Consider the following 280,448-nt stretch of genomic DNA (forward strand, 5'->3'; position numbering starts at 1 on the left):
AATTAATAAACTTTAAAAATAAATGCAGATTTATTTTTATGAGCGTTCTTTATTTTTTTATGAGCATTCTTTATGAGCATATTTCTTTTATGAGCATTCTTTATTCTGAAATGGGTGGTGGTTACAGGGTACAAAAGTTCAATGAGCTGTAAACTTTTAAGGTAGGTACACTTTCCCACCTCAAATCAAAAGCAAAACACAAAAATGAAAATAAATTATGCAGATGTTCTTAAGTCACATGAAGAAATAGATCACATCAAGCCCAATGTTGGATGTCAGAGAAACATCACTTGCCTGGTTTTGCCAGATACAACACCATGAGGTGAGCAGGCACCTCTGGCCCTAAGCAAAGAGCTCGTTCGTCTCTACGTTTAGTTTTCCAAATGTGTTGCTCCTCCAGGAACTGCTGGCATTGTCAACATCAAAGAAGAGTGGGAAACTTTTCACGAGGAGCCTGAAACCTTTTGTGAGACCCAATCCTGTCTTCCACAAACTCAAAGTTACAAAAATCTTTGGAGGGACAAGAGTGGCGCAGGCCAAGAACACTGGCAGGAAACACAAAGACTGCACAGCCAATCACCAAAAGGGCAGTAGGTTTCAGGGAGGTCTCTGCAGACAGGATCAGTGTGTTCCAGGGGCAAGGAGCACGGAGCCCAGTTCCCTCTGGGCTCAGGAACACTGACCCAGCATCATTCACTGGTGATCACCATCAGCCAAGTAAACTTGTGGGGAGGGATCTATCTAATGGGGAAAGAAGAGTCTTTCAACAAATGGTGCTGGGACAACAGGATACCCACATGCCAAAGTATCAAGTTGGGCCCTTATTTCACACCATACACAAAAATTAACTAAAAATAGACCCAAGACCCAAATTTAAGTGCTAAAACCATAGAACTCTTAGAAGAAAACATAGGTGTAAATATTCATGACCTTGGATTTGGCAAAGCATTCTTAGATATGACACCAAAAGCATAAGCAACAAAAGAAAAATGGATAAATTGGATTTCATCAAAATTAAAAACATTTGTGCTTCAAAGAATATCACTATGAAAGTGGGAAGACAACACAGACTGGGAAAAAATGTTTGCAAATTGTATGTCTGAAATGGGCTTTTATCTGAAATATACAAACTTGACTTTGCCTGATGGTGACTGCCAAAGATTTCCTCTCAGGAAATTGGAAATAGAGGGAAACTTCCTCAACTTGGTAAAGAACATCTACAAAAACCTACAGGTAACATCATACTTAATGGTAAGAAACTCAAAGCTTTCCCACTAAGATCAGAAACAAGGCAAAGATGTACTACTGTCTCACCACTGCTTTCCAACATCATACTGGAAGTGCTAGCTAATGCAACAAGACAAGAAAAGGAAATAAAAGGTATACAGACTTGGAAGGAAGAAATAAAACAGATGACATGATCACATGTCTTTGCTCTGAAATAAAACAGATGACATGATCACATGTGTAGAAAATCCAAAATAATCAATAACAACAACTCCCAAGGACAGACACCCCCCCATCTCATGTCCCCTGCCTCTTGTTTGTAGAAAGTTTTAGCCTCCTAGGCCTTCTGTAGGTTCCAAAGAGCTAATTCAATCAGAGAGGTGAGAAAATGCAGAAACAAAGGAAAACAGTCAAGCAAGACAAAATAAGAGTTTAGCCATAAAACAAAGTCAAGGACTTTAGATCTTCCTTAAGGACTATAGATAATATCCTGAGCCATATCTTTGAGCTGTTCTGCAGATACTGAAACCCCCACCATGTGGAAAGAGTTAACTGCATGCTGACCACCAGCACAGAAGCCCCAGACCAGCTGGAACCAAAAGGTTGATGATTGAGAGTCTCAAAACATCACCCTATTACGTCACCATCAACCAATCAGAGAATTGTGCATGAGCTGATCGCCCACCCTGTGACCCCCTCCCTCACAGAGTCTTTAAACACCCTTCCCCCAGGAATTCCCTGGCAGTCCAGTTGTTAGGACTCCACGTTTTCACTGTTGAGGGTGTGGGTTCAAACACTGGTCGGGGAGATAAGATCCTGCAAGCCATAACCAAAAAATAATTAATTAATTAATTAATTAGATTTTTTTTTTAAAAAAGACCCTTCCCTGAAAGCCATGGGGGAGTTCAGGTCTTTTGAACATGAGCTGCCTGTTCTCCTTGCTTGGTGCCCTGCAGTAAACGCTGCACTTTTCTTCATCACAACCCAGTGTCAGTAGATTTGCATTGCTCTGTGTTGGACAAGTGGACTCAAGTTTGGTTCGGTAACCAATACAGAATTACCATGTGACTCATCAATTCTACACCTAGGTGTATACCCATAAGAATTGAAAGTAGGAACTCAAACAGGTATTTGTACACTCTCATTCTGGCAGCATATTCACAATTGCCAAAAGGTGGAAATAACCCAAGTGTTCAACAGATAAATGGGTTACAAAACAAAAAAGTGACCTATACACGCAATGGAATATTATTCAGCCATAAGAAGCAATGCAGTTCTGATATATGCTACACCATGGATGAACCTTGAACACATTATGCTTAATGAAATCAGCCAGACACAAAAGGACAAATATTGTTATTATTCCATTGTTATGAAATGTCTAGAATGGGCAAATTCGTAGAGACAGAAATCAAACCGAAAACCACCAGGCCTGGTGGGAGGGGGAATGAGAGTTATTGCTTAATGGGGACAGAGTTTCTGTTTGGAGTGAAGAAAAAAATCTGGAGATGAATGGTGGTGATGATTACACAACATCATGAGTGTACTTAATGCCACTGAATTGTATACCTAAAATGGTTATAATGGTAGATTTTATGCTATGTATGTTTTATCACAATTTTAAAATTACTTTAAGATGACACATGAATAATAAAGTAAACCAGAAAGTTTATTTAGAAATTAAGATTCCCTAAGTAATCCCTAAAAAATGGAATCCTAGAATCGGGAGCGAACAGGGGCTGCCTCCCCTCTACCCTGAGCTACATGGTGATGGAGACTCCTGGGGAGAGAAGGGGCATCAAAGGCACCTTCAGGTAAGTGAGGGTCTGGGTTTCATTTGGGGCTCAGTAGAGAGAACAGCACACACCTAAGAACTACTGCAAGTGTCCCATTCCTAGAAAATTCCAGAAAAGCTAAAAATTCTGGAAATTACTTTCCATTAATAACTGCAAAACAACAAAAAATATAATAGCTGCAAAACAAAATGGCAAGAGGTTAAATTTAGAAACATGAGAAGGAGGATGGTGGGCAGAGCCAATGAGAGGCCAGGGACAAGAATCGTGCATGTGCACAAACACACACACACACTCGCTCAATGTGCCCTGGAGAAATGGCACAAACAGGAAGTAGGAAGCCAGTATGTGGTCAGCTTTACCCTGGCAAGTATATAAAGACTCCTAGCCCAGAAGGCTCCACTCCTGAGAACCCGCCCTCACTCGCCAGCTGCTCCTCTGACCTACTCCACCCTCAACTCACCAGAACCATGGGCTGCTGTAGCTGTTCCAGAGGCCGTGGCTCCAGCTCCTGTGTGCCCGTCTGCTGCTGCAAGCCTGTGTGCTGCTGTGTGCCCGTGTGCTGCTGTGTGCCCGTCTGCTGCTGCAAACCTGTGTGCTACTGTGTATCCATCTGCGGCTGCAAACCCGTGTGCTGCTGTGTGCCCATGTGCTGCTGTGTGCCCGTGTGCTGCTGTGTGCCCGTCTGCTGCTGCAAGCCCGTGTGCTGCTGTGTGCCCGTGTGCTGCTGCAAGCCCGTGTGCTGCTGTGTGCCCGTGTGCTGCTGCAAGCCTGTGTGCTGCTGTGTGCCCATCTGCGGCCGCAAACCCGTGTGCTGCTGTGTGCCCGTGTGCTGCTGCAAGCCTGTGTGCTGCTGTGTGCCCATCTGCGGCTGCAAACCCGTGTGCTGCTGTGTGCCCGTGTGCTGCTGCAAGCCTGTGTGCAGCTGTGTGCCCGTCTGCTGCTGCAAGCCCGTGTGCTGCTGTGTGCCCGTCTGTTGCTGTGTGCCCGTGTGCTGCTGCAAGCCTGTGTGCTGCTGTGTGCCCGTCTGCTGCTGCAAGCCCGTGTGCTCCTGTGTGTCCGTCTGCTGCTACAAGCCCGTGTGCTCCTGTGTGCCCGTGTGCTGCTGCAAGCCCGTGTGCTGCTGTGTGCCCGTGTGCTGCTGCAAGCCCGTGTGCTGCTGTGTGCCCGTGTGCTGCTGCATGCCCGTGTGCTGCTGCGAGCCCGTGTGCTGCTGTGTGCCCGTGTGCTGCTGCAAGCCCGTGTGCTGCTGTGTGCCCGTCTGCTGCTGCAAGCCCGTGTACTGCTGTGTGCCAGCCTGTTCCTGCTGCAGCTGTGGCAAAGGGGGCTGTGGCTCCTGTGGAGGCTCCAAGGGGGTCTGTGGCTCATGTGGCTGCTTCTAGTCCAGCTGCTGTGTCCCCATTTGCTGCCAGTGCAAGATCTGAGGCTCTGACCTTGGACCCCCCTACAAGTGACTCCAATTTGAGCTCCCATGGCCATGACCAGTGAGACACCCCATATCCTTAGAGCCCAGAGCCTTGTCCATCTTTATCAGGAAAGGCATCACCTGAAACTCTGGATCCTGACAGAGCCGAAGGGCCACCTCGTGCTCTGTCCCCATCTTGGAGTCCCTCCCCAACCCTTACTCCAGAAGTCCCTTCCTCCTTGTCTCTGCACTTGTGTCTGCTGCTCATCGGGGTTTGAGCCAGAAACACCCACCACTTTCCTCACTGAACTCCAAGGATCCGTTAGTGCTGTTACCGCCAGAGATCTACCTATCTCCCTGTCCCTGTCACCTCTCTGCTGCTCCACCTGTAACACCTGAGCTGTGCTGGGTCAGGGCCCCCAGGAGGTAGCCAATGCCCGCCCTACCCTGAGGCCGCCAGGTACCCCCAAACCATCTCTCCTCTTCCCTGGGCCTTGCCCCCGCAACACCTACTCACTGTCCTCCGTCTGCCAAGGTCTGCTCCAGACCCTGAAGAGCCCCTAAATAAACATTCTCCAACACAAGCCCTGGGCTCACTGTGATTCTTTTTTACATTCTTTGTAGATGCAAAACCTAGCAAACACCCAGTGGGAGTGAAAACTGGTGAAGTTTCATGATATTTACACATGTTTAACTTGCATAGCCTTTTTGAGAGACACGTTTTCTCAGAATGTGTCCTAAGGAACAATTCCTGGTTATTCCCCAGAAAAAAACATAATAAGGCTGTGAGTCAGATCATTATTTATAGAAGCAAGAACTCAGGAGGTACCTAAAAGTACAGCCAGTGTGACTTGATGATGTGAGAAAGTCTTCCACCCACAGGGTGGGTGGCAGGTGGAGGGCACAGACACCTGTGCATCCTTGCCACCTGAAAGGACGATTTTGTTGTCGGGAAGGACCTGCCAGGACACAGCCTTTTCTCAGCTTCTGTGCATTCGGGACCTTGAGTAATATTTCTGTTTCTCTGCTTGGCTGGGGCTCCTTCCTGCTCTGACACAGTCAGGACCAGTCTCTTAGGAGAATCTGAGCTTATCTCATTTGCCTTTTTAAACTACACGTTTCTTATGTTGATTCAAAAATATGGTTTAAAATAACATACAGGAGGCGGAATCAAGACGGCAGTGTGGGAAGACGCAGAGTTAGCGTCTCCCCACAACTAGGGCACCTGCCAGCCTCTGGTGGGGGACTCTGACGCCCAAGAAGATGGGAGGAACCCCAAAAGTGAACCAGTAGGACATAGGGGGACTGAGGGGGAAGGAGAAATGGAGGCCAGACAGGATCGGCGCCCCTGAGGCAGGGGAGATCAGGAGAGGCAGGTGGGAGGGACTCTCTGGGAAGAGCGGGAGAGGAGTGGAGGGCAATCGCCTGGCCCGTTCAGGCTGGGGATCCTGCTGAGCTCCCAGGCTGGTCCCCTGACCTCCAAGGCCACCCCCCTCCCCAAGCTTCACTGGTCCTGGGGGCATAGGAGTGAGACCGAGGAGATCAGGTGAGGCAGGCAGGAGGGGCCCTCCCAGACCAGAAGAGCAGGAGAGGAGAGGAGGGTGTTTGCCCCACCCACTCGAGCCCAGGAAGCCTGCTGGGCTGCCAGGTGAGGTCCCTGCCCTCTGAGACCAGGGGTGGGGGGCACGCCTGGGCCCCTTCTGTTCCTTGAGCTTAAGCCCCACCCCCCACAGCCCCCAGGGCCTTTTCCAGCCCTGTGGGCCCTGAGCATAGATCCCACCCACCACCCAAACCTCACTCTTGCTTAGGCCCTGCCCTCCAGAGCCAAGGCCTTTTCACCCTGCTTTTTCTTTTACCACCTCCTCTTTTTTACTACTGTGGTACTGACGTAGCTTCTGGTTGTTGATTCATCTGTATTTTTATTTTTATATTCTTTCTAACATATCTGTTAGTTTCCTACTCTAATTTTATTTTTCACTTTGTTATTGTTCCTTTTTTTTTTGCCACCCCACATGGCTTGCGGGATCTTGGTTCATGACCCCAGGGTTAGACCGAAGCTCCTGCGGTGGCAGCTCCAAGTCCAAAACACTGGACAAACAGAGAACTTCAGACCCCAGGGACTATTCATTGAAGTGAGTTCTCACAGAGTTCCTCATCTCATCACAAAGACCCAGCTATACCCAATAGCCTACAAACTCCAGTGTTGGAAGCCTCAGGCCAAACAACCAGTAAGACAGGAACACAATCCCACTCATTTAAAAAAAAAAAAAAATATGAGATGGCAAAAAAATATGTCACAGATGAAGGAGCAAGGTAAAAACCTAAATGACCAAATAAATGAAGAGGAAATAGGCAATCTACCTGAAAAAGAATTCAAAGTAATGATAGTAAAGATGATACAGAATCTCAGAAATAGAATGGAGGCACAGATTGAGAAAATACAAGAAATGTTTAACAAGGATCTAGAAGAACTAAAGAACAAACAAACAGAGATGAACAACACAATAACTGAAATGAAAAATACACTAGAAGGAATCAATAACAGAATAACTGAGGCAGAAGAATGAATAAGTGAGCTGGAAGACAGAATGGAGGAAATAAGTGCCAAGGAGCAGAATAAAGAAAAAAGAATGAAAAGAATTTGAGACAATCTCAGAGATCTCTGGGGCAACACTAAATGCACCAACATTAGAATTATAGGGGTCTCAGAAAAAGAAGAGAAAAAGAAAGGGTCTGAGAAAATATTTGAAGAGATTACAGTTGAAAACTTCCCTAACATGGGAAAGGAAATAGTCACCCAAGTCCAGGAAGCACAGAGAGTCTAATACAGGATAAGCCCTAGGAAAAACACACAAAGACACATATTAATCAAACTAACAAAAATTAAATTCAAAGAAAAAATATTAAAAGCAGCAAAGGAAAACAGAAGATAACATACAAAGGAATCCCCATAAGGTTATCAGCTGATTTTTCAGTGGAAACTCTGCAGGTCAGAAGGGAGTGGCAGGATATATTTAAAGTGATGAAAGAGAAAAACCTACAACCAAGATTACTCTGCCCAGCAAGGATCTCATTCAGATTTGATGGAGAAGTTAAAAGCTTTTCAGACAAGCAAGCTAAGAGAATTCAGCACCACCAAACCAGCTTTACGGCAAATTCTAAAGAAACTTCTCTAAGCGAGAAACACAAGAGAAGAGAAAGACCCACAAAAACAAACCCCAAACAATTAAGAAAATGGTAATAGGAACATACATATCAATAATAACTTTGAATGTAAATGGATTAAATGCCCCAACCAAAAGACATAGACTGGCTGAATGGATACAAAAACAAGACCCATATATATGCTGTCTATAAGAGACCCACTTCAGACCTAGGGACACATACAGACTGAAAGTGAAGGGATGGAAAAAGATAATCCATGCAAATGGAAATCAAAATAAAGCTGGAGTAGCAATACTCGTATCAGATAAAATAGACTTTAAAATAAAGACTGTTACAAGAGATAAGGAGGGACACTACATAATGATCAAAGGATCAATCCAAGAAGAATATATAACAATTATAAATGTTTATGCACCCAGCATAGGAACACCTCAATATATAAGGCAAATGCTAACAACCATGAAAGGAGAAATCTACAGTAACACAATAATAGTAGGGGACTTTAACACCCCACTTACACTAATGGACAGATCATCCAAACAGAAAATAAATGAGGAAACACAAGCTTTAAATGACACAATACACCAGATAGATCTAATTGATATTTATAGAACATTCCACCGAAAAGTGGCAGAATACACTTTCTTCTCAAGTGCACACGGAACATTCTCCAGATGTCATTTGTGGCATCTTGGGTCACAAATCAAGCCTCAGAAAATTTAAGAAAAATCGTATCAAGCATGTTTTCTGACCACAACGCTATGAGATTGTAAATCAATTACAGAAAAAAAACCTGTAAAAAACACAAATACATAGAGGCTAAACAGTGTGCTACTAAATAACCAAGAGATCACTGAAGAAATCAAAGAAGAAATTTAAAAATACATAGAAACAAATGAAATGAAAACACAATGACCCAAAACCTATGGGACTCAGTAAAAGCAGTTCTAAGAGGGAAGTTTATAGCAATTCAATCTCACCTCTAGAAACAAGAAATATCTCAAATAAACAATCTAACCGTACACTTAAAACAACTAGAGAAAGAAGAACAAAGAAAACCCAACGTCAGTAGAAGGAAAGAAATCATAAAGATCAGAGCAGAAATAAATTAAATAGAAATGAAGAAAACAACAGCAAAGGTCAATAAAACTAAAAGGTGGTTCTTTGAGAAGATAAACAAAATTGATAAACCCTTAGCCAGACTCATCAAGAAAAAAAAGGAGAGGATGCAAATCAATAAAATTAGAAATGAAAAAGGAGAAATCACAACTGACACTGCAGAAATACAAAGGATTATAAGAGACTACTACAAACAACTATATGCCAATAAAATGGACAACCACGAAGATATGGATAAGTTCTTGGAAAGGTACAATTTTCCAAGACTGAACCAGGAAAAATTAGAAAATAAAAACAGACCTATCACAAGTAATGAAATTTAAACCGTAATTTAAAATCTTCCAACAAACAAAAGTCTGGGACCAGATGGCTTCACAGGCAAATTCTATCAAACATTCAGAGAAGAGCTAACACCGATCCTTCTCAAACTCTTCCAAAAAATTGAAGAGGGATGAACATTTCCAAATTCATTCTATGAAGCCACCATCACCCTGATACCAAAAACAGAAAAAGATATCACAAAAAAGAAAATTATAGACCAATATCACTGATGAACATAGATGCAAAAATACTGAACAAAATACTAGTAAACAGAATCCAATAGCACATTAAAAGAATCATACACCATGCTCAAGTGGGATTTATCCCAGGGATGCAAGGATTCTTCAATATATGCAAATCAATCAATGTGATACACCACATTAACAAATTAAGGAATAAAAACCATATGATCATCTCAATAGATGCAGAAAAAGCTTTTGACAAAATTCAACACCCATTTATGATAAAAACTCTCCAGAAAATGGGCATAGAGGGAACCTACCTCAACATAATAAAGGCCATATATGACAAACCCACAGCAAGCATCATACTCAGTGGTGAAAAACTGAAAGCATTTCCACTAAGATCAGGAACAAGACAAGGATGTCCACTCTCGCCACTCTTATTCAACATAGTTTTGGAAGTCCTAGCCACAGCAATCAGAGAAGATAAAGAAATAAAAGGAATACAAATTGGAAAAGAAGAAATAAAATGGTCACTGTTTGTCGATGACGTGATACTATACATAGAGAATCCTAAAGATGACACCAGAAAACTACTAGAACTATTCAATGAATTGGGTAAAGTTGCAGGATACAAAATTAATGCACAGAAATTTCTGGCATTCATATACACCAACAACAAAAAAACAGAAAGAGAAATTAAGGAAACATTCCCATTTACCATTGCAACAAAAAGAATAAAATACCTAGGAATAAACCTGGCTAAGGAGCAAAAGACTTGTACTCAGAAAACTATAAAACACTGATGAAAGAAATCAAAGATGACATAAACAGATGGAGAAATATACCATGTTCTTAGACTGGAAGAATCAATATTGTGAAAATGACTATACTACCCAGAGCAATCTACAGATTCAGTGCAATCCCTATCAAACTACCAATGGCATTTTTCACAGAACTAGAACAAAATATTTCACAATTTGTATGGAAACACAAAAGACCCCGAATAGCCAAAGCAATCTTGAGAAAGAAAAACGGAGCTGGAAGAATAAGGCTCCCTGATTTCAGACTCTACCACCAAGCTACAGTAATCAAGACAGTATGATACTGGCACAAAAACAGAAATATAGATCAATGGAACAGGATAGAAAGCCCAGAGATAAACCCATGCACATATGGTCACCTTATCTTTGATAAAGGAGGCAAGAATATACAATGGAGAAAAGACAGCCTCTTCAATAAGTGGTGCTGGGAAAACTGGACAGCTACATGCAAAAGAATGAAATTAGGACACTCCCTAACACCATACACAAAAATAAACTCAAAATGGACTCAAGACCTAAATGTAAGGCCAGATACTATAAAACTCTTAGAGGAAAACATAGGCAGAACATTTCATGACATAAATCACAGCAAGATCCTTTTTGACTCACCTCCTAGAGAAATGGAAATAAAAACAAAAATAAACAAAATGGGACCTAATGAAACTTAAAAGCTTTTGCATAGCAAAGGAAACAGTAAACAAGACGAAAAGACAACCCTCAGAATGGAAGAAAATATTTGCAAATGCAGCAACTGACAAAGGCTTAATCTCCAAAATATAAAAGCAGCTCATGCAGCTCAATATCAAAGAAACAAACAACCCAATCCAAAAATGGTCAGAAGACCTAAATAGACATTTATCCAAAGAAGATATACAGATTGCCAACAAACACATGAAAGGATGCTCAACATCACTAATCATTAGAGAAATGCAAATCAAAACTACAATGAGGGGGCTTCCCTGGTGGCGCAGTGGTTGAGAGTCCACCTGCCGATGCAGGGGACATGGGTTCGTGCCCCGGTCCGGGAGGATCCCGCGTGCCGCGGAGCAGCTGGGCCCGTGAGCCATGGCCGCTGAGCCTGCTTGTCCAGAGCCTGTGCTCCACAGAGGGAGAGACCACAACAGTGAAAGGCCCGCCTACCACAAAAAAAAAAAAACTACAGTGAGGTATCATCTCACACCGGTCAGAATGGGCATCATCAAAAAATCTAGAAGCCATAAATGCTAGAGAGGCTGTGGAGAAAAGGGAACCCTCTTGCACTGTTGGTGGGAGTGTAAATTGATCCAGCCACTATGGAGAACAACATGGAGGTTCCTTAAAAAACTAAAAATAGAACTACCATACCGCCCAGCAATCCCACTACTGGGCATATACCCTGAGAAAACCATAACTCAAAAAGAGTCATGTACCACAATGTTCATTGCAGCTCTGTTTACAATAGCCAGGACACGGAACAAACCTAAATGTCCATTGACAGATGAATAGATAAAGAAGATGTGGCACATATATACAATGGAATATTACTCAGCCATAAAAAGAAATGAAATTGCATTATTTGTAGTGAAGTGGATGGTCCTAGAGTCTGTCATACAGAGTGAAGTAAATCAGAAAGAGAAAAACAAATACTGTATGCTAACACATATATATGGAATCTAAAAACAAAAAATGGTTCTGAAGAACCTAGGGGCAGGACAGGAATAAAGACGCAGATGTAGAGAATGGACTTGAGGACACCAGGAGGGGGAAGGGTAAGCTGGGACGAAGTGAGAGAGTGGCATGGACATATATACACTACCAAATGTAAAACAGATAGCTAGTGGGAAGCAGCCGCATAGCACAGGGAGATCAGCTTGGTGCTCTGTGACCACCTAGAGGGGTGGGATAGGGAGGGTGGGAGGGAGACGCAAGAGGGAGGAGATATGGGGGTATATGTATATGTATAACTGATTCACTTTGCTTTACAGCAGAAACTAACACACCATTGTAAAGCAATTATACTCCAATAAAGATCTATTAAAAAATAAAATAAAGTAACATATAAATGATAAAATGATCCAGATCTTCTAAATAATTCCTAAAGGAAGACATTCTAGACATTGGGACCCATGGTCTCTCAGGAGAGAAGCATCTCAGGTTCTCAGAAAAGGCTGCAAACCTTCACTGACTCCACGAGCTCTTATTCAACACCTGCTGGATACCAGGCCCTGTTCTTACTCAGAAAACAGCAGCAAACAGCGTAAAGGACCTGCTCTCCAGGTCCTGACCGTCCAGTCGAGAGAGGCAGACAGGAAACATGTGAGCAGCCAGCGGGTGATGCCAGGCGCTGAGAAGGTGCATGGAAATGAGAGGGAAGGTTGGAAGGATGAGCGTGCAGCCCGGGGCCACAGCATCGCGATGCCGAACCCAGATGCCACGCGGAAGACCATTAGGCACTTGAGGACGCAAATGAAGATGGCGGCCCTGCTCCACCCCAGTCTAGAGCAGCCACGCTTCCCAAGGCCAGAGGCAGACGGGTTCCAGTTCATGACAAAACTCTCCCCACGCACAGAATAATGAGGAAAGGTTTGTTTTTCATGAAGTTGAAAAAGGTTCAATGCAAAGAGCTAAACTTGACACTGAGATTCTACCTTTGCTCATGGTCAATGCTAAAATCCCCCTGCCTGACACTGACATCAGGGTTGGGTGCTTTGCCACGTCCTTGTCAGCAAAGTTAAAAGTTGTCGGGCTTCCCTGGTGGCGCAGTGGTTGAGAGTCCGCCTGCGATGCAGGGGACACGGGTTCGTGCCCCGGTCCGGGAAGATCCCACGTGCCGCAGAGCGGCTGGGCCCGTGAGCCACGGCCGCTGAGCCTGCGCATCCGGAGCCTGTGCTCCGCAACGGGAGAGGCCACAACAGTGAGAGGCCCGCGTACCGCAAAAAAAAAAAGAAAAAAAAAAGAGACAGCAGAGAGCCCTCCCTCCCCCTCCCCTCCCCTCTGTCTCTCTCCCCCCACCCCCAGGCATGCACATGCTAAGGAAAGGCTGTGTGGGGAACACAGTGAGAAGACAACCATCTGCAACCCATGGGGAGAGCTCTCACCAGAAACTGAATCAGCTGGCACCTTGATCTTGGACTCTGGCCTCCAGAACTGTGAGAAAACAAATTTCTGTTGTTTAAGTCACCGAGTCTATGGTATTTTGTTATGGCAGCTCGAGCTGACAAACACAAAGACTTGATATTATTAAGATGGCAATACTTCCCAAATTGATCTACAGATTCAATGAAAACTCTATCAAAATCCCAGCTGGCTTCTTTGAAGAAACTGACAAGCTGATTTTAAAGTTCATATGGGAACTTAAGGGATCCAGAACAGCCAAAACAATCTTTAAAAAGAAGAACAGGGGGCTTCAGGGGGCTTCCCTGGTGGTGCAGTGGTTGAGAATCGACCTGCCAATGTAGGGGACACGGGTTCGATGCCTGGCCCGGGAAGATCCCACATGCCGCGGAGCAACTAAGCTCGTGTGCCACAACTACTGAGCCTGTGCTCTAGAGCCCATGAGCCACAATTACTGAGCCCATGTGCCGCAGCTACTGAAGCCCACGTGCGTAGAGCCCGTGCTCCACAATGAGAGAAGCCACTGCAATGAGAAGCCCACGCACCACAATGAAGAGTAGCTCCCGCTCACCACAACTAGAGAAAGCCCACGTGCAGCAACGAAGACCCAACACAGCCAAAAATAAATAAATAAATAAATAATTTTTTAAAAAGAAGAACAAAGTTGGAGGACTCGCATTTGCTGATTTCAAAACTTACTACAATGCTATTTTAGTCAAGACAGTGTGGTACTGGCATAAGGACAGACACATAGACCAATGGAACAGAATCGAAAGAAAGCCCAGAAACAAATCCTCATATATTGGGTTGGCCAAAGTTTCATTCGGTTTTTTTCCGTAAGATGGCTCTAGTAGCACTTAGTTATCTTTAACTTCATTTGAGATAATTTTGTTAGATCGTATTGTGACATCTGTCATATCAGCATTCATTTTTTAATACTTTCATTTTATCTTTGCCCTCTCCCCTTTTATTTTATTACTTTTATTTATTTATTTATTTATTTATTTATTTTTGGCTGTGTTGGGTCTTCATTGCTGCATGTGGGCTTTCTCTAGTTGTGGCGAGTGGGGACTACTCTTCATTGTGGTGCACGGGCTTCTCACTGCGGTGGCTTCTCTTGTTGCGGAGCATGGGCTCTAGGCGTGCAGGCTTCAGTAGTTGTGTCTCGTGGCCTCTAGAGTGCAGGTTCCGTAGTTATCGTGCATGGGCTTAGTCGCTCCACAGCATGTGGGATCTTCCCGGACAAGGGCTCGAACCTGTGTCCCCTACATTGGCAGGCAGATTCTTAACCACTGCACCACCAGAGAAGTCCCTCAGCATTCATTTTTTTAAAACTTCAAATTTGGTGAATTATTGTGTAGCCATTTTAATATTGATGATGGAAAAAAAAATCAACATTTTCAGCACATTATGTTTTATTTTTTCAAGAAAGGTAAAAACACAACTGAAATGCAAAAAAAGATTTGTGCGGTGTATGCAGAAGGTGCTGTGACTGATCAAACGTGTCAAAAGTGGTTTGCGAAGTTTCGTGCTGGAGATTTCTCGCTGGACAATGTTCCACGGTCAGGTGGACCAGTTAAAGTTCATAGTGATCAAATCGAGACATTAATTTAGAAAATCAACGTTATACCACAAGGGAGACAGCCAACATACTCAAAATATCCAAATTAATCACTGAAAATCATTTGCGCCAGCTTGGCTATGTTCATCACTTTGATGTCTGGGTTCCACATAAGTTAAGCAAAAAAACCTTCTTGACTGTATTTCCACATGCGATTCTCTAGTTAAATGTAGTGAAAACATTTCGTTTATAAAACAAATTGTGACGGGCAATGAAAAGTGGATACTGTGAGATAATGTGGAACGGAAGAGATCACAGGGCAAGCGAAATGAACCACCACCAACCACACTAAAGGCCGGTCTTCATCCAAAGAAGGTGATGTGTATATGGTGGGATTAGAAGGGAGTTCTCTATTATGAGCTCCTTCCAGAAAACCAAATGATTAATTCCAACAAGTACTGCTCCCAATTAGACCAACTGAAAGCAGCACTCAACAAAAAATGTCCAGAATTAGTCAACAGAAAACGCATAATCTTCCATCAGGATAATGCAAGACCGCATGTTTCTTTGATGACAAGGCAAAAAATGTTACAGTTTGGCTGGGAAGTTCTGATTCATCCTCCGTATTCACCAGACATTGCACCTTCGGATTTTCATTTATTTCAGTCTTTACAAAATTCTTTTAATGGAAAAAAATTCCATTCCCTGGAAGACTGTAAAAGGCACCTGGAACAGTTCTTTGCTCAAAAAGATGAAAAGTTTTGGGAAGATGGAATCATGAAGTTGGCTGAAAAATGGCAGAAGGTAGTGGAACAAAACGATGAACACGTTGTTCAATAAAGTTCTGGGGGGAAATGAAAAATGTGTCTTTTACTTATAAACTGAAGGAACTTTTTGGCCAACCCAATATATGGTCAATGACTACTGACAAGGGTGTCAAGATCAGTGAGGGAAGGATAGTCTCTTCAACAAATGGTGCTGAGAGTGACTTCCCTGGTGGTCCAGTGGTAAAGAATCCACCTTCCAATGCTGGGGACTCGGGTTTGATCCCTGGTCGGGGAACTAAGACCCCACATGCTGCGAGGCAACTAAGCCCGCACACCACAACTACTGAGCTCGCATGCCTCAGTGAGAGAGCCCACATGCCGCAAACTACAGAGCCCACGTGCTCTGCAGCCCGCATGCCACACCTAGAGAGAGAAAACCCGCATGCCACAACTAGAGAGAAGCCCAAGCACTGCAACAAAAAGACAGTGTGCCATAACAAAGATCCCTTGTGCCACAACTAAGACCTGATGCAGCCAAAAAAAATAAGGAAAATAAATAAATACAATTAATAATTTTTTTAATGGTGCTGAGAAAACTGGGCCTCCATATGCAAAGGAATGAGTTAGAGCCTTACTTACACCATATACAATACCTAACTCAAAAGGGATCAACGGCCTACAATTAAGAGGTCAAAACTATAAAACTCTTAGAAGACATGGGGGTAAGTCTTTGTGACTTTGAATTTGGCAATGGTTTCTTAGCTATGACATCAAAACACAAGCAACAGAAGAAAAGAATAGATAAACTGTATTTCATTGAAATGTAAAAATTTTGTGCATCAAAAGACACGACCAAAAATGTGAAAAGACAACCTGCAGAAGGAGAAAAATATTTACAAATCACGTATATGAGACGGGGGTCTGTTAACCAGAATATATAAAGAACTCTTACAACTCAAAAATAGAAAGAAAGATAACCCAGTTAAAAAGTGGGCAGGACTTGCCTGGTGGCGCAGTGGTTGAGAATCCGCCTGCCAATGCAGGGGACCACGGGTTCGAGCCCTGGTCCAGGAAGATCCCACATGACGCAGAGCAACTAAGCTCCCGTGCGCCACAGCTACTGAGCCTGCGCTCAAGAGCCTGTGAGCCACAACTACTGAAGCCCGCACACCTAGAGCCCGTGAGCCACAACTACTGAAGCCTGTGCACCTAGAGCCCGTGCTCAGCAACACGAGAAGCCACCGCAATGAGAAGCCCGCACACTGCGACGAAGAGTAGCCCCTACTCGCCGCAACTAGAGAAAGCCCGCTCGCAGCAACGAAGACCCAACACAGCCAAAAATAATTAATTTTTTTTAAAAGTGGGCAAATGATCTTCATAGATATTTCTCTGAAGAAGATATAGAAATGGCCAACAAGCACATGAAAAGATTTGCAACATCTTTAGTCATCAGGGAAATTTAAATCAAAGCCAGAATGAGATACTACTGCACACCCACGGGACGGCCAAACTAAAGAAGGTCAGTGCAGTAACGATGTGGAAAAATTGGACCCTCCATACACTGCTGCTGGGAATGTAACTGGTTCAGAACAATCCGGCCGTTCCTTGAAAAACTAAACATCAGGTCGTCATATGGCCCAGGAATTCTTCTCCTGGGTTTATAACTAAGAGAAATGAAAACATATGTCCACACAAAAGCTTGTACACAAATGTTCATAGCAGAAAAGAAAATGGATATAGACACAGAACTTATACCTTTCCCAAAAATTAACTCAAAATGGATCATAGGCCTAAATATAAACCACAAAACTATAAAACTCCTAAAAGATAAGGGGAGAAAATCTGGTGACCTTGGGTTGAGTGAGGACTTCTTAGACACAACATCAGAAACATGATCTATAGAAAAAATAAGCCATACTTTGATAAAATTCAAAACATCTGCTCTGCAAAAACACTATTAAGAGAATGAAAAGACAAGCCACAGCCTGGGGGGAAAATTAAAAACCTTTCCAAAATGCATCTCAGATACAGGACTGGTATCCAAAATATACAAAGAGGGACTTCCCTGCTAGCACAGTGGTTAAGAATCTGCCTGCCACTCTCTCACTTTGTCCCAGCGTGAGAGAGTGGCATGGACATATATACACTACCAAATGTAAAATAGATAGCTAGTGGGAAGCAGCTGCATAGCACAGGGAGATCAGCTCGGTGCTTTGTGACCACCTAGAGGGGTGGGATAGGGAGGGTGGGAGGGAGGGAGACGCAAGAGGGAAGAGATATGGGGATATATGTATATGTATGGCTGATTCACTTTGTTATACAGCAGAAACTAATACACCATTGTAAAGCAATTATACTCCAATAAAGATGTTTAAAAAAAAATAAAAGAATCCCCCTGCCAATTCAGGGGACAAAGGTTTGATCCCTGATCTGGGAAGATCCTATATGCCTCGGAGCAACTAAGCCCGCAGGCCACAACTACTGAAGGCCACGCGCCTAGAGGCCGTGCTCCGTAACAAGAGAAGCCACCGCAATGAGAAGCCCTCACACCCAATGAAGAGGAGCCCTTGCTCGCTGCAACTAGAGAAAGCCCTCACGCAGCAACGAAGACCCAACGCAGCCAATAAATAAATAAATAAGAAAATATACAAAGAATTCTTAAAACTCAACAATAGAAAACAAACAACTCAATTTAAAAGTGGGCAAAATATCTGAAAGTACACATCACCAAAGAGGATGTTCAGATGATAAATAATCACATGAAAAGATGCCCCATGTCATAGAGCATTCAGGATTTGCAAATTTAAATGACAGTGAGATACCTCTCTACACTCTGGTGGGAATACAAAATAGTGCAGCCCCTTTGGAAGATAGTTTGGCAGTTTCTCACAAAACTAAACATGCTCTTACCGTACTATTCAGCGATCACATTCCTTGGTTATTTACCCAAAGGAGTGGAAAACGTGTGTCTACACAAAAACCTGCACATGGTTGTTCATAGCAGCATTATTTATAATGACCCAAACTTGGAAGCCACCAAGATACCCTTCAGCAGGTGAGTATATTAATAAACTGTGGTCCATCCAGACAATGAAATGTTATTCAGTGCTAAAAAGAAATGATCAAATAACTAATAAGGACCTACTGTGTAGCACAGGGAACTCTACTCACTTCTCTGTAATGGCCTATATGGGGAAAGAATCTTAAAAAAAGAGTGGATATACATATATGTATAACTGATTCACTTCGCTGTACACGTGAAACTAACACAACATTGTAAATGAACTATACTCCAATAAAAATGTTTTAAAAAAGAAAGAAATGGGCAGGGACATATACACACTACCAAATGTAAATTAGATAGCTAGTGGGAAGCTGCAGCATAGCACAGGGAGTTCACCTCTGTGCTTTGTGACCACCTAGAGGGGGTGGGATAGGGAGGGTGGGAGGGAGGGTGACACAAGAGGGAAGAGATATGGGAACATATGTATATGTATAACTGATTCACTTTGTTGTAAAGGAGAAACTAACACACTATTGTAAAACAGTTATACTCAAATAAAGATGTAAAAAAAAAAAAAAAAAGAAAGAAAGAAATGAAGTATCAAGCCATGAAAAGACAGAGAGAAGCCTTAAAAGCATGTCACTAAGTGAAAGAAGCCAATCTGAAAAGTTGACGTACTGTATGATACCAACCACATGACCTTCTGAAAGACAGGCTGTGGAGGCAGTAAAAAGATCAGGGTTTTGCAGGCGGGGGGCAAGGCAGTAAGGAGGTGAGATGAATAAATGGAGCACAGGGAATATTTAGGGCAGTGAAACTATTATTCTGTATATGATACCATAACGATGGATACGTGTGGTTACACTCGTCTCAAAACCCACAGAGTATACAACACAAAGAGTGAACTCTAAAGTAAAATATGGGGACTTCCCTGGTGGTCCAGTGGGTAAGACTCTGCGTTTCCAATGCAGGGGACATGCGTTTGATCCCTGGTCAGGGAACTAAGATCCCACATGCTGCAGGGCAACAAAGCCTGCGTGCCACAACTACTGAGCCCTCGTGCCTCAACTGAGACCCAACGCAGCCAAAAATAAATTAATTGATTTTTTTGAATACATAAAAAAATAAATTAAAAAAATAAACTATGGACTTTGGTTAAATGCTAATACATCAGTATTGGCTCACCAATTGTAACAAATGTACCACACTAATGCAAAATGCTAAAACGATGGGAAATTGGGTGGGTAAAGGGTGTATATGGGAGTCCTCTGTACTTTTCACTCCATTTCTTCTGTAAACCTAAAACTGTTCCAAAAAAATAAAGCCTTTTAAATGTTTTTAAATCTGTGTGTGTGTGTGTGTGTGTGTGTTCCTCCCACTCCGTCGCCCCTTAAGTGTGATGTGAGACTTCTTGCTGCCCCGTGGTGCCCACTCCACCTGCTAGGGCATGTGTGCTGGCTGCACCCTCCCAAGATGGGGGAGGCAACCTGGGCTCTGGCCCCGTGGACCATCATGCAGCACAAGGCAAGGGTCAGACTCCGTCAGGCCATCAGGTGGAATCCACTCTGCTCCCCAATGTGTCCACTGCTCTTCCAGGAGTAGAGAGGACCCATCCCTCCTTTTTCTTACCTCCTTGAGGACGAAGAGTGAGGACACTTGACTTGACTCCCACTCTACTCTGTGGTTCTCCGTGGTCCAAGTCCTTCTCCAGACCCACTACATCCCAATCCTTCCCCGGGCCAGGGTCTCTGACGCTTTCCCAAGTTCTCATTAAGCCCAGAGTTTCAAGGAAAGCCTGAAACTTCATCTGCAACCCCACGCATGAGCTCCTTCCCCACCAACCCTCACACGGGTTGGAATCAAAGTTGGCAGTCGAGGAAAGGTACTACGACTCAAGTTGCCATCTTCCTAGGATCCCCTCCAAATTTTACTTCTGAAGAGAGATGCAAATTTTCTAAATATTAATCAACAGGATCCAACAGTGTATCAAAATAAAACACACACTGTGACCAACCTGGGTTTATTCCAGGCATGCAGGGATGGTTCCATATCAGGAAATCTCGTCAAACCAGATGGATGTAGAGATCACCACCTGACCATTTACTAGGAAGCCCTGAGATAAGGGCACAACCAAACACAGGTGCTGCAGACTGGTTAGTGAATTTCACTGTGTAATCAAGTAAAAGGCTAACTTCATGAGGAGAAATGTGCATCTCTACCAAGATCATCATGTAATTCGCAGGATCCCTTGTCAGGGCCAGAATCAGAGACAGAGACTGAAAGAAAAGGGAAGGAAAGGGGGGGAATTCTTGTGCAAAAGGGAAGACGTCCAGCCAACGGCAGCTGGGCTGGCGGCCCGAGGAGGAAGGTGGCCAGCAGGAGCCGGTGCCCGAGAGGATTCAGGAGCAGTGACATCTGGGACTCAGGCTTAAGTCTTCCTTTTCAGTAAAGTAATCCTCTTATGCCCTCTTCAGGGCTTAGAACCATCCCTTCAACAACTTGGTGTTTAAACTTGGTGTTTAAAGCTTTTTTAAAAATTTTTATTTATTGATTGATTTTTGGCTGCGTTGGGTCTTCGTTGCTGCACGCGGGCTTTCTCTAGTTGCGGCGAGCGGGGACTACTCTTTGTTGCGGTGCGCGGGCTTCTCATTGTGGTGGCTTGTCTTGTTGCGGAGCACAGCTCTAGGCATGTGGGCTTCAGTAGTTGCAGTGCGCGGGCTCAGTAGTCGTAGCGCGTGGGCTTAGTTGCTCCGCGGCACGTGGACCTTCCCGGACCAGGGCTCAAACCCGTGTCCCCTGCATTGGCAGGCGGATTCTCAACCACTGCGCCACCAGGGAAGCCCCTGGCTTGGTGTTTAGAGAGGAACCTTCTTTCTCTCACAGAGCAAGGCTGAGGAGGGAGACGGACCAGCAGCTGAAAGAAGTACCCTCAGGAGGGAGTGGTCTGAGTGGAGAAAGGAAAGAACAGGAACCAGAGGCACTTGTGAGGTTCAGAAATACTCAAGGAGGGGAAGGGATTTTCTTCTAAATGCCAGGATGGGATCTATACCATTCTTATCTGGATATTAAAGGAAAGGGTACCCCCAGAAAGCTGACAGTCTCGGGTAAAGTGAGGCCAAAATACCGACATACTTATTCATGCCTAGAAATCAACCAAAAAGTCATCTTCAGGCGACAGGATTATGGGCCATCTGTTTTCTTCTCTGGCTTTTATTGTTTCCAGTAAAGACCATGCATGACCTTTAAACTCCACCCATGTAAGATTAACACTGTCAGGGAGAAGCGAGCACAGCAAAGGTAAGAGCCCCTGGGCGGACCATGTCATTCGTAGGTCACCTGAGGTCAGCAGAGAGACCAGGTGACCAGCGCCCTGGGGCTCCTAGGGGAGCACAGGCAGCCTAGGGCCAAAACAAAGGGGAAGAGGACAGACAGGGAGCAAAGAGAGCGGATGATCACCTGAGCCAGGAGGAAGTCAAGAGCAAAGGGGAAAAGAGTCACAAGGAAGTGACCGTGCACCCAGCACCCGGCCCTGGTAGGTATACAGGGGCTCCTGGCCCAGGAGGCTCCACACCCGAGCACCCGCCCTCTCTCCCCACCTGCTCCTCTGACCTACTCCACCCTCCACCCACCAGAACATGGGCTGCTGGGGCTGTTCCAGAGGCTGTGGCTCCAGCTCCCGTGTGCCCGTGTGCTGCTGCAAGCCCGTCTGCTGCTGCAAGCCCGTGTGGTCCTGTGTGCCCATCTGCTGCTGCGTGCCCGTGTGCTGCTGCAAGCCTGTGTGCTGCTGCAAGCCCGTCTGCTGCTGCAAGCCCGTGTGCTGCTGTGTGCCCATCTGCTGCTGCAAGCACATCTGCTGCTGTGTGCCCGTGTGCTGCTGCAAGCCCGTGTGCTGCTGCATGCCCGTGTGCTGCTGTGTGCCCATCTGCTGCTGCAAATCCGTGTGCTCCTGTGTGCCCGTCTGCTGCTGCAAGCCCGTGTGCTCCTGTGTACTAGCCTGTTCCAGCTCCAGCTGTGGCAAAGGGGGACTCTGGCTCATGTGGGGACTCCTGGGGGGACTGTGGCTGCTTCTAGTCCAGCTGCTGTGTCCCCATTTGCTGCCAGTGCAAGATCTAAAGCTCGGAACCCAGATGCTGGGTGTCTCACTGTTTGATGAAACCTGTATTCTTGTGGTTTCCCTGAATGAGCTCCTTTGCACACACCCTCCCTGACATACCCACAACCTTCTACTTCTCACTTGTGTACCTCTCTCGCTCCATGGCTCAGCTCTCCCTCTGGGACCTGTCTTTACCCTCCTCACTCAGGAGATGTGTATTTTCTAGTCACTGGAGATGCATCTCCTTAGAATCAGGTGCCGCTGCCCACCACGATTGGCCTTTCTGACTCATGTGTGTCCGTTTCTGCTCTTCCCAGGCCGGCTGAGATCTGCAAGGCCAGGTCCGTGTTCGGAGCGATGGCCGAGGACCTTGTGTCCCACTGAGCCGTGTCCTCTTTCCCTGGAACCCTCCTCTCCCTACAAGAGCTTCCTTCCTTCCTCTGCCTCCAACTTCATCTGTTTATAAAAATAACAACCAACTTTCCCTTAAATAAAACCTCTCCTGTCTCTTATGCCAACTGTATACTTGGTTTGACTCCTTCCTTGTAGCCTCTGTCATGTGAGCTGACGATCAGCATCTTCCTCGTAAATGTGCTTTGGATCCGTCAACTGTGCTGGGAGATCCAGGCCGGAATGCCCAGCGTGTTCACAAGCCATCCACTGGCTTCTGTCTTTCCAGAGGCCACCAATTATCCTCACCCTCTCTGCTTCCAGGACCAGAGGCTCGGCCCCGGGGGGGTGGCAGTGGGTACCCGCACAGGAGGTCCCGATGGGCAGACGGTCGTGAGTGCTGACACAGCCATCAGAGCAGAGACTTGGTGTGTGCGCCCAGTTGAGTAAGAGATGCCTGGCCTCCTGCCTCCCTCTCCTCCCAGGTCCAGTACAGGAAGGGTGGTCCTTGGAAGGACCCCAGAGCCAGCCACATTCAGGAGGGGAGGGTAAAACACAAGGATGCCCTGCCCATCAAGCCACAGTCCACCTGTTTTTTTTTTAATTGAATGAAAGATTCTTTAAATTCTATAGAGTGCTTTACAATTTTCAAAAGTTTCATGCATAGGTCAACGTAACAGGATAGAGAGCCCAGAAATAAACCCATGCATCTATGGTCATTGAATCTATGACAAAGGAGGCAAGGATATACAATGGAGGAAAGACAGTCTCTTCAATAGGTGGTCTGGGAAAACTGGACAGCTACATGTAGAAGAATGAAATTAGAACACTCCCTAACATCATACACAAAAATAAACTCCAAATGGATTAAAGACCTACATGAGACTTGATACTATAGAAACTCCTAGATGAAAACATAGGCAGAGCACTCTGACATAAGTCGCAGCAATGTTTTTTGGATCCATCCCCCAAAGTAAAGGACATAAAAGCAAACATAAACAAATGGGATCTAATTAAACTTAAAAGCTTTTGCATAGCAAAGGAAACCATTGACAAAATGAAAAGACAACCTACTGAATGGGAGAAAATATTTGCAAATGATATGACTGATAAGGGGTTCCCACATATATAAACATATCCAACATATATAACATATATATCCAACATATATAAACAGCTCACACAACTCAACATCAAAAAAACAAACAACCCAATTAAAAAATGGGCAGAAGAATGGAAGAGACATTTTTCCAAAGAGGAAATGCAGATGCCAACAAGCACACGAAAAGATGCTCAACATCACTAATCATTAGGGAAATGCAAATAAAAACCACAATGAGATATCATCTCACACCTGTCAGAACGGCTATCATCAGAAAGAACACAAATAACAGATGCTGGTGAGGATGTGGAGAAAAGGGAAGCCTTGTACACTGTTGGTGGGAATGTAAATTGGTGCAGACATTATGGAAAACAGTATAGAGGTTCCTCAAAAAACTAAAAACAGAGCTACCATAAGATCCAGCAATTCTACACTTGGCATATAATCTGAAAGATACAAAAACACTAATTCAAATAGATACATGGCACCCCAATATTCATAGCAGCATTATTGACAATTGCTAAGGTATGGAAGCAACCTAAGTGTCCATCAACACATGAATGGACAAAGAAGATAATATACTGGGCTGGCCAGAAAGTTCGTTCGGGTACCCCAGTATACACAATGGAATACTACTCCCATGCTGGGGAGAGGGGGCAATATAGGGGTGCAGGAGTGGGAGGTACAAACTATTGGTTGCAAGATGGGCTCAAGGATGTACTGCACAACGTGGGGAATATAGTCAATATTTTCTAATAACTGTATATGGAAAGTAACCTTTAAAATTGTATAAAAATAATATTTAATTTACTTTAATTTTTAAAAAAAGAAAAAGAAAAGAAGTTTCACACAGATGATTTCATATAATCCCTTAATAACTCTTTTTTTCTCCTACCCCTATCTTGCGTCTCCCCCCTTCCTCTCCCCACTGGTAACAACTAGTTTGTTCTCTATATCTGTGAGTCTGCTTTTTTTGTTTTAGTTACTAGTTGGTTATATTTTTTAGATTCCACATATGAGTGATGTCATACAGGTATTTGTCTTTCTCTAACTTATTTCACTGAGCATAATGCCCTCCAAGTCCATCCATGTTGCTGCAAACGGCAAAATTTTGTTCTTTTTTATAACTAACATTCCATTGTATATATACACCATATCTTCTTTATCCATTCATCTGTTGATGGACATGGGTCGTCTCCATACCTTGGCAAGTGTAAATAATGTTGCTGTGGGGGACTTCCCTGGTGGTCCAGTGGCTAAGACTCCGAGCTCCCAATGCAGGGGGCCCAGGTTCAATCCCTGGTTGGGGAACTGGATCCCATATGCTGTAACTAAGAGTTTGCATGCCACAACTATAGATCCTGCATGCCGCAACTAAAAGACTCCCATGCCTCAGCTAAAGATCCCGCGTGCCGCAACCAAGACCGGCGCAGCCAAATAATTAAATAAATATTAAAAAACAAACAAACACAATTGTACACAGTAAACTTATGCAATGTCATATGTCAATTACATTCAATAAAAATAAGTTAAAAATAACAATAACACTGCTGTGAACAGTGGGGTGCATGCATCTTTTTGAATTAGTGTTTTTGTTTCTTTCGGATATACGTCCAGTAGTGGAATTGCTGGGTCGTGTGGTAGTTCTAGTTTTAGTTCTTAGAGGAGCCTCCACACTATTCTCTCAGTGGCAGAGCCTTTGACTGCACAGTCCACCTTTGATTCAAATACAAAATTAAAATTTTAGAATTTAAGCTGAAGAGTGACCAGAAAGTTACAGCACTGCTCACAGAACCACAAGAGACCCATCTCCCCACAGGAAAGGCAAGTTCAGTGTGGCATATTTGGGGGAAAATCTGAAGAAAGTAAAATTGTTTTCTGTTGGCATGCCATCTCAGAACATTTTACATGTTCAAGGTTTTAGAAATTACATCATTTCTGGGGAGGAGGGGACATGAGTTACTCAAGAAAGTTCTCCAACGAAATGAACACTGAATGAAAAGAGAGAGGAAAATACAATAGCCAGAAGCATTGGTGAGCAATGAGTTCCAACAAAACATGCAGTAAAATCTAAATAACTGTTGATAATTAGGGGGAGAAATCTAATGTAATTTTGAGAAAGGAATTCTGAGATAAAGGGGAGATGACATGAGGGAGAAAAATAATCTAGAAATAAAATCTTAGAATTTTCAACTACATTGAGGAGGTGAGGGGAGGGAATAAAAGAATGCCATAGGTCTCATCTCACTAAGGAACATGGTCGTTGTTTATTTGATGATGTTTAAAGAAAATGTTGTTTAACATATTTTGGTCAAGAATTCAAATTTGGGGAAAAATAGAATTCAAATAGAGGAATTCTAGAAAGGTGCCATCAGTAGTGGACACATAGTTTTTGTATATTCCTATATCCCCACTTAAAAAAACAGACAAAGCACCTAGACAGGAAAAAAAAAATTCATAGCTGAAATTTATAACACAGTGAGGTGAACCCCAAAGTACAAAATTCCAAGAGCCACAGGTCCTCATGGTATCAGTAGCCATGCAGGAGAAACAAAGGGACAGCTGACAGACCCAAAGACAGGAAACCATCAAAACAACCAACAGGTATTCATCAGAAAAGCACAGCACTGAGCATGGGAAACCACAAGGGTTTTCCTCACTCCAGCGGAGAATGGGAGCAAGGGCCCTCAGCAAGTCCTGATGGGCAAGGGACACAGAGCAGAGAGGCCATAAAACAGACAGAAATGCAGCCTGCTCATGAACAGTGGAAAGAAAGTATACAAGACACAGATAGACAACATAAATCAGAAATAGAACATTTGAGAAATGAGATGACGGCACTCAAGGGAAAATTAGAGACCGAAGGAAAAGCATTTTAGAAATAACGACTAAGGGACTTCCCTGGTGGAGCAGGGTTAAGAATCTGCCTGTCAATGCAGGGGACATGGGTTCGATTCCTGGTCGGGTAACTAAGATCCCACATGCCGCGGGGCAACTAAGTCCACGTGCCAGAACTACTGAGCCCACGCACCACAACTATGGAGACCACGCACTCTGGAGCCCACACGCCACATCTAGAGAGAAGCCTGTGCACTGCAACGAAGAGCCTGCATGCTGCAACTAAGACCCAACACAGCCAAAAATAAATAAATAAATAAACATTGAAAAAAAAAAAGAAATAAAGGCTAAAATGAAAGGGACACAAGAGCAAACGAGCACAACAAACTTTAAATGCCAAAAGGCAATGAAGAAAGATATAAAAAGAATTCAAGAGAGAGGAATTGAAAAGAGGGAAAGAAGATCCAACACATAAATAGTAGGGGTCGTTGGAGAAGAAAACCAAAGCTGAGTATAATAGTAACTACTATGGGGAGAAAAGAGAATAAGGGAAAAGCACTAATCAACCCAAGGAATGTGAGAGAAGTGAGAAGAATATAGATCAATTGACGCAATATTAAATACAAGATAAGAAAGGTGTATTTAAGCCCAAATGTGACACAAATTACATTAAAAGAAAATGAACAAAATGCACTAGTTTAAACATAAAGATTGCTAGACTTGATTTTTAATAATCCAACTACATGCAATTTCAAAAGCAACATTTAACCTGAAGGATATAGAAAGGTTAAAAATAAAAGGATTGAAAAAGAGATGACAGGCAAAGAAAGCTATATTAATACTCAGCAAAAATGAAATAAAAGCCAAAATGAATTACTAGGGAAAGAGAATCACTTCAATAAACTAAGAGTTCTAACCATTTAAAATCTATGTGTACATAATGACAGTCTTTTTTTAAAAAGTAAAGCAAAATTTGACAAACTACAGGGTGAAAAAAGATAAAACCATAATCATAGTGGAAGATTTTAGCATTCCTATCTCAGTAATTTATACACAATCAGACAAAAAAAAATATCAGGGCAGATCTGGAGTATCTGAACCTCAAAATTAACAACCTGACCCACCGACTTAGAACACACATGCTTTTTAAGCACACATAGAACATTTTCAAAATTTAACAGGGCTGGCCATAAAGTAAGTCCACAAATCGCATAGGGCTGAAGCTGTATAGGGCCCCATCTCCACAGTGGAAATAAACCAGAAGCCAGTAACAGAAAGGCAACTGTAAGTTTTCCTAATGGTTAGAAATGAAGAACCAAGCACTTTGACTGATTCAGCATCTTACTGTGGGAAGAGAATGAAAATGGGGCTAAAGTGTCACATGAAAATAGGTGAGTTACATGAGATATGCAGTGTGATCCCATTTCGGGGCAGGGCAGAGAAATATATACATCTTCAAACCATTAACCGTGGTTACCTCTTCCATTTGGACAAGGTGAGAAGGGAGAAAGCAAGACGTTCGCTCTTTTCTCTGTATGGTTTTCACATTTTACACTGAGTACATAGTTTATCTCTGTAGTTGTAAAGGGCTTGTATCTTTTTTTTGTATGACCCAATTAAAAATGCATCTATAGAACATACAAATGCACACATATTTAAGCATCGTATGTGTGCCGAGAATCGTAAGGAACCTAATGAAAACTTAATGAATCTCCCTGCTTCCTTATTTAACTTTTTTCTCCTTCCTCATCATTCCATCACCCCCAATCCCATCACCCTCTCCACCAACAGGCACCCAAATTGTGCACGCCTTTTTAATCTGTCATCCATAAGTTTATATATGTGCATACAGTCATGACAAGTACATAGTATTTTTTCAGCATGTATCTTTATAAAGCTTGTTCTGTTTCTCACTTTTTAAACGCAAATCTGGGGAATTCCCTGGGGGTCCAGTGGTTAGGACTCTGCCCTCTCACTGCTGGAGCCCGGGTTCAATCCTGGTCGGGGAACTAAGATCTCACAACTGAGTGGCACAGCAAAAAATAAAATAAAATAAAATAAAGGCAAACCTGGTGTTTTTGAGATTTATTTGTATTGGCACATGAAAACACAGGGTGTGGGGACTTCCCCAGTGGCGCAGTGGTTAAGAATCCGCCTGCCAATGCAGGGGCCACGGGTTCAATCCCTGGTCTGGGAAGATCCCCCATGCCGCAGGTCAACTAAGCCCGTGAGCCACAACTACTGAGCCCACACGCCACAACTACTGAAGCCTGAGCACCTAGAGCCCTTGCTTCACAACAAGAGAAGCCACCGCAATGAGAAGCCTGCTCATCACAACAAAGACCCAACGCAGCCAGAAGGAAGAAAGAAAAAAGAAAACACAGGGTGTGATTTCTGGCCACTAAAGAGCGTTCCCCGTTGCATTGGTACCCACATTGCAGGCATCCATCACCCGTTGGCGGGCTCTTTGCAACCACAGAAAACACCACGATTAACACCCTTGACCTTGGCGTCTGCCTGAGTGCTTCTCGGGGTGTGTACCCGGGAGGAACCCGCCTGTCAAGGGTACATGAATACTCAGTCTCACTAAACACCGGCAGGGTGCCCTTGGTCGAGGCTGTAAGAGTGTCCCCTCTCTCCAACACTAAAGTGGGGTTTTGTTTCCATTTGCTTTACTCTGATCAAAAATGAGGACAGGGCTTCCCTGGTGGCGCAGTAGTTGAGAGTCCGCCTGCCGATGCCAGGGACACGGGTTCGTGCACCGGTCCGGGAAGATCCCACTGTGCCGCGGCGCAGCTGGGCCCGTGAGCCATGGCCGCTGAGCCTGTGCGTCCGGAGCCTGTGCTCCGCAACGGGAGAGGCCACAACAGTGAGAGGCCCGCGTACCGCAAAAAAAAAAAAAAAAAAAAAAAAAGAAAAGAAAAATGAGGGCAAAGATCTTTTCACGTCCTTGAGAGCCACATGTGGGTAGCTCCCACTGTTCTTTGGCCATTTCCCATTGGGTTTCCTGCTCTTCTCCTGTTGATTTGTAGGGGTTCCCACTACAGTCTAGAATATCTTCGCCCAGATATCTAACCATCCTTGGATGCTGTTTCTGTGGCGACCCCCACTGAGCTGACACACATCTGTGGCTTCAGTGTGGCTGAATCCGGCATTTTCCCAACTATTACTTACGCTCTGGGATCATGTTTAAGAATCCTTTCCGGGCTTCCCTGGTGGCGCAGTTGTTGAGAGGCCGCCTGCAGATGCAGGGGACACGGGTTCGTGCCCCGGTCCGGGAAGATCCCACATGCCGCGAAGCGGCTGGGCCCGTGAGCCATGGCCGCTGAGCCTGCGCGTCCGGAGCCTGTGCTCCGCAATGGGAGAGGCCACAGCAGTGAGAGGCCCGCGTACCACAAAAAAAAAAAAAAAAAAAAAAAAAGAATCCTTTCCTACCCCAAAGAGGACAGACATGACCTCCGACTTTACCTTCTACTCTTTTCTATGTTTTCCCTTTCACTTTTGCATATGCTTTTAGATCTTCAATCCATCTGGATTTAGGGGGTGTGAAGTAAGTATCTAATTTTAACTTCCTGTATGGAGTGAGCCATCACCCATGTTCAATTTATTAAAAATTAAGTTCCCCGACGCACAATCTTTTCTGGGCTCCTATTCCGTCCCCTCATCTATTTATCTGTTTCAGTGCCAGTAGCAAACTATCAGTAACTGAGGGTTTATCGAGTGGCTTAATATCTGCAGAGGGTCCCCTGCTGCCCATTATTCATAATTGCCTCAGTTATTCATGAACTTTACACAGAAGTTTTACATCTATAGAGAAATTCCAAAATTAAATCCTTCTGGGATTTCTATTGGAATTGAGCTGAATATATAGAGTAATACGGGGAAATTAACATTTTATAATGTTAACTATTTCTACCCAAGAACATGGTCTGTTTCTCCATTTATTCAGTTTTTCTAGGTTCTTTTAAAACAGAAAGATTTTTACAATTTCCCCTTAGAGGTCTCAGGCATTCTTTATAGATTCATTCTTAGATACATAAGATTTGTTGGTATTTTAAATAATGGCTTACTTTCCATTCGATTCTCTAGTGATTTATGGTGAAAAGGAATGCTTTGTTCTCTGGAAACCTTGAAAACATGAATTTGACTTTGCTACCTGTTGGTTCTTTGAGGTTTTGATGTAAATTATCACATTCTCTTCAAGAATATAACGATTTTCTCTCCTCCCCATCCTACCTCAGCGGGAGCCAGCCCCTGCTTGCTACCAGGCTTTGGGAGAGGGTTTCCAGTTTCTGCCCTGAGTGCTATGTTTGCTGCAAGCTTCCGGTGGACAGACTTTATCAGGTAACGGAGTCTTCTATTTTCTTAGTTTTCTAAGAGCAGTTATCACAGATATTCGCCTCTGGTCTTCCCAGTCCCCACAGGGACCAGAATTGCCTTGAGGATCTGGACTCTGGGTTCCCAGCCCTGGTCCAGGCCCGGCAGGTGCCCAGAGCCCACCGTCCTTTCCCTTACCTCATCTCTGAGAATCCACCGCTCGACCGTGGTCCCCAACAGCCTGACCTGCGTGGCTGCTCCGAGCATCGGCACCTTCAAAATATGCTCCGGACAACCTGCATCTCCTGCTCCCACTCTGCCCTCCACAGCCCCCCACTCGGGGGGTCCCCTCCTCCCTACAACCTGGCATGGCGGGCAATTAGTAAATGACCCAACAGCAAGTGGCCCTCCCCTGCCCCCGCCAGAGAGCATCCTTCTCTTCCGGTCTCTGCTTAGCTCCACTGGAGTAAGAGACATTCTCCAAGATCAAAGTCAAGGAGGAAGTGAAAGCAGACAGGTGACTGAGGTGGCAGCTTCTGCTGAGAGAAGGGCGGTAGGTGGGGGAAAGGCCAAGGTGGCAGTAGCTTGGCCAAACTCAGGCCCACCCCAGATGGGGCTGTGTGGGAACAGGGACTGCTCCCCTACACACACCAGGACCTTCACTCGCGGGTGTCAGAAACAAGGCCACAGGCCAAAAATCAAGTTGCTGATGCTACCCCCACGTCACCAAGCCGAGACAAGACTTAATTACAGTTTCAGCTTCTCCCAGAAATGGAACCTTAAACCAGTCCATCAGGAATGGGCTGGTCAGCTCTGGTGAGGTCATCTGCCTGACTTAGCCCTGCCAGCCCCTAAAGGAAAGTGACCTTGACACACCTCAACCACTCTGCCGCTATAGCTGCCTTGTCCCACAGCCTTCGGCCTAGAAAAGCCTTTCATTCGGTGCAGCTCCTTGGAGCCCCTTTCCGTCTGCTGGAGGGGATGCTGCCTGATTTATGAATTGCTGAATAAAGCAAATAACATCGCTAAAATGTAGCAGAATTTTGTTTTTAATACAGGGAAAAGGTAGGCCAGAAAAAACCCAAACACCAGCAAAACTGCCTGATAAAGAAACCTGTGTGACTCAGTCCAGCACTTGGGGGAACACGGGCCTGCCCTCACGTGGAGTGCATAGCAGTGCCCCCTGTGGAGCCACGGGGCCCCCAGAAGTGGTCCCATGTCGGGAAGTAAGAGAAGGTCTCTCGAGGAATCCACCCCCAGCTCCGGCTTCACAGGACAATTCCCACGGGTTAAGCACAGATGAACGTGCAATGACAACCCAAAATTAGACACCATAGGAAACACCAAACCACCTGGGACGGATGTTGTATCAGCCAAAGCAACAGGCGGCAGATTTAGAACCCTGGAACCTCTAAGATAGGCGTTCTCAGTTGAAGAATAGAATGTGCTTGAAATATTTCAGCATTAAAAATTGGAAAGGTACCAGAATAGTTTCAAAAAGACCTGGCATCTCTGGGAAAAGACAAAGTAGAACTTCTGACATTTAAAACTCAAAGTAGCCTTCCGTGAGCTACAGCTGAAGGGGAAGCTGAATCCGGAGAAAATACCCGGAATGTTACCCAGGAGGCAAAAGACAGTGACTGAGAAAGTCACCTCAGACACACAGGGACAGGTTGGCAGGTCCTTAAAGGTTCAACCATGCGACCAACAATTCTACTCCCGGCATCTACCCAAGAGACATGAAAACACACGCCCACCCAAAAACTTTAACGCAAATGTGTAGCGGTATTACCCAAATTAGCCAAAAGATGGAAACAACCCAAATATCCATCAACGGATGGATTTGTAAATAGAAGGTGGTCTATCCACATGATGGAATACCATTCAGTGAGAAGGAGTGAAGTATTGATGAAGTGCTGAAACACTGACCACACGGAGGGGCCCTACATACAACATGCTGAGGGAAAGAAGCCAGTCACAAAAGACCTCATGGTGTGCGATTTCATTTATGTGACATATCCAGAATAGGCAAATCTAGAGACAGAAAGTAGCCTAGGATGGGGGGCTGGGGGCATAGGGTTGGGGAATAACAGGGAGTGACTATAATGGGCGTATGGGATTCTTTGGGGGGAAGATGAAAATGTTCTCAAATTGCTTGTGGTGATGGTCACACACCATCACCATCAAACTGTGTGATTTTTTTTTTTTTTTTTTTTTTTTTTTTTTTTTTTTTGCCACGCAGCTGGCGGGATCTTAGTTCCCCGACACCAGGGATCGAACCCGCACCCTCGGCAGTGAAAGCGCTGAGTCCTAACCACTAGGCCACCAGGGAATTCCCTGAATTGTGTGTTTTAAACGGATGAACTGTATGATATGTGAAGTTTATGTCAGTAAAGCTGGGTGGTTTTTTTAAGTCACGTGGGGACAGAACAGCAGGTTCGACATTTGTCCAATTAGAGATTAGAGAGACCAAGGAGAGGCCATTTCCAAAGAGAATCTCCCAAAATGGTGAAAAACAAGAATCCTCAGATTCGCGAAGCACACTGCACATAAAGCAGATTAAACCATCAAACCCTCAGCAAGCTCTTAGCAAAAGCGAACACAGAACAGCAGGTGCCTAGAGAGGAGGGGCAACCAGACAGACCCCAGCAACAGCAGCAAAAACAGTAGGTTGGCGTCTTTAAAGCACTGAGAAAAATAACTGCCAACCTGGAATTTTGTCCCCAGTGAAAACAGTATCCAAGAGTGAGGGGGAGAATCCAGCCACTTTCATGGAAAATGGAGTCTGCTAAGAGATGCTCGGTGAGCGAGCTAGCCGAGGACGGGTTTCGGGAAGGAGGAAGGACTCAGGTGCAGGAAAGAATGGTGAACAGAGCTTCTGGCAAACTTGCGGGTGAGTTTAATCAAACACGGACCGTAAAAATAAACAAAAATGAGCCCAGAGGCAACAGGAAAACAGATGGCGCTCAGACACTGGACGCACACCCACACAGGGCGAGAGGGGAGCAGGGGCAAAGTTTCCTGAGTTCCTGCACTGCTCTTGGAGGCTGGTAGAAGGCCAATCGCATTTAGACAACGTGTTGTTTAAAATACGTAGGGAGGGGCCTCCCTGACCGTCCAGTGGTTAGGACTCCGCCTTCCAGTGCAGGGCGGGTGGGTTCGAGCCCTAGTGGGGGAGCTAAGGTCCCACGGGCCTCGAGCCCCGAAAACCAAAACATAAAACAGAAGCAATATTGTAACAAATTCAATACAGACTTTTTAAATGGCCCACATTAAAAAAAAAAAAAAAACTTTAAAAACCAAGTAGGTATGAAATGAATAGGCTTGTCAGTAACACAGGGAATACGGTAAACAACTTCTAAGTCAATCAAGGCAAAATAAAAAAATCTTTAAAACCCCATACACACAAGGAGAAGTGAAAGAAGGCATAAAAATAGGACAGTTAAGTGCAAAGAACGTAGGAACAAATGTAAATATGTCAGAAATCACACCAATCCACATGGATTCGGCTCATGGGTTAAAGGACACAAGCCCCCGAATACGGGAGCTTTCCAAGTAGCTTTACACTAGTCACAAGAGACACGCTTAAAACGTAAGCACATAGAAAGGTGGAAAGAAACTGGATGGGAGAAGGTACACCAGCCAGAATCAGCACAACTCAAACATCGTGGGTACCTACTAACAGGGCCTCCAATTCTACCCGGGGAAAAACTGGAAGAACCAGAAGCAGAAATTTAAAACTCCAGAATCAAGTGGGAGGTTTTTAACACACCTTGTTTAGCCATTGATAATCAAGCAAGCCAAGAGTTAAGGATGCAGAATATTTACAACACCATAGGTTGATGTAAAGGATCTATTGAGCCCGGAGAACACAGTGAATGCTTAAACACGTTTGGGCCTTTTAGGAAACATTCCCACGTGCCCGCCGAGCGCATCCCCACAAAGAGCAGATGGCCGGGACCCTGCGCTCTGGCCACCTCACATATCCAGCAGAAATCAGTCTGTGGCATCAGCCACGAAACCCTGGCCATTAGGCACATTTTGACCATTTCTAGATAATGCATGGGCCAAAGAGAAATTTTAAAATAGTTAGAACTGACTAATAATGAAAACAGTATGTATCAAAACTCGGGTTTTGTAACTAAAACTTTATTTTAAAATAATGGGGACTTCCCTGGTGGCGCAGTGGTTAAGAACCCGCATGCCAATGCAGGGGACACGGGTTTGAGCCCTGGTCCGGGAAGATCCCACATGCCGCGGAGCAACTAAGCCCGTGCGCCACAGCTGCTGAGCCTGCGCTCTAGAGCCCGCGAGCCACAACTACTGAGCCCACGTGCCACATCTATTGAAGCCTGCGAGCCTAGAGCCCGTGCTCTGCAGCAAGAGAAGCCACTGCAGTGAGAAGCCCATGCACTGCAATGAAGAGTAGCCCCCGCTTGCCGCAACTAGAGAAAAAGAAAAGAAAAAGGAAACGGCACAATTACAGGCCAAGCAGTTATCAAACATAGGAGGCGTCTATGAAAGAGTGCATGTCAATAAATTTCAAAAACTTGGATTAAGTGACAATTTCATCTTAAGAAGAAATAGACATGGGCCAGGGATATCCCAGTCACATAGTCACATGAGTGAAACTTCGCCCTCCGCACGCTCACATGAGACCTACATTACTTCACAAACAGTTTCTACCAAATGACCAAGGGATGAATAATGCCTAACGTAACAAATGTTTCCAGCAAGTAGAAGATGTGGGACATGCCCATCCCCTGAGGCCAGTGTGAGCCCGACACCAAAAGAGGGCAGGGGCGTGGGAGAAATGAAAACCACTCGTAGGCTCATTTATGAACTAGACATAAAAACTGTGTTAGCAGAGCCAACCCAATAATAATAGACTGAGAAAATTGTAGTAATGCTCAGAAACACAAGGACTATTTACATTTTAAATCAATGATAAAATTCACCATATTAACCGAAGGAGAAACCTATCTAGTGACTTCAACGACTACAGAAAGATTCAGTAACATCCACCGAAGACAAAGGGAAAATCATTGGACTAAAAGGAACCTCCCTTAATCTGACAAAATTTTCTCCAAAAGTTCACAACAAACATGTCATCTAATGGTGAAATGTTAGAAGCATTACCCTGAATTTATGTGAGCCAGGTGACATTGCAGCCCACGGGGAAGACCTGTGATATTGGGCAGGGCAGTTACCCACTTGGAAAAAATAAGAAAATGGAATCCCTACTTCAAAAAATATCCAAAATTTAATTCCAGGTAGCTTTTTAAAACTCCAATCTTTCAAACATATATATATATATCTATATATATGGAATTACATATTATTAACGATCTTGGGGAAGGATTTTCTGAATAAGAAACAAAAATATAAACCCTAAAGAAAGAGACAAATACATTTTACTACATTCAAGTTTTAAAACTTGAGGGACTTCCCTGTTGGTCCAGTGGTTAAGACTCCGCACTCCTAATGCAGGAGGACCAGGTTCGCGACCTGGTCAGGGAATTAGATCCCACGTGCACGCCACAACTAAGGACCCCACGAGCTGCAACTAAGGAGCCATCAAATAAATTAATTAATTAAAAAAAATTTTTTTTAACTTGGTACACAAGAAATCTCCAGAAGGGAGAAAAGAGTAAAAAGAAAAGCCACAGGCTAGAAAAAGATCATTGCAATGCATGTTATTGATTGGAATTCAGAAAATGCAAAGAACTTCAGGTATCAATCAAAATAATAAGCAGCCCAATTTTAAGTGGGTGAAGGCTATGAGGAGGAAATTAACAGAAGAGATTCTGTGCAGCCTCGCAAGTAACCAGGACAACGCGAGATTAAACCACAATAACACACCGTTTCGTCAGCGGGGCATGTATTTAAGTTGACAACGACAAGTCAGGGTGAGGGTGTGGAGAACCAGACTCTCATACAGAGCTGGCTGGGACCCGGCTTTGGAGGACCACCTGGCAATACCTGCTTAGGGTCCAGGCAGCTGCAGGATCTCACTCCTACCTGCAGGGAAGCTTTGGGCAAGAAAAGGGCAGCATTGTTTGGAATAGCAACAAAAATAACAAAATGTCCATCAACAGGTAAAAGGGATTAAGTCAATTGTTGTAACTCTAGCAATGGATAAATAGACCTGTGTGCATCACCTATATTATTATCTATACACTTTGTAGAGCTAAAATACATCATTTTTTAACCAATGAGTCTCAGACTCCCAGAGGGTCTCCCTTAAGTCTGGACACAGATTCCACAAGGGGGCTGGGTCCCAATGAGTGACCAGTAACAGCTAATGACACATGGACCTTATCTCAGGAGCTGATATCCAGAGGAAAACAAGAAGAAAGTCCTAAACACAGCACAAACAGGAACCAGGAAGTGAGCAGGTGCCCAGATCTCACCTGACCCTGACCAGGTGAGACAGATAGAAAGATAGATAGATAGACAGACAGACAGATAGATAGATAGATAGATAGATAGATAGATAGATAGATAGATAGATATAAAGGCTCCTAACCCAGGAGGCTCCACACCTGAGCACCTGCCCTCTCTCTCGCCACCTGCTCCTCTGACCTACTCCACCCTCCACCCACCAGAACCATGGGCTGCTGTGGCTGTTCCAGAGGCTGTGGCTCCAGCTCCTGTGTGCCCGTCTGCTGCTGCAAGCCCGTCTGCTGCTGCAAGCCCGTGTGCTGCTGTGTGCCAGCCTGGTCCTGCTCCAGCAAAGGGGGCTGTGGCTCCTGCGGGGGCTCCCAGCCCAGCTGCTGTGTCCCTGTTTGCTGCCAGTGCAAGATCTGATTTACAGGCCACAGCCAGCGCCATCCCTGGTCAGGAGTCATGGGTTCCAGCGCAGCCATCATCTGCCTTTTCCCAACATCCCCTGAGCCAGACTCTCCTTCCCCACCCTGCTTCCCTGTTTCCCATCCTCCTCCCTTACCAAGTGTGAACATTTCTCTTTGACCTCCTGCCAGGAAATGCTATGGGCATGCGTGTCTGAGAATGACTTCCAGAGCCCCCCTCCCAGCATCTGGAGACCTTCCCCGGGCACCTGCAGCAAGGGTCCGTCCCAAGCCCCGCCCAGCTGCATCCGCTCCAATGAGGACTTCTGAGTGGATGGCACAGGCTTTCCTCAGCTCTGCTCGTTCTGGGTCACTAGTTGCTCAAATCTCTCTGTCCTTTAAGCATCTAATAAAGCCACTAGCCCCAGGACCCCACTGCTGTGTTGGTCTCTTTGTCGGCTTATAGCCCTCCCATGGGGTGGGAGGTGGTACGCATCGGAATTACACCTGTGGCCACACTCATTCTTGGACCAGCTAAGAGTCCACCTGTCCGAGCTTCCCAGAGTGTCCTTGGCAGAGGCCGATCTGCTCTCCATCTCCCAAACACCTTGTGTGTGTGTTCTACAGCCAACTAGCTGAGCAGCCTTAAGCAAGTCACTGTCCCTCCCAGAGCCTCAGTGTCCACACCTGTAAGACGGGCTGCTAACAGCACCTTCGTTGTAGGAAATGCTCTGTGAACGGTAAAGTGGCCACGTGAGATGGGACTCGCTGTGATGGTCGGCGAGCAAGTTCTGCACACACCCCTGGCTCAGTGCTGAGTTGAGTATTGTCTTCACTGAAGCAGCCAGACCAAACTGAAACCGTCTCTAAGTGCTTCCTATGTGGATGTGGCACTGTGCTAAGCACTTTACATATGCACCTCATGAATGCTCACAGCAGCCCCAATTTGCTGATGTGAAATGACCCATCCCCTAATCCTGATGAAAACCAAAGCACACCCACTCCTTCCACTCAAGCCATTCCAGACCAGCTGGGCACCTGACCCGCTCACCCAGACTCTCATGATGTGAGTAATAAGGGATGTAACATTTATGGAAGGTCAACAATCCCTGATGGTCCAGTGGTTAAGAAACTGCCTTCCAATGCAGGGGACTCAGGTTTGATCCCTGCTTGGGAAACTAAGATCCTACATGCTGCTGGGCAACTAAGCCTCCGTGCCACAACTACTGAGCCTGTGCGCTCTGGAGCCTGCACACCACAACTAGAGAGAAGCCCAGGCATAGCAATGAAGATCCCATGTGCCACAACTATGACCTGACACAGCCAAATAAATAAATAAACAAACAATCCCACTGTCGCAACTAGAAAAGGCCAAATTAATTACAAACCCATAGGCTAAAAGACATTAGTAAATTGTATGCAGCAACTGTGGAGAACAGTATGGAGGTTCCTTAAAAAACTACAAATAGAGTTACCATACGACCCAGCAATGTCACTCCTAGGCATATACCCGGAGAAAACCACAATTCAAAAAGATGCATGCACCCCAGTGTTCACAGCAGCACTATTTACAAGAGCCAGGACACGGAAGCAACCTAAATGTCCATCCACAGATGAATGGATAAAGAAGATGTGGTATATATACAATGGAATATTACTCAGCCATAAGAAAGAATGAAATAATACCATTTGCTGCAACATGGATGGGCCTAGTTATCATACTAAGTGAAGTAAGTCAGGCAGAGAAAGACAAATATCATGTGATATCACTTACATGTGGAATCTTAAAAAAAAGTGATACGAATGAACTTATTTACAAAACAGAAACAGACTCACAGACTTTGAAAGCAAACTCATGGTTACCAAAGGGTAAAGGGTGGGAGAGGGATAAATTAGGAGTTTGGGATTAACATATACACACTACTATATATAAACTAGATTATCAACAAGGACCTACTGTATAGCACAGGCAACTCTACTCAGTATTCTGTAATAACCTATATGGGAAAAGAATCTGAAAAAGAATAGATATATGTATATATATATAACAGAATCACTTTTCTGTACACCTGAAACTAACACAACACTGTAAATCAACTGTACTCTAATATAAAAGAATTAAGTTTTAAAAATTTTAAAAGATATTAGTAAATTTTATGTGTGTTTTACCACCATTTATTTATTTATTTACTCATATTTTAAAAGTGTGTAAATAAATATATAGGGGTGTGTGTGTGTGTGTGTATATATATATATATATATATATATATATATATATATATATATATATGACATCAGAGAATTGTAGAAGCAATGAGGTCCAGATGAAAAAAAATCTAGAGAGGGAAAGCTCTTCTGAGATAAACTGAGCATCTACAGCTGTGTTTTCTTCCTTTGGGGAATTAGCCAGTTCTGGCTGTGGGCTGGACAACAGGCATGACCCAGAAGGAGGGAGTCTACCAGGAGAAAGAAAAACCAGCAGAGCTTTGGCAATCAGAAAAGCTGGTGAAGCAAAATGAGACATTTGCTAATTTCTAGGGCTGCAAGAGAACGTACAAAGCTAAATCTGAGGTTTCTACAGGCAAAGTGAAATCTCTGTAGCTTCTTGGCACAATGTCCTTCTAGGGGAAAGGTGTCCACCTCACACAAGGCATATCTGCCCCTTAAGACATTTTCCAAAGTTTGAAGCTGCATGGACAGAAAATTAAGAGCTTAAAATATTTGAGGAGAACTGAATTCTCCACAGCCTTTCAGCACTGAGGAGACAGAGACTACCCAGGCTCTTAACCAAAACCCCAGGAACGCCACACCTCCTGCACCTTAGTGCAATGATTCCAAATCCAACCCAATCTCTAACTGGATTGAAGTGTCCAGCTTCTTGTCCTACCTGCATAGAAGAGGAAAGGCCAAGTGCCCCCTGTTAGAAGACATCAGCTAGACTTTCTGTAGCCCTCTTATACAAATATCTGGAGTACGATAAAAAAGTACTAGATATGGCAAGTACCAGGAAAAGGTGGTCAATAACAAAGAGGAAAACTAACAATAGAAGCAGATCCATAGATACATACATAGATACACTGCAGTTAGCAAACAGAACTTTAAAAGAACTATTAATATGTTAGAAGAAATAAAGGAAAAAATAACCCAAATGGATGAAAAGATGGACTTTTTCAACAGAGTTAGAATATATTTTTAAGTGTTTAATGGACAGACATTCTAATAGTGAAAAATGCAATATCTGAAATACCTAAAATTTATGACTCATTGAACAAGTTTAACAACAGAAGACAAGTTTAGAGAACACAAAGAAATATACATAGAAAATATGTTAATCGAAACAGAGGAAGCCTAGAGGGCTGGGATAGGGAGGGTGGGAGGGAGGGTGACACAAGAGGGAAGAGATATGGGAACATATGTATATGTATAACTGATTCACTTTGTTGTAAAGGAGAAACTAACACACTATTGTAAAACAGTTATACTCAAATAAAGATGTTTAAAAAAAGAGAGAGAAAAAAAAAGAAACAGAGGAAGAAAAAATGTTGAAAATAAAAATAGAATGGAATGCAAGAAGTGCACAACGTAGTTTAAAACATATTTCTGGACTCCCAGAAAGAGAAGTGAGGAATAATGGAACAAGGGCTATGTTGAAGAGATAATAGTAAAATATATTTCCAGAATTAGTGAAAACCATGAGCCTACATATTCAAGAGTCTCAGCAAACTCATAGCAGAATAAATAAATAGAAAATCACATAGAGGCATACCACAGGAAAACTTTCAAACACCAAAGATGAAGAGAAAATTATAAATGTAACAGGAGAAAAAGGACACATTACCTTTGAAGGCATAATCATAAAAATGATAACTGACTTTTAAACAGAAATGATGGCATCCAGGGTACTTCCCTGGTGGTCCAGTGGTTAGGACTCCGCGTTTCCACTGCAGGGGGCACAGGTTCGATCCCTGGCCAGGAAACTAAGATTCTGCATGCAATGTGGCATGGCCAATTAAAAAAAAAAAGGAAACTACCAACTTGGAACTTAATACCTAATGAAAATAACCTTCAAAATGTAAGTGGAATACAGTTGCTTTCAGCTGAAACGTTATCACCAAAAGACCTACACAACAAGAAACACTAAAGTTCTTTGGACTGAAGGAAAATAACTCCGTATGGGAATATGGAGCATCACGAATGAGTAAAGAACACTGGAAAGGGTAAATATGTTGCTAAGTACAAAGCAAATTAACTGTTTTAAACAATACATTAATGTCCTGTAAGATTTTTAACATTTGCAGAAGTAAAATATAGGAGGATAAATGGAATTAAAGAGTTGTGAGGTTCTTGCCTTGTTCAGGAAGTTATGAGACTTCAAGAATGTAAAATTTAATCTCTAGGATAACCATTAAAGAATAATACATGAACATATAACTCAAAAGCTAATAGAAGAGATAAAGTTAATAAAAAATATTTGATGAATCCAAAAGAAGGCAAGAAAGAAGGAATAAAAGAACAGAGAAGAAATGAAAGAAATAAAAACAGCAATTTAGGGCTTCCCTGATGGTGCAGTGGTTAAGAATGTGCCTGCCAATGCAGGGGACACTGGTTCGAGCCCTGGTCCGGGAATATCCCACATGCCGCAGGGCAACTAAGCCCATGCACCACAACTACTGAGCCTGCACTCTAGAGCCCACGAGCCACAACTACTGAGCCCACATGCCACAGCTACTGAAGCCCACACGCCTAGAACCTGTGCTCCGCCACAAGAGAAGCCACCACAATGAGAAGCCTGCACACCACATTGAAGAGTAGCCCCTGCTCACCGCAACGAGAGGAAGCCCACCCACAACAACAAAGACCCAACACAGCCAAAAATAAATAAATTTTTTTAAAAATAGCAACTTAAGCCCAACAATATCAGCAATTACAGCAAACACAAATAATCTAAACACTCCCAATAAAAGTCAAATGTCAGATTGGAAAATTAAAAGTAAACTCAACTACATGCTACTTACAAAAGGCACACTTTAAATACTGGGACCCAGAAAGGTAGAAAGTGAAAAGATGGGAAAAGGATATACCATGTAAACACTAATTTTATAGAAAACTAATGTAGCTATATTAATACCAAACAAGGTAGACCTTAAGTTAAAACTATTACCAGAGATAACAAAGAACATTTGATTATGCTGAAAGAGTCAATGAGGCCAAAAAGAAAACAATCCTAAATGTCTATGAACCAAATAACAGAGTTTCAAAATATATGAAGCAAATGTTGACAAAACTAAAAGAAGAAATATACAAATCCACAAATAGGATTGAGAATTTTAATTTTTATATCTCAGTAATTGTAATTTTTATATCTCAGTAAAATTAAAAATTTTAATTTTTATATCTCAGATACAACAGGAGATAAAACAAATCAGTAAGGATATAGGCGATCTGAACAATGTGATTAGCCAACTTGACCTAACTGACATCTACTGAAATGTTACAGAGTATGTTCTTTGACAGAGAGGAATCAAACACATACTCAATAAGAGAAAGATATCTTTTTCAATCCCCAAATGTTTGAAAATTAAATCACAGACTTCAAAATAACCCATAAGCATAAGAAATCACAGTGGAAATTAGAAGACATTTTGGACAGCAGTGCTTAAGTGCTTAAGCAGTGCTTAAGGAAAGATCTATAGCTCAAAACACATGTTTTAGAAAAGAAGAGTAGGTGAAAAATCAACCATATAAACTTCCATCTCAAGAAGCTGGAAAAAGAAAAGCAGACTGAATGTGAAATACAGTAGAAGAAAGGAAATAATAAAAGTAGGAGCATAAATCAATGAAATTGAAATCAGATGTAAAATAGAGAAAATTAACATAGTCAAATGTTTGCTCTTCATAAAGATGAACAAAATTTACAGGGAATTCCCTGGAGGTCCAGTGATTAGGACTCCATGCTTTCACTGCTGAGGGCCTGGGTGCAATCCCTGCTCGGGGAACTAAGGTCCCTCAAGCCATGGTGCACGGCCAAAACAAAACACAAACAAACAAACAAAAATACCACCAACAACAAAAAACAAAATTTACACACCACCAGCAATACTGATCAAAAAAATAGAGAAAAAGATAAATTACAAATAACAGAAATAAAAAGGTGACATCACTACATATTCTACACCCAATAAAAACATTATAACTAGGTATGAGAAAAAATTTACATGAATAATTTCAAAATTTAGATGAAATAGGCAAATCCCTTGAAAAACACAATTTTATCACAACTGACATGAGAAGAAATAGAAAGTGTGAATAGTCCTGTATCTGTTAAGGAAAATGAATCTGTAACTTAAAATCTTCCCATGAAGAAAGCAGAAGGTCAACGTCTTCAATAGTGAATACTTCCAGATACTTAAGGAAGATATCATGCCAACTGTGGTAGACAGAATAATGGACACCCAAAGATGTTCACATGCTACTCCGCAGAGCCAGTGAATATATTACCTTACATGGCAAAAGAAACTTTGCAGATATGACTTAGTTCAGGACCTTGAAATGAGGAGATTGTCCTCGGTTAACAAGGTGCGCCCACTGTGATTACCAGGACCCTTGTGAGCACAAGGGAGAGTCTTAGGAGAACTGGTCTGTATCCTGACTATGGTGATGGTACATGAACCTACACATGTGCTAAAAGTCACAGAACTACACACGTGTTAAAATTCGGGTCAATTTTGTCGAGGATGTTGAGAAATTGGAACCCTCATGAACTGCTGTTGGGAATATAAAATGGAGCACCGGGCCTTCCCTGGTGGTCCAGTGGTAAAGAATCTGCTTTACAATGCGGGGGGTGGGGGGGATGGAGGTTCGATCCCTGGTCCGGGAACTAAGATCCCACATGCCATGTAACAACTAAGCCCGTGTGCCACAACTAGAGAGCCCGTGTGCCGCAAAATACAGAGCCCATGCACCCTGGAGCCCACACGCCACAACTAGAGAGAAGCCCACGCACCGCAACAAAAGATCCCGCATGTTGTAACGCAGATCCTCTGAGCCACAACTAAGACCCAACAGAGCCAAAAATAAAAATTAATTAATTAATTAATTTAATTCAATTTTTAAAAGAAGGAATGAAATTCTGACACGTTACCACAGAGTAATATTGAAAACATTATGTTAAGGGAAATAAGCCAGTTATAAAAGGACAAATCTGTGGTATAGCACAGGGGACTACATTCAATATCTTGTAATAACCTATAATGGAAAATAATCTGAAGAATTATATATATATATATATACATGTGTATAACCAAATCACTTTGCACTTTGTACACCTGAAACTAACACAATATTTAAATCAACTATAGTTCAATTTAAAAATAGTTTTTTAAAGGACAAATCCGTATAATCCCACTTACGTGAGGTCCCTAGAGGAGTCAAATCCATAGAGACAGAAAGTAGGACGGTGGGGGCCAGGGGCTGGGAGAGGGCAGGGGAGTGAGTGTTTACAGGGGACAGAGTGTCAGTTTGGGAGAATGAACAAGTTCTGGGGATGATGGTGGTGATGGTTGCACAACCACGTGAACGTGCTTCATGCCATCAAATTGTGCACTTAGACATGGTCAAGATGGGAAGTTTTACGTCGTATATTTTACCACAATAAAAAGTCAACAAAAAAGTCAATTTTATGGCACAATGATTGTAACCATTAACTAAAATGATGCAAAAAAGAAAAGCAGAAAATCAAATGTGGGGGCTTCCCTGGTGGCGCAGTGGTTAAGAATCTGCCTGCCAATGCAGGGAACACAGGTTCAAGCCCTGGTCCGGGAAGATCCCACATGCTGTGGAGCAACTAAGCCCGTGTGCCACAACTACTGAGCCCACCACAACTACTGAGGCTGCACGCCTATAGCCTGTGCTCCGCAACAAGAGAAGCCACCGCAATGAGTAGCCCGTGCACCGCAATGAAGAGCAGCCCCCGCTCGCCACAACTAGAGCAAGCCCACGCGCAGCAACAAAAACCTAACGCAGCCAAAAATAAATAAATATTTTTTTAAAAAAATCAAATGTGCCTATGAATCTCCCAGAGCTGTTAAAACACAGATTCTGGCTCAGCAGGCTTGGGGTGGGCACTGAGAGTCTGCGTTTCAACAGGCTCACAGGTGATGCTGACACAGCTGGTCCGGGATGACTATGAGTTACGAGTTAGGTGGAGCTAGGAGATGGAGATATCTACTAGAATGTTCCTTGCAGCACTGCTCCATGTAGGAAAACAAGCCAAACGTCGACAGAGGAAATCTATTCATCAACGGAAACCTGAACAACAGCTACAATGGATGGACGAGGCTCATCTGCATCAACAAAGATGAACAGACTGCAACATGAAAAAAAGCAAACTGAAAGAGAACAGTTACTATGATTCTTATATGTAAACATTTTACAGCGTACAAGATAATACCATGTGGTGTACATGGGACTTAAACATGCAGCAAAATGATAAAGACAGAGCCAGGAAGACACTTGCCATCACGAGTGGAGGCCGTCTCTGGACAGAGGGGCAGGAGAGGTCCAGGGAGCCCGCGGGGGTCTGCACTGTTGCTTTCTAATCTGAAGCAAAATGAGAAAATGCTGACATGTTTGGGTCTCGGAGTTAGGTGCTTGTTATATCATTCTCTGTATTTATTTGTACATTCTAAAAATGTCATAAGATACTAAGAAAGAAAATAATCTGAAATGTGTTAGTAAAAGCATGAGAAGGAGGACTTCCCTGGTGGTCCAGCGGTTAAGACTCCTCGCTTCTGCTGCAGGGTCACTGACTGGTTGGATACCTGGTCAGGGAACTAAGATCCTGCAGGCCCTGAGGAGTGGCGAAAAAAAAAAAAAAAAAGCATATAGAAGGATGCTGCTTCACTGCACTGCTTTTAATACCCAAGGTATGGAAAGAATCTAATGCATAAAAATGGAGAATTGGTTCAAGTATCACCACACACCCACAAAATACAATACCACAGACATTTACAATCAGGTTGTGGGAAGCGGGAAAGTGGATGAGCCTCAAAAGTATTGCCTTGGGTGAAAAAAGCCAGACACAAAAGAAAACACACCTCCTGTCTCCTTGTCTATGAAGTTCAAGAACAGGCAGCATTAACTGATGGGGATCTTCAGCAGGTCAGGGGAGAACGGTATGGGAAGGGTCGCGAGGGAACTTTCTCTGACTTGTTACGCCACGGATACAGGTATACTTATTTGTTGAAACACTGGGTTGGGAGTCAGCAGGAAAAAAGGAACCCCGCTTTTCCTTTGCCCGGAAAGAAACTTTAAGAAATGCCCGGGAGGGCGCGGTCGGTCCCGCGGCGAGGCGGGCGCAGGCGGCCGGCAGGGGGCGCGCACGTACCGCGCGGAAGGCCGCGCTCGCACCTGCCGGCCGGGGGCGCAGGGCAGGCCCGGCCGGACCCGAGCCCTCGCGGCCGCGGCTCCTCCCCGGCCCCGTGCAGGGCCCTGCTCCACCCTGGGGACCCTGAGGCGGCGGCCGCGATCACCTGCCCGGCTTGGACTTTGACCCGCCTGGCGCGGCGGCCCCAGCCGGAGGCCGGGCCCCGCTGGGGAGACTAACCCCCGCGAGGCGTTCCTGCCCCTCCACAGCCGCGCCCAGCGGAGATGCCGGCCTCCCCGCGCTGACCTGGGCGGGTCTGGGGGCGTGAGCGGCAGGGACCACCGCCCAGGCAAGGCGCCTAGTCCGCCGGCCCTCTGCCTGGGCGGAGTGGGGTTGCGGGGGTGGCAAAGGGGAAGGGATAGAGTCTAGCCCCGGGCTGCAGAGAACCCAGGGCCAGAGCTGGTGGCCTTGGAAGTCACTGTCCTCTCCAGAGTGGGTACCACTGCCCCATCGTTTTGCACGAGAAATGACCCTTAGGATTATAAAATAATCCTGGCCTGGGAATTCCCTGGGAGTCCAGTGGTTAGGACTCCGTGCTTTCACTGCCGAGGATGTAGGTTCAACCCCTGGTCAGGGGAACTAAGATCCCGCAAGATGCGAGGTGAAGCCAAAAAAATGAAATGAAATGAAATGAAATAATCCTGGCCCAAACACACTCCCCTGGCCAAGCACAGGAGGGGGAAGCTGCAGGCCACCGCCACCCTCCCAGAAGGGGCACTAGGACACCATTCCCTTCCCTCAATTTACTGCTGCCTGCTCAGGCCTAGAGCCAGAAGCTTGCCCCTGGGGCCACATGCAGGTGCTAACCACACCTTGGGGGAAGAAGAGCAGCCCACCTAGACAGCCCTCCTTTCTCCTCTCCACTGTGCCCGTCCTGGGCCTGGCCCCGGGAGCAAGCCGAGTTGGGCATCCTCCCACCCCAGGCAACAGCTCCTCTATCCTCCCACTCCCGCAGGTCCCAGGGCCTTGGGGGGGGGGGGGTCTGTCCATGCTTCCCCAAGGGCCTCAGTTACCGGCTCAGGCCGCCAGGCCAGCTGGGGTGCTGAGCCTGAATCCTCCTACCCCCTCCCAGGACCCAGCCTCCTCCATTTTTCAGACATGGAGTGAGCCCAAAGGTAGCAAGGCCACCGCCACACCCCACACTCCATCGCGGACCTGACCTGGCCATGCATGGGCACTGGGCATCTCCCTGAGCTCAGGCTCCACCTCCAGCCAGGGCTTCTCCCCTAGGCTGGACCTTCCTCCTTTGGGGCCCACCTGGGGCAGGGAAAGAGGAAGGACCAGACCCCAGCCCCCGCCCCAAAGAGCCCCGGAGTTACCAGTGCTTCCTTCCGGGCCAGCCCCACCCCCCTCCACCCCGCACGGATGTTTGTTATTCCTACGTGCTGGCTCTGAGCCAGGAACACACTCTTCCCCCCACACACACACCCCATATACTCAAAGCTACCTGGGCACTCCTCAGGCTTGCAAGGGAGGGGCCCCAAGCACTTACTAAGCACCTACTGTGTGCAAAGCTCTGAGGTCAGAGATCCGGAGAACTGAGCATGGGAAAGCCGAGAGGTCCTCCAGAGCCCTACCCATCCCCCTCCTGCTGCCCTCCCCCAGTCCCACTCAGAGCTCTGGGGTCCTGAGTGCCCATCTGTCCCAGGAGGGTGCAGGAAGCAGTCCCCTGCAACGTTTTTTGTGAACCTTCATTCAAACAGCCTCTCAGATCCCTCCCTTCATAGGAAAGGGCTGCACTCCCCGGGGCGCCAAAGGCTCTCTCGGAGCGCTGGGGTGGCCTCCCGGGGACCTGCCATGGCTGGAGGTTCCAGGCTGGAGGAGGAACTGCCCTCACTCTCCACCCGGCAGCCCTGGGGGAGGAGTTTTAGGAATGCTTAGTCCGTCTGGTCACATCTCCCCCCCAAAATAATTACCTTCAAAGACTCCCAGGGCTCCTTGTCTCCCTGGGCAGGGGTCTTTTCCCCTTTCCCAGAGCTAAGTACACATTTGGCCCATCATAGATGCATGACAGCATGTCCCCTTCCACCTCACCCCCTCCCCCTCAGCTGCTCTGGCAGCTTTCTCTCCGCACCCGGCGGAGAGAAAAGGCCTTTCCAGCCTGGGGTGGTCCCTGCTGCACCAGGGCACGTACTTGGCCTCCAGTCACTGCTTGCATGTCCCATCTTGGGGTGACCTCCTGGACGCCCACCGACTCCAGGGTGTTTCGGCTCGACACTTGCCCAAGGTGTAATTACCTATGTTTGTTCCTGCTCTGGACAACCAGCGTCCAAGCGCCCAGTGGTTGTGTTCCAACCGCGGTCGGCTAGGGGCGGACCCTCAACTGCCTTTATGGAGCGGTGCGGGGCACACTCTAGAGGAGGGCGGGTCCTCTAGAGCGCTGCTTAGGGGCCACTTTTCACTGGAAGCGACAAAGTCTGGAGGTCATCGGTGGGGCTGGGGGAACAGCGTTGCACTGGGGACCGCCCCCCACGCACACCACAGTTCTTGAGACGTGTGACCTGAGGCAAACATTCTCGCCTCTGAGCTTCTCATTTCCTCCCAAGTAAAATGCAGACCCAGGTTCCCACCTCCAGGGGTCGTGGAGAGGGGAAGCGCGGATGCCGCAGGTAAAGCGCCGCGCAGGGCCGGGCTCGCAGTGCGCGCTCGTGCCGGGCCCCGGGCTAGCGAAGCCTCTCCCCGCTGCAAGCCCCGCACGAACAAAGGCTGCGGGGAGAGGAGGGGGCGCCAACTCCGGCCAGGCCGGCGGGGAGAGGTCCCTCGTGCTCGGAACCCGGACAACTGTACCCTCCGCGGGTGTGTGTGCGACGAGTCTGAGGGTCTCCGGGTGGGGCCGAGGGCTGGGACTGAAAGGGCTTCCTGGAGGTGGGGTCCCAGCGCGGGATCGGACCCCGCGCGGCCCCTTTAAGAGCCGGTGCCGGGGTGAGGGGTGAGGGCAGAGGGCGCCGGGCGGCGGCGGTGAGCCTGGCCCCCCGCCCCCTGCCGCCGCCGCCTTTAATCTGCACCCGAAGCCCGGGCTCCGGCTGACGTCACCTGCCCCCGAGCCGTGCACGCTGATTGGCTGCAGGTGACGTCAGGGGCTTTTTTCGCTCGGCATGACCTCATCCCCGCCGGCGGCCCCGCCCTCCGCCCCGGGCCTGTCACTCGCATCTGAGCGCGGCGGCCGAGCCGGCTCCGCGGCCCCCCCCGCCGGACGCCGGAGCCCGAGCCCGAGCCGGAGCCGCACCGGCCGCGCCCGCCGAGCCGCGGGGTGGGATGCGCGCCGCGAGCGCGCGTGCCCGCCCGCAGTGCGCGCGCCCGGGCCCGTGCGAGCGCTCCCCGCGGCGGCGGCGACGGCGGCGGCGGCGACGCGGCCCGCGCGCTCCCCCGGCCCCTGCCCCGGCTGCGCGGGCCCCCGCCGGGCCCATGGGCTGCGCGGCCGAGCGGGCGCTCTGAGCGCGGCGCGGGTCCCCGGGGCGGCCCGGAGGCGAGCGTGAACGAGGTGAGCGGGGGCGCCGGGCGGGGGGCGCGGGGACGCGCGGGGCGCCGGCGGGGTGGGGGTTAACCGGCGCGCGGCCGGAGCGCCCGGCCCGGCCGGGTGGGCGCCGCGTAGGGAGCGCTCGGGGGGCTGCGCCGGGCGGGCACCCGGGTGGAGGAGACCGCCTGGAGGTGAGCGGCGCCGGCCTGCGGGGCGCTGGTCCCCAACCCGGCTTGCGGGGACACCGCTGACCGGGCCGATAAGTCCTTCCCCCGCCTACAGCGGCGCCCAGCGGACCCGGGACCGGCCCACACCCGGCCACCGCTTCACCACCTTTCTCCGCGCAATTCCTTCTTTTTTTGGTGGGGGAGGGGCATGAATTAAGGACGAGGAGGACCATTGCTATCCAGCGTGGATCTGTCCAAGCCTCTGCGCAAGCCCCAAACGCCCCCGGACAGCCCCCTACTGGGGCCAGAATTGGAGAAGATCGTCCTTTCCCGGGCCGGGCTGGAAGATGCGGAGGCCTGGGCCATAGGAGCGGAGGGTCTTTGGCCGGTGGGAGACTCAGGACAGGGCTCGTTCCGCGTCCGGCGGGGAAACACTAAAGATCCATCTCCCCGGTCTGGCCAAGCTACCATGGGCTCCCCCACCTCGGGGTGCTCAGCTGGCCTCTGCGGAATAAAGGCCATCCGCCAGCTTGCTGCAGACGCGGCGGGTGCTGGGGGAGGGGCTGGCACTGCCAGGCTGAGTGCAACCATTCTCGTTCAGCCTATGAGCCCACCTTGGGGTGGGGGGTATGTAATAGTCTGGCCTGGAGGGGAGGGGGCAACAGTGGGCCCAGCTCCCACCAGGCCATCCCTTCTGGGAGAATTCGCCTTCTGATTTCCTGCTGCAAAAATGCACTGGCTTCTGCAAAGTGGAGCGCTGGGGCCTGGGCTCCGCAGTAATGAGGGGGCGGGTGTGGGGGGGCGGTTCCATAGGATGGAGGAGAGAGGTGACAGGATCTAGCGTGGTGTCTGCAGTTTTCTTGTGCAGCTTGCTGGCGGGGGATGCTGGAGGCCAGGGGAGCGGTGTTCTTCCTGCCCTGTGCCCCTGCTCCTGGTCTGCGGAGGTCTGCGGGTCTGTGCACTCCCCATCGTCTCCCTGAGACCTTCATGCTCCCAGGGCAGCCCCGGGAATGAGTGTAGCATCCAGCGCCTCGTCCTGCTCAGGGAGGACAGATGTCCCATGTGTTCGCTCCTCAGATGATTGATAAGCACTTGCCAAAGATGGCCAGATCATGTGACCAGGAGCTGGGAGTTCATCTTGAAGTCTGACTGGAACACCTCCTGCTGTAGTCAGCCTAGGGCCCCGGGAGAGTTGCTGGGCAGGTTCTGGTTCCCTGCTGCCCGCAGCCCTTGGGAAGGCTCCTGGGCCCCAGAGGCCGCCTCTGGGAAGAGCAGGTTCCATGCACAAAGATGCCTAAAGTCACCTTCTGCTCCAGGACCCTTCCCAGCATCACCTCTCTTCTCAGGCTGAGACTGACCTTGGGGCCCAGAAGTTTCAACCAGGCAGAGAGCTCAAGGGACCATGGGCCAGGGGTGGAGGAAGCCAGAGGGTGTCTGCACATCTCCTAGATGTGCAGCTCGTAGGGAAAGGAGAGGAAGGGGCCAAACCCACAGCAAGAATGACGTGGGTCAGACTCTGACCATTGGGGCTGTATAGGCTGAGGCTGCCTCTTCCTGAACCCCTCGGGACAATGACCGGTAGATGCTGGCCCAGGTATTTAACATGGTGGGGTCGGTGGGGAATGGTGACCAGCAGAAATTTTGCAGATTAGTGAGGCTAAAACAAGCCAGGCGGGAACAGAGGAAACCTAGATTCGTCGGGTCCCGAGCCTGCCTTTCCAAGGACCCACATGCCATGCCAAGCCCTCCTATCCCAGTTCAGCCCCGATCCCCGGGAACTGAGCAGGTAGGGCCTCCACCCCACTGTCTCCCAAGTCCATAGCCTCCCCAGGACAGGCTGGCTCTGCTTGGCCTTGCCAAGCCCAACTGGGACAGATGAAGGCCAGCTTGGGTCCTGTGCCACTCACCCCAGAGAGCTGAGGGGGAGCAGAGAGCACGGGCGAGAACATCTGGTAACATCAAGGGTCAAGCGAGCTGACCTGGTGTGTGCACGTGGGCCCCCTGCCACCGGGAGGTTACCCCCTACCAGTCTCTGCCTCCAGACCTTCCCCCGGGTCAGAGTGAGCTAGACACCCAGCATCTTGGGTCCGTCCACCATCAGCTCTTCCTGAGGCCTGCCTATGCGAGCAGGCTCTGTAAGGGCTGGAGATACACTGTGAGTGAGAGCTGCACTCTCTGTTCACCCGTCTCTGGGGGTCGTGGATCCCTAGACGCTGAGCGCGAAGTACTCTGGGGAAGATGCCCTTAATTGGGAGTTTCCTGGCCATGCGTGTGCTCAGGGACATGGATGTGCCGCGTGGAGGATGTGGGAGCCCGTGTGAGGAGATGCTCTAGCTGCACCTGGGGTTCGGGCACCCTGGGATCTTGGGGCATTCAGCGTACAGAATGTGAGGACGCACGCGTCCAGTGGCCGCATGAATGTGCACACGCATTGTCGTGTGAGTGATTGCACACAGAGCTGGGGTGGACTGGGGGAATATGGGGTAAGTACCAGGCCCTGAGCTCAGCCAGTGTGCGGAGGGGCGTGCCCAGCCTGCACGCAGCACAGGGGTCGGGCAGCGCTGTGTCTATGTACCTGGCCTCAGGGAGCCTGGGTACTGCCTGTGGCATCCTAGGCCATGCCCAGCCAGGGCAGGGAGGGGAGGGGAGGGGCCTCCTTCTGCTGTTGGACTAGGAACTGCTGTCTCCTTGGCCCTGGGCCCTCTGATAAGGGTGTGTGGGGCTCTGCCTCCCTCCCCCCTGACCCAGGCTCTGGGTACTCTCCCCCCAGGGAAGGGGTCTCGGCTGAGCCTGGGGTGGTTCTTAAAAGCGGGGAGGCCCAAGCCCCTACCATGTCTGTTGCCTCTGTGCCCACCTGGCCTATTCTAGCCCCACTGCTCTGCTCAAGGCTGCCCTGAGCATCTCCACCCCTCCCGCCCTGCTGCCCAGCCCTGGGCCTGTGTGTTGCACCTCAGGAGGTGAAGGGTCTACCCCCCAGGAGCTCCAGGTCGAAGGAGGCCCTGTGGGTGTGGGTGCCCACCCAGGAGGCCAGCTCGGTGTAGGTCTCTCAAAGGAGGGGTGCTCTGGCCAGACCTTGGTCTTTCAGAGAAGGCCTCCCAGGGGTGGGAGGGAGGGAGCCTGTGCATGTGGCTGCTGGAAGGTGAGGAAGGTTAGGACCGGTAGAACAGGATGGAGAGGGTCTGGCCTGGCTGGGGGTGGTCCAGGCCCAGCTACTGGGCACCTGCAGGGTGGAGAGGGGGTGGGAGCCAGCGAACGAGGAGGGGACCTGGCTCTGCAGAGCGAGCTGCTCCGTGCTGCTGCCGCAGGAGCAGCGGTTGCCTGGCACCTCTGCTGTTGCCATGGCGACGACGGAGGTGCCAACTTGCTAATGAGTCCCCCTCGGCTGCAAATAACAATACTACACTGGTTAATAGGGCCAAGCCTGAGGGTTCCTTGGGAGGCGGGCTGGGTGGGGACCAGGTACTGGGCCTGGGATCAAGCTGCCCACCCCTCCAGCACTGCCCCCACCCTCCCCCCTGGGTCTCCAACCTCACCTCCCTGCCCTTCCTCCAGCCTCCTTTCCCATCTGTGGGGTGGGTAACTCTCCACGTCCCTCCAGTCATTTAAGGACCAGAGGGCGGGAGGCGCGCAGGCTGGCCACGGGGAGAGCAAAGGCCTCTCCCCCTCCCTCACCCTCCCTTGTCCCTGCTCCGCAGTTCCATTTGGCTTCTGTTGTTTTTGGTGCGAGGTAGCCCACCCCCACCTAACCCATGAGGACAGGACCCTCTGGCCCCCAGTGTCCCCAGCCCACGGCATCCCTGTCAGGGTCCTGGGCCTCTGAACTGGGCTCTGGTCCCACATCAAAGGGTGGGAAGCTCTGCCCAGGCCTGCAGGAGCAGCGTGTAAAAGGGGACCTGGTGGCCATGGCCTGTCACAGCCTTGACAAGATTCAGGTTAGAACTCAGGAAAAGCGTCTCAGAACAGCTCAGACAGGAATCGAACTGGGGACCCCTTGGCACACAGGCAGGGACCCCCTTAATAGGCAGGCCCTTTGGCTGTTGAACTTGCTTGACGTGGCCTTCGGGAGGGCAGCAGCCCCAGCTGCACCCCCAGGACTTGCCCTGCAGTTGAGGAGCTGGAGCGCCTGAGGAGTGGGGTGTCTGTGAACGGGACCATCCTGGCAACCCCCTTGTCAGCAGCTCTGGTGGCCCAGCCTGGGGATGCCCACACCAGGCAGGCCCAGCCCCCACCTGCCTTGCACCTCTGTGACCTCCACCATCCCCCTCCCCAGCCTGGGAGTTCGCCCGAGGGGGTGGTCCAGAGGTGGTGGCAGCTGTCCCCGGTGTCATCAGCCATCAGTGTCCTCAGGTGCTGCGCCCCAATGCTCTCTGCAGCTGCAGGCTGGGGGCTTGCCGAACGGGTTCCCTCTCTGTGGCCCCCCGGGGGAACATCTGTCTCCCGGCCTCCCCCACCCCAGGCTGGCTGGGCTGTGGCAGAGGGAAGACCCTGAGTGAGTGGCTGGCGTGGCGCCCTGGGTTCTGTCCAGTCTCATTAATCGGGTTGATCCCACCCTTCCCTGAGCCTCAGTTTCTGCAGTTTTAAAGCAGACTCATTGTCCTGATGCTGCATGCCTCCAGGGGGCGCTCTGAGGCTTGGGGGTGCCGAGAGAAAGGCCAGTCCTGGCAGGTGACAGGGAAGATGGGTCTGGCAGGTAGGACAGGGGTGGCAGAGGCTTGGCACCAAATTGTAGGAGGGGCCTTCCGCCCAGGCTCTGGAGCCCCCATGTGCCCACCTACCTCCTACTCCCTCTGGGCACCCCTGAGCCGAGGGTCCTACATGCGGGTCACCCACACTGACCTTTGTCCTCGGGTGCCCTCCCACCACACCCCATCATTTGACCTACTGGTCCCCAAAAGGGGCCCCCTAGACCCCTGGCCACTGCTGTGCCTGGGGTGTCCTGCTGTACTGTCACCCCTGCAGGAGAAGGATGCTGGCCCACAGCATGCCTAAACCTTGGCCTGAAGAACTGGGATGCAGAACTCCACTCCTGAACCCCCTCCAGCACCCTGCCCTGGCCTCTGCCTCCATCACCATGTGGAGGCAGCCCCTCTCCACCCCCACCCATCCAGATTATCAGCTTATGGAGCATTGGGCTGCAGGCTGCTCTGGCTGGAGACAGAGGGTTTGCCAGGGATGGGAGGACTTGGCAGTGGGGGAGGGTGGGGGCATGTTCTGGACCCTGCCTTGCCCTGGGTGCTGGGAATTGGAAAGATGTGGAGGCCGGATTGGGGAGAGGTCTGCATCCCAGGGGTGGGATGACAGGAGATGCAGGGGCAGAATGAGGTGTTCTGGAATGAGTGAAGGTCCATGGACCCAAGGGCCCAGGGCAGGGACCCTCAGGCCTCGTCCTGCCTTTCCAGCCCAGCCTGAGCCCCGAGGCCCTTCCCTCTGTGAGCCCCCACTTGCCTCGCCGTGTCTTGCTGAGAGGCTGGCACCGTGACCTGGAGGGTGCAGGACTGGACAGGCCACTCCCGAGCACCCTTCCATGGGTCACAGACTCCCAGGTCGAGACCAGAGGGGTCAGGGAGCTCAACCTGCACAGAGGAGCCCGAGGGAGGGAGGGAAGGCCCCATGGGCACACGTCAGGCCCAAACACTCCGGTGCCCTTGGATCGGTTCCCCCACCAGCCCCTCTGAGGCCGGCCCTGCTGGTGCCCACCCCCGGGGCCTGCACCGCCGCTCACACTCCGCCTGTCCCTGCAGGTCTGGCGCCATGCCCGGGCACTCGGAGCCCTAGGCCACACCCGGGCAGTGTGGGAGCAGCCCCTGCTCACTCCCGGGCTCACCCCCTCCCCACTGCCCACTGCCACGCCATGGCTGGGGACCGGCTCCCTCGGAAGGTGATGGATGCCAAGAAACTGGCCAGCCTGCTGCGGGGCGGGCCCGGGGGCCCACTGGTCATTGACAGCCGCTCCTTTGTGGAATACAACAGCTGGCACGTGCTCAGCTCTGTCAATATCTGCTGCTCCAAGCTGGTGAAGCGGCGACTGCAGCAGGGCAAGGTGACCATCGCAGAGCTGATCCAGCCCACCTCACGCAGCCAGGTACTGCCTCATGCCCACCCACCCAGCCCCTCCAGGGTCCTCTGCCTTCGGGCTCCTAAGGGCTTGGAATCTGAGCCGTTGTAGAGCCGTTCCCCGCTCCCTCTTAGGGCCACCAGAAGGCCCCTCCCCCCAGGGAGGCCCTCCGCTGACAGGTTGACAGGTTCAACACCCGTCCCCCCTTCCTTCCCTCCCAGAGCCACTGACCCCCGTCTGGGTCCCCACTCGGCCCACACTCTGATGGCTGTGAGGACTTGGAAGAGGACGGGACTGGTGGCCGAGGGTCTCACGCAGACAGCTCACGTCCCCAGCCCCCGTTCTTTCCCCTCTGGAGTCTTGAGGACCAGGAATTCTCTCTGTGGCCCCCAAGAATGTCTCAGGTCACCTGCAGAGAACAATCCTGTCTCTATTCCCAAGGAGTGTTGAGTCCGCACTGGGGAGGGACCGGGACTGCTGGGCCGTGACCTGGGAAGGCAGTGGCACCTCCAGTGGGGGAGGGGTGGCCCGCCAGGCAGCCCAGAGCCTGAGGGAGGGGTCTTGGTCTCAGGCCCTGCCCTGTGCTTAGCTGGGATGTGAGAGGACCCAGATGGGAGTCCCCCCACCCCAAGGGCAGAACCGGCTCCCTGTGGCTCCAGTGAGGGGAATCCAGTGATTAATAACCCCTAGCGAGGACTCCCGGCCAGAACGCTCTCCCATTGGCTGCCGGTGACATCATCTGGCCCAGGGTTGGCAGCTCAGCTGGCTTAAGGGCTGAGTGTGCTTGGGGGGCGGGGGCATCAGCTGCCATCTGAGCAAGAGCTGCTCCACATCTGGGCCCCGGTGGCACCCGAGGGGCCGGGGCAGGTGGAACCCCCGCTTCCTGCTGCTGCGGCCTGGATCATTGGGGGGAGGGGTCTTGCTGCAGCCCTCAGTTTCCCCATCACTGGCTGGGGAGGGAAGGAGAACCCAGACCCCAAACCCCCCCACCGCCTCTTAAGAAGCCCAGAAGTGTGCCTCCCGGGTCCCTGAGGAAGAGTTGATTTCCCTCAGCCTCCCTGGGAGCCAGCAGCCCAGGCCTCCCTGTGCGCCTGCCATCTGGCCACCTGTGTGCACCTTCCGGGAGCCCCACTGCCTTCCCCGTGTCTCTTCCACACGGGCCTGGCCCGTAGCGTCTGTTACCTTCACTCGTGTGAGTGCGCGCACCGGGCTCGGCTGCGTCGGGGATGCGTGTCCCCCTGGCCCTCCCTGCTCCCAGGGTCTGCCCGTGTGGCTGTGGGCATTCACCCGGTGTGAACTGTGGCTGCGTGCCTGCCCCCACTCCCCTTGGGGCACCCAAGCGGCAGCCCCTCCCTTCCATCGCCTGACCAGCAGCAGCAGTGGCAGCAGGGGATGGGGCAGTTGGCAGGTGCCCAGCCACCCTGACCTCTGCCCTCTCGGCCCCCAGGTGGAGGCCACGGAGCCGCAGGACGTGGTGGTCTATGACCAGAGCACAAGGGACGCCAGCGTGCTGGCCGCAGACAGCTTCCTCTCCATCCTGCTCAGCAAGCTGGACGGCTGCTTCGACAGCGTGGCCATCCTCACAGGTGCGTCTGGAGGCCTCTCTCCTTCCACTGGCAGCTTGGCAGGGCCGGGGGCGGGGCTGGGGCGGGGCGGGGGAGTCTGTCTCGGGGTCATGCTCTGGGTCTGCCGCTGCTCTCCTCTCTAAGCCCGCAGACCAGCGTGTGCTCGGGCACTGGGGGCCCGGTGGGGACGAACCTCTGTAGCTCTGGAGTTCTCAGGGGCTCCAGGGACCCCTCCTCTGGGCCGCCACACTTCAGAGCCCCCTCCAGCACAGGCCCATCCCCGCCACCAGCAGGTGAAGAGGTGGACAGGAGGGAACCCCCGACACAGGCCTGAGGCAGAGGAGATGGGGGAGGAATATAGGCCAAGACCTGCTCTGCCTTGGAAACCACCACCCCCCCCGCCCCCACCCCCCCCACACACACGGCACTGAGCCAGAACTTGTCCCACACAGGGAGGTCCCCTGAACACTCCAGCTGGCACAGGTGGCCTCACAACAGCCTGCTTGATCATGACTGCTGTCTGGTGGGCGAGTGGAAGTCCCCACAGGGCTTCCGATTCCCCAGAAGCAGCCTGGCCAGCCCCCCATACACACACGCACACACACGCACACACACGCACGCATGCACACACGCACGTACGCAGGCTGCACTGTGGTTCTTACTGACTCCTTCCTCCTGTAGGCAGTGGCTAACATACTTCTGCAGAATCCACCCCCTGCCCAGGTGGTCCAGGGCCTGTCCCAGGGGCATATGGCCTCCCTGCTTGGATGCCCTGGCCTCTGGTTGCCCAGGGCCATAGTGGGTGGGAGGGGGGCGATGGGGGGCGGGGCCCACGCTGGCATCACCCCCACCACCACACAGCTGATGGGATGCTTCTGTTCATTTGGCACACCTGCCCTGAGCATCTACTGAGCACAGACCGGGGTGGTGGTCAGTGGGCACCAGGCTGGCCCTCATGTGTGGGGAGAGGGGCTGCAGGTGGCTCCATCAGCTTCAGGAGCCAGGCAGCTCTGGGCAGACCTCTCAGAGGGGCTGCACGAGTGCATGCTGCCCTCTACACGTGCGTCGTGTCCGGGACGGAGGGCTCTGCATGCCCAGCTCTGCGAGGTCAGAGGGTGTCTGCATGTGTGTGTGTGTGTGTGTGAGTGTGTGAACTCTGGGAACCAGAAGCCATAGAACTGCAGACCCTCTGATTTAGCCACTGCGGCTGGGCTCAGTTTGGGGACCAAGCGGGGTGGGGGGGGTTACAGGGGTCCTGGGCAGAACGAGAACCCTCCCAGGGCCCAGATGGGAGCCCCTGCATATGTATGTGTATGTGTGTGGACGCACATATGCCCTAGCCAGAAGTGACAACCAGAGGCCCTTCTGGGAGTCTGAGAAGAGGGTACTGGAGCAGCGCCCTCCCTTACCCCTGGGCTGTCCAGGGAAAGCCCAGAGCCTCTCATGATCTGTCTCCCTGGGGGGCTGGGGGGGGGGTCACCTGGGACCCAGCTGTGCCCCACCTGGCTCACTGAGCCTCAGCAAGCACTGCCTCACCCTGCAGGGTAGAGTATTCGCTCCCATTTCTCTGAGGGCCAAGCCAGGGAGAAGCCATGACCACCCACCACATGCAGAAGACTCATAGTGACACCAAATCAGGACCCAGACTTGGGGACAGCCTCCTGGCCTGGCCCACGGTGCCCACCTGAACCAGTGAGAACGGCAGGGCAAGGCTGAGGGGGTTAGAGGGATGCTGCCCGCCCACAAAGGGGAAGTGAGTCTCTTCTCCGGGGATCACCAGCACAGGCGGTGGGGCTCCGCAGAGGCCAGAAGGGAGGACCAGGCCCCCTCCATGGGTGGGGCACAGCCAGAGAGAAGGCAGCTCCAGGACATCGAGGTTTGCTGGAGAGGGCTTGGGGGGGCGGGCCGTGCCGGGGTCCAGAACCGGCTGCCGTGACCGCTGCCGCGCCCCTCCCCCCACAGCTGCTCCGCTGGTGACGTCCGGTGGGGGCGGGCATGGGAAAGGGAGCCTGGCCCTTTAAGCGGCGGGCGGTCCTGCCCAAGCCGGCTGCGCCCCGGTGCGCGTCCCTGCGGAATGCGGGCTGGTGATGTCGCCGCAGGCAGCTCAGCCCGCGCGCGCCGCCCTCGGACCCTGGTCGGAGACAGCGGCGGGAGCGGCCCCTGCGCGGAGGGTGGGTGCGGCCCCAGCCAGGGACCGCGGCGGAGACAGCGGCGGGAGCGGCCCCTGCGCGGAGGGTGGGTGCGGCCCCAGCCAGGGACCGCGGCGGCGCGGTGGGGGCTCCCGGGTCCGAGCAGGAGTGCGTGGTGGGAGAGGCGGGGGGGGCCGGGAGTCCTCCCAGGACGTGTGCTTTTGTGCGGGTTCGGGGTTTCATTGTGAAGCCTGGGAGCTGCGTGTGGCTTCCCCTGACCTGCAAGGCGGAGAGAGCAGGGGGTTGGGGGATCCCTCCGGACGGAAGGTGCCCTGGAGGGCCCTCGGCGAGGCCCTGAGAGTGCGGGCTGGGGTGGGGGTGGGGGACCTGCAGAGGGTCCAGGGCTGCTGGCACCCTCCCTTGTCACCCATCCCCAGAACCTGGGGTGGCCCTGAAATCGCAGAAGGACTGGAGTCTCAGGCCCTACCAGACCTGGTGTCTATAGGGTGTTTGTAAGGGGCACCCCAAGCTGCCTGGCTCTGCCTGGAGGGGGTTCCTGGGGGTTCCAGGAATTGCAGCAAAGGCTGGCAGGTCTCTGCACCTGCCCTGAGACTCTCTTTTGGTGGGAGGTTCCTGACGGAATTCCGCCCCCCCCACATACTTGTCTGTCTTCGCGCTGAAAGAGCAGAGAGTAGGGGAACTGCGGCAGAGAAGAGTCTTCAGAGAGAGACGGTGCAGACCCTGCCCGTGCCCAGCGGGCGCTGTCCTCCAGCAGGAGTAGCCAAGGGGCCCCCAGCTCTGGACTGTGAGTTGGGGCCCACCCCGGCACCCAGCTAAGCCCAGCCTCCCCTCCTGGGGACCTGAGAGCCACAGCATTGCCCGCGCTGACAGTCACCTGCTTCTCCCTGTCCAACCAGCAGGTTTCTGAGGAAGGGACCCCTTTCCCTCCAAGGCTGATACGTCCACGCCCCTAGCCTGGAGGTCCCGCACCTCTGTGGCCCCCCAAGGTCAAGCCTTTTTCAGGGGTGCAGGGAGTGCCCATGTCAAGTATTCTGGTTGGGCACTGAGCTGGACCAGGGCGAAGGCTGAGGCCACCAGGCAACTCTGTCCTCCAGAATCAGCCAGGTCTCTGGCGCCAGCTGTGTCTGTGAGGCAGGGCAGGAAAGCACAGGGCACCTGCCTGGCTCCCCTGCCTCCTCCGCAGGATGGGGTAGGCCATGGCCCAGTGGTTTCTTGGTCCTCTTCCCTGAGCCTCACAACAGTGCCTGGGGCGTGCAGGACCAGGACAACTGAGGCCCGCCGTCACTCGCAGAGTCAGACGTGTGCCCGTGGGTCCCCCTCAGCCGCTTGTGGCCCGCGGAGGGTCTCCCTCCATCAATCTGCGGCCCAGCACACACGTGCGGGAAAGGCGGCAGGACACATGCCAGCCACGTGTATAGCGCGTGGCCTGCGCGCGCTCCCGGTCCCCAGCGTTCCCAGCTCTCAGCCCAGCCTCTCCTCCTCTGTAGTCCCCTGCTGGGTGGAATGGAGCCATAACCTGAGCACAAATGCCCGTGCTGGCTGTGCCAGCTCCAGTGGGTGATGTCATGCCCAGTGTGGGGGGGCAGGCTGGCCCTCAGAAGCCCTTGCCTCCTGGTCCTGGCATCCAAGCCTGGCCCGGGGCTCCCGGCCAACTGGAGGCAGGGAGGGATTGCATCAGCCAAGGGGGAGAGGCAGGAAGGCCCAGCCTGGCCCAGGCCACGGTGTGAAGGGGCTGGTGTTACTCCCGCAGGAAGACCCCTTTAGCCTCTGAGGCGTCCCTCTGTGGGCCCTGCGCGTGCAGGGCCCATCATTTTTATGGGCCCTGACTTTTATGGGCATCACAGCGGCGTCCTCAGCGAGGCCAGCCCCTGATTAGCGTGAGGAGGAATTGGCGCAGGGGCAGGTGATGTAAACATGCCGGCCCACGCCCCTGCTGCGATGAGAATGGCCTTCCAGTACCAGCACCGAGACCAGGTGCTCAGGCCAGAGGCTCGCCGGCCAGCACCAGATCGGGCTGGGCGTCGGGTGGGTGTGGCCGAGCCACAGTGGTGGGTGGGTGGCCTGCCTGGCTCCCCTGTGCCAGCTGGCCCACCCCCTGACGCGTGTCTCCGCTGCTCCCCCTGCAGGGGGCTTTGCCACCTTCTCCTCCTGCTTCCCTGGCCTCTGTGAGGGCAAGCCTGCTGCCCTGCTGCCCATGAGCCTCTCCCAGCCCTGCCTGCCCGTGCCCAGCGTGGGCCTGACCCGCATCCTGCCTCACCTCTACCTGGGCTCCCAGAAGGATGTCCTGAACAAGGTGCGTGCGCCGCCGGAGCCCAAAGCAGCTCCCAGGCTGGGCTGGGGGAATGGCGGATGCACACAGGTGTGGGGGAAGCACGGGTTGGGGGCGCGGGAGGACCCAAGGGGGCCTGGCAGAACCAGAGCATGGCTCGGGCAGGGCCTGGCCAGGCTGGGTGGAGAGGCAACTCCCTGCCCCTTTGGCAGTGCAGCCCACATGCCAAACTGCTGATGTCACTGGGCCCCTGGCCAGCCCTGAAAGAACCCCGTGTTTTAAAAATGGTGACGAGGGAAGAGGGTAAAGCCGCCGCCCAGGCAGCCCAGCTGTAAAATTCCTGGGAGCCTACAGCAGGCCAGGCCGCAGGTGGGGCTCTCAGGGGCCGCCAGCCTCCTCACCCCCCCTTCCCCAACTCTCCCCTCCTCCCCACATGGGGCCTGCAGGCTCCTCAGTAGGAACAGGGGAGGCTCCCGAGCCCAAGGCTCCAGAAGCCAGGCTCCCACCACGAGAGCATGCCAGCTTTCGGGCCTCCTGCCCAGCTGCACCCCCTTCCAACCTGTTCTCCCGCCCTCCCAGGATCTGATGACCCAAAACGGAATAAGCTACGTCCTCAACGCCAGCAGCTCCTGCCCCAAACCTGACTTCATCTGTGAGAGCCGCTTCCTGCGCATTCCCATCAACGACAACTACTGTGAGAAGCTGCTGCCCTGGCTGGACAAGTCCATTGAGTTCATCGGTGAGTGGACAGCACCCTCCTGCCCAGCCCCAGGGGCGGGCCGGAAGCAGGGGCCCAGGAGGGCAGCAGCGCTGTGTCCCAGGGGTCCCGGACCTGGGGTCAGGGAAGGACTGTGCAGCCCCAGCCCTCACCTGGTCCCCCTGCCCCCAGATAAAGCCAAGCTGTCCAGCTGCCAAGTCATCGTCCACTGTCTGGCCGGCATCTCCCGCTCTGCTACCATCGCCATCGCTTACATCATGAAGACCATGGGCATGTCCTCCGATGATGCCTACAGGTAGTCCCTCCTTCCCTCCTGGGCCTGGCCCCTCCCCTCTCTACCACAGGCCACTGGATGGGCCCAGCAGTGAAGGGCACCCACCTTTGGCTGCCCCAGCTGCGGAGGGGGGCCTGAGCCTAGCCCTGGCACACTTGGGTCTGCAGATCAGCTGTGTGCCCCAGAGTGGGCAGTGGGGGCAGGGGAGAGTCAGCTGGGCAGCCTGGCCTGGCAGGAGCCCCGCCCCCACTGAGCGGCTCTCACCCCAGGTTCGTGAAGGACCGTCGCCCGTCCATTTCGCCCAACTTCAATTTCCTGGGCCAGCTGCTGGAGTACGAACGCAGCCTGAAGCTGCTGGCCGCCCTGCAGGGCGACGGGGCGTCCCACCCTGGGACCCCGGAGCCCCTCCCGGGCCCTGCCGCCCCACTGCCGCCGCTGCCACCACCTACCTCAGAGAGTGCTGCCACCGGGAGCGCAGCGGCCACCACCACCAGGGAGGGCGCACAGATGGGGGGTGGGGAGACCCCCACCCCCGCCCCGGCCACCAGCGCGCTGCAGCAGGGCCTGCGTGGCCTGCACCTCTCCTCTGACCGCCTCCAGGACACCAACCGCCTCAAGCGCTCCTTCTCGCTGGACATCAAGTCGGCCTACGCGCCGAGCCGGCAGCCCGAAGACCCCGGGCCCCCAGACCCCGGGGAGGCCTCCAAACTCTGCAAACTGGACAGCCCGTCGGGGGGCGTGCTGAGTCTGCCCTCCCCCAGCCCCGACAGCCCGGACGCGGCGCCGGAGCTGCGCCCCAGGCTCCGCCGGCGGCCCCGGCCCCTAGCCGGCTCCCCGGCGCCGGGCCTCGGCCTGAACTTCGGTGACGCCGCCCGGCAGACTCCGCGGCTCGGCCTCTCGGCCCTGTCGGCGCCCGGACTGCCCGGCCCTAGCCAGCCGGCCGGCCCTGGCGGCTGGGCGCTGCCGCTCGACTCCCCGGGCACGCCGTCCCCCGACGGGCCCTGGTGCTGCAGCCCCGAGGGCGCGCAGGGCGCGGGCGGCGCGCGGTTCGCACCCTTCGGCCGGGCCAGCGGGCCCGGCGCGGGAGGCGGCGAGCTGCGGCGGCGGGAGACGGCGAGGCCCGAGGCCCGGGACGCGAGGACCGGCTGGCCCGACGAGCCGGCCCCGGAGACGCAGTTCAAGCGCCGCAGCTGCCAGATGGAGTTTGAGGAGGGCATGGTGGAGGGGCGCGCGCGCGGCGAGGAGCGGGCCGCCCTGGGCAAGCAGGCCAGCTTCTCGGGCAGCGCGGAGGTCATCGAGGTGTCCTGACCGCAGCCGGAAGCGGCCCCTCCGCGGGGACCCGGCGCCCCCAGCCCTTCCGCTGCCCTCGGCTGGGCCCGCTATAAATACATATTATATATAATGCAATGAAAGGTAAATGGTTTTACTGCGATTTTTATCGAGAAGTAAATATTTCAATTTTTTATTTATTTAAGCTGTTCATTCTGGCAATGATTTGGCAACAGTGCGGGCGGTCCTCGGAGCTCTATTTTTACTGTCTGGTATTTAAACTGAAACCCATGTTTCTAAGCAATATGAGGCCACCTTCAGTTGCAAGCTGGGGTGCCAGGCCTGGGGTTCCCCCCTCCCCCAGGAAACACTGCTGACCGTTGCAAAGAGGCTGCTGAGCTTTCGTGCACTTTTTACATAAGGGGAAAAAAAGATAAAAAAACCTTTGCCACAAACTGAGCCGCAGAACCTCCCTGCCCCTCCCCCCACCCCCACGACCTCCTCTCCTGCCTCTTCCTTCTCTGTTCCTTTCTGGGCTCTTCACCAAAGCCATAGGTGGGAGGAGGTGTCCCGGGAGCGGAGGAGGCACCGTCAGCCCCCTGCCAGCTCCAGGCACCAGGTCTTGGTGCCCTAGAGGGCACCCCCACCAACCCCTGCCCCCCGGGCCTGTTGCCTGGCAGGTGTTGGGGGCCCAGGGTGTTCAGAGGACTGGGGGTCTGGAAGAGGGGAGGAGCGCGGTGAAGGGGGCTCCCGAGTGTTAGATGACATGGGTCCACAGGGCAGGGACTGCAGGTGGAACGCCCCCACCCCTGCCCGAGCCTGGGTCCAGCTTCACGAGGTCTGGGGAGGCTGCTGCCCTCTCCTCCGCTTTGGGGGTGCCCCCTAGCGCCAGCTGCCAGTGAGAGAGCCAGCAGGAGGGGGCGCTTGGTCCCTGGGGGTGGCAGGCGGGAGGAGCTGGGCCGCCAGTGCTGGCTCCGCTGATCAGAGGGGGCAGATAGATTTAGGGGCTTGTTCTGCAGGTGCAGGTCCCTCCGGGAGGAGTGGCTGCCTTGCAGAGGGAGGGGGCAGTCAGCACCTGGCAGACCCTTATGCCTCCGGGGACGGGGGCCTTAGCTTGGGAGGGCCGCCTGCCTGCACATCAAGATCCCTGATGTGAGCGGATGCAGGAGGTGTCCCCCACGTCTGCCCAACCTCCACAGGGACCTCGGAGGAGAGAGACCCCTGTACACCCCTCTCATCTCCTCTGAAGCCTCCCCAGTATCTTCAAGGTGACATGCCAGTCCCTACTCCCACGTGGCTTTTTGGCCCAGGTGGGCCAGCCTGGGGTTGAGGGCAGGAGAAAAGCCTCAGCTACCCCTCCTCAGTCAAGGGGACCTAAGGCTTTTGGAGGCAGGAGTGGGTGTCCCCCAACCTTCAGATGTCCTAGAATGTCCAGGAGTGGGGGCTGATCACCTTGGGGAGAGGCCAGGGCCTTGGCAGAAGGGGTGGCCTGGGCAGGACTAAGTCCTCAGGCAGGCGTTGGGCGGGGCATGCCTGCCCCTAGCTGCCCTCTAGCTGTTTCTTCTATTTGTTCTTATTTTGACCCCCGCCTTATGTCCCGTCATCCCTCCTTTGAACAAAAGTTCTGTTCCTGTTTCCTCTGTCCCCACCCCGTCCCCCAAGAACATAAGCTATCGTTGTATTTGCAATCTATGGACTAGAGGTTTAACTATTTATTACTATTGGTTAATTATTATTATTATTATTGATTATGTAAATTTGCCTCCTGTCTGTCTATCGCGTTGTGTTTCTGAGGTGACCCCGGGTGTGGAGGATGCACTGGTCCCCCCTCCGCGCCCTACCCCTAAGCTGTCCAGGAGACAGTGCTCAGGGCCACTGGTTGGGGCAGGTCCCACGGCCCGTTCTCCCCTCCCTCCGTCCTTGTCCAGGGCTGCAGACCCCCTGTGGCTTCTGTCCTGGGGCGCATGGAGGCTGTTGCTCTTGAGACGCTGGTCGAAGTGAGCAGCTGTGATGAGAGAAGGTCCTGTCTCGGCCGCCCCCTGACCCCCGTGCTGGCGGCACTGGGCACCGGCCAAGAGCCCCTCCCTGGTCACTTCCACCCACTGTCCCAGGCGGGGAGGGGGCAGGGCCCCAGCCCTCTCCAAGTCTCTCTTGGCCCTCCCACCCCTCCTGCCGGCCCAGTGCCCTGGCATCAGGAGTCCCCCAGAATGGACCCGGCCCCCTCCTATTATTTGCTGGAAAGTCCAGCGGAGGAGAGGTGGCAGGTCCCCCCGCATGGCTCCCGGTCCCTCTGGACTGGGCCGCCCCACCTCAGAATCCCTTCCCCAGCGCGGCCACTCTCTGATCCCTGTCCTGTCCCCTTCTTTTGTATTTGGAAACGACGTGTTGTAATAAATCCTGAGATGGATGTTTTCTCCACGCCTCTGGCTGCCTCCTTCTTTGGGCTGGTGGGCAGTGGTGTAGAGGGGCTTCCTGGGGCCAGGAGGCTGGGGTGTGGGGCCTGGAGAGTGACTGCCCCCGACTCACTGCTCAGAGCCCCGAACCCAGAACCCAGTGGGCCTGCTGTGCTTAAGGGGCAGGTGTAGGATGTAGAACAGCCTTTTTTGCTGTTTCAGGCTACTGACAATTTAAATAACTTAGAACTGTATAAAATGGAAACTCAGTTTTGCCCCTCAGCTGCCCCCAGCCCACTCTCCAAAAATAACCACTGGGAATAGTTAGTTCCACAGCTCCCTGCAGACCTCCGTGTGTGTGCATGCGTGAGCAACGTGTGGGTACACACGTGTATGTACCACACAACAGCTTGTCCTTCCCAACAGAAACGGGGTCTAGCTATACAGAGTGTCTGCAACTGGCTTTTACTATTGTTTAAATAGTTTAAATAGTTTTAAATAGTTTAAATAGTTTTAAATAGCTATTGTTTAAATTACTTATTGAAGGTTCAAGGCCCAAAGGCACACAAGGGTACCTGGTGGGAAGTACTGATGTGTGTCCCCAGCCACCGGTTTCCTCTCCCCTCCGGCACCAGCGTCCCCCTGCAGGCCTCCCTCCCCCGCTGCCAGGGCTGCAGAGACTGCAGTGTCAGTGTGGCGGGGCTGAGGTTCCCTGGCCCACGTGTGTTTACAGCTACAGCTCTACAGTAGTGCTCTCATGGGACACATCTTAGACCTGACTCCTCTGGGCCACTCCAAAGTTTGCCGGGCCGTTACTATAACAACGGCTCTGACACGCTGAGCGCTTGCTCTGTGCCAGGCACCACTCTCAGAATTTCCTGGGACCCTCACCTCCCAAGTCTCTGGGCAGCCTCCCCAGCAGGTCTGTGCCCTTGGCCCCAGGGTCCTCTGGCTAACGCAGTGCAAGCTCCCCGCAGGGGATCTGACCCTTCCCCGAGGTTTGGCCTGCTTATCCTGGGGACCCTCCCCCTTTGCAAGCAGGCAGGTAGCCCAAACCAGTGACACCAGCCAGACCTGTGTCCGTGCATGTGTGTGTGACCACACACGCGTGTTATAGGAGCACACACACGCGTGTGTGGTAAATGCGTGTTTCAAGAAGCAAGAGAAAGTGAAAGGGCCAGGCCGGGAGGGCCAGGTCTGCAGAGGAGGTAGGGTCCTTGAAGCCTGCATCCGCAGGAGTCCTCAAAGAGGCCGAAAGCTAGAAACATTGACTGCCTCTCTGGCAAGGCTATTTTTAGCTCGAGAACATCTATTTATAACTCTGGCAGCCCCCTGGAGTCAATGAAAGGAGGACTGGAAAAGCTGACTGCCATTTGGAGTGGCACCTAACCCTGAGGGAGGTGGGGTACCCAGCAGGGGCCCTGGGGCCAGTGGAAGACTCCGAATCCCCCAGGCTCTCGGGGGTCAACTTGCCCAAGCGCTGAACAAGGCAGGTAGTGAGGCTAGATCTGGACCCTGGGGGCTGGCCTCCCCCCTGCTCTCCACCACCACAGTCCGGTCCCCACCACACCAGGTCTCCTAGATGCTAGGCACCCCTGCTTCTGCCTCTGTGTCTGCCCCCTAGGCCAAGAGCTTTAGGCACTTGATGGGTTTGGGATGGGGGGGTGGGTAGATGGGTGGCATGGGGTTGTCTGCGGTTGGTCTCAGCCTACTGACGGTGATGCCATGGGCTAGGGATGCCCGCGGCCCCTGCCCGGGCCTGTCCTACTTGTGGACGCCCCCATAAGTAGGACACACATTTGGTGGCACGTATCTCAGCAACGACCATCAGGGAACTTTGAAAAAACACGGTTAACTACTGGGCCTGAAGGTACACAGTATGCCTGGGGTCACACAGAGAGGTCACCGGTAGAGAGAGACAGAGTGTGGGCCTGGGGTTCTACTTGTATTGGGGTCGAGTGGGGGGTGCCTAGGGTTTCGTGGGTTCACTCTTTATTGGTAAATTGAGACATAAGAGTGGGAATTAAGGGAAGGGAAAAACGGGGTCACAAAAGGGGTCAGTTATCTAGGTCACCCAGGGCTTTCTGCATGGGGACCCTCATGGGTGAGGTGGCCTGGCTCTTTAGCTGTGTAGTTGGCATTGTGTTTATTCCAGATAGATGTCTTTGAAATGAATGCCTCAACAATCAAAAGCTTAGTGTCAGGCACTAACTTTACACTCAAAAAAGCTAATTATCAGGCGTTTACACTACAGGGGTGGGTGGATGGGTGAGTAGGTAAATAAATGAGTGGGTAGGTGAGTGGATGGATGGATGGATGGATGGATGAATGGATGGGTGACTGGTTGCATGGATGGGTGATTAAGGAATAGATGGGTGAATAGGGGTATATGGATGGGTGGGTAGGGGGTAGAAGGATGGGTAAATGGGAAGAAGGCAGGGAGGGAGGGAAAGAAGGTGGGTGAGTAGTAACCTTCTATCACACACCTAGTGCACCTCTATTAGTCGGCTGTATATTAAAGCCGTGTGCTTACCTCCACCCTCCCACTGGACCAAAGGCATCCTGTCCTTGCTAAAGAAGGTGCCCAGTGAACGTTCAACAAATAAACCATCAACTACCAGTCTCGGAGCTGCACACCACTATAGAGACCCAGTCAACCCTCTTCAAGGCGCAAGGAGGGGAACTAACTTCTCCAATGTCCCCCAGAGGGTCAGGGTCAGCCTCAGTGTCCCCTCAGGCCCCTTCTAGCTCAGACCCTGCTTCTGTGGATGGATCTGTCGAGGCGCTCCTGAGGATTGGAACTGATGGGGCCCCGAGCAGGGCAAGAGCGAAGAGGGCCAGTTCTCAGGAAGGCTGTGGGTGGTGGTTTGGCCTTCGGAGGCCGAGCTGCATGTGGAGAGGCTGGGGCATGTGTAGGGAGAGGGCAGAGGTGGGATTGTGCCCTGCTGGGAAGCTGACCACCTCTGGCCAAGGGATGGGAAGGGAGGCATGGCTCTGCATGGCTCTGGATGGCGGGTAGGCTGGGGGTGGGGTTCATCTCTTCTGCAGAAAAGTGGTCCATCCTGAGCAGGGGAGAGGCCCTCTGCCATCCAGGAGAAGCCATGGAGCCTTCGAGGTCTGAAGAATGGAAATGGGGAGTGGGTGTCCCATTCTCCCAGAAAGGGAGGGGGCTGGGTGCTGGGCAGACAATTGGGGGTGGGGCTGACTCCCAGCAGGGCTTCTCGTGGGTGCCTAGCCCACCCAGTCAGTGGGGGCTCATCAGGCTGAGCCCCTGGAGAAACCTCACCCTTTTTGGCAGGGGCAGGGGTGTCGAGACTACTAAAAGGCAGTCCCAGGACCTGCTTCTGGCCCAGGGGTTGGGGGTCTCCAGATGTGGGGTCTTTTTGAAGGAGTGGTGGGGCCCTGATTATGTGATGATGGCTTTAGAAAGGGAGAAGGGGTTGGGGGCAAGAAGCAAGTGGCTCCCCCTGAGGACGCGACCAAAGTTGGTCTTGGGCAGAAGGGAGGGAAAGAGGTTGCCGTAGGCGGCCAGTTCCCAGAGCAAGAGCTGGGGAGGGGGCGGGGAGGACAAATGAACTCCCCTTCCCACCAAAGACAGAAAAGCTGCGGGTCAGGGTTAACGCCAGGGCCAGGTTTGGCCAATTCTAGGCAGGTCCCTGGGGGAGCTCCCTCCAGCCTTTCAAAACCGAGCCAGCTTTCAAACTTCCCGGCCTGGGGAACTGCGTGGGGAGGGGCTGGGGAGGGGGAGGCCTCAGGGAGGTTGCGGCAGGCAGACCTCGGTTTCTCAGTCTCTGTGCAAACACCACATGTGAGACCAGAGCTGCGAAGGCCTTTCCTCAGGGCAGCCCAGCCGCCAACTCTGGGAACAGAGGGAAAGCTGCCCCTCTCCCCATCCCTTCCTTGAATTAAGCGGGGTACCCCGCCCACCCGCCGCAGCACGCGCGCTCCCGGGGCTCCTCGCCGGCGCCCCAACCCCAACCAGGGCGCCCTCCCCGCTTGCACACCTGGGGCCTCCGCGGGGGCCCAGCAGGGCAGGTGACTGTCCAGGATGGCCGTGTTGGCACCATGGGCATCCGGGCCGGCGGAAGCCGGACTCGGCCTGACGCAATGGGCGGACGTAGCTATAAATAGCTAAGGAGAGCTTGAAATAGAAGTGGGGGAAGGGAGCGGGTGGGTGGTGAGGGGCCGCAGTCCTGGAGAGCAGCGGAGAAAGGGCCTGAACGCCAGACACCAGGGGAGGAAACAAAGCCCCACTTTAGAGCGCGCCCGTCCAGTGGGTGTTCTCACCCGGAAACATTTGGGGAAGCAGGGTGAAGTCCAGCCAGCCCAATGCCCACATTAGCGGGGGGAGGGCGGGGTTGGGGGGAGGTCTGGGACAGGATGGTGACCAGGGCCGGCCACAGCTCACAGCCTGGCTGTCAGCCTTCGGCTCCCAGGTGACCTGAGGGCAGAGAGGCCCTTGCTCCCGACGCCTCCCAGGACCCGCAGAAATGAGATTTTGTTCCTCTGCCCCTTCCCCAGTCAAGCCCCCCCCACCACACACACACTCCAAGGGACGCAGCCGGCATCAGGGGAAACTAGGCCTGCCAGGAAGGAGCTCCGCCCCCTGCACCTTTACCTGAACCGGCTACCAGAACGTCCCTGCCTCAGCGGCATTGCCCACCTGCCCCAGGACATGCTGCAGCTTATGGGGGTCCCACGTATCTCGGGCTCTGGACATCTAGGCCAATACTGGGCAACCGCAGGCCTGCAGGACTAAGACCCCACACGGGCCCAGAGGTGGAGGAGAGAACCCCAGGGCTCCCTCCCTGAGTATCTACCCTCCCCCCCCCCCCGCCCCCGCAAGTGATTTCAGACCTGGTTTCAGACCTCACTCTCTCTGAGGTTCCCCCACCCAGGCGCCAGCCTCTCTGCTCCTGGCCTCTGCTGGTGGTCTGCCATGGGGAGCTGGGCGGCAGGCGTTCGGGCAGATCCAGAACACGGGGATGGCGCGGGAGCAGCTGATAAGGCCCTTCCCCGTGAGTCACCCCTAACAGGAAACTCCAGGAAGGGCAGGATTTGGGGTCCAAGGACGGGGTGGGGGAGGGTACGGTCGGGGACCTCACCTCACCCAGCCGGTGGCTGGCTGCCCTGCTCCTCCCCGAGGGGAAGGATGCGGCTGCACCTCCAGTGGGGGACCGTGGGCGCGGCCCCACCGGCAAGAGCGGGGCTGTCCCGCTGGGCGGTGACGTCAGCTCAGGTGTAGGGGCGCCCAGAGCCTCTTGGCTGGGGCGGGAGCAATCGGCCTCTGGGCCCTCCGGAAGCGCCCCCATCACACTCTGGCCGCTGGGGTCCCCCCTCCTGGCGGCCCAGACCCCACCCTACCGGCGCGCACAGCCGGGCGCGCCCCGGGATCCCAGGACCGGGCGGCTGGGTGTGGTGGGTGCTCCGCGCGCTCGCACTGAGCTCACGGCGGGAAGGCCGCGCCCACTCCCGGACGCCGCCAGCCGGGCCGCCACGGCATCCTGCATCCTTCCCCCTCAAAGCGCCGCTGCCCCTGGGCTCCCGCCCCTCCGCGCGCCCCGGGCCGCGAGTGGAGGGGGCGCGGCGAGCACCTGCTTCGCGCCAAGCCCGAGGGCATCGCGGCCCCGCCCCCGGTCCGGCCCCAGGTGGGCAAACACCCGCCGGGTGGGGACGAGGTGAGCGCCCTTCCCGGCGCCCCGGGCCGAGCCACACGAGGGTAGGTTGCCCGCTCAGGGGGCACGCTGTGAGCTCCTCTCCGGCCTCGGGCTCCCGCCCCGCGCTCCCGGAGCCGGGAGAGCAGTCCGGCAGCGCCACCTGCTGCCCGTGCCCGGGGAGGGGAGGCCGGGATCCCCAGCCTCCACACCTGCCGCGGGGTGGGGGGGCCCTGCTGGCTGGCAGGAAAGCGTGGCTTGGGAGTTCGGGTCCTCAGCGGTCTCCAGCACCACGGCACCAGGCCCCACTCTCCTTCTGAGGCCTTGCCCTGGGCCCATCTGCAGCCTCAGCTGCCCACAGCCTCCACCTGCTCCGGGCCTCCCAGCCCCACCGCCACACCTTCAGAGGCACATCTGCAGTCAACAGCCTCAGCTGTGTCTCCAGCCAGATTTCATCCTTGGCCTTCAGACCCGAAAGGCCCAGGTGCTGGGTGCCACCTACAGTCTAGCTGGCACCTCGGCTCCCTCCCCTGCCCCTTGCCCACACCCCCTCACCTCCCTTCCCCGCCCTCACCCCACGGCTGTCCAGTAAGCAGCACAGGCTGTGGCTCTTGACTGTTACTGCAGCCCCACTCCCTGCACCCCTCATGTGGATGGTGATGCCCACGTCCAGGTGTCCAGTCTCTGTCTCCTCCATCGGCCCCCACCCACACTCACCCCCACTGAGCGGCCTACAAAGCACCCTCCTTCTGCCAGAGTCCTTCTTTCTCCCTGGAAGTTGCCCCTGGCCTGGTCTGCAGGTGTGCTCCATGCTCGTCCATGGCTCCCCCAGCCTTAGGTGCAGGGCCTCACTCAAATCCCCCCCCCCCGATTGCTGAGCAGATATACACACTTTTCCCTCTCCGTTGGGGCTCTGCCTCTGCCCCCACTGCCCAGCAGGGCATGGCACCGAGAGTCCCTGACCTCTGCCTTCATGTTCACGTGACATTCTGCTGTGTGGGTGTCTGTGTCCAAATATCCCGCTTATAAGGACACCAGTCATATTGGACTGGGGCCCACCCTCATGACCTTATCTAATTTCATTTGGAAAGACCCTATTGCCAGTAAGGTCACATTTCGGGGCACTGGGGGTCAGGACTTTGACATATCATTTTGGGCGGGACACAGTGCAGCCCATGGCGGGTGGCAGCAGGGGGACGCGTGCACTTCAGGACGACCAGGAAGCCTCAGACCTGCCCCTCAGACCTGGCACACGGCACTGCTCAGCAACGTGCTCTGGGAACGAGGCTTTATGGCCGCAGAGCCCGCCTCCCCCACTGACTACCTGGGGTCTTCCCAGACCAGAGCAGGCACCAGGTGGATCAGGAAAAGCCACTAGGGGCCGTCTGGCCCAGGGCTCCTCATCCGGCTTGCCATTCAGGATCCCCTTCAAATACAGATCCCTGGGGCCCACCGAGACCTACAGAGTCAGACCCTAAGGAGGGGACAGGGCCCAGGCATCTGTATTCCCAAAGTTTCTCCAGGGAGCCTGCAGTGCCTGCAGACTAGGAGATCTAGCATTTGGAGACCCCCGATCTCGTAGCCCCCTCCCATTGGATGGAGAAGGGTGAGCCAAAGCTGGCTCGCGGCAGGGCTGAGAGGACAGCCCAGTCTCCTGGCTCTCTCCTGGGCCTGCTCCTTTCACTGCTACCAGCCAGGGGCCATGGGTTAGGGGTCCTTAGCCTGTCCTGCCCCAGCCAACCCAGGGACTCGAGCTGGGGAAGGCTGGATGGAACAGGGCAGAGGCTGGGGGGGAGGGGAGAGGCCAGGGGCCGCCAGCATGAAGCATTAGCATGGCCCCTGGCCAGTGGTAAGTGCCCCAGAAGTAATCCCAGGTGACAGTGATTCCTGGTGTCTCTATGGATACCTGGCCCTGAGCACCAGTGCCCACCCCCTCAGGGCCTAAGCCAAATGCCCCACAGAGGGGGCAGGGAGAGGGGCACTGGAGCCTGAAGCTCTCCCAAGGCAGCTCAGACCTCCTGCCACAGCCAGACAGAAGGGCCGCTGAGCGGGCTGCTCCCACGAGTGACCTCCTCCACCGTTCTCAAGTCCCAGGGAGCAGAGCCCCTCTGTGAGGCAGAATGTCCTGGGAAGACGGTGGGCTTAGGAACAGATGGTTCTGGAATCCCAGCTCTCCACTTGCTCAGCAGGGGACCTTGGACAAGTTCCGTCCCTCTAGGAGCCCTGGTCTCCTTCCTGCAATCACTGCCCAGAAGGGCGTGAGGCTGAAGTGAAGAAGCGTGTGTAGGGCAGCCAGCCGGGCAGCGCGGGTCTGCAGGAGCGCATTCTCAGCAGCGCCGGCTGAAGGCTTGGAAGGGCCGATGCCTCGGGAGGGGAGCAAGGGGACTGGGAGCCACCGACCTTGCAGCTCCCAGGAGATTGGCTTTCCAAGGTGCCTTCCCCAAAGCAGCCCCCCAGGCTTCTCTGAGACAAGCAATGCTGACCCTCTGCACCATGAAGCAGGCCCTCTCTGCTGCCCTGGTACTGCTGTCACTCACCCTCAGCCTCACTGGGGACTGTCCCCCACACGAGAACCAGCTCAGGAGGCGAGAGGGAGCCACGGTTCTCCAGCCCCCGAGGTGTAGGAGAAGGTGTATCCTTCTGGCCAGGCAGCCCAGCACTGGGAAAGATGCTCTGGACCTCCGACTGGCCACGTGCCCCATTGGCTGTCGGACACAAGGGAAGGCAGCCGGAGGCGGGCCCTGTGCCCACGGTATGGGCAGTGAATGGGCCCATGGGATGGACAGACAGGGTCAGGCCAGAGACAGTGAAAGAGAAGAAGGACCCAGCAGGGCTTGGCTTGTGCCCGGGCTCGCTGCTGAGAGTCAGCTTCCTCCGCGAAGACGTGTCACGTGGTCACTGTTATCCTGGAAGCCTCATCCCTGCCCCACGGTGGAGGACGACTTCCTCTGGAGGATTCCTGCAGGTCCTGCCTTCAGGGGGTCCCCAGTCTACAGCAAAGCATAATTGGGAAAACCAAGCCCCTCGTTTCCCTGCCCAGGAACTCCCTGCTGGCACACAGCTCCAGGCGCCCCTCTGGGCAGAATCTGGGCAGGAGGCAGGTGGCTGGTGGAAAGGACGAGGTTGAGGGTTGGTGTCTGCATCAGTGTCCCATGGCTGCTGTAACCCAGGACCACAAGCTGAGTGGCCTACAACAACAGAAATTTGTTGTCTCACCGTTCTGGAGGCCGGCAACCAAAATCTTTGGTGTCAGCGGGGCTGGTTCCTACTGAGGGCTTTGAGGGGAGGCTCTGGCCCACGCCTCTCCTTGGCCTGTGTCTCTTCACACCATCTTCCCTCTGTGATCAAATCGCCCCTTTTTATAAGGACACTGTTGGACTAGGTGCCCTTGCTATTCCATTACGACCTTATCCTAACTAATTCAATCTGCAATCTCTCCATTTCCAAATAAGGTCCCATTCTGAGGTACTGGGGGTTTATGGCTCCAACATACCTCTTTTGAGGGGTCGGGGGCCACAATTCAACCCGTAACACCTAGAACTCCTTGTCTGCATCGTTGGCGTCAGCATTCTCCAGAGCGCTTACCACTGCCTAAAGTATTATATGTCTTGATTTTTTTCATCGACCGTGTACTCCCATTAGTCTGTAAGCTCTACGGGGGTTACTTCTTGTCCGTCTTGTCTGCCGTTGCATTCCGAGCACCTACGGAGGGCCTGGCACGTGGTTCGCACGCAATACTTATTTGCCAAGTAGACGGATGAATGGAAAGAAGGGCTAAGTGGAAACCCCTTCGGTTCCACCTCCCTGCCAAAGTAGTAGACCACAAGCAGAACTGAGCCTCCAGAGAAGTCACAGGGGTTGGTGCCACCACCAGAGAACTGCAAGGTGCAGAGGTCCCGTCACGTTCCAGTTTCACTCACACGTGTTGTCTGTGCAGGAGATGAGGCCTGTTCGTGACTGACAGTGGGTTATTGCAAGTTTAAGGCGCTGACGATTCCAAGCTACGGGACAGCTACAGCTGTCCTTCCAGATGTGGTATCCTTCCTGGAGCCAGTCAGTACAACAGTCCCAACCCTACCCCCACACCAAGAGCACCAGGAGAGGTGAGCTGTCCTTTGCCAGGGTTAGGGGCGCACCTCCACCGTCTCACTGCAGGGTCACCTCGGCGCTTACGTCCTCCACCATGGTGGAGACAGTCCACGCAGAGTCTGATTATGTCAGGGTGCCACACCGTTCCATCATATGGACAATGTCCCGTTGATAGGCTGCAGAGCCCAGGACTTAGTGACATTCTAGACACTAAAATAACATACATGGTTCCCAAAGGGATAGATCCCATGACAAGTTAGGAACTTGCCACACCTAAGTGAAATTTTGGAGGTTCAGTAACCTGGGAATGTCAAGACATCCCCTCCAAAGTGAGGGACACCTTGAGCACCTCAATACTAGGAAGAACACACACATTTTGATGGATATATCAATCAGACAGTTGTCTTTAACTTCAAGTAACAGAGACTGGAAAGAACAGTGACTTGAGATTTTTTCAATTCAAGAAATCCAGAGGTAAGAAGTTCAGGACTGTTGTGGAGGTTCCAGAGTTTCAGCAAGAACTCAAATTCTTTCCATCTTTCTGCTCTGCCATCATCAGCATGCCTCATGGTCCCAGATGGCTGCAGAAGCTCTAGCCATCATTTTCCTATTATTGGCAGGAACTAGGAGACTGGGCCACATTGGGGTGGGGAGGAAAGACAAAAGGGATTTCCTGGAAGCCACCCAACAACTTCCACTTCCATCTCATTGGCCACCCTGTCTACATGGGAAGCTGGGAAAAAGAAGGAGGAGGAGAAGGAAGGGAGAAGAAAAGGATATGAACATTGGGGAGTTAACTTATCATCGCTGACCGGTGCTCATTGAGTGTGCCATTCTTATCTAGTTAGCAAGAGACCTGAGGGTTTGCCAGCTTTGAATGTGCTCTAAACTGAGGGGAAGATTTAGCTGAGGCTGCAGTACAAGCAGTTCTACCAGTTGGCACTTATGACTCAATGGATCCAGTGGTGCTTGGTGGAGATTGTGGAGCTCTAGTGGGTGAGCGAGATAGGAGGGCCCCAGGGTCTTGGAGCAAAGCCACATCCTTTTACAAAATAAACCATGATTCTTTGAGATGCGAGTTTTGACTTGCCACTGGGCTCCACTTCAGACTGTACATAAGACCACGGGACATCTCATGACTATGTGATCTGAATGGCCCATTATGGACTGGGTGACACAAAGCCATAAAGTGGGGTGTACCCAGCAGTAAACCACCATCGGGGGAAGGGGGATGGACCTTCAGCACAGGTAAGCAGCCTGAGCAGGGGGGATCACACTCCCAACACGCTGAGTCATAGCTCCCTGCTTCCCCATCTTCAGCCAACACCTGTGACATCATGAAGTTTCTTAGGGCACTATTATTCCCATTCCACTAATAAAGAACTTTGAGTCACAGGGACATTAAACAACTTCTCCAAGTCACCCTGCCAGGAAGTGGAAGAGCAGGGACCCAAAGCCCAGGCTACCGCGGGGACATGGGATGGGGGGATGGGGGGATGGGGGGGTGGGGGGGGCGGGTCGCAGAGCAGGAAGATGGATGCAACCTGGGGGGTGGCTCGAAGCTCGGGTAACAGTTTAGGGACGATTACAGCAGCCGGATGCAGGCAAGGTCCCCAGGGGCTCATGCTCCTCGGGAAGAATGGTCTGGGTCACTGTCCTAGGTAGAGATGCAGAGTGGCCGGCCACGGCAAAGTCCTAACTATCTACCCTGGCCACTTGTCCAGCTGTGGAGAAGAAGGCCCTGGCCCATATCTGCGTGCTTGTCCTCCCTGAGATGGGACATGCGACAGGACTTCCCCTCGTCCCTCTGTCTTTCCTCATTATTTCATCTCAGGTGGCTGGTGGTCAAGTGTGCAATTTTCCCCCACAAGCTTCACGATCAGCAAGGCACCAGAGGGAGAGAGGCAACCTCCGCACAGCTGGCAGCAACTGATGAGACTCAGGTGGAGCCATAGGGTGGGGCGGGACCAGGGCCAAGGGCAGCGGCACTGGGCGGGGCGGTGGTGGTGGTGGTGGAGGACTCAGCTTGTCATCCGTCCCAAGCGTCCCATGTGTCCCAAGCACCGTCTCCTCCATTCTTGATCTCAGCCAGCGGCTTCCACCACCGATGTGGTCCCTGGACAGGCTCCTGTCCCTGCAGGCATCTGCCCTGTAGGGCAGCCAAAGCCCAGCGCCTGCCCCAGGCTCCTTCCTTGGGGAAGGAGCCGCCCCACAGACCTCTGTTAGTCTCGTTGACTGTCCCCGCTTCCAGGGACCCATGGCTGCCAGGAGGCTGGATGGAGGGGTGTCGCGGCCTGGTCTCCGCCGCCGGGACGGGCAGAGAGTGGGGCTCAGGTCACGGGAGAGGCCGCTGGGATGCGAGGGCGCGGGGCTCAGAGGGTCTCGCTCCCCGGACCGAGCAGGGAGCGCCCAACACCGTGCCGGTCCTGTCCCCGAAAACTTCCCCTGCTGCCAGCTGACGGCTCAGCCTGACATGCGAAGCTTACTGAGCCTGGAGAGAAGCCAGTGGCCGAGGGGACCCGAAGAGGGGTGGAGGGGCTGCGGCGTTCTGGCGACAGGGGGCGGCCAGAGCGTAGGGGGCAGTATGGGGAGCAGGGGGACAGAGAGATGGGAGGGGACATCCCGGACGTGGGGAGACATCCCGGGGTGTGAGGGGACAGGGGGGTGTGAGGGGACAGTGAGGTGTGCGGGGACATCCCGGGGTGTCAGGGGACATCCCCTCGCAGGCTCCAGGAGGTGGGCCGGTGGGGGACAGGGCTGTAGGGGCGGCAGGAGCGGCCCGGACTACGTTTCCCAGCAGGCGGCGCGGTGCGCGTCACTTCCTGCGGCGCCCGCGGCGCGCGTGTAGGAGTGAGCGAGCGAGTGTTTACTTCCGGCCGCCGCCGCCGCGAGCTGAGGGCCGAAAGAGTCGGGCGGCGGGCGCGGCGGTCCCGCGCAGCCATGGACTGGCTCATGGGGTGAGTCGGGCGGCGGAGTGGCGGGGCTGGCGGGCCGGGCCGCGGGAGGGGCCGCGGGGCGCGCCGCGGGTGGCACCGGTCAAGGGCGGCGGGCCGGGCGGCGCGGGCCGGGCCGGCGAGGGGCGTCCCCGGGTTGGGCGCGGGGCCGGGGCTCCCCGGAGCGGGGTCGGGGCCGGGCCGGGAGCGGGGCCGCGTCCCGCCTGCAGTCGGCGCCCGCGCGGAGCGTCGCGTCTCGGGAGCCGGCCCCGGGCAGGCGGCCACACCTCGCCGCTGGGTGTCGGGCGGCGGGGGAGGTCGGACGGAGGCTGCTCTCGCCGGTCGCCGCGGCGAACTTGCTTCGGGAAGAGATAACTTTGACGCCGGCAGAGGACAGCCCGTTAAAAAACGAGGGAAAAGAAGCAAAACAACCCAACTCTGCCAACGTCCGCCGGGGCGAGGTCGGCGGGGCCGGGGTGCGATCGGCGTCTCTGCGGGCGGCCGCCGCAGGGCGGGGTAGGAAGGAAGCATCAGCACCGGAGCCTGGGCTGGGCTCTCCCTCTCGTCGGCGTGTGTGTTGGGCTTGCTGGAAGTTAGATAAACGTATAGAACGTCACGTCGTCTTCAACAAGTTATTCTCCCTAAAGCCATCATTTTTTTCTTTTCTTTCTCTCTCTCTCATTTTTTTTTTTTTTTTTTTACTTTTTGAGGATCGAGAAGGGCTGGCACTTTTCACCCAGTAGCGTGGTCCTCCATCCGATCTGTGCCCAGCTCTGGTTTGTATAGCACCCCTCTGGAGTTAGGTTAGTTACTCCGGGAGCTTGGGTTGGGAGTGAGGGAGCGGTTGCTGTGTCCTTGACCTCGACCGGTGGAAGGGCTTGTCTAGACACTGAAGTCCGGGAAGGGAGGTGAAAGGTCCGATGTACATTTCGTGTCAGTGTCTGTCAGACCCTTTCGGGGTGTAGGCAGAGGGGAGGGTGCTGTCGGCGTAGTCAGGGACATGAATGACACCCATCCTTCCCGGCAGACTGGGTGGAGTTTAGTGAAGGGGGAGACCAGGGGAGACCAGACAGCGTGAAGGATGAATAAAGAGGCCAAAGAGTTGCTGAGTGTGACGGGGTAGACCTGGAGCCAGAGCGCAGGGCTCAGGGAGGCATGTGGGTGATGCAGGCGGCCAGCCGCGGGGCAGGACCGCTCACCTGGCTTCTTGCAGAGGCAGCACTGCCATCCCAGCCCCACTGCTTGTTAGCTGTGTGACTGTAGGTGGTTACTTCTTCTCCAGACCTGCTTTTAAAAAGTCACCTGTAAAGTGGAAATCATGGTCCTTGCAGCGTGGTGTTGTGGAAGGGTCCACTAAAGCGTTTACCACAGTGCCTGGCATTGGTGGATGCTGGTTACTGTTAGTAAGGAGAGATGTTTGTAGGAGGCCTTCGTAACCCACGGGCACCAAGAGTTGAGGGCAGACAGCTGTGTTTGCTTTATTTTGAACCATAGATGCTTGCTTTCTGTGTTTATCAGGAGGGATTGCTTTGGAGGCTACCTGGCCTCCCATGAGTTGGTTTCAGGGGAGTAGGCTATTGACTGGCTGAGTTGAATTAACAGGGCTTAGGGTCGAAGGGGCCAGCCCGATCAACTGGGTTGCCGAGGGGGCAGCTGATTGTATTTTGTCTGTGTGTAGTTACGTGCTCATGTCCATAAGAAGCAGGTACTCTGTGCCTGGAAACTGACCAGTGGTCAGTTTTTTTAACTGCCTGAGGTCTGTGCTTTGTGGACTTTATTGTAATCATTGTGAACAACCAGAAATTTACCACAGCTAGGCTTAGAAGTGTCTGATTCTCGAGGCGCTTGTCAGGACTGTCTGGGTAAGATCAGCGGAGCACTTACCTCCCCGTGGCGGGGAGGCCAGGCCCAGTGTTGGAGGAAGACAGCTTTGAAAGGGACGGCAGGCTTGGAGCTGCTGCTTCTGTGGTCTCTGGGGCGGGGGAAGGAGCATTCGCTGCTGACTGGCTGTAAAGTAGGCAGTTCTGAAAGGGAACTAGAGATCTCCAAAGAGGGGTTAGGATGGAGTTATCTTCTCTTCGTGCATGTGTTTTTAAACTTGGTGGATTGCATATCAGACTTGGTGAATCGTGAGTTCTTTAACATTTCCTTAACTATGAACCCCCCCTTTAAAAAAAAGTGGAACAATCTCAGTAGTCAAGTTCTGATCTTCTCGAGAGCGTGTTTCCAGGGTGGTGTTTGAGAAGCTAGAGCTGGGAGGGCCTGGGTGGCCCTCTGTCCCTCCCATAGGTTTACTGAGCATCTGCTGTGAAGTATGAGGATGCAGAGGCCTGGACTTCACAGCTGCGCAGGGAGTGAGAGCAGAGACCCCAGCTCTCCCACTCTGGTCCACCTGCCACCCCACCTGGCCCCTCTTGGGAGGAGAGCCAGCCGGCGGCGCGTGAAGGGCCTGGCTCCTGCCAGATGCCCTTTACATGCTTAGTGCTGGGACTTCAGTTAATCTTTTAGCCAGGTTTCAGCCTGGAAGAATTGAAGAAATGTGTGATTTTTTTTTACTCTTTCTTGATATTTTTATTAATTCACATCATTCAGTGTCAACTGGTTTGTTTGGAATAGAGTTCTCATGTTTTTAATGTTTTTTGTTCTTTTTAAAAGAAGTTTCTTTGCATTTGTTCACCACGGGGGACAAAGTCTGGACTCAGCTGTAGTGGCAAACGGGGCGCCCTCCTCCTCCTCCTCCTCTGATCACTGTCATGACCAGAAGAGCGGTTTACAGATGTTCGAGTGAGACCACACCTTCCCTGTTACTGAAAGGGCCTTGCTGAGTAATGCTGGCAGCCTTATCTTCAGCTCTGCCTGCCGTGTGTGAGGAAAGGGAGGCCTGCAGGAAACCTGCTCAGGGAAGCTAGAAAGCAAGCCAGCATGTTACAGCTTGCTGCTGAACTTTGCTGGGGCTCACTTGCAGGAGAGTTCTGAGACGGGCAGCTCACATCCGTCGTCTTACTGTACGTTTCCTCTGCTTGGCATTGAGCACCAAGGTGTGTGGTAATTTTTTTCCTCTTTTTTTACAAAAGTAATTTCTAACTTGAAAAGGGTTGCACTTCTTGTGTAGGTCACCTCTGGGGTCCTTGGCTCTACCCACTCTGGACAGCAGCTGACAGGGTGGCACCCTTGCCCAGAGCAGAAGCTGCATGAGCTGTGGCCGCAAGGGACCCACCCCGTAGAGCATGGTAGTTTGGGGAGAACTTTTGTCCTGTCCTCAACTGGCGGTGGCAGGCATCTGTGAGCGGACGATAGGCATGCAGTTTACATTTTACCCGGCGAAGCAGGGTCCAGAAGCTTCCCAGCCAGCATCTGGGAATATAGAAGAGGAAACGCACTTCCTCCGCTTCTGACTGGTTGGGGCCTACGGGGTGAAGTTTGCAGGGACCTGCCTGCCCGTGCCCTCTAGCCCAGCCCGCACCCTGTGAGCCCCTTGCTGGGGCCGCTCGGGCCTTGACGTCAGCACCTCCTTTCCTCCCCGGGGGCGGATTGAGGTGGGGTGAGGCGCAGGGTAGGGCTTCCTGGCTCTGGCCAGAGGAGACAGGCCTCCTGGCCTGGCGATTCACTCCGCAGGGCGGTGGAGTTGGCGCTGTTGGGCAGTGCCCAGGGTGTGCTACGCGGTCGGGGGCTTTTGGGCCTCATGGGTCTGCTGGCAGGAATCTTGCGCTCAGGTGTAGGGGATCCAGCCCCGTGGATGCCACCTCTGCGGGTATTTGAACCGGGTGTTGATGACTTTCCCTTGGCACTTGGCCTCTGGGAAGGGCGTCGCGGTGGCTGGCAGTCAGATCCCATATGAGGGCACCCAGGCTGAGCTTGCTCGATTCTCTAGGGTTTTGGTCTTTTTTTTTTAACAGCCTCGTTGAGGTATAATTTACCTACTGTAAAGTTTACTTGCTTTAAGTGTACAGTTAAGTAATTTTTAGTATAATTACAGAGTTGTGTGACCATCACCGCAGTTTAGTTTGAGAATGTTGGCCTCACCCGCGAAAGAAACCTCGAGATCAGTGGCTTCCCGTTCCCTCCCTGACCCTAGGCAGTCACCCATGCACTTTCCACCTCTGCAGATTTGCCTGTTCCGGGCATTTCGTATGGAAATGGAATGCAATCACAACACGTGGCCTTCTGTGACCAGTTCACTTAGCTTAACGTTGTGAAAGTTCATCGGTGGTGTTGCTGGTGTCAACTGTCCTTTTCGTTGCCAAACGATATTCCATGGTGTGGAGATACGCCCGTGTTGCCTCTCCACCGACACCTGGATTGTCCCTGCTTTTTGCTGACCCTGGAAGGTGCTGCTGTGAGCCAGCCTCTCCCAGCCGTGAGCCGGACCCCTTCCTGCCGGGAGACCTCCAGTCCCGACTGCATATTCACCGGCTGTCCTGGGTCAGACCCCGAGCTCAGGATCAGAGTGTCCCCGACGGAGAAGACAGTCTGTCCTCTGTCAGGCTGGTGCAGGAGGAGCAAATGATGCAGGGCGGCAGAGGACAGGCCAGGAGGGTGGCTTGGGAGGGTGCATAGGAGTTTTCCAAGTAGAAAGGAGGAAAGGTCGCACCCCAGGAAGGAGGAATGGCATGTGCAAAGGCACAGAGGCAGGAGGAGAAAAACTGCGGCTAGTGGGCCCTGGAACCTGTGGTTGCAGGGACACGTGCAGGAGCCGCTGCTTTCCAGGCGGGCAGTCACTGTGGCCTGGGGCTAGGGTGCGTTCAGATCCCTTTAAAGAGGGCCATGGTCACACGGAGCCCTTGCAGAACGAGCCCCACATGCCTGGACACTCTTGGCAATGCGTCATTTCTCATTTGTCCTCCTGCTTGGGGTGTCTGCAGGGAACCCTTGCACAAGTGTCCCCAGGGACCCACTGGAGCACTGCAGGGAGGCTCTGTGGGGTGGGCAGCCAGCCTCTGTCCTGGCTTCTCACCCCCAGGCGTCACTGTCTGCTGGGCTCACCGAGGCCTCTTCTCAGGATGCTGGGAAAGCCAGGCGGCACTGGGCGCTGGCTGCTGGACTTGTTGTCCAGAGCTCATGGTGGCCTGGGAGGGGTTCGCGCAAGTGGGTGCTGGAGGCTGCCTCTGTGGGGAGGCCTGTGTCAGTGTTCTCACTGTCCCAGCCTTCCCCACATTGTCCTTGCTGTGGTCCTGGAAACTTAGATGCACCCAAGCGCACGTCCTTGATTTTGTAGGGGACGGGTCTTCATGGCCTGGGAGGGAGGCCAAGCCCAGGCATAGGTGTGCTCGGCGGGGCACCCTGTGTGCCTGTGTTGGGCGCGTCGGCCCCGCAGGCTGGCCTGGGAGCTGGTCTCAGTGCCCAGTGGTGACTTCTGTGCGTGTCCCCCGCCAGCAGTAGCCGTGTCCGGAAGAGGCGGTGGCGCAGGCTGGTCCCAGCTGACTTGGCTGGAGGGCCTGCTGTTCTTTGTCTTCCTCGTGTTTGTTTTTCTTTCTGCACAGGATTTCTCCCAGCCCGGGTACCTCTGGCGGTATGCAGGGCTGTTCTGTGGGACAGAGCCTGGGGACATGGGACTAGGAACAGTTGGAACCGGAGGATAGAATGCAGATGCTTAAGGAGAAGACGAGGAGGTCGTTGGTGGGTGACTGGGCCTGCGTGCGACCCGTGGTCCTGTTTGAGCGGAGCCATGTGGCTTTGGGCCGTGGCCACGTTCTCCTCGTCGCCTGGTGTTTTCTCTGAAGAAGTTTCCTTTGCCGGTGGGAAAGAGCTGCCGTGCATGGTCACCTGTGGTGGAATATGCGCACATCCTCCCTGCACGTGTGTTCTAGGGATGATGCCGCGCGGAGGCGCGGAGCTCCCACGGAGGGATCCAGGCCATGCTGGGAAGCAGGGTGGAATCCAGTGGGTGGGTGCTCGAGAGCCGTTTTAGTAGGGCTTCTGGAGCGTCTTTGAAAAGGTGCCATTTGAGCTAAGACCTGGGGATGTGAGAGATGGGAACGGGGCTCGGGGGCTGGATGGTCTGGGGTTTGAATCCCGACTACAGCTTCACGAGTCATCCTGTTTTACCTCCCCAAGCCTCAGTTTCATTGTCTGTGAAATGGGCCTAGTAGTAACCTTCCCAGCGGGTGGTGGTGGGATTTTATGAGGTGTCCACCATGGAGAAGGCCCTCTGTCCCCTCAGAGTGAGTTGGGGCTTACCTGGCAAGGCGGCGCCTGCATAAAAAGTGAGTGCAAGGGCTCTGCACCCTGCGGCCCTCAGGTCACCTTGTCACTATCACCTCTGCCCTGCCCTTGGAGTGCTGCTGTGGCGAAGACCCAGCCCTGTGTCCCGATGCACGGCTACCCCCAGCCCCGCAGCCCAGGCTTCTGCAGTAGGTCTGGCTCTCGGGGTGACTCGGGCGGAAGGCGAGGGGTCAGGGTCTTGGCGCCCTGGAGGCCACTTGATTGCATTCCCTGCCGATGGCGCCTTCCATCTGTAACCTGCCCGCTCCCGGGTCCCCCGGTAGTGCCACACCCACCTTCCCCCGCCAGATGCCAGTGCTGAGTGCCGCTCTGGCACTGATCCCGGGGTGGCGGGAAGGGCGCGGCCTGAACTGGCTCATCCGGTCCGCTCTCCCGCCCCCCGGGTGCTGCGCAAGCTCCCCGGCCACCCCTCGCGTCTCCTCTCCCGCCGGGATGGCGGAGCTCGGTATGGAAGGAGGAAGGTGGAAGGTGCTGTGGTGGCCTGCTGTCGGTCCACGCCTTCTGCACTGAGAGTCTGTCCTGGACTGCCAGAGGGCCATGTGCAGAGGGCGCGGGCCTGGCCTGCCAGGCTGGCTCTCCAGCAGCTCTGTACTCCTCAGATCCCGCACTCGGATCCCCGCGTTGGTGCGGTCCAGCTCTGGTCGTGACAGGCCCCTTTGGCCTGTTCCCCGGGTTCCTCGGGACTGAGGGTTGCAGAGGGGGCATAGAGGAAGTGGTTAGCACCTGTCCCAGCTGCTCACTAGTGAGACGCTTCCAAAACAAATAGGCCTCTGGGCGGTGGCAGTTTTTATCCCACGGGGCGGGGCTGTCCCTCTTCCTGCCAGCCTGCAGGCTGATGGGAGCCGCAGACCCGGGCAGAGCCGCTTCCTGCAGGCTTCTCAGAAGTGATGCGGGGGCCCTATCTCCCACAGGGAGGGCGTTCTCGGGGCACGCCTGGGGCTGCAGAGGCCTCCACGCTGGGTTCTCCAGCTGAGTGTGGACTCCTCCATCCCTACTTCCAGGCTGGCTCAGCAGGTGTCACGGCCCCAAGCAGGTCCTCCGCGTGGCCCGGGGGTCGCCCTCGGGGAGGAAGAGTGTCTGGAGGCCGGGCTGCGCCCACTGCGCCCACTCTGGCCCTCACCGGCTCAGCCAAGGCTTCTGAGTGGAAGGAAAATGTGGAAACCTACAACAGGGGCTTCGGAGTGGCCGGCCTGCTCCCGCAGGACGGGGCTCACTGTGCCTCCAGAGCGCTCACCGCCCGCTCAGAGACCTTCATGCTTTTCGGTGGTTTGGGTCAGGCCTCTCCTCGGGGCAGCTCTCCCTGTCAGGCCCTTTCTCTGCACCCCTATGGGCTGTTTAACCCGGCTTGGCTTCCTTGGCTGCTCATCAAAACAGACCCGTGACTTGTTTACAAGGACTCTTCTGATTCAACGGATGGAGACGCCGGCCCAGTGGCCCCTGGGCAGAGAGGGGGACGGAGGTGCTGGGAGGTGATGTTTACTGAGTGGGGTCCCCCCAGCCCAGCAGGCGGACGGGAGACAGCCGGGCGCCCCCACCGCTGCAGCTTTATCTCGGCAGGGCCTTCCTAACAGCTGCTGGGGGCTGGGACTGCTGGGGGCTGGGAGCCGAGGCGTGGGCAGTGGGAGGGAGCCAGTTCCCTTGCCGTGGCGGGTGGAGGGCATGGTCCCACACGATCCAGAGGCCCCTGACCCAGACTGGGGGACCGCCAGTGAGGACAGGCGAGGTTGGCGTTCTTTGTATGTCCCCTTGTGCATTAGTGCTGGTTGGGACCAGGAGGAGAGGTGGGCGTAGGCGGGCACTCAGCCCCTGCACCCTGCTGGCCTTGGCGGGCGGGGAGAAGACGGCGCTCTCGGGGTGTTGTCAGCCCGCTGGAAACTGAGTCTCTGGCTGCTCAGAGAGGGGGACCTGAGGCATTGAGTTCACTTCTCAGACTGTTTCCTGTGGCCCCGCGTTGATGCCACGAAGGGACCTAGAGACACTGAGCCTGGCGGCACCGACTTGCTTTCCTCGCCTACCAGGCTGTGCCTGTGAATGGCCAGTGCTGACTCGTGCCCACTTTCGGCTCCAGGGCCTGGTGCGTTGGCAGCTCGGGACCTGGTCCCTGTGTCAGGTGAGGGACCCTCCCATTGCCCTCCCCACGAGCGGGCTGCCTGCTAGTGGGTCTCCACCTGGAGTGGTCTCTCCTTCCAGGGACGCTGGGCAGGGCCTGGAGGTGCCATGGGGCGTTGCTGCCGGCCCCTAGTGGGTGGGGGCCAGGGATGCTGCTCAGCATCCGGCAGCGCAGGCGAGGAAGGGTGTTGGTTAGTCTGCGTCTCCTCACGGGCGGGCTGGATGGGAGCTGCTCGTGTGCGTGGGCCGTGCGTGCTTCCATAGTGCATCGTCGGCCTGCTCTTGGCTCAGCGGTCTAGCTTCTTATGACTGGGGTGAGTTCTTTCTACTTTAACGGTATTAAATCCCAAGTATTAAGATGATAGAACTTGTTCTTAAAGAGACAGCTAAGAGCAGAGAGAGGAGCTGGGAGGTGCTAGAACCCAGTCGGGAGGCTGTGTCACCCCCCCACCCCCTCACCCCGGCTAGCTGTGCTTCCCTTGGGTGCGCGTTCTGCTGGCAGATGAGGGGACGGTGGGTGCAGCTGTGCTGGGAACCCAGACGGGTCAGGGCTGTCTGTGCACCAGGAGGCCCAAGCGAGCAGCGACACACATACACACACACACACACACACACACAGACACACGGGGACACACACACACACGGACACAGGGACACACGGACTGTGCGCGCCATTTAGTTGATTCTGTTGGGAAAGAAATCCCATCCATGCTGCCATCACGAAGTGTTCCGGAGGCCCTTGCCGGTTGGGGCCGTGTGTGGTTCCTGAGGCCGTGGGGAAGACGGCAGGCGGTGGGCGTGGGGGTGACCCGGAGAGCTTGGAGCAGCGTCGTCCTCCAAGGAGCCCAGTTGAGCTTGGGACGCCCCCAGGCCCCTCCTGGGAGCTCTGCACGGCAGGGGCTCAGAGCTGAGCCGTCCCGAGTGAGCAGCCACGGCCTGGCCTCCGCCGACCCTGCAGAACACTCCCCTCACCACCCCTTCCCAGCCCCTGCCCTGGCTCTCTCTTAGCTGTTGAAGGTGATGAATGAATGGAAAAGGAGTCAAAAGAAGAAGATCCAGGCCTTGGATCACCCCCTGGGCTGCCCTGCCTTTCACTCCTCCCCGGAGGGCTGGCGTCCTCTCAGAGGAACTTCTTGCTGAGAGTGTGGGGCGGGTCATGCTTGGTGACTTTCCTTCAGTGTCCTGGATGAGCTGCGTGGCATCCAGGGGCCGGAGGGGCTTCAGCGGGCATGCAGGGCTGAGCCTACCCATCTTCCTGAGAATCACTGACACGGGGTGTGCACTGGGGACCGCTGGGGCCGCGGCTTTTTCGCAGGACAGGGCTTGCTCCCTGCCATGAGAGGAGTGTTTTCTGTTGGCTGAGGGTCCTGTGCCCTGCTCACCTAATGAAACGTGTGGCAGGTGCTTCCCTTTTGGGGTGTTCATCTTCTCTCCCAGACCCACAGGTAGCCTCACTCCCTTGGCATGGGAGCAGGCAGGCAGGCACCAGGGTACCCCGAGCCAGCCTGTGGGCAGCTGGCCGTGGGGCATCAGCCCTGCAGGGTCTGGTCCCAGGAGGGGGCACCGGCAAGGAGGGCTCAGCGGCGCCCACTCTGTGTGCCGTGTGCAGGTCAGGTGATCTTGGGTTCACAACTGCTTTCCAAGCCTGGGCACCCGGATCAGGGGAGGGGGCTCCCAGCCCCTGCCCTGCAGATTGGTTTTGGCTGGGACGTGTTTTCTGGCAGGTACCTGTTGTGTGGCAGGTGCCTGCTGTGTGGCAGGTGTTCTTGTGACCTCAGTCAGGTTTACTAGCTTCAGGGACGCAGACGTGCTCATGCCCCACAGAGCGTTAAAAGCACCGAGGGCATGCACTGGTGGTCTCGCGGGTCGCGCCTGTCGTCACGCGGGCTTGTCCCTGCTGCCTCCCTGCCCGGCCTGCTGCCTGCCTCCGAAGCAGGGCGTCCGATTGGGTCCGGGTTGCCACCTGCCGTGGGCCCTGGGTCTCGGGGTGCTGTTTGCAGAGCGCTGCACCACCCCACATCCGCCCTGCGCTGTCCAAGTGAGACCCAGGCACTTCTCTGGATGCGGGCATTGCAGCAGGGACTGAGAAACGCCTTGTGACAAAAACCCTTGTTTTCTAGTACATTCTCGTGTTCCTGCTGGAAGGCCCGCTACCTTTTTGGCTGAAGAAGTGCTGGGCTCAGCTGAGTTCTGTCAAGAGCTCTCGGCATGTATAATTCATGTGAAAATAAATGTGTCCTCTTGTCATGACCTTGCTGGCTTTCATGCACTTCCTCCCAGGCCAACCTAGTGCAGCCGGGTTTTGAGGATGCGTGACTGTCAGCCCCACAAGGCGGGAACGATCCTTACATCCTTGCTTGTGTGAAGCCGCGGTGGGTTGCAGAGAGCTGTGCTTCCTCTTGGGGTGCTTTGTGCTCCGTATTGTTTTTTCTTGTGTGCCACCTCCTCATGGGACTTGTGGTTGTAGGTGGGATCGTTGGTGGTTTGCCGGCCCCTAAGTCTGAACTGTCACAAGGACAGCAGTGGGGCCTGTTGTTCACGGCAGATATCCCCTCTCTCCTGAGATGGCTCCACGCCAGGGCGCAGCGCCGCCACCCTGATGGTGGAGCCTGTGCCCCTGGGGGCGTCAGTGGAGCTCATGTCCCACTCACGCAAGATCCAGGGCCTGCCCAGACAGCAAGCTGGAGTCCCTCCCTGCCTCGCCCAACGGGGGCCCCACCTGGCCATCGACATAGCACGGGGTTGGGGGAATGTGCACAGCGCTTACCTGGAAGCAGGTCTGTGCCCCCCAGAAGCCCTGCCTTCTCTTCTCTGTTCAGGGGCCGGGGCGATTCCAGTCTACCTCCCAGCTGGAGACCTCCCTGGGCTGCATGTATGCTCCGTGGGACCTGCGTGGTCTTTTTCTGGATGGAGCAGCTCCGCTGTGTGCCGGGGGCGTGGGGTTGGAGTGGCAGGGGCCTGAGGGGCCTGCTGTCGGCGTCTGCCGTCCCTCGGGTCCACATCCTCCTGCGTGCGGGTCCTGCTTGCTCCCATCAGCACAGGCAGGACCCGTGGGGACAGACCTGGCCGAGGGCCGGTGTTGGTGGCAGTGCCCGTGGTGGTCAGAGACAGTGCCTCTGCCATCTCACAGACTGGCCTCCGGTCCACCGTCCACCACCAGCTGTGTGACCTCGGCTGCTGTGTCAGGTCTCCAAGCCTCAGGCGCTCCCCATGTGTGGGGGCCTTGGCACCTCGCTGGCGGGCGGCGGTGTCCTGGTGTCTGTTCCTGTCGTGCCTGCCGCAGTAGTGACTGTGTGGTGGGAACAGGCACTGCTGTGAGGGACGTGGTGGCCGTGTCTCCACGGTGCCCTCGCCCTGCGTCTACCCACGGTGGGGGGATGTCAGGGCTGGGTGCACAGCTGTGCTTCCACGGCATCCGTGGACCTTCAGGAATCAGCGTCTCTGGCGCTACAGGGGGATGATGACGGTGCTGGGCTCGGGCTGGCTCTCCCCAGGGGAGGGAGGCCACCGGACTGGACGGTGGGGTGGGGGTGTAGTGAGGGAGCTGCCCCGCCCTGTGACTCTTCCCAGAGCCGGGGAACTATGGGACCACAGGTCACTGGTCTTTGAGTCGGCTCTGATAGTTCAGGTGTAGGATCAGGACACTGCACCTGCACATGTCCCCAGCTTTCTGCTGATTCACTGTAATTGGGGGTCACAGGATCCTCCTGGTCACACAGCAGATGGGAGAGCAGTGGTAATTACGGGCCCCTGCTGGCCCCCGGGATCTGGGTGTACCTGCCAGGAGCAGTTCACAGGCAGCACTGCACTGCGCTTTTCCATCTCTCTTCTCTTTCCCGGAAGTCCGGGTCACTTGGTTTCTAACAAAAACAATAAAATGTCCCCTAAAATGACGTTTGGAGGGTCTGGGGTGGAGACTGCACTCTTGGCCTGTGTGCCTGGGCCTAGAGCCTGACTGCTCACGCACCCCATGGTCCTGGCCACAGGGCCTGCCTGATTCAGAAGCCAGTTGTGGGTGGTGTGGCCACATGAGGGTCACAACTTCACTGGGCTCCCTCCAGGCAGGCCCACGGTTCCCTGGGCTGACCCAGCTCCAGGGCCACAGGCTCTTCTAGACCCGGGCACCTGTGGGTGGAGTTGGGGAGCGTGTCTTTGTCTTTGGCTCAGATCTTCCGCAAACCACCAGAGTACTGACCAGGTATTACTCTTGCTTAAAAGACCCTCTGGACCTCCTTGCCTAAGGGATGAAGTCCCCATTTCCCTCCATCCCTGACCCCCAACCCATGGGTGCCTGTTGCACTGCAGCCTGGTCAGGCCTCTGATGTATCCTCTTCAGCCAAGGCCCCTGGCCTGTGCTCATGCTGTCTCCTTGGCCTGGAGAGCCTCCTGTCTGCCTGCCTGACACCTGTGTGGCTTTCTGGCCACGGGCTCCTAGAACATTTGACCTCTAGCTTCAGGGCCCAGTCAGTCACAAATGAGGGCAAGGATGGAGCTTCCCAGCTATCTTCTTAAAGATGCTCGCCCTGTCTGTTAGAAAGAGAAATTAAGAAAATGATCCCATTTGCAATAACATCAAAAAGAATAAAATATTTATGAATAAACTAAGCAGGTGAAAGGTCTGTATGCTGAAAACTATAAGACATTGATGAAAGAAATTGGAGAAGACATAAAAGATATTCTCTGTTCATGGATTGGAAGAATTAGTATTGTTAAAATGTCCATACTACTCAAAGCAATCTACAGATTTGGTGTAATCAGTATCAAAATTCCAATGGCATTTTTCACAGAAATATAAAAAATAATTCTAAAATTTGTATGGAACTGCAAAAGACCCCAAAGCAATCTTGAGAGAGAAGAACAAAGTTGGAGGGATCACCGTCAGTTATTTCAAACTATATTATAAAGCTACAGTAATCAAAACACTATGGTATTGGCATAAAAACAGACATAAAGATCAATGGAACAGAAGACAGAGCCCAGAAATGAACCCATGTGTATATGGTCAACTAATTTACAACAAAGGAGCCAAGAATATACAGTGGGGAGAGGACAGTCTCTTTAATAATGATACTGGGAAAACTTGACATCCACATTGAAAAGAATTAAACTGAACCACTTTCTTATGCCACACACAAAAATGAACTCAAAAAGGATTAAAGATTTGAACATAAGACCTGAAACCATAAAACTTATAGAAGAAAACATAAGCAGTATGTTGACATTGGTCTTGGTGATGATTTTTTTGCATCTGACACCAGAAGTAAAGGCAACAAAAGCAAAAATAAACAAGTGGGACTACATTAAACTAAAACCATCTGCACAGCAAAGGAGACCATCAACAAATGAAAAGACAACCTAGGGAATGGGAGAAAATATTGGCAAACCACACATGTGATAAGAGGTTAATATCCAAAATATACAAGGAGCTAAAATGTACAAAAGACCTAAATAGACATTTCTGCAAAGGAGATACACAGATGGCCAAGAGGTATATGAAAAGATGCTCAACATCGCCAGTCATCAGGAAAACACGCATCAAAACCACAAAGCGATACCACCTCACAGCTGTCAGAATGGCCATCATCAGAAAGAGAAGAGGCATCAAAAGTTGGCGTGGATGTAGAGAGAGGGGAAGCCTCCTGCACTGCTGGTGGGCGTGTAAATTGGTACAGTCACTGTGGAAAACAGCATGGAGGCTCCTCAAGAAACTAAAAATGGAATTACTGTATGATGCAGCAGTCTCACTCCTGGGAATATGTCTGATGGAAGTCATTACGTTGAAGAGATTTCTGTACTTCCACATGCATTGCAGCACTATTCACAGTTGCCAGGTATGGAAATAACCTAAGTGTCCATCGATGGATGAATGGATAAAGAAAACATGGTACGTGTGTATGTGTATATATAGATCCCTCAAGAGGGAAAAGGCCGGCCACCCAGGGACGCACAGTGCACACGTCACTGACAGAAGGAGCATCCAGACCCTGTCAGATCACAGAGACACGGGCAAGAGGCTCCGCGAACGGACACCTCACCGGAGAGGCTGCGCTCCTGCCCGGGTCAGAGGAGGAGGAGCTCGGCCACGCTGCTCATCGCCATGGGCCAGGGCTCACCTGTCTCTGCTGACTTCACGTAGCTGGACCACCAGACCGACGTAAATAGTCTTTCCTTTTAACCCTCTTACACTTAGTGTGCACACGTTTAGTTTCCACCCTTCCCGAGCTGTGAGCCAAAGCCCCACTCAGTGTTGAGGCACACGTGCACCTTCAGCTCCTGAGGCGCCGGGCGGTGTGCACAGAAGGGGGAGAACACGGTGCCAGGAGAAGCCCGGCCGCTGCCTCTGGGGCCAGAGGCAGAGAAGCTGCAAAACAAGAGGGGCTCCAGATAATTGTCGGCTCAGTGACTGGCATGGCCCACATCTCTTACTGAAGGATTTTGAAAGCAGCCTTTGTTAGTGAAAATCAGTAAGATCCTTCCTTTTCATCTCTGCTGATTCTGGAGTATTTAGGTTGAAGTCGTATAAAAAAGAAGGCCCACTCTCCCCGCTCCTGTGTGCAGGCTCTGCCCTTGCTCCGTGTCGCGTGTCGGTCATGTCAGAGCCCCTTTGCCTAGTTGTGATGTTGGGGATGCCGGCATCCACTGGGATTTCTGGACAGGCTTTGCTCCAGTGAGTGTCCTTTTCCATCAGACTTCACATGAACACCTGGACTCTGGTGGCCCTCCCGATAGAAATCTGCTCTGTGTCATGGTGGGGCCCACACTAGTGCCCGTGGCGTCCCCTTCACAGGTTTCCAGAATGTGCTGGGCCTCACTTGTAGCTTCTCCCTCTGTTTCATGTCCAGTGTCTTCCTGGTGCCACAGTCTGTCTTCTCCACTCTTCCACCGGGGTGGCTGGAGGCCGCCCAGAAAGGCCCCCCATCCCCGGTCTCCTGTGCTACCGCAGTGTTCTGGCCTCCCTCCAGCCTCTGTTCCTTCTGTCGCCTCCCCTTGCTGGCCGTCCCTTTGGAGGCAGGGCAGTGAGGTCCTGGGTCTGTGAACCAGGGTCTCCTGTGGCCGGCCTGGGCCGGGGGGTGCCCGGTGCCACGTGCATCTCGGCTCCCTCTGCTGGCATCTCCTGGCCTCTTGCTGGCATCCCAGAGAGGTGGCGGGGCCCTTCCTGCACGCCAGCCTGCCCGTGGCCAGAGTGCCCGGCAAGACAGGTCTGCCTGGCCATCTGCCTCGGAGGAGCCCCTGCGAGGCACCTTGTGAGGCGAGTAGCTGGACACCCAGTGCGAGGTTCCTGGGTCAGGTGTCAGAGGGGATCCCGAGGCTGCCTTCTTTGTGTATCCCGTGTGGCTGTAAGGGCCCAGCACTGCAGAGCTTCTTGTGAGCCACTGGGGTCTGAGGGCATGAAAGCAGCCACTTTGTAAAGGGGACCGTGGCATGTAGTGGGCACCATGGCAGCTCAGGACACTGCGACCTTGCCCCCTCTTGCTCGCTCATCCACCCTGGGTAACTGGGGATTCTGGGGAGAGGGAAATAAACCCTTAGCCCTGTCAGAGCTGATGGACAGATGAGCAAGGTCCCATGGGACAGCTGACCACTTCCTCTTGCGCTCCAAGCATCCTCTGGGCCCGCAGAGGGGCCATACTCGTACATGGCCCATTCTCTGCCCACAGAGGTGATGGGAGAGTGGCGATGCCAGTCTCTCACAGTGGCCACAGGCAGGCCGGGAGCTTGGTCTAGAAGACATCTGACACAGACCTCTCTGTGTGCTGGCCAGGAAACCTCCCTTTTCAGAGCTCACTGTCTTTGTGTGGTCCCCACTGGCCTCCAAGGTCAGAGCTGGGCACTTTGTTTACTTTGTGTCTCATTTTCTCCTCATTGGGTGAGAGGGAGAGAATAGGCATGAGCCTTCGCCTTTCTGAGGTGTAGACACACTGATGAAGGCTGCGTGCCAGTGTGACCCGTGTGAGTGTAACATAGTTTACCTGAGGTCGTTGTTTCCTGTGCTCTGGTCATAAACAACGTTGTGAGCCCATCTCTCTTTGCTACTTGTTTTGTGGGAAGCCCGTTGGGGGCCCTCCCTTGATGCTACGTCTTGTCACACGCTTTCTGTTACCGGCCGCCTGCTGGGTGGCTCAGGCCCTGCCCTGGCTGGCACCGTCTGTCTTTTATCGTCCTCCATTTGATGGGTGAAGTGTCAGTCCACTCTCACCGTGTTTCTTCTTAGTGGGGCTGAGCCTATTTTGATGTGTTTTATTACCTTTTATGAGCTTTTCTCTGTGAACTGCTCGGCACAGTCTCGGGATGCTGTTCAGGTTCGCATGCTGTGCTCACTGCCGGGAAAGGGATTTTTTCTTGCCCGTGCTTCCGGTGCCAGGAGCTGGTGCCACACTCAGATGTAGTAGGACCTTGGAAGCAGCTGGGCTTGGCGCCTTCTCTTTGCACAGCAGGGAGATTTCACTTTTCTACCCTCAGACACGCTTGCTGGGGCTCTTCTTTCTCTCACCCCGTCAGTTCCGTTCATTTGGAAAATGCTCCCTCCCATCGTGTGCCCGAGGCTCGCGTGCTCTCCTGGCCAGGCCCGGGGTGTCCGGGAGCCAGTCAGCCTCTGGCCCGAGCCCCGCGCTCTGCAAGTGGGGACACGCTGGACTGGTGGGCAGCTGCCATTTCACAGACGGAAGGAGGCACAGAGTCGGGCAGCTGCCCCGTCCGGAGGCCGGGAAGTGACGGCCCCCTCTCTGCTTGGAGCCCACCGAGCCTGCTCTCGAGGCCTCTGGGCTGTGTCTAGGGGCCCCCAGGAGGCGGATTGACCCACCTCGCGGCCCTGGGCTCTCTCCAACACAGGCTCTGGGCCGGGGGTGTGGGGGGGGGACGGGGGTGGCGTGTGGAGCGCTTTGCCGGACTTGAAGGAGGAGAGGGAGGCTCCGCAGGTTGAAAGCGCCGCTTTTTCTCTCCGCGTGTGGCTCCTGCGTCCACCAGAGGGCGCGCCGGGCGCGCCGGAGGCCGCCAGCGGGGTCCTGGGCCCGGGGCGGGGCTTGCGGCCACCGGCCACTGCGAGAGAGGAGAGGCGCGAGCTGGAGCGGGCTGGAGCGCGCGGGCACTGAGTGGTCCCTCCTGCTGCCGGCGGCCGCCCCTCATGTCCGCGCCGGCTGCTGGCTGCTGTCGGTCCGCCGGTTGTCCTTATCGTATCATACGGCGGACCGGCAGCGGCTGGTGGGCTTGCCTGGAACCGCGCGCGATCGCCTGGGAAGCTGGGAGCGGCGGGCGGACGCCGGGCCTGCACGTGATTCCCACTCCCACCTGCGCGGGGGCGGGGGCTCCCCGCCTCATCCCCTCCGATGCTGGGCGGCCTCAGTGTTTCAATCTGAGTGTCTGGAAGGTGAAGCAGGTGTTTTGTTGTCGCAGGCGGTCCACTGCTGGCCTGCCCTGCTTCCCTACTTCCCGCTCCCCTGCCCCAAGCTGGGATTCTGTTTGAGGGATTCTAGACAGCCTGTGACCACTGCGTCTGGTGGCACCCGTCAGGGTGACGAACCTCAGGGGAATGTGTCCATTTCGTGCCCGTGTTTGGTTCCCTGCTTACCTCTGCGCTCTGGGGAGGCCCAGCTCCAGGCCTACCACCACTGTCTGGCTGTAATAGGTGCCAGTGTTTGAGCACCTTTCTGAGGGGCCGCCAAGAGGAGGGTCTGCATTTTGCTGCTCCCTGACCTTGCGTGAAGTGTTTACTTCTCAGGGTCCTCGTGAAAACAGCAAAACCCCACACAGAGCTTACAGTCCACTTGGCCATTCTGCTGTGATAGCCCGAGGCCTGGGACAGGGGCATTTCCAGGATCAGGGACTCTGCCTGTGGCCCCAGCAGAGGGGCTGGGGACCTCTCTGAGACACACAGGCCTTCTCCAAGGGGTGTCAGAATCTCGAGAGAGGATAGGGTATGGCTGGTGGCAGTGCGGTCCCACAAACGCAAGGTGCCACGTGCACCCGGGCTCACCAGGGGCCCCCCTTTCTGAGCAGGCCTCCCATGTGCCGCGCCTTCCCTGTGCAGGCAGGAGCCTGGGTTAGCAGCCTTGACCGGGCTCCGGGTGGAGAGTCCAGTGGGCGACAGATGTGTCCTTTGTCCTTGATCTCTGGGCACATCTCCACGGAAACAGTGGTGTCCGTTTGGAAGCCTTGGGCTGGGACTTGGGTTATATCCCATCGCCCTGGACAGGGTGCAACTCACCCTCAGGGTTGGGTCAAAGGGTTTCTTGTTTGATTTTTAAAGAGAAAGGTGAATATATGATCCAATTTTTAAAAAAAATTTGTCTATTTATTTATTTATTTTTGTCTGTGTTGGGTCTTCGTTTCTGTGCGAGGGCTTTCTCTAGTTGCGGCGAACGGGGGCCACTCCTCATCACGGTGCGCGGGCCTCTCACTGTCGTGGCCTCTCCTGTTGCGGAGCACAGGCTCCAGATGTGCAGGCTCAGTAGTTGTGGCGCACGGGCCCAGTTGCTCCGCGGCATGTGGGATCTTCCCAGACCAGGGCTCGAACCCGTGTCCCCTGCATTGGCAGGCAGACTCTCAGCCACTGTGCCACCAGGGAAGCCCTCAAGGGGTTTTCTGACTCCCTGGCATTGGAAGGTGGGGATGAAGGGAGGGGTTATCCTGAGGTGCTGCCTGGGGTGGGGGTTTGGGCAGGGGCTGAGCTGTGCTGGGAGACTGTCTAGATGAGGCCAGCCAGCCCCGCAGGCAGGGCAGGGCCTGCCTCTGTGAATCTGCCTTAGCTGGGTGGGAAACCCTGCCCACAGACGGGCACAGGAGGTGTGGGCATCATTTGGTAGCCGAGTGTGGGGGCCGTCAGGAAGGGGAGAGCCCAGGGGGCCCTTGACGGAAGGGGAGCCAGGGGCCACCTGCCAGTATCCTGTGTCGCACTTGGCCCTGATGCCTAAGTAGACTGGACTGGACTTGTGTGTGGAACCTACCCCCTGCCCAGGCCCACTGGAATGAGAGCTGAGGGTTCTGGAAAGGCAGAGACCCACGGGAACAAAGGTGGGAGACAACAGCAGACAGAGGAGGAAGTTGGAGAGCTGGTGAGCAAGTGGAACGCAGGCTTGAGGAAAAGCTGAGACCTGAGCGAACTGGGACATTTCTCCTGAGGACCTCAGGATGGCTTCCAGATTTGTGGGAACTCGGAGCCTCCGAAGGAGCCGGTTGGAGGTCTGGAGGTGTGCAGGAGAAGCAGCTAGATACCCTGCTCCCTCCCACCTACCTTGAATCTGAGGATTACTGTGTGGAGAGCATGTGAGTCCCAGGAGTGCACCAGGGCCACCATCATGCAGATTAAGCCTTGAGGACCTCCCACAGCCACCATGGTGAGGTTCCCCAACCCAATCTTGGACCCCAAGACCTGGCAACTGCAGTCCACTCTCCAGGTAGAAGATTGCCTGGAGTCTGACCCGCCCAAGAGAAGAGACCTCCAGACACTCACAGTGGAGGGGCCAATGGACATCCCTGTGCTACCTGCTATAGGGAGGCACATGGTCCCCCAGTGACATGCCTGAGCGCCGCCCGTGCACTCAGAAATGTCAGGGGGCTTTTCAGTGCCACCTTCAAGTATGAGTGGGTGGCCAGGGCCACCAGGTGTTTTGTGGAACATGTGAACAGGAACGGCAGAGACCAAAACCAAAAGAAAAAGAGGGAGCAGACTCTGAACAACCAAGTAAAATGGGGCTGTCATTAGTTTCCTCAGAGACTTACAGACCATGGAGAACCCCAGCAGGTAAGAACTGACTGGTACAAAGAAGGAGCATCCAGAGAATTAAAAAGAACGCTTGCAGGTTAGAGGTGCGATAGCAAATTTAAAACCTGATAAAGGGATAGGAGATAAAATTTGGATGTATTTCCCAGCAAGTAGAACAAAAAGTCAGGTATGGACACCTGGAGTGCAAGAGTAAAGACATCAGAACATCAGTACAGGGGGCTCTGCGGCCACAAGGGAACTCTGGAAAGAGCAGGAAACAGAAAGAGGGAATTTTAAGCAACTCAAAAATTTTCCAGAATCACAGGAAGTGAGTTCACCCCATGTGCCCCACACAGTGGACGCTCCCTGTTCCCACAGCAGGGAGCACGGTTGTGACATTTCAGAGCACAAGGGATAAAGGAAGGATTTCAGAAGCTTCCAGAGAGAGGAACAAAACAAACCAAACCAGGAATCCGAACAAAATTCCAACCTGGAATCTAAAAAATAATCTTCAAGAGACTGTCAGAAAAGGACTTGCAACATGGACTTCATTTCATATCAGCCAAACCGTTAATCCTGTGTGAGGATAGAATAAAACTTGCATGTAAATTCTGAAAAAAATATTGCATCTCATCAGCCCCCTTTCAGGAAACTTCTGAGGAGACCCAGTGCCGGATGGAGAGGAAGGGGGTCTTCGGCCATGGGAGGGACAGCAGCCCTGCAGAGGGCTGGGGAGCTGCCTGGTCAGAGCTGCACCCACCTCCGTGGGTGCAGGGAGGGGCTGCAGCTGAAGAGCCCCGGCTGAGACTTTCATTCTGTGCTCCCCGTCAGGAAACCACTCAGAAAATACTGAGGGTGGTTCAGGTTACTTCCGAGACGTTGGATCCAATCGTATGTCATGTTTGGGGCCTGTCCTTATACAGATCTCCCTCAACTTACCATGGGAATTACATCCTGACAAACCCATCCTAAGTCGAATATATTGAAAGTTGAAAATGCATTCAATACACCTGGCCTCCTCGCCTACTTTAAATGTGCTCAGAACACACAAATTAGCTTACAGTTGGGGCGAATCATCTCACACAAAGCCTGTCATATAATAAAGTGTTGAATGTCTCGGGTAATTGATTGAATATTGTACTGTAAGTGCAAAACAGATGGTTGTGCAGGTCCAGAATGGTGTGGGTCAGGTTCACCCCTGTGATTGCGGGCTGACCGGGGGCTGCACTGCTGCCGCGCGTCACTGCTGGGAAAAGGTCAAAATGCCAGATTCCAAGTACAGTTTCTACTGAACGTGTTTTGCCTTTGCACTGTCATAAAGTTAAAAACATCACAACTCGAACCATAAGTCAGGGATGCCTGTATTCTTAATTTTCCTAATTAATAATTCCTGGCTTCAGTGTTTTAGACACGCCACATTAAACCTAACTCCGTGTGGTTGGCGCGTCGTGCCTGGGGTGGCTGTCAGCTCGCAGACACGCGTGTCCACGTTGCTCCCCCAGCATCTTTCCATCTTTCCTCATTCTACGTGCAGTGCTTACTTTTTAAAGACATTTTTTGGGAAAAGGCATGACCAGTGGAGGGAGGCTCACCCATAACCCTGTATTTCATCGTGAAGTGAGTTCTGATAATGTCGGTCACCTGGACCCTAGGCGCAGGCAACCACCTTTGTATTCACCTGGTGGTCACAGGCTGGACATCCTCTAGGCCTGTCTTGGTAGCAGTCAGCCCCGCTCTTGTCTCCGAAGTTACGGGATTGCATTGGAAAAGCGTGTGAGTGTGTGTGTGTGAGTGTGAGTGTGTGGGGGGTGTGGGTGTGGGTGTGGTGTTGAGGTGTAATTTCGTTCCACAGCGTCCTCCGAGTTGAAATGCGCCCCTTGATGAGGATGGATTCTCGTGAGCAATGCCATTCCCTTCATGCCCTCCTGCGGCTCCTCTGCTTTCTGGACTAGTTCTGCCTCTGGTCTGTGGTCACCGGCAGCCGTGCAGCAGTTCCTTCTCTTGATTGCAGAGCAGAGTCTGTTGTGTGGCGGTGCCAACTTGCGGTGGTGGGCGCTGCCGTCTGGACCCCTGTCCCGCGATCGCCTCTTCGCTGCGGCTCCTCTGGCCTGAGCACTGCCCTCCTGCCAGCCGGGCCTCCCCTGGAGGGTCTGAAGTCTGGGCTGCGGCTTTCCTCTGACTTTCTGACACTCCCACGCCGGATGCCTTCCCTCTAATTTAGAGAAGAGAACAGATCTCCAGTCGGAGGCGAATATGCCATGGGGACTGCTTGACTGCCGGCTGCCCTTTGACCTTGGTGAGCTGGTTTCCAGAGGAAGAGTCTCTGCCTTCTCCTGCGTGACCGGCTGCGTCCCCTTGTTTCTCCCATATAAAACCCCCAGGTCCAGGCCCTCCCCAGGCCTGATGGCCGCAGTGGGAAGTGGACAATGCAGGGCACCAGCCCGGCAGGGTGGCCGGAGCTTTTTGGTGATCATTGGCCCTCACGGCCTTCCGAGCGCTGCGACCCAGGCGCAGCCAGGTTTGTACGTGTGCCGTGAGGCTGCTCAGCTGGCTCGGCGCATCTTATGCACCCGTGGGGCGTGTGGACCTCTGCAGGTGTGCAGTTCTGACAGTAGCCGCGAGCTCTCCCCGGACCCCTGATGGGTGGCATTCCTGGCGGTGGTGAGGGGACAGCCTGGGGCCCGCGGGTGGGGGGCTGTGGGCAGGAACTCATTCTCCGCCTCCACTGGGCTCCTAGCCTGACCTCTCTTGGGCTCCTTCCCTCTCTGGAAACTTCCCTACCGCCCTTCCATGTGCAGTGGACCTCTTCCATCTCTCTCTGATGTTTTTCTCAGGAAAGGCTGTTTCCTGATTGGATTTTAGTGTTTTGGGTTAGGGGAGATTCCCAGTGTTGGTGCTGGAGTGCCTGTGGGGACAGGCCTGTGCGGGGACAGGCGCAGGCGGCTCCCTTCCATGTGCACTCTGAGCCTCCTTCCTGTGGACTGAGCCTGGGCTAAATCTTGCCTCCGAGCTTTTTATACCAGCGGGGAGGGCGGGGCGACTTGGCAGGACCCACATCACCCTTTATCACCCTTTTCTTAGGCGGCCTGGGCTGCGTGCCAGCTTGGCTTGTGAAGCCTGGGCGGGGGGCAACAGTGCCCCAGTCCCTGGCCATGCGCTGGCCTCTCTGTGGGCGTGGGGTGACTGGGGACATTGCTCCTGGTGCCCCAGGCCCTCGCTGGTCACCGTCTGGCTCTGCATCTGCTTGTCTGGCAGCCAGCGCTACAGGGGTCAGACGTGGCTACTGCACCGTCTGGGCGCCCTGGCGGTCGGTGGTGGCCAGGGGCCCAGCACACTGAGTAGGCTTCACCAGCCACTCCCACGGGGTGGCATTTGGCTAGACTTGAACCTGAAATGCCACCATGACGTGTGGGGCATTTCTCTGCCTTGTAACTTCGTGCTGCTCTCCTGGCCCTGAGCCCGGCAGGGGTGCAGCCTGCCTCCCCGCCTCCCTTTCCAGGCACTCTTCCTGCCTGGCTTCCGCCCTGCTCCAGCATCTGGGCGTTTCCACGCTCACCCTGGCAGCCGGGCTCCAGGCCGGTGCTTGACCTCCACCCTGACTCCACAGGGTGCTGTGCAAGGGTGTTGGACAGGTGTGTGAGGGATGTAGGGTGAGCCCTGGAGGGTGATGGGCCGGAGCCCCGCCCCGTTCTTCCCCAGCCCCAGCAGACCTGGCCGCGCTCAGGCTTGGAAGGGGTGAGCCCGGCAGGGGCTTCCTCACACCAAAGAGGAGAAAGGTGCAGCACCCCTTTCTCCTCTCTGGTACGAGGTGTATTGGCAGCTTCCTGGGAGCGGTGGTGGATTCGGGGCTTCCTCCTCCAGCTGCTTCCTCTGCCGAGCAGGCCCGGGAGAGAGGCAGGGACCCGGCCCTTCAAGTCAGACTCGCCCACCTGCCTCCTGAGCCTCCTGGGCTGTTTGTGACGAGCCGCCGAGGGCCCTGCGTTCTGCCGGGGCAGCTGAGCTTTAGCCAAGCGTAGAAATAAGCTTCCTTCCCTTCCAGAGGTGCCTGTCCCCTCGGGGGAGGGGGTTGGCGTTAAAGAGCAGAGGGTGTGGAGCAGGTGGCCTGTGTCAGATCTGGACTTTGTCTCGGCTGTGCCTCCGTTTCCTCTGCTGCAGGATGGGGACGTCAGGGTTCAAGTGAATGAACACTGGGAAGTCATCGGAGCACTTGGGGAGGCCACAGGAATGGAGTTGGGGCACCAAGGCCCAGGAGTTGGGATTCCGGGCGGTCAGTTCCTGTCTGTCGTTGCCGGTGCACGTGCACGGGGCTCCCGGGCCAGCGTGGTCTCGGGAAGCAGAGCGAGGCTGTTGCCGCCCGGCTCGGGATGTAGCAGGTCCACTCGCGAGCAGGGGGAGGTGAGCAGGTGGCCTCAGCCCGCTGTGGGAGGGCTTCTCCTTCCTCCTCTGTCCCCTGGGTGGTGTGGGGTGGGGACCTCTGGCCTCAGGAGGCAGTTTCTGTCCCTGCGCCAGAGGGTGTCACTGCAGAAACCCTTCCAACTCCTGCCTCTCCCACCGCTGCCACATGTGTCCTGAGTGCTCTTCGCTTGGCCCCAAGCTGGTTTGTTTGAGTAGAACTCTAGTTTTCCCCTCCGAGATCCAGCGTGGGTACCCCATGGAGTGGTGACCCCGTGGAGCGACGGCGCCATGGGTAGCATTGGCTGCGACATTGGCAAGGCGTCCCAGCACTTCTGACTGAAGTCCCAGAAGCACCTTTTTCTGTCACTCCCGGGACCTTTCCATTCATGAGAATGAATAGTGGCTTTACCCCAGCAGTTTTCCCATACTCCAGGGCACGAGCTGGCCAGGCTGTTTGGGGCATCTGGATGTGGCCCCAGCGTGGGTGGGCAGTGGGGGAGGGGCTCAGGAGCCCGCGGGGGGAAGGGCAGATGCTGTCTGCGGGCCGCTGCGCTCCTGGTGCTGAGGAGAGAGACAGGGCAGGCCCGCGAGAAGGTAGCCTCTGTGTGGCCGTTCCAGTCCCCTAAAACCTTTGCCTACTTTTTCATTTTTGAAAACATAGATGAAGCTATCTGTTACCGTGAAATGGATCAGTCCTACAAAAAGGAGTTGAGAAAGTGGTAGTCAACCTCGTAAGTGCCAACATCTAGCGTAGAAATGAGACACCCCAACTCAGTTGTCATCTTTTTCTTTCCTATATTTTTGAAGTGAATCGTTCATTGCAATGTAAGACATGCAGAGAAAGCACAACTCCGAGTGCACGTGTGTGTGCGAGTTTCAGGTTAGCACACCATGCCCTGCCCACGTCACAGAACCGGAAAGGAGGCATCACGCAGAGGCCCTGCCGCCCTCCCGTCCCCTCCTGAGCTCTGGCACCTGGTTGCCCTTGGGTGTTCTGTGAATGGAATCCCGTGTGCCAGTGACCCTGTGGGCGGTGGCTTCTTTCACTCTCCACAGGCCTGCGGGACTCTCAGCTGGTGCTCAGCAGGAGTTGCTGCTCTCTTACTGGTTTGTGTGGTGTGTTTGCCCCGGTCAGCTAAAGGAGGTGTAATTTACATTCCACTGAATCTAAAGCGCAAGAGAGGTGCGTTGCCTGTGACCACCCACAGGGACAGTATAGAATGTTGGACGTCCCCTCAACACACCCTTGGGCCTTGGCAACCACTGACCTGCCACCTGCTTCTGTTCCAGCTAAAATCCATCTAGAGGGATCCCCGAGTGTCTGGCGTGTGGGGCCTGCCCCTTCTGAATCTGCTGCTTTGAGGCTCACCCAGGTGCTTGTGTGTAGCTGCACTTTCTTCCTTTTGTGGCTGAGAATTGGTCTCTTTCACAAATGATGCAGTTGGCTCAGCCGGCACCAGCGGAGGCCATTTCCGCTGTTTCCCACATGTTCGCAGATCATGAATTGCACTGCTGTGGGCACTGATGGTGTGTCTTTGTGTGCCTGGCGCCTTCTTCCTTCCTGCAGAAAGGAGAAAGTGTTGCTGGGTCACTGGGGAAGGGCGTGTGTGGCTCTGGAAGACTTTCGCCCTGTCCCCTCCATCCCCCCAGCGGCTCCGGTTTCTCCACGTCCTGCTCAGCCCTTGTTAGCCTCCATGGTCGGACTTTGGCCGTCCTGGTGGGTGTGGGGTGTAGCTTCTCTGGGGAAATGTCTATTACAGTCTCTTGCCCCTTTTTCAGTTGTTGCGTTTTGAGAGTGCTTCGTCTGTTGGGGACAGAAGTCCTGTATCAGTGCATGAGTTGCAGACCTCCTCTCCCAGTCTGTGGCTTGTCTTTTCATTTTCTTACTAGTGTCTCTTGGGGCACAAGCATTGGTACTGCTGACGATGTCCAGCTCCCCGTCACCTTCCATGGACTGTGCCCTTGGCGACTTGCTCTGTTACGTGAAAGGACTGAGCGTTCGTTCCCGCTGCTTCCGAACAGGATTCCCAGTTTGGCACGTGGCCCTTTCTGCATGTTTGGGGCTGGCCTCCTGGAGGGGTCAGGGCCAGGCAGGCAGGGTGCCTGGGTGGACGTGAGCACCTGAGTCTGTGTCTGCGTCTGCGTCCTTTACTGGAGCTCTCATGTGTGCAAAAGAGGTGCAGCTGGGAGGGCAAGGAGAGACGCATTCTGACACCAGCCACGTACCTGTGAAGGAGCGGGAGGGCCGTGGCCCCAGGCAGCACGAGCTTGTTCACAGTGCCGTCAGGGGCCGGCGGGGCAAGCCTGGGGTGGGGGGCAGGGGCACTGGGGGTGGCCAGGGGAGGAAGGGTGGGAAGAAGGGGCACTATTGCCCGGCAGCTGCACTCACAACTCACACGTGTGCTTATAAACACGCACATACACTCACAACACAGACTTAGTCACATAGATGCACACACCTCACACATATGCTTATAAGTACACACATACACTCACAGCACACACTCTCATAGACACACACACAACTCACATTCATACACATTCCCATATACACACATATATACACGACTCACACACATACAAATACTCACGTACATACACAACACTTTATTTTGTGTTTTTTTTTTTTTTTTTTTGCGGTATGCGGGCCTCTCACTGTTGTGGCCTCTCCTGTTGCGGAGCACAGGCTCCGGACGCACAGGCTCAGCGGCCATGGCTCACGGGCTTAGTTGCTCCGCGGCATGTGGGATCTTCCCGGACCAGGGCATGAACCCGTGTCTCCTGCATCGGCAGGCGGATTCTCAACCACTGCGCCACCAGGGAAGCCCTATTTTGTTTTTAAAAACCCTAGTTTTTCCCCCCAAATTTTTTTAAAATAAATTTATTTATTTATTTTATTTTTGGCTGCGTTGGGTCTTCATTGCCGTGCGCGGGCTTTCTCTAGTTGCGGCGAGCATGGGCTACTCTTCGTTGTGGTGCACGGGCTTCTCATTGCAGGGGCTTCTCTTGTTGCTGGGGCTTCTCTTGTTGCGGAGCACTGGCTCTAGGTGCGTGGGCTTCAGTAGTTGTGGCACACAGGCTTAGTTGCTCCGCGGCATGTGGGATTTTCCGGACCAGGGCTCGAACCCGTGTCCGCTGCATTGGCAGGCGGATTCTTAACCACTGCGCCACCAGGGTCGTCCCCAGGGTACCTTTTGTCTCAGATACTTTAGTTTCCACATCTACAAGTTCAATTTAGATCTTCAAAAAAAACCCACGTTTTTTTAAAAATCTTCTTATCACATGTCCAGTGTTTCTCTAGTCTCTGGAACAGATGGGATCAGTCATAGTGACTTTTTAACACTGTGTCTTTGAGCCATTCTGGGGTCTTTTTTGATCGATTGATTTGATTCCTAGTAATGGATTGTTTTCCTCCTTTCCTGAGGTTGATGACCTCTGTTTGGATGCAAGGCCTTGGGAGCTTTGCCTTTTTTGGTGCTGGATATTTTTGTGTGTCTGTGTCCCTTGGACTCAGTTGGAAACGACTGAGTCTTTTCAGTTCTTGTGTTTGTTCTGTGTTGGTGGGATTATGGCGATGTTTCATTTCAGGCTGGATTTTCTCACCACTGACACAGAACCTCTGGAGGTCTCCACCTGGTGCCACTCTGGCTGGTGGGGAAGGAACTCTTCTTGGGCCCGTGCAAACCTTGAGGAGGGTCCTGCAGATCCTTCTGGGTGGCTTGACCCTCCCGCAGCAGTTCCTTGTACATGTGCCCTGTCCCGAGCTCAGCCAGGGACCCCACAGGGCCCCTCAGCACGTCTGCCATGTTCTCTCTGCAGCTCTTTGCGCTCAGTGTCCTGTCCCCGTGATGCGCTGCCCCCTGACCTCTGACTGTTTGGCCTCTCAGACTCCCCGCTGAGACGCCTCAACTGGGATCCCTCGGGGCCCTCCTGGTCCCCTCCCCACCGTGCCGATCCATCCAGGCAGGAGCAGGTTCCCATCCGGCAGGGATCACCGCGCTCTGTTGCCTGATGTCTGGTGTCTTGAAAGCTGTCATACATTTGTCCAGTGTCCTGTTGTTTGAAGCAGGAGGTAAAAACCAGTCCTCATTACTCCCTCTCGACTGGGAGCAGACATCCCAACTGGCAGTTTTAAGGGCTTTCTGGTTTAAAAGGTGACCTCACTGACAGTCAGCACACAGGCGACAACACCGATGAGCCTGGGGGACACGACGCTCAGTGAAATTAGGCAGACACGGAAGGACAGGTCCTGTCGGATTCCACTCCCGTGACGTCCCTGGAGGAGTCCCGTCCACAGAGACGGGAAGTGGATGGTGGGCGCCCAGGGCTGGGGGAGGGGAGGGGGGTGAGTGTTTCATGGGGACAGAGTGTCCGTTTGGGAGGACGAGGAAGTTCTGGAGGTGGATGGGGGTGATGGTTGCACAGCAGTGAATATACTTTAGGCCCCTGAACCATGCACCTAAAAATGGTTGCGATAGTAAATTTTATGTCGTGTATTTTGCTACAATAAAAAGAGTGTTTAGAAATGCTTTCTCAAGCAGCTGCCTTTGTGAAGCCCTCAGTCCCGCCGTCCTTTGGCTGTTGTCTCTTGGTTCCCTCACAGGAGCAGTGTTGAAATTAGCTGGAAACCCCTGCCTCTCCCCGTCCTCTTGCATCTTCTAAGTTACGTCGTGTCTGGTGCTACCGTCATGCAGTGTTGGCTCTCCAGGTAGGATGTGCTTGGTGCTCACACCGCCCTCAGCAGGGGTCCTTAGAGCGTCGCGCGTGCCAGGTTCGCCTGCAGAGCTTCTTCACCCCCGTCCCGGCTTTTCTGCAGTTTCCAGTCAGCCGGGCTGGTGAGCCTGAGAACTGGCATTTCCGACAGGCTCCCAGGTGATGCTGGTGACGCTGGACCAGGAGCAGGTTGAGAAGCAGCCGTGTAACTGTGTGGAGGCCGCGGGGGCACGCGAGCTGCACACTCGTCGCGGAGTGTCTGCCGCCTACACAGCACTGTCGATGCTGGGGCAGGACGGTTCTTTGTGTGGGGCCTCCACCCACAAGATACCAGGAGCACCCCTCACTGGGAGAACTTCAGACATTCTTACACATGCTTTTTCAGAACATAGAGGAGGAAATACTACCTAACTAATTCAGTGAGGCTAAAATAAGACAAGAACCTAACAAGAAAAGGACAGTTGCAGAGCACTGTCCTCCGTGAACACGGATGTAAAACTCTCTAAGAAAGTATTAGCAAAACGAATCTGGCAATATATAAAAAGAATAACAGAAAAAAAAAAAAAGGGCTTCCCTGGTGGCGCAGTGGTTGAGAGTCCGCCTGCCGATGCAGGGGACATGGGTTCGCGCCCCGGTCCGGGAAGATCCCACGTGTTGCGGAGCTGCTGGGCCCGTGAGCTATGGCCGCTGAGCCTGCACGTCCGGAGCCTGTGCTTCACAACGGGAGAGGCCACAACAGTGAGAGGCCCGTGTACCGCAAAAAAAAAAAAAAAAAAAAGACAAATAATAACAGGTCATAACCCAGAGAGGGTTTTTCCCAGCAATCTAATCTTAGCTGACCTTTGAAAATCAGTCAATATAATTCACCACATTAACAGAATAAAGGAGAAAAAAATCTCAATTAGATATAGAAACAGTGCATGGCAAAATATTCACATAAACAATCAGCAAACCAGGAATAGAAGGGAATGTTCTCAAGTGGTAAAGGGCACCCAGAAAAAATCTAGAGCTCATATCAAATGTTCAATTGAAAGACTAGACTGAACATCTTGCCTTGCGATCAGGAACCAGGCAAGGATGCTGTCTCTCACTACTTCTGTTCAGTACTGTGCTGATGGTCTTAGCTGTGCCATGAGGCAAAAAAAGAGACAGAAGAAGAAAAAGAAATAAAAGGTGTGAATATTGGAAAGGAAGAGGTAGTTTGTTTGGGAAATAACAGGGTTATATGTACTTTAAAAATTATGGGAAACTGCAAAAAGTCTGCTAGAGCTAAAGAAAAAAGGTAAATTTAGCAACATCTCAGGATACGGGATGCAGGCTGCTTGGGCTCACAGCTCCTGTAGCTGTTCTTCTCCCACCTGTGGCCCTCAGCTCAGTGTTGGCCAAAGGCGTCATGGCCCTCTGTCCACGTTTCTAGAGCCCCGCCTCTGGGACGCCCCATCCCTCTGCTTCCCTGCCCTGCACACGTCAGCAGCCCCAGCTTCTGTTCTTGCATCCACAGCGGCTGAGACTTTGGGGTTTGCGCGGGCTTTGCCCTCCTGCACCACAGTTTCCAGTGGGCACCGTTCTGCGCATTGTCCAGTGTCTGAAACCAGTTGCTTGTATGTTGTACCCAGTTTGAGGTTGTTGATGGTGGAAGTCAAGCCTAGCATCAGTTACTCCATCTGGGAAGGAAAGCTTCTCATTTCTTTGTCATTAAAAACAATCCCCTTCCCACCTTCTGTTTCCCATGGCACCGCCTTGCTGTTTCTTCTAGTCTAGACTTCATTTCAGGAACTTTCATTTGTGGTTCCTACTTTGAGTTCTTTTGTCTCTTTTCAAATCTTTCTTTAAATCACTTTATTTCTGAGGTTTTCAGATTCCAATTTATCGAGGTACAGTTTTCATCTGTTTTGTGTGTGTGTTTTTGGAGTGTTTTAGTTATTACTCTTCCTTATTCTTTTCTTTTCTTTTTTTTTTTTTTTTTTTTTTTTTTTTTGTGGTACACGGGCCTCTCACTGCTGTGGCCTCTCCCCGCCGCGGAGCACAGGCTCCGGACGCGCAGGCTCAGCGGCTGTGGTTCACGGGCCCAGCCGCTCCGCGGCATGTGGGATCTTCCCGGACCGGGGCACGAACCCGCGTCCCCTGCCTCGGCAGGCGGACTCTCAACCACTGCACCACCAGGGAAGCCCCTTCTTTTCTATTTTCATTGGACTCAACCTTGTAGCTTTTCCCACTTGCTCTTAAGTGCACCAAATTTTCCTACACCTTCAACCAGGGTTCTGGGCCCGATGGCTTTGCTGCCTTCACAGCATGGGAGCCTCTTCTTCTGTGGTTTCACAAAGCCACTCAGAACCTCCAGGTGTATCACCATCAGTGGGGGAGGTCGGAGTGATCCCCGGGGTCTGGATCAGAGATGGAGGCGTCGGGATGAGCTCACGTCTAGCTTCACATGGTTGCAGTGTACACCTGAGTGGGGATGTAAACGTATAGATTGGCGTGCACACCCGTCTCCTTGCTCTGTCAGCTGAGAGGGTCTAGGAAAGTGACATCCCAGCAGCAGTGGGATGACCAGGTCAGTTCTCAGTCTTTATTTATTCATTTTATTTTTTATTTTTATTTTTTAAAATTTATTTATTTTTGGCTGTGTTGGGTCTTCATTGCTGTGCGTGGGCTATCGTTGGTTGCGGCGAGCAAGGGCTACTCTTTGTTGCAGTGCACGGGCTTCTCATTGCAGTGGCTTCTCTTTGTTGCAGAGCATGGGCTCTAGGCACGCAGGCTTCAGTAGTTGTGGCACGCGGGCTCAGTAGTTGTGGCTTGCGAGCTCTAGGGAGCTGGCTCAGTAGTTGTGGCGCACGGGCTTAGTTGCCCCGCGGCATGTGGGATCTTCCCGGACCGGGACTTGAACCCGTGGTCCCCTGCATTGGCAGGCGAACTCTTAACTACTGCACCACCAGGGAAGTCCCAGGTCTCGGTCTTTAATTCTCTCCAATAGAGGGACCCAGGGCTCCTTGAAGAAGTGGCTGGTTGTGGGTCCAGGGCAGGGAATATATAACAAGATGAGCCAAGAGGCACCTTCTGCTCAGTTATTCCAACTGCCCGGAGGCTGTGTCCTCCCAACCCAGGGCCTTCAAGTCTCACTCGCTCACTGGGTGTGAGCACGGTGCCTGGGTTCCTGCCCTGGTCCTCACGTGCAGCCGGGGCTCTGTTGGTGTCCCCAGCTTTGCCTGGGCAGTCAGCCTGCCCCATTGCATATCAGGTAGTCCTCTCGGCGGCTTTGGATTTGCCACCGCACAGAGCTGGCCTGAGCCTGGACGGATGGTTGGCTGGGTCCTCTGTGGGACACGGCCTTGGGGACAGAGAGCTGGGCTGAGGCCGGGGTGCTGTGCTGCTGCCGGACGGGGCCTCTGGACGAGCGTGGCCGTGCTGCCCCCATCGGCCGCAAGCTGTCCCTGTGGTCAGCCAGAGATGAGGGCTGCGCAGAGCGTCGTCCTCTTTCACACTCTTGCTTCTTCAGTCCCTGGTGGTCTCCTGTGTGTGGCCCAGCTGTAAAGAAGGCCTCGGCCATGCAGCTTCTTGTGCCCCCTCGGGAGGCCTCTGGCCGTGTCCGTTGGGGTCTACTGCCCACTGCCTTATGCCAGCTCGGCTCCTGCTCCGGGCACCCCGGCCTCGTCTTCCCAAGGCTGTGGATGCAGACACCAGGCGCCCGTGTCTGCGCTCTGCAGGTGCATGGCCAGCCTCTCCCTGCAGCCCGGCCGGGGCGCCCACCCAGCCCCGCCTGCTCAGAGAGCTTTCCCGGCCACATCGGAAGGGCCCTCCTGCCACGGCGGGGCCTCACTGACGGGTGCTCTCTGTAGGCTATGCCTGTCCCCTCGGCAGTGGCCTCGCCCCACGCTGCGCCCGCACGGCGCCACTTTGAAAAGGCGATTGAGACACTCCCTCGTGTAACCAGACTTGGCTGGCCTCCGCCTGTAAAAGGAGCAGCTGTTTGTCCCTGCCTCTGGCCCGTCTTCCTCCCCCGCTGTCCTCATTGGCTGGTGTGGCTGGCTGCTAGTCAGGGCTGCTCAGAGGGCAGGGCAGCGGGGAGCGGCGCCGGGGCCGGGCTCCCACCTTCCCAGTCTGCTTCCGCGCTGCCCATCATGCTGGGAGACCACAGCAGTGTCCCCACAGACCGGGCTCTGCTCAGCCCACCCCCGAAGACCGGGCTCAGCTGCAAGATGGTGCTTCAGGCAGTCGGCAAAGTGCTCAGGTGAACGTGGCAGGGTCGGTGGGGCTGTGTGACCGTCCCTGCCCCAGGGCTCAGTCTGGGGAGGAATGGCCATAGGTGTCCTCTGGGTCAAGTTGCTGTGGTGTGCAGACCCCTCCGGAGGGACTGGGGAGCTGATGGGCCCGGGGCAGACACGGCCCCACCTGTGGATGCCTGGGAACCAGCTGGACACGGTCAGAACTTTGTTGGGGGTGAGGTTCTCCGTAGAGTCCTGTGCTTCCTGCTGTCTGGGCGGTGGGGGGGGGGGGGGGCGGGGGGAGCCTGAAAGGGAAGTGTTTGGCCCAGAGGGTCTGGGTAAGAACAGGGACGCCCATGACCGGTGTCCGTCTTTCTGATGAACCACGTCTCAGACCGCAGCAGACCTGCCTCATGCCCTCCCGAGCCTGCTGGACAGAGCCTTCGCCGCCCCCAGTGTCTGGCCTCTGGTCCCCAGGATGACCAGAGTCTGTCCACCAGTGGCCTTATCTAGAGAACTGCCCTGGGCCTTGTCTGCTGTAGGGGCGTTACCAGAAAAGCAGGTTCTGACCTCTTTTCTCACCTCTTTTTCTGACCTGCTGCAGCAGAGCCTCCGGTGTCCCACACGAGGGGTTTGGAGAATCTCCAGCGCCTCTTCTGTCTCAGGGTGGAAGCGTCTGTTTCAGGCATTCGGGAGAGCATGGGGGCCAGGGAGCAGGCCTTCCTGGCCTTCACAACGGTCAGGTCTGTTCTACGCTGCGGGCCTGGGGGGCCCGGCTCAGCCCAGTGGGGAGGGGAGGGGAGGGGGCCTAGGATAGGCTCCTGGCGGGGTCAGGAGCACTGTCCCTCCTCACGCAGGATGTGTCACAGTTTAGACTGAAATCAGGTTTCCTTCAATGTAATAATCTTGTATTTGCCTGTAATTTGGGTGGGTCATAACTTTTAAGTGAAAGTCTCTTTTGCTTTTCTAATCCTGTCTTTAATTGCAACCAAGCTAAGCAGGCCTCTTGGTCAGGGTCTGGGGTGAGCGCCAAGTGTGGCTGGTGGTGGGACCCGCAGTGAGCTCTATGACCTGTGTCTCTGGCTTCCTATGGTTTGCACCCTCTGCTCCCACAGGGGCTGCCCTCTGCCATCCAGGGAGGACTCACGAGGAGTCTGCCCTGCGATGTAAAGGTGTGGGGCAAGCTGGCAGTGCCCCCTCCAGGTCATTGGTTCAGATCAGGAACAGTGACGGCCCCACAGCGAGTGGGGGCCAGTGCGTGCCGGTGTGCACATGGCATGGTGGGAGGGCCCCGGACGCCGAAACAGGCTCCACGGAGGACGGGAAGGCAGGGCCAGCCCTCTGAGCTGTCCGCGAGAAGGAGGCCAAGGCCGTCCCCCTGGGGGATCCAAGAAGACTTCCCAGTGAAGGTGGCGGTCCAGCCAGGTGTTAGAAGAAGAGCAGCTTATTAGCTCATGGGTAGAGGAGGATGCAGGCTCCGAGCAGAGTGGCTGCCTCGTGGCTGCAGTTCTGGATGGAGCAGTGCCCCGAGCACCTGATGTGCGTGGACGGTGGGGCTCGGGTGTCCTCAGCCCTTGCTCTGTCTGCCCCGGTGGCTTCCCTCTCAGTGGGTCTCTTATTTTGTAGGGGACACACGGCTTGTGAAAGTGTGCTTTGTTTGGGTGCTGACTGCCAGGCTGTTAAACCGAGAAATGACCTGCGTGACTCTCTCCACGGCGACTGCCTCGTGCAGCCCGTGGGGGTTTGACAGGGGTTCCGTGGGGCTCTTCCCAGCCCTCGGCCTCCAAGTTTCTGCTCTGGGAAGGGGCTGATCACCAGGGCCAGTTAGGGCCGGTGATAACATGGTCCAGGCGTGGTGGGGGGGGTCTCTAAGTGTCAGAGTGCAGTTTTCCCAGTCCCACTTCATAGAACTTGGGGTATTGGGAGGGTGGGCGTCCCTGTCTGTGGGCTCCTCCTTTCTAAGACCACCTATGGCACCACCTGTATTCCATGAGGCCTTCCTGTAGGACCTTCCCGGCATCTGTGTCTTACTCTTGAGTCCACGTTCACGCACCTGCAGGAGCCTCCAAACTCCGCTCCCCACCCCAGACCTTCGACCCCCTCTGTCCCCCAAGGCTGACTCCAGGCCGCCCCACCTCCAGGCTTGCCCACCCTCCTTCAGGCCTCCAGGCTCCCTTGACTTCCTGCAGGTGCCCCCTGCCGAATCTGTCTGCGTCCCCCTCCTGGTGAGAACCTTGGCCACTCTGGCATGTGTGCCAGCAGCCGGGGAGTAGTGCGGGCCAGGCGCTGGCTGGGGGCTGGGACGTAGGACAGCGGGGTGGGCGGGGCTCTGAGGAGAGGGGAGCCGCCCCCACCTGCCCGTCTCATCCCCCGATCCAGCGCCACCTCACTGGCTGCAGCCAAGCCAGCTCTGTGCCTGGAGACCAGCAGCCCCTTGCCCAGCACTGATGATGCCTGGAGGATTCATTTGTTTGTAAAACCCGGAAGCTGCTTTCTGCTCCCTGGAGGGCATGACTATGCCAGCCAAGGCGTCCTTGCGGTGGCCCCCGGGGTGGCCGTGCCTGTGGTCTGGGGGCTGGGCCGGCCGAGCGGCCTTTGTGTGGAGACAGTGAACTGAGCTCATGGCGTGGGCCTTTGGCGTTCAGTGGGCTCCCTCGGCTGCCGCCCACCCCAGCAGGTGGGGCTGTGTGCAGGCGGGGCCCGCGGCATCCACGCTCCTTGGGCTGGACCCCTCCCACACGCTCCAGCCGTCTCACCCGGCGGGCTGGGCTGCATGGCCGTCTGTGTCTGTGCCCAGGCCACCATGGGGCCATCCCAGGGGACTGGGCGGAGAGACCTTGGGCGGGGTTGTGTAGACGGGAATGTGCCAGGCCAGGGGCGTTGGTGGAGGGACCCAGCTGGGTCCACGCCTCGGGTGTGGGGACCCTGCCCCCTCACAGTAAAGGCCTGAGGAGCAGGGGAGGCTGGGTGGTGAGGCTGCATGGGCGTCCACTGGGGAGACCGTCAGAAGGTGTTTCCTGCGGAGCCGCGGCCCCTCCCAGGTGTTTGGCGTCGGCCGGGTGGGACTCGGCCTCGGAGCCCACAGTAAGACGGGGGGTTCTCCACGTGTGCCCACAGCCGCGTTCTTTCTCCCAGGAGGGCGCGGCGGACCCTGGGGGGCTGAAGCCTGGCATCCCCCCTCCTGCCCGCGGCCCAGGGGTTCCACAGTTGTCCCTCCGCTCCGGGGCCATGCTCAGCCTTCCCCTACGTGGATTTGTGGGAGCCCCAGCTGGAAAGGGGGTGCCTGGTCCTAGGCTGGACAGGGCCCGTTTAGGAGTCTGGTGCCTCTGGGCGGAGAGTCCCGTCCTCTCTGCCGACGCAGCCTCGGGGACCGAGGACGGGTGCTGCCACTATGTCACGCAGCAGCCTGTCCCACTTCCAAGGTCACCATGTGTCGTCTGAAACTCTGTGCTCTAAGGGGCTGAGCGTCTTGGCTAGGAGCCTTCACCTCTCTAGAAAGGACAGGACTTGGGGTGGTGGCACTCAGGTGTGGCAGGCCCTTCCACATCCCCAGACTCGCCCCAGGCCGGCTTGTCCCTCAGTCCTGCCACCACCTGATCAGTGGCCGTCGTCTCCTGGTGGAGGGCGTGAAGGGAGACTCGAGGACGGTGCAAAGAGGTCCAGGCTGGCCGACCTGGCAGGAGAGCCATTCCCAGCCGTTCTGGGTCTGGGGGCCCCAGGCCAGTGCTGGGTGATGAGGCAGGGCCTGGGGGCCCCGGGGTGCTCCTGCCGGTTGGTTGTAGGAGGGCAGGTGCGGACAGAGGAGTGGGGGGGGGCAAGGAGGTGGAGGCCTCTGACCACACAGATCATGGCCCAGAGCCCCCGACGCCTGTCTCACAGAGCAGAAACCCGGGTCCTCCTGGGGCTGCCTCCCCCGCCCCTCTGAGAACCAGACATGGAGGGTGCCCTCAGCCAGAGGGGCTCTCGGTCTCCCTGGAAGTGACATGTGGGCACAAGGACACCACACCCTCAGCACGGCGGCACCCTGAGCAGGCCTGTGCCCAAGGCCCCGTGACACCCTCCGTGACGGCCGCTTCCTGTTGCCGCTCTGTCCGTGGTCGCTCGTGTAAAGGCCACCCGGCCGCTGTTGCTGCCGTGTGTGCCCTGACCGCGGGCCGCGGAGGCGGGTCTGGCAGTGGCTTCACAGCCCAGGCCCCCGCTCTTCCCTCCCTCACGTGTGGTGGGCAGCCTCCACACCCAGACACGGAGGCTCCGAGTGGGTGGCTGGCCCGGGCCAGGTGTGCACTGCGGCGGGGGACGGGCAGGTACACACTTGGAGCACAGGCGACGGGGTCAGTTAAGCCTGGCCGGGCTCACAGCTGGGAATCTGCCCAGCGGATGGACACTCAGGGGTGACCAGAGCAGAAGTTGGCTTGGGGTTGGAGGTGCATCCTGTGTGCTTGGGGCTGTGGACATGGGGACCTTCCAAGCGAGTGCAGGCTTTCTGATGGGTGGTGCATGGCTCAGCAGCCCAGACCCAGGGTCAGGAAAGCACCCCATCCACCCATCTCCGGGGAGCCGAGGGTGCCCTCAGCCCCTCTGGGGCCCTGTCCCCCTCTGTGTAAACTGGGGGCGTCTACAGGGCCCCCAAAGGCCCATGCCCACTCTTGTCCCCAGTGAACAGCCCCACCTGCCCCCTGTGGGGACCCCTGGGGTGCCCCCTGCTCGTGGTTGTGTTTGTGCAGCGTTCATACCCGCACTCCAGCTCCAGCCCACCCGGGCCCGTCCCCAGGACGCTGTGGCCCCTGCCCAGCACTGGCCACTGCCGGCGCTGCACCCGGAGGCCAAGCACACATTGCCTTTTAAGGCAAAGATCTGCTGTGAGAAGCTGAAGGGAAAACATTTCCCTGGCATTCAGGGAGCATTTTTCCTTCCTGTTTCTCTTAAATAAACCACCAGCAACTTTTCAAACCAGAAGGGAAAAAAACGGCAAGGTCAGGAGCTGCAGACCTTTCATCCCGTGTGACACCCCCCGCGCCACCAAATGTGGGCCTCGGCGGGGCTGGCGGGGGCGGGAGGGACACAGAGCCCTTGGGACGGAGGACGGCAGTGTCTAGTTCGCACCCTGTGCGAACTAGGGGGCCGCGGTGTGTTTTCACCCAGGCCGCGGAGGCAGCGATGGGAGCGCCTCTCCTTTTGCGGGCGGGCGCTGGAGACCACGGGGGTGTGAGCTGGTAGGACCCAGCCGCGAGCCCCAGCCCCCGGGCCCGAGTCCTCGGCCCGCCCACCCTCCCCTGCAAGGCGGTGTCCCTCCGGCCTGCGGCTGCCCCTTGGGGTGGGGGCTGCACTGGGCTTTGTACCTGCCCTCGGTCTCCCTCCATCATCCCCTGTCCCAGGCGACCCTCCTTGAGAGTCTGCAGGCGAAAGTGGCCTCTTCAGGTCAGTGATTTGACTGATTTGCAGTTTGTTTTCTGGAAGTCGTGATGTCTGCCACTAAAGATTTCAGTCATTCAGGTGAAAGAAGCAAGAGGCTAATCCGTGCTCTTAGGGGTTTTTTCCTTCCTTTTTTCAACCCACGCCGGCCCAAGAACCCGTCTTAACCTCGAAACGTCGTGGGCCTACAGGTGCTGGAGAGAGCAACCTTGCTCCACACTGGCTGACGTGGGGCGGCGGCGCCCGGAAGGCAGCCCCTCGGCACGCCACTCACTTCGCCCAGCTCGGGCTCCGGCCTGTGGCAGACACGGTGACTCGGCCGGCGCCCCGGCCGCAGGCTCTGGGCCGCTCTGTTGGGCAGTTTTCCTCCTTAGGGGATAGGCCATCTCCTTGGCCTGCCTGGGCCGCACACACCGTGGCCCCGGCTCCAGCCTTGGGGGCAGCTGGAGGGAGGCTGGTTCTGGGGCCGCCGCCTTCTCCGCCGAGGTGGGGCCGAGGCTCCCTCAGCCCCAGAGAGCTTTGGTTCACAGGGTAGGTACTGACGCTCGCTGTAGGAGAACAAAGATGTTGCAAAAATACGTATTTGTGCATGTAAAAATAGCCGTAACAGGCCCATTCTGTGTTCCATAACAGCATATTTTTAATGGAAAAGAACTGTTTTCCCGACGAAGAAAAATTTTAGTGAAAAGTGGCCATTTCGTCAAATCTCTGTAACATAGCTCACGCCTAGCCCTGTCTCTGGCTGGAACGTGCACCGTGCACTTGGGTGAGAGCGCAGCCAGCAGGCAGGTGGGAGGCGGCTGAACCACGGACTCGTGATGATGGGAGGCCTCAGTGGGGCGGCCTGGGGCGGCAGCACACGGTGGGTGCTCAGTAAGGGCAGGCTGCTCGACCATCTGTGCAGCAGGACGCATGGTGGGACTGCACACAGGCTCAGGGCCTGGCCTAGTGGTGTGCGTCACTGTGTCCCTGCAGCGGGACCCCAGGCCCAGGTGGGGGCCAAGAGGGCTGCAGGGCCGCGGTGTCACATGTGGCGGGTGAGCCGGCTGGTGTGGCCACCACCCCACCCTTCGGTGGGCCCGAGCTCCCTGCCCGCCCTGGGTTCCGGGTTTGGGCCCCTGACGGTGGCAGGGGAGGGCACGGGTGCAGGGCAGCTTCCTCCCGCGCCTGGGCCCACGGGAGCAGAGGCCCCCGAGGCGCCCCCGGCACTGCTCGTCTCCCGGGCCGGCCCGCAGCCTCCACTCCGGCCCGCAGCCTCCACGCCTTCATCTGCCGTGACCCCGCGCTCCCTTGTCTCCACAGGAAGTCCAAAGCCAAGCCCAACGGGAAGAAGCCCGTTGCTGAGGAGAAGAAGGTGTACCTGGAGCCGGAGTACACGAAGTCCAGGATCACCGACTTCGGGTTCAAGGAGCTGGTGGTGCTGCCCCGGGAGATCGACCTCAATGAGTGGTTGGCCAGCAACAGTGCGTGGGGGCGGCCCCCCCGTTTCCCGCAGGACCCCCCGGAGATGGTGCTCAGCGCCCCCCCCGCAACCCACCCGCGTCGGCTGGAAGCCAAGGCCCAAGGCCCAAGGCCCGGGGTGGCCAGCCGTGCCGGGCACTCAGGGTCCCCTCAGATGCGGGGACTCAGTGTGGGTCCTGGTTGCACCAGGGGACAGGACACCAGGGCCCAGGGGGGCACTGGGGGATGGGAGCATGGCTGCAAGGCCAGCGGTGCTATGGTGGTGGGAAGGCCATGGCCTATGGGAGGGGTGGCGGACTCACCCCCGCCTGCCGGACAGGCTCAGGGTTCGTGGGATGCCCCACGCAGGGCAAGGCGCCAGCTCTCCTCCCGAGAGCAGTAGGCTTTGTGGCCGTGAGCTGGTGCTGCCGCCTGCCTTAGCGGTGTCCCTGATCAGCTGGTGACTGTAGAGCAGGGTGTGATCAAGGGGCTGGGGTGGGAGGTTTGCTGCCCCACCCCTCTTGGAGGGGACTCTGTCTCAGTCCTTGGGCACCCTGCCCAGCTCAGCACCATCTGGTCCGTGCCACCTGCTCCCAAGGATGATGCTGCACTGGGGCCTCGGTCTCTGGTCTGAGATAAGCACCAGTCCCCACAGGAGGGGCCTGAGGAGAGAGGCTCTGGTCCCCCTGGGCCTGCAGGGCGCTGGAGATGCAGAGTAGCTCCACGGTGTGATTTTCACGCCCGGCCTTTCTCTTCCCTTCCAGCCACGACATTCTTCCACCACGTCAACCTCCAGTACAGCACCATCTCAGAGTTCTGCACAGGGGAGGCGTGCCAGACGATGGCCGTGTGCAACACGTGAGTTGCTGCCTGGTGCGGCCCTGCCCCGGGGGCTCAGGCAGGCTGTGGCCGTGGCCCCGGCCGCTACACTCCCGTCTTCTCAGACCCCACGCTCGCGGCCTCCACTCGAGGTCTCCCAGTGGCTCAGGGCCTTCCTCAGCAGGATCCTTGCCAGGCTGCACCTCCTGTCCTCACAGTCCCAGGGCCTGGCAGGGCGACGGGAAGCAGAGCCCTGCGGAGGTTGGGACCCCGGCGGCTTGGGTCCCTCTGGGGCACAGGTGCTGGGAGCCGGCCAGGGGCTGACAGGATGCGTTCCTGGGGGCAAGGACATTTCCCCAGGACGTGCCCGCTGGGCTTCCTGCGACAGCAGGGTGTGTGTTTCTCTGCTGTGGCTCCCAGCCCCACCGGGTGATGGCTCTAACTCAGAGCTCCTGCTCTGCGTGGAGGCCCTACTGCACCCCACCCTCTGCCAGTCCGTGGGGCTGGGATGCCTTGGCGCCTTCCCATGAGGTGATGTCCTGCAGGCCTGGTGCAGGCTGTTCTCTCCTGGAAGCACGTGCCATTCATTTCCTCAGTAAGCAGGCATCCCTGAGGGGCTCCAGGGTACCCCACTGCCTCTGTGGCAGCTCTTGGAGGCCACGTGGATAGGAGAGCCACCAAATGGCCCTGGGCTTGCCACCGGCCCAAGTAGCAGAAGCCACAGAAGAGGCCCCAGGCAAGAGGCCAGGTCTGCAGGGGCTCAGCCCGGGAAGGGTGTGGCCCGGGGGCACAGAAGCTCCTTTCTGACGTCTCCTCTGCAGGCCAGGGGCTGATAGGAGCACATGTGAGCAGTGGGCCTCCACTAGTGGACACGTCAGTGCTGCTGTCCTGAGTTCACCCTGCCTGTAGGCTATGGGCAGACCCAGCTCAGGCCCAGACATGTGGGCCCTCCTCTTGCTGAGAGCCCACCCAAAGCCTCAGCACAGGCAGAGGGTAGAGTTCCCCCGCCCTTCAGAGGGCACAAGTGCAGGAGACAGCTGCTCTTCACTCCTTACTCACCCAGCGAGAGCCATTGATGGTATGCTCAGGTGTCACATGTGTCCCCAGATAGGCACAGCCAGGCATGGCCCAGGGAGGGTGGGGCAGTGTTGGCTGGGCAGTGCTGGGAGCAGGCTCGAGGTGAGCTTGGGGCAGGAGAACACCAGCCTGAGACAGAGTGGCCTCGTAGAGCACACGTGGCCACAGCAGCTGGAAGTGGGCAAGGGCAGTGCTGCAGAACCATGTGTGTGGCATGCTTGGAGGACGTTTGCCAGCTGTGTGCCTGACCAGGCGGCATCACAGGTGGCCTATGGGCTGGCGAGTGGGGAAGCCGGGGCCCCTCCATGGCTCCACATGCCCTTCCAGTATCAATGTGTTTGAGAAGAGGCTCCTTGAAAGAGCATAGGATTTGGCGTCAGGCAGACGTGTGTCTAGATGCTGGCTCTGCCATGTAAAGCTTGGAGATCTGGGGATTTTGAGAATTCTGCTGTTCATCTCATCTGTAACCTCCTTTTAGGGTTTTTGTAGATTTATATGAATTGATATGCATATCATGCCTTCCTAGGGATCATTTGAGATCAAGGAATGGAAACACATGAATTAGTTTAATAGGAAAAGGGAGGTCTGTCAGGGTCCACAGAGCCACTTGCTCTCCCAGGACCATACAATCCACCCGGCACCTGGAGTGGGGCTGAGGCCCAGGCCGGAGGCCCTTCTCCTCCCTGCTGGTGCCTGAAGGACAGAAACCAAAGGGTAATGTTGGCGTCCCAAAAGAAGAGGAGAAAGGGCCATGCAGAAAACATATTTGAAGAAATATGGCTGAAAACTTACCAAATTTGGTCAAGACACAAACCTGCAGATTCAGGAAGCTTAATGAAGTCCAAGCAGGATAAACCCAATGAATCCACTGCAAACACATAATCAAACTGCTGAAGAGAACACACCTTAATAGCATCAGAGCCAGCAGCACTGCACCTGTGGGGACGCAGTGCCAGGGGCTGTGGCTCTCCTTCCCCCCTGGGGCCAGGAGGAGGCTCCATAACATCGTTCAGGTGCTGAAAGAGCAGTCCCCCCGGGAGTTCCACATAATGCTCCTCAAGAATGAAGGTAAAATAGAGACATTTCTCAGAGGCAGGGAGACTAAGAGGGTTAACTCGCAGCCAGCAGAGCTGCGCAGGGAGCTCTTCACACAGGAAGGAAGTGATGCTGGAAGGGAATGCGGGACGGCAGGATTCGGGAAAAGCAAGAGGCAGGAGATGTGATAGGCCGCTCCACTCTTCTTCAGCTCTTTAAAGCGTGTCTGGTGGGTGAGCAAAACCCACTGATGGGTCTTCAGCGTGTGTGGATGGAACACTGAGACAGTAGTAGTGTCCTAGGGCAGGCAGAGAGCCCTGTGTGCTGGTCGGCTCTGTGATTCCACTTGTGGAGGTGATACTTGGCTCCAGGTACAGCACGGAAAGGTCATGTGCGTTTTATAATCCTTTGAGCAATCTCTTAAAAAAGTTACATAAGTGACATAGTCAAAATCATAATAGATAAAGGGAAATACTAAAAGTAACGCAGGGCTTCCCTGGTGGCGCAGTGGTTGGGAGTCCGCCTGCCGGTGCAGGGGACGCGGATTCGTGCCCCGGTCCGGGAGGATCCCGCGTGCCGCAGAGCAGCTGGGCCCGTGAGCCAGGGCCGCTGAGCCTGTGTGTCCGGAGCCTGTGCTCTGCAACGGGAGAGGCCACAGCAGTGAGAGGCCCGCGTAGCACTAAAAAATAAAATAAAAGTAACGCAAAAGAAGGCAGGAAATACAAGGAGTGAAAAACAAAGGGAACAAATAGTAAATGATGGTAAACTTAAATTCAGACAAATCAGTAATTACAGTGAATGTCAATGGTGTGAACATGCCAGTGACAAGAGAGATCATAAGAATGGATTTCAGTGTATACAAGAAATTCACTTTTTTTTTTTTTTTTTGATGTGCCACGTGGCATGTGGGATCTTAGTTCCCCGACCAGGGGTTCGAACCTGCGCCCTCTGCAGTGGAAGCATGGTCTTAACCACTGGACTGTCAGGGAAGTCCCAAGAAATTCACTTTAAATGCAATGACATTGGTAGGTTAAAAGTGAACGAATGGGAAAATATATACCAACAAAGATATACCAAATCAGAAGAAAACTAAAGTGGCTATGTTAATACCAAAGTAAACTTCAGAGCAAAAAATAACTAGGGATAAAGAAGAAGATTGCGTTATTTACAAAAGAGTCAATTCATCAAGAAGTACTGACCTTGAATGTGTATGTACCAAACAACAGAGCTTTTACACAAAGCAAATGGGCAGAACCAAAGGGAAAAACAGACAAAATCACATTATAGTTGGAGATGTCAACATTCCTCTCTTGGTAAATAGATGGAACTAGTAGGCAGAAAGTCAGCAAGAATCTGGAACTGAATAACACCATCAGCCAACTGGACTGAATTGACATTCACACAACACTCCACCCTCGGCAGTAAAATGCACATCCCTTTCAGGTGCACTGGGATTATTCATCAAAATAGTGTAGATCATATCCTGGCTCACAAAACAGACCTTAGCGAACTTTAAAGAATCAGTCATACAGAGCAAGTTTTCTGACCATAATTACATTAGAAATCAATAACAGGAAAATCTCCAAAAATTTAGAAATTAACATACTTTAAAATAATCCATGGGTCAGAGAGGAAGTCTCAAGGGAAATTAGAAAATGTTTTAAACTGAACACAAATGAGAATGCAACATATCTGAACTTGTGGGGTGCAGCTAAAGCAAGGCTTAGAGGAAAGTTTATAGGATTAAACCACTTGTTTGAGAAGAAGAAAGATCTCAATTCAATCTAAGCTTCCATATTAAGAACCTAGAAAAAAGAAGAGAAAAAAAAAAAAAAACCCTAAATTGAGCAGAAGGAAAGAAATGGTAAAATAAGAACAGAAATCACTGACATTGATTTCTGAAACCGGTAGGGAAAAATCAGTGAAACCAGAAGCTGGCTCCTATTGAGAAACCTTTAGTGAAACTAACAAAGGTAAAGAGAGAAAAGGTACAGATTATCAATATAAGGAATGAAAGGGGAAATAATGATAAACCCAGGAGATAATAAAAGGATAATAAAGAAACATCACAAAAATCTCTGCATACATTAAATTTGACAGTTTAGATTAAATGGACCAATTCCTTGGAAAGCACAAAATATCACAATTTACCCAAGATGGGTAATGCAGTAAGGCAAGAAAAAGAAAGAACAGTCTTTCAAATTAGAGAAGAAGAAAATAAAACTGTATTCTCATACAACATGATTGTCTATGTAGGAAAAAAAAAAAACCCCAAGGATTCTAGCAAAAAGTTTAATGAATAAATTTAGCAAGGTCAGCACACAAAAATCAGTCATAGTTTGTATACCGGCAGTGTACAACTGGAACTCGAAATTGATAAAATTATATCATTTACAGTAGCTCCAAACACAATGAAATACTTAGGTACAGGCTTAAGGAAACATGCACAGGATCTTTATGCTGGAAACTACGAAATGCTGATGAATGGAATCAAAGACTGGCGTAAATGGAGAGACATACTGTGTTCATGGATGGGAAGACTCAACACACCAGAAGTGTAAATTCATTTATTGCAATTTCAGTTAAGATCCTAGCAGAGTTTTTATTGATATAAACAAGCCGATTCTAAAATTTATATGGAATAGCAAAGTCACTGGAATAGCTACAGTGACTCTGAAAAAAGAACAGTCAAGTTGGAAGAGTCCCACAGCCTTATTGTTAAGATTTACTATAAAACTGTGGTAATCAGGACAGCATGGTGGTCGGTGGTGAAGGAAGAGACACAGAGGTGAGTGCAACAGAATGGAGTCCAGAAGTGGACCCCCACAAACATGGCCCCTTGATGTTTGACAAAGATGCAAAAGGAATTCAGTGGAGAAAGGACTTTTCAACCAGAGCCGTTGGAAAAAACCAGTCATCTGCATGTCCTCTTCTGCCAGAATTAACTTGAAGTGAATTCTAAATCTAAATATAAAACGTGAAACTTTTAGAAGAAAGCACAAGAGGAAACCTTCATGATAGTGTTAGGCGCAGAGTTCTTGGTCATGACACGAGCCACAGTCCATAGGTGAGAATCCGTAAGCTGGGCTTCATCAAAATTTAGAACTTTTGCTCTGAGACAGACACTGTTAGGAGAAAGGGAAGACAGACTACAGAATAATCCCATATCCGAGAAAGGACTAGTGTGGAGAATGGATACAGAGCCCTCACAGCTCATCAGTAAGAAAATTTGGTCACAGTGGACAAAGGACTTGGACAGATCATGGAAGAGGACCCAAGCAGGGCAGATGAGCGCCTGCGAGGCTCTGCCTCATGAGCAGGTGGAGAAATAATGAATTCAGACCATGCTGCAGGAGCGCCTGATAAAACGCACCCGGTGCCGGCGAGGATGGAAGGGGTCTCGGCAGGATAGCCGCTCCGAGAATGTGTTGATGGTTCTCAGGAAACAAGGCGTTCACCTACCGTGGGCCCAGCTGTCCCTCTCCTGGGCGTCCACCCTAGAGAAACGAGAACTAGTGCTCGTACAAACAGCTGCCCGGGAGGGTTTCAACAGCCTGACCCATAATTGCCCCAAACAGGAGGCCACACAGTTATCCTTCGGCAGGTGAATGTCTGGACAGGCTGGTGCGTCCACACGGTGTCCATCTCAGTGGCATGGATCGCAGAGCCCGGCCCAGGGCATCATGTGGCATTCCTGAGGACATGTCACTAGTGTGCTGGGGACTGACCAGCAGGCCGGGGGCCAGGGTGGGAGCTGTGCCCCGTTGGGGGTCCTCTATTTGGGTTAAAACGCGTAAGACTGCATGCCAAAACCAGTCAGCTTTACTGTGTGACAGTTCAAAAATAAAATGAAAACGAAAAAGAGGAACGTTGAAAGCAGCGTGTTCCAGCTGTCATGCAGGCGGGGCGACCACAGTGCCCCTAAGGTGCTGGTCTCTCCAGGCCTGACATCATGAAAACGTCTCCCATTGTCTAGCTCCGGTGGTTTTTTCTGACTGTGGTACCCGTGGCCAGGCGCATGCAGCCCCAAGCAGGGGTGGGGAATCGCTGGGGCAGGTGTCTGACCTGTGTCTGGGGCACTCGGACCCCAGAGGCTGGGGCCCCGCCTGAGCTGGTCCGGGGACCCCAGGTGCTGCTGTGCAGAGAGGGGCGATTCCTTTGTCTCCTCACTGAGCACGTCCTCAGATGAGGCCAACGTCCGGGCAGGGGAAGGACGGTCAGCAGGGCCGCCCTGTGGTGGGGAAGGCTCTGGGTCCCTGCTGGGGGCCGCCAGGGGGCTCAGCAAGCCTCTCGGGGCTCTGTCTGACTAGCTCGGGGGCCTTGTGGGGCAGCCTGGGAGCAGGCGTGGCAGGGAGGGCTCTGCTGAGGTGGCACTGCAGGTGTAGTCTGCCTACTAGTGGGTGGGGTGGGGCTGGGTGGGAGGAGCAGGGGTGGCAGTGGGCGGGGCCTGATACCCAGTGGCAGTCAGGGCTGTGTCCCCTTGCCCACTGAAGGCTGGCCTATTTCCTGGTGGCCTGTCCATTTGTGTGTGGGCTGTTTTCCCTGTCTTGCAGCCTGACCCCCACCCAGCCCTGCCAGGGGCACAGATAAGCTAACTGGTCCTGGGGGCGGGGAAGAGCCTTGGTTCCTGCTAGAGGGAGTGGGGGGCAGGGGCGTGGGGGGCAGCAGGGCTGCCTTGAGGTCACGTGGGCGGGCCGTGCCTTTTTATTTTGGCTGGAGTCAGGCTGGCCACGAGAGATGGGGACCCTGCTGTCCTGACGACAGGCCTGGCAAGGTGGTGGAGGTGGGTGAGCCCACGTGGCTGTCACCCAGGGGTGCTTAGTGAGCTCAGGAAATCAGGGCAGGGTGCTCAGAGCCAGCCTGGGGTGCTGGCCTGGGATAAGGTGGGATGGTGAGGTATTGGGGGAACCTGGTCTAAGCCAGTTCTGAAGGCAAGTCAAGTCAGCTAAATGGGGGTGGGGATGCCAGGCAGAGGTCTCCATGAAGCCCATCTGGCTGGGGCAGGGGTGTGGCAGGGTTGGCAGCTAGGCCACGGAAGGGGGTGCTCTGGTCAGTCACTCGCTCACGGACAGATGCAGCCTGTGTCCCCCCAGCTCCCCTATGGGCTCCGGTGCAGCTCTTGGCGAGCCAGCCTGCAGGTACAGGGCCTGCTGCTGGGAAAACTGGAGCCCTTGGCGGGAGGGCTGCTGGTGGCTGTAGGGGGAGCCCACCAGGGGTTTGTGTTTGTTCTGCCAGAGGATAGGTCATGTTTACGTGAGCTAGGAGACGCGCTTGGTTTCATGGCTGGGCTTACGCGGTGAGAACCGAACACCCGGGCCCACTCCAGCCTGAGGACTGTCTGCCCCACACCCTCCCCCGTGTATGGGGCAGGTTGGGGTCTTTGAGGGGCATCCAGGGGCCAGATTCCCATGTACAGAGGCCTCCTCACCCCACCCGGCCCAGGGCAAAGGTTTGGCCTCTACTGGTGGCAGCAGGGATGCTACTGAGGGTTGAGGCCCGGCTGACAAGTCACAGCAGGGCTTCCGGGAAGGGATGGGCACAGCGTGGATACCTCGAAAATAATGTGTAAAGCAACACGCGTTCCTTTGAGAGAATGAAGCCTGAGGCCATGTGTAGAGCGGAAGGTGCGCGTTGGTTTCCCGATGCTGTGCACAGCCAGCTCTCCTGGCCGCGGGCGTCACCGCCCCCCTCTGTCCCCACAGACAGTACTACTGGTATGATGAGCGGGGCAAGAAGGTGAAGTGCACGGCCCCCCAGTACGTCGACTTCGTCATGAGCTCCGTGCAGAAGCTGGTGACCGACGAGGACGTGTTCCCCACAAAATACGGTGCGTGGCCCCTCCCACCCCAGGCTCTGGGACCTGCGGCCTCCACTACCCCCCTCCCCCCATGGCCGGGCCCTCGAGGCCCCCCTGCCGGGGATGGGGGTGCTTGCAGCTGTCGAGCAGCACCCACAGCTGTGTACAGCCCTGAGCGGGCCCGGCGGGGTCCCCGACCCATTCTGAGCTGCCGAGGGCAGCACCTGGCCGACAGGAGGTGCCCATCTCCCGGGTCGCCCCTCCTCTGCGCCCCTCCTCTGCGGCCCGGGACACAGAGAGCGCCCTGGGCGCCTGTCCCGGCTTCAGGCCATGCGCGGTGGGGCCGCGGCCCCGCGTCACAGAGGCACCCAGTACAGCTCGGCGAGCAGCCACCCTCGCGGCCCCGCCCCGGGTGCCGGGTCACTCAGGTGTTGCGGCGGCGGGCGGCTCCGTGAGGGCTGAGGGGTTGCGGGGGGCGCGGTGGGGCCGGGGCCGGCTGACAGCGGCCCCGGCCCGCAGGCCGCGAGTTCCCTAGCTCCTTCGAGTCCCTGGTGAAGAAGATCTGCAAGTACCTGTTCCACGTGCTGGCGCACATCTACTCGTCGCACTTCAAGGAGACCCTGGCGCTCGAGCTGCACGGACACTTGAACACGCTCTACGTGCACTTCATCCTCTTCGCCCGCGAGTTCAACCTGCTCGACCCCAAAGAGACGGCGGTCATGGACGACCTAACGGAGGTGCTGTGCGGCGGCGGCGGCGGCGGCGGCGGGGGCCGCGGGGACGGGGCGGGCGGGGCGGCGGGCGCACAGAACCACGTGAAGGAGAGGTGAGCCCGGCCGCCCGCGTGCGGAGAGGCGGCGCGGCCGCGCGCGTGTCCGTGCGTGCGCACGGCGGACCCGCGGCCGCGGGGGAGGCGGCGCGCGGAGTGTGGGCGCGGGCACTCTGCGCCGCCCGCCGGCACCGAGAACTTTGGGACTCCGCTCGTCTGCTGAGACACTTAGGGACCGCCCCCGTCCAAGTCCCTTTCTGCGGGTCCGTCTCTCCCGGTCTTCTGCGCCCGCCCCGCCGCCCGGTTCGGCCTCCGGGGAGACACGCGACAGGCGGGGCTCCTTCCCCACGCGACAGGCGGGGCTCCTTCCCCCGAGGCGGGGACCGCAGGCTTCGCTTCCACCGTGTGTTTCGTCTTGGTTCGGGCTGGGGGTGGCTTTCTCCTCCTCTCTCCCGCTTGGTCTGGACCTCGGCTGTTGGTGGCTCAGGGCGGGTGGGGAGGGGAGGCCGCAGAGCACCGAGCCGCGGCCCTGTCTCTCTGCGCTGCCCCCGCTGCCCAGGAGGGGCCCCCGGGCTGGCCGGCTCGCGTCCCGGAGCCCTGGTGGGCGGCCTGTGCGGAGACGCGGCCCGGGGCGGGGGAGAGCCTGGCCTCCCTGTGCGGGTGTAATAAAAAGACTTCTCTCAGGTCAGCGCCTGCGTGTGTCCTCAGCGTCTCGGTGCCCTGTGTGGAGAGCGGTCTGGCCACACACCCCTCTCCTCTGCCCTCCCCCGCCCCTCTGCGCCCCTGGGGCAGCGCCCTCCCCTGCAGCCCGGGCGGTGGAGCCCTCTCACTGACCAAGGCTGCGCTGGCCAAGGGCAGGTGCCACCCTTCCTGCAGGGGCTGACCACAGGCTCCCCTGCTGAACGTGTCTGCGGGGTCTGCGGGGGGCGGGGGCCGTGCTTTGTGTCTCGAGTCTCCAGGGGCCCTTGACCACTCACTCCCTGTGCTGTGCCCTCTCCACACAGACGGCAGGGACCCTAGAGTGTGGGCTGGAGTCGGCTGGGGGTGCTTCCCAGCCAGCCCGCCCGTTCCAGGGGCTCTGCTGCAGGGACCACCTCTGGACAGGGCAGCACTGCCTGAGGGGGGGGGGCGGGGATAGGGAGAGCTCGGGAGAGGGGTGTGTGCCTACAGCGCAGGCTGGTCAGGGTGGCCGTGGCGTGAACAGCCCTGGAGCTTGTCCAGCCCCATGGGCAGAGGTGAGGGGCTTCTGTAGGGCCCTGTCCCCCGACCCTGGCATTGCGCCTCGTGATGCAGGGACAGCCTTCTCTGGTTCTTAATTCCTGTTGTGCTAAGCACCCCCCGCCCGCCCCCTTCCAGCCCTTACGTGGCAATGGTGGGATCCTGGGCCCTGGTCTCTGTCTCCCAGCTCACTGGGGCTCCTGTGCCTTCCCTGCCGGGTCCTGGATTTCCTGCCCTCCTGACGCTCACCTGGTCCTCAAGCTCAGCTGTGGCCAACAGACCCTTTATCTGCTTTCCTAGCACGTTACCATACCAGCCCCAAGGGCCTAGCGGGGCCACCTGCTACCTCTGTCTCCCAGAGTGGTGGCTCCTGGCTGGCCACTGTGCTGTGTCCCCACACCTTGCTGCCAGGAGCCCTGCGCCTCTGGGGAGGCCACAGCCCATCCTGGGCCATCCACTCTGTCCACCGCGCCTTCCTCCCCTCTGCCCTTCAGGCCTCGCTGTGAGCCCTTGGCCCACAGGCCACATGGGCCCCTCCTCCAGGTGTGTTCCCCTCCTCCAGGTGTGTCCCCCTCCTCCAGGTGTGTCCTCCTCCTCCTTTTTTTTTTTTTTTTTTTTTCCCCACGGTACACGGGCCTCTCACTGTTGCGGCCTCTCCCGCTGCGGAGCACAGGCTCCAGACGCGCAGGCCCAGCGGCCATGGCTCACGGGCCCAGCCGCTCCGCGGGATGTGGGATCCTCCTGGACCGGGGCATGAACCCGCGTCCCCCGCATCGGCAGGCAGACTCCCAACCGCTGCGCCACCAGGGAAGCCCCCCATCCTTCTCTTAAGTAGAGGTCTCAAGACACCCGTGGAACTTGACTGTGGGCCGGGCGTGGGGCCCAGGGAGGACCCTCCGGAGGAAGCAAAAGGAAGGGCAGAGGGGAGCCGGGCAGCTGCACGCACGGCAGGGCCCGCAAGCAGTCAACCTGGACGCCTGGCCGAGGAGACCTCCAGCCCGAGTGTTGAAGGTACAGCCTGCTTTCTTCTCGCTGTGTGCAGTAAAAGATGAGATGAAAGATAAATTGAGGGAAGAACTGTTAACAAAAGGGAGGGAAACGCTTGATGATTTGAGAAATTCTCAGCCAAGCCAGATTGCAAAAGAAGCTAAAATTAGGAGATTCACGGTCGGGAAAATGTGCCCTAAAAAGAAAAAAAAGTCAAGGGTAGCTGGACAGCCTTTTGTTAATACCTCAGAAAGATGAACAAGGTCAGAGTATTCAGTCCCACAGAGGGTTCTTTGAAAAGACCTCAGTCCTCTCAGCAAGAGCCAGAAACAGAGGAAAGATTTTCTTGGAAGGATCTGGAGGAGCCTCTTGTCTTATGGAGTGAATCCCCGTGACATACACAAGGGACCCACATGGTTCTTGAGAATTGAATTCCATGAGAAACCCTGCCAGCTTGGACTGAAAGCGACAGAGGATCCGGTGAAAGGCTGTTGGACTCAAAATTCTCTGGGCAGGAAACAGACTGATGAGACCTCAGCTGAGGACACTTGTTACCTTTCTTAAAAAGAAAGGATGAAGGTGGAGCTGTGAGGCCTCCGGGCAGAGCCTTTGAGCCTCAGAGGACGATTCCCGGGCCGTGATGGGCACCTAATGGGGTTTGTCCAGCTGGATTCTGAAGTTGTCCACCGCCTTCCATTTTCTCACTTTTTGGATGGAAATATCTGTACCTGGCATCTTATGCCTGTGCTACCATTGTATTTTGGAAGTAGATAACTTTCCTAGGTTCACAGGTTCAATATGGAAAGGAATTTTGTGCTAGGATGGATCGTACTCAAAGTCTCACTTTTACCTGATTCAGATGATTTAGATGAGATTTGGGGTTTGGCTTGAAACTGTAATGGGTTGAGACTTTTGGAGCCCTCAGGAATGGGGTGTGTTTTACACGTGAGTTAAATGTGAGACTTGCTAGAGGGCAGTCTGCGTGCGGTAGGCAGAATAACGCATACCTCCCCCTGCCAAAAGAAAAAGAGTCCACACCCTAGTGCCTGGAAACTGTCAGCATGTTACCTTCCATAGCAAAGGGGAAGTAAAGCTGCAGGTGGAATTAAGGCTGCTAATCAGCTGAACTTGAGAAGGAGAGATTATCTGGGCCCAGTATAATCACAGGATTCCTCAAAACTGGAAGGGGGCGTCAGAAGAGGGAGAAGCAGAGAGATGGCAGTGTGAGAAGGGCTCAGTCTGATGTTGCTGGCTTTGAAGACCGAGGAAGGGGCTGCGAGCCAAGGGTGCAGGCGGCCTCAAGAAGCTGGAAAAGACAAGGAAATGGATTTCCCCCGGGGCCTCCAGAAGGCGTGCAGCCCTGCCAGCACCTTGATTACAGCCAGCGAGACCCATTTCAGTGAGACCCAGTTCTTGACCTCCAGATCTTAAGATGGCACATTTGTGTGGTTTTAAGCCACTCGGGTTTTGGTAACTTGTTACAGCAGCGATAGGAAACTCATACATCTGTGAGATGGGCCATGGAACCCTCATAGGGTCATTTCGAGGGCCCACAGAGATGATCCACTTCGCCCAGGGCCTGACTCCAAGGATGAATGTGACAGACAGCAGCGCTTGAGCTTGTGACTAACAGCGTAGACCCCGCAATCCCACCTGAGGCACCAAGGCCGGTGCCTGGCTCCCCTCTCTCGTGTGTGTGTCCGTCTCTGCTGCCCTCGTCCTCCGCAGACATCCCTGCCTTGAAGTCCACACAGGTTTTCTCTCTTCCTGGTACTGGCCACTGTCTCTGCTCTCTACTAACCTCCACCCCTTGCTGAGTCACACCACGGACTTGGGCTGCTGGTGGGGCGTGGCGTGGACCCAGGAAAGGGAAAGTGTGGAGGGAGTGGAGTGGACTCGGTGGCCTGGGGTTAGGGCAGGAGGAGTGGGCACTGAACCTCGGGGAGAGGGGAGGGCAGGACGAGGGCCAGCCCGCCTCCAGCAGTGAGCTCCCTGGCCGCCGCAGCACCCCCTTGAAGCGGCGTCGAAACACCAGGAACCTCTCCATCTCACAGCTTACGAGCCTGGGGGGCCCTATGCCCCCCTGTCAATTGAGAGCGTGGACAGAGTCCAGGTCAGGCTCCCAGCAGAACAGAATGAGGGCCGGGCCGCCGCTTGCACATCCCCGCCCTTGTGTGCGCCCCCGCCCGCTCTGGCTCTGCCACCCGGTAGCACTCAGAGCCCCTGTGGGGACACGGGTCAGACTGTCTCCCTCCACCCCCATCCACGATGGCCCCGGGGAGCACACCGCGCTGTCTGTTCCCCAGGAGCCCGGTTCCCAGGCCAGTCGGGCTGGCTACCTGAGGGGGGCCCGGAAGTCATCCTCTCACCAGGTGCTGGACCCACCGCCGTATCCTCTTTGGTTTTCACAAGTACCCATTTAAATTTCTACTTCATAGACATGGCTTAATGCTCAGCGTAAAGTGCTCAGAAGGTATCTGGCACATAGTAAGTCCCTACGTGTTGGTTTTTATTTTATATTAGTAAATGTTGACACTAACAGTTTTTGAGCTTGCTTTGGTTTCAGAAGTGGGATTGCAGGAAGGTGGCCCCTTCCCACTCAAGGAGTGCGGTGGTGGGGCGTGCGGAAAGCCGGCAGTCTGCTGGGTGTGCTGTGGTGTTTTCTTTTGGGGACTCCACCGTGTGCCCACTGAGGCTGACACATCAGACTGCAAACGTTTAGAGGGCCAAGTGGGAGAAGAGGAGGAGGCCTGTGTGTGTCAGCTGCTCTTCCAGTAACGCATATGCAGAACCACAGGTCAAGGAAACTGGCGGCTGGCCAGGAGCCACATAACCACGTTCGCTGCCGAGACGCGGCAACCGAATCCCCTCCTTCAACTTGGTTTTTCAGCTCAAGTTAATGGGACACCACGCAGTCCAGAGATAGCAACAGAACCTGGTTCCAGAGTACCTTCTGAGGCCTCCCTCAAAGGTGGGGCGCTGTGTCCGGGGCTGGGCAGAAGAGGGCCCCAGCTCCATGTCAGCAGACCCTCATTCGTGTCCTGGGCCTTGTGCCCTTCTAGCAGAGCCCCCGAGCTCACGACTAAGCCAGTGAAGCATGCCATGCTCCTGGCGCCCTCCAGCAAGGGGGTGTGGGAGGCAAGAGCATGCACTCTTCGGGGCTGATTCTCTCCGCCCTCAGGGACGGATGGCAGTCTGGGAACGGTTGGTCACGTGGGGCTGGGAGGCTGCTACCGGCATCTAGTGGGTGGAGGCCAGGGGTGATGCTGACGTTCTGCCACGGGCAGGACGGGCCCCACCACAGAGAACCACGCAGCCCCCAGGTCGGTAGTGCTGCGGTGGTATCGACGGCTGGGTGCAGAGTGGCCAGGCCACACCCAATCCCCTCCACACGTGGGGGAGAAGGTGCACGCGTGAGAGGCGGGGGAAGCCTCCGAGGGCATTGTGGTCTCTGCTGGGGCCCCTTGTCGGGCTGCTCCTCGTCCCTCCTCAAGGCCGTATGGTGACTCCAAGTGCTGCCCTCGAGACGTGGGGCTGGGTGGTCCAGGGCGCCCGGGAGGCTGGACCTGTCCTTGACTCTGCAGCAGCAGAGGGGTGGCTCCTTGGTGCATGGTCATGGCGCCTCCATCCCTGGCTGGCGGGCGTGCCGGGGGCAGCTGGGACCACACTGCCCTGCCAGCCGCCGTCTCCAGGGGCTGCCCGCCAGCCTTGGCCCATCACTTGCAGGGCTGGGCCATGCTCCCCGTCTGCCTCTTCCCACGGAAGGAGTGGAAAGAAGGTTCATCCTCCAGGAAGAAGCCCTGGTGCTGGTCTCGGGGTGAGGTCTCGGGGTGGCAGCAGAGCTGCAGTGGCCGGGCGGGGGGCCGCACTCGCCAGGCACCCCATCCCCAGCAGAGCTCCGTGTCAGCCTCTGGTGGTGCTTCCCCGTGCTCTCTGCTTCCCACCTGGCCCAGCCCATGTGATGCCTGCGCAGACCCGCGGCACAGGGCCTGTCCTCTGGCTGGGGCGGAAGTAGCACCACGCACACCTGGCAGGGTCGGTCCCGGGTGGTCCCACATCCCCGCCCGCCCGCCCGCCCGCATGGAGACCGCCGTGGGTGTCTTTGCTGAAGGAATTTATTGTTCGGACTGAACGTTGCTCACAGTTACTTGACAGGGGATACACGGGGTGGGGCCTGTCCGTTTCCGTTACGTCTGTGTGTGTCCCGAGTACAAAAGAGGAAGGCTAACGAGAGGTATTACTTTCTGGTCCTCCGTCTCTGGAGAAGCCCCTCCCGCTTGTACCACGGCTTTTGCTGTTAGAGGTGTTTCATTTTTTGTTATGTTTTGAAATCCCAGCCTGTGGTAGGGGGTCAATGGAACAGAAGCATTAAAATCTATCCACGACGGGAGAGGCAGCAGGGCGGGCAGGAGAGACGCCAGATGCAAAGTGGACTTGTCACAGTGGGGCGTGCAGCCACACGTGCCTCGCGGGCCCCCCTCCCCCCCCCCCCGGGAGCCGAGGATGCCGCTACCGCTCTCTCTGTGTCCCGTGTTGCTTTTTGTTTTGTTTTTAACTTTTTGTCATTTTAGTAAAAAAAAGAAAAACCCTGCAGTGGCCCTGCCATCTTGCGTGTTGTGTATAGGCGGCCGGCTCGGGCCTTCCTCCCGCCCCACACCCGGACACAAAACCGAGATGGCCCCCAGCCCGGGCCCGGCGGAGGGGCCCTGGCCGTGCCCGGCCCCCACAGGACTGGAGTCGCTTCTCCACGGTAACGGCACAGAACCGGGGACGGAGCGAACCGCGCCGTTCTCTAAATATATTTATATGCGTGTGTATAGAAAGAACCAAACTCAAAGCCTAGCCCTGCCCCGTGGTCCCCCGCCCCCCGCCAACACCCTTCTCCAAAAACAACCAAGAAAAAAAGTTTATAAAAATATCTTGCAGGAATTCTTTAAAGTTTACAGTAGCTTGCCGGCGCTGCATCGGCCGGCTGCCCCAGCACCCCGACCGCTCTGTCCACGGGGCACCTTGGCCCAGACCCCACCCTGCCCAAGACACACACACAGACAGACGGCAGGACGGTGCTGCTGCTGCCCCTTCCCTGAACGGAGAAGTAAAGAAACTCAATAAGTTAAAACAGCAAGTAAATAATACTGATCTCGGCCTGCCCTGGGGTGGGCGGGTGGGCAGGTGCTGCGGGGCCCCCAGGCTTTCTTTCCACCTGCAGCCCCGGGGAGCTGGGGGGTGGGATGCGGCGAGGCAGGTGGGCGGCGCTGAGGTGCACAGACGTGGACGAGGAGGGAGCAGCAGGGAGGGGACGTGCCGAGGAGAAGCCGTGGCGGCCGGGCCAGACGGCTGCTTCGCCCCCTTGGGCCTGCCCCGGAGGCCGGCCGGGCCCGCCGGGGGCACTGGTCAGCGCGCGTCCAGTCGGGTAGGCCCGAGGCGGCTTCCCCTCGGGGCCGGGTCTTCCTCCCCATGGCCATGCGGAGCTGAAACTGGGCAGAGCTGGCGGGCGGGCGGGGCCTCAGCGCCCAGGGCGGTGGCAGCAGCAGCAGAGGAGAGAGGGCAGGTCCACGGCAGCTGCCTGGTCAGCCGGTGTCCGGTGCAGAGCGCGGAGGACGGCCTCGTGGAGATGACACGTTAACTTTTCGGGATAATTCCTGGTATCAGAGCGGAAACAGTGGCGTTGTCAGAGACGGGCAGAGAGAGGGACAGCGAGAGAAAGAGAGAGCGGGCGCGGGCGGCCCAGCCGCGGCTGGGGCCCCCGGTGCCCCCTTTCCTTTCCTCCCCGGCTTCACAACAGTCTAGACGGACAGACGGGCACGGCCCCGGGTCCACACCGGGCGGGCGGCTGGCGGCGAGCAGGCGGCGAGGCGGCCTCGGGGCCGCTGTCGGGGCCGTGCAGGGGGAGGGGGCTATGTGTCTAAGGCTGCTCCCGGCGGGCGGCGGGCGGCCCCGTCCTGGCCGTGTCCTTGCCCGCTGGGTACTCGGCGTCCCCTCCAGGGCCGGGGCCAGCGGCCGCGGAGTCCCCGAGTGGGCCGTGGGCACTCCGCTTGGCGGGCGTGCTGGGGGCCTCGGCCGCCTGCCCGTTCTTCTCGTCTGAAAAAAGTTGTTTAATTACGTCAAAGAAGTTACTCAATGGGCTGCCTGGGTGCACAGAACAGAAGACAAAAGAAAAAAAGAAAAGAGAGAAAAGGAGGGAGGGAGGGAAGAGAGAGAACAACAACAGACGAATGAACGAAAGGCCTGTGAGGGGGTCCGAGTGGGTGAGCGGGGCCGCGGCAGCAAGCAGGGCAGGCGGCCGGTGGGGGCTCGAGGCCTCTGGGCTGCGGGGCGGAACCTGGGGCCGGTGGGCACCCTCCTCCCTCGCCAGGCCTCCCGAAGGACCGGCCCTCCCTCCACCTCAGTCTCGGCCTCCCAGTCAGCCCTGCAGCCTGGCCAGCGGGCCGGCCCAGCTCTGGAGACAGATGCGTAAAGGCCGGGGCCGAGCAGGACCCTGGGGCTGGCGGCTGGGGAGGCTGGTGCCAGCGTGCCTGCCACACTCCTCCCAGGAGGCCTGGAGCCCGGCCCCCAGCCAGCCTGGGTGGCACAGCGTGGACACAGAGGTCAGCAGCGGACAGACGGATGGATGATGGGTGGGTGGACAGGCATGGAGCTTGGGCGTTGCAGGACTGGGAAGGCAGCCACAGTGGGGGCCCTGGTCCCAGAGGGCATGTCCAGAGGGCAAGAAGGAGGGGGCAGAAGCAGGGCCCCACCCCACCCGGGGGCCCTGGGCTCACGGTCCAGGTGCGCGACTGGGGTCACCTCAGTTCTACTTCCTAAACCTGGCCCCCACCTGAGCAAGAAGGGGCAGGGCCCTCTCCCCGCCAGCTGCGGCAGGGCTGGCGGCGCACCTGCAGCCAGGCAGCTCAGGGCCTGGGCAGGAGCCACTCCCCGCCCCCCTCCAGTGGGCAGAGAGGGCCTGATGCCAGCCTCCGGCCCAAGGATTAGGGGCTACCCTGACCCCCGGCCAGGGCCCAGACATGGGACGCTTACTGGCCTTGGGGCTTGGGCACCCCTTCCTGCTCTGAGCCTTGGGGTCCCTCCGTGGCCTGCCCTGATCCTAGGGCCAGGCCTGTGCCCGCCCTGGAGGGTGACCGAGGCTGCTCGTGGCAGAGGCTGGGGGGCTGGGCACAGCTGGGCGCCTTGGGGGCCAGCGAGGCCATGTGTGCATGTCCAGGCCCCTCGTGTACACAGGAATCCCGGGGCAGCCCCCGGCCAGGAGCAGGCTGCAGGGGGTGCAGGGCTGAGCGGTGGGGGTGACAGGCTGGGGGGGCCCAGGTGAGCGTGAGGGGTTCTTACCACATTTGGAAAGCCTCCCCGTCATCATTTCCATACAGTTAGTGGTGTCTGGAGCACAGAACGGAGAGAGGGGGAGGGGGGAGACGTGTGAAAAAGGCTTCCAGCTCAGACCTCAAGCTGGATGCTGCCTGCAGCCTCGGGCCAGGCCCCTGGGGAGGGGGCAGAGCCTGGAGTGGGGTTGAGGGGCTGTGACCAAGGGGTGGGGCTCAGGTGGGTAGTGCCTGGCGTGGGGGGGCTCAGAGAGGAGGGGCTCAGCAGAGGGCCAGCCTGGAGTGGGGCCCCTCTCCTGGGCAGTGGAGGGTCCTGCCTGGCCCTCCCTCCCTTCTGCCCTCTGGGCCCAGGACACACGCTTTGGAGCCGAGAGGTCCAAGTCTCTGGCTGTGGTCTGTGCCGGCTACCTCCGTGTCCTCACCCTGCCACTCTGTGACTCACGTGGCCGCAAGGCTCCCGTTCACCCCTCGACTCACAGTGGCACCCCTCCCTGACCCTCTCCCACTCCGCTGGGCTTGGCAGTGTTAGGGCTGGGGGCAGGGAAGGCAGCAGAGCCTGGGGTGGAGGGTGGCTGCCTCACGGCCCTCACTGGGGCCACCCCTCCCTGGGCTGGGTGGGGGCCCTATTGGAGTGGCCACCAGCTCTCTTGGCCTGGTGCCCGAGGGGCCCCAGCTTCTGCCCCCTCCCTCCAGTGGCTCTAGGACTGAGCTTGCTGGACAAGAGTGTCCGGTACGGGGGGGAGGGTGTTGGGGGAGGCTGACCCCTCAGGGAGGCCTGGGGACGGGGCCAAGGGATGGGCTGGGCTCCCAGAGTGGGCTCCCCAGGCCCAGGGCTCCCTGAATGAAGGCAGGGGAGGCAGGCTTGGCCCAGGGCAGGCACCAAACAATCTCCAGGGACGTGGGTTTGGGCCCGGGGCTAAAACGGGGATGGGGCCCTGCAGAAGGGCTGTGGCCACCCTGCTTACTGCTGGGCCTGGGACCTAGAGCAGGGCACGTTCGCCGACAGACAGAATGGTACCCCTTAGGGTGGGACTCTGCCTGGCCGGGAGCAAAGAGGGACCGTGGCGCTGGGCGGTGGGTGCAGGCACGGCTGTCCCCTGGGCGGCACACCAGGCCCCTTGCTTGCCTCCCTGGACAAGCTCTGTCCTTCCCCAACCTCGGTTTCCCCCTATGAGCACCGCCCTGCTCCGACGTGGCGACCTTAAAGGCACCGGCTCCGGGGCCAGCCTGGCTCCCAGGGCCAGGGTGTCGGGGCCCCTCCAGCCCCGATCCACCAATAGGGCAGTGAGGCCCACGCTGGGGGAGAAAAGGGGGGCAAGTGAGACACAGACAATGGAATGAGGATGGCAGGGGCGGGGTGGACCGCGGGGCCGGTCTGGCCTCTAGGACCCTACACAGAAGCGCAGATGGCTGGCCCCGGGGGGGCTCTGAGAGGTGGGGCCGGGCTGGACCCTGTGCTCCCCAGACCCCACACCCCGACACAGGCCTCGCGGTGAGCTAGCAGCTCCTGCTGGGCGCACGCGTGCCACTCGCCCTCCCTAACAGCTCATGCACGCGCCCCGGGGCTCACCCGCACCCACAGGGCTGCAGCCGCTCCCCGCCAGGGGCCGAGCGGCACAGACCCTCAGGCTCCCGGGCCCCTGGCGCCTGCAGGCCTGGGGAGCCCCTGCTCTGACTGGACCTCAGGGCCCCTCTGTCCTGCCCACCAGGGGGAGGGTGGGTGGCGGACAGCCCCTCACATGCCAGCCAGTGTGGGCACCAGGCCCAGAGCCCTGGAGAGTGCTACGGCGGGGGCGGGGGGGGGCTTGAGGGCGGCAGGGCTCCCTGCAGCACCTTGGTTGGTTCTCCCAGAGCCTGCTCTCACTGGCCTGGGGCCGGGCTGCCCCTGTGTCCAGCCGTTCGGCTGGGTGCTGGGCCTGCAGGGCTTGTCCAGGGCCAGGAGGTGGCCACTGGGTGCGTGGGCGGGCACAGGGTGCCTCCTTGGGGCCAGTCGGGCTCTCGCAGAGGACCTGCCCGCAGCCCCTCCCTGCCCCAGCGGCGGGGCCGGACACCTTACCTGCCAGCGTCAGAGGCTACTCTCGTAGCTGGTGGCCACCTTCTGGCCCTTAAGCCCAGCACCCCAGCTTAGTCCCGGAGCTGGCGGGGGGGGGGTCTACAGTGGACAAGAGGCGCCTTTCAGTGTGGCGTGCTGGGCCTACCCCCCTGGTGTGCAGAGACGGCCGGCCGCTGCGCCCGGAGGGCCCTGCTCCCGGGGGTGCACGCGGAGGGGCTGCACCCCATTGCCAGCCCTCAGGGTGGCCCGAGCTGAGCCCCTCCCTCACCTGACAAGTGCTGGGCAGAAGGCTGGTCGTGTGTGCTCAGCAGCTGGGTCTGAATGGTCTCCACGACCCTCTTGAAGCGGCGGCTCGGGCCTGGGGGAGGGGGAGGGAGTGGGTGGGTGAGGCGGGGCAGGGCTGGCTCGGAGCCCCGCCCTCGGGAGCCCCGCCCTCGGCCTCTGCCGGCAGCTCACCCGACAGGAGTGTGAAGGTGACGGAGTAGATGCCGTTCTCCTTCTGCGCCGCCCCGCCCTCGGTGTAGGTGATGTCCACCTGGAACTTGACCGGCTTCTGGAACACCGCCGGGCCCCCCGTCGCCTTGTACTCGGCCCGGAAGCTCGTCTGGGAGATGACGCTGTGGCTGAGGCTGGGGATCTGCGGGCAGTGGGTGGCGTGAGTGTGGCCTCGTCTGGAGTCGCCAGAGGAAACCCCAGAGGGAAGGGAGCCGGCCGCTGCCCGAGGCCCCAGCAGCACGGGCTCCCCAAGAGCCTCAGCCAGACGGAGCTCCACACAGATCGTAGATGGGTCGCGACACGGCAGCAGAAAGCAGGGCTCTGAGCGGTGGGCAGGGAGGCCAGGGGGCAGCTGGAGGCCGCGAAGGCGGCAGCGAGGCCTGGGCTAGAGCCCGTGCCCTGTATCGAGACAGAGCCCCCGGTGTCAAGGCCCCCGGCACCGCTGACCACAGCGCCCGCCGCTCTGCTGGCTCCGGGGTCTGCGGCCCCGGGCACAGGCGAGGGGCCTCTGCGTGATTGAGCTGCACAGCGACCAGGGAAATGTCCGGCAAAACAAACCCAGGAGGCCGTCTTGCCTCAGAGGGGTCGCCCCCAGGACAGGGCTCTGCTGCTTGGGAGAGCACAGCGCTGGCTCGCCGCTTAGAAGGGGCTGAGTCCACATCACGGGGGAAATCTTGATGTCCCAGGAGAGGCCTGGGGGACTCCAGGGAAGGCCCAGACCCGGGGCCCGGAGGAGAAGAGGCTGCAGTGGCAGGGTTGGGGGGACTCAGCGGGGCCAGGGTGCCCACACCCGGCACGAGGCCAAAGTCCCCACCTGGTGCTGAGCCCTCCCGGTTCCTGGAGACCCTCTGGGAGGAGTGCCAAACTGTCCCCCAAGCCCTAAGGGAAACTTGGCTGCACCCAGGAAGGCAGGGTGGCCAAGTGTGTTGGGGGGGCCCAGGCTTGGGCTGTGGGGATGCCGAGGGACCCCTAACCCGTGATCCCGGGGGGCCCAGCACAAGGCAGGCCCCACGCAGGGCAGGGCAGTGGGGGGCGGAGGGCCTCCTGACAGGAGTGCCTCTGGAAGACAGTGTTCAGGGCTTTCTGCCCCACGCGCCCAAAGATCCCAGCAAAGACAGCGGGGACCCACCCAGGGCCCAAGCGCAGCCCACCTCAAAAGCCACCAGTGGGAGGCGAGGGGCTGCAGGAGGTCGGCAGCACGTGGGAGTGGACACAGGCACACAGGACACAGAGCCAGCCCCCCCAGGGACTGTCCTTGAGGCCGCGGGCGCATCCACCAGACCCAGCAGAGGCCCCTCCCCTCTGTGTCGAGGGCTCAAGTCCCCTCCTCAGAGCTGCCTCGCAGCCACCCGTGCTTCACCCCCATCTCAGTGAGGTGCCGCCACCCAACGAGGCCTGCCCCCGTCCTGGGCCCGGGCACAGCCCGTCTCCCGCCCAGGGTGCCTGCTCCCCTGGCCCTGCCCAGGCTGGGGTCCCCGGGGTCAGTGACCCCAGGGCGTGTGGCTCACCGACAGGAAGGCATGGACGATGTCGGCTTTGATGGAGCTCAGTGGCTTGTCCTTGATGACCACGAAGATCTGCTCCTCCTTCTCCAGGTTAATGAAGTTCCCAAACCAGGACTTTTTGGCGAGCCTGGGGGCAGGGCAGAGAGCTGGTCAGGTCAGGATACGCCAGCCAGCCGAGCCCCGAGCCTCCCCTCTGGCCTGCAGGCCGGCTTGCTGTCCCAACTAGACCCTACCCTGGCCCTGACCCCACCATCCTGACCCTGAGCACCCTCCACCCCGCCCTGACCTTGACCCGACAGCCCTAATGCTAATGGCAGAGCCCTCGGCCCCACACCTCACCCCAACCCCCACTGCCTGCTTGGGCCTGGGCCACACCCACCAGAACCCCACCAAGAAAGAAAGGAGCGTGGGGTTGGGGTGCCCTGCCCTTGAGCCCACCCTGACCCCCAGCCTCGCTCCTGTTTAAGCCACCGTGTTTCGGGCTAACTTGCTAAGCTGCGACCCTGCAGCTTCCTGGAGAAAAGTGCCCCACCTGGGGCTATGTGGGGAGCAGGAGTTGGGTGCAGAGTGCAGGCCGGGGACCCCTGCACAGGTATGTACAGGAGAGACAGGGATGACACGGTGCAGAGGACCGGGGCTGGGGGCCTCGGATGCTACCTGCCCCTCCCCCTGGCGGACCACTCTGTCCTTGGGGACCGGTAGCCACCTGGGCACCTGCAGCCCCACTGCCCCAGCCCAGGTCACTCTGTGGAACACAGTGGTCACTTCGACCCCTGGGGGCCCAGCCGCTGTACAGGGCAGGGCAGGGGCCACCCCAGGGGAGCCGAGGCTGGCAGTGCCCTCCCCCACGAGACCCCTCATCTCACGGGCGTCACGTGTACGCCTCCCTGCCCTCTACGCCATCGTCCTCCGGTCTCGTCACTCTGCCCTGCTTCTGGGGCCCCCCTTCTCTGTTGCAGGCCCTGCCCTACAGCACACACCAGTGTGGGGGAGACCCCTCGCTGGCCCCGCCATCCTGCCTCCGGGGTTCAGCCTGTGCAGGCCCCTCCCTCGCGTGGACGAGGCCCAGGACTTGCTCCTGAGCAGGAGAACGGGGGCTAAGGTGACGGGGGTCGCGTGCCAGCTCAGTCTCTAAGAGGCTGGACTTCCGTCCGGCGAGCGGGCCTCCACCTCGTTTTGACGAAGCCGACGGATGCGGCGGGGACGGACGGATGTGACGGCGAGGCCCGCGTGGCCAGGAGCCTGAATCCTGCCCGTGACCCCACGAGCTCAGCGGAGGATCCTGCCCCAGCTGGGCCTTGAGCTGACCACCACTAGCCGACACCCTGAAGCAGGGCCCAGCCGGGCCGAGCACAGGGCCTGACCCCGAGCCACGTGCCGCTTGGGAGCGACCACTGACTGTCGCTCTCCCCCCGGAAGCTGTAGTGCGGACACGGCCAGGGCCCCGCTGGCAGATGCGTCCAGCTCAGGCTGGACCGGGGCCGGGGCTGGCCCATCAGGCCCGGCGTCTTGCTCCGGCGGCACTGGCAGCTTGAGCCGTGGGGTCTGAGGCTCGGCTGCTGTTTCCTGCTGTGCGCCTTCCCTTTTCCTGCCCGTTCCCAGAGCCGGCCTTCCAGCCCGTGGCGACACGGCGGCAGCAGGAGGCAGCTTGCTGACAGAGGCCGTCCGCTCCTGTGGCTGGAGCCGGCCCCGGAGACCTGGCGGAGGCAGAGCCGCGGGGACACGCATCCTTCCCGACGCCACGCCGTACTTGGCGACCTCAGCTTCCTTCCCCACATCCTGCCGTCTCTGTGGCCGCTGGTGCGCTCAGAGCTCTGGGGTGCGGGCCGCCCGCGCCGCTCACCCCAGCACCACACTGGGGCCTGAGCCCAGGACGTGGGCCGCGAGGCGGTCCTGAGGCCCCTCCTCCCTCCATGAAGCGACAGAGCAACAGGAAAGCTCTGTGTTGTACTTTGGCGTCTGGTTTGCAAGCAGCCCAGATGAGCCGGCAAGGCCTGTGACAGTGAGTTAAGTCTGGGCGTCAACTGGGCCCATCTGGTAAAGGTTGGATGTGCTCCTTGAGAGCAGCTTTGAGACGTGGTGACGAGCAGACTCCGGACGTGGCAGACCTTGTCCATTCGGTGGAAGGTCCTGAGAGCAAAGGCTGAGGCTCCTGGAGACGAAGGGATCCTCGGCACTGAGACGGAGAAGCCGCCCTAATTCCGCCGGCCCCACGATGGCACGGGCCGGTTCCGGAACATGCGGACGCACACACTCCACTGACACGAGGCGGCCGGCCGCTGGTGGAGGGAACGTCCCAGGGCGGGCGAACACATCCTTGAGAGGAGTGGGTGCTGGGGGCACAGCGGCCCCCCAGGGCCACCCGTCTGCTCCTTCCTGTCAGTCACATGCACCGGGTGGCGGCACTGGCCGGGGCCCTCGGGAAGGGGACGAGGCCTCCAGGACTCGAGAACGGGCAGGGGAGGCTGCAGGCCACCTGCACGGTGGTGTCAGCTGCTCTGGGTGGTTTCTTTCTTGAGTTTTCCGATAAACCTAACAATTCTGTTACAAACATGGTTGCGGGAGCTTCTGATGAGAGCAGGAGACCATGACTGAAGGGAGACAAACGGCAGGATCGCGGGGATCCCGAAACCCCACACTTCAGGCTGGCTGCCCTCCAGCTCCGCCCCCGCTCGCTCCCGCTGTGTCCCCAGCCCCATGTGGCGTCGCGACGACAGGGTAACGGCAGCTTCTCCCACCAGGCCGAAGGCTGCCGGTGAGGTCACAACAGGGCCCGGCCCTGTGTCCACTTCACGTTCACACTTCACACAAGGCGGTGGGGAGCGAAGGCTGGGGCCTCTCTGGGGTCTTCAACCCAGACCCACGGGACTCGCATCCAGACATCTGGCTGGGCTGCAGCACCACCCCCGTCGCCTCAAGGCCCTGCTTCCTGCCCTTGCAGGACGGTGAACCGGGGGCTCAATCTGTCCTGCCCTTGGCCAAGGCCACCCTGCCCTGGACACGTGTTCCCGCCGGCCGGCCCTCCTCCTCACCTCCTCCCTGAGACCCTCCATCCCTAGGAGCCGCCAGGTGTCTGGCCATGCTCCAGGCCGGGCTCACCCTGGGAAGCCCCAGTCAGCACTGCCCAGCGCCCCTCCGTGGTGGAGGCCCCCCCCGCAGACACCGCATCCCTGGTCACCAAGGGCTGGGGGCCCACACGCTCCCCCACGTGGAGGCCAGGGCTCTCGGCAGGTGTGGACTGAGGCGTGGCTGTGCTCTCCCCTGCCACCCCCAGTCCCAGGCACCCCCCGGCTGTGGCTTCTGAGCACATGTGGGAAGAGCAGCTCCCTCACCGCCCAGGCCCTGCCCCCTGGCCTGGCATTCGAGGTGGAGACACAGAGACCCCAGCGCTGAGGGGCCCCAAAGCCCTCAGAGGATCTCCCGGCCTGACACATGGGAGGGTCCGTCACAGACCCCCACGCACTGAGAAGGCGGCGACAGGTCACACTTGACCTCGGGCAGGGCCACTTACTCTGGGGACGACTCCGGGGTCAGGTTGGACATCTCCTCAGGCGTCGGAACTGCACACGGGAAGGATGGGGAGAGTGTGGTGACCGCTCCACCCTTCCCCCACCCGGGCGCCTGCGCCGCGTCTGGGGTCTCGGGAGCCACGGTGCTGTCTCCAGCGCCCAGGGGCACAGGTCAGCTCCCAGCTCCTGCCTGCCGGCTCCTGCCTGCCGAGGCCACAGGAGCCTCGGGCCACAGGAAGCTGTCCTGCCTTCTGATGCTGAAACCGGGCTTCACCGTCTCTGGCCTCCAACCAGCCCTGCTGTCCCGGGACAGATGGCACTGCCCGTCGACCGCGCCGGGCGACCTGGAGGTACCAGCTGACCCTCGGCACCCAGCACACAGGGGCCGGCTGCCTACCACTGCCCCAGCCCCGTGGGCTTCCTCACCACACCCACCCATGCCCGCCCACTGGCCCGCTCTCTGTGGGGCTCAGGCACCGCGGCCTGAGCAGGCCACTGGGCCAAAGGGGAACAATGGAGCCAGGAAGGGTCCCGAGACCGCACCCGCCGGGCAGGTATCCCTGCACTGTGGGGTCCCCGACACACAGCGGGCGGGTGTAGGGACACGGGGACACCGGGGGTCGCTCCCGCCAGCGCCTTCGGGAGGATAAACCACCAAGGCAGAGGGGAAGGCCCTCTGAAGCCGGCCCCCGCCTGCCCCGCCGGCCAGGACGGGCGGTGTTCCCCCGGCCCCAACCCCGCGTGCCCTGCCACACTCACCTTGCAGTTTCCGGCGGTGGAAGCGGGGTGACCCCAGGAAGCTGTTCTTGATGGAGTTGAGCCGTGTCCTCCAGGGCACCCCTCCCACGCTGGGGCTGGATGGCGGCGTGGGGTTGGGTGTGCCAGCCGGGCTCTCCTTGGGCGTGTGCACAGGCGTCCCCTTGGGGGTAGGGAGGGGACTGCCCCTCGGAGAGGGGTGAGGGGTCACCTGTATGGTGGGGACAGATTTGGTGTTTGCTTCAGTCCCGGTGGGTGGGAGCCGGGCAGGGGCCGGCAGGGTGGGTGGCCCCGGGGTCAGGGCCAGCTGGGGGCTGAGGCCTCCCGCAACAAGGGGCCGGGCCTGGGTGCCAGCCGGGAGTGGGTTGGACTTGGTGCCCTGCAGCGGCTTGTCGGTCAGCTTGGCCTTGCTCGGCAAGGTCTGGGTCTTGGGGTTGGGCCGCGGGGCGGCCTGTGGAGGGAGGACGTGTCCGGGCCGCGAGGCGCTCCGGCCAGCTTCGGGCTCCGCTGAGGTGGCCGGGGGGCAGGCCACAAAGGGGAGCTCGGGGGGTGGGGGAGGCAAGACAAACTTTCTAACAGGCTACAGGGCAGCGCAGAGGGCAAGAGGGAGAGCGCACGGGCCCCCGAGGGCCAAGCGGCCCCAGTGCATGCCCCGCCCACCCCGCATGCACACACAGCACCCGGGGACCCCAAGGCAGGACCAGCGGGGACAGGCAGGCACGGGGGTGGGAGCGTTCGCCACAAAAGAAAAGAACACACGAGAAAACAAACAAAACAAAACAAAAAACATGCAGTTAGCGAAGGCAGCCGGAGCCCACAGAGCAGCAGCTGTCACCACGCGGGCGGCCCCAGCAGCAGGTGGGGTTGGGGGGGGCCCACCGAGCCGCCCCCCACCCAGGTGCACGCTGGTGACGGAGCTGGGGCAGGGTCACTTACCCGGGGGCTGCTGAGCGGGCTGGTGGAGAGGCCTGAGGAAGCGCCGCTGATGGACCTAGACCTGGGGACACAGGTGCAGAGGGCAGGCTCAGACCAGGAAGGGGCCTCCGGCTCTCGGCTTCTCTCTCCCCTCAGGTGGACCCTCCAGGAGGCCTGGAGCCTTGATTGAGAGCCCCGAGGCTGCCCCAGCCTGTGGCACACCTGGCCGTGCCTGGGGCTGTCCTGCTGTCCCCACCCCACCTCTCACCAGGCCCAGGAGAGCCCACCGCCCCTCAGGGGCCCCATCAGAGCCCCACGATGCAGCTGGAGACCGTGGGACTCCTCTTCCCCCCACGCAGAAGGTGCTCTATGTCCAAGGCCCGAGGCCCCAGGTCCAGGATGGCACGGAGGAGCCCTCGGCAAGGATCTCTCGGGGCCTGGGATGAGAGGACACGGGGCCTCCCGTGAGCCGACTCCAGCCCCGGTGCCCTGAGGCAGCCCAGCTGAACCCCGAGGCTGAGCTGTCACAGGCCCCGAGTCCTACACTCCGCCCGGCGCCTCACACCCTGCCGTGTGGGCCACCAGCTGGCACCGGCCCTGCCCCTCCACGCCCACGGCCCTCCCCTCGCTCACACCACGAGCACCTGGGACGGGCGTCAGCAGGGACGTGGACACGGTCCACCCCGGCCCCATCTGGCTTGCAGACCTGGCCTGGGCCTGGCCGGAGAGAGGCCACCGGCCCAGCGTGCCCAACGGAGACACGCATGCAGCCGCTGCCCCCTCAGGGCAGGAACCGGACACCTCTCGGGGCAGGGTCAGGCCTGCGGGGCCTCGCTCCACCACCCCGCGTGGCCTCGAGGGAAAGGAAACGCCCGCTCACCCCTGGGCACCGGCACCTGCCATCCTTAGAGCAAGGAAACCGGAGGGGTCGAGGCAGCCACGGGAGAGAAGAGGACAGAAGAGAGTGAAGGGCGTCCACACCGCCCACCCGCCAGCCGGGCCACACTGCCCACACCGCAGCTGGCCCCTGGGCCTCGGGCCGGAGCTGAGCCCACGCCGGCCGGTGCCCCAGCACCTGTGGACTGGGGCCCCGTGGCGATGACCCTACGACTCCCGCCCCGCGAGCTGACACAGCCCGGAGCCGGGGGCAGCGCTGACCCTGCTCTCAGCACCCCCAACCCAGCCTGCCCGAGTCCAGGACCGCACTCAGAGCCGGGCCCGGGCCCGAAACTTCCAGATGCTGAGAACAGGGCTGGGGGGCTGGTCGGTGCCAGCTGGTGCCCACCCAGCAGCCGTAAGCCAGCCACGAGCTTGCCGCCCGGCACAAGGAAAGCGGAGAAGCAGCAGCGAAAGAGAGGGGAGCCGCGAGCACGCCCTCCGGCCTAACCAGGCGGTCGCTGGAAACTGAGCTGCAAAAGGACGGCGCCAGCACAAGAGCGGCCGGGGCGCGGAGCAGAGGGTGAGGCGCAGGCAGGTGCAGGGCAAGTCAGAGGGGGCCCGGGGGCGGGCGAGGCCCCGCCGCTGTCCCCGCCGCCAGGCAGGAAGCCCTGCAGCGGCAGGGCTGGGGGCTGCGGAAGGCCAGACCCTATGCAGAGACCCCTGGGACCGGCACACCTCCAGCCCCTTCCTAGGGAGCCTGCAGCCGCCTGGGGCTGCCACGTCTACTCTGGCCCTTGCGGGCAGCAGGGTGGCCCCAGGATATGGGCCAGCGTGGGATGGGGCAAGGGAGCTTAACGAGGGCCATGGAGGCCCACTGACCACGGGGCAAGGGCCGGCCGGAAGGGACCTCACAGCCTGCAGCCCAGGCACCCCCGCAGGGAGAGTCTCAGGGTCTCCCGGCCCCTCTCGGGGCCAGCCATGGGCCTCGTGCCAGCAGCCCCGCTCCTCCTCCTGGGCATCAGCCTAGCCTGACCCGGGCCCTTCCCCGGCTCGCTGGAAGGTTCCCTTGCCAAAGGGGAGAGGGCCAGATGCACCTCAGGCCCAGCCCTGCCACCAGGCCCGCCGCTGTCTTTGGGGCTGGGGGGCGGGGGATGGGTGGGCAGGGTGTATACCTGTCTTCTTTGCTGAATTGGGGGTGGGCTTCAGCGATATCCAGGCTTTTACTGAACATTGCTTTACTACAGCGGGAACAAAGCGAGAAAACAGAGTTACTGATGCAGCCCCACCAGGCGGCCCAGGAGGCCAGACCTCCACACAGCTCCGAGCTGGGCACCACCCACCTGGCCCCAGGCCAGGGCGCACAGACGTGGCGGGGAGGGGGTCAGGCAGGAGAGCACCAGGACCGTAGCACACCCGGCCCCAGTGACTTGCTCGGCAGGGTGGCCTGGCCAGGCCTTGGAGGATGCCTAGCGCTGCCGCCAGCCCTGGGACCCCTCCAGCCCCAGCGGGTGTGGCCTGTTGTGGTAACGAGTGGCCCAGCCAGAGAAGAGGCAGCGCCTGAGAAGCCGCAGCGGGTGGGGAAGTGCCAGGGGAAGGACGGCTCACGCCTGAGCCCACCCCACCACCCCCGGGCACCCCCGGCGTCCAGGCCTGGAAGGCAAAGCAGAAGCCACGACGGGAGGCCTCCCACGCCCAGCCCCTGCGCCTACGCCTGCGCCTGCCCCAGGCAGCTGCGGTGTGCGGGGTGTGGGCGGCTGGTGCAGGGAGAGCTGGCGAGCCTTCAAGCTGCCCTGCAGGTGTTGGACCGGAAGCCAGGACAAGGCTCGGGAAAGGTGGGCTGGAGAGAGGTGACCTCTCGCCTGGGCTGCTGGAGGGGGCCGTTTCCCTGGGGCCCTGCCAGGAGAGGTGCACCCCCAGCAAGCAGGACACAAGGCACAATCAGGGCAGGACCGCGGCCAGCAGGGACCTTCCTCCTGCTGCTCCCTTCCCCCCACACCAGTGCGTGAGCCCACAGCATGTGGGCCACGCGGCCTGGAGACCTGGAAGGAAGCCCCAGAGGCCAGGACCCCAGGTCAGAGGCTGAGCCAGCCTGCTTCCCTGGGGAGGGCCTGGCACCACCATGGGGCTGTGGCCTGTGAGTTGGGCAGCCAGTCGAATCCTGATGGTGGCCCAGTAGCCCTGCAGTTCCTCGGAGGCCTGGCCGGAGGGGCTGTCCCCAGATGGTTGGCGCCCCTGCCCGGGCAGGAAACCCGAGCCTCTCCCAGCCAGCCCCGAGTCAGCAGAGGCTCTGCAGGACCCGGATGCCCTTCCTTCCTCGGTGGTGGTGGGGGGGGGGGTCTGTTTGGATAGCCCAGAGCTGCTCCTCACCCACCGCCCTGCCCCCAAATTCCACGTCCCCGACCCCTGCACTGCCACAGGTGACCCAAACATGGGCTCAGCAACCATCAGGGATAAGCCTACTCGGCTGCAGCTCTGAGCACAGCTTGACCTCTGAGCAGCCCGGCTCAGCCCACATAAGTCCAGCTCAGCTAAGCTCAGCTTAGATCTACTCAGTCTAATCTACTCCAGCCCAGCTCAGCCCAGTCCTGTCCAGGACGGCCTGACCCAGCCCAGTTTAACCCAGGCCAACAAAGCAAAGCCCTGCCCAGCTCAGTCCAGCCCAGCCCAGTGTACTCCAGTCCAGCTCAGCTCAGCCAGTCCAGCCCAGCTCAGTCCAGCCTAGCCCAGCCCAGAGTTCAGCCCAGATCAACCTACTTCAGCTCAGTCCAGCCCAGTCCAGATCTGCCCTGCCCAGGGCAGCCTAGCCCAGCTCAGCTCAATGCAGCCAGTGTAGCCCATGCAGTCCAGCCCTGCCCAGTAGCCTTAGCCCAGCCCCAGGGCCGGGGGCGCAGAGAAGAGCCAGGCCAGGCCCAGCACAGCCCGCGAGGGGCCCCATCGCTGACTGGGCCAGGGCACCAGGAGGCAGGGCGCTGGGCCCTCCCAGAAGGCACGCACCTCTGGCCGTGCTGGGCCATCTCGATGGCCCGCCGCGCAGGCACCGGGGAGCCGCCGTCCGTCACGCTCAGCACCTCCATGGACTTGCGCTCAGGCCGCCGCTTGCCGTGCCGGTTCAGCATTGGGGAGTCCACACGCTTCCGGGGAGGATCTGCGTGCAGATGGGGGTCAGGGCCAGGCAGCCTGGAGGGGGCAGCGTGGGCCGGGCCACCCTGGGACCTTGTACCTATCTCGTTCCTGGGCGGCAGGTCCTCGTCCTCATGGCTCGGATATCTTTCTTTCCGGTCCAGGAGAAGGAAATAAATCATCTTCTCCTGGTTCTCCCTGCAGCGGGTAAGAGGCGCCAGGAGGGTGGATGGGGGTTCCTGGAGGGCAGTGTTCCCACCCCGACTCCACCGCGCAGCTCCCAGACATACTCCTCGGACAGCAGGTCCTGCAGCAGCTTGTTGCGGTCCCGGAAGCAGCCCAGCGAATGCATGCTGTCCAGCACATCGGGGTCGATGTCCTCCAGGCTGGGCAGCGAGCGGATCTGCACCTTGCGGGGGATGGGCTGCTCCGGCTCGGGCTCGTTCTTGCCGCCTCTGTGGGTGACAGGGCACCCCGCCACTCACTCACCTCTGGCCCAGCCCGTGGCTCCTCCGCCCCTCCCCTTCCTGGGGCCCCCTTGAGTCCTGCTGCTCTCCCTGTGCCCAGCACACCTCCTGCGTCCTGCATGTGCCCAGCGCAGGCCGGCCCAGGGGCCCCCGAGAGCTGGCCGGGTGGCCTGAGCCTGGAGGCAAGCCTGCGCTGGGCCCCCTGCCCACCCCCGCCCCCTGCCTTCCCTAGCAGGCCCTCCAGGCCACGGCAGCAGGCAAAGCAGGCGATGAGGGGAGGAAAAGCTACTTACATATACCAAATGTGTTTCTGAATGTGCTCTAGCTACAAGGAAAGAGAAACAGGGCGTTAGTACAAGGAAGGAACAGAGGCCACGTTAGGAGGCCATAAGGAGCAGGGAGGTGGGGAGCCCGAGTGTGGAGAGAGCAGGAGAATGGGGGAGGGGGAGAGGAAGGGACAGGTACGGAGCCACAGGGAGGACCCAGAGGGGGAAGGAGAGCCTGGAGAAGGGGGAGGGGCTGGGGAGGATGGAGAGTGGGGAGAGCACGGGCGGGGGGGGGGGGGGCGGTCCAGGCTAGCAGCCCTGACCCTGCCTATCTGAAGTGAAAAAGAAAACACCATCCTAGAGACAGCAGAGAGCTGGGGAGAGTGGGGGCTGCAAGCATGGGCAGGGGCCGCGGGGAGGGTGGGGGAGCAGGAGCCCCCCCCCCCCCCCCCCCGCGGCTCCCGGCAGGAGGCCGGAGGGAGGAAAGCAGGGCGGAAGCAGCCAGGGCTCAGTCCACCTGTGCGGGAGGGGAGCAGGTGCGAGCGAGCAGGAGGCTAAGGCGAGCCCCTCCCTCCACCCTGACCTGGGGGGGCTTGCTTGCGGAGGGCGGCCTCCTGGGCAGTCCTGCTGCCCCTTCCCCGGGGGACCTGCCATCCTGGCACGAACCGAGCCCAGAGGAGGCCAGAGACGGCTGGCCGGAGCTTCTTTCAGACGCGGGGGCTTCCCTCGGACCCTGGCCACCCCCTGGCCACTGGAGTCGGTCATGAGGAACTATTCTCGCGTACAGGGCAGGCCCCGAGCAGCCGGAGAGAGTCCGCGCTCCTGGACCACACTCGCGCGCGCACAGCCCTGGGCGCGCGCACCCACCACCTGCGCACGTTCACGCTGGGCACGCGCCCACGCCTCCGCCCCGCGCCCGTGCGCCCGGATGCGAACCCTGGGGGAGGGGGGACGCACCGTGAGGCGCCGCGTGGCGTCCACCTCGATCATGCCGCGCAGCAGGCTCTGGCAGTCGGGCGGGATGAAGTGTGGCATGTGGAACACGCCCCGCTTCACCTTCTCCAGCAGCTGCCGCAGGTTGTCGTCGTCGAAGGGCAGCGCCCCCTGCCGACGGGACCGGGTCACCGCGGGGGCGGACCGACGGCGGGGGCACGGCGGGGGCGGGGGCGGGGGCGGGGGGAGCCTCACCACAAGCAGGGCGAACAGAATCACGCCGCAGCTCCACACGTCTGCCTTGCGGCCATCGTACTTCTCTCCCTGAGGACAGTACTGGGGTTGGTGCTGGCGCAGGGCCGGGGTCTTTGCGGGGACCGAGGGGCCCAAGGGGAGCGTCTGGGAGGAGCCGGCCCCGTGGGCGGCGCCAGGGACAGGCGGCCAGGCCCCGGCCTGGGGGTCCACGATCTCCGGGGCAGGGAGGCCCCCTAGGCGGGACAGGGACCAGGGTGGGGGCCCGTGGTGGGTTGGCTACTTACCCGGATCACCTCCGGGCAGGCATAGTGGGGAGACCTGAAGGCAAAGGCAGCAGTCACAGGGCAGGAGACTCAGGACCCACCGAGCACCCAGCCGTCCCGCCCCCTGGGCTTCTGGACTGCCCCCAGGACCGCAGCAGGTGGAGAGGGAGGGGAGGGGAGGAGAGGGGAGGGGAGGGGAGGGGAGGGGAGGGGAGGGGAGGGGAGGGGAGGGGCCCTCCCCGCTCCCCCCGCTCCCCCCGCTCCCCCCACCGCGAACTCTGCCTGGGACGATGCCCCACTGTGGGATCCTCAGGCCCACCAGGAGGCCCCAGGGCTTTGGTGCTGATTCCCTCACAATCTAATCCCCCCTGCATGCTCCTGGGGGAGGCCCAAGCCTGGCACCCAGGGGCCCACTCTGCTCCAGGCTGTCTGCCCACCTGCCCTGCCCAAGGAGATGGTCACCAGAGGCTGGACTGTGAGGCATGTCCAGGTTCCCAGCCCCGGCACCCCTATGAGAGTGCATGGAGCAGGAAGCTGGCATGCCAGCCTCACTCCCAAGCAGAGCAGGGAGCTCCCAGGGCAAGACCGGCCTTTCCGAGCCTGGCCACAGAGCCGAGGGATGTAATGGGCCAGGCGGGTCGCCTGCAGCCCCTCACTGCACTGGGGAGACGGTGACAGGAGCAGAGCCGGGGCCCTGCCTCCAGCCCAGGCTGTGGGGTGCTGGGGGGCCCTGGGGCTGGGGGGCCACCTGGCTGGGCAGCCGCGGGGCCAAGTCTTCTGGGGCAGCAGCCCCTGGCCACTGTTCCTGGCCTATGGAGAACGGGCAGCCGGTCCAGGGCACAGCTCACCCGCAGCTAGTCTCCAGCAGGCTGTCGCCAACCTGCAGCGACGCCATGCCGAAGTCTGCGATCCTGATGTTATTTTTCTCGTCCAGCAGAAGGTTTTCTGGTTTCAGATCCCTGTGGCTGGGAAGGAAGGCGCGATAGAGGCTGACAGGGGTGGGAGCTGCCGCCCCTCCCGAAACCCCGCCCTCACAACCTGAGGCCAATGGCAGCGCTGCCTGGTGATGTCACCAGCAGCCAATCGGAAGTCTCCTACGGGGCAGACGGCGGCAGGATGGAAGGACAGGGACTCTGCCAGCAACGGGCAAGCTGTTTTGCTCCCTGGGGTCCCGTTCCCCTTCGCTGCTTCCCCCACCACACCTACTCTGGGCCGAGGCCAACCTGAGGCCGCCAGACCGAGGGTGCCCTGACCCCAGGACCCCTGAAAAAACCAAGGCACCTGGCAGAAAGCTTTCTCATGCCCCTGGGCTGGGGGACCAGTAGAGAATATACTGCCTGATCCAGGGGGAACGGGGGGGAGTGCAAGAGTGGGGGGAGGCACACCTGCAGGGAGGGGGGCTACCTGGTGGGGGAAAGGGCACCTGGAGGGGCGGGGGACGCACCATATGGAGTGACTGTGGCAGAAGTCTAGCGCAGAGATGATCTGCCGGAAGAACTTTCTAGCCTCTTTGGGGGTCAGCCTCCCCTTCTTGACAAGGTAGTCGAAGAGCTCCCCACCAGACACGTGTTCTAGCACCAGGTATCTGCGGGGGACGGGCGGGCGTCGGGTGGGCGCACCCAGCCAGGGCACCGCTGGCCAGAGGTGGTGGACCACCACCCCACCCCGGCGCCATCCTCCCCCGCGTCCCGGCACTGGGCACCCTCAGCGGGTGGGGTCCCCGCCTGCCGCCAGGGAAGCAGGTCCAGAGGAGCAGGGCCACAATGGGCCCCAAGGCGAGAGGGGCACTGCAGTCGCTGATCTTCTTCCGAGCCTGAGGCTTGGCCCTTCCAGTCCCTCCCTGGCCACCCCGGGCCGGGTTCCCAGAGGAGGGGACACACATCAGACACTCAGGCCCTCAGGGAGCCCTGGCCAGCAGGGCAGACCTCAAAAAGGCATGGGTGGGGGACGGGGCACAGCTGGTCTCGGAAGATAGGGGGCCGGGGGTGGGGGATGAAGAACTGGGTGGGTGTGGCCAGAAGGCAGATGGTGAACGCCCCCAGCTTAGCTCGACACAGCTGGGGTGATGCTGAAGGGTAGGGCTGAGCTGCTGGAGGCGTGGGGTCCCCATGGCGCCCTGGGTTCCATGGGGACCCCACGCCCCTCTGCGGTGAGCAGTGTCCAAGCTGAGCTTCCCTGGGGTGGAACCTGAGGGACTGGTTTCTAGGGTGGGGCGGGGGGTGGTCCAAGACACGTGGACATGGCTGCCTGCGGGCCTCAGGGGAGCTGGGCCTGGAGGGCTGAGCACAGGCCCCGAGGAGCCCCTGGTGGGAGCCAGGGAGGGGTGGTTCTGGCGGGCTGCGGTGGCTTGGGGAGGGGAGGTGTGTGACAGGGGACTTGCGGGACCAGGGCTGGCGAGGACAAGGGTGTGGGCCTCGTGGGGCTGTATCAGGAGCTGGTCTTGCAGGAATGGAGGGGCTGGAGCGGGGTGTGGGGGGCAGCCTGTCTGCAGAGAGGAGGAGTTGGGGGGAGGAAACGGCTGGAGACACGGGGTGGGACACTGGGTGGGGTTCGAGCAGAGGCGGGGCCAGTCCCAGGGGACCTGCCCTGCTCCTGAGGGGGAGGCCACAGCACAGGCCCAGTGGTGCCCCAACCTCGGTGGCAGAGGTCCCCCGCCTGCTCCCCTGCCTCCAGGCTCCCTGGGACCCCCGGGAGGGCGCTGGGCCCAGCAGCACCAAGGCCGGCCACCGTCCACCATGCTCCCAGCATCCTGTTCCTGTCACCCCGCCTCTGCTCGTCTGCGCCCCGCCCGGCCTGCTGTCCGGGCCCCTCCCTGCTTCCTGCCCCTCCTGGGGGCCTCTCCCCCTGCCTGGCACCCCCACAAATATCTGAACAGAAGGAGGCAGTGTGACCGGCCTCCTGTGTGCAGAGGTGGGCAAGGCCTGCTCAGCACCCGCCCGTACCCCAAACTCATGGATATCAAGACACCGCCAGGTGGGTCCCCACGTGGGCCTGTGGCCCTCCCAGCGGTCCCAAGGGCGGCTTCAGCTCACCAGTGTCCACCACCTGCCCCCACCCCAACCCCGCGGTAACCGGTACCCTGCTCTTCTCGAGGCCATGGGGAGCGGCTTGTCATCCCATCTGCAGTTAAACACTCAGAGTTGGGCATTCGTGTGGCGCTGGGTCCCCGACTGGCACAGGAGAGGGAGGCCCAAGAGCGGGCGCTGCTTGTCGGAGGAGCTGGGGCTGAACCCGGGCCCCCTGCTCCCCCAGGGCCACTTCCTGCCCCCCCCTCGCCTGCCCGAGACAGCGCTGCAGGGGCTAAGGCCAGCCTGCATCAGGGGCCCAGTCAGGGCTGGGCCCGAGACCTTGAGGGCCCCTGGGGCAGTGGGCCTGCGGGGACCATGCCAGGACAGCCCCCTGCCCACACCCCCTCGCTCAGCTGCCCGTCCCGAGGAACGCTCTGGCAGAACCCCTCCCTGAGGGACACAGCCCAGCAGCCAGGCCTTTCCTACAGCCACACACGGGGCAGCGGCAGAGCTGACTCCCCCGAGGGGACCCTGTGAGCAGCCGCCCACACCCCCAGGGGAGCTCGCTGAGGCCACACAGCAGGAGACGTGGGGGGTTGCCACGCGGGAAGACATCCGCCGGCCTCGGTGGCCACAGGAGGTCAGCCACGCTCAGCACCCTGACAGCAGGCTGGGTGAGGGGCCTGGCGTGGCGACAGTGCGGGATCAGCCAGCCTGGGGCCCCCACCCACATGAGGGAGCACACGGGGGCTCTGAGGGGCTTGGCAAGGGGTTCGTGGGAGGCCCCGGCAGAGCGGCGGGGTCCTGAGGCTCACTGGGGCCGGGAGAAAGGGCCTGAGTTACTCCCGCCTCTCGACACCTCCCCCCAAGTCCGCTCCCCGCGAAGGCCCCATCCTCAAGCCAGTGGCTCTGCAAGTCCCCCCTAACCAGCCCTGGACCCGGTCAAGGGGCAGTGACCGCCATGGCCTGTCCTTCAGACCCCCTCCTGTGACGGCCCCCCTCTGCCCCCCAGCTCTCCAGACCCAGCAATACCTACAAATATTTTTTGTTCTCATAGACGTCATGCAGCTTGAGGACATGGGGGTGCTCGATCAGCTTCAGGATGGCGATCTCCCGCTCCACCTGCGGGTAAGGGGGCGCCGTCATGGCAGGCCGGCCGGCCTCATCCCCCTACCCGTGTGCCGCCCACCCGCCCGTCCAGGCTGTGGGGTCACAGAGCCCCCGGGATGCTGGGCTCCTGGGGGCAGCACTGGGCCCTGGGGCAGGTCCAGCCTAGCACTGGCATCTCTACCCTGTGGGCCGCCTCCCTGCCCCTCCCCCAGCTGCGCTCGGCCCCTGCCAGGCCTTCGGGGTGGGGGGGGCCGGTTACACCCCCAGGTCCACTTCCACTGAGATAGTTCCTGTCTCCCCACCTAGGTATCTTGTGGCATCTTGACCTTAGCGCCCCAAACACACGTAAGACCCCGCCCCCAAGCTGGCCGCCGCCCAAGGCAGGGTAGGAATCTGCCCAGCTTCCACCAGCGCTGCCCACACCCCATCCAGACGACCGCCACCTCCCCTTAAAACCGGCCCGTGGCGCATCCCCCAGGGCTCCCCAGCTGGGCCCACCCGGCCCCCCCCCGCCGGCCCCCCCCACCCCCCCCCGCCCCCAGCGGCCAGAGGGGTCCTCACTGTGTCACTGGCCGGCACCCACCATGGCCCTCCTGCTTTCCTGCCCCCGTGTGCCTGGAGGACCAGGCCTGCTCCCCCTCTGTCCCTCGCCCCTGCCTGCTGAGTTGACAGCCGTTTGGACAGATGAGCACAGACGGGACACAGAGCCTGGGCAGCCCCACCCCGCTGAGTGTCTGGTCCCACCCAGCAGTCCTCCAGTCACGTGGGGTCTGCTTCAGTCCCCAAGGGGACGGGACTCCACCAGGGCTGGGGTTGGGCGGTGCTGAGGTGGGGGGGGGGCAGGGAGGAGGAGGGGCTGCGAGGCCTCCTGGGAGCCGGCACTTCCTCTTCTCCCTCAGAGACACGGGTCTCTTCCTGATTCCAACGGGGGAAACCGAGGCCAGCCAGCCCTCTCAACAGTTGTGACAGCAGGACCCAGCAAGAAGCCCCTTCCCAGGCTGGCTCACCTGCAGCCTGGCTCCGCCCTGCCCGCTGGGCGCTCCCCACCTTCCCCGCCCGCCCGTCCCCCCCCCAAGCTCACCTTCATCAGTACAGACTCGCTGAGCTTCTCGCGGTTGACGATCTTGACAGCCACCTTCTGGCACGTGACACAGTGAATCCCCAGCTTCACGAGGCCTGGGGGCGAGGGGAGCCCTCAGACCCCGTCCGGCCACCGCCCAGGCCTGACCAGCAGGGCCCCTCCCGCACCCAACCCCGGCCCCTCACTCAGCGCCGGGATCCTGTGCCCCTGCCCAACCCCCCCGCCTGTCTTGGGCCAACCCCAGGCCAATGTCGGCCCTCCCACGCTCCCTGGTCGCTGGCCAGAGGTGTCCCCAGGTGGTGTCCCCACGCCACATACTGGCCCTCTGCCCCTCCAGCCTGGGCCTCGGGCCCTCACTCCCAGGTCAGCAACACCTGGAGTCCCTCCCCCAGACCCTAGCAGGAGCTCGGCCCCTCGGCAGGGGAGCCAGGGTGCCCTCAGGTCCCACAGGCCTCTCCCCCACCCGTCACCCTCCTCTTGGCCTTCGGACCCCTGGACAAGGTGCCCCCGCCACCTGTGTCCAGCTCCCTGCTCTCCCCAGGACACCAGCACAGGCCCAAGGCCCCTCCCCCGGCAGCTGCGGCCCGCCTCCCGCCTTCCTGCCTCTCCCACGGGACAGGGCACTCAGCCGATTCACCTCTGCTCTCATCGCCACGCTGCAGGGAGCCGTGGTCCTGGTCACTGCCCCCTGGCCTCCTGCCCTCCTGCCCTCCGCTGGACCCTCCGTGGCCTCAGAGCGAGCCGCCCTGCACTCTCCCCTCCCAAGCCTGGGCCCGGCCTGGACGTTCCCCGAGGTGGCCTGTGTTCCCTGATGGGCACGGAGGTGACCACCATAGTTCGGGCCGCCTCTGGCATTCGGGCGCCTAGATGCAGCGTAGGATGACCTGCTCCCCCCGGCACTGCAGCCTGTCCACGACCTCTGCTGGGTTTTGAGGGATGTGGAGCGCTGGACGCCCCTCAGTTTCATTCACACTTTGCCGACTCTGTTGCTGCCGCTTCAGTTACGACCTTGACACAGTCTCAACGGTTCCGACCACTCGGGTTTGCATTTGCCCCTTTTTGCGCTGCTGAGGGGGGGCTCTTACCAACTTGCAAAGCCCTTTGCTTTTTATGGGAAATGAATTCTTTGCCATGTGCATCGAAAACACGTTCCCCTAAGGGGCGCATCTCTTTATCAGGCCTTCGGGGTCACGAGCAGTCACAGCTTCCCGGCAGGGTCACGTCCTCCTCCTTCCTGCTCCCGGTGGGCAGTGGGCCCGCTGGCAGCCGGGAGATGACCTTTGCCCCCCAGACGCAAGAGGAGCAGCAGGCGGGGCTGGACGAGGGGCGGGGGGCCAGGCCCCGTGGGACCCCCGAGCCCCGAGCCTGGGGGCCCCAAGCTCCTCGGCTCAGGGGAGGACAGAGGTCCCGCAGCGGGGCCCACTGAGCCCCAGCTCCCACCCGGGAAGGGCTGCGGGCTCCTCAGGCCTCTCCCCAGCTGCCTTTGTTCCGGAGCCCAAGCCCTGTGATTCCAGGTCAGGAGCCGGGCAGCAGGAGGAACGTCACCGGCATGTCATTCAGAGCCGTGGCCCAGGGTCTCCACAGCCTCCAGGACGGCCTCCAGGACAGGAACCGGGCCCGGCATTGACCCCTCCACCCCGGCATCAGGCAGGTCTGGGCCCAGACGCAGAAACAGACCAGGAGCAGGCCCGAGTGAGAAGCGAGCTTCTGTCTGGCGAGTCCCCCAGACAAGCAAGGTGCACGGGCCTCGAGGAGCCGCAGCAACGGCGGCCAGGCCGCTCCCCGGGGGCACGAGTCCCTCCAAATGCCCAGGACAGATGGCCCAGAAACTCCCCACAGATGAGCCTCACACCTGTGCATGCACACCCCTATGCGCGTGTCCCCAGGAGGCAGGGGTCACGTGGAGAATAAAGGGAAGTGAGCTTTAACTCAGAAGGGAGCTGGACAGGGACGCAGGCAACCCTCCAGAAGTGGAAAACTAAGTGGCCGCTGCCACCACCCCCATCACTGACCACCACAGCAGCCAGTCTGCTGACAGAGCGTTGGGGCCGTGTGACATCAGGTACCGTTACCACCCTCCCTTCACAGATGAGAAACTCCATCACCAACTGGATGGCACAGAAAAGCCAGGAGAACAAAGGACCCAGTGGACAAGGTGCCCTGGGCGAGCCCCATGCCATCAGGGCATGAGCCTGCCACACCCTCACAGCTGCTAGCGGGTCTGCGGGCTGGGCCCCCAGCCAGGACACATGGCTGGGGTGCAGGGGGCTGCCCTGGGCTGCGTCCTAGAACTCTGGTGGCTGTCTCCCTGCCTTCACCTTCCTCCACTTGCTGCCTCTTTCCCCGAAAGTCCTCTGCCCACAGACTCCTACACACCCCTCAAAGCCCAGCATAGAGGGGCCCCTCCTGGGTGAAGCTTCCAGGCCGCCCTGGCTGTGCTGGTCTCCTGCAGCCCCGGGGTCCTCCGGGTGGGAGGTTTGGGTTCCAAGCAGTCCTGCCACCTCCCTGGAGGCAGGGAGCAGAGTGCACCCTCGGGAGGGCCTGCTAGGGAGGCCCAAGACGGCTCTAATTACCCTGCCCTCCAACAGCTCAGGCTCATTTTCCAATTGTGATTTCACCTCTAATTATTGCCTTTGCAGCAAATAGGTACACGTCAAGAGAAGCAAAGTACAGAGCGTCACAGATAATTATGGGAGGAACAGAAGCGATCCTGCCCAGCGGGTGCTTGAGGGTGCTGCGCCATCTGGGCCCTGCTGCAGGAAGGGGCTCCTCAAGGGCGTCCTGAGGACCCCAGGCCCACCCACGAGCTCCCCAACACACCCCAGGCTCAGGCACAAGGACGCGTGTGCACGAACACGGGCCCTCACCTCCCGGGGCTCCTGAGCATGGCTGGGAGAGTCACAAGGGGATCCAGGAACCGCTGAGAACAGACCCCGCCCCAGGGCACCCAAGTGTGCGGGACCTCCCCGCACCTGGGGCAAGGGCGCGGGGCAGCAGGATGGCCCTCTCCAGCACCCGGGCCCCTCCACTCATCGACTATGGCTCGAGGGCAAGAGGCGGCCACAGTGCTGGGGGCAGGGAGCTCTCTAGGCCTGGCTCAGCACCCTCTGCAGCCCCCGCTGGCCCCCGGTCAGCCGTCAAACCCAGGGCACCAGTCTGGTCGGAGGAAGGAGGCCAGGGCCCCGTGGGGCCTGGGAGTGGTGGGGAGCGCGGGAAGGTGTGGCCCTCAGGGCTCTCAGACCTGCAAGGGTCCAGCATGGGAGGTGGCTGGATGGGCCTGTGGGGTCAGAGGTCAGGCAGGGGTGGTCCTGAGCAGATGCCTCACCCTCCAGCTCTCTGGTCATCCTTGGCCTCCCTTTTCTTCTTGGTCAGGTACCTTCAGGGAAAAACCCTGCTAGAGGGCCCTGCACCCAGGGGGCTGCCAGCTCGTAGGAGTGGACAGAGCACAAGGGACCACTGCCCAGTGGGGAGCCCCCAGGGAGGGGCCCAGACTCCACTGCCCAGAGACTGCCATTGGGGCTGGACAGGGGTCCGGGCCAGGTGACAGTGCTGCATCTGGGGGGTGGGGGTGGGGAAGGGGACCCTCTGCACCCCAGGCTCAACCCTGTGGCCCAACAGGGCAGTCAACACTAGGGGTGTCAGCAGGGCCGCCTGAGGACTCCCCTCCCTACAGACACAGTGGGGTCACTCCCTCTAACTGCATGCCAGCCTCCAGCTCTGTTTCCACCTCCAAGTAATGAGCCTCTGTGGATGTCCCAGGCCTGCCTGGGAGGGGAAGGCCCTGGTCTGGTGCAGGTGGCATCAGGCTCTCCTCTCGACCTCCTAGGGTGGCCCAGCCAAGGCCTGCTGCCCCATCCCTGCAGCCCCAGGCCCTGTAGCCCCAGCCCAGCAGCCCCCGGCCCTGCATCCCCAGCCCAGCAGCCCCAGCCCTGCACCCCCCAGCCCAGCAGCCCCAACCCTGCAGCCCCCAGCCCTGCAGCCCCAGCCCTGCAGCCCCAGCCCAGCAGCCCCAGGCCTGCAGCCCCCAGCCCAGCAGCCCCAACCCTGCAGCCCCCAGCCCTGCTGCCCGCAGCCCCACAGGCCCCAGCCCTGCAGTCCCTATGGGCAGACAGTGCAGCTCCCACGGGCTGCTCCTCCGCCTTTTGTCCTGAGCTCAGAGCCGCCCCAGGCCCTCGGCTATCTGTCTCTTCTCCAGGTGCCAGGCCACTGCACAGCCTCCCTCAGGGCATGCTTGGAGCACCTCCCTGAGGGCCCTTCCCTCCCGCCCACCCCCGCCCCAGGGCCCCTCGCTCCTCTGTCTGTGGCAGTCAGGTCCTGAGACCCCAGCTGGCCCCACCCTGCCCCTTGGAGGCCCAGTGAGCGTCCTGCACCCAGGGCTTTCCTGGCCACCCCCAAGAGGCGGCTGCAGCGGGGTCAGGACCAGAAGGAGGTCCCTCTCCTGTCAGTGACATTCCTCTGTCAGTTTCCATCTCTGATTACCATCCCCCCACCCACCCAGCCCACGCACTGTCCACCTCATCTGAGCCCCTGGATGGTGATGGGGGCACCGTGGCTCAGTCTGTCAGCCCCCCACCACACGGCACTGTGATCACCCTTCCGGAGGAGCGGTGTCTTGTGGGCCGGAGCCTCCCTCCCAGGATTGGGGTGCCTTTCATACACTTATGGCCCCTGAAAATGGCCTGTGGGTTCCCCAGGGCCTTCCCAGCACCCTCTTTAACAGGCCGGGAGGGAGATTCTCGGGGCCTGGGGGCCACGCTCAGCCGGTGTCTGTGGCAGGAGAGCTTCACGACACTCTCCCCCGTGGCTGACCTGTGTCCCGCCCACCGCGTGACAACACAGGAGTGTGACCTCGAGCCTCCCCTGGCTTGAGCTGCACGCTGCCAGCCCGCACTCGCCGGCCGTGTCCTCTGCACATCCACCACGTGCCGGCCTGGGAGTCCTCCCAGGGCACGAGAGGGGTGCACGCAAGCTAGCGCACACACACGTACGTGGGTCCTGTGCGTGGCTGCCCCCGCCCGTGCCTCCACACCACCGACTAGCCACGTGACCTCGGTGACACAAATCGCACGGGCTCTGCACGGCGGTCGGGTCTGCCCTGGGCCCTGCTGGCAGAGTCCTGCGAAGTGACACACGCAGAGTGCGTGCAGCTCCCACACAGACAGGAAAGCAAAGAGAGAAAAGACTGGTTTTGCCATTTCTCGCTTAAATCACCAAATCTAGATCAGGCTGCCAACCGTAGGCACCCATCCCTGGGGCATGGAGCCAGCTGAAGGAAGAGAGAAGGCCCCTCCACCCCTGGGCCTGGCTGTCCCCTGCGTCGTCCTCTGTGGCTCCTCAGTCCCCCCTCCCTCCCTCCCCAGCCACAAGCCGTGGGCCCCTCCCTCGGTGGCGTCAGCTCTGCAGGGCCCTGGAGTTTTCGCCTAAAAGGCCTTTCTCCCCGCCGCCCAGCCGCCCCCATACTGCCAGGGGCACCGAGCCGCAGCTTCACGGGTTCAGCGGTCCCTCCTGCCCGCCCCACCCCACCCCACGGGGAAGTCCCCTGCCTCAGGGGCCAACCCCGAGACCCCCTCCTGTGGCTTCTGCCTCGCGCCCCCCAGAAGAGGGCGAAGGTTCAGATGAAGGGTGGGGGTCAGCCCGTCTCCCCGGAAGCGGGCCCCAAGGCTCTGGCGGAGGCGGAGGCGGAGGGGCGCCAGTGCGGAGGCGGAGGGGCGCCAGTCCGGAGTCAGCACGTTTCTCTGTTACTTCCGCGTGGGCCAGCGGGAGGCGGCCTGGAAGCCAGAACACGCTCTGCCAAAGCGCAGCGCCAGCTGCTGTCCGTGGTGCTGACAGAGCCGGGCCGCAGCCTCCCACAAGCCCAGGCCTTCAGAGGACAGAAAACAGACCCTGAGGGGAAGGGACGGCACACACCCGCTCCTGCGAAGCCCCCGTCCGTGTGCCCACACTGGCCTCCTCACGCTGGGGGCGCGGGCACGGGTGACCAGACGGGGTGGAGGGCAGGATGCGCCAGAGCCCAGCTCGGGTCACCTGGCAGCTCCCGTCAGTCCCCTGTCAGGCTTCTGCTGAGGCCGGAGGAGGGCAGGGCAGCCTGCCTGGACCCCCCAGAGCCCCTCTGAGCACCCCAGGAGACACCAGCATGCAGCCGCTAATGCTCACAGGACCACCAAGCACCACTAACGCCCGGGGCGGCGACCGGCCCCCTCCTCGCACATCACTCCCCACCGTGCCTCTGGACCACGTGGCCAGCTAACGTGGTGCCAGGGCCACAAGCAAAGCTAACGGCGACCCACTTTCCGCCCACTGCGGGGGCGTCGGGGGATGCTGTTTCCCTGGGGTGGACAGGTTGCAGCAGCCCTGTCACCTCTCCTGCCCAGGTTCTTGCTGGACAATGGGGGAGGTGGCTCCACACTGGCTCTTGGGACGAGTCAGCAAAGCTGGTCACCCTGCTGCCTGCGAAGCTACCCGCCCTGCTGCCCGGCCCTGCTGCCCGCCCTGCTGCCCGCGGCTGGCACCAAGGGAGCCTTAGAGAGTGGTCGGGGCGAGACGGGCTCGGCTGCCCTCACTGAGATGGGACAAGAGCAGGAATGGGGCTGACTCCCCAGCCTGGGAGGGGATGCGTCTTCTGGCATCAGTGCAGTGGCGCCTGGCCTCCCGGTGCAGGTCCTTCCTGCCACCTAGGTGCTGGCTGCTCCGCCCGCCTCGGTGGACTGCAGCCCCACGAGGACCCCTGGTGACTCGTGCCTCCTGGAAACTGGCCCTCGGGCAGTGTGGTCAACCCCATGCTGCACCAGGGCTGGTCTGTGTGGCCAGTGGAACGTGGCAGAATGGATGGCTTCCTGTCTCCAAGGCCAGATGCTAACAAGAGCACAGCTTCCTTTGGGGTCCCTGGGGCCTTGCTCGGGTGGAGACAGCTACCTTGTCTCTAGGCAGTGCCCCTCAGAGACGGCCACATGGCCTCCAGGTGACAGCAGGGGTGGGGGGAGCCTCCAGTCCAGCCCACACCTGGAATCTCGTGAGACCCCTGAGCCCCATGCACCCAGCTCGGTTGCCCTGGACGCTTGCCCCTCAGGGGTGGTGAGAGAACGTTTGCTGTCTCAAGACACTAGGTTTTGGGGGCAGCTTGTTATAGAGCAACAGAGATCAAAGAAATACACTCAGCCCTACAAACCGCCAGGCCTCAGAGGAACGCCCGGGACGGTGTCCAGTGTGAGCTGAACACACGTGGCGGACAGCCTCACAGACAGGACACATGGCCTCAGCGGCAGTCGAGCCTGGTGGTCCCGGCCAGTGCTCTCAGATAAGAATCCAAACCACCCCAGGCCTGAGTTTCCTCACCTGAGGAAGCAGGAAAAATAATTCCCCAACAGGCCCCCTGCCGGCCCAGCCCAGCCCCATCACACAGCAGGAGGTGCCTGTGAAACCCTGGAACCGGAAGAGGGGCAGCCTCTCCCCCTAGGCAGCCTACCCAGAGGGAGTCCCAGGGCCAGAGCCTCAACCCTGGTCTCTCTCTACCCCCAGCCAGCTGGCCAGCTCCCGCCATAGCTGGGGGAGAGCAAGGGCCTGCCCGGCTTCCAGGACTAAGTCCTCCCAGGCCCGGCTGGGTTGGGAGCCCTAGGCATGGCACATCACGTGGATGCTGGTGGTGGCCGAGGACGACGCACAGCCCTCCCCACTCCTGGGGGGCGTGGAGCGGGCTGTATCCCTGTCTTTTAAACCTTGGGGAAACCCCTGCCACCAGGTGGTCGCTGAGAAAAGGGGACTCCTCAGCCCGTCCTCTGTCTCCTACACTGACCCCGTCTCCTCCCCGGCACAGCACCCTCCGCTGTCTGCCTGCGTGGGTGGGGGACCCTGATGGGGGGCAGGAGGCCACCCCACTAGGGTGATGGTTAACCCCACCTGGCTCTTCTCCCATCACCCCCCAACTCGGGGTACCCAGCTGTGGGGGAGGATCCCTGGTGGCAGCCGGGTCCAGGCTTCCAGGAGGAGCATCCCCTCCCTCATCCTGCAGGACCAGGGACGGCTAGGCGACATCCAGGCTATGGCCAAGGGCTCCCGGCAGCAGCCGAGCAGCTCTCGAGCCCACGGGCAGGGAGCAACAGTACAAACTGGAGATCCACTTGGGGCCCCAAACCCAGTGTGCAGGGGTTGGATGGTGGCCCCAAGAAGATGTGTCCACGTCCTAACACCCAAAACCCGTGAGTGTTAGCATGTCTGGGAAAAGGGCCTTTACAGAGGTAATTAGGTTATAGGTCTCAAGAGGAGATCACCCTGCGTGGAGGGTGGGTGCGCCCTAAATCCAATGACAGAGTTCTTATAAGAGAAAGACCGAGAGAGATTAGACACAGGCGCACGTGAAGATGGAGGAAAAGGCTGCGGGGATGCTTCTAGAAGAGCCAGCAAACTACCGGAAGCCGGGGGAGGGGCCCGGAACCATCCTCCCTCAGAGCCTCAGGAGAACCACCGCAGACTTCTGGCTCCTGGAGCTGAGGATAAGATTCTGTTGTTCTAGTGACCAGGGTTGTGGCAGTCGTGTGGGGCCCCAGGGAACTGTGCAGGGTCCCTTCAGCTCACACGGTATTTACCTGAGTCTCCTCTCACCCCAAACCTCCCGGTACGTTTCATAAGGGTTTCCGCTCGCTCCGAAGGGAGGCCTCTACGTAAGCGCGTACCTTCACGTCACTCAGCGTAGTGAGAGACCCTCCCCGGCCCACATGCACAGCAGAGGCCTCTGTGCCCACCGCACCAGGCAGCTCCCAACGCTGCTCGAGCCCCCGGGGCCCTGGAGAGGTTAAGGACAGGGCTGGGGGTGGGATGTCGGGTTCTGCTGCCTCTGCTAGTGCTGAGCAGCTCTCACAGCAAGCCTGGCCAGCACCCCCCTCGCCCTGCCTGCACCGGCGACATCTGGGGCACCGGCCCTGGGGGCTGCAGACCTGGTCAGCCTGGCGCCATGGCTGAGACCCTCGGGCGGGCTCTGGGCAGTGGTCAGGCCTGGATGTGTCCCCTGCTCCAGCCACGCCACTGGTCTGGTCAGGACGAAGGCTCCCAACTATGTTCCACTTGAACCCTGATCCTTGCAATGGCTCCTCCCTTTCTCCGAAGGGGACACAAGGCTGGGCGAGGCCCGCAGGACCCCAAGGCCCATTCACTGCCACTGCCCAGGCAGTCAGGGTGAAACTGCCCCATGGCCAGCCCCGGAGGCAGGGCTTCCCCAGCTGGTGTAGACACAAGTTCCATGCCTATCACCCCCTCATTACAGGCTTGGGGGAGTCGAAGGTGTGCTTGGCAAAGAGGTGGGGAAAAAACAGATGCTGGAAAGAACGCCTGCAGCTGCCCAGGGCTGCGGGAGGGGCAGGCGGTGAGTGGTGGCACGTGAAGCCCCTTTCAGCACCGCGGACAGGAGCCGGCGCTGCCCTCCAGGCCGGCTGAGCAGCCGGATGGCCCATCCCCGCCCAGGGACAGCAGGCGACTTACTTCGGACCACACTGGAGTTGGTGGGCGCCAGAGCCAGGGTGCCCTTGGAAGACAGTTGGCGATCTTGGGGCACCTCCACCGGCCACAGCCCTGGCTCTTCCCTGCGCCGAGCAGGAGGCCTGCCTGCACCACACCCTGGGGATGTGGCACTGCTGTGGCCTGTAAACTCAGGACACCAGGGGCACGCACACCCTTCTGCACGGCCCCTTGTGCATCAGCCCCAACCTCAGGAGATGCTGCCCGCCCTCCCAGGTTCCAGCACCTGGACACGCAGCCCCACCCAGGCCCCCCACAGGGTCTCCCACGGCTCGGGCCCACAGAAGGGCCCTCGGAGTCCAGGAGAACACTCCCCTCCAACCGTGGGAGTGGGGTGGAGAGGTGCTACAGGAGCTCCCACCCCGGAGGGAGTGCACCAAGGCAGGGCCTGGAGTTGGGCGGGGCAGAGGATGGAGCTTGGTGGCCCAGGTGGAGCCCTGGGAGAGTGGGGGGCAGGGCCCAGGCAGCTCCACCCGGGGAGGGACCCTCGCCCCCTCCAAGTCTCTGAAGCCGGTGATCAGGGAAGTCCAAAGCGCCCCCCGACAGCAGGGGCTGGGGGGACTGCCTTCGCCACCTCCAAGGCCCGAGGGGGAGACCGTGCTGGGAGCGGGTCCACGTTGCTCTGGGCCGGCGAGGGTGGGAGGATCGCACTGAGGCCAAGCCCCCCCACACCTGCAGCCACCCCCCGCCCCCCAGCGGCCCGGGCACCCGGCTGCCAGCGCCCTCTCCATCCTGCCTGACTTCTGTTCCCACCCGACCACCAGGGGCCCCATGGTTGGGCTGGGGAAGTTCGGGGACTGCAGGCTCGGCCTTCAGTGGGCCTGATGAATAAACGAAGAATGGCCACAGAGAGGCCAGCAGCGCGGCGGGGCTCTACCTGCGTCCCCGGCCGGCCGCAGCCTCAGTAATCCCTCCTACTGGACGGGAGACTGGCCTTGGAGGACGTCTGGGGGCGCTCTCCGCAGCCGCCCCCTCCACCCGGCTCCCGGGCCAGGACCTCCTCTCTCACATCCGCCTTCACAGTCCGCTCCTCCAGGCGCAGCGCGGGGAGGGAGAAGCACTGGGCCCGGGGGCACCACGTCCCCGGGTCCCCGCCAGGGGGCGCCCACGCCCAGGGGGCCCACTTCAAACGCGCCGCCGCCTGCACCGACTCAGACCCGCGCGGGAGGGGGCGGCCTCTTTGAAGTTGCCGCCCCGACATCAAGGCGCCACGTTCCCCTCATTAGTGGTCCCGCCTGGTTCTTCCCGCGCCTCCCTCCTTTCCCCGCCCGCCCTCGCGCACTCAGCCCCAGCTCTGGGTGGGCTGATAAGGCGCCCCGGTTCTCTCGGCCTCTCCTCCTGGGGTTCTAGCTCCCCAACCTCCTCCTTCTCCCTCCCCCCTTCCGCTCGGCGGGGATGCCCGGATCGCGCGCCCCAGCTTTGCGCTGCATCCGCCCCCCGTGCGCCCACGCTTCCGGACTCCCGGTGACACCCCGACACCCCTCACCGCGCTCCCGGGGAACGGGGGGGGGGGCGCGCTCTCAATATAGATTCCGCTGTTTCCTTCGCCCACCAGCGCCAGGCAGGCGGGAGGGGGAGGCGGTGGCGGCGTCTCTTGGGAGACAACTGTTCACGCTCCGAAAAGGAACCTCTCAAATTAAATTAATTAAGCCCTGACATATTTCACACGCACTGAAACCACTCAGCCACCTCCGCTGGGCTCCCTGCCTGCCCCGCCCACAGCACCCAAACACAAGGGGACTGCTGCCCCCTCCGTGGGACAGGCCGGAAGCCCCAGAGCAGCCCTTGACCCACGGAAGGAAAGGGACATGGGGGCCGCTCCCCACCCATCCCCAAGAGCCCTCCCCACCTCCACGGCCATTCTGCGCCCCTGAGGAAGCTCGGGGCGCTATTCTGGTACCTGAAGGCCCTTCCCCCGCTGAGCCAGCCATATTTGGCCAGCGGTGGACACAGTGGCTGTGCTCAGGGCTGAGCCTTTGAAGCCTGGCTCCCCATCTCCGCCTGGGGTGGGGGCTTGGGTGGCCCCTCCAGCCACAGGGGTGTACTAACACCCTCTCCTGATGCCAGTAAAGAGTAAATGAGAGAACACCCCATCCCTCTCACTCACACACACACACCGCAGTCCTAAGCATCCTACACTTCCTCCCTCCCCCTCCCAGAGGCATCTGGGATTGCACCCACGAAATGTACAGCTGAGGGTTCTAACCTCAGCACAGCCAGGGGGTCTCCAGGGTGGGGCCAGGCACCCTCTCCCCACAGCCCAACGCAGCCCTCAGGGCCTGGGAATGCTTTCAGGCCCAGAACCCCTGAAAAAAGATAATCATCCATGCCTGCCCACACCCCACTCCCTGCAAAAAAAAAAAAAAAAAAAACAAGCTCCCTCTCAGCTCTGTGCCCAGTGGGAAACTGCTGATAGGAGCCACCAACTGAAGCCCTGGGATGAAGAACTTCCTTTGCCAGGACCCAGGTGGAGGGCTGGGGTTGGGTGCCACAGTGATCCTGGGGACACAGACCCTCCTCCTCCAAGAGACACTCAGGCCAGGACATGAAAGCTGAGAAGGGGCAAGATGCTGGGCACCTGCTGGACGTGAAGGGGATGCCAAACATCCAGGCCTCTAGGCTCAGGAAGGGGGCTCTGGAAGCAGCTAGGAATAGGAACACCCCCTGTGGCCGGGAGGTGCCCGGAGGCACTTCCTAAGCAGGCCGCAGTGCGGCCTGTGCTGAGAAGCATCTCCACTGGAGACGGATGGGGAGTCAGGAGACGGAGCTGGAGGGAGGAGGGCTGAGCCCAGAGGACTCTGCTGGCCCAGGTGATGGAGGAGATGGCAGAGTTGGGTGGAGTTCTGGGGAGGAGGGGCCGGAACAGATGCTTTCGGGGAGACCCCAGGAGGAGTCTGGGCTGGGGGCCAGTACCTGGAGAGGCTGCCAGGGCCCTGCTGGCCAGACAGACCCAGGTCCCTTGCAGTTGCCTCCTACTGACCCCATCCTCTGGATTAAAAAAGAGGGAGCCTGGTGGTGAAAAGGAGAGATCTCAAAACATTCCAGAAACCTCTTGAAGAAGGAAGACAGGGGGCAGGTGATGGGGGACAGGGCAGGGGCCAGGCCTGCCGGCCTTCAGGGTGCCCTAGAGAGGCTCCAGGTGCCAGCATCAGCCAGGAGTAGAGGGCAGGTCTGGGATGGGGCTGCAAAAACAGATGGGCACGTATCAAGTGCATAGATGTGGGGACAGCCCAGGTCAGCATCCCCTCCCTCCAGGCCAAGACTGAGACACAACCAGGGACAAAGCCCAGGACCACAGAGGCCAGGAGGCTGCCCTGCTCGTCCTTGTTCTGACACGCTGAACGCGCAGCCCCTGCCATCAGCATGCCCCCACCAGACACCCCACACTCTGAACTGCAGGCAGGAGACCCCATGAGGAGAGACCCAGGCAAGAAAATATTCCTGCTTCTGACACAGAAGGTGAACAACCAACCACATCACTAGAGGAAGTCTGAGAAAGAAACAGCACTGACTTGGTAGAAACAGACATTTTTTAATTATTTTACTGTTTATCGCATTGACTTGCTAGGATTTAATCAGTTGCTACACCTATAAAACAAGAAATCTACAGAAAGGATGAGAAAACAAGAAAGAGCTCTAAGATATAATAGTAATGGCTAGAGAAAGAAACTGCTGAAATAAGGACTAAAAACATAAGAAAATGCCCAATGAGGTGGAGCAAAAAGCAAAAAGAAAAGGTGAAACAATAAGAGATGATCAGTCCAGGATGCCCAATGTTTGTCCAAAGGGAGTAGCTAAGAGTGAACAGAAATAATGCCCTGGAGCAGATGGCCCTTGGTCGGCCCGCACCCTGGCTGCAAGCTGACCCACACCCAGGCACGGCCTCTGGAAGGTGAGATCCCGGGAGCCTGCTTCATTCTTTCACTCACTCACTTGACAAGTATTCACTGGGCTTCTCCAGGGACAGGCATTCAAAACAACAGCAACAAAAAGAGGTTCCACACCATGGAGCTTACACCCTTGAGACACTTGGCTAGAGCTGAATAGACACTCCCTGAAGTATCCACTTAGTCCTGACCCAGAGAAAGTCCTACCACCCTACATGCCTGACAGAGGGAAAGGCAAGCCCTTTCTGGGGAGGCCTTACCAACTGTGCTGATCTTTTCAATAAATAATGCCTGGCACACAATAAAGATGATGACATACACAAAGAAGTAGGAAAAGTGACCTACCCTCAAGAGAAAAAATAGCCAACAGAAGCAGGCTGCAGCTGACCCAAACAGTAGAATTTTCTGAAAAGGATTTCACAATAATATTTATATATCTATATCTATCTAAAATTTTAATTAGACAAAAAGATGCACAAAAAGAATTCACTGAATGGACTTAACAGCAGACTGGACACAACAGAAGAAAGGACTAGTGAAATCTAAGACAGGTCAATATAAACCATCCAAGCTGAAGTATGGAGCAAAAGAACAAACAGAAAAACCAAACAGCACAAGAGACCTGAGGGATAGGACCCAACAGTCCAACATACTTGTAATTGGAGTCCCAGAAAAAGAGAAGGGGGGGTCGGGGGACAGGGTGGAGGACATATTTTAAGAGATAACAGCCATGCATTTCCCCAAATTATTAGATACTTCAGCCCACAGGTCCATGAGGCCCACTGAACCAAAAGTATGACAGAAACACAGAAAACCATGCCAAGGCATATCACCGCTGAACTGATAAAACTGAGAGAAAGAGAAAATCTTAAAAGCAGCCAGACAAAAAATGCACATCACATCACGGGGAGCATCAGTAGCGCCTGACTTCTCACCAGAAACAGTGCAACCAGGAGGCAATGGCTTAACGCATCCTTGGTGCTGAAAGAAAACCTAAAGTTCTATAACCAGCAAAAATATCCTTCAAACATAAGGCAAAATAAAGACATTTGTAGTTAGGCAAAAGCTGAGAGGATGTGTTGTAAGCACTATAAAAGCACTAAAGGAAACTCTTCAGGTTGAGGGAGCCCCAGTCCATAGGCAGAAAAGGGTGCACCAAGAAGGGGACTCATGAGGAAGCTGGGACATCCTCCCTGGAAAGAGCATCTCTTTAAAGAATTGACTCTGCAGATGCAGCAGCAAAGTACTATGGGGTTAGCACCAGGCAGAAGCCAGACACAACAGGGGACCAGAAATGAGGGGCTGCGTGAGGAGGCCCCTCCCCTCTGCAACGTGGGGCAGTGCCAACTCCATGAGGACTGTGACAGGCAGGCATGCTGCAAGCCCTAAGTCAGAAAGTCTCAGCCTTTGTGGCCTCATGATCCCCTTATACTCATAAAAGTTACTGAGGACATCAAAGAACTTCTATGTATGTGGTTATATCTACTGATATTTATTGGATTAGAAATTAAAATTGAGAAATTTTACAAATATTTATTAACTCGTTAAATATAATAAACCCAGGATTTCCCTGGTGGTGCAGTGGTTAAGACTCCATGCTCCCAATGCAGGGGGCCTGGGTTCGATCCCTGCGCAGGGAACTAGATCTCACATGCATGCTGCAACTGAGAGTTCGCACGCCACAACTAAGGAGCCTACCTATTGCAACTAAGATCCAGTGCAAATATATAAACAAACAAATAAATATTTTTAAAATGTATATATAATAAACTCAGCATACACAAACTTAAATAATTTTTATTAAAATAACCATTTTTTTCAAAGCTAAAAAGAGCTAGTGAGAAGAGTGGCACTATTTTACATCTCTGCAGATCTCTTTAACATCTGCCTACAAAGAAGACACATGGAGAACCTCTGGAAATCTCCCTGTGTTGAGGCAAACACTATGGTATAATGATATCCTATAATGTATGAGAACAGTTTGGGCCTCATGGACCACCCCCCACAAGGAACTCCCCAAGGGGTCCCTGGTCTAAGACTCTCCACTAAAGAAATAATAAAAGAGGTGTAGTGAAAACACTAAAAGAGGAAAGAAAGTGGAATGACTAAAAAATACCTGGTTGACACCAAAAAAAAAGCCAGGAAAGGAAGGAAAATGTACAAAGAACAGATGGGACAAATAGAAAACAGTGAGATAGCAGACTTAAACCAAAGCATGTCAGTAATTACACAAAATGTAACTGATCTAAACACTCCAACTAAAAGAGACTCAGGGGAAAAAAGGAAACTCAAACCCAAGTACATGTGGTTTACAAGTGACACTTAACTGTAAGGACACACACAGGTTGAAAGTAAGAGGATGATAAAAATGGGCCATGCAAACCCTAAGCATGCAGGAATGGACAAGGTCACCTGGGGTGACCATCAGCAGAGAAAGGCCAAGCTGACCGGGGACACTCCAACTCTCAGGCTGGCAAGATGAGGAGGGTCCAGAGAAATGGAATGGGGAGGAGGGGAAAAACAAGGGCAAACATGGGGTTTCATAAGTTAAGTGAAGGAGGATGTCCAACTGCATCTGATACTGCTGGCGGGGCAGGGACTGCCAAATGACCACTGATTTGGCACTGTAAGGGTCATACATGCAGCAGGGTGGCCGGGTCAAGAGGTAGAGGGAAAGGGTATGGGTTCAATGGGAATAACACTTTCGAGGAGCTCTGATGTAAATGGGGGCAAAGAAAAAGGCAGGTAAGTCAGACTGGCATCTAATCTCCCATCAGCACTTCAGGTTGGGAGCTAATGGGAGGAGCATGAGTCCGCAGAGAAGGTGCCTCCCGTGTCACTTTTCCTGGGAAGTCACCTGACAAAGGGAGGTGGTAGACCAGAAGGAAGTTAAGATCCCATCCAGAGAGGAGTCCTGGGAACTCCCCAAAGGAGGCCTCTTAGAGAAACGTGGCAGACTAGAGCAGGACAGAAGGCTCTGGGAAAGAGGTTACCATGAGAAAAAGGGAACTTCACAGATCGGATGGCCTGCCTATAAATACATGGAATGAGTTTATAATAATAGTGCAATGAAAAAGAAAGGCAACTGGAAACTCCAGGAAAATCAAAGGACTCTTCAAGAAAGTCATGGTGATGCAAACGGAGTGTGTCAAGAACATAAACATTCATGGGGTCTCAGAAAAGAGATTCCGGGCTTCCCTGGTGGCGCAGTGGTTGAGAATCCACCTGCCGATGCAGGAGACACGGGTTCATGCCCTGGTCCGGGAAGATCCCACATGCCGCGGAGCAACTAAGCCTGTGAGCCATGGCCGCTAGGCCTGCGCGTCCGGAGCCTGTGCTCCGCAACAGGAGAGGCCACAACAGAGAGAGGCCCGCATACCACAAAAAAAAAAAAAAAAGAAAAGAGATTCCGTTGATGGACTCCAAACCCCTTATTTTCCCGACTCCTTAAAGACCAGGCTGGTGCACAGGCACAGCTTCCTTCAAGCGGGTCACATGACCAGGACAGGTGATCCCGGCACACTACATAGCCCAGCATTGACCAACAATTCCCGACTGACATCTAGGAAAACCCTCTTTATGATCTTTCACTTTTGAGAGTCAACCAACAGTCAATCCCACAAGGCATGGCTGGGGCTGAAGGACAGAGAATACCGTTCTTTAAAAAAAAAAAGGTATGGGCTTCCCTGGTGGCGCAGTGGTTGAGAATCCGCCTGCCAATGCAGGGGATACGGGTTCGTGCCCCGGTCCGGGAAGATCCCACGTGCCGCGGAGCGGCTGGGCCCGTGAGCCATGGCCACTGGGCCTGCGCGTCCGGAGCCTGTGCTCCACAACGGGAGAGGCCACAACAGTGAGAGGCCCGCATACCACAAAAAAAAAAAAAAAGGTAAAAGTAGCTGCTAGAAAGGAGGATGGGAGGGAAAGAGAGGCGAGGACAGCAGTATGCTCATCTTGCAGGGAAAAGAGAAGAGATACTGCTGCAGCTAATGCCTAACTTGACCCGTCAAGACCCTGAGGTGTGAGTTCACCCCCAAAGCAGTGCAACTGGAAACAGTTCAAAGAGGTAGCGATGGGGGCAGCGCTCAGCAAGCCATCTGTGCCCGGGCCCCTCTGAGCGGCCAGTGGACCAGGGTGCAGTCTCGTTCCCGCCACAACATCCAGACACTTTCACAGCAACTGGACCAAATAATCTTACGTCTGGTGAACCTGGTAAATGGTAAATTACACGGGCTTGTGCTGCACAAGGTTTGGGGTTTTTTCCTCACTTTGTTTTATTGCATTTCACTCCCACGGACACATCAAAGCACCACTGGGCCCCACTCCAGCCAGAATGCGGCCCTCGACCGGTGTGGTCTCTCTCCCTCCCCTGCAGCCTGGTTTCCCAGCCACGCCCCCTCCCCAGCCCCTCGGAGGCCACACTGCCCTGTCTACTGGGAAGGTGCCCCGTGCACTGGACGAAGCCCAGGGCTACCACAGGAACCAGTGGTAAACTCTGTCCATCATGTTGGTCTGGGTCCCAGCTGGCAATGGACTTCAAACTCTCGACTTGTCCAAATATGTAAAAACTGAGACACAGAACAGAACCACTGAGAGCCCAAGGCTGGGCGCTCAGGGCTCCCACAGCTGCCTTCCCAAGTGACAGTGGCTGAGGGGAGCCGTGGCCACCATGGAGCCCAGTGCAACAGGCAGGCAGCAGCCCAGGGTGCCCCCACCAGGACCAGGACCACCTGTGAGCATCACACAGATGTAGGCGAGTCACACCCTCCCTCTGAGCCAATAAATTCTGCAAAGGAAGAGAGGACAGTGGTAGGGTGGGCAGTGGGGTCCACCCAACAGGTGGGGGGAGGCAATGGGGGGGACCTGTCAATGGAGACATTAACAGCAAAAATAAACTGACTAAAATTGGGTCTATCAGAAAGTTCTTCAAAAAATTAAACATAAGAGTTACCATTCCTAGGTGCATCCCCCAAAGAACCAAAAGCAGGGACTCAAACACGCCCACAGCAACCAAAGGTGGAAACAACCCAAGTGCCCATTGACAGATGAATGGATAAAAAAATGTGGTCCGGTGGTTAGGACTCGGCACTTCCACCACCAGGGCCCAAGTTCAATCCCTGGTGAGGGAACTAAGATCCCGCAAGCTGCGCAGCACGGCCAAAAAAAAAAAAAAAAAATGTGGTCCATCCGCACTCAAGAGGAACAGAGGTTGACACAGCTACAACCTGGATAAACCTTGAGGATTTTCTGCTACGTGAAAGCAGGCAGACACAAAAGGACACATATGCATGATTCCATTTCTATGAAATATCTACAATACAAAAACCCACAGAAACAGAAAGCAGATTAGTGGTTGCCAGGGCTGGGGAAGGGGTATCAGGAGTCACTCCTTACGAGCACCAGGTTCCTCTGCAGGATGAGACAGTTCTGGAAGCAGAGGTGGTGACTGCACAACACTGAACACGCTGAACGCTGCAGAACTGCACATTTTAAAATGGTCCATTCTATGTTACGTGAATTTCATCTCTTTTTAAAAAAGAAAGAAACGGGTCTACTCTTTGCCACCACGCACCGATGCCAAACATCAGCCATAAAATAAACACCCTCCCCCCAAACGCAGCCCGTCATCCTCCCAGTTCCAAACCATCGCTGCTCACAGGTGGGTCTCCGTCCCGTGTGTGGAGGCGGCGACAGATGCTGCATCTACACAGATGAGTCCTCGAATCCCGACACATGCCACCTTCTGCAGGAGGAAAGTACTGGCTGCCACTCGGAGGCTCCCACCCGCCCCAGAGCCTCCCCGGTGCTCACGGCTCAAAGCAATGACACAAGGTGAACCTCGGGGTGTGATGTCTTTGGAAAGTACAAACCTTGTTTCGTACACGAAATACTTTAGTGTCTTTGAGTCTGAAAGTAAAGTCTTCCTTTTAAATGAATTAAATTAATTAATGAGAAGAGTTTCAGATCCAAAGAACGAATCAAGAAAACAGTTATCACTGACTGTCACTGATTATTACCAAACACACTTTTGTCGTAAGAACCGTTCAGCTACGGCCTGCTCTGGTTGTCAGGATGCGAGAGGGCACCGAGCCCCCAGGGAGGGGTCATTCTCCAAGGGGGTCCAGCAGGGGTGGGGCAGGCTGCCACGTGTCCCCACAGGCCACCAGGAGGTGCCATGGACACGGGCAGCCCCACTCACACCCCAGGCCCCACAGATGAGCCTCTGGCCCCCGAGGGTGGCCTTAGTCCTCTGCCCTGCAAGTGCTGGCCACTGGCTAGGGCTGCCCTTGGCCTTGGTGTCCCTAAGCCCACCCCAGGTGGTCACCTCCTTCTCTCTGCCTGTAGCCAAGGCTGGGACCAGTGGCCAGAGCACTTGCCCAGGAGCCACAGCTGCCCTGCCCCTCGAGCACCCCAAAGACAGTGTGAGGTGGAGGGAGGGGTACTACAGGTTCCTCTGACCCCGGGGCTCAGGTCAGGACCCCTCCTCCTGGCTCCCACCTGCTCCGCCCAGGAAGACACCACCTGGACTCGTGGGGGACAGGGGAACAGTGTGGGGATACCCCAAGACAGGGCTCAGCTTCCGCACCGCAGGCTCCAGACACCCTGCGCCCACTCCCTTCCTGACGCGGGGCCCTGTCGGGGAGCTGGGGGCTGGGCCCCGCACACTGGGCTGGGGGCAGACAGCAGCACACCTCGAGGTGAGGGACGGGGCTGAGGGTGCTGCTGGCCGGGCAGGACGGCCACAGGGCCCCGTGTCTCACGCCTCCTGCAGCTGCACCGCAGTCCCCTGGCGTCTGCCTGGCACCCGTGCCTGCCTGGGCACCCCGCCCAGCCTGGCTGCCCCGCGTCACGTCATTCAGCGGCCTCACCCCAAACTTGGGCTAGCTCTGGCCTGCCCCTCCCCCACACTCCAGTAACAGTTCTCTTAAACTGAAAACAGTCCAATTAAGTTCCCCCAGAAAAGGCAGGCATTTTACCAAACCAGGCACAAAATTCTCTGGCTTCCCTGCTGGCAGGCAGCCAGCTGCCCTTGGTCTCCAGTCACTTCCCCAAGGGCAGGGGCGTTGCAGGTGTTGCCCTGACTCTGGAAACAGCCCCAGGGAAAGGGCTGGTGAGTTGCGCCCACACCAGGGCCTGGGCTGACCCAGGGGTCCTTTCCCCTCCTCCCCCAGGGGCCTGCAGGAGGCAGTGCCAGGGGCCAGGCTAACCCCGCACAGAGGGCCAGCACAACCACTCTCACCCCAGGCCTTGCTGCCCTTGGACTCCAGCACAGTCTCCCCGGGGGGCGGGGGGGGCACAGGGCAGAGAGAAGAGGGGCCCCCACCAGCCGGCTCTCTGAGCCACTCCCCACCCTGGGAACAGGTCACTGTGTCTGCCCTGGAAGCTGCCTGGGCTACACTGTCCCTCCCCCCTGCCCTCCCCACCCTCCACCCCTCCCCCTTCTGGTGAGTGCCAGGCAGGAGTCGGGAGCTGCCCGAGAGCCCACCTTCACGGACGGACGGACACGGACACACACACACACACACACACACACACGTGTGGCTTTGACATACCACCCATCACCACTCACCTCATTCCCCAAGAAAGGTCAGGAGCCAGCCTGCAGCCTGGGCCCCCCCAGACCTTCTGCAGTGAGAGGACCTCGACCCAGGCCCCAGGCCCCCTGCTGTCCAGGCCCTGAAGGAGCCCCAGGCCTCCCAAGGCAGGGGGTAGGGGTAGGGGGGGTGGTCAGTCTCCCCCAAATGCCAACCCAGGCCCTTGACAGGTCCTGAGAAAGGGTCCCCGGAGGGTCTCCGGGGATCAGCGCTGGGGCCTGGGGCTGCAGAGGTGGGGTCCCCCGGACTGTTGAGAGTGGGTGGTGGGGTCAGGGCAGAGAGCCAGAGCAAGCTCTGTGGAGGCGCTGAGACCGCAGGGGGACATGGCCAGATGCTGGTGATGGGTCGGGGCCCCAGGGGTGCTCGCAGGGCGCTGGGGCACACCTGGCGTGCCGACCTGCTCGGCCAGAGACCCTGGCCTAGGCCTGAGCCCTGGGAGCTACGAGAGGTCTCAGAGAAAGGGGCCCCAGAGCCCTCTGGCCAATCTTCAAGAGGAGGCTGGGTGCGGTGGCTGGTCCTGGGAGTGGCCACAAGCCTACAAAAGCAGCTACCCCTGTGCGCGGGGTTGGGAGGAGGGCCCTGTCCCCGCCCCCCGCCCCACCCGAGCCCCCGACCCCACCCAAGCTGTGCTGTGTTGGGGCTCGGGCCGATGCAGGGCCTCCGATGCCAGACTGGGTCAGGGAGCCCGCCCTGCAGTGGCCCAGGCAGGGGTCTCCGAACCTCAGCAGGTGACCGGCAGCTTCCTCACCCACGGGGTGGGTGGCACCAGGCCAAAGACTCAGCTCAGGTGTGCACTCTGCCCTGGGACCCACAGCTGGGGCTCAGCTGGGCCGGATGGACATGCACAGAGCCCTCCTCCCGGGGTGAGGCAAGGACCCCTCTCAGGCTCACACACGGCCTCACGCTCCGGGGAACACCCGGAACGAGTCCGGACTGGGCCTGCAGGTCGGGAGCCTGTCTGCAGGAAGCGCCTGCCTGGCCTTGGGGGAGGGAGGGAGGCAGGTGCAGGGGTGGCGGTAAGGAGCCCGCTCAGGTGATCACCCCGGGAAGCCTGGGCCCCTTCCCTCGCCGCTCTCCACAAGGCAGAAGGGGGCTGGCCAAGTGGAGGGGTCGCAGCACAGGGCTGGCTGGGACTCGGTCATCCTGGGATGGCGCCCCGTGGCGGTCGCCTCTGCCGCTGGTGGCAGTACAGGGTTGAGGCTCCTGTGCTCCAGCCGGGCCTTCTCCCCATCCCCAGGGCCGGGGGCAGAGCCGGGCCCACTGCCCAGCTGTAGCCCTCCCCCACACAACTTTGCCCGCTGACCCAGGCTCATGGGGTGTCCAGGTGGGGGCACTGGTCTCTTTCTGATTTGCAGCCCTGGTCCAGGAGCCAGGGGAGGGGGGGGGGAGGGGCGAGCAAGGGGGGCCAGGCGGCCACTGGGAGCTGGGGTGGGGCTGGCACTCCAGAGAAAGGAAGCTCAGACTTGGGTTTCTGTCTGAAACCTGCCCTGTGAACGGGGGCTGAGCTGGGGGCCCAGGGGAGGAGCTTGCTCAGCCCGATCGCCAGAGCCCCGCCCTGTCCCTGAAGGATCCCAGCTGGTCTCCAAATCCTGAGCCTCCTCATACAAAGCCCTCCCCCTCCTCTCTCCTGCCAAACCACCATCTGTTGCCATGACAACAGGAGCAGAAAGGCAGGGGCACTGAGCGCTCTCCCCCACCCCCTTCCTTCCTGCTCCCTTCAGCTGGGCCCTGGACTCAGAGCAGGCCACTGGCTGCAGCCCTTACCGGCCTCAGAGACCTCTGCCCCCAGCTAGTGGGCATGACCTCAGCCGCAATAACAGCCGCCTTCTGCACAAAAAGGCCAGGCAAAGGGCCCCCACTCCAGCTCCCAGTGCACCGCCCCCCCCCCCCGCCCCCTGCCCCGCCATGGTGCCAGCCCTGCCCAGGGCAGGACCTGTCTCGCACTAGGGAATGGCTGGTGCCCTGTCTGGTCCCTGACCCATCTCTCATGCTGTGCCCCCACCAGCGGGGCCCTGGCCTGAGGCAGGCCCAACCCATGAGCATCCCCAGGAGGCCAGCCTTCCCCCTACCCCACCGTGAGGCAGGCTCGGGCTCCGGGAGTCCTGGCTGCCCAGCGGGCGGTGCCCAGCAGATGACCAAGCCGGGGAGACACAGCAGGTAGCCCACCCCGACATGCTGCCCAGACAAACTCCAGGTAGACCAAGGAGACCACTGAGAAGGAAAGCACCGCGCACGCTCCACAGCCGAGGCACGGCCATCACGGTGACAAGAAGGCACACGGCTGCAGCCACGTCACACCACACCTCTGCCAGGTGGACACCACGACTGCCCCTCTCACAAGGGCCCCAGGCTCAGAGAGGTTCAGTGACTTTCCCAGAAGCACCCAGCCCGAGACCAGGCGGAGTTCAGGGATTTCCTTTTCCTTGTGTTTGCTGAGCCCTGGTTTGCTCCCTAAAACCTGCTTCCCCAGCAGTCTCCCCTTCTCAGCAGCTCCACGCAGGTGTGAGCGACGCGCACGCTGAAAGTGCCGGAGTATTTCTCCCCGGGTCCCGTGAAAGGGTGTCCCGGCGCCCCCGTCACCCCGCCCTCCGCAGCAGCCTCGTCACTGTCCACAGCCCACCTTCCCTGGGATTTCGTGTCAACAGAACCACTGGCAGAACCACAGCCAGAAGTGACTCAGGGCATCCCACCCCCAGACAGAGAGAAAGGCCCAGTGACCCCGGCCCTCGGATGCGAAGAGCTCCTTTAGAAACCCGCCAGCGCGGCTGCTTCAAAGGAACCAAGGATGAGACTGGTGATTCCCAAGAGAAACACAAACGCCCAACACACCAAGACAGGGGCTTCAGTCAGGCTGACCAGGCCTGAGCCGGACGCACCCTTGAACAGGCCCGGGGAGGGCTGAGATGCTCCCAGGGTAGTCACAGGCCCTCAGGCTCAGGCACAGGCCCCGGCAACGGGGGAGCCAGGCCGGGCTCGAGGCAGTCATGGGGCCACAGGAGCAAGAGGGCCCCGGCCCAGCTCAGTCTGTCCTGCTTTCTGCCCAGCGGCCCCCGTGGGCCTGGGAGGTGGGGGCGGGAGGGGGTGGAGACAACCCGAGGCTGCAGTGTGAAGCCCTCCTGCCCCGTGATACCACGTACACCCTGGCTCCTTCCAAGGGCAGCTGCCCTGGCACCCGCCCACCGTGGTGTGTCCAGGACGGGGCTCCTTCCCACCACAGTGGGCACTCGATCAGGGCTGGAGCGAGTCAAGGCGGAAAGGAACGCAGTCAAGGCGGGCGGAGTGTGGGCCGCACAGAGCTGCAGGGACAGAACAGGGGAGGCCCCGGCCGTGCGCTGAGGGCCACCCCAGGTCCCCACGCCCCTGGGCTGGTGGGAAAGGGCAGAGGGGCCACGGCTTCCTTCCTGGGCTGAGGGCCCAGCCAGCAGGGCGCCCTCTCCCCAGACTCACTACCCCACCCTCAGCAGTCCAGTGGTTGCCATGGAGACCACAACAGGGCTCCCCTCCCCCCCTGCTTCCTCCGACCCCAGTGCCAAATCTCCACCCCACCCCCAGGACCACCCCCAGTCCCACCGGCAGAAGCCGGGGCGCAAGGGTGGATGCTTCTCCCTCAACTGAGGTCCCCTGGCCGACACCCAGAGCATGGAAATCACTGCCCCTACCTCCAGGCCGGGTCTCCCCCAGATGCAGCAGGGCCCCCCAGAACATCCCTCAGCCACGCCACAGAAAGCCCACCCACGAAGCCAGTGTCCCCGAGGGGCGTCTACCTACTGTGTGCTCAGCACCACGTCCCGAGAGCACCAGACACTCGGAGGCCTGACCTGTGCACCCTGGGCCCCCTCTGTGGGGAGAGGTGGAGGGAGAGGCCAGCACCTGGGCCCCTCGGCCCTCTGACTGCAGCCTCGGGGCAGGATGTCCAGGGGGACCCGGCGGCCTTGTCTGGGGGGCACAAGTGTTGGGAAACCATCAGTTCTGGGGTGCGCTGGGGGAAGCGCCAGCCAACAGCTGGCCGGGCCCCCTTCCCGCCCTGCCTGCTCATGCTTCCGCCTGCTCTCGCTTGGGAGCCTCTGAGAGGAGCAGGGCTTCCCAGAGGCCGGCGAGCAGGCCCCGCATCTCCGCTTCCAATGGTGGCAGGTGACCACGTGAGCTTTTTATTAACTGCTTTATCAGTTCAACGCTCTAAAATTAGCCCAGTGAGACATTTTGATTGAATTCAGTAACCATTCAGTAATTCAATCTGGTAAATTGGTGTTGTTGCTTTAAGCTGGTGGCCTAGTTTCAGAAGCCTTAGGACTGGGGGCTGATGCTGGGGTCACCTGCCAAGGGCCTGCAGGAAGGAGGGTGACTGGCCCAAGGGACCCAGGAAGGGGAGGGGTCAGAGGCTTGTGGGGAGCAGGTGGCAGGGGGCGCAGCTGCTGTGAAGACAAGGGTGCCGGGTCCCGCACGCGAGGAGCCAGCTGTATGAGGAGGCTGGACTCCAGGGGGCCAAGGTCACACGTGCAGCGTGGACGCCATGCTGTGACGTGAGCACGCACCACCAGCAGCTGTCCAGCCCTCCAGGGACGGGGTGGGGGGCAGTGGAGGGACAGAGCCATGGTGACCGGCAGGAGTGCTTCAAGGTCAGTGACCCAGCGCCTGGTGGGGGGGAAGAGAAGGGATGGCCAGGACGGGAAGGCTGCCTACAGGCCAGGCCCCAGGGGGCTTCAGCAGCAGACACGGACCGCCGCCACCCCCACCCCCCACCCACCCCCGCCTCCCCACACCAGGCCTTCCCTCCTTCCTGCTCCACCCCCTCCAGGCCCCAGGGACAGTGATGGGGTTGCCTTGGTGACGAGGCTGGGATGCCTGCCCCGGGAGGCCCAGGCACACATACCAACAGCCTCTCTGGTAGCAGATGCAACGCCATGCAACCCCACTCACACCTGCCAGGCGTGGGGGGCCCTCCGGGAAGGAGCCAGGCCCAGAGCCGCTCACAGCTAAGCCAGGTGTGGAAATACCTCCCAGAAGCCCCTGGGCCTCCCCTCAGCCCCCACCCCGAGGGGCAGGAGCTGCAGGTGATCAGATGCCAGAGGCTGGCCGCCCTCCGCCCCTGCCCACTTCCCAGCTCTCACAGGCCCCCTGGCCACGCGCCTCCAGGCCCTGACACAGGACACAGCGAAACCTTGTGCAGGGAAGGTGCCCCTCATCTGAGGGCCGGCCTGTGCTCAAGGGGAGGAAGGCAGAGCCCGCCCACCTGTGGCCACCAGGCACCCCCAGCAGCCCCCTCGCCCGGCACACCTGGGAGGGCTGCCAGGGTTGGCCTTGGAAGCCACATGGGCTCCCGCGGTCCAGCAGGCAGGGGAAGAAGGGACAGGAGGGCAGGGCGGGAGGCCGGCGGCGGGGCAGACAAGCCCTCTCTGGTCTGTGGCTGAGATCCCTCGTCCCCACGTGGGAGGGGATGGGGGCCAGAGGACTACTCTGCAGCGTCAAATCGGGATTTATCATTAGAAAAAAAACCTGATCCACGTTTTAAAAACTATCTGCTGAGTTAGTTGGTTTGCCCAGCTACGAGGTAGGTCTGGTGTCCCACCCTTCCCCGGGCCAAGAAGCCTGTGTCCCCACCCTGCTCGCGGGTTGGGGGGGCTGCAGGCCCCACCCTAGACTCGTCTCAGGAGCCAGCCGTCCGATGCCACTGGGTCAGGATGCCCGGGCAGGACAGGAAGGCGCTGGCACCACAGCACCTGCCCCGACCATGGAGCTTCGAGACCGCTTGTGGCGAGTGCCTGACCTGGGGGAGCTGGGGGCTGAGGCAGCTGCTGGCTGCCCAGGGGCCCAGCCAGTGCTGGGCACGAGATGGACACTGAGGTGCTGGGCCAGGCAGGCTGCGTGCAGGCTGCTCCCACCTGACCCAGACAAGTTCCCTGCCCAGGTCCCTCGGACGGATGGACAGATGCACACCCTGCCTGCGGTACCGGCAGGAAGTGGCAAACAGGTCTGAGGCCCGAGCTCCACCTCCGCCCAGCGGGGATCAGGTGCCAGGAGAGCCTGCCCATCCCCGGAAGGGCCCCGGCAGATGTAACCTCCAGCGTGGGGTAATAATAGAAGCTGCTTGGTGGTCAGCAGGAAGCTTCTCCGAAGGACAGAGAGGAGGAGACAGGCAGAGACCCACCTGCCCACAGCTGCCACCGCATCCTCGCAAACATCAGATCGGTACCTGAGCGCCTCTGACTGTTTCCAGCAGGCCCACCTGCCGGGAGCTGGGAGCAGGGCAGGACGCCCACCTCTGCCACCTCCTCCCCCCGGAGTGGGCACTTGCAGGGCAGCCAGAAGGGCTGGCACTGGGACCTGCCGCTCAAAGGTGCAAACAGGCACCAGGTCTCAGGACAGGAGCCCAGCCCGGAGGGGATGCGGAGCAGTCCTGCCCTGATACGCCATCCACAGGCCCTGCTCAGTGTCCCTGACCCCCCAACTCGGGCAGCAGAGACTGTCCCGCATGCCTCCCCCTGGCACATCCCCCCAGGGACGGGCAGGCAAGACGCTCAATTACGTGTACATCTTTGCACCTGCAAACTTGAGGTTGGCCTCAGCGCTGGCCATGGAGCACAGGCCTGCTTTATGAAGTCCCCAACCCAACACCTCCAGGAGATCGCCTGTCCTGAGGTGCACACACCAGAGAACCCCACATGGTCCTGCCAGCACGGGGTCCCCAGGCTCTCACTGTGCTGACCCCGCTGACTGACCTGTCCCCACCTGCCCTGGCCCCTCGAGCAATGGGAAGATGAGGAGCACGGGCGCCCCCCCCCCCCCCACCAACCGCTCCATCAACACCCACTGTGAGCCTGCCCAGAGCTGACAGCCCCCCGCAGGCCCACGCTGTTTTTTGGAGGCCGCTCCCCCAGGGTACAGGCCACTTCGTGTCCAAGAGAAGAGGCACCCCCATGGGGATGGGTGCTGGCCTGCAGCCCCCCAGGCTTGGCAGGGCTCACCCAAGTGGTGAGCTCCCAAGGCCCAGCAAGGGACCACAGAGCCCCCAAGATGGTACCCGGGGCACGTGCCCAGGGCCACCAAGCCCGAGGTCCTGCGCAGGGCCAAAGAGGCTCCCCAGGGGCCATCTTTCCTCCCCAAGGCCCACTGCAGCAGGCATGGGGGGCAGCCTGGGCCCCAGACCCAGCCTGGACTGGCATGGACAGACCCATGAGCCGGCCTCCCCTGAACCCTGGCTGCCCAGTGGGTCACTCTGCCCAGAACAGGACTGTCCCCAGCACAGAGCCCGGCCAGCTTCCCAGAGGTGCCCCCAGGTGTCCACCGGCCAGAGACCAGCACCTCCCCCAGCAGCACCAAGAGGGCTGCCAACCAGGCTTTGGTCAGCTCAGGACCCCATGCACACCACCTGGCACAGTGGGACTGGCACCCAGAGGCCACCCACCCAGGCTGACTCGGGATGCCATAGACCCCTGGACAGAAGGGGCAGAGTAAGCCTGTGAGGTCAGAGGCCCTGGCTGGCCCCCCAGCCCCTGCCAGGCCCTGAGCACCTCTGGAGGCCCACAGCACTAACCAGCCCAGGCTGGTCCCCCCAGAGCCAACTCTCCTGCCCCACTAGCCTGGATCCTGACGGGGTCATCGCCAGCATCACCCCGACAGAGAGCCAGTCCCCACATCCCCTTCTGCAGACACCAGGGCAGCGCACAGATGCCCACAGGAGGGTGTGCATTGCACACAGGGTGGCGGGAAGCAGGGCTCCCGAGGTCAGAGGCCCTATGGCCAGCTGACTCCAAAGACGGGCTGTGGGACAGGGGTCTGAGCACCCCTCAGGCAGAGGAACCCAGGAGGCGGAGGTACAGACGTGGGTGGCACTGAGGGCAGCAGCCAGCTCTCTGAGGATGCTGAGGACACCGTGTGCCCTGCCAGGGCTGGCAGCGAAGCTGGAAGTGAATCTGGGAACCCGGCCCATAGACCCTGGGCCACTGGGCGTCACCCAGAGGTGCCCCTGTAGCCCCCACCAAGCCCCCGACACGGCTGCCCTGATGCCCAGGCTGACGCAGCCCACAACCACCCACAGGTGCCCTCAGTCGCCCCGTGGCATCTGCTGGAGGGTGTCCTATCTGTGCCACTTTATGATTAGTTATAAATCCCTTCGGATTTGGGGTTTAGAGTCAGCAAACCTCCAATCAGAGACGAGCTCTTGCCCCTAGAGCTAAGCCAGCATCTAACCCTTCCCATCTGCCCAGTCCAGCCCCACCCCCTCACACACAGGAAACAGTCCCTCCACCTCCAAGGCCTTGGTCCTTCCCAAATGTCTCCTGTCTCTAGTCTCCCCGCCGAGCTAGCCCAGGATGCTGGTTTGGATGCGGGGGTTTAGTGGGGGTTGGAGCTGAGGGCCTGCCTTCCTGAGTCCAGGCTCAATTCCCCCCAGTGCCCAGGCCTGGGGAGGGGGCTGCAGGCATGGACTCTGAGGTCAGAGGACCCTCCTTGTGTGCACGAGGAGCTCCACACATCAGCGCAAGGCAGAACCAGTGGGAGGGTAACACCCACGCCTTCACACCCACCACATCTCTGTCCCCCGGGGTAGGGAGCTCAGGTGGGCAGACCCCTGACTCAGGGGGTCAGTGCACAGCCCGGGCCCCACCTGGTCTCCCCTCTCGGCCACCCCAAGGCCATCACTGATGTCCCCACGTGCTGCAGAAACTCCTGCATTTCATCCACCCTTGGGCCACAAGATCCTTGAAATAAGGGGACCTGGGAGGGAGCCAGGAGATGCAACTGGCTGGTGTGCACCAGAGCCTCTCACGGTGTGCCTGCCCCTCCCTGGGGAGCCCAGGTGACGCGGGGCACCCACAGCCTACAGAGCACGGGGCCAGGTGGCCGAGGCCTCCCTGGCTGCTCTGTGCCCCCAACGGCACCCACACCCGGGCGATGGGGGTCTCCAAGGGCTTCTGGATGGGAGGGTTCACTGCAGCAGCTCCTGCCACCTTGGAGACACCAAGCAAACGTCAGGGATACCAGGGACTGACCTGGAGAGTCACCCTGAATCAACCCCAGAGCCAGAGAAGGTGCCAGCAGCCTTGGAGGGCAAGCTGTACTCATGTTCACGCTCTGTGGGGCCCTGGCCCCACCCCCCCCCGCCCCGGCAGGTCAGCAGCAGCCCCCAGAGAACTGGCCACCGGCTCCTCCTGACCGAGGAGGGGAGTGGGGGCCGGGTCTCCCCTGCGAGCACGCCAGGCCGCTTCCCCTGCCCACCTCCTCAGCACAGAGCTGACGTCCCACACCGGGGAGACAGGTGCAGGAGCTCACCAAAGACCCACAGACCCTCCCACAGGTCTGCTCAGCTGCAAAGGAGGGTTGAGGACAAACTGCTAACCGCAGCCTCCCTCCCGGGCCGCAGAAGCGGCAGGCTTCAGCACTGCTGCGCTGGACAGCTCCCACAGGCAGTCCCAGGGAGAGGGCCGGCCTCAGGCTGCAGGGCCAACTCAGGCCCCTGGGCGCCCCCTCAGGAAGAGGGTGCGGCCAGTGAGCTGCCCCAATCTCATCCCCACAAGCCGCCCCAGCAGACATGGGGAACCACCTGAGGGCTTTTGCCGCTGCTCTCCTTGGAGACGTAGGGAGGGGAGAGCAGGGCCATCCCCTGCACAGTGCAGGGCTCCTAGGCTGCCCGCACACTGCTCACTGGCCCCTGGACGCAGGGCCTCGTGGCAGCCCACGCCGTGTACGAACACGCTGGCCTTGAAGAGCAATTCTCCCAGGTCACCAGGGCCCACAGCTTCGCACGGAAGCAGGTGCGTTTGGGGAAAGCACGGTGCCCCCAGCGTGAGCCCTGCTGCAGGAGGAGCACGTGCCCCAGCCTCAAGCAGCCCTGACGCCAAGCGGGAAACGCCAAACCCCAGAGAGCACAAGGGGTTTGAGCTCAGGGTCTCCCGTGTGAGGTCATGTGTCGGACCCACAGACCAGGGCGTGGTGGCAGAGGGCCTGGAGGAAGAGCTGGAGGTGTGGGCCGGGCGTGGGCAGGCTGACAGTCCACCCTAGGCAGTGAGTGCTTAAACTGGCCCTCCGTGACAGGGCCACTGCAGCCAAGAGGGTGAGGCTGTGTACAGAGACGGGTCCAGCGGGACGTAAGGAGACCAGGCGCCTGGCGGAAGCTGGTCCAAGCTCCCCAGCAGGGCCTCCTTCAGGCCCCCACCGAGTCTGTTCCCTCACCTACACACCCCACCCAGGGCTGCAGCAGCTCGGGGCTGAGGGACCAGAGAGTGACCGGTCAGCCGTCCTTACCTGCCTTAGGTCCACCGCCACAGGACAGAACCCAAATGGTGCACTCCTCACGTGCAATGACCCCCACTGGGCCTGCACCTCTGTGTGTATGACAGCAGTGTAGCTTCTGGGCTGGGTGGACCCACTGCTCCCAGGGAAGGCCAGGCCTGTATTTCACTGCTCCCTGCACACCGGCACCAGTGACCATCACGCCAGGGTCAGGGCGGGAGTGAGGGTGGGACAGGCCACAGCCACACATGGTTTCCTGTCCAAGTGGGGCCCCGCCAGCGACAGCACCCCCGGGAAGTCAGAAACGCGCAGATCCTGAGGTTGAGGACCCCTGGGAGCAGCCCCGGCGCCGAGGCCCCAAGGCCTCCAGACGCGGCACACAGGGGGCCACGGGGACACAGGTTCCAGGAAACAGCCCTTACCTGCTAAAAAAATCCAGCGTTTGACTGTATTTCTGCCAGTTTGGGAAATCAGGGTTAACTTCTCACGGTATTAATGGTGTGGTGCTTCTTTAAAGAGTCTCTTTTAGGCCCAGACCCGAAAACATTAACATTTCAGGGAAGTCTGGGGGTGGGGTGAAGCAAACTGAGCCCGTGTCTGTGTCGCTGAGGCTGCGGTGGGCTCGCGGGGCCAGGGTGCTCTTTTCTCTACCTCCGCATCTGGAAATGCCCGTTTGCAGAGGGAAACAAGAAGCCGGTTCCCACGGTGGCCCAGGAACATGCGGCCTCCACCCCAGGTGGGCCCCCAGGACAGAGGCATCTACCGGCCAGACGGTGGCAGGCGGGGCGCGCGAGGTCGGCAGGACGGGGCCACAGTCAGGGCAGGCCGCGTCGCAGGGCACCATATGGCAGAGGGAAGGGACGAGGCAAGCCGCCCCCCAGCCCAGACTGTGCCCCCACCCCCGGGTCCCTCAGCCCTGCACGGCTGGCGGCCCAGCTCTGCCACAATCCGCATCCACTCTCCCCACTTGCTGCCCCATGAACAAGCTATGCACGAAAATACCACATCCGCGGGGATAAGCAAACACGATGCCCATCTGTCCACCCTCATCCTGTTTCCCCCTAGGCCCCCTGGGCCCGGGCCAGATGTGAAGGCTGAGCCCACTCTCAGGCCCATGGCCCAAGAGTGACACAGGCTGCCACCCCCCTGCCTGGCCCCAAGCAAGCATGTTCCCTCGCGGTGTCGCACACCCTCACTCCTGAGCCACAACGTGGACACGGAGGCCTGCAAAATGCTGACCTTCCCACCCAGTCTGGGCTGGAGGCCCTGCCCCGGGGGCTCTGCATGCAGGCTGACCCCAGAGACCCTGGATGACCCCAAATGCTCTGTGCCTTCTGGCTGACTCCTGGGGGTGGCCAGAGTGAGCCCGGGGCAGAGCGGTCCATCCAGCTCCTTCCTGGCTCCACGGGGCCAGCCAAGGGACTTTTTCTGAATGGCCTCGGAGGACTCCGAGCGCCACACACATGCTCCAGGCGCACCCCTCTCCACAGGCATCGAGAATCCCCACGCGCCCGCAGCTGCCCGCCGAGCACCAGCCCCTCGCCTTCCAGAGGAGGAACTGGCCCCGCGGGGCTGCCTGGGCTCCCCCTGCAGGCCCCTGCCAGACGAGCAGGGAGTCTAGCCTGGGAGGGGCGGCAGAGGCTGTAGCTCCCGACCCGGCAGGGGCTCCCCACCACCCTACCGGCCATGCCCCGGCCTCCAGCTTGGGCCCCGCATCAACACCTGAGGAAGCTGGGCCCGCGCGCCTGACACACTGCTGGACCCGACTCAGAACAAGGCACAGGAAGCACCCGACCTCGGGGGCCCCCACCCTGCCCTTCCCTGGGGCTGCTCTGGCCTCAGGGCCCGTGATCCAGGCCGAAGTCGGCCACGGGGAGGGAGCCATCAGGTTCCCAAGCGGCCACGCCCCAACACGTAGGCCCCCCATTTATCCTGCTCCTCCACCCAGGCCAGCGGCTGCCAGCTACTCTAGAGTTGCCCGGGGCACCACGGCCCAGGCCCCCCACAGAGGCCACATTCCTGGCCGGGCAGCCTCCTGCCGCCCCCGAAAACCACCCACGGCCCTGAGCCTGCCACGTCCCCAGCCCCAGCTATGCCACTCAGGCCACGCAGGCGGCCACTCAGGCTGCCCTCCCACCTCCGCCCTGGGGCCAGGAAGGCCGGCCCTGGGACCCAGTCTGAGCCCAGAGTGGGAAGCAACAGCGCAAGTGCCCCGCAGTCCTCCCCCACCCCCCAGCCCAGAACCACAAGGCCCCAGAATCTTCTATCTACCCTCGGCCAGGCCTGTGGGCACGGTCTGCGGGAGGCCCAAGTGGGGGCGGCCAGCCCTGGGGCCCTGTGTGACGAGGATGTGAGAGCACCTGGGGAAGCGCCTCTGTCCTCACAGGTCAGCGCCCCCAGCCAGGGTGTGTGTTCCCGGGATGCCGTGTCAGCGCTCAACAGGCATCAACCTCGGTGACCCCTGAAATCCCCCCGGAGGCACTATCACCCCAGGGCACAGGGAAGAAACAAAGGCCCAGCAGCAGCCTCCCTGGGCCCTGAGGGATGAAAGCGGGAGGAAAGCAGAGTGAACAGGAAGAAAACCACCAGAAGAGAAGGGCCGTTTTCTCACCCTGGGGTTGGGGGGCGGTGCTCCCAGCTGCCCAGCTCCAGAACACTGGGCCCTCAGAGGCTGCAGAACAAGGCCTGGGCCGCCTCTCAGGGCCCAGCCTGCACAATCCCTGCTTTGTCCCTGCGGCCTCTGCCCCAACCCAGCCTCCATCCAGTCCGGAGTCGGAGGCAGCTAGCTCGGGGCAGCCCCGCTCGGCAGCCGGCAGCCCTGTCTGGGGTGAAACCTCGGGCAGACGGGTAGGCAGCTCGGCCATCCCTGGCCAGGACCCAGGGCTCTGGGCAGGCTCATGGAGGCCCACCCGGGGCCCACCACCCAGTGCTGTGTGGCCTGGACACGTCAGCCGGCTCACAGGGGACAGTGGGGCTGGCCGGTGCCAGGCCCGGGGAGAGCTCCGTTGGAGCGGTTGTCCGAAGGCACCAGCTTGCCCCATGTCCGAGAGGACTTCCTGCAGAATCCAGGGCAACGCAAGGTACCACCCACAGGGAAGGGAATCCTTCCCCTCCCCCGAGACCCCGAGGCCCTGACAGATGCTGGCCTCCTGGCCTCCTGCTGGACACCGAGCACAGCAGACGTGCCCCCGACATTGTTCCCATCTATCAGGGCCTCACAGAAGCACCCTGGCCATCGGGGGGCCTGAGGCTCAAAGCCCCTCCGCTACGGAGCACCAGAGCTTAGGGGGCTGTCCCTGGCTGCACCTCCGGGACCAGGGGCACAGAACCACCCCCTTAGGGTCCAAGGTGGCCTCGGGGGCCTGGGGGCCCTGGCTGTACAGCTGGGGAAGCCAGGCCACGCGGGCAGCACACAGGGCCACAGGCAGGTGGCGAGGCCTTTCACTCACCTCAAACGCCCTGCCACATGTGTGGCCGCCACCATGCTCCCTCACTGCATAGCAGCAGGCCCTGGGAAGCGCCAGCGTGCCCCACTCCAAGGAGCCCAGGCTGTGCAGGTGGACACAGGCAGGAAGGGTCCCGGGCCCGGGGAGCTCCAGGCATAGCCCGTGGGCGTGGGCAGACGGAGGACACAGCCTCCTCTGTGGGCACCGCCACCCGGCCAGGCCCGCACAAACACCGGGTCTGTGTCCACTGGCCTCAAAGGCACAGGTGCTCTCCGAACCAGAGCGCTAGGTGACCAGGAAGTCGCCCTAACGCTCCTCGTGGCACCAGCCACGCACCATCCCACCGCACTGCTGACTCGGGAGCCCTGCCGACCTGGGCCATCCTCAGCGCGGGCCTCTGACCTGGCAGGACCTGGCTGCTCCAGGCACATGGAAGGTGCCAGGCACCGAGCAGGGCTCATGTGCAGGCAGAGAGGATGCAGTCAGTGCTGCTGCCCAGCCCACCTGCCTCCCAGATGCTGGCCTCCTCTCCCTCCCCTGATGTTTTCAGGTCCAGTGGTTGCCCCACAGATAAGCCCCAGGGAAGAACACCAGGGGAAGAAGTAGACAGAAAAAGGCATGTGTGGGCAGGGGAAGCGCATGCTCGCTCAGGCACCCGTCCAGGCGCAGGCCCAGGGCAGTGCCGGTCAGCCGCTGCTGTGGGCAGCAGGGGACGCTGTGGCCTGCGGCAGAGCCCTCGGCGGCCCCACCCAGCCCTCGAGGTTGGCTGGGACGGGCCAGGAGGCAGGGGGAAGCCGGGGAGCAAGCCCCGGAGGCCCCAGTGCACACGTGCCCCCGGCACGTACGGCCAGGCCTGCCTGTCACCAGCGAGGCTTGGGTACCCCTGACCACCCTCCAGCAGACCAAGGCTGGGGGGACCTGGAGCCCCCAGAGTCTGAGACCCCTCTGCTTCTCTGCCCTGAGCACAGCGCAGACTGCTGTATATCCAGCAAGGTCCCCCCATGAGTCCCGCATGAGCATCTGCTGGAGACAGGTTCTGCTTGGACCTCGGGGCCGTGGCCAGCACTGGCCTGGCTTCTTCCAGAAAGAGCCAGGCCTGGCCTTGCCCCCCAAACCCACTCCAGACAGATGGCTCTGGGGACGACAACTGGCATGTGGTGGGCAGAGGCTGGCAGGTGACGTACTCTTTCCGCATCGTGCTGGGGACTGCAGGCCTCAATGCCCCCTGCAGAAAACCCCCAGCGCGGAGGAACCCACGGCCAGAGCTGCACTGGGCAGCAGCCGGCTCTGCAAAGCGCATCTCTCACCTCTGTCCCCTTGCCCGGACTGTGCCCTCCTGCCCCACGTGCCCTTCCTGGTACAAACACCCCTCCCCCCATCCCTGCAGAGCCACAGCCAGTGGTGAGGCAGGCGGGACACGTGAAAATTCAGAGGTGCTCAGAGCCACCGGGGACCACGGTGGGTAGGGGGACACTCTGGGACCAGGGTCCTAGGGCTCTGTCCACCCCAGGACCCCCCATCCCTACCTTCAGGAAACTGCCCATTCTTTGAGGTGAGACCCCCCATCACCCCAGGAAGCCCCGTGCAGAGCTGCCCTCCATCAACAAGGACAGCCTACCCAGGGCCAGCTCTCAGCTTGGGGAAGGGGCTTTCCTGGGGGAGGGTCTGTGCCTCCGGAGGACGGCTGAGCAGCCTCTGTCCCACCCAAAGTCACTGATGGGTTGCTGAGCCTTTCTAACCACCCCAGTGGGGCAGGGAGACAGGTGGGGGATCCCCACTGCCCCCCAAGGTCTGCCCACAACTATTTGAGAATATGGTCCTAACATTTAACCAGGCTCATGCAAGTGAGCATCTGTGGGCTTTCCTACCGTCCGCGGGAGCCACTGCCCTGGACCAAGCTCAGGTTCTAAGCCCGTTCCCTCACTTATAAAACAGGTTAGACGAGGGCAGCCTGAGGTGCAGAGGGGGAGGCTCTGGACTCAGGAAAGGGCAACGTGGCCTGCAACCATTCTGACCATCAGGCACGACAGGCAGTCCACACGCGGCCAGTGGAGGCCCACCCCACTCACCCTGCTCTGTCCACCTTCACTGTGCACCCCAAGTCCAGTGCCTCCACCCACACGGGGAGGCCCACTCCTTCTCCGGGCCTCAGCCCTCCATGGCACCCCAGGCCGGTTCCTGGGCCAGCCCCTGCCTGCCCCATCCCCAGAGCCGACACACTGTGGCCTCTCGTTGGCTCAAAGCTGCCTTCGGACTTCCCTGGTGGCGCAGTGGTTAAGAATCCACCTGCCAATGCAGGGGACCCGGGTTCAAGTCCTGGTCCAGAAAGATCCCACATGCCACGGAGCAACTAAGCCCGTGCGCCAAAACTCTGAGCCTGCGCTCTAGAGCCCATGAGCCACAACTACTGAGCCTGCGCTCTAGAGCCCGCGAGCCACAACTACTAAGCCCACATGCCACAACTACTGAAGCCTGCGCTCTAGAGACTGTGAGCCACAACTACTGAGCCTGTGCTCTAGAGCCCGTGAGCCACAACTACTGAGCCCGTGCTCTAGAGCCTGTGCTCTGCGACAAGAGAAGCCACCGCAATGAGAAGCCCACACACCGCAACAAAGAGTAGCCCCCGCTCACCACAACTAGAGGAAGCCCGCTCACAGCAACAAAGACCCAATGCAGCCAAAAATAAATAAGTGTTTTTAAAAATTTTTTTTTAAAAAGCTGCCTCCTTCTGCTCAACTTTCTAAAACTGATGTGGTCCCCCAGGTGCCTCCCCACCCACCTCGGCCTCAGGCTCTGCCTCCCCTGTCCTGCTCTGAGCTAGGCTCCCTCCAGCTCTGGGCCATGGGTCACCCCAGGGTCTGCCAGACTCTCCCTCCCTCACCCGTCTCTCCTGCTCACACCTGTCTCTCCTCCCAGCTCACCTGTCTCTCCTGCTCACACCTGTCTCTCCTCCCAGCTCACCCATCTCCCTCCAGCTCACCTGTGTCTCCCTCCAGCTCACCTGTGTCTCCCTCCAGCTCACCTGTGTCTCCCTCGCTCACCTGCCCCATCCCACCCAAGGAGTCCTCTCCAGCCTGCCTGCCACCAGCACCCACATTAATTCTCCTGAGGGTCCCTCGAGAGCCTGGAAGGGCTCTCCCCCTGCCCACTCACCAACCTGCGAGCCCAGCTAGGTGAGCAGCAGGGAGGCCCCTCACCGCCCCCTTCTCTCTTTAGCTGGACCGACCCTTGCCTGAAAGCCCTGTCTCAGTGCTGCCCCCCACCTCCATCTCCTGCCCACTGGAGAGGGGTTTCCACATCTTACCATGGACCTGGGCTCCAGAAAAGGCTCCCAGACCCCACCGTCCTCCCCATCGAGCCCCGGGGTCCTCCTGGCCTATGGGCGCCGAGCCCCACTTGGGCTTGCTGCGCCCTGGCTTGGGCAGGGCCGGGGCACTGCTCCGTTTCCTGATGGGGCTGGAGGGGCGAAGACGCCACAGCCCACACCACTCACCTCCTGGGCCTACTCGATCCCCGCTGGACCCTCTGGGGGTGTCCTCCCCACCCCCCAGCTGAAGAAGCCTCTCCTGGATGAGGGAGGGGCCAGGCGGAGCCTCAGCAGTGAACACCACACGGCACAGAGACACCCGCCCCAGCAGGCCCAGAAGGCCCCGTCCCTCAACCAGAAACCACATCACGGCCAAGGCGGAGGCCCCCTCCCTGGGCTGCTTGCTGAGGTGACGCCAGGCCGTCAAGGACAGCTGGGCCGAGGAGATGACTTCTCAACCACGGCCTGGCCAGCCCTGACAGGGAGGCCCAACACCAGCAGGGGTGACGGACCCGCTCCCTGAGCCCAACACCAAACAAGTAAAATGGAACCACCAGGGGAGAAAAAGATGCAACAGAAGTGGGAGCCGGACCCTGCCAGCCCCAGCCGGGCGGAAGAGGCGGCTCTGCCCACACCTGCACTCTGTACCTGGTGGCGCCCCCCACCCCGCATCTGACTCCCCAAAGGCGGCGTTTTGGGGAGAGCAGCGGGCCCGCCTCCCAACAGGCCCCCGCTCAGGACACACGGCCAGAGTGCCCGGATCAGCTGGGCTGAGAGGCCCAGCTGCCCCACACGGCCCACAACCGCCGACGTCTACTCTCCCCAGCTCCCCCTTTACAGGACTTGGGCAGAGGGCGGGCAAAGAGCAGGGAAAACGGAGGCGTCCATGAGACGAGGAGGACTGGGCTGGAGTCAAGGGACAAACCACGGGCCCCACCGCACCCTGGGCCTGGGGGCTGCATGGCTCCGGGGGAGCAGCTCCCAGCAGCACCGACGGCTGGGGAGGGAGGCGGGTGTCCGGCCCCCAGAGAAGGTCAGGTGTTTATCTCTGGAGCGAAAGGACAGGTCTGGGAAATCACAGCTTTCTTGGCATTTGGTGCCAAAGAGCAGCCAGCAAGCCAAGCAGCCAGGCCCAGCACACACACACCATGAGGCCCCCACGTCCACCAAACTCCAGATGACCCTGCCACAGAGAGGACGGAGAGACAGGTGCCAACAGGACAGCCTCCTCCCCAGCCTTCCTGGGAAGCAGGTGCTCCAACCATCAGGATCTCGGGTGGCAGCTCCAAGCACTCAGGGAGGCCAGAAGGAACAGAGGACAGACAGACCCCAGAGAGGGGGCCTCAACTAGAGACCTGATCCCACTCACAAGAGAAGGGCCTGAGGAGAGAGGCTGCTGGATGCAGGGGCCACTCGGAGCTGCTTCTAAACATCACACGGCCTGTTGTTCACACACTGTACATCCTTTTGTGTTTGTTACTGTTAATTACAGTGAAACCATCCCGTAATTAACTGTACGACAGAATAACTCAATGAAGGATACGGAGACCAGCCCCTGCCCTTGGAGACCTGCGTATAATTCATGGCTGTCATCGCTTGCACGCCGATGTTTCCTTATAATAACATTTTATTGGTAAGATAATTTGATTATTTCACTGCCTCCTGCATTCTGCTGCCCCAAGCCCCTCCCCCACTGAGAATTTCACCAACTACAGTTTTTCCTCCCAGGAAACATGCACATTTTGAACTCAGCTGATCATGGGCTGTCTGCCACCTCCTCTTCTAACCCGGCCTGCCACCCCGACTTCCAACAGCACTGCACTACTGCCCTGGGCCCCACGGTGCGAGGGCTGCCCGCCCAGGAGGGGCCGGGGGGGGGGGGGGGCGGCGGTCCCACTGCCTCTAGCCCAGACGCCTTCACACACTCTGCCTTAGTTACATCACAGCCCCTGCCCCCCACCCCAGCCCGGGGCTTGGCCCACTTTCCTTCCACCTCCAGGCTCCGCCTCTGGGCCACCCTGGGGGGCTCGGGGAGGGCCTGCAGCATCCCCGGCTAGAGGGCTCCTTCCTGGGCCCCAGCCCTGCACCAGTGGGGTGGGCCCAGCCCTGCCGCACCCTCCTCCTCCCTTGCTCCGCTTGCCTGCCTGCCCTAGGTCTAAGGAACTTCCCAGAGAGGCAGGGAGAAGGAGGCAGTGCCAGTCGGACCTCTGGGCCGCCAAGAGAGACCCATCCAGGAAGAAGAAAGAAAATGGCTGAGCCCAGTGTCCCACAAAGCGACTCTGCGAACGCCCGGCCAGCCAGATGAGGGCACTGGCCTTAGGGCTGCGATCTAACCCGATCGCCAGAAAACGGCTGCCCAGGACCAGCCGGGAAGCCCCCTGCTCCCATAGGTTGGGGTCTGTTCCACCGCCGGTGTGGGATCCATGGCCCAGGATCCGCGGTCGGGCCCAGTACCGGTCTCCCTCTCCCGCCCCTGGAGAAGTGCAGTGTCGCAGACATCCTGACAGGTTGGGAGAAGAGAGGCGCTGTCCAGCTCTCTGAGTGACCCAGGCACTCTCCTACTCCCACCGTGGAGGGAGGTCCCGGCCTGGCCAAAGTGGCCCGCTCCCTGCACGACGCGCATGGCAGCCTCGCTGCTCGCCAGCCACGGGAGTTGGGGGTCGCGGCCGGGGTCGCGCGGCCCGGGGCGCAGCTGCTCGGGCAGCACGCCTATTAGCGCGGCCGCGGCAGACGGCAGATGGGCGCCCGCTCGGCCCCCTCCTCCCGCGGCACAATGGGCCCGGTCGCTCGGGCGCACAATGCGGCGGGGGCCGCGCACCTGCAGCCTGCAGCCGGGCCGAGGGCCTCTGGCCGGGCCAGTGCGCCGCCGTCCGCGCCGAGTGTCCTTGGGCCGCGCCCGGCCGACCGCAGCCGCGCGGCCTGCGGGGCTCCGCAGCGGGACCGGGCACCCGGCCTCCCATTGTTCGCGGCCGCGGGCCGGAGACGTGGGCCGGGCCTGCAGCACCCCGCTCCAGGCGGCCTCCTTCCTGGGCCGCCGCTCGGCGCGCCGGCGCCGGCCTCGCCGGCGACGGGCCTGTGCGCCCCCGGCCCACCCGGTCCCCGGGCGCCCCCGGCCCCCATCGGTGTTCCCGGTCCTCTGGGACCTCCGTGTGCACGGTCTCCCCGGCCCCGGCCCCCGCCGGCCCGCACGCACCTGTCTGCCCCTTGCCCAGCGTCTTCTCCAGCCGGTAGGGCCCCACATACTGCGCGTGCTGCGCCCCGCCGCCGTCCTTCCCCGTCGATGTCATCGCTCCCGGGCCCGGCGCCGGCGAGGTGGGCGCCCCGGGCGGGCGGCGGCAGGGAGGGGCCGCGTCCGTGCGCGTCCGTCAGTCCGCTGGGCCGGGTCGGCGGCGCCCGGAGGGCCGCGGTCGCTCAGCGCCCCCCGCGCCTCCCCCGCGCCGCCGCCCCCCGCGCCTGCGCCCGCTCTGCTGCGGCCGGCCCGCGCTGCCTCCGCCTCTCCGAGACGACCGGGCGGGCGGGGACACAAGGCTTCCGCCGCCGCCGCCGCCGCTGCCGCCGAGGCCCGCGCCCCGCGCCCCGCGCCCCGCGCCCCCTGCGCACGCCCGTCAGTCCGTCCGCGGTCGCGCAGCCGAGCTGAGCCGAGCCGCCGAGCTGAGCCGAGCTGCCGAGCCGAGCCGAGCCGAGCCGAGCTGAGCCGCCGAGCCCAGACGAGCTGCCTAGCCGAACCCGTACGAACGCAGCCGGATGCAGCGGTGGCAGCGAGTGGCTCTTGCTCCGGCCAATCAGCGGCATCGGCCAATCAGCGGCGCCTTCTGCCGACCCCCGCCCCCCCGCCTCGCTCCGCCCGCCGCGGAGAGAGCTCCTGGGAGCTGGTCTCCCGGAGGCGAGGCCGGGGCGGGGTCCGGGCGGGGTCTGGGCCTGGGCGTCTCGAGCTCCTCGCCCGACGCCCACCGACCCTAGTCCCCCGACCCCGCCCGGATGCCGAGCTGCGGAAGCCGGGCGGCCCTCCCTTAAAGCGCCTCCCGGGACTGTGCAGGCGGCGGGCCGTGGGGCTGGGCAGTCAGGTGCCCCGGCTCCCGGCGCCGTCCCTCTTGGCCGCGACCACCGGGGTGGAAAGGAGTTACTAGCTCCTCCCCTCCCCCATCCCGGGGGCGGTGGCGCCGCGTGGCTCTTGGACCAGCCGTGACCTTGTGCGTCCCAAGGCCGTGCCCGGGTCGCTGCCCTCCTCCGCTCCGTTTTCCCAGGTACACAACCGTGACCAGCACAGCAGGGTCAGGAACTCAACCCAGGCCACACAGCAGGCCTTTGTGCCGGCCCAGCTTCTTCCTCGGTTGGGCCGAGGGTGCACCGGCACCGATGGCTCGAGGGCTTGGGAGAGGCGTCTGCGGTGGAGCCAAACCTGGAGGGCCCCTGTTCCTTGCGGAAAACACGTGCTGCCTAAGCCAGTGCCGCAGAGGTGGTGGGAGAAGAGAGGTGAGGCCCGGGAGCAGGGAGCCCCGAGCCCTGCACGTGAGGGTCCCACACCATTTGAGCCGCTGAGTGCCCTGCCGTGGCTGGGATCTGCCGCCAAGTCCTGGATGGCCGAGTTTCACCTGAAGGTTTTCTGCGGGCTCCCAGGGCTCCACAGCTACAGCCGTCACTCCCTCAGGCTAATCCCCTGCTCCTGCCCGCCCTGGGGGAGGGCTGAGGGAACTCTGGAAACTCTCAGGTCTTCCCAGCACCCCTCCTGGAAGGGCCTATTTGCATTTCTTTCTCCCCTCTCTGAACTTAGAACACCTGTCTGCTCCCCCCCCCCCCCCCTTGCAGGTCCTCCCTTGCTTCCCACTCGTTTCTTAAAAGGTTGCAGATTAAGAGTCTTTAGGTGCCGGCGCAGTGCTGAGCGCCGGTGCCTCCAAAGGTGGGCAGCGCAGGTCAGAGGAACACTGCCGCAGGCAGTGCCAGGCTTGTGGGGGGCGGGGGGGGTGCGGTTTAAACTGGATATAAGGAGAGTTTGGGACCTTGGACTAGAGAAATTTTCCAGGGGCTAAAGGCAGACCGGGAGTCGTCAGGTCAAGGGTGGGCAAGAGATGGCCTAGGGCCGTGGGCAGGCAGAGGAGGGGTGGCATCCCCCAGTACCTGGAAGAGGGGCACCTGCCAGGGAAGGGACATGCCCCGGCCTCCCCGTCTTCCTCTGTTGGAGCTGTGCCTGCCACAGTCACCTGGACCTTCCGAGCCTGCAGGACTTACCAGACGCGTAGTTCTTGTGCCCTCAGTAGCACTGGCCCAGCTGACCATTCTTTTTTTTTTTTTTATAACTTTATTTATTTATTTATTTTTGGCTGCATTGGGTCTTCGTTGCTGTGCACAGGCTTTCTTTAGTTGTGGCGAGTGGGGGCTACTCTTCTTTGAGGTGCTCAGGCTTTTCATTGCAGTGGTTTCTCTTTGTTGTGGAGTATGGGCTCTAAGCATGCGGGCTTCAGTAGTTGTGGCTCGCAGGTTCAGTAGCTGTGGCTCACGGGCTTAGTTGCTCCGCAGCATATGGGATCTTCCCGGACCAGGGTTCGAACCCATGTCCCCTGCATTGGCAGGTAGATACTTAACCACTGCACCACCAGGGAAGTCCCAGGTGACCGTTCTTATCTGGATACTCTTGGGCTAAAATTCCTGGCTTTCAAGATTCCCACGTCCCCACCCCCACCTCACCCTGTGCTCCTGAGGTCTTCTTCCCTCTCTGGCCACTTCTCGCTTCTCTGTGTCCGTGCAGCCCACACCCACCATCATTTCTCAGGGCTCCGTAGGGGACCCCTCTACTGGCCTCTCCATGTCCTCCAGGTGACCACATCCACTCCTATCTCATTCCTGCATCACCACTGCCAGCCCCCCATCCAGGGCTGTGGGGCAGGCTCCCTCCTGCGCTCCTCCTGGTATCCGTTGCACAAACTCTCAAACTTAGTGCATGCACAACAGAATAGCTCATCTCCCCATCTTTGTGGGGGTCAAGAGCATGACCCCTCCTGGTCAGGCTTCCATCTGCCTGCTCCAGTGCTGGCCTTGGTGCAGAGAATGTCAAGGTGGGAGGCCTCGCTGGAGGATTACAGCAGACCCTTAAAGGAGAAATAACACAGTCACTACAGAAGTGCTTTCAGAACACGGAGGAGGAGGGAGCACCCGCTAACTCTTCACAGGAGTCCATCTTAACCCTGGTATGAAATCCAGATAAGGAAATGACACAAAAAGGAAATTAAAGTCCAACGTACTTCATGAGCCCAGAAAAAAATCCTTAACAGAATATTAGCAAGTTGATTCCAGCAATATACTAAAAGAATAATACATATGACCAAGAAGGGCTCATTCCAAGAATGTAAAGTTCCTGTAACATTTCAAAGTTGACTGATGTAATTCACAATGTGATTGGTCTGAAACAGAAAAACCACACAATCATTTCAATAGATGCCAAAGAAAAAGCATGACAAAATTCACCCATTTATGGTTTAAACACACACACAGACAACACACACACATAAACATGTCAGTAAACTGGACTAAAAGGGAGCTCCTTCAATTGATAAAGGGGATCTTCAAAAACCCACAGTGACATCATACTTGATGGTGAAAGACAGAGTGGGAATGAGGCAAAAGCATCCACTATCACCACTTTACTAGAGAACCTAGCCTATGTAATAAGGCAAGGAAAACAAGTTATACCTTATATTTTTATATGATTGGAAAGGAAAAATTGAAACAATCGTGATCCACAGATGACATTTTTGTCTGCAGAAAATCCTAAACTACAAAATACTCAGAACTAACAAGTGAGTTCGGCAAAGTCACAGGATACAAAGCCAAAATATAAAAATCCTACCTCTGTGTCCTAACAATGGACAATTAGAATTTGAAATTACAAGCACAATACAATTTATAAATAGAATTAAAGAACATGAATTACTTAGAGGTAAACTTAACAAAATATGTGTGAGATATGTACCCAGAAAACTATAAAATACCACTGAGAGACTAAAAAAGGCCTAAGTAAATGGAAAGTCATACTGTGTTTGTTACCAAACCAAACTTGGGTCCACTCACCCCAATGTGCATGCAGCAAAGCCAATCTACTAACACTGGTTTGTGGTGAAGAAAAGTGCAGTTTATTGCAGGGCCAACGAAGGAGAATGAGCAGCTTCTGTTCAAAAGACCCAAACTCCCCCATGGCTTTCAGGGAAGGGTCTTTAAAGACACTGTGAAGGAGAGGGTCAGAGGGTGGGTGACTAGCTTTTGCATAATTCTCTGATTAGTTGATGGTGATGTTTCAGGAATCTCAATCATCAACTTTCCTGTTCTGGCTGATCTGGGGTCTCCGTGCTGGTGGTCAGCATGCAGTTAACTTGTTCCACCTGGTGGAGGTTTCAGAATCTGCAAAACAACTCAAGGATGTGGCTCAGGATATTATCTATAGCCCTTGAGAAGGAAACTTGCCTTAGTTTTATGGCTAAACTATTATTATTTTGTCTTGCTTGACTACTTTCCTATGTTTCTGCATTTTCTCATTTCTCTGATTAAATTTGCTCTTCAGAACTCGGGGAAGTCCTAGAAGGCTGAAGCCTCTCTGCAAGCAAGAGGTGTGGGACTTGGAGGGGGTCTGTCCGTGAAGCCCCTGCAGGGTCCTGCTGGGTTTCATGTTCATGGATTCCAAGACTGAATATTGTTAAGATGTTGATTCTCCCCAAATTGATCTATAGGTTCAATGCGATTTCAAACAAAGCCACCCAGTTTTTAAAAAGATATTGACAAGCTGATTCTAAAATTTATAAAGAAATGCAAGGGGCAAAGGAAATTCTAAACAATGATAAGGAAGAAGGAAGTTGGGAGACTTACACCACCTGATTTCAAGACTTAAAAAGCTACAGCAGTCAAGACAGAACAGTGTTGGCTTAAAGATAGACACATAAATCAAAGAATGAGGCTAGAGTTCAGAAATCAATCCTTGCATTTATGACAATAGGTTTTCAACAAAGGTGCAGAGGTCATTTAATGGAGAAAGGACAGTCATTTCAGCAAAAGGTACTGAAATAATTAGACATCATATGTTAATAAAGAACCTCAAAGCTTACACTATCTATAAATATCAACTAGATTAATATTAACCAACAATAATACAGGCATAAATGTAAGAACTATAAATATGAACCTACTAGAAGAAAACAAAGGAGAAAATCTTTGTATCCTTGAGTTATGCAAAGATTTTTCTAGATATGATGCGAAAAGCACAAACCATAAAATTTTAAAAATAATAATTGGGTCTCATCAAAATTAAAAAATTTTTGCTTTGGGGACTTCCCTGGTGGTCCAGTGGTTAAGAATCCATCTTGCAATGCAGGGGATGCCAGTTCAATCCCTGGTTGGGGATCTGAGATCCCACATGCCACGGAGCAACTAAGTCCATGTGCCACAACTAGAGAGAAGCCCGCGCACCACAACGAAGAGCCCACACACTGCAACTAAGACCCGATGCAGCCAATCAATAAATATTTTTTTTAATCTGTGCTTCAAAAGACACTGTAAAGAAAATGAAAAGCCACAAATTGGGAGAAAATATTTGCAAAACACATCCTCGATAACAGATTTGTATTTTGAGTACATAAAGAACTCTTGCAACTCAATAAGAAGAAAACTTGACTTAAAACTCGGGCAAAACACTTCAACCGAGAAGAGAAATGGATGGCAAATAAGCACCTGGAAAAAAATGGTCAAAGTGATTAGTCATGTGATCCAAGAAAAGTAAAACCACAACTACAGACCTATTAAAACAACTAAAACTCCCATCGCTGACAACACCTACTGGAGAGAATTTGGAGCGCCTGGAGCTCTCGCATGTTGCTGATGGGAATGTAAATATACAGCCACTTTGGAAATCAGTTTGGCAATAATCTACAAAGTTCAACATACACTTACCACACAATCCAACAATCCCACTCATAGGTATTTTCCCCCCAAAATGAAAACTTAGTCTACATGAACCAGCATACCAATGTTCATAGCAGCTTTATTTGTAATAGCCAAAAATTGGAAGCAACACAAATGTGCTCCAGTGGGTGACTGGATGGACAAGCCGTGGTCCATCCACACAGTGGACAACTACTCCACAGTAAATCGGATGCCCATCAAGACTCAGGTGAACCTCAAAAACATCACGCCGAGAATCTGGTCTCAAGAAATAGTGTCCTGTGTGATTTTATATATGACGTTTTAGAAGAGGCAAGGCTGCAGTTACAGAAAGCAGGCTGGGGTTGCCAGGTGCGGGGTGGGGGAAGGAGATTGCTGGCAAATGGAGGAGGGAGACTTGTGGGGTGCTGGAAATGCTCTAGGGCCCAATTGTGATTATGCCACAGTGGCTTTTGTCAACCTCATCGAATTACAGGTCGATTTTTTTTAAATAAATTTATTTATTTATTTATTTATTTATTTTTGACTGCTTTGGGTCTTTGTTGCTGTGCGCGTGCTTTCTCCAGTTGCTGCAAACGGGGGCTACTCTTCATTGCAGTGCATGGGCTTCTCATTGCGGTGGCTTCTCTTGTTGCAGAACACAGGCTCTAGGCGCGCAGGCTTCAGTAGTTGTGGCACGTGGGCTCAGTAGTTGTGGCACACGGGCTCTAGAGTGCAGGCTCAGTAGTTGAGGCGCCTGGGCTTCATTGCTGCGTGCCATGTGGGATCTTCCCGGACCAGGGCTCGAACCCGTGTCCCCTGCATTGGCTGGCGGATTATTAACCACTGTGCCACCAGGGAAGACCTACAGGTCGATTTTACCGCATGTGAATTTTAGTTTAGTAGAGCTGACCGGCACACATGGGATCCACCCTGCGGGGCCGAGGTCTAGGTGCGGAGAGAAAGCCCATGACCTCTGCCCATTTTCAGCACCCCCCGGCTGTGGGCAGGTGAGTGGGAGAGGGCTTCCTGGAGTAGGCGGGCTTGGGCTGCCTGAGGACCTGAGTGCACAGCAGAGAGGGCAAGGATACTCGACTGTCACTGGGTCGTCCCAACTCCACTGCAGCCTAAAGGTTCCTTGAGGCCGGGCCAATGCTGTGGGTTCCCAGCTCCCACAGCCCCAAGCAAGGGCCCTCAGGAGGACGAGCTGGAAAGAGAAGGCTCACTTGGGCCCCGTGAGACACACAAGGCAGCGACCAGCTGTGGCCACAGGTTGGGGTTGGGGCACAGGCCACTGTAGCTCCACCGGGAGGCACTCCAGGTGCCACGCGGTGCATCTGGCCGGGCTGTGACTGCTGCAGGGGTGCTCTCTCCCCCTCTTACCGTCCTGCCCACTGGCATCCCCAGGCTCAGGGACACCAGCCCTGGCTCCAGGACTCCAGCACTTGTTTTCTGAGGCTAAGGGCAAACAGCGTCATCATTCATTCATTCATTCATTCCACATTGCCTGAGGTTCATGGCCACAGTGTGGCGGCCCCTTCCCCAGCTGCTGACCCTCTGCCCTGGAGAGAGAATCACACAAATAAATGATTACAAAACCTGGGTGAGGGACTTCCCCGGTGGTCCAGTGCTAAGACTCTGTGCTCCCAATGCACGGGGCCAGGGTTCAATCCCTGGTCAGGGAACTAGATCCCACATGCTGCAACTAAAAGATCCCACATGCTGCAACTAAAAGATCCCGTGTGCCGCAACGAAGATCCCGTGTGCCGCAACTAAGACACGGTGCAGCCAAATAAACAAACGTGAAAAAAAAGACGTGGGTGGACCGCATAAGTGAGCCAGGGAGACATTCACAGCCCCGAGTCACCGAGTCACCCCTATGGAGGTAAGTGATGCTGGGTGTGAGCAAGGCCCCCCAAGGAAGGTGTGCAGCTCTGAAGACAGGCCAGAGGGACACAGAGATGTCACAGTAGGCAGGCCTACAGAGGAGATGGAGGACAAGCAATGGACCCAGGATGGGAGGGGCGGGAGGAGGGGCAGGAGGAAGGGCTGCAACAGGAGAAGAGTCTGCAGCTGAGCTTTGGAGGGAGGGGTGTAGAGGGAGGCGTGGGACCAATGTGTTCTAAAGGCTCTGTTGGGAAAATGATGCTAACGTGACTCTTCATTACCAAGGAACGTGTGCTCATTGAGAGCAGTTCAGAGCACAAGTGTTGTGCTTCTTTCGTTAAATTTATTCCTAAGTATTTTATTCTTTATGATGTTATTATAAATGTAAGTGTTTTCTTAATTTCATTTTCAGATTGCTCTTGCTAGCATATAGAAATACACATTTTTTTTTTGCATTGCATCCTGCAAATTTGCTAAACTTATTAGTTCTGGTAGTTTTTAGTAGATTCCTTAAGTTTCCTATATTCAAGCTCATGCCATCTGCATATAGAGACAGCTTTACTTCTTCCTTTCCAATCTGGATGCCTTTATTTCTTTTTCTTGCCTTATTACCCTGTCTAGAACCTCCAGGACAGTGTTGAATAGAAGTGGCGATGGGCAGACATCCTTGTCTTGTTCCTGATGTCAGGAGGAAAGCATGTAGTCTTCTGTTGTTAATATGGTGTGAGCTGTGGGTTTTTTGTAAATACCATTTATCAAGTGGTAGAAGTTCACTTCAATTCCTAATTTGTTAAATGTTTTTAATCATGCAAGGGTATCAGATTTGGTCAAATGCTTTTTCCAAGTCTATTGAGATGATGTGGCTTTTTAAAAGCCAATTGATGTGATGTATTACATTAATTGATTTTCGAACACTAAACCAACTTTGCATTCCTGGGATCAATACTACCTGGTCATGGTACATAATGTCGATGGATTCAGTCTGCTAACATTTTGTTGAGGATTTTTGTGTCTATATTCATAAGGTAATTGGTTTGTAGCTTTCTTTTCTTGTGATGTCTTTGTCTGGTTTTGCTATCAGGGTGGTTCTGGCCTCATAGAATGAGTTGGGAAGTGTTCCCCCCTCTTCTTGGAAGGGTTTGTGAAGGATTGGTATTAATTCTTCATTAGTGTTTGGTCGGATTCACCTGAGAAGCCATTTGGGTGAGGGTTTGTCCTTGTGGGAATCTAAATTATTAATTCCATTTCTTTCCTTGTTACAAGTCTATTCAGATTTTCTATTTCTCCTGGAGTCAGTTTTGGTTGTTGTGTCTTTCCAGGAACTTGTCCATCTCACCTAAGTTATGTAGTTGGTTGGAGCACACGTATATTCATAGCTGAGTCCTTTGCTGTCTTTGGTTTTCCCCTTGGCCTCTCAGGAGCTAAGACTGGAAGTCAGATCCCACCCCTCCTCTGCTCACACCCTTCCCTGGCTCCCTGTCACCCAGCTTAGAAGACGAGGTGGGCTTCCCTCGCCCCCTCTCTCGGGCCTCCTCTCCCACCGTGGCCCCTCGCTGGTGCTGGGTGCCAGGAACACTCGTCCTCACAGCCTGGAAGGGCTTGCAGCTTTTTCATCAAGTGTCAGGGTATTTGCTTGCCAGGGAGGCCATAACAAATGCCACAGCTGGGGTGGCTTAAACAACAGGATTTATTGTCCCCAGTCCTGGAGGCTGGTATCTGAGATCCAGGTGTGGGCAGGACTGGGTCCTCCTGAGGCCTCTCTCCCTGGCATGTAGACGGCCGTCTCCTCCCTGTGTCCTCACACGGTCACTCCTCTGTGTGTGTCTGTGTCCTGACCTCCTCTTCCTATAAGGACCCCAGTCCTATGGGATTGCGGCCCACCCTCGTGACCTCACTTTACCTTCATCACCTCTTGAAAGGCCCAGCTCCAGACAGCCATGCTCTGAGGTGCTGGGGTTAAACATGTGAATTTGGGGACACAACTCAGCCCATAACATGAGGCCCACTGTGGCACGCCTCTTGAAACTGGCAACTTGTCCTTCCAAAGACTCCACATCCTTCTCACCTGCTCACTGTTTCTTTTTCCATGGCAGGTACCATCTTCTGAGGTCCATTCTACATTACCTTTGGCCCGTCTCTCCCTCTGGAACTTAGCCCTGTGAGGCAGGGTCCTTGTTTTGTTTCTGGATGGATCTCAGGAGCCAGAGCCCAGCCTGGCACATGGCGGGCGCTCAGCCAATGAGCCACTTTCCTCCTCACAGGTTCTTTTGTAGCATTAGGTCAGGGGCTGCAGTAGGTGCAAGCGCCGTAGCTGTGAGTGTTAGCCGGGGTCTCCGGGGGACAGAACCAACAGGAGATCTGTGCCTCCTCTCTCTTTCTCTCTGAATCTCTATCTCCATCCCATCTCTCTCCACTGCCAGTGGGCTGCAGATTCAGGGGAACGGGTGGTGCAGTTCCAGTCCAAAGGCAAAAGAAGACCGATGTCCCTGCTCAAGCAGTTGAGCAGGAGGAGTTCTCTCTTACTTGGGGAGGCTCATCCTTCAGGCCTTCAACTGATTGGATGAGGTCCACCCACACTGCGGAGGACCATCTGCTTTACCAAGTCCACCGATTCAGATGTTCGTCTCATCCAGAAACACCCAGACTCTTGTTCAACCAAATGTCTGGGCCCCCTATAGCCCAGCCAGGTTACATATAAAATTCACCCTCACACTGTGTAAGATGTATAATGCCTTCACTTACAAACAAAGATGCTGGTCTGGCCCATCTGCACTTGCATGTTTCATGTGCCTCTCTGATGACTTTCCTACCGTGAATTTCCTAGTGCAGGATGGTTAGGGCAGCCGGTACTGCATTTTATATGCCTTCTATCCACCCCCAACACGGCCCTCTCTCTAGAACAGTGGTGTTGATTTACTGCCCTCTCTCCCCCTGTTCATCCCTCATCATCCATATGTTAATGAACCACCTTCGTCCACCCTCACGGAACTGGGTCATGTTTTGACACCCGGCGGTTCGGATGCAGGGCAACCACCTCTTCATTCGCGGGGACGGTTCCAGTCACTGGTGAGGCTGGACATATTCTTTCTTGCATTTAGTCACCATTTGCATTTTTCTTTTGTGAATGACTTCTACATGTCTTTTGCCTACTTTTCTTTTGAGGCGTTCAGGTTTCTTTCATTGATTTGCAAGAGACCTTTTAGTATTTTGTTTTAATAAATTTATTTATTTATTTTTGGCTGCGTTGGGTCTTCATTGCTGTGCACGGGCTTTCTCTAGTTGTGACAAGCAGGGGCTACTCTTCATTGCGGTGCGTGGGCTTCTCACTGCAGTGGCTTCTCTTGTTGCAGAGCACAGCCTCTAGAGACGCGGGCTTCAGTAGTTTGGGCACAAGAGCTCAGTAACTGGCTCGCGGGCTCTAGAGCACAGGCTCAGTAGTTGTGGCGCACGGGCTTAGTTGCTCCGCAGCATGTGGGATCTTCCCGGACCAGGGATCGAACCCGTGTCCCCTGCATTGGCAGGCGGATTAACCACTGTGCCACCAGGAAGTCCCCCTTTTAGTATTGAAGACATCAGCATTCCCTCTAGCATGCTTACTGCAAATGTTGTTTTCCATGCTTGTGCTTTGACTCTCAATCTTGGTTACAGTGTTTTGTGGGCTAAGTGCATTTTAATGTCTGTGTCGTCAGGTCTTGTAATCTTCCCCTTTACAGTTCTGGCAAAGTGGAGACCTCTGGGCTGTCACTCCAGATTAGGGTCCTCCTGCTGTCAATGGCCTTAACCTCGGAGTCGGCTCGGTTGGTGCCCTGCGACATCAGCCGTGGCTCATTGGACCGGGATGCCCAGCTGCCTACGTGGGGCCAACTGGGGTCTCCCTCCTGACCATTTGGGACTGGGATCCAGAGGTGCTTACCAGGCACTGCTGCCCATTCCACCTGAGGACACAGAAACCTGGGAACTGTGAGGGTAGGACGACCCCCAGGGGCCCTGAGATGCTGGAAAAGTCAGATCACAGAGAGAGGGGGAGGAAGAGAGGGCGGCAGAGGTGAGTGAGAGGGCCGGGATGGGAGAGGCACAGCGGATGGAATGGAGAGCTCCCCGGGCCTTGAAGCCTCCCCAGGCCTGGCCCACGGCTTAGGAGACTGGCCTGTGTCCTTGGGGCATCTCCTGCTTCTTAGCTGGGTGGGTCACTTGCCCTAGCAAAGCCTTGACCAAGCCCCATGGGGAGTGGACGCCAGTGCTCAGGGTGTGTCTGGCAGCCTTGGGACCCGCTATCCTCCTGGAAATGAAGACCTTTGTGAGCAGGCAAGCCCTCCCACCTGTGACCTCCCCCAGCTGCCGTAGGCAAGACCCCAAGGGAGAACTTTACTCTTCCTGGCTGAGCTGGCTGCAAGACACTACTTCCTGGGGTCCCCACTCTTCCCCGTGAGCTCAGGGTGGGGAGTAGGGAGAGATGACAAAGGCCAGGGGCTTGGAGCAGGTGACCCGGTGGCCCCAAGGCCAGTCTCAGGTGCCTCCCTGGCTGCACCACACTGAGATACACCGAGGTTCCCAGTGTTTGGCCCTTGGAGCGTTTGGCCCTGGGGGTCTCAGTGACAACTCCTGCGTTCAGCCCCCACCCCCATACTTCTGTCTGCTGGGGGAGGGGCCGAGCCCCTGCAGCCTCAGGACGGGGCACCTACTCCAGGCCCCCGTCCAGTCTTCTGCTGCACACAAGCACCTTCCCCCTCTTTGGGCACCTGAAGACAGCTGAAGAGGGAGCCAAGGAGCAAGGAGGGCTCGGGAGTCTGTGGGTGCCTCTGATCATTGGAGGCTGGCCCAGGAAAAATGGGGAGGCCTGTTCCTGAGTGACCCCAAGGCCCCAAGGGGTACAGGTTCCAGCGACAAGGATCTGGCCTGAGGACAAAGAAAGACTTTCTAGTAATTCAGAGGTGGGTGGGCTGCCCTGGGTCGATGGAGGCTCTGAGCCCCATCCCCAGCTTGGTGGGGTGTCCACCCACGGGTGGGAGGGGGTGGAGGAGCCTCCAGAGTGTAGGGACCTCTTTCGCTGCAGGGTCAAGATCAGGGACCCCCGGCTTTGCTCCCCATCTGGGGTGGGGGGTTGGGGGGAGAAGCGCGGGGGCGTGCGGTCTACTCTCCCCACAAGTGTATTTCCATCAGCATTTGAATAAGAAATGGGGAGTTAGGGCCTTCCCTCGTGGCGCAGTGGTTGAGAGTCCGCCTGCCGGTGCAGGGGACACGGGTTCGTGCCCCGGTCCGGGAGGATCCCACATGCCGCGGAGCGGCTGGGCCCATGAGCCATGACCGCTGGGCCTGCACGTCCAGAGCCTGTGCTCCGTGGTGGGAGAGGCCGCAACAGTGAGAGGCCCTCATACCGCAAAAAAAAAAAAAAAAAAAATGGAGAGTTAAAAAGCAAAAGGTTGGAGCTGGTTGCAGGACTATGTGAAGGTACTTGACACCGCTGAACTGCAAGCTTAAAAATGCTTAAGAGGTTACATTTTATGTATATTTTTAAACACAATTAAAAATGTACAAAACAGACCGGAAAAACGATGGGAGTCATATTCTTCAAAGTGGGGCTTTGTTCCTTCCCCCTCCCTCCGCGGGACTTCTTGGGGTGGGGGCGGGGTGGGCAGTGTGCGGCAGGTCAGACGCGCAGGGGCGGCAGGACACAGCCTAGGGAGTCTGGCCTCTTGGACCCAATACGGGCGCTGGGTGCGGGGAGGAGGGCGAGGGGACGGAGAGCGTTTCCAAGCCGGCTCTCCCAGCACTGGCCGCCTATTTTTGGAGCATTAATCCCATTCCTCGAGAGACAGCCCAGGCACACGCCCTCTCCTCCCTCACTCGAGGGGTGAACCGACGCGGAGCGCGCAGGAGACGGTGCGCCCGCGCCACCACCGAGGAAGGAGGAAGCAGGCCACGCTGGAAATTACACTTACTAGGCAAGCGCAATAAATGCAGGTGCTGCGGTTGCCAGGGGGTCTGCGCATTTCCTTCTCCCTCGTTCGTTCTCGAGCTGTGGCCACGGAGAGTAGAAAGAAACCGAGCCCGAGCGCCAGGGCAGAAAACGCTCCGCGCGCGGAGTCCCCACCTGATTGATAACTGGACAGACTGATAAAACGTAATGACGCTTATAATCCGGCGAATTGTAGCTTAATAGTTGATGCATTTTCAGTAAGACTGTCTTTGTATTTACTTGTTTAATGACATGGGGCTCCAGAGACCCTGGAGTGGTCCCAGCCCCGGAAGTGCTGCGGGAGACAGGGAGCTGCCCCAAATCCAGCTTCCCTTCCTGTCTGCTCCTGGCTCGTAATGGGGCCATTTATTTATGTTTTCAATTTGATTATTATTATTGTTATTGGCTTTTACAGAATGAGGAGTACACCAAACATCCTCTTGCCCCCGGAACCGGGTCACATGTCTCCAAAGTGCAGGCAAAAGCTTCCCTCAGATGTGAGCAGAAAAAAATATATAATAATTATGTTGAATGTTAATAATTAAAGTTAATATAACTCAATGGATGGAGTCCCTGTTTCTTGGAGTTTGCCCATCTCATCACGAGGTACGCCTGTGCATCAATTCTCTGCACGTGAACAGCTGGCAGATTTGCATTTTTGCAGTGTGAGTGTTTCCCATGAAATTGGTGTTTAATCTGGGATTTTTCTCTTGTTGTTTTCAGGACCCTTTCAACACCACGATCAGTTACTTGGTCTTCACCTGACCCGTTTCCTGAGTCCCGCCTGACGGGTGAGGTGCCTGTGTCTGGCACCTTGGCCATCTGTTGACTCCACCCCATCACGTGCTCATCGGAAAACCTCCAGTCCTGTCCCACGGAGCCATATGCCAGAAATTCAGGAAGCAAGTCACTGCAGTGAGAGCCGCATATGGGGAGCTCGGACCGCAGGTTAGGATTTGGAATTCATTTTGGTCACCTGAAGGTAGAGCCTTTCAGGGCTGGGTGCAGCTGTTGGAGACCTCTGTAAAGTCCCGGAGACCACTTTCTCGGGTACACGCCTCTGCTGTGGCCAGGCCTCGGAGCGCAGTAGCGGGGACGGGAGCTGGTCAAGGCTGCCCGTCCCGGGAGGGGCCTCAGCGCAAAGCATAGGGAGGATGGGAACCGGCACAGCGGCTGCGGGTGCGGCAACGGGCAGATGCCTTCGCTGGGCCCCCGCTGGTGCCCAGGGGGTTGAGTCCTCTGCCCTCTCCCCACGGACTTGAGTTCCCTGACTCTGGTCGGCACCAGTCCTGTGTGGTGGCCACATTAGGGCAGATGAAGATCCCTGACCCCCGGAGCATTCAGCCCCTCTAGCCTGACCTTGAGGGCAGACCCCAGGGAGCTGCTCATTGCCAGACTTGGCCCCTCCCAGTGCTCCCCATGACCCCTGTGGCTCTGTGGCTGCCGTCCCCTTGCTGTGTCCATTCTCCTGCTCTGGGTGTGTCTCAGCCTCGTACATCGCCCCTTCAGCCACTTGCCCCGTTCACTAGTTGGGGTGCTGGGGGGCCTCTGGTCCCCGGTCTCCTGGCACCTCCTGTACTGGTCCCTAGTCCACAACACCCCCTCCCCTCGGTGAAGAGTCCAGCCTAACCTAGTTCCAGGGTCCCCCTGACAGGCCGGCCCCTCATCGCACTGTGGGCCTGCCTCTGCCCTACGGCTCTGTGTCCTCCTGTCACTGTCCCCTGACACCACACACTAGCAGCCCTAGCCCTTCTGTCACCTGCTCAGGCCCCTGTGTGAGCGAACGGATGGCCGGGTTAGAGGGCTTGGGAGGAAGCTACAACCCAGGCGAGCAGCATGGCCGCAGACTTCTCTGTGGAAGGGGCGCTGGCCTGCGCGAGGCTGGGGGCCCACCCGACAGGGCTGCAACCCCCGCTGTGGCCTCTGCCCAGGCCACGAGATGATCCCGCCTCAGGAACAGGTAAAGGGCCCGGTTGTGTCACTGAGCACCTCCCCGCTGTGGCCTGGATTGTGCCCCCCAGGTTCGTAGACTGAAGCCCAAACCCCAGCGTCTCAGAATGTGACTGTATTTGGAGGTGGGCCCCTTAAAGAGGTGATGAAGGCAAAATGACTGAGGTACCCTGGGGTGACCCTAACCCCACGGGACTGGGGTCCTTATAAGAAGAGGAGGTCAGGACACAGACACACACAGAGGGACGACCCCCTGAGGACACAGGGAGGAGATGGCCAGCTACAAGCCGAGGAGAGAGGCCTCAGGAGGACCCAGCCCTGCCCACACCTGGATCTGGGACTGGAGACAGTAAACGACGTGAGGGCATCCGGGCCAGGGCTGTGAGGGCATCTGGGCCAGTGTGCTGTGACCGAGGCACCTCCAGGCCATCCGCGGCCGTGGTGCTACAGTCGCCTTCAGAAGCAGGTGGTTCACGTTGAGACTGATGACACTGCAGGCACCAAGAGGGTAAAGAAAGGTTATTCCTCATGGAGCAGGTGTCTGGGGGGAGCAGAGAGGCCCGACGCGTGGATTGAGGGCAGGAAGACTGGGTCTTCACCAAGGTCATGGTGGGGCAGCTCTGAGAGTCCCCACGTGGCAGGAACGGGCACTTGAATCTCCTGCCGGCGCCAGAGGGCAGATGAAGCGCTCGCTTTCTTCCCAGCTCGCCCAGATGTGGGCGCGAGGGGCCCTAAAAGCCGTCAGCGATCAGACGCCAAGAGATGGAGTCCCATCCCTGGCGCACCTGGACAGCAGCCAGGCCAGAGCCACCAACCAGGCAGCTGGCGTCTCAGGCCAGCGTGGAGGGGTGGCCAAAACAGCCTGTGCCTGGGGGCCGGGCTGCGGGGGAGTCACCCACGCACACCACCTCCCCGGTCCTTCCCCGCCCCCCTCCCTGACCTAAAGAATCCTGTCCCTTTTTTCCAATTATGTTGCACTTTAAGCTCCTTTCCAGGAGCCCTGCTTTCCTCTCTGCCTGGCCGTGGGGAGGACACGGGCATGGACCCACCCAGTGGTCAGGGGAGGGAATGGGCCACGGCCGTGGCTGAGGTCGGGAGGGAGAGTTAGCTCTTGAATATGCGTCCAGTCATCTGTGTGGCCAAGACGAGCCCTGGCATCTTCCAGACCAGGCTCAGGATTGGGCCCAAGGCCCTGCGGCAGGAGGAGGGCAGAGGCTGGCAGGGTGGTGCCCTGGGAGGGATGCTCGGGGGAGGCACTGGGGACCCATCCCACCCCCCACAGAGGCATTTTCCCTTCACCAACACCAGTGTCATAGAAGGGGCCGGATTTAATAAATGAAAACACAATGTGCAGCTAAATTTGAATTTCAGGTAAACAACGAGCAATCTTTCAGTATAAGTATGTCCCGTGCAACATTTAGGGCATATTTATGCTGAAAAATTATTCATCGTTTACCTGAGTTTTAACGTAAGGGTGTCCTGCCATCTGCCTGGCGACTCCGTCAGTGTGAGAGGTGTGCGCAGGTTGGCCGGCCGTGCGGGGGAGCGGCCAGGACACCTGGCCTCTCTCAGCTCCCTGGGCCACGGCAGTGACCTTGTGGCCTTGAAGAGTGTGTCCTGGGGCCCCAGCTGCCCGGGGGGACGCCGAGGTGGGCCAGGGGAGGGGGCAGAGCAACACCCGCCCTCACCCTCAGGTCCAGTGGAGGGGTGGAGGGGCAAGGCCCAGAGGGGCCCCCCTTTTGCTGGGGACGGCACCCCGCAGAGGCTGCGGCCCCCCAGGCGCCTCCCCCCTCGCGCCCCTACAGCTGTAATTTACAGGAAACCCAAGGGCGTTTCCAAAGGAACCTGTTTTCTGCTGCACTGGTTTCCCGGGCCCTGGGGCTCCAGGCACCTAACTTGGAGCTCAGGGCATGGGATTCACGGCAGAGCAACAGCTTCAGAAGCAGGGGTCACTCGGCCTGAAGCTCGGCCCAGCCGGGAAGCCCCCAGCACCCCCGGCAGCAGAGCCGTTGTCCTCAGAGGCCGCCACATGCACCTTCACTGGTTTTAAATGAGGAGAAAATAAGCCAGCGGTAAAACGGAAATAAAGCGACTTGGGATTAATAGACCTGAACTTTCAAGTTCGTCTGAGCAGATGACAGCACGGAGAGAGCAGTCAGTCCTGGCAGCTCAGCAGCATGAAATCGGGCTGCAGGTGGTCTGCCGCCGTCTGGGGGGGTGGATTCTCCTCTTCGGCTGAGGCTCTGAGCACCCCCAGGACCCCTGACATGCTAGGGCAGACCCTGGGCTCCCTTGCTTTGCTGAGGGCATGACGCCTGAGGCTCTGTGTGATGATCCCCATCTCTTCGTGAGGCAGGACAGCCCCAGGTTGGGTCAGCCTGCTGGGTTCAAATTCCTCCTCCCCTGCAGGAGCGGGTGGGGCCCCGTCCCCTCCTGACCTGCCCTTGTCCATAAGTGAGGGTGGTGGCAGTGATCCCTGGCTGCAGGGTCATAGGGCAACTAGATGAGAGGGTGGGTGTGGCCAGTGCCCAGGCAGGGCTGCTGCAGGGTCCTGGCAGTGCCCCTTCCTGGGCCTGTCCCTGTGTGCAGTGCCCTGGCCGCCTGGCACTGAGAGGCAGGGGCAACCCAGCCCCAGAGGACAAGGCCAACACAGCTATTTCTGGGTCACTTGGGCTACACCCCAGCTCCTGACACCATGGGCTCCTGGCCAGGCACCAGGCAGTCTCTCACCCCCTCATGGGCATGGGGCCTGCTGGTCAGGAATTGTTGTTGCCTTTCTCTGTGTTGGTCAAGGGTCTACCGGCTGCCAGGGTGTCTGCTGCCCCCGAGAATGTGGGGGGTGGAGAGTCCATGGCCAGAAGGAGGCCTGAGTGGAGAGCTTGGGTGTCCAGGCAGCAGCTGCGGTGGGTGTGCCTGGCAAGGCGGGGGTGGGGCTGGGAATGTGCACACAGCTGTCCCTTGCCAGCTCTCAGCGCATCCTAACAGGGATGCCACCCCTTCCTCACTGCTTACACCACCTCTCTCCAGTGCTTTCTGGATGCACACAGTTTTGTTCGTTTGCTTTTTATTTTTTCACAATTTTAAATTTGTGGTAAAATATACATAACATAAAATTTGCCATTTTAACCATTTTTAGGTGTACAATTCAGTGGCATTCAGTGCATTCACAAATGTTATGCAGCCAGCTCTGCTATCCTCTATGGTTCTTAATTGGCCAATTTTAGATATTATTCACTAACTTCTGTTACGTTAGATGAGGATTAGCTCTGTTATTACCCCTCACCTGTCCCTCACCTGTCCTTCCCCACATACTCAATATCGAGAGAACTTTTAAATGTGAATCAATGGTCAATGTTTACAACATCATGTCTAAATACCATCCACCCTAGTAGACCGGTAGTGTAATTTCATTTCCTTCTTTGTACAGCCTATTGTTTTTCCTGGAGTTTGTTATTGCCACATATTCCACTTGCATCAATTGCTGTCCTTTTGTCTTTAATTCTTTCCAATTGCTCTGCCCTACTGTAGAGCTGTCTACTGCTGCTGCACCAAATTGCCACAAATTTAGTGGAGAACACCTTGAGAGACAGGACTAATGAAAGTTCTAGAAGCGTCCTGTGTGTCTAGTTGGAGCAGGTCCTGCCAGAGTGGACAGAGGTCCTCACATGAGCACAGTGCCAGGCCAGGGGCCGAGCATGAGGAAAGAAGGGTGTCCAGAGGCTCCTGTCCAGACCTGGAGACAGTGCCCACCTGGGAGGAGGAGTTGGCAGCAGCAGGGGGCATCTGGCAGATACACAACATTAGGGCAAAGGCCCAGCACCAGGACCTGCTCCCCCCGAGATCTGCTTCCGCAGCCACGCCCTCCACGGAGGGCAGGACTGTCCGCTGTTGCTCACTGTTCTGCCCCAGCGCCCAGCAGGCCCTCAGACAAGCAGCTGCCCCAAGACTGACTAAGTTCTGGACAGAATGCTCGCCTGCACGGGACCAGATGTTTCTGGAGAAGGCCAGACTCGGGGGATCCTGGAGAGAGAGGGGAATGTGCATTCCTGTAGAGAGGGAGGGGTCCCAGGAGGTGGAAGGCAGATGAGCCAGGGCTGGACGGCAAGGACAGCCAGCACAGGGGGTGTGGCCAAGGGGATGGCTGGGGTCAGTGACGGAGGGGCACTCGCCCTGGGAAAGGACGCAAATCTGATGGGCCGGGCCCCCCAGGATGACATGTGGGTAGGCAGGGGCTGGGTGTTAAGATGGGGGTGGTCAGCAGAGACAACCAGGTGAAGCCAGAGATGGCAGGAGGAGGGCCCACCAGAAGGTTCTAGAAGCCAGCGGGGCACCAGCCCATGTTTGGGCCAGAGCCTGGGCCGTATGGCCATGGGGGGTCCAGGCAGGACATTCTCTACCTGAAAGGCTGTCCAGCCCAGCGGCCCGGTTAGTTCCCATGGCCACAGCCAAGCCCTGGCCGCCCCACAGGCTTGCGGGATGGGAGCCTACTGCCCGAGTCTCAGAGGAGGGAGGAAAGACAAAGACAACAAAGGCGGCAGCCGACTCTGAGCCCGGCAGAGTCAGGCCACATGGAGCAGGTGGGCCTCGGGGCCGGGCCGGGGCCTTTGTGCTCTGGGCCCAGCTACCGCCACAAGCCATCCATCAAATCAGAGGTCCCATTGAAATTCTAATAGGAAAGGGGCCGCCCTCCTGGCTCCGAGCGCCCACACGAGGGGCACACAGAAGTGAGGTCACTCCCCCAGGAAACTCCCCCGGAGCACGTGCTTTTGGTGGCTTTCCCAGGGACCCACAGGAAGACTGCAGACTGCCCCCAACACGGGCGGGCCTCTGAGCAGAGGACTCTGCCGTGGACAGGCGGGGGTCCCACTGCGTGGCTGGATTTTCGGAGGGGCTCCCGGTGCAGCCAGCGTTTTGTTTGCATGAGTTATAGATGCCCCTTCCCTCGGAGGCAGGATGTGGCTCTCCTCCCAGCACCCCACGCTCTGCATGGGTATCCACTCAGGACACACCTCCTGGCCTCAAGCGCTCAGTACTTTGTCTTAGTTTTCATTCAATTCAGAACGTGGGCGGGGTGGGGGGCAGAGGTGCCAGCAGTTGAAGCCTCACACCACCACGTGCGTGTGGTGAGCAGGAAGGGGCTTCGAGGCCAGCAGGCTGGGGAAGGATGGCATGAACCAAGGGGGGGGTCCGGTTGCAGAGAGGGTCCTGCAGGTGAGGCAAGGACTTGCACTTCTTTCTGTTCCAGAGGGACATCCAACGAATCTCCACCCAGAGACACACAATTCAGAGCATGTCACCCTCTTGCTGGACCTCCTCCCAGCAGGAGGGGGACTGCTGGCCCTGTGCCCCTTCTTTGGGCCCTGCCGCCCCAGATGCACAGAGAAATGACCCTGCCCAGCTCCTGTGAGGCGGGGTGACCACACCCCACCCACCGCTGCTGATTCCACCGCCAGAAAGCGAAGTGCGAGGGGCCTCGAACCTGCTGCCGCTGGTGCGACCTGGGCTGGAGGTGGACGAGGGCTCGCAGGCGTGGGGGCAGCCGGTGCCCGCGGGCCCCAAGGGATAGTGGTCAGTGCCGGACAGAGAGGGGCAAACCCACGGGGTGTCCACGGGGAGAGCCCACGGGGGAGGAAGCCACACCCGGATCCTGACAGCAGTGAGCAGTGAGGGTGCCACGGGGCTGAGAGCGGGCAGGGGGTCACTGGAGGAAGGCGGGCTGGTGAAGGCTCTCGGAGAAGACCCCTAGGCCCCAGCCCCTGCCCCCTGGGGCCCCTGCGGGTGCCTTCGGGTTTCTTCCCCCGGAGGGTAGTGGGGAGACTCCAGGTGCAGCTTGGGGAGGGTGGGGTGGGGGGAATCCCTGGCCCAGGAAACGCCGAGGCCCCAGGTGACCAAACCCCAGCAGCCTCAGTGGGCAGCCGGTGGACAGTGCCACCGCTGGAGACCAGGCGTGGAGTTGGCAGTTTGTGGGGCTCCCGGGGGTGCGGAGGGGAGGGTCCCCTGGAGAAGCTCACGGAGAGGAGATGGGGGGTGTGGGGAGGGGCCAGGGCTGCTGGTGCTGAACAGGCCCTGAGGACGGGGCTCAGCCGACCACGTGGGGGTGCTCAGGAGCCCCCCCAGCCCTGGGGAGAGGGCTACAGACCCGTGAAACGAGGCGGAGCCTGGGTCACAGAAGGCGGGCGGTGCCCTCTCCTGCTCTCCCCTCCGTGCTCCGCTTCCTGGGGGAGGCAGCTGCCACGGGCTGCACTGCCCTGAGGGGGGCTGGGAGGAGGGGCCCTCACGGCAATGGCTGGATGTCCCGTAGTAACTGCCAGCAAGTGAAGCCGCCAGCACCCACGGAGGAGCTCGAGGCAGGGCCTCCCCAGGGCGGCCTTCAGGGGAGACCACGGCCCTGGGGCACCCAGACGAGCCCCTCCCTGATCCCGAACCTCAGAAGCAGGGAGGTGGTGAAATGCGTGTCGTTTCCAGCGGTGATGTTTGCGGGTAACTTGCTACACGGCAGCTGATGGAAGAGCTCATGTTATAAAGAATGTAGCAGCGGGACTGGACCCACGGTGAGTGTCGGAGTTTCTAGGGAAGGAGGGCCTGGGGTGGGTGGCTGCCCTCGCCTCCCCCGCAGCTGGGTCTGGACTCGCGCAGGCCCGGCTGCTGCCCCCCTCGCTGTTGCCTCCGCCAGTCCACAGCCAAGAGCCCGACAACACCTGGGGTCCCTATGGGCCAGCGGGGACCCGTCGGGAAGAGGGCTCAAGGCAGGAAAAGTGGAGACACCTGGAAAGTGACAGCCCTGTGCCTGCCTCGCTGCCTGTGACCTCCATGACCTTAAGAGCGTTGTGACCTGTGTCCCCACGAGAAGTGAAAGCGGAGTCTCGGAGAGACACGCGCTCACCCGTGTTCACGACAGCATCATTCACAGCGCCTGAAGGTGGATGCAGCCCACAGTCTGTCAACAGGAGAACAGACATGCAAACTGTGGTCCGTGCACACAGCGGGGCATTACTCAGCCTTGAAAAGCAAGGAAATCCTGACACAGGCTACCACAGGATGGACCCTGGAGGACGTTTTGCTCAGTGAAAATAATCCAGACCCAGAAGGACAAACCCTGTCTGATTCCACCCACGTGATCTGACTCCTTCCCCTGAAGGAGTCAGATCCATAGAGACAGACAGGAGATGGTGGGGTCCGGGGTTGGGGGAGGGGAGAGGGTGAGTGTTCATGGGGACAGAGCGTCCGTTTGGGAGGACAGAACGTTCTGGGGATGATGGTGGGGAAGGTAACATGACCGTGTGAATGTGCTTCATGCCCTGCCCTGTGCACCTAGAAATGGCTGAGATGGTAAATTTTATGTTGTGTGTTTGTTACCACAATCTAAAATAAATGAGTAGTATTTTTAAAAAAGAACACAGTGGCTGCCGAGTTTTGTTCCTCTCCCAAGCCCCACCAGTTCCTTTCTGGACGACTGTGTCCTGAAGACACTCACAGCCCTGATTCAGCTGAGTTGACACAAACCACTGCCTGGGGCCTCACGCTCCCCTTGGACTGAACCACGGTGGGGACTGTTTTCAGTTTGAGGTGTCCCGGAGAGCTGGCTGTTTGGAGAGGCCACAGCCCTGGAGTCAAGAATCCAGGCTCCAGGCCCCGATGCCCGAGCACCAGGCCAGCCTTGCACATCTCTACCTGCGTGGCTTTGGAGAGGTTCTGGTGGGGGACCTGCTGTCCTCTTCTCTCATAAAAACCAGGGTCACGGGTCACGGCAAGCCAGCCCCATGAGGCGCTTGAGACAGCTGAGTGAGTCAATACGTGTAAAATCTTTTAGAAGTACCTGTTACTATCAGACGGTACAGAAGTGTTAGCTCTTGTTGTATCGTTGAAGCATAATTGTGTGTTGAGTTTGGGAGTGTATTTACGATGTCATCACAGAATCTCTGATGGCCTGTTCCAGACCACGTGGCAGGACACAGTAAGCTTGGGAAATAGGAGGGAAATAATGCACTTACACCTTGGACGGGGTATGAGTTTGCTCAGGCTGCTGTAACAAACATCACAGACCAGGCGGCTTAAACCGCAGACATTACTGTCCCCAGTCCTGGAGGCTGGAATCCCAGATCCAGGCGTGGGCAGGGCTGGGTCCTCCCGAGGCCTCTCTCCTCGGCCTGTAGATGGCCGTCTTCTCCCTGTGTCCTCACCAGGTCGTCCCTCTGTGTGTGTCTGTGTCCTGACCTCTTCTTATAAGGACACCAATCATTGGATTAGGGTCACAGTCTTATGACTTCATTTACCTTAATCACCTCTTTAAAGACCCCACCTCCAAACACAGTCCCATTCTGAGGTCCTGGGGTTTAGGTCTGCTACGCAGGAATTTTAAGGGGACACGACTCAGCCCATCACAGATGGAGAATGGGCACTGGAATTAAGTATGGCTCTAACCGCTTCAGAACCTTCTAGAGGTAAAGGCTACACTGCGTCCCAGAGGCCCCAGGAGGTCGGGGACCAGAGGTCGGGGTCTCCGTGGATGTCCCTGGGAGGGGGCTCATTCATCCACCACAGGCTTTTTGTTTAGGAGACAAGAGGTGGCGGATGTGTCCCTCCACCGTGATGGCTCTTCCCATAGATTGGGGAGGGGGCCCTGCTTATTGGAGAGCTAAGGGGAGGGGCAGGGCACGGGTCCCCACTTCTCCCTGGGAACCAACCTGCCCAAGCCTCTTCCCTGCTGTTCCAACCTCCGAGGTTTCCAGCATCAGGCTTTACCCTTAGGTACCCTTCCTTAGGGAAGGACAGGGACAGTTGTGTCTGGGGGGCAAGTCTGTACATTCTGAGGGTTGTTATTAAAAAGACCCCTTAGCTCATATTCTCCAACAGCAGCTTTACCGGTAATAAACAGAATGTTGGTCCCCAAAACCTCACTCTTTTATTTCTCAACTGGTGCAGAACTCCATGGGGAGAAGTGTTATTTAGTGGGCCTCCTCAAACCCTATCAGAACGAGTCCAGAATTCCTGGAATTTGAAGAACCAGATGAGAATTCTGTGGGCATCCCATTTTTCTCCTGGCCCTGGAAGAAAACAAAACTCATCTACAAGGAAGATTATCAGGCTCGTTTCTGAATTTTCCAGAGGAACATTCCATGCCAGGAGCAATGTCTACAGGGACCTCAGAGAAAGAGAGTGTAATCCAGTAATTCTATAACTAGCTAAATTCTTGTGCAAGGAAAGGACACAGACTTTTGAAATGTGAAATTTTTGAATTTTTCAAATTTTGTAATTGGAAACTTTGTTGTGATACAATTTATACAGGATAAAATGCTCCAATGTAAACTGTCTAGTTCAATGTCTTGTAAAAAAAAAAATGTACACCCCTTTGTAACTACCTTCCCCATCCAGACCCAGAGCATTTCCATCAGCCAGGAAAGTTTCTTTGTGCTTCTTTGCCGTAAATCCCTGCTGCACCATCCCAGGTGACCATTGACCTGATTTCTATCAATAGATCAATTTTGCCTGTTCTAGGATGTTGTCATGGTGAAATCAAATGGGCTGTCCTTTTTGTGTCCATTTTCACTCATTATCGTGTCTGTGACATTTGACCCTTTTGTAGCATCGCAGAAAACATTTTCAAACATCTCAAGAACAGGAGCCTCCCGGAGACTCTGTGGTGCTTCCTCCACTTGCTGAGAGCCCCCTGGCCAGGGGGGACCCTATTATGTGCATCACTTTATATCCAGCCCCTCAGATAGGGCCCCAGCATCCGTTGTATAAACGAATGACGAAATAAAAGGAGATGCTGATGTAAGATGAGTGAGGTTGACCCTGAACCAACTTAAATGTAGAATGACTGAACAAAGCAAAGGAGAACACAGACATATCAACCTTGACGATTTAGAAATAATAATTTGACCAACAGGAATTGGGGAGTCGAAGGGTGAAGTGGGGAAGAGCTTGGCAGTGCTTCTAGGATGACTGAGTGAGGAGCTTGGTAAGTCTTCTCCTCAAAGCTGCAATGATAGAACAGGGCAAAATGGTCAAAGACGACCATTTAAAAACTCTAGGAATTGTCCAAATGCATGCAACAAATTGAGACATGTTTTTTTGTGTTTTTATAAATTTATTTACTTATTTTTTGGCTGTATTGGGTCTTCGTTGCTGCACGTGGGCTTTCTCTAGTTGCAGCGAGCAGGGGCTACTCTTTGTTGTGGTGTGCGGGCTTCTCATTGTGGTGGCTTCTCTTGTTGCGGAGCACGGGCTCTTGGCGCATGGGCTTCAGTAGTTGTGGCACGCGGGCTCAGTAGTTGTGGCTCGCGGGCTTAGTTGCTCCATGGCATGTGGGACCTTCCCAGATCAGGGCTCAAACCCATTTCCACTTCATTGGCAGGCAGATTCTTAACCACTGCGCCACCAGGGATGTCCCTTGAGATATGTTTATCCAGGGAAATCTACTGAATCTTGGTAGGAACCGTGAGAGTTTGTGGCATCTTAGCCAGGGGCTGCTCCTCTCCCTCCCCGCCCACAAGGCCCATTGCAGGGAAGTCTGGCCCAGCCTGGAGAGCAGGAGGAACATGGCAGAGGGTGCCGGCTTTCTCTGGAGCTGAGTCTGGAAAATTCCATGCTCAGGGCATTGCCAACAACAACAACAAGCTCTGTGGCAACTGACAGAGAAGGCCAACACCCCAGCTAGCCTGAGGTCCCCATAGTGGTCAGGGCAAGCGACAGACCACCCAGACAGACAGACACTTCACGTGGACATCTGGGGGATGAGAAAGCCAGGGAGGGCCTTGAAAGACGCCATGTGTCCCTGATGGCCTGGCAGATGGCACCCATGCTCAGTAGAGAGCAGAGAAGCCCTAGCGACCACTCACGACCAGACGAACACGAATCCCTTTTCCGAAGGGCTACTCGGTTCTCCCAACGCCATCACTGAAGATTCTGTCTTTACCCCATGACTTGTGACCCACCCTTGTCATCCACGAACTTTCCACCCAGCCCGGCCCTTTCCGTGGTCCGAGTCCACCCCGGCACCAGCACCACGTGGCTCTAAACAGGTCACAGAGAATTTCAGGTGTCGTCACATCTGCTGGATCCTCACAGTTTCTCTTTTTCAGGGCGCTTCTAGCTTTTCCTACACGTTTGCTTTTCCATAAGAACTGTATCACCAATTCGCTTCACTCCATAAACATGTCTTGGTATCTTGATTGGGGTTGCATTGAATTTATAAATTAACTTGGGAAGAAGTGACACTTTACGATGTTGGGTCACTCTGTCCAAGGGGATGAGGATGTCTTTCCACTTCTTCAAACCGACTTGTGCCCCTTTCCAGAGTGTTTTAAAATTTTCCCCATGGGTTTCAGTGCTGTGTTTTTTCAAAACAGTGGTCCACTGTCTCTCCCTTCGAAGCAGCTGATGCCAATTCTGCAAGTTCTGACAATGATATTAAAACAAACAAACAAAAACTTACTATGGGACTTCCCTGGTGGTGCAGTGGTTAAGAATGCAGGGGACACGGGTTCAATCCCAGGTCCGGGAAGATCCCACATGCCACGGAGCAACTAAGCCCGTGCGCCACAACTACTGAGCCCACATGCTGCAACTACTGAAGCCCATGCGCCTAGAGCCCGTGCTCCACAACAAGAGAAGCCACCACAAGGAGGAGCCCACACACCGCAGCGAAGAGCAGCCCCCTACTCGCTGCAACTAGAGAAAACCCGTGCGCAGCAATGAAGACCCAACGCAGCCAAAATAAAAATAAATAAATAAATACAAATTTTAAAGTTAAAAAACAAAACAAAACACTTACTAGGGAGTGTTAGGCAGGGTTTCAGACAAGAGTCAGGACTCATATCCTTTCTCCAGATGGTCCTCACATGGCCTTTTGGGTGACAGCTGTGGAGTGCCCGCAGTTGTCCAGCCAGACCCACAGGAGAAACCGCCAAGTTTTCCTGTGTGTGGGTGGTGACCAAATGTCCACATGTCACAGCTGCCACCAGGGTGACAGTGATTATAAGACAATATCCACTGCCAATCACAGATCTAGAGAACAAACTAGCTGTTACCAGTGGAGAGGTGGAAGGGGGGAGGGGTAATGTAGGGTTGGAGGTTAAGAGGTACAAACTATTAGGTATACAATAAGCTACAAGGATATATTGTACAACACACATAGCCAATATTTTATAATAGTTTTAAATGGAGCATAACCTTTAAAATTTGTGAATCATGATATTGTACAATTGTAATTTATTGATATACAATATTATACATCAAATATACTTCAATAATAATAGAAAAAAGACAACATCCATGGCAACACTGCACCTGACTTCAGAGATGTTAAATGGTGAAAAAAACATGCCTAGGAATTTACAAAATATAGTGCATCAGAGAAAATGCCCACTGGAAACGTCACTGCCATGGCTCACAAATTAAAGGAGGATATCCTGGGACATCCCTGCTGGTCCAGTGGTTAATGCTCCACGCTCCCAATGCAGGGGCCCTGGAGTTCGATCCCTGGTCAAGGAACCAAATCCCACATGCTGCAACTAAAAGATCCCGCACGCCACAACAAAGATCCCATGTGCCGCAACGAAGACCCAGCACAGCCAAATAAATAAATATACATTTTAAAATAAATTTATTTATTTATTTTTGGCTGTGCTGGGTCTTCGTTGCGGCACGCGGGCTTTCTCTAGTTTCAGCGAGCGGGGGCTACTCTTCGTTGCGGTGCGCGGTCTTCTCATTGCAGTGGCTTCTCTTGTTGCAGAGCATGGGCTCTAGGTGCACGGGCCTCAGTAGTTGCTGCTCATGGGCTCCAGAGCACAGGCTCAGTAGTTGTGGCACACGGGCTTAGTTGCTCCGCGGTACGTGGGATCTTCCGGGACCGGGGCTCAAACCCATGTCCCTTGCATTGACAGGCGGATTCTTAACCACTGCGCCACCAGGGAAGTCCCTAAATATTCTTTTATTTATTTATTTTTATTTTTTATTTTTTATTTTTTGCGGTACGTGGGCCTCTCACTGTTGTGGCCTCTCCCGTTGCGAAGCACAGGCTCCGGACGCACTGGCTCAGCGGCCACGGCTCACGGGCCCAGCCGCTCCACGGCACGTGGGATCCTCCCGGACCGGGGCACGAACCCATGATCCCTGCATCGGCAGGCGGATTCTCAACCACTGCGCCACCAGGGAAGCCCCCTAAATATTCTTTTAAATTAAACTTTAAAAGGAGGAAATCCTGCGATCATCTCAACAGACACTGAGGATGCTTTTGAGCAAATTCAATGTTCCTTCATTTGATTTAAAAAATGACTAGCAAACGAGGTCGGTCACAGAAAGCTGTCCCTCTGAGGCTGGATGCCTATATTCAGTGCTGGGGTCCTGACCACTGCTGTAAGAAAGAGAAATTAAAAGGAAAAATTAAATTATGTCATCACACATGACATAGTTGGGTATACAGAAAAATCCACAAGAGCCAGTGCTACCAAGACACAATGTTGGGGACACAAGAGCCAGTGTTCCCCAAATTCACATGTTGGAGTCCTAACTCCCAGACTTCAGAATGTGGCTGTGTTTGGAGCTGGGACCTTTACAGAAGTGATTAAGTGAAAATGAGGCCATTAGGATGGGCCCTAGTCCAATGTGACTGGTGTCCTTATAAGAAGAGGAGATCAGGACACACCAAGAGGGACGAACAGGGAGAAGACAGCCGTCTACACGCCAAGGAGAGAGGCCTCAGGAGGACCCAGCCCTGCCCACACCTGGATCTCAGATTCCAGCCTCCAGGACTGGGGACAATGAACGTCTGTTGTTTAAGCCGCCCCGTATGTTCATGTTGTTATGGCAGCCCTAGCAAACTAATGCAGCCTTGATTGATACACAATCAATATACGGGGTATATAGTTTCTATTTGGGGAGACGAAAACGTTCTGGATGACGGTGGGGGTTGCAGAACAACGTGAATGTGCTGAATGCCACGGAACTGTTCCCTTAGAAATGGTAAAAATGGTAACTTTTATGTTATATATATTTTTCCACAGTAAAAAATATCAATACACAAAATCAATTATTTATATGTCTGCAACAAACTGTTGAAAATAGAATTTGGACGCTGACACTTATAATAGCATCAAAAATATCAAATAACTGTGAATCTAGTAGAAGATGTTTAAGACCACTCTGGTGAAAGTCATGACGTTTGGAGGGAATTTAAAGGTTATCAGTAAAAACTGAGAAACACGCTATACTGATGGGTCTTGAGACCCAGTACTGTCAGGATGTCAGCTCCCCTCAAAGTCGTCATCAGTGTTTGACACCGGATTTTAATGGAATGCTTGTAATGTCTAAGAAACAAACAGGGCAGTTGCTGTAGGTTTCCAGCTTCACAAATGAAGGATGTGCTTTTGTGCTCCTGATTCACTGAGAGTTTTCACCTCCGAGCTCCTAACGGACAGAATCGCCCTGATGGACGTGGTGGCGTGCAAACACCCCCGCAGGCCGAGAGGAGGCTTCCTTCGGGTCGAGGACCAGTTACTCTCTTGATCCCTCACTTGGTTTTTTGCTGGTGTTTTATTTAGGCAAGTTCAGAACGCTACCGTACCTCCACGTGGACGCGCCTGAGAGATTCCAAACAACGACCAGGCATTTAACTCTGGGAAGGGGAGGGCCTGGGACTTCGACCCATTGTCTGCGCTGTGTGGTGCCTGTCTGTGGCTTGTGCAGCTGGAACAGATGTGAAATGGAAACCTGCAGGGTGTTTGCGTCCCCAGTCTCCTGGGGACACACACACCATGTGTGTCTGTCTGTGTGTAAGACTGCATGTGATTGTCTGGGTCTGTGAGTATCACCAGGTGTGTCTGTGTGTTTGTGCGTGCTCGTGTATTTGTGTCTGTCTGTGTGTATTACCGTGTGTGTGTGTGTGTGTGTGTGTGGCTGTGAGTGTGTGAACGCCTGTCGGCTGCAGGGGGACGCTGGTGCGGGCAGGCTGGTCCCAGGGCCAGGACCGCTGTCCATCTTTCACTGTTGGCCGCTCCCACGTGAGGGGGCACTGCCCGCTGCTCGGACCTGCTCTGCGGGTCTCCCTGGTGTTGATGGCTGGTGGATGGCCACCACATCACATACTCCTGGTCATCGTCTAGTTTCCTTAGAGAGTCAGTGCCCCGAGGGCAGTGGCCCCTGTCGGTCGGTCTGTCCCTGGCTCACAGGAGACGCCCCAAATATCTGGGGAGAAATGAACGAGTCCATTTCATCCCACAGTTCCTCAGTTTCATTTAGGCCTTCAGAGTGCTGGGTAGAAACTTGCGCATGAAGTTCTCCTTTAACTTTTGACATCCCTTTAGTTTCTGTCATTATTTTACTTTTTTGTCTTTTATCTTTAATAAAATTCATTTTTCCCCAAAGTCTGGCTTTGGGTTTTCCTGGGCAGGTCTACTTGTCAATTTCCTGTTTTCTCAGTTTCCTTCTGCCTCACTGAGCCCTTTCCTGGGGGCATCTGCTCTGTGCTTTCTGGCTTCAGTATCCCCCCCCCCACTCTCCAGGAAACGCCCGCGGGGCTGCTGTGAGGCCATTTCCAGGCAGCTTTAACCAGGAAGTTGTTTACAAAGGTCTCTTTAGAGGGTCCCGGGAAACGGGGCCCTGCGTTACTGGGGCACCGAGGGAGCTCGTGGGTGCTCTCGGCCCCCGTGTAGCACTGGGCAAGTCCACCTTCCCGTCCCCAGCCTCCTCTGCTTACTGTGACCACACGTACGGCCTGCCCTCCGACCACGTAGCTCCATCCCCAGGGACCTACTTACCTATTTACCTTCTACTTCATCAGCTTCCGTGAGCCTGTCTGGTGTCTCACTGTGAGGGTGGAGCTCACCCGAAAAGTCCTGGAGGGTTTTGCTTCCTACATCCTGAAGGTGAGCATTTAGATGCACGATTCATTACTGTTAAGTCTTTTGGGAGGATTATACCTTTAGTCCATATAAAACCTTCCTTTTTTTTAGATTAAGTCTTTCCATCTTCATTCTATTTTAATTAATACTTGTTCAGACATAGAGGGGCACAACCCTTTTCTCTTTGTGTGCGTCGCTGCTTTAATCTCTCTTTCCCTCTATGTTCAAAGGTTCCTTTCATTTAGCTTCTAACTGCATCCCTTATAAACAGCATACAGAATTGTCCACTAATCCCTCTCCCAACCCCTCAAATCTGGAAGATTCTTAGTAGGGACCTAAGCCCTTGACGCTTTTCTGTGATCACAAGCAGCTTTGCATTTACCTGGCCGTCTGGTCTTGTATTTCTTATTTACCATGGTTTTTACTGTTACCCCTCCCCCCAAGCCTTTCACTGTATTGACTGAATTTTCTTTGCTCCATTTTTTGTCTTGATGATGGTTTGGAAGTTCTCCATCCAATTTCTATTCTCCTGGTGGCTACCTTTAAAACCTATTTTCAATTTATTTTATTTTTAAATTTTATTTTGTATTAGAGTTGATTTACAACGTTGTGTTAGCTTCAGGTGTACAGCAAAGTGATTCAGTGATACATATACTCATTCTTTTTCAGGTTCTTTTCCCATATAGTTTATTACTGAATATTGAGTAGAGTTCCCAGTGCTATACAGTAGGTCCTTGCTGATTAGCTATAAAATCTTGACATGGGTTGGAAGATATTTTTCTGTTGATACCTGGAATCAGCCTCCTGTCGGGGGTTACAGAGGAGCTGCCATTCCGGGGGGACATTTTACCGACATTGTTTCGGAGGGTCAGAGTGCAGTGATGACAACACACACACATTTGGTCAGCTTATTATGGGTTTTGGATTCTCTTATGCACCCGGGGTGGGGTGCCCATCACCCTCTTTAGGTGCAGTCAGTCAGCATCTCTGCCCTCCTCGGAAGCAAGAGGAGAAGCCACTCTGATGCGGTTTGAAATGCCCACATAAAACCCACAGGTACACACGTGTGTGCCCATGCACACAAGATACACCACACATTCATAGGTACAACTGTACACCCACGGCACAAATGTACACGCCCGTACACACACTCACACAGATGCACACACACGCTCACACACGTGCACACATCGGCCCCAAGGCTGCAGGGCTCGGCCCCTCGTCCTCTGCGTCCCCGATGCCAGGAGCAGGGGACACCCCATGACACCCAGTGAAAGATCGGTGACAGGCACCGAAACTGCAGGGGCAGGGGCAGCGCAGAACCCACGGTGAGATGGTTCTGTCCTTTCGGGGATGTTGTGTGAGTTTCCACAGATGCTCTGAAAAGGAAACAATTTCCTGTTGGTGGCTGAGCAGCTGGCAACAGTCCAGCCTTCCAGATGGCCGTGCACTGCTGGCCCAGATGCCCCAGAGGGCCGCAGGGCCAGTGGTCACGGAGGGAGTCTCAGTGCTTGGGGACAGCTCCAGCCACATGGACAATCACCAGCCTGGGACACACTGTGAAGATGGGGCCCAGGGACTGAGCGGGGGTCGCAGGCGGACCAGGGCAGACGGAGGACGAGCACCTGTGCAGGGGAAAGGCTGGAGCCTGCGGCCGGCCGTGGGTGAGTTCCGGGGAAGGGAGCCGCCAGCGCGGGACAAAAGAGACGCAGGAAGACCAACCACAGCAAGAGGAAGGAGAAGGAAAATGTTCTCCGAGGAAGGAGAACGCTGGGAGGAGAGAGACACAGAGACCGAGAGAAGAGACAGGGAGACATACAGAGACAGAGAGACAAAGAGGAGAGAGGGGGGTTGATGCGGGGGGCGCAGAGGAGGCTTCCAGACCTAGAGCAACGGGAAGAGGCCCGCCGTGCTGAGGGGATGGGAGGACGGGTGGGGACCTTGACGCCCAATAAGCTGAACCAACGGCAGTGTGGCTCCTCCCCCCCCCCAGCTTTTTTTCATCCTCGAACCGGCCGCTGCCCTCCTGCGGCCACCCCGCCTCCCCGCACGGGGGGCCGTGTCCCCAGGGCCGCTGGCTCCGGTGCTGCTTCCGAGGGAGCCGCCAGAGGGCGGCGGAGACCCGGGGACAGAGGACGCAGGAGTTCAGAATCTCTCCCCCAAGTTCTTTCTAACGACGTTTCTCAAATGAAGATGACATGGAATAAAAACCATGCCTGGGGGCTTCCCTGGTGGTGCAGTGGTTGAGAGTCCGCCTGCCGATGCAGGGGACACGGGTTCGTGCCCCGGTCCGGGAAGATCCCACATGCCGTGGAGCGGATGGGCCCGTGAGCCATGGCCGCTGGGCCTGTGCGTCCGGGGCCTGCGCTCCGCAACGGGAGAGGCCACAGCAGTGAGAGGCCCGCGTACCGAAAAACAAAAACAAAAAACCATGCCTGGGAGGGAGGGACACGAAAGAAAACCCGCCTGTGAAGGGAAACGGGGGGGTGGGGAATAACAGCAGCGGAGGGCAGGGCCCTGGGGGCCCCCAGAACTCCGCGCTCTGCGGGCGTCTCGGCTCCGGCTCAGGGGAAACAGACAAGCGCCAACACTGGCGCAGGTGCAGGGTTAGAGACAGCGAGGCGCTTACGCCAAACCACGAGGCAACGGAGCCGTCCTGCTCACACGGTCAGCTCGGGGTCTGTGCCATCATCGTCGTCGTCGTCATTAGTAAGGAGACCACCGCCCTCCCTGGGCCTGTGGGTCTGGGCCCGGCATACCGAGGCCCGTGCAAGGAGCTCGCTTGGTGAGCGTGAGCTAGAAGGTCCTAGTGGACCACCTGACCTGGAGCCTGCACTGGGCACAGCTCCGTCCAGCGGGGATCGCCCCGAGGAGCAGGGTCACCGTGTCGCGAGGCGGGACCCTGTCCCCCCCCCCCCCCCCCGCCACAGCCGGCCTCCGTGGGGCCGTCCTTCGCTGGAGGAAGAAACTTTCCGTCTGGGTTTGATCTGAGGTACGAACACTCTCTACCGCCGCCTGAAGGCGACACCATCAGCAGAACCGGAGGCAAGGCCTGAGGCGCGGCCTTGGTGGATTTTCTCGCCAAGTCCTCCCACGCGGGCTCCGAGCCGGAGTCGGCGGAGGTGCGCGGCAGCCTCTGCGCCCCACGCGGAGCAGCGAGGGGCCGGCAGATAATTGGGAAGCGGGTGTTCTGGCTTTACTGAAGGTTATTTGACTGTAAGCTGATACACATTAACGTTTAAGGACGGCCGTGCTTCCGAGCTCCCGGGCATCAGAAGTCACTTCCCCGGCCCGCGCGCGGACTGGCTGCTGCGCAGGCCGCGGACTCACGTGTAGTGCGTATGTCCTGAGCTCCGTCCAGAGCGAAAGTAAGGACTGGCGCTTCCCGAGGAGATACGCCTCCGAGCGCTCGCTGGGCGGGGCCGAGGTGGGGGGCGGCTGCCGTAAGAAGGCACGGGAAGGGGTGGGGCGGGGCTGGGTGAGTGGGGGTAGGGTGGAGAGGGGGTGGGGTGGGGTGGAGAGGGGGTGGGGTGGGGTGGAGAGGGGGTGGGGTGGGGTGGGGTGGAGGCGGGGCGGGGCTAGGGTGGGGCTGGAGCTGGGGTGACCTGGGTTGGGGTTTTGGATGGCGGGGCGTGATGCAGTGGCCTTGACCCAGCGCTGGCCTCGACCGGGCCTGCAGGGCTGAAGCTGGGTGGCACAGAGAGCGGGGAGCGGGGAGGGAGGCCGGCACCCACAAGACCAGCCCCTCGCTGGGCTGAGCTGTTCGCTTACAACCAGGCAGGGACCACCTGGAGAAAACTGGCCGGCAGGTTCGCTCCATCTTGAAGATGTATTAGAACACGTATTAAAAACAAAGACCCGGCTTTGTTACAATGGAGTTTCGTCCCCAGAGATTGTGTTGTATGGAACTTCCACTGCAAACATCTCTGAATTAGTTAGCACTTGGAAAATTGACACCCAATGTCTTGCAAGAGCTGCTAGTTATAGGAATTCTGGGTTTTCGCAGATTCTCTTGAAAGCCCACGAGGTTGCTCTCCAATGTAGCTGTTTTATCCGTTGACATCCCTACACTGGGTATCTGATTTTTGTGTTTCTTAGGGCAAACCTCTAAGATACTCTCAGGGGCTCAAAGAGAGAGTTTGGGGCTTCAGTTCAGTCTCATCACGTAGAATCCACCTCTTTACAAACAATTCATCTGTTCATCTGTCCATCCTTTCATTACTTGTGTGGACTTGGGAAAGGTGCTTACATCCCTGAGCCGCAGTTTCCCCATTTGTATCATGGGGCTGTGTGGCTCTTGCAGAGAGTGGGGCGACTGCAAAGTCCCCGCCGTAGGCCCTGCTCGGTGAATGTTGCCGTAAATGTGGGCTGCATGATTATCAGCAACACCTCCTGTGCACCTAAGGGTGTGACTCAGAGATGACCAGCTTCGGCGCAGGACTGGCTGTGAGCCCACATCCCAGGGAGCAGTTAAAGCTGCCCAGGAGTGTGGCGACAGCCTTAACACAGGAGGTGACATGGGGCAGGGGTTTGGGGGGCATTTTTAAACATCTTTATTGGAGTGTAATTGCTTTACAATGTTGTGTTAGTTTCTGCTGTATAACAAAGTGAATCAGCTATACGTATACATATATCCCCATATCCCCTCCCTCTTGTGTCTCCCTCCCACCCTCCCTATCCCACCCCTCTAGGTGGTCACAAAGCATGGAGCTGATCTCCTTGTGTTACGCCGCTGCTTCCCACTAGCTATCTATTTTACATTTGGTAGTGTATATATGTCAATGACGGGGCAGGGTCTTGATGTACACATAGGAGTTTTCCAGGTAGCAGGTGGTGGAGAGGGACTTGCAGGCAGAGGAATCAGGAATCACTCCTAGGGGCAGGTCCCTCACACCACACAGAGAAATGAGCTCAAAGTGAATCATCAGGAGGAATCTTACAGGAGTGGTCTGTCATCCTGACATCAAACTATCATCACTTCTGTGGAGGGCATCACAGTACAGCAGAGAGAGACACAAAGCACAAACACTTTAAAAACAACAAAGAGAGAACAGAGTAGAGCAACGCTTAGTATAATGAGTTGCAATCCGGGTCACGATAAGGCACTAAATCCAGAGGGGAGCCCGCTGAAGGTTTCTCCATGTCAGGGTCAGAGCATCTTTTGCAGTGTGAAATGTCTCTGATCATGTCATCAAGGGTTTAGGTAAACTTTCTGAGTGGCTCATACAACAGCAGGTGTGAAGATTGTACGTGAGCTGTTATGGTGATTTCTCTGAAATTTATATCAAGTTGTCTGATGTTAGCTTGCGTGACTTTGGGAAAAGGGCATTTTTAGTTCTAAACATTTCCAAGTCAAAGGGGTGGGAGGAAAACTGGAAATGTTAGTTTGAAGTCATAGCCAGATATTAGAGGAAACTAGGAGAATTCAGGATCTAGTCCAGATTATGGGTAAATACCAAAACCTCATAGGCAATTTAACAGCACTAGAACCTGATATCCGCACAAGTATTACTGAAACATAACTCTTCTCTCTAAAATTACCCTCATTTCTACCAAAGTTAGCCAAATTAATTTTTTTGCAAAGTAAGTCTGATTTCAATAAACTCAACCCAATTATTTACATAAGTGGAACAAGAATAGCAATTGTTCATATTTTTATGATGATTTAAATTGGCTTTGCTGGAACTTTTCATAAAGAATCTCAGATTGAACTTTTTAAAAACATTTACTTATTTGTTTATTTTTGGCTGCGTTGGGTCTTCACTGCTGCGCTTGAGCTTTCTCTAGTTGCAGCGAGCAGGGGCTCGTTGCCATGCGCAGGCTTCTCGTTGCGGTGGCTTCTCGTTGTGGAGCACGGGCTCTATGCACGCGGGCTCTATGCACGCGGGCTCTAGAGCGCAGGCTCAGTAGTTGTGGCGCATGGGCTTGGTTGCTCCGTGAAGCCCCATGGAATTAATTCTTGATCTTGACCTTTTGTTAGTAGCTTTATGAAGCCATCAGTTTCTCCAGTAGAGTTCTGTAAATTCTTACCCAGTTGAATGGTATGATCTAAAAGTTTATCAGAAACCTGTAGTCTAGAGAAAGTGTCAGAGCCCTTTCCATGAATCTCTCTGAAGAGGAAACATTTATAAAGACCAGAGTAAAGCAATGTGTATAAATGAAAAAAGACTTAAAATGGCTGGTTGAAGACCTGATCACAATGCAGTTGACAAGGAAATTAGGTTATTTCACTGACATACAGCATTTTAAGATAATAACTAGAATTATGACTGATGACATTATACCAGGATATACCAGATTGCCGGAAATTTCACATAGTTTCAGAAACATATTTAACATATACCTACACAGACATAACATAAAGGAGGCCTAGTATTACTTCTTATTTGACAATGCTTCCTGTGTAATTTAATATATCAAATAAGTCTAATTCGTTTAACATCTCCTTTTTATAAGGAGAGAGAACAAATCTTTGAGTTATTTCAGGGGCCCTCTGAAACATCTCATACCTCAAAGTTAGTTCTAAGTCCAAAAGACTTCATTTAGAATTTGATTCGGGGAATTTTGCAAAAAATACCAAAAGTTTTTAAAAAATCACTTAGTCAAATAGGATCATAGGTAACTGTGAAGCAGTGCTTAGTTATCCATTTAACCAAAATAACAAAGACTTCACAGGCAAATACAAAAAGTTATATATATTGTAAAAAGCCTGAGCTATACAATATAGAATCTTTGTTTTCCCAGACAGATTACATTAAAGATAAAGAAAAACTTTGTCTACAATTTCTCATTAAGATCAGACCAATAATCTAAGAAAACTTTTCCTTTCAACAGAGAAAACCAAGTTTAATTTTGTACCAGCTTACTTTTGATATTAAAAATCATTTACTTAATTGAATTCATTCCAATGTTAGCCAGTTCTGACCACATATAAAATTCCTTTCTAAACGTTCGCTTTTTTTGTTTCATTTCGTTTACAAACCTTCTATAACTTCCTATATCCATATTGTTTGTCCCCTGTTTTCTTTCCCATTTAGAAATTACCAGCTTTAGGACAAAGTCACTTTTTTTCCCTTAACAAAATGCATTTCCATTCCTTAGACTTTTTGAAACAAATTGCTTTGCATGTGAAGATGTTTCTCTTTTTAATTTTGGTAGTTTTAATTACATATATTAATTAGAATTTTAACCCTTAGAAACTTTAATTTCTAGTAAAAATTAAGAAGTAGGCAATTATGGACTGTCTTTTACATTAGCATTCTGTAGATTGGCAAATTTATAAATACTTTTTACAATTTCTAGAAACATGTACTTTCTCACAGATAATTACTCAGGGTGGCACCAAATATATTTACTAATAGCCCCAAATATCTTTAGTTTCTCTGTAAAAGGAAGCCTATGTTCAGTAATTAATGTTTCAGCATCTTATTTTGGGGGGAATGATCTAGATATTTAATAAATTTCCATCATTTAACTTAACAAAACTCTAAAGTTTCCAGTTACCAAAAAGAATGGAGAAAATATTTTAAAGTATAAAACGTAAAGAATTCACCTAACAACTCATCTCATTTACATTTAATTCACTTATGAAGATATCATCATACCAACTATTTTTTTTTTGGCTGACAAATTTTATAACAAAGATAACATGAACTTTTTGACTTTTAGTAAACCTAGGTATTGATACAATAAAAGTATTATCCTTAATGTTGATGCTGAAGAAATGTCTATATTAATTAAACCAACAAACTTAAACTAGTTTTAATAACAAATATTAATTTAATACTGAAAATTTCCCAGATCACATGAACCTGAAATTCATTTGGGTTAGTTTCTATTATATTTCTAAAAATTTATATAAGCACTTAATTTTCTTTAAGTCAGTTACATAGAGTACTTTGACAAGTTAATTTTGGCAATACCCTCCGGAGGTAGAAACATACCATATCCATAAGTACATACATAGACATTCACACAGTCACGCAGACAGACACAGACAGAGATCTCATAGTTTCCATTTTAAAACTTTCGTCATGAATCACGTACAATACAAAACTCACTATTTTATAAATAACAGTTGGAATAAATTAAGTCTACTCACTCAGATGGCTAAAGTCTTTTATTATCTGTGGAGAACACTTTTAAGATTTGTATTTGCCCTTGACAAAAGGCAGGTCACCAGGGGGAACAATGGTGTGATTAGAGGGCTGTCACTCTCATTCCATTCCCCAGACCTCTGAGGAGGGGAGGTGGCTGGGGGTTCAGTTCAATCACCAGTGGCCAATGATTTAATCAATCAGGTAATGAAGGCTCCAAAGCACTGAAAAGGACCGGGCTGTGAACACAGGGAGGTCTGGGAGACTGCACACCTGGAGACGGCATGGGGGGGGCATGGGGGCTCCTGACTCTTTCCCCACACATTGCCCCAGGCATCTCTTCCACCTGAGTTACATCCTTTTCTAATAAACTGATGATTTAGTGAGTAAAATGTTTCTCTGAGTTCTGTAAGCCACTCTAGCAAATCAAACCCCAAGAGGGGGTCTTAGGAACCTCCAACCTATACCCAGTAGGTCAGAAGCACAGGTGACAACCTGGATTTGGGATGGGCATCTCAAGGTGGAGATGTGAGACTGAGCCCTTTACCTGTGGGGTCAGAATTGAATTAAATTTGTGAGACACCCAGGTAGTGTCTCACAGGAGAATCACTTGGGGGTGTGGAAAAAAACACACATTGGAACACCCAAGAGAAATGAAAATATGTCCACACAAAACTTGTACTATTCACAGCAATGTTATGCATAACAGCAACAAATGGAAACAGCCCAAATGCCCAGCATCTGATGAATCAATAAACAGAATGCTCTATCCACACAGTGGAATATGTTATTGGGCCATAAAGAAGCATGAAGCAGAGATGAAAGCAGGCTCTCAAACAGGTACTTGCACACCTGTTTTCACAGCAGCATCATTCACAACAGCCAAGAGGCAGCAACGACCCAGGTGTCCACAGATAGATGGACGGATAAGCAAAATGTGGTCTGTGTGTACCGTGAAGTATTATTCGTCCTTAAAAAGGAAGGAGATTCTGAGACGGGCTACCACGTGGATGAAACTTGGGGACACTATGCTCAGTGGAAAGAAAAAAACAGAGACAAAATGTCACAAACTGTATGGTTCCATTTATATGAAATGTCCAGAATAGGCAAATCTAGGAGACATAAAGGAGATTCGTGGTTGCCAGGGGCTGGGGGCAGGGGAGGCAGTGGCCTATGACCGCTAAGGGTGCAGGGCTCCTTGGGGGTGGGGGATGTGCTCTCAAGTGGATGGTGGTGACGGATGCACCACTCTGTGCGACCGCTGAAAGCCGTGGAATTGTAGGCTCTAAATGGGTGGGTTATATCTAAGCAAAGCTGGGGGAAGGGGGGAGGGGGAGGGAAGGGAAGCAAACCCAGGCTGGAGGGCCTGGTGGGCGGAGCCACGGAGGCGGGATGACCCCCGTGCAGGGCGACGTGGGCGGGAAAGGGGGACGTGGGAGGAGGGGAGACTGGGGTCTGGTGGGACCAAGAGCCACGACGACAAATACAGAAGAAGGGTTGCCAACTGACCCCCCCCGAATCTCTCCTTCCCTCTTCCTGTAATTAACTAGTTAGGAAAGACCTTCCCCCGGGACTCTGTTCTCGGTATAAAGAGAGTGGCCAAGTGCTGATGAAGGAGTGGGTTCTGACCAGCCCTGAAGGGAGAAGTGTTCTGGCCACTACGTTTTCCTGGCGGGACTGACCATTGGTGTCCAGACTCACTCCCACCGCACTGCACCGGGGGGGGGGGGGGCAACGCCCTGGGTTGGCAGGGCTGTAGAAGGACCCGCCAGGGCTGTGAGAGCCATACCCGTTCCTCTGGGTTTGGTGTCTGTCACCACAGCAGAAAATCTTTATTGTGCATGTTTTAAAGGTAATATTTGTAATTTCTTACCCCGCTGGCCTTCTCTTTGACCCCAGCCTGAATTCTGCTCTCCTGTGGCTATTGCCTAGAAGCAAGAAGTGTGCCCTGGTGTGGTTTACGGGTAGGCATGTGAAAAGTGGCTTCTTCTGTGAAACCTCACTTTCTGCAAGCTGTAAGCTGGGTGCCCCCTTGTGTCCTTACTCGGCTCTCGCCCACCTGGGCATCCATTAAGGACACATGCCTCCTGGGTGCCAGCCCTGGGCCTGAGGACTCCCCTGAGCACGGTCTGGGCTTCGACCTGTTCCTGGAATGAACGTAGGTCATTCTTTTTTTCCGGAGAGAAGATGCAGGTGCTGTCACGCTGACCGTGAAGGAGGTGAGGGACCCTCTCTGTGCCTCTGGATCCCGGGGAGGTCCTGAGACTGGGGGCAGCACCCTGGGAGCTGGATAAGACACCCTGAAGAGCGATGTCACTCTCTCCACAGATCTTGCCCCGAGCAGCTTCAGCTGGGCTTCCAGAGTTGCCTGCCAGACAGAGTTTGTGTTGGATTGAACAATAAAACATCCTGAGCATAAAGCACCATAGTGCTGCTTCCTGGGCGGAGAAGAGAAGCCAGTGTTCCGTGCCAGAATGTGACTTCCTGGTGATACACAGAGTCCGAGAAGCAGCGGCCAGACTCTTGGGGACCAGAGCCACAGTGGACCACGCTCTCCAGATTCCAGGCGGAAAGATGTGGCAGAGGTGGGTCATTTCACTGGGCTGTGTCACTGCCCAAGCAACCAGGACACAGAAATAAACGGTGATCAGGAATAATATGGGGTGTGAGTTTCCTGGAGCCGCCCTAACAAAGTCGCACAGACCGGTGGCTTAAACAGCAGACACTCACTGTCTCCAGTCCTGGAGGCTGGAATCCGAGGTCCAGGTGTGGGCAGGGCTGGGTCCTCCTGAGGCCTCTCCCCTCGGTGTGTCGACGGCCGTCTCCTCCCTGTGTCCTCACGGGGTCGTCCCTCTGTGTGTGTCTGTATCCTGACCTCCTCTTCTTCCCAGTCCTATGGGATTAGGGCCACCCCTAATGGCCTCATCTTACCTTAATCACTCCTTTAAAGACCCCATCTCCAAATACAGTCACATTCTGAGCTCCTGGGGTTAGGACTCCAGCGTATGAATTTGCAGGGACACATTCAGGGGTCAGGGTTGGGTTAGGGGTAGGGTTAGGGCCTAACATCAGGCCATGACTTAAGACATTTGGTACAAAAGCAGTGAAGCCCCATGGAATCCCGAGGGCCCAAATGTGCGAGCCTGTGTTGGCCGGAGGGCCTCTAGGCCCTGTGCTGGCCCTGGCAGGGACACCTCACGGACACCCCGTGAGCAGTGGCCGTGCACTGAGATGCTGCAGCTTCAGGTGGCGCGCTGCATCGCCTGGGCTGGGTGTGTGGGGAGGCTGGACCAGCGCCTGAAAAGAGTGTCTTTGGCCAAAGCCCCCTTAGCAGACAGCAGATTGCCGCTTGTCTCTTGGAATCGCTTCCAGGGGGTGACGTCGGGCGTGTCCTGCCCCAGGTGTGGCATCTCCTGGCCTGGCCAGCCTTCTCCAGGTCGCTGGTCACCGCCTCCTGTCCCCTCTCACAGCAGCTCTGTTCCTGACGATCAGAGAGGAAGGACACAAGACGAGAGCCGTTCTTCCCTGGAATGTGTCACCGTCCTGCGGAAGGACCCGCTGGAATCTAGATTTTATGCCCAGGAAACCTCTCCCGCACTGACCCTCCGCCAGCTGTGAGACCCTCCAGCACGAAACACGGGTCACCTGAGTGCCCGTGAAACTGCACCCGGGGGAATGTTAAAGTGCCTTCGTCCCTTCTGTGGAGCCAGAGAGCCTGCAGGTGACTGAATACGATCAAATAGTGGATCTTCACCCATGCCCGACTGGCACCCACGCATGGCAGCGGCTGGACCCTGGTCCCCTCCCGTGGGCTCTGAGGGCAAGGGCTTCTTCAACGCAAAACCTACCCACAACACCAGGGCGCAGAGTGGGGCTGTGTGTGAGTGAGAGGTCCCCACTGCTGTGTTTCTTGTTTTCTCTTCTTCTTTTCCCCACTGTGACAAAATACACATAAAATTTAACATTTTTCAGGGTACATTGTCATTAAGAGCACTCACGTTGTGTTACCATCACACCATCATCTCCAGAACTTCCCATCTTCCCAAATGGACACTCTGCCCCCATCACACTCCCTCCCCTCCCCTCCCCCACCCCTGGGGACCCACTGTCTGCTTCCCGTCTCTATGGATGTGATGACTCTGGAGACCTCGTGGGAGTGGAACCACACAGGGTTTGCCCTTTCGTTTCTGGCTAATTTCTCTGAGCATCGTGTCCCCCAGGCTCACCCATGTTGTCGCCTGTGTCAGGATCTCCTTCCTTGTCAAGGCCAAGTAATGTTGCATGGTGTGGATGGACCATGTTTATCCTTGTTTTGCTCTTAAACAGCCTCTTACAAATTCCAAAGGTGAACCGAGGGCTGTGAGGTGTCAGTTAGGTGGAGTGGCCGTTGCTCCTTGGCTCAAGAATTTTGCCCCGGGATGACTCATGCGCTGAGTACCCCCCATACCTGATTTAGCAGAGATTTGGATGAGCTCTTGGACTTGGAATCAGGGCTGCAATGGGCCAGGACCTTTGGGGGTGGCGGGACTGGGTGAGCGTAGTTGCACCCCGGGATGTGAACGCCGAGGGCGGGCTTTCCTCCGTGGAGCAGGTGTCCGTGCTCTGCCAGGCCCGTGTTGCCGGCTGCTGGGGCCGCTCCTGGGGCCGCCCTCCCCGTGGCCCAGGCTCTCTCCCAGGTCAACAGGGACACAGAGATGACCGTCTGCTCCCTGGCCTCTGCTCTGTGCTCCCTTCCTGGGAGCCCAGTGTCTTAAGTCCCGTGAAAGATGTCACTCAGTGTCAGCCTCTCAGGGCCCCGAGCTGACGTCCCCCCACCACTGGGATTTGGCCTGAGCAGCCTCTGTCTCCAGACCTTGCGGGCCTGGGCACCCCTACCCCGGGCGTCCCCCCAACACGAACCCAGTGTCCACCCCACTCGGGACACCCTGCCCTCCTGCACCAGCCCTCCTGTGTCCCAGCCAAGGTCACAGGACTCAGGGAGCACAGAACAGGGTGTGTGTGTGAGGTGAGGGAGCACCCATAGGTAAACCTGCAGGTCAACAAGGGCAGAGGGGCAGAGGTCAGGGCTCACGTGGCCCGGGGGGCTGAGGGGCTCCCTGTCCAGCGAGACTGAACAGGAGTGTACTTAACATGGCAGTGTGACTTTTCCAAGGGAAAAACGTGTGTGTGTGTGTGTGTGTGTGTGTGTGTGGAGTGTGTGCACACGTGTGTATGTGTGTTTGGGGTGGGAGGGGGTAGGTCAGACTCAGAAAGAGGACCTTGAGGCACGCGTGCTGGCCCCAGTGTCAGAAATCCTGACCCAAGGACTTGGGATGGGCGGGGCCAGGGTCTCCCACCCCTGGGAGGCGTTATTGGTGGCCCCAAATATAGTCCACATCTGAACCCCCAGAACGTGAGGTGACCTTTTTTGGGAAAAGGGTCTTTGCAGCTGTAGTCAAGCTAAAGGTCTCGAGATGAGGTCATCCTGGGTTACCAGGGTGGCCCTAAATCCAATGACAGGTGCCCTGATGAGACAAGAGACAGAGCAAGGAGGAGACCCGTGAAGACCAGGCAGAGGTTGGGGTGACATGGCCAGAAGCCCAGAGATGCATGGGGCCCCCAGCAGCTGGCAGAGGCAGAGTGTGACACTGGGACACCCCGATTCAGACTTGGGCCTGCAGGACGGGGAGAGGATGAACCCCTGGCCATATTCCAAGTCAGAAGACCCCAAACATGCCCCCAAGAGTGCCGACCGGCCGGGACGAAGGTGATCTGACGGACACTTGATGATCCACGTGTATGTCTGCTCACAGAGGGAGGGTGAGGCCCCGCATCCTGTGTCCTCTGGTCACGTGGTGGGGTGCTGGTTTTCCCCATCAGTTTCATGATAACACAAAGCTCACATTTCCTGACCCTGAGCCAGGGTCCCCAAGACGCTCTGCAAAAATGACCGCATTTGGGCTTCCCTGGTGGCGCAGTGGTTGAGAGTCCGCCTGCCGATGCAGGGGACACGGGTTCGTGCCCCGGTCCGGGAAGATCCCACATGCCACGGAGAGGCTGGGCCCATGAGCCATGGCCGCTGAGCCTGCGCGTCCGGAGCCTGTGCTCCACGACGGGAGAGGCCACATGGTGAGAGGCCTGCGTACCGCAAAAAAAAAAAAATTTTTTTTTTAAATGACCGCACTTGACCTTTGTGGAGAAAACCCCATGGGGTAGGTGTTCTCTCATTTTTATGGGTGAAAAATCAAGGTCTAAAGATTGACCCCGGGTCATGCAGCCAGTGGTACAAAGTCCAGGTCAGAACCCACCTGTCTCCCCTTTTCAGTGAAGTGGCAGAAAAACACAGAGGCTGGCATGACCAACCCCCGGTGACCAGGGCTGACATCACTGTAGATCTCTGTGTCTTTGTAAGAGACTAAAGAGCCTGCCCAGCCCCAAGCTCCCTTCCCTGCTGGCGTGGGCACTGCAGTCCCCGCGGTGGGTCTGTGGCGCTCTGCCCCATAACATCTCTGGGCCGCAGGTGCAGAGTGGAGCCGGTCCGCCTTCTCTCGCCCGAGGCAGAGTGTGGAACACACACTTTCCTGTGCACGCGTCTTTGTGAAACGTGTGTTGTTTGCGCTTCTTTAGACCACGTGTGGAGGTCCAGCGCACGTACAATGACGGCACGTATTTAAACTGTGCTGGTTGATAAGTTCTGGCTTTTGCAAATGACCCCGGAAGCATCGCACAAGCAAGGTAATGACGTATCACCCACCCCCGGAAGCTTCCTGTGCCTTTGTCGTGCCCTTCCTGTCCGTCTGTCTCCACCCTCTCTCTGCCAGCTCCTCCCCACTCATCCGCTTGTGTCCTCACAGAGGAGTTTGCATTTTCCAGAATTTTACTTATTTATTTTTGGCCGCGGTGCTGCAGGATCTTAGTTCCCAGACCAGGAATGGAACTCCTGAGAGCGCCGAGCCCTAACCACTGGACGGCCAGGGAACTCCCCAGAATTCTAAATATATGGACTCATACACACCAGCAAAAGCATTTTGCGATTCATCTTGGCTGCCCTGTGTGCCAACAGCCCCTGCCCCCAGGTCACCCAGAAGTACCCCGCTGGGTGGACCTTCCAAGGTTTCTCTCTCCACACTTTGGTGTGCATTTGGGTTTTCTCCAGTCGGGGACCATTACAAATAAAGCTGCTGTGAGAATTCTCCGTGTGACACATGCTTACGCTCTCTTAGGGAAAGAGCCTGGAGTGGAATCGCATGGTGGGCAAAAGTTGAACCTTGGCGGAAACTCAACAACAAGCAAACAAACGTTTTAAGAAGCTGCCCGACTACTGCCCCCAGTAGTTGCGCCGTGTTACTTCCCACCAGCTGCGCACCAGGGCTTAGTTCTTTCACGTTCTCTGGGCAGTCTTTTTCGTTTTAGAATTTAGCCATTTAATAGGGTGTAGTGGCATCTCGTGATTTTAATTTGCATTTCCCTAATGTCTAATATGTTGAACACCTTTTCACATGCTTATCTGCCCCTATATACCTTCTTTCATAAATTATTCAGATCTTTTGCCCATTTTTAATTGGGTTGTTTATTTTCTTGTTCCTGAGTTTAAAGTTCTTAACATGTTCTGCATACAAACCCTTTACTAGATATATGATATACTAGATATATGGTCTATGGCTTGTCTTTTTATTTCTTTAACCATTATTTCTAATGGTCTTCAGAAGAGCAAAAGTTATTAAGTTTAATGAAGCACAACTTACCATTTTTTTTCTCTTATGGATTGGGCTTTTGCTGTTGTATCCAAGAAATCTTTACCTAACTCAAGATTACAAAGATTTTTCTCCTATTTTCCCCAGGAAGATTTATATTCTTACATTTTACCCATGGATCTATGATTTATTCTTAGTTAGTTTTCTATAAGATGTGAGATACCAATCAAAGTTAATTTTTTTGCATGCAGATATCCAATTGTATATGGATATCCAGCACTATCTGTGAAAAGACTACCGTCTCTTCTGGCATGCTGGAAGCTTGGAAGTTGCCATTCTGTCCTAACAAAAGTTGAAAAGCTGAACAAACAAAAATCAAAAACTCTTCTTTGATCCATAGAGGAGCGAGGTCACAAGGCAAATTACTGTCCCCCAAATTGGAGAGACAGGCAGGCACACACAGGGAGTCGGGGTTTACCAGTGCAGCTGTCTGCGTGGGAACCAGCACTGGGGTAGGAAGTCTGGACTGGAATTGATAAATGGCTGAAGGCCAGGTGTGGATAAACCCGAGGGATGAAAATTCCAGGGGCACTCGGCCAGAGGGTCCTCACAGTAGTGTGAGATTCACCTCCAGAAGAACCACCAGGTCCTCACAGTAGACACTGGAGACAAATTCCTGGTGCTTCCATCAGGGGGAGGGAAAAGGATCCATTCTGAAATGGATGGAGAAAGGCATACTACGCTAACCTGAAACAAGGGAAAGCAAGGGTTGCTGTATTAATTTCAGGCAGAGCAGACTTCAGAGCTTGGAAATTTATCAGGGAAAATGATAAAGCATCAGTTCTCCAACAATACATAATACTCCTTAATGTGTATGCACCGAACAACAGAGGATCAAAATACACAAGGCAAAAACTGATGGACAGGCTTCCCTGGTGGCACAGTGGTTAAGAATCTGCCTGCCAATTCAGGGGACATGGGTTCGAGCCCTGGTCCGGGAAGCAACTAAGCCACGTTGCAACACACATGCTGCACAGCAACTAAGCCTGTGCACCACAACTACTGAGCCTGCGCTCTAGAGCCCGTGAGCCACAACTACTGAGCCTGCGTGCCACAACTACTGAAGCCTGTGTGCCTAGAGCCCGTCCTCCACAATAAGATAAGCCACCGCAATGAGAAGCCTGTGCACCGCAACAGAGTAGCCCCCGCTCGCCACAACTAGAGAAAGCCCGCGTGTAGCAACAAAGACCCAACTCAGCCAAAAATAAAATAACTAAAATAAAAATATATAAATATTAAAATGAACCCAAAACTGATGGACCTGCAAGGAGAAACAGATGAACGCACTGTTGCAGTTGGAGACTTCACACCCCTCTACCAGAAATGGACAGATCCAGCAGGCAGAAGACAAGTGAGGACATAGCTGAACTCAACAACACCAGCAATCAACTGGATTTCTCTCTGAGTATTTAATTTGGGGGATGCTTTTGTAAATGGTATTGTTTTTAATTTCAGTTTATGAATGTTCAGTTTGTACTGCTAGTATATAGGAACGCAGTAGATTTTTGTTTACTTCCTTTAACGCTGCAAACTTGCTAAACGCACTAACTAGTTCTAGTAGCTGTTTTGTAGATTTTGTAGGATTTTTCATGTTAACGATCATTCTGCCTGTAAGTAAAGATGGTTTACCTTGTTATTTTTCAAGTGGGATGCCTTGGTTTCTCTTTCTTGCCTGATTGCCCTGCGACTACCTCCATTCCATGCTGAATAGACGTGGTGAGCGCAGACATCCTTGTCTTGTTCCCGTCTTAGGAAAAGTATTCAATCTTTCACCACTAAGTATGATATGTCAGTTGCATGTTTTTTTGTAGAATTCCTTCTATCAGATGGAGGGAGTTCCCTTCCGTTCACATGTGCAGAAAGTTAACATATGGAGTGGAGTTTGGAGTTTGTCAAATGCTTTTTCTGCCTTTATTTGGGCAACCATCTGTTTTTTGTTTTTTTTGCTTTTGTTTTCAGTTTATTAATGTGGTAGACTGCATCGTATAATGATTTTCAGAAGTTAAACCACCCTTGCACTCCTGAGTTAAATGCCACGTTGTCATGATAAATTATCCTTCCTATATGTTGATGAATTCCGTTTGCTAAAAATTTTGTTAAGAATTTTGCATCTAGGTTCGTGAGGGATATTGGTTTGCAGTCTTCTTTTTTGTAATGTCATTGTTTGGTCTTGGTACTAGCATAATGCTGGACTCATGGAATGAGTTGGAAAGTATTTTCTCCTCTCCTCTTCTCTAGAAGAGAATTTGTGTAGAATTGATGTTATTTTTTCTCAAATTTTGGTAGAACTCACCAGTGGAGCCATTTGAGTCTGGAGTTTTCTTGGTGGAAAGGTTTTTAATTTAATAGACAGAAAACTGTCCTTCATGAGGGAGCTTTGATCATTTGTGTCTTTCAAGGACTTTGTCTATTTCATTCTATTTCATTTAACCTAAGTGAAGTTGTTCATAACATTCCCTTACTATTCTTCTAATGTTTGTAGAATCTGTAGTGATGCCAACTTTATCATTCCTCATATTGGTAATTCATGTTTTCTATTTTTTTTTTCCGATCAGTCTGTTTAGTGGTTTATTGATCTTATTTTAAAAATGAGCGTTTGTTTTTACCAATTTTCTCTGTGGTCTTTCTGTTTTCTATGTCATTGATTTCTTCAATGACTTTTTTTTTTTGGCTGTGCCCCTTGGCATGTGGGATCTGAGTTCCCTGACCAGGGATAGAACCCGCGCCCCCTGCAGTGGAAGCACAGAGTCTTAACCACTGGACTGCCAGGGAAGTCCCTCTTCAATGACTTTTATTTCCTCCTTACTTAGAATTTAATTTGCCTTTCTCTTCCTAGTGTCTAAAGGTGAATGCTGATGTCAGTGATTTTCTAATGTAGGCATGGATTTCCCCTACGTACTGCTTTAGCTGCATCCCACAAAATGTAATATATTTTTATCTTCGTCCAGTTGAAAATGCTGTGTAACTTTCCTTTTGGTTTCTTTGATACATGGGTTATTTAGCTGTTTGTTATTTAGTTTCCAAATATTTTGTGCCTTTTCCAGATATCTTTAAATTATTGATTTCTAATTTAATTCTGTTTCAGTCAGAGAATATACTTTGCATGATTTGAATCATTTTAGTCTATTTTCTGGCCCAGAATATGGTCTATCTTGGTAAGTGTTCAGTGAATACTTAAAATTGTGTATTATGCTGTTGTTGGATGGAGTTTTCTACAAATGTCAGTCAGATCAAGCTGTTGATGGTGCTGTCCTGGTCTGTCATCCCTTTATGAGGCTTCTATTTGTTCCACTGAATACGGAGGGGAGGGTGTTGAAATCTCCAGCGACAGTTGTGTGTTTGTCTCTCTCCCCGCAGTTCTATCCGGTTTTGCTCCAAGAATTCTGAAGTGCTACAATTAGATGTATAAACTTTTAGGATTTTTATGTCCTCTTGATAAGTGTATCCCCTTACCATCTAAAATGACCCGCTTCATCCCCGGCAATTTCAAGGCAAAGCCTTTTGCATACTCTACTCAGTGTCCTGTTGGTTATGTGGCTTTTATTTTTTTTTTTAGCATCTTTATTGGAGTATAATTGCTTTACAATGGTGTGTTAGTTTCTGCTGTACAACAAAGTGAATCAGCTATACATATATTCCCCATATCCCCTCCCTCTTGCGTCTCCCTCCCTCCCACCCTCCCTATCCCACCCCTCTAGGTGGTCACAGAGCACCGATCTGATCTCCCTCTGCTATGCGGCTGCTTCCCACTAGCTATCCACCCTACGTTTGGTAGTGTATATATATGTCCATGCCACTCTCTCACTTCGTCACAGCTTACCCTTCCCCCCACCATATCCTTAAGGCCATGCTCTAGTAGGTCTGTATTTTATTCCCATCCTACCCCTAGGCTCTTCATGACATTTTTTTCCCCTTAGATTCCATATATATGTGTTAGCATACGGTATTTGTTTTTCTCCTTCTGGCTTACTTCACTCTGTATGACAGACTCCAGGTCTATCCACCTCATTACAAATAACTCGGTTTCATTTCTTTTTATGGCTGAGTAATATTCCATTGTATATATGTGCCACATCTTCTTTATCCATTCATCTGTTGATGGACACTTAGGTTGCTTCCATGCCCTGGCTATTGTAAATAGAGCTGCAATGAACATTTTGGTACATGACTCTTTTTGAATTATGGTTTTCTCAGGGTATATGCCCAGTAGTGGGATTGCTGAGTCATATCATAGTTCCATTTGTAGTTTTTTAAGGAACCTCCATACTGTTCTCCACAGTGGCTGTATCAATTTACATTCCCACCAACAGTGCAAGAATGTTCCCTTTTGATAAATGAGGCAAGAATATACAGTGGAGAAAAGACAGACTGTTCAATAAGTGGTGCTGGGAAAACTGGACAGGTACATGTAAAAGTATGAAATTAGAACACTCCCTAACACCATACACAAAAATAAACTCAAAATGGGATAAAGACCTAAATGTAAGGCCAGACACTATCAAACTCTTAGAGGAAAACATAGGGAGAACACTCTATGACATAAATCACAGCAAGATCCTTTTTGACCCACCTCCTAGAGAAATGGAAATAAAAACAAAAATAAACAAATGGGACCTAATGAAACTTAAAAGCTTTTGCACAGCAAAGGATACCTTAAACAAGACCAAAAGACAACACTCAGAATGGGAGAAAATAGTTGCAAATGAAGCAACTGACAAAGGATTAATATCCAAAATTTATAAGCAACTCATGCAGCTCAATAACAAAAAAACAAACAACCCAATCCAAAAATGGGCAGAAGACCTAAATAGACATTTCTCCAAAGAAGATATACAGGTTATGTGGCTTTTTACCCTGACTAGTGGGAACAGGAACTATTCCTGCCCCATTTGGCTAACGGTATTATTTCTGTAGCTCTTTCAGGTGGCGCTCTCTCCTGCCTCAGCAGTTTCATCCCATGTGTGTTCTGGTCTGTATTCAGCTGAAATCTCCAGTGGGAATCTCTGCAGATAGCAGTCCCTTCTCTGTGCAGGAACTCCCTCCGGCGAATACCAGCCTCCCCGGCCTCCTCAGGCTCCCGGCCAAGTCCCCTCAGCTCAGGGAGACCCCTGCCCAGCCCCTTGGTCACCCTCCCTGCCCTGCAGCCTGCAAGCTCTCTCCGGGCAGTAAGAAGAGGCCGTCCTACAGCTGAGCTCACTTGTTCCCCGTCCCACAGGGACCACTGACCCTCGTTGCCTGATGTCCGGTGTCTTGAAAACCTGCTGCCTAATTATCTTGCGTGGATTTTAAAAATTCATACAAGCTGTTCTACAACTGCTTTATTGTTTCTCCCTGTCGCATTGCACCCATAGTGTTTATGCATCACATTCTACTGATTCATTCCCCTAAAGATGGGCAATTAGGTTGCCAACTCTGCTACACAAACAACAGCCTTGAATGCATCTCTTGTGGGTCAGAGTGAGAATGTTCCGGAACATATGCTGAGGAGAGAGCTCCTGGGGTGTGTCTAGTCCACTAAGCCCAGATGCGTTACTCCTCAGAGGGCCTCCACCAGCCTCGCAGGAGCCGCCTCGCCTGGGTTCTCACCTGCCCTTGGTCTCCCTCCCCTCCTAATTGCTATTTTTCTGATGGATGTAATGTGGTGTCTCATTACTGTTTTATTTCTCTTACTCTTAGTGAGTCTGAAAGCCCCTTCCCATACCTGTCAAGCCTTTGGGCTTCACCTTTTTGAACTGCCAGTTTACAATATCTGTCGATTTACCATCTGGTCTCCTGTTTCCTTGTGATTTATGGGAGGTGTTTCTATATTCTGGACATTCATCACTCATTGGTGTTAGACACTGAAACATTTTTGTCCTTCACCTGCCCATTATCTCTTCTGTCAGGCAGATGACAAACACATGTGCCTCATGGGACTGTATTGTAAATTAAATGAGATAATACACACCGAGTACTTAGATCAATACCTGACACTTATGAAACATGCAAAGGTGTTATTTATCATCATTGTTACTCAAGAATCCCACCCAAAGACATACAAAAAAACTATCAGGGGTTCTTGGTACATTGGGATGTTCCATGAATACTGGGACCTGTGGGTGCCATTGTGAGTTGAAACCTGGACCCAGAAAGGCCACGGAGAGCTCATCTCCCATGACAACATGGAAATGGACTGGGGAACAATGCGGATTACACAGGTAGATGACATCGCTCAGGTGACACACAGGGTCATGGTCCTGAATGTTGATGTTGGGTCTCTGAGCAAATGTAAGCAGTTAGGAGGAGGAGCTGGTGTCTAAGTTAGAATTCCCTTCACAGTCTACATTTTCTACAGAAATTCACTTGGCTGGACCCCTGGCCTCCAGCTTTGTCCCTCTTGCAATTCTCCTGCCAAGAATGTCTTCTCTGGCCAGCTCTATGGCCATACCACTCCACTTGGTAAAGCTCCATGAGGATGGCTCACTATTACACCTTGCTTTGGTCCTAACCCCCACTCTAGGGTTGAAACCTCCTTTTCTGGACCACCTAACTCTCACTTTTTCTGCCCATCAGCTCTCTCTGCCTTTCTCAGGGATATGTGGTCAGCTCCCTGGGGGCCAGGTGGTCCTGGTCTGCTGAACAACTTGTCCTCATGTTTAACTTACCAAGTGTCTCTCTTTTCATCCTACGTGTTCTCTCCCAATACTTCAACTGCTGCTCAACCCTTCCCAGATGGAGCAGAGGAGAGGTGCCACCTTTTTCTGATTTTATCCTTTACAAACACGACATAGGTATTGAATTAATCAAATATTCACTGGATCAGTTCCACCAGGAATTGCTTTTTTGTTCAGCATAAGGTAGGGGTCCAATTTCAAGTTTTTTCCTAAGTAGAGCCAATTGTTTTAGTACAGAGTATTAGAAGATACTTCCTTGCCCAACTGCTCAGCAGTGCCAACACTCTCATAAATCAAGTTTTCAGATTTTGTTCCATTGGTGAACTTGTCTATTCCCATATCCATACCATAGGCTCAATTATTGTAGTTTTTGAATACATTTTGACACCTCCTAGGACAGTTTCCTTCTGTTTCCTCCTTCTCCTCTTTCTTCTCCTAGGATGTTTTGGCTATTATTCAGCCATTGTTCTTCCAAATAAATTCTAGAATCAGCTTGTTAAATTTCTTTAAAAAAAGCCTGTTGGGATTTCAATGAGAATTTCTTTTGTAGGGCAATTTGGGGGAGAATGGACATATTTCTGATGCTGAGCCTTCTATCCATGAATATGGTAAACAGTTCTCAAATTATTCAGGTCTTCCTTAAGGTCTTTTAATAAAATTTTATAATTTTTCCTTAACACTTAAAAAAGTTATATTTTGTCTCTTCTTTTTTTACTCTTTTCAATGGTATGTTATAAAACTGTATCCTCTGGTTATTGCTGATATTTAGACGCACATGTAGAATAGTCTCTGTTTGGCCTCCCATATCCTCTCCACCTTTCTCTGCCTTTCTTTGTGCCCCAGGAAGTGTTTGTCTACAGAATGCATCACCTGGTTAGGTTAATGGTAGACACCTGTAGAGATTAGCGATGAGAGAAGTCAGGGTGTTTATTTCCCCAGGTCCCTCCCTGCAAGCCTGTGGTTGGCAGTGGCTTCACTCCTCTGCTGAGGAAGCCTCTTTCCCTGATTACTGCTTCCTCCTTTTGTCTTTTCAAGGCCAGGAGTGGTGGCCACTTCCTGAGGTTAAAAGAAGTCCCTCACGCTTTGCTTATTCACTTAACTCTGCCCCTCCTTTGTAAACTGGAGGGATTTGCTGAAATCCCTCCAGTGATCTTTCTGCGCATGCCATGTGTTTCTCGCCGGGACCATGACTGATACCATAATTGCCACCAGAAATGGCCCCAGAAAACAGACTCAAAATGGGATGCTAGCATTGGGTTGCACATATATTTGATGAGCATGTGGCTAAAATCTTTGCCCGGGGAAATCGAGTACCAGGAGCCTGTGTCATCCAGGGGCAACCCAATTCCTCAAATTATCACCAGTGGTGGCATGGGATGTGGTGCAAGTGAAGGGCATACAGATGTGTGGCCAAGCAGATGAGATATATAGTCGCTATGGCAAATACGGGGTTACAAAGACTGTGCAGTGGGCTGGCTACTTCTGAGGGCTCTGGGAAGTACACATAGGAAAAGGATGGTTCACACCTTGGGTGTGTCAGTGCCCTCCAGGCAGGCCACCAGGAACACACCTGTAACTCAACAAGCTGGGATTCTTACTGATTTCAGCTAAGGAGACCACACACCTGGGGGATGCACCTGGAGACTTAGAGGGTATTAGAAAGGACTCCTTATAGAATTGAGGCTTTTGTAGGTGATTCTGGGGAGGGTTTAAGGAAGCGGGGTTTTGCTGTGGATTGGATGCTGTCTGGAAGCTTCTTAATAACTCCCATCTAGAAGGTGAAGCTATAACGGGAAGTGGCAGCAGTGTCCCAGCTCGGGTGGCGTTAGAGGTCCACCCGTGATTGGAGTGGTCAGCAGCCCTGTCTGATAGTGGTGCCTGGGAAACTGCCTGTGTCAATAGCAGAACACCAGGCCTAGGGGAAGCCAGGCCTCTCCACCTCCTCCTCGGGCGGACAACAGCAAAGCTCCGTGGTCTCTAGAGGGAGCTCGGCCAGCAGCCTCGGGGCAGACCCTGCTGAGGGGCCCGCGGGGAGCAGGGGGCGGAGTGGTCAGCGCGCGGCCTCACCGCGGACACACACGGAGGGCGGCCCTCGCACCGAGTCACTCCGGTCACTCGGCGAGGCGCGGCGCGGCCACAGACCCACTCGCCCGCAGGGTCAACTGCAGGCACCAACACCTACAGTCCGCGGCCCAGCTCCACGACCCGCCCCCAACAGCCCGGCGCGCATGCGCACACTGCCGGCTCGGGAGCCATTTCGCGGGGCCGAGGGCGGGGAGCGACTGCGCAGGCGCCCGGCGCCGGAAAGGGCGGGGCGGTGTTGCGCCTGCGCAGTGGGCAGCGCGGGGGGCGGGGCCGGCCGTCAGCTGACTGTGGCGGCGGCGGCCTTGCGGGGTAACAGTCAGATCGTGGTTCCGCGCGGAGCGTCGCCGGCGCGTCACCTCTCGGAGGGCGAGGCCTGAGGCCGGCCAGACCATGGCGACCACCGTCAGCACGCAGCGCGGGCCGGTAGGCTCCGGCTGGGGGCGGGCTCCGCGGTCTCCGGGCACAGGGCAGGGCTCGACGCCGGGCTCCGGGCAAGCGGAAGGGAGTCTCGGGATGGGGGCAGCCCCGTACCGGGTGGGTCCCCGGGTTGGGGGAGGACCCGCACCCAGTGGGCCTTCGGAAGGAGGAGGCACCCAGAGAAGCACCCTGAACCCTGGACAGACTCTTGGATGGTGGAGGCTCCCAGGCCCGGCTGTGTTCCTCGGTTTCTTAAGTGACAAATGAGGGGTTGGGAGCCGCTAGCTGGGAGTGCCCTTCCGCCCAGCCCTCGCGTCCTGTCTTCTGGCTCAGCTTATTGTGTCACTGACGGCGAGCGAGTACAGACGGGCTCAGGCCGGCTCCTGGGGACTCGCCTCCAGCCGGGCGTTCAGACTGGGTTGGGGTGCGTCCTAACGCGTAGTGAGGTTTTTATCACAGCGGCTTGAAACGTACAGTAGACGGACCCCTAGGTCCTTCTCAGTCGGGACAAGGTTCTTTTGTGGACACTTTGATGTGCCTTCTCTCAGAAAGCCGCTGCTGAGGGTAAGCCCCCGGCTGCCGGGGCTCCTCACCCTCAAGTCGGGGTTGACAAATCTTGTTTTTGTTTCTCCCGACTGGAGAAGAATCCGCAGAACGTTTTTCTGAGTTTGAGGAAGACCAGGTCTTGTTAGAAGCCCCCTGGGCACAGATGCTCGTTCTAAGCGTTTGAATGGGACCTGATGGGAGTTCCTGGCCCACTTGGGTGTGGAAACGCCCCAGAGTCAGTAGAGTGATTTCTAAACTCGGATTTTCAGCGTTTCCACGTCTTTATCTTCACTGCGTACAGTGAGTTACAGCAGGCCCAGTGTCTGTCGGCACTTTCTCATTGCTATGCAAGTGGCTCATCATAGCAGCACAAGGAGCAAATTAGTGGCTCCCCCGGGAGGGGAGCGGTGGCGTGATGGGCAGGCGGCCCGGCCCACTCCTGGCCTGTCACGTGTCCTCAGCTTGCTGGGAACTCAGAACCCTTGTCGTCAGGAACCACAGGCAAACACCCACAGCCGGCTCGCGGCCAGGCGAAGGGAGCGCTTGGTGAAGGTGGGCCCCTCCTCTCACCAAGGGGGACGTTGGCCATGGGCTGTGACAGGGCTGTGACAGGGCCAGGGCGGCGGACGGTGTCCGGACTTGGGCCTGTGCTGTTGGGGTCTCGATGACCCGGCTGACTGGCCCTGTGCGGTGCTTCCCGGCGTGTTCTCTTGTCGAGTGGTCGTGGGCCTTCTGTCCGTGTGTCGTGGGCCCCATGCGTAGACCAGCAGGTGTTTGAGGGCTGCCCTCCATGACCTGTGCTCATGCAGTAAGGTTTGGTCTGGGCCAGAGCTGCTGGGGGCTCAGGGGTCTTGGGCGCCCTGTAGCCTGTGGGGCTTGCCCAGCTGGCATGGGTGCTCGCAGTATCTTGGGTGGCACCGTACGTTGACGCCTGCCATCAGGGTCTCACAGAGCATCCACTCGCAGACCCCGAGGTCTGAATTCAAGTCGGGGTGAACGGTGGCCTGCCTGGGCCGGGGCCGGGGCCGGGGTGAGTAGGGGTCTTGGAGCAAAAGGGTCTCTGACTGGAGACTTGATGGGGGAGCAGGAGCTGTGGGGTGGTGGGAGGGGAGAGCCTGGAAAGCAGAGTGGGGGCACGGTCTGGGAGATGGGGCTGCTGCTTCAAGGCCAGGAAGGCTCCTGAGCAGGGCTGTCTGTGCCAGAGGGCGGGGGCCCGCGAGTGCCGATACATCTGGCCTTGAGTTTGATCTCGTGGCTACAGTGTACTGTTTACTGTTTTTCTGTTCCCCCCTAATGTTTTTGCCTGGTGCACATCCTCTCGCTTCCACATCTCCCCGCTGGCCCACCCCCTCTGGGTTAACTGTACTCATAAAGGCTTTTTTGCCAGTTATCAGGCTTGGAGAACCTTTCCTTTTGTGGTTATTGGGGTCTGGTGGAGACCTCTTCCTTTGCCAGGGCGTACGGACTTGACGTTGAGGGAGCTCCCATGTGCTGTTGTGTGTGTGTGGTGCTGCGGAGGCCCCGGGGGACGGTGTGGCTTGTGGCAGAAGCTGCAAGTCCAGCTGGGGCATCGGGCGGGTGCTCCCCATGCTGAGTCCTGGCTGGGCGGCTCTCCCGAGTGTCCGCCCTCGGCCGGGGGGCCCCAGCCCTACCCACACAGGACGGGGGTCAGTCTCGGCCTAGGGTCACTCAGCAGGGCTTCCAGGGCCTGGATTCACACTCGCTTGGGCTGACCCTGAAGTCTGACCGTCTCTTCCCGCTTGTGGTGAAGGAGGGACAGGCAGAGTCCTCAGGCATGTGAAGCAGAAGGGGGGTCCCACGGGTCTGGGGAGGTTCCCTTTGTCCCTGAGAAGGGGAGCCTGAGGCTTTAGGAATTTGCTTAAATTCCAGGAGCCGTGGTGTTTGCGTCTGCAGGTTAGTCTTTCCCTGAATGGCCACTGAGGGATGCCCAGCCCTGTGCTGTCTGCCCATGTTCAGCAGTGCTGGTGTTTCTCTTCTGACAGCCCTTCTCCATCCTGTGATTTTGTCTGGTCCACGAACTATTAACAGGCACCCGATGGACACCCACAGGGGTACCTGTGTGGGGGCCCCTGCCTTCTGAGGTAGAACTCGGGTCAGGGGACCCGCTGCTGTTGACACAGCGCTGCTGGTCAGCTCGACTGGACGGCGGCCAAGGCTTGGTCACAGGCTAAGATGTGTGGTATGTCCCACTGAGTCCAGGCCAAAGGGGGCCAGTAGGGACCACTTGTCCTGCTTTTGGAGATGCTGGTTGATCAGTGGGGCCCCTCCTTCCTGTCATGTATTTTTCCTCGTCAGGCCTGAGAGCTGCCTGGTGATGACTGGGTGGCCCAGGATGTCCAGGTCCTTATCAGCCTTTCACAAATTGATAATTGGCTTCACTGGGGATGGCAGAGGGTGATAGTTGAATTTTTTTAAAATTTATTTTGGCTGTGTTGGGTCTTCGTTGCTGTGAGCGGGCTTTCTCTAGTTGTGGCAAGTGGGGGCTACTCTTTGTTGCGGTGCGCGGGCTTCTCATTGCAGTGGCTTCTCTTGTTGTGGAGCACGGGCTCTAGGCGTGCGGGCTTCAGTAGGTGTGACTCACGGGCTCTAGAGCGCAGCTTCAGTAGCTGTGGCGCACGGGCTTAGTTGCTCTGCGGCATGTGGGATCTTCCCGGACCAGGGCTCGAACCCGTGTCCCCTGCATTGGCAGGCGGATTCTTAACCACTGTGCCACCAAGGAAGCCCCTGATGTTTGAATTTTATCACTTGTTCTGCATTTATTAGCTGGACCTGTTTGTATAGATGAACGCTGTCTGGTTGTCCTTAAATACAGTCTGTATGGGAAAGGCAAGACAGCTGCTTAGTTCTCTCTCTTTCATATCCAATGTTCAGAGGAAAGAGTTGTTTTTCTTTTTAGGCTTGCACTTGGCTTTCTCTTTTTGGGGTACAGTTGTGGACCTACACTGTTGGAGTCTGGACCATCACCCGTGTCCCCGTGAGCTCTGCTCTGGATTCTCAGGGTGAGTTAGGAGCGCAGCCTGGTTTAGGATGGCCCCGTCTCCCTGTGATTTGGACCTTTTTGTGTGTGGTGACCCCGCTGGCCATGCACAGGCCTTTCTTGTTTGGTCTGATGCCACATGGCAACGCCAGCTTTCTTTTAAAGAGTGTTTGCCTGATAGGGTTTTCATTGTCGGACCACATCTTTCTGAACATGTGTGTCAGGTTGGTCTGTTGTCAACAGCATGGAGCTGGATTGTTAAAAAGTCAAATCTGAAGTTTGTCTTTTTCATTTTTTAACTGGAATGTGCTAGATAGTTTTATGTGTATAGTTGTACACACACACTTTTTGTTCCTAACAGTTGGTTTTGTGCTTTTATTTGTCTATTTTTGTTTCTTTTTCTCTCTTTGCCTTCTTTTGGATTGATTAAATATAGTTTTTTAAGTTCCATTTTTTGGTTTCTGCTGGTTTGGAAAACATATGTTGTCATTGTGTTCTCTTTGGGGTCATCCTGGAAATGTTAACATGTGGACTTCGGGCTGCAAGGTTAATCCTTGTAACCACTCTCCTCCTGATCAGTTGCTGCCTCAGGTGGCCTCTCCCCATCCTCCCAGGGGCAGTGGACTGAGACATGTGCTGCTTTCTCTAGTTCCTGAAAGGTATGTTTGCTGTCTGAGATTCTGGGCTCACAGTCTCCTTCTCTTGGGACGTGAAGGTCCCTGTGTGGCATCTGCCATTGAGCTGCTGGTGGCAGATTCGCCTATGCTCCAGCCCTGTGCCTCTTCCCGCAGCTGAGAGCACCCCCAGCCCCTCTTCCCGTTCCCCCGCTCTGCTGTCTGTCGGTGTCTGTGGCATCCGTCTGGGCATTGCGGCCTGCAGCTCTGTGCCCGTGCCCTCCCGTGTACATGACCTGGGGGCTGCCCAGCCCCTGCGTTACTTGTCGTTTCTCAGACACCTGGCCAATTCCTCGGGCTCCCCGCCTGCAGTCCTGCTTGTGTACCTCCCGTGCTGCCCCCCTCCCTCTGTTGATTCTGATTCACCACCAGCTGGACAGGAACTGGGTGGGAGGATGGCGAAGCAGGGCTGGGGGCCCAGGTGGGGCAGCTGCCTCAGCCGACAGTGAGAAGGTCCTGCAGGTCGGGAAGCCACCTGTGCTTTGCGAGGTGTGGGGGTGACCAAGTGGGGGTGGGGCTCAGGCGGGAGCCCTGCAGCAGCTTGTCCGGCGGCTTCATTGTGGGCACGGCCACGGCAGTGGGCACAGGTGCAATGGCCTCTCGCTGCCCAGGGTTGCGTTCTTCACACGGGTTTCCTTCCACGGCTCCTCCTCCTCTCTGTCCGTCTTGCTCCCTCGGGGGTCTGGAGGGTGTCAGCGCACACGCCGCTCATCCCCAGGCTTACCATCCTGAGCAGCTCCCAAGAACGTCGCACACGGACCCACCCTTTCCTTCCCTGGGACCCTCCCTGGCTTCCCTGTCCCCTTGGGTGGCCTCACCTCTCCTGCCCACTCAGGCGCTCCTGTGGCTCTGGCTTCCGAGCAGGTCCAGAATTGGATTCCTTCTCAGCTTCTGCTTCTCCCACACCAACCGCACCCCTTCGACTGGTCCCGCCTGCCCCCACCCCACCCCCCGCCCCCCACTGTCACACGCTGGGGCCGGGCGCCAGGCAGAGCCAGATGTGCATATGCACAGCACCTCACCTGCCCCGGCTGCTCACCTGCCCCGGCTGCTCACCTGCCCCGAAGCCTCACCTGCCCCGGCTGCTCACCTGCCCCGAAGCCTCACCTGCCCCGGCTGCTCACCTGCCCTGGCTCCTCACCTGACCTGGCACCTCACCTGCCCCGGCTCCTCACCTGCCCCGGCACCTCACCCGTCCGGCTCCTCACCCGCCACGGCTGCTCACCTGCCCCAACGCCTCACCTGCCCTGGCTGCTCACCTGCCCCGGCTGCTCACCTGCCCCGAAACCTCACCCGCCCGGCTCCTCACCCGCCACGGCTGCTCACCTGCCCCAGCGCCTCACCTGCCCCGGCTGCTCACCTGCCCCGGCTGCTCACCTGCCCTGGCACCTCACCTGCCCCGGCACCTCACCTGCCCCGACTCCTCACCTGCCCCGGCTGCTCACCTGCCCCGGTGCCTCTGAGTCAGAGCCTATCAGTGGCCTTGGCGCAACACCCCTGTCCTCCGCTCCACCCTCCTGCTCTCCCTCGCTTGCTCTGCTCCAGCCACCTCCCTGCCTCAAGCTGCCTGGCGGGTTCCTGGCCAGGCCTGTGCACGGCCCTCCCACGCTCTGCGTGACTGACGCCTTCATGCCATTCAGGCCTCTGCTGAGGTGGCATCTTCTCCCGAAGCTGCCTCAGCTGTCTACACCATCTTACCTCACCCTGTGTTTATTCACAGCGCTGCAACTTTCAGCAATTATTTGTCTTCTTTTGTTAAACTACGAGCACCACGGGACCCCTGATTTCTCCCCAGCATTTGGCGTGAAAATCCACACATACAGTGACGTTGAAAGACTTGCGGCGCGATGCCCGGCCCTGGCGCCCCTTGGCGCGTCGTTGGCTGTTTCGTGTTGCTCAGATGTGGACAGGGTGATCCAGCTTGCTTGCACCGGACCCCGGGCTGGCGGGAGCAGCTCCGGAGTCCCTGGGCAAGGCCCGTGGAAGCTGCTGGCTGTCCTGTCAGCCCTGGGTCTGGCCCGCGTTTGGGCCGGTGGCGTTGTCTCTCTCGCCGACCCTCGGGCGTCTTCATGCTCAGTTAACGCCGTGTCTCGGTCCCCTCGTCCGGAGCTTGTGTGCACTGTGTCCGGCAGGGCTGGGACAGCCAGACGTTTTGGCCTGAATGGCCTACCCAGGTTTGGGTCATTTAGAAAGTTGGGGGAGGCCTGAGGGATAGGAATATGGGAGGAGAGCTGACACAGAGGCTTTTGTGGTGAAACCTGGAAGAGGATTGTGGGGGGAGGGGCGAGGGGGGAGGGACTAAGTGGCGCCCTCTGGGGAGCCCCCCATGGCGCTGGTGGTGCCAGCCTTCCCTCCCTCTTGCTTCTGGGCTTTTTCCTCTTTTCTCATTTCCTGAAACCAGGTCATCGGCAGGAGGTGCTGGAGACTTGAGGAAGGAGCAGGGTGTGTGTGTATGTGGGGGGCGGTGACCTGTGCGGAGACCCATCCCCGTGGCTGCAGGTATCGGCTGGCAGTTGGAGTTTTCCTCTCAACTTTCTCTGGGAAGATGCTGAGTTTATGGAAGAATGTCAGTGAGCCGTCCAGTGACCGGCAGGTGTCTCTTAGGCCTCAGCAGGCATGTCCTGGGGCCTCTCTGTCGGGGTGCGATGTGCTGGGATGAGCGTGCAGCCTGCTGCTGGCTGCAGGCCTCTGAGGCTGCTGTGCGACGGGGTCTTTTGGCTGGTGGGGCAGCCGTCAGCCGCCCCGGGTGCTGAGCCCCACGTGCCCTGCCCTGACCCGCCGTCACCCTGGGCCTCACCCCTGCTGTTGTCTCTGGTGGGCGGGCCTAGGGCAGGTGTCCCCAAGGTGCCTTCAGGCAGTCACCCTACAGACCTGGAGGCTCCGGGTTCAGTGTTGGCTCCACCTCCCTGGGCTGTGATCCCCCTCCCCCATCCCTCACAGGCTCTGACCATGTGGGATTGGTTTGTTGTGCTGTGTCCCCCTCCCTTGAGGCCTCAGCGTGGCCCGCTGTCCCCGTGTGGCTCCTGCGTGGACTGTGCTGAACCCCAAAACCAAGACGAGTACAATAGAGGGAACATAACTCCTAAGAGTTTAATTTCATTCTAGTTTCATAACCTCTAGGAGCGTAACCTGACAAGACAGGATCAGTGAAGGAACAGAGAGGCCTTTCCTGACCTGTCACTCTCGCCACTGAATGTCCCCATGCGGCCTGCTCCCTGTGGGGTCCTTGGCGCTGAGGTGGGCAGTCATTCCTCAGACCAGCAGGCGGAGGTGTGGTCTGTGCGCCAGCAACCCCTGGGAGAGTCATTTCTGTAAGACGAGCACCGGGCAAACGGGCTGTGGGCAGACGGCAAGGGGCCCGAGGGGCTCTGGATGGGGTGCGTTTGTGGGGTCACGGGAGCCTGGTCTTGGCGCTGGCAGGGATTGATGATTGGCGTGTCCCGGGCATCTCAGCCCTCCTGAAGGGTGTGGCCCGCGAGGTGTCACCACCCGCCTTCCTTCGAGGGCCTGTCCTGGAACCCACTCAGCTGCACTACGCGCCCAGGAAACGCGGCCTGTGATGCCCTGGGGAGGGGATGGAAGGCACCTCACTCCTCTCCTGGCACCGCCGGGGCCTCCGGGGGACAGCCTCTGGGGGCAGCCTCCCCTGCCCTGGGCTGGGTCCTTGATGCAGCGGAGGTGTGAGGCGCAGAGCTGGCTGGCTCCCAGGCAGAGGGGCGGGGGGTGGGGCTTGCTTTTAGAGAGAAGCAGCGAGAGCGCTAGGCCTCTGGGCTCAGAGCCGACGTGCGGGCCGCTGGGGGCCGGCAGGCGCCCTCATGTGCGCCTCCGTCAGCCTTGGTGGGGGCGCGTGATCTCCAGGCCCAGACTCTCCGGGGACCTTCCAAAGGAAGGGCGCTGGGGCGCTTAATGGGGGCGGTGCTCTCTCAGGGGCGCTGTGAGCTGGGCCGGTGGGGTGCTGCCTGGGCCCCTGCCTGGTGCTGCCTGGTCTGCGCAGGAGAGACCTCCGTGTCAGGTGGCATCTGGATGTCAAGGGGTCCCTGGCGGCCGCTAGAAGTGCAGTTGCCAGAACTCGCTGTGACACACTGGGCTCTTCCTTTCCTTGTTCCCTAAAACCGCCCAGTTCTTCAGGACCCGTGGCTGGGGTCTGTGACGTCCCCTGGGTGGCTGAGGGGGCCTGTGGCCCAGGTTTCCCCCCAGCAACCAGACCTCCGTCGTGGGTCCCGCAGCTACTCCCTTCCGTTCACCTGGGCTCTGCTCACACTGTGGCCCCTCCAGCCCCCACCCCCACCCCCCGCCCGAGAGCAAGCAGCGGTGCGGCCGTCCAGGGCTCTGCACACCGGGGGGTCGGGCCGTCTGGCTATGGGCCATCTCTCCATGCGTGATCTCCTGTGGTTTTCTTGGGAGTCGTCACTTTTGGAGCCACCAGGCTCTACCGGGCTCCACACTCAGGTGTGTCCCTGGGAGCCGGTGCCGCCCCATCACTTCACCTGTCCGGGACCAGGTCTCCGGGCTTCTGGTGGTTAATCTGTTGGGTTCTTGGTTTCCGGGGCGTTTTTGCACGTGAGCTGTTTCTCATGGAGACGTGTGAAGGATATCAGCACAGAGGCCTTTCCAAGTCACTGGACATCCAAGCTTCAGGTTTCACCCCGTGAACAACGCCCACGGTGGACAGGCCTTGCTTGCAGCGGTCCTGGTCCTGGGGAAGGGATCATGGACACGCGGACCAGAGTGTGTGAGGCCCCCAGGCCCAGCGAGGACGCGAGGCCTGCTTTCAGGGCAGAGATGCGCTCGGGCCTCCACAGAGCCCCCCGTTTGCTGAGCGTCCTGCTCCTGAGAGCACAGGCCCTGGGAGGGGCCCGCAGGGTGGAGATCCTGCCACTGCGGACCCTCGTCCTGTGGGTGGGTGGCGCCCAGCTCTGACCACTGTGCTCTCCGCAGGTGTACATCGGGGAGCTGCCTCAGGACTTCCTGCGCATCACGCCCACGCAGCAGCAGCAGCAGATCCAGCTGGACGCACAGGCTGCACAGCAGCTGCAGTATGGAGGGGCACTGGGCACCGTGGGCCGCCTCAGCATCACCGTGGTGCAGGTGGGTGTGGCCGCCTGTGGGCGGTGGGGGGGGCTGTGGGGGGAAGGGGGCCGGAGCGGGCAGGGCGGGGCCTTCGCTGTCATTGCATGTTTCCACGTGGACGATGGGGCTTCCTCTGATCCCGTTTTTCCGTAAACACATACCTGGTGGAGAACGATGGACGTGAAGATAGTGACGATCGCCCGGGTTTCGCCAGGAAGAGTTAGAGAAGGGGTCCGGAGCGCCACTCGCCCTGCCGGTACCGGGGAAGGGGCGGCGCGGCTGCAGCCTGGTCATCCTGGCCCCCGGGAGAACCAGATGTGCTGTCAGGACGGAAAAGGCGCTGCCACATTGCTCTGACGGGCTGCGTGAGGCTGCGGGAGGCAGAGACGTCTGTCCGTCCGTCCATTTGTCCCCAGCAGACACCAGGGCCGTGCCTGGCAGGTCGTTGTGCCCAGTAAGCTTCGGGGTGACCTTCCTCAGACACTCGTGTGCCTGCAGTGCAGCCCAGTCGGTGTCTCAGGGGAGCCACTTGGAAGCAGGCAGGCCAGGCCTCCATGTCCCCTCCTTGGTGCCGGGGGCGCGGGAGGAGAGCACGGTGGCAGACGGACCTCCACAGAGGGCAGCATCCGTGAGCAGAGCATGGCCTTGGGGCCAGTCAGGGTCCAGGTGAAGGGAGGCGCCTCCCGCACTCCCGGGCAGCTAGCCTTGCTCAGCCCACAAGCATCGGATTATTCAGGTGGAAAAGCCCTAGCGGCTAGACAGAGACAACACAACTGCCTTGAAGCTATTGAAAATCAAGGCCGTTTCACTTTGCTGCTACATGTTTTCCAGAAAATACCAGGGCAGCTTCTAGGAATTTTGGGGGGGAAATCTGCCATCCTGAGAACTGCTCTAGTGAATTCACAGTGAAGACAACAGCATGTGAGGGCTGAGGCCCTCTCCCAGGCGCTTTTGGGAGGACATTACCCGTGTTATCTGTGTCTGCTCTTGGAGACAGAGGATCAGGAAGTCAGCGGGTGAGGAGGGCAGGGGCAGTACGGCAGTAAAAGCCTGCGTCGCCCTGAGGTACAGAGTATGGGTGCACCGATGGCGAGCTTCGAGGACAGGTGTGGAGTGGCCCAGTTATTATCGTGGAAAGTACAGCTTGAACAGGAATTGCCACCCTGTGCCAGGGGCTGCTTCAGGGCCAGGCCCTCCTGGTGCTGCCAGCTGGGGGTCCTGCGGCCTTGGGGCTCAGCTCTGAGTGGGCACCCTGTCCTGAGCTGGAGTTCAGGGCTCCCTCGGGGTCTGTGTCGGGAAGGTGTGGGTGAGGCTGGCAGGCCCTGCAGTTGGTGCTCCTGGGAGAGCCAGCCGACTTCAGGGGGCACCCATGTGGGGGCGTCCAGGGGGTGGAGGAGCAGTGACCAAAATGGGGGAAATTACAGGAGGGAGAGGCCAGGGAGGCAACTTGCCGTTCAGTGTCGGACGCGCTAAGTCGAGGGTGTTTTAAAGGCAGATGGCCAAGGCCGGGAGGCTGTGGACCTCAGGGGAGAGGTCCAGCAGTGATGCAAGGCGGGCGTCCTGAGGGGCTCAGGCTGGTTCTGCATGGAAGGGTGGTGGCTCTGGGACGTGCGGTCCTGGGCAGCCCTGGCCAGAGCTCTGAGAAAGTTGGCACGAGAGTGGGGGATGCGGGGGGCAAGGAGGCTTGCAGACAGAATAGGGGCTTGTGCGGAGCCTTCCAGAGGGGAGAAGAGAGAGGGTGTCAGTGCAGGCAGCAGGGCTTTGGGGAATTGTTTGCTGTTTTTAAAAATTGACCTTACTGAATATGATCTATGTATGTTAAAGTGCACTGATTTGAATCGGCCTACATTTCAGTGACCTCTGACACGCCTGTCCAGGCCTGTGATGAAGAGCTTCCCCCGCAGCACAGATAGTCTTCTCTGCCTGTTGGTGGGCCTGCCCTTGACCGCAGTGCTGACCAGGCTCAGCCCCGGGGCGCTTCCAGAGTCTGTCTTTGCCCAGAAGGGACGGGGGTGCCAACCCCGGGCCGCCTTGAAGCGTGGGCTTCTGTGTGAGCGTGAGCTCCCATTTCGGAGTGGACTCCCGACTCCAGAGCTGGGTGGAGTCTGCTTTGGAGAAGCTGCCAGGCTGGTCCCTGCACGGCCGCACCACCGTGGCTTCTCCCAGCTGCCTGCGGGGCTCCTGCGCTCTGGGGGTAGGCAGCTTGGCCCGGCCGGGCTGGGTCTGAGCCCATCCAGCATCTCCTTGTGGCCTCATGGGGTTGTGGTTTGCGTGTCTCTGATGACCGATGGAGAGCATCTTCTCACGTGCTTATTGGCATTGAGCTTTTTTCTTCAGATCTTTTGCCTGTTTTTTAATCATGTTGTGTTCTCATTGCTGAGGTCGTGAGTCCTTTATGTACTGGACACGGGTTTGTGACCAGACTTGATGCCGTAGGCGGGGCTAGTGTGTCTTCCTCCTCCTGGCCCTCAGGGAGCCGCCAGCTGCCCTTCCTGGGTCATGCTTTTGCTGACCTTGCCTAAAAGACAACAGACTTCTTCTGGTTTTTCTTGTGCAAGTTCTGTAGTTTTAGGTTTTACACTTAAGCCCATAATCCGCTTTGAGTCAGCACTCCTGGCCGACAGCCTGATGTGCTCGTCGGTGTTCATGTTTTCTCCTACAAATGCATCACGGCCGTGCCGAGCAGCCCGTCTGCCTTGAGGTGGGCCCGGGACCTATGTGAGATGTGGGTGGGCTCCACCGGGTGCCCACGATGAGTTGCCTGCACCCCTGGCCCCCACGCGGCGCTGGGCAGGGATGGTCACTGCCGAGAGGCTCCTGCGCGGGAGGGGAGGCCGGGGAACCAGCACGGTCACTGTCCGAGGGTGCAGGGAAGGCCTTGGCTGGGCCCTGCTTCTCCAGGGTGGCCCCCGTCCCCCTGCTTCTCTTCTCGGTGGCTCTTGGCTCTGTCCTGGGATGGCCTGCCCTTTTCACCCTCCTCCTCCTCTGGGTGGGGATCCAGCCCCTGCCTAGCAGCAGCCGGTGTGTCCTGAGTGTCAGGCACGGTGCCAGGTGCCTTATCGCAGAAACACTGGACCCAGCCTGGACTTTCTCCTCCCTCCTGGGTCCCAGAGCACGGTCGTCCCTGGGATTGACTCTGGGACCCCACAGACACCACAATCCAAGGATGCTCAAGTCCCTTATATAAAACAGTGCACTTTTGCACGTACCCTACACACGTCTTCCCGTGTACTGAGAGTCATTACTGGATTACTCGTAACACCTAACACACGGTAAATGCTGTGTGCATGCAGTTGGAATACAGTGTAAAGCTATAAAAATCGTTGCTGGTGTGGCAAATTCAAGTTTTGCTTTTTGGAACTTTCTGGAATGTTTTTTCCTAAAATTGTCGATCTGTGGTTGCTTAAATCCACGGATACGGAGGGCTGACAGTTCAGTTACAGCCGTGTTCTGGTGGGTCGGCACCCAGAAAACTCTGGAAGCCACGAGTGGAAGGGGCGGCCCACTTAGCTGAGCTGCGGCTTCCACTGTGACAGCCGCTGCCCCATCTCATACGTTGGCTTTATTTCAGGCCAAGTTGGCAAAGAACTACGGCATGACCCGCATGGATCCGTACTGCCGACTGCGCTTGGGCTACGCAGTGTACGAGACGCCCACAGCCCACAACGGCGCCAAGAACCCACGCTGGAATAAGGTCATCCAGTGCACGGTGCCCCCGGGCGTGGACTCCTTCTACCTGGAGATCTTTGATGAGGTGGGGACCGCGCGGGGGCCACTCAGCCGTTCCAGAACTTCGGGTTTCCTATGGCTTTGTGGCAGGCATCCTGGTGTCCCCAGCATAGTGAAAAGCACGTTTCCCCTGCAGAGTCTTTAGAACTTGCATTCAGACCCGTCACCTGTGTCCAGCGTGTGGGCGTCACCCGACCAGGCAGGTCAGGCAGCTGCTATCTGTACACAGCTCGGATGTGACGTGGTCAGGGCCCGTGGCTGGGTGGCGTGAGTGGCAGGAGCCTCCCGAGTGTCCCTGGGCCATCGGGTGCCCTGGGCTCTAACTCAGCCTGGCCCTCTGAGGGCCTGTCGGGGCGTATCCCACCGCTCCTGAGGCCGGGTCGGCTGCCCCCTCGCCTGTGGTCAGCTGACGGGGCTCGGGGGGGCGGTGGGCAGCTGGGCTGGGAAGTGGCCACAGTCCCCAGGATTCTGCCTTCCTCCCTTCCCCCTGGGTCCTCCCTCACACCCTGCCCCATCGCCTCTGGGGCCCTGGGGTGGAGGGGAGGAGGGGAGCATGTGGTTGGTGGGGGCGCGCACGTCTGCAGGCCCCCAGTGGAGCCTCCCTCCCCCTGCACCCACAGGAGGTGGAGAGAGCGGGGTGGCCCAGGATGTGCACACCCTGCCGGGAGGGCTGGGGAAATGGGGCAGCCTCCCGGGCAGCCCTGGGGTCACCGCCATCTCCCATCGCCCCCCAGCGAGCCTTTTCCATGGACGACCGCATTGCCTGGACGCACGTGACAATCCCCGAGGCACTGAGGCAGGGCAAGGTCGTGGACGAATGGTACAGCCTGAGCGGGCGGCAGGGCGACGACAAGGAGGGCATGATCAACCTGGTCCTGTCCTACACGGTGAGGCCGGCCGGCGGGCCCAGGGCCACTGGGGTGCCGTTCCTGGGCTCACCGGCATCCCCGCCCTTACTCCCAGGTGTTTCTGGCATGTGGACACGGGGAGGGGGTGCAGGGACCCCGGGTGGGACCGACTGCCCAGCCTCACAGCCGCCGCCTCTGGCACCTTGTCTCACCCCCTTTCTAGTGCTGGACTGATTCACAGCAGGTCCCAACATCAGTGAGTTTACTCGTGAACGTGCCATTGTGCCTCTGTAACAGACGTTTCTACGTAGACGGAAAGCCATCGTTGTGCTTAACTAAAGAATTATAAACAGAGAGGCTGTTTGACCCTGGAATTTAAGCTTAGGTTCCTTTCTTGAGCGGGGTTCTCTGTTGGTCACGTCTCAGCCATGGTTCAGCAGGTCTGATGACACCTTCTACCTGCGTCCTCCAAGTCCTCTGGCAGAGGAGCCTTTGGGGTGTCGGTGTGGGCAGGGACTTGATGATGCTGGGCGGGGCGCAGGGCCTGGCTGGACCCGCCTCGATCCTGGGTCCGGTGACTGGGCTCCAGGCCCTGTGCTGTCCCTCCCAGGACGGTTTCGGCGAGGCTGGGAGTGATGAGGTTTGGCTGAGTGCCGTGATCTGCTCTGACCCCCTGATTGTCTCTGGTGTGTTTCAGTCGCTGCCGGCTGCCGTGGTGATGCCGCCTCAGCCCGTGGTCCTGCTGCCCACTGTGTACCAGCAGGGCGTCGGCTACGTGCCCGTCACAGGTGTGTGCTGTTCCTCCTCCGTGGCGCGTCTCCGTGGGCGTTCGAGGTGGCGGGGGGAAGGCCCGTGGGGATTCGGGGTGTGCGCTAGAGGCTGGGCCTGGTCTTCAAGGGGTACCCGGGGAGCCTCCCAAAACCAGGGGTCCGCTGTTACGTTTGAATGTTACATGTGTGTGTAGGAAATAGGGTTTGTTTTTTGTCTGTCGGCACAAAGAAGGTGAGTTGAAATTTATGGAGATGTTGAAATGTGATTTCTAAGCGTTTTGAATCACCGCAGCACAAGATCACTTCCTGTTGGGTGGATGGACCCCGGGCTCCAGCATTACTGTTTGTCTCCCATCTTTTTACCTTTATGAGGTACTTTTCTTACACGTTGGTAACCTTTCTGAATGAGTGGTCCGCACAGCACAACAAAGTCAAGTTGGACTGTGGCTCTTCTGCCTTTGGATTTTTTTTTTTTTTTTTGCGGTACGCAGGCCTCTCACTGCTGTGGCCTCTCCCATTGCGGAGCACAGGCTCTGGACGCGCAGGCTCAGCAGCCATGGTTCACAGGCCCAGGCACTCCGCGGCATGTGGGATCTTCCCGGACCGGGGCACGAACCCGTGTCCCCTGCATCAGCAGGTGGACTCTCAACCACTGCGCCACCAGGGAAGCCCCCGCCTTTGGATTTTTGAGCCTTCATGTCAGCCAGTGATCGGCTCCCACCCTGGGCCGTGATGGGTCCTGGGCTCAGCTCCCCCCCAGCGTGAGCCACCATAAAACTGGGCGGTGCATGGGCAGCGGGAGGCTCGGGGCACTGGAGAGACCAAGTGACGCCAAGGATGCCGTGTGCACGATGGTGGCCACGTCCCCAAAATCCTCTAAACTCCGTCCAGAGCAAGGTGAAGACTGTGAGGCCCCGAGTTAGCTGCCCTAGGACTGCCCGCCTCCCATGTTAAAACTGAAGACCCTCCAGGTGGAAGGGGCCTAAGGAGAGCCAGGGTGTCTCCTAAAGTTTGTCTCGACTGTTCCCAAAGTGTCAGAAATGCAGGCGGTGGGAGCGTGGCCCGGATGCAAACCAGGCAAGGCGGATGGCGGGGGCTCGCAGAGTGAGGCTGTCAGCCATCCCCAGTCCCGGGTTCCCTTTCCCTTCTCCCCATTTCTGAAAGGCGGTGGGCGAGCACCTTCCTGGGCTCGTGGAGCAACCTGGGGGCCCCAGCCTCAGCGGGTTTGAGTGCCCTCTGGGGCCCAAGTGACCTCTCGCCTCTCAGGACGGCCAGGACTAAAGGCCGGTGGGCAGGGGCTGTGGGCAGGTGCTCGGCCCGGCTGGCCCAGGAGGGACCTGGGAGGGCTGGGCTCTGCTGCTGCTGTGGGAGCACATCCCATCCCCTCTGTCCCTGGAGGTGGCCGTGTGTGTCCAGCACAGCCTCGGTCGCGCACCTGCAGCCGATGCCACCTCGTCTCGACACTTGCTGGCCCTTCTACCAGTTTTGGTCTGGACAGCATTGAGCTGCCTTCAGGATCTTCTGACTTCAGACAGGAAAGGAAACCATGTCCTAAACTTCTCAGTCCAGCGCTCCCAGCCTGGTTGGGCGGATTGTTTGTGCTTTTGAGTTTATGAGAACTAATTATTTTATTTTATTTTTAAAATTTATTTATTTATTTTTGGCTGCATTGGGTCTTTGTTGCTGCGCACGGGCTTTCTCTAGTTGCAGCGAGCAGGGGCTACTCTTTGTTGCGGTGCACGGGCTCCTCATTGCAGTGGCTTCTCTTGTTGTGGAGCATGGGCTCCAGGTGCACGGGCTTCAGTAGTTGTGGCCCCCGGGCTCAGTAGTTGTGGCGCATGGGCTTAGCTGCCCTGCAGCATGTGGGATCTTATTTCTCGACTAGGGCCCAAACCCACGTCCCCTGCATTGGCAAGCGGATTCTTTTTTAAAAATAATTAATTAATTAATTTATGGCTGAGTTGGGTCTTTGTTGCTGTGTGCGGGCTTCAGTAGTTGTGGCTCGCGGGCTCAGTAGCTGTGGCGCACGGGCTTAGTCGCTCAGCGGCGTGTGGGATCTTCCCGGACCAGGGCTCAAACCCGTGTCCCCTGTATTGGCAGGAGGATTCTTTTTTAAAAAAATTAATTAATTAATTTATGGCTGAGTTGGGTCTTTGTTGCTGTGTGCGGGCTTCAGTAGTTGTGGCTTGCGGGCTCTAGAGCACAGGCTCAGTTGTTGCGGCACATGGGTTTAGTTGCTCTGCGGCGTGTGGGATCTTCCCCGACCAGGGCTCGAACCCGTGTCCCCTGCATTGGCAGGCGGATTCTTAACCACTGCGCCGCCAGGGAAGCCCTGCAAGCGGATTCTTAACCAGCGCGCCACCAGGGAGGTCCCAGAGCTGATGATTTTAAACCCTTTTCTACTTTTCAGAGAGGGGTTTGACTAGGCCCTGCACTCCCTTAGGCGTGGAGTCTCTGTTAACACTCTCCTTCTCACGTTTGTCTGGGTTCCCCCACGAGACCACCTCAGGACAAGGAGTCAAAGCTTTGACTTGGGGTCCGGTGGCACCAGGTGCTCGGACTGAACCTTCCATCAGCTGAGATGCTCTGAGGTTCTCAGTTGTCACCCGTGTCTAACAAGGGAGTGAGGGGATGTGGCTGGCGTGAGAGAGTGATACCAGGAGCCTCACATGTAGCTGGCGGGGCTGTGCGTCCGGGGCCCCAGGGCCTCTGCCCGAGCGCACAGGCCCCGGTGCGGCAGTGCTCGTGAGCGCCTCGCCTCGTGGGTTGTCTGCTGTCACGGGGAAGGCTGGGCACGCGCTGGGCGAGTTTTCTTTCCTCGTCAATGTCTGATTGTGATGTGAGTGCCAAGCTGGGAAAGTCTGTTGTGGAATGTGTGACAGAGGAAACGGTGTGAAAGTCTCAGGTGTTGGGGCAAAGGGGTGTAGACTGTGTTTGCTGTTTCATTCTCAGGTGGAGGGAGGTGTTTTGTGGCCTTTGATGGATGAGAATTGACCCCTGTGGTGTAAACGCACATGTTCTTAGACTTGTTTCTGCCCCCGCCACCCCCGCTGTGAAGTGGGCTCATGTGAGGTGGCGGGGGTGCTGCTCACCCCTGTTTCTCACAAGTGTCTGGCCAGTTTCTGAGGTCGTGTTGGGAGACGAGACCTGGGGGGCCGCCCCCTGGAGCGGCTAGCCCGCGTGTCGGAGGCGCTGCTTTCCCTGAACCCTGTCTCCTGCTCACAGGGATGCCCGCCGTGTGCAGCCCCGGCATGGTGCCTGTGGCCCTGCCCCCAGCCGGGAGCGCCCAGCCCCGCTGCAGCGAGGAGGACCTGAAGGCCATCCAGGACATGTTCCCCAACATGGACCGGGAGGTGATCCGCTCTGTGCTGGAGGCCCAGCGGGGCAGCAAGGATGCGGCCGTCAACTCCCTGCTGCAGATGGGCGAGGAGTCCTAGATGCGCCCGCCGCCAGCCCGCCCGCGCACCTGCCCGCCCAGCTCCCAGGGGCACCGCCCCCGGCAGATCCCCGTGAACGCGCCCCGTGTAGCCCCTCCCTCGGACGTCTGTGTAGCCCAGTCCACACCCTTGTTCGGGATGCATGTGGTTTTCGGTTCCTGCAGCCGTTCTCAACGTGGTCGGGGTGGGTGGGGGGCCTCTCCTGCATTGGGCAGAGGTCTGGGTCCCATGTGCGCGCCCGCCGTCCCGGCAGGCTTTCCTGGGAGCAGCTGCCCCTACCAGGGCCTTCGTGCCGAGCCTTCTCTGGTTTGATTGGTGGCCTGCGGTGACGCGACCAGATCGAGTAGGCCCATTAATGCAAGGCACACAGAACCCACTGACAGCGGGTTAGGGGTCACATAGAAGTTTCAGCTGAAAACGTATCTCCTCCCCTTGGTGTTGTTCGTGGACTGTTCACCACCATCCAGCCTCGGCTGCAGAGCTCAGCCTGAGTGCAGAGCAGCCAAGTCTGGGCTTGGCGTCGGGAGCCCTGGCCTGAGCCCGGGGCCCTCAGTCTCTCCTGCTGTCTCACCCGCCTCTGTGTGATGCTGTCCCGAAGGGTCACCACTTCTCCCCGGGATGCACTCTGGCAACAGAACTAAAATTGGGGGTGTAAGAAACAGATCCAGTCTTTGTATTTGCTTATTAAAGGGCATTTAGGAATTCCTGGCTTACTACCAATGTTAATTTAGGGAAACTAGGTTGGGCCCAGTCCTGTGGATCCGTTTGGGTGACAGAGAGGGCAGTCTGGTGACCGTCAGTGCTGGCAGGTCTTCCCAAGAGGCAGGAGGTGCCCTGCCGTGGGGACGGCACCCTGGCCCTGGCTCCGGCCGCGGACAGAGAGGAAGGGGACAGGCTGGGTGATGCCCCGTGGAAATCAGAAATCTGAACAATGTCTCTGAAGTGACGTGCTGTGCTGTGGTCACTGCGGTCCGCGGTAACTCGCGTTCACCGCTCTGTCTTTGGAGTCATTGCCCAGCGTTTGGACATAGAGGTGGATCCCAACTGTGTGGACGTCACTGGAAGGTCAGCCCGAGGAAGTTAGGAGGACTGAGGCTCCAGCCCTTCCCTCCATGTAGGTTAAGTGTGGCACCACTTTCTGTCTCCACCGGGCGTGCATGGTGGCCCCGGGTCGGGGAGACCTGCGTTGGTTGGTGGGTTTGGACCACTTGTGCCTTTGCCGCAGGCTCTTCTCAGATGCTTGAGAGCGATTGTTGCTCGGCTGCAGCCCTAGACTGTTGGGCGGTGACCTGACCACACTCGGCGCAGCTCCACACAGGCCGGGCCCCCAGCCCCAGGTGACCCCACGCTGCCCCAGCCGCCCCGCCCGGGCCTCCGTTCACGGGAGTCTTAGCTTCAGGGTGGCTCCAGACCTGCCAGCTCTCGTGGTCCTTTTTCACGGATGCTGCTGCTTTACTAGGTCAGAGGAAGGTCACGCCCTGTGAGGCCTTTGTTAAGTCAGACGCCCTTCCTGCCTCGGCTTCGCGTTCATGTCCGTGCTCACTGTCCAGGTAGCCCCTGGGGGTGGCGTGGGGGCTGTCTGGCTTGGGTGCCCGCCGCTGCTGGGTTGCTGCTGGGCTGCTGCTGGGCTGCTGCTGGGCCCGGGCCCGGGCCCGGGGCCGGGGCTCCGTGCAGCTGGCTGCTGCTCTGTGCTGGTGAGGAGAGAGGCATTTCCAGTGGGCCTGCCCTCCCTGCCATTTCAGGCACCCTGCCGGGCGTTGGCAGAATCGGTCCTCCGAGCTTCGCGTTGCTGTTGGGGTCCAAGGTCCAGATTTTTCCTTGATTGTAAGATACGTTTTTACTTTTCAGCTTTCTAATTTAATAAATGGTCTGTGTAAAATAGAGAAGTCAAGTTCTCCAAGGAGAGTTTACCATTTTTGTTGTGTTTTAACTCGGCTCGTAACAAGCAGGTTGACAGCAGTCGCAATAAACTCAGCAGCAAACTAGTTACAGGGCTCGTCAGTGAAGGCAGAGAAGGGCACAGGCTGCATTCCGACTGGGAGCCTGAAATATTTCCGTGCAGCGTGGGTTTGGTTTTCTGGTTGGGTCATGGAGGACAGGCCCCAGACACTGTCCTCCTCTCCTGGTTCCCGAAGCACCGGCCTCTCATTCCTTTGTCGTCTGTTTGTAATTCTTCTCCAGGCCGTTCCGACCTGGGAGTAGGAACCGAACATACGCCACGGTGTGTCTCCCCTTATAAGAGGGCCCACGACGCCCGCCTCGGAGCCAGACCCTGAGTGCAGGGTCCGGCTCGGGTGCTGGGCCCCGTGGCCCTGGAGCGCACAGGGATGGGGCTGGCCCAGCCCCAAGTCAGCAGGCACTGGCCCCACTGAGGACATTGCGCAGCCGGGGGATGGGATGGGAGGGGACCCACTGCCTTCGGGTACGCCGCCCCCCCTCCCGCCCCCGTTATCCCCTGACAGTTCTCAGGTGCCCTCCTGCCCCGGGTCAGTGTCACAGTGAGAGCTTGTGCCCAAGGCTGAGGGGTTGTGTGCGGGCGAAGCCCGGGCACCAGGGACATGATGCAGAAGGTAGGGTACGCTCAGCGCTCGCGTGTCCCGGGTCCTCGGCCCTGCATGTGGGGCGTGAGCCGCCAGGAGGCGCGGGCTTGGCTCATTGAAGTGCTGGCTGAGGAGGGGACTCGGCCCACAGAGGGAGGGGGGAGCCCCTCCCCACTGCGGGCCCACATCTGCACCACCTGCAGCCCAGGGAGCTCCAGGTGAGAAAGCCGCTTGGTGGAAGCCACAGCACATCGTTTCTGGAGGAGCCAGTGTGGGTCCCAGGGTGCCAGCTCAGATGCGGGCGAGCGGGACCCAGGGCGCCAGCTCAGATGCGGGCGAGCGGGACCCCGCCCATCCCCAGCCGCCAGCCTCCCCTGGAGCAGACGTGACCACCTGCAGTGTTGTGGAAACAATAAAATGCAAAGACCAAGGGAGTTAAAAATACCCACACAGAAATGGAGAAGAACAGAAAGAACTGTTGGAAACGCAGATACAGTCATTGCAGTTGGCCCCTTGGGGGGTGGGCTTTTGGCAGATGGGGCATTGCTGAGGGATGGTGGCCCAGTGGGGGCCGAAGAAACCCACTGCACGTGGGGCCCAGAGGAGGTGGGGGCAGCTGGCGCCTCCGGTCGGGAATCCTGTGAACCCCAGGGAACACGAGGTAGATGTGCATCGAGTGTGTGAAACAGGCCTGAAACAGCCGAGCTGGGTGTGGGCGGGGGTGTTACTTTGGGGTCGGCTGGTGGAGCTGGGGACGGGACGAGGATGTTACCCAGGCACGTCTCGGGCCCGCCACTCCTCGCGTGGACGTCCATCCGCAGCCGAGTGCGGGCTGGGTGTGCAGGCACTGGGCAGTGGGTACCAGGCTGTGATGGTGGCGGCAACACTTCCGTCTTTCATGTCGGAGGTCAGAGGTGGCCCTCCTCTCGGCCAGCCCGTCCCAGATGGCGGAGGAATCAGTGGCGTTCTGCCGGTGTCCATCCCAGTTATGTGTTCCAGGGCTGGGGAAGTGACCGGGGGGTAGCTGAGTGGCCCCATAAGCCCCAGTTTTAAAGGGGCCTTGGCGTTGCTTTGGGCCCCTGTGGTCAGTGGTGACCCCTCTGCCCTGGGGGTGAATGCCGTGAGCCCCTCTGGGAGGGGGTGGGGACCACCGCCCTGTCCACTTGCCCTGGTGCCTTGGGGCTCTCCCGAGGGAGCCCAGCCTCTCCTCCGGCCGATGGTTCTGGTCTGAGGACCGAGCAGGTCTAGACCCTGGGGGAGGGGCCGTGGCCCCCATGAGGAGGCCCACAGCTGTCTGTGCTGTCACTTGGTTCTGTTCTGAGCCCACGGGCTGTCAGCTGCCCGCCCAGCTTGCCCCCATCTCCGCAGGTAGCCACTGCTCAGGGCGTCCAGTTGCCTCTGACCTCTCTGCTCCTGTGGGCCCTCAGCCCCCACCCCATCACCCTGCTGTTGGGGAGCCAGCCTGTAACGGCATCTGCTGTCTTCAGCTGCACTGCAGGGGTCAGCCGCGCTGGTTCTCAGCTGTGCAGGCTCCCTCTCACCTGTGCAGTGTCCCCGGGGCCCTGCTTAGCCTCCACATCCCTTCCTCAGCCACTGCGAGGGCCCTTCTGGGCTCTCCTCGCAACACGGACCGCGGTCGGTTCCGAATTTCCAAGAGCCTGCCCAGCAGCGTGGCGAATCTGCTCCTAGGGCACTTGCTCCTGGGCCATAGCCAGCCCCCCGACTGGGTCTGGAGCTTGTCAGGCCCCAAGATGCTTTCCCAGTGCCTGCAGCTGCAGTGTCACCCCCCGCCCAGCGGGGCCCACGCTGTCCCAGCCTCCACGCTGACTCCCCGCTCAGTCATGGGCAGCGAGGAGTGGGCTGGCCCCGCAGCCATGGGGCCTCCGAGGATGGCCATCACAGGTCCAGGCTCCCTTCCTCTTGGGGATTCCTGGAGTGGCAGGTGCTGCTGCCCTTAAGTTGAGCTCCGGGCCCCTCCCTCAGGCTGCAGGATGACTGCTTATCCTCAGTCGGCCTAGGAGGCCCCTCGCTTCCCACCGGGAAGCCTGGAGACTTGAATGGGTGTGCCGAGCACCCCGGCAGCAGCTTTGGTCCTTCGTCGGGGTTCCCACGTCTCCTGAGTGCTA

At 56.8% G+C, this 280,448-nt stretch overlaps 5 protein-coding genes across 22 annotated transcripts; 4 read left to right on the forward strand and 1 right to left on the reverse strand.

Moving 5' to 3' along the window:
• The first annotated feature begins 50,808 nt into the window (after nt 1-50,808).
• On the forward strand, nt 50,809-67,754 carry DUSP8 (dual specificity phosphatase 8). Its single transcript, XM_067037856.1, has 7 exons — nt 50,809-50,897; nt 56,782-57,122; nt 58,543-58,681; nt 62,937-63,103; nt 63,659-63,818; nt 63,969-64,092; nt 64,341-67,754. The coding sequence occupies exons 2-7, from the start codon at nt 56,892-56,894 to the stop codon at nt 65,377-65,379; spliced, it is 1,860 nt and encodes a 619-aa protein (XP_066893957.1). The 5' UTR covers nt 50,809-50,897; nt 56,782-56,891; the 3' UTR covers nt 65,380-67,754.
• LOC136794561 (uncharacterized) lies at nt 66,102-67,754 on the forward strand. Its single transcript, XM_067039394.1, is given in 4 exon segments — nt 66,102-66,238; nt 66,540-66,829; nt 66,832-66,931; nt 66,933-67,754. Coding segments are annotated over 4 exon segments (936 nt in total). The 3' UTR covers nt 67,342-67,754.
• Nucleotides 67,755-80,295: 12,541 nt separating this feature from the next.
• Nucleotides 80,296-130,173, forward strand: MOB2 (MOB kinase activator 2). Of its 3 annotated transcripts, XM_067037857.1 has the most exons (6): nt 113,696-113,774; nt 114,353-114,491; nt 120,463-120,623; nt 121,365-121,458; nt 129,234-129,358; nt 129,848-130,173. In XM_067037857.1, the coding sequence occupies exons 2-6, from the start codon at nt 114,448-114,450 to the stop codon at nt 130,156-130,158; spliced, it is 735 nt and encodes a 244-aa protein (XP_066893958.1). In that variant the 5' UTR covers nt 113,696-113,774; nt 114,353-114,447; the 3' UTR covers nt 130,159-130,173. The 3 variants fall into 3 exon arrangements, with proteins under 3 accessions (XP_058926395.1, XP_058926394.1, XP_066893958.1); XM_059070412.2 differs by lacking the exons at nt 113,696-113,774; nt 114,353-114,491 and adding an exon at nt 80,296-80,433; XM_059070411.2 differs by lacking the exon at nt 114,353-114,491 and having other exon boundaries at nt 113,547-113,774.
• Nucleotides 130,174-137,203: 7,030 nt separating this feature from the next.
• Nucleotides 137,204-201,584, reverse strand: BRSK2 (BR serine/threonine kinase 2). Of its 15 annotated transcripts, none has more exons than XR_010841319.1 (22): nt 201,387-201,559; nt 160,231-160,325; nt 159,076-159,161; nt 156,476-156,616; nt 155,880-155,996; nt 155,053-155,086; nt 154,769-154,837; nt 154,538-154,684; nt 153,608-153,639; nt 153,138-153,302; nt 152,948-153,045; nt 152,722-152,872; nt 150,900-150,965; nt 148,870-148,930; nt 147,937-148,144; nt 147,180-147,228; nt 143,672-143,795; nt 142,125-142,305; nt 141,937-142,026; nt 141,672-141,767; nt 139,626-139,673; nt 137,204-137,944 (listed from the first exon to the last, which is right to left on the reverse strand). XR_010841319.1 is itself a non-coding variant. In XM_067037861.1 (21 exons), the coding sequence occupies exons 1-21, from the start codon at nt 201,478-201,480 to the stop codon at nt 137,925-137,927; spliced, it is 2,076 nt and encodes a 691-aa protein (XP_066893962.1). In that variant the 5' UTR covers nt 201,481-201,559; the 3' UTR covers nt 137,204-137,924. The 15 variants fall into 15 exon arrangements, 12 of the variants coding, with proteins under 12 accessions (XP_066893962.1, XP_066893968.1, XP_058926384.1 ...); XR_010841320.1 differs by lacking the exon at nt 137,204-137,944 and adding an exon at nt 138,364-138,383; XR_010841321.1 differs by lacking the exon at nt 150,900-150,965 and having other exon boundaries at nt 201,387-201,584.
• Nucleotides 201,585-257,493: 55,909 nt separating this feature from the next.
• Nucleotides 257,494-277,668, forward strand: TOLLIP (toll interacting protein). Of its 2 annotated transcripts, none has more exons than XM_059070413.2 (6): nt 257,494-257,716; nt 266,867-267,016; nt 270,570-270,752; nt 271,462-271,614; nt 272,273-272,363; nt 275,571-277,668. In XM_059070413.2, the coding sequence occupies exons 1-6, from the start codon at nt 257,684-257,686 to the stop codon at nt 275,780-275,782; spliced, it is 822 nt and encodes a 273-aa protein (XP_058926396.1). In that variant the 5' UTR covers nt 257,494-257,683; the 3' UTR covers nt 275,783-277,668. The 2 variants fall into 2 exon arrangements, with proteins under 2 accessions (XP_058926396.1, XP_066893969.1); XM_067037868.1 differs by lacking the exon at nt 257,494-257,716 and adding an exon at nt 258,718-258,808.
• Nucleotides 277,669-280,448: the final 2,780 nt, after the last annotated feature.

Source organism: Kogia breviceps, chromosome 7 (genome assembly GCF_026419965.1).
Source record: "Kogia breviceps isolate mKogBre1 chromosome 7, mKogBre1 haplotype 1, whole genome shotgun sequence".
In the NCBI taxonomy this organism is placed as follows: Eukaryota; Metazoa; Chordata; class Mammalia; order Artiodactyla; family Physeteridae; genus Kogia; species Kogia breviceps.

Excerpts from the sequence above, each read along its gene's own strand:
- DUSP8 (XM_067037856.1), top strand. The coding sequence starts at position 56,892 with ATGGCTGGGGACCGGCTCCCTCGGAAGGTGATGGATGCCAAGAAACTG. Across the intron at positions 63,104-63,658 it reads AGAAGGATGTCCTGAACAAG|GATCTGATGACCCAAAACGG; the intron begins GTGCGTGCGCCG and ends CCGCCCTCCCAG. Across the intron at positions 64,093-64,340 it reads TCCTCCGATGATGCCTACAG|GTTCGTGAAGGACCGTCGCC; the intron begins GTAGTCCCTCCT and ends CTCTCACCCCAG.
- MOB2 (XM_059070411.2), top strand. The coding sequence starts at position 113,665 with ATGCTGGGAGACCACAGCAGTGTCCCCACAGACCGGGCTCTGCTCAGC. Across the intron at positions 113,775-120,462 it reads GCAGTCGGCAAAGTGCTCAG|GAAGTCCAAAGCCAAGCCCA; the intron begins GTGAACGTGGCA and ends TTGTCTCCACAG. Across the intron at positions 121,459-129,233 it reads ACGATGGCCGTGTGCAACAC|ACAGTACTACTGGTATGATG; the intron begins GTGAGTTGCTGC and ends CTGTCCCCACAG.
- BRSK2 (XM_067037858.1), bottom strand. The coding sequence starts at position 201,480 with ATGACATCGACGGGGAAGGACGGCGGCGGGGCGCAGCACGCGCAGTAT. Across the intron at positions 148,145-148,869 it reads GCCCGCTCAGCAGCCCCCGG|GTGACCCCTCACCCCTCTCC; the intron begins GTAAGTGACCCT and ends CCCACCATACAG. Across the intron at positions 142,027-142,124 it reads CACCTTCACACTCCTGTCGG|GCCCGAGCCGCCGCTTCAAG; the intron begins GTGAGCTGCCGG and ends CCCCTCCCCCAG.
- TOLLIP (XM_059070413.2), top strand. The coding sequence starts at position 257,684 with ATGGCGACCACCGTCAGCACGCAGCGCGGGCCG. Across the intron at positions 267,017-270,569 it reads TCAGCATCACCGTGGTGCAG|GCCAAGTTGGCAAAGAACTA; the intron begins GTGGGTGTGGCC and ends GCTTTATTTCAG. Across the intron at positions 271,615-272,272 it reads ACCTGGTCCTGTCCTACACG|TCGCTGCCGGCTGCCGTGGT; the intron begins GTGAGGCCGGCC and ends GGTGTGTTTCAG.